The following is a 288,358-nucleotide window of genomic DNA, read 5'->3' as shown; positions in this document are numbered from 1 at the left end:
TCTTTCTATATTGCCAAATATCCCCTGGGGGCAAAATCACCCCTGGTCAAGAACCACTAGGGTAGGAGAAAGGAAGCGAGAGAGCACCAGGCCAGTTTTTGTGCAATCAAGATGCAAACTATTTTTAGAAAAGCAGGATTAGGCCTGGCGCTGCGATTACATGCCTGTAATCCCAGCACTTTGGGAGGCCAAGGCAGGTGGATTACCAGAGGTCACAAGTTTGAGACCAGCCTGGCTAACATGGTGAAACTCCATCTCTACTAAAAATATAAAATTAGCCAGGTATGGTGGGGCATGCCTGTAATCCAGCTACTCGGGAGGCTGAGGCAGGAGAATTGCTTGAACACGGGAGGCGGAAGTTGCAGTGAGCTGAGATTGCGCCATTGCACTCCAGCCTGGGCAACAAGAGCGAAACTCCGTCTCAAAGAAGCAGGATTAGAAAGTAGGTGTTTAGTTGTCTCTGTTGAACTTGAGGGGACTGTAGAATGCCTCTGTGGAGATGTTTAATAAGCAGTTACATATATGATTTTGTAGCCCAACAAAGATGCTTGGGCTGAAGTACAGATTAGAAACAGACACAGAAAAATCAGTGGCATATGTACTTCTACAAGGGAGGGCATTGTTTTTCCAGGCTGAAGACAGAAAACCATTTCAATGATGTATTGCTTTGAAACTAGTTTTAATACATTCGATAAATTTATAATGGCAAAGGAACTCAACTCTCCTTTGAATTATTTCATCACTAGATGAGATTTTCTTAAACCAGCAGGCTTTTAAAGAATTATTTCCATCTTCTTTCATAAGTTTGTGAAGTTTTTGTGAAATTTCTCTACAACTACCTTGTACAAAATGAAGACCCCTTGTGAATTCCCCAGGTAATTGTTCTGAACTGGGAGTAAAGACATATTTACAGAAGCCTTGCAGAAATATTCCTTATAGGTACCAGCCCAAAAATTTTTCACCAGACTTATTACTTGTTTATTATCTCATGAAAGATGAAATAAAGATAAGCATATTAGGGATTATCATATTACTTATAAATATCAGAACATTTAAGAGAACAACCTAGGCTGAGTGCAGTGGCTCATGCCTGTAATGCCAGCACTTTGGGAGGCCGAGGTGGGCGGATCACCTGAGGTTGGGAGTTCAAGACCAGCCTGACCAACATGGAGAAACCCCATCTCTACTAAAAATACAAAATTAGGCATGGTGGCGCATCCCTGTAATCCCAGCTACTTGGGAGGCTGAGGCAGGAGATCGCTTGAACTGGGGAGGCGAAGGTTGCAGTGAGCCAAGATAGCGCCATTGCACTCCAGCCTGAGCAACAAGAGCGAAACTCTGTCTCAAAAAAAACAAAAACCAAAAAAAAAAACATACACGGGATGGTTACTTGATCCCCAAAGATTTCTCTTCCTCTTGTAGAATTATTGTCAGAACATGACTGCCCAACTGGAGGCCACATTTCAGTATCTTTGCATTTCATTGAGGCTGCATGGCTAGCTCTCACCTAAGGAATGTAAAGAACTAAGGCTGCAGTGTTAGGAAGCAGGTTTTCTATTTCTTCCTCCTCTTGTCCTGATTTGCTGGCTAGATCTCGATACCCAGGGAGGGTGACCTTTACAGCCACCATCAGCGAGCACACGAATGGCTGCATGGAGCAGTCTCTCACTCATACCCCACCCCACCCCTTCCCCTCTGTTGATAGGGGGATCCTGCTTAGACTATGTAAGTGAGAAACAAGTACCTATATGTTAAGCCACTTCAGTCTGGGGATTTCTCTGTTCTAGCAGCTAGTGTTACCTCAACTGCTACCACCATTTGAGGCAGGTACTTAACAACACTATTTAAATATTCTTTCAGTTCTGTGCTGAACTGTGTTGATGTCAAGTTGGACATCACCATGCGAGACGCCTCACTTCCCCTTTGCCTTCCACCGTGATTGTAAGTTTTCCTGAGGCCTTCCCGGAAGCCAAGCAGATGCCAGCATCATGCTTCCTGTACAGCCCATGGAACTGTGAGTCAATTAAACCTCTTTTTTTTAAAAATAAATTACTCAGTCTCAGGTATTTCTTTATAGTAGTGCAAGAACACCCTAATAAAATTGGTACCAGATGTGGGGTATTGCTGTAAAAACACCTGAAAATGTGGAAGCGACTATGGAACTAGGTAACAGGCAGAGATTGGAAGAGTTTGGAGAGTTCAGAAAAAGATAGGAAGATGAGGGAAAGTTTGGAACTTCCTAGAGACTGGTTGAATGGTTGTGACCAAAATGCTAATAGTGATATGGGACAGTGAAGGCCAGGCTGAGGAGGTCTCAGATGAAAATCAGGAACTTATCGGGAACCAAGCAAAGGTCACTTTTGTTATGCCCTAGGAAAGAATTTTGCTGCATTGTGCCCCTACCCTAGGGACCTGTGGAACTTTGAACTTGAGAGTAATGATTTAGGGTATCTAGTGGAAGAAATTTCTTTCTTTCTTTCTTTCTTTCTTTCTTTCTTTCTTTCTTTCTTTCTTTCTTTCTTTCTTTCTTTCCCTCCCTCCCTTCCTCTTTCTTTCTCTTTCTTTCCTCCTTCTTTCCCTCTTTCTTTCCTCCTTCTTTCTTTTCTTTCTTTCTTTCTTTCTTTCTTTCTTTCTTTCTTTCTTTCTTTCTTTCTTTCTTTCTTTCCTTCTTTCCTTCTTTCCTTCTTTCCCTCCCTCCCTCCCTCCCTCTCTCTCTCTCTCTTTCTTTCTTTCTTTTTTAGATGGAGTCTCGCTCTTGTCACCCAGGCTGGAGTGCAGTGGTGTGATCTCAGCTCACTGCAACCTCCGCCTCCTGGGTTCAAGCTTCTCCTGCCTCAGCCTCATGAGTAGCTGGGATTATAGGTGCCCACCACCATGCCCAGGTAATTTTTGTACTTTTAGCAGAGATGGGGTTTCACCATGTTGGCCAGGCTGGTCTCGAACTCCTGACCTCAGGTGATCTGCCTATGTTGGTCTCCCAAAGTGCTGGGATTACAGGCGTGAGCCACCACACCCAGCCAGGAAGAAATTTCTAAGCAGCAAAGCATTCAAAATGTGGCCTGGCTACTTCTGATGGCTTATGCTTATATACATGAGTAAAGAAATGACCTGAAGTTGGAACTTACACTTAAAAGGGAAGCAGAGTGTAAAAGTTTGGAAAATGTGACAGCCTGACTATGTGGTAGAAAAGAAAAGCCCATTATCAGGGGAGTGATTCAGGCAGGCTGCAGAAATTTGCATAAGTAAAAAAGAGCCAAGTGCTAATAGGCAAGACAATGGGGAAAAGGCCTCAAAGGCATTTCAGAGAACTTCCTGGCAGCCTCTCCCATCACAGCCCAGAAGTCTAGGAGGGAAAAATGGTTTCATGTGCCAGGCCCAGGGCCCTACTGCCCTGCACAGCTTTGGGACACTGCTTTCCCCAGCCCATTTGCTCCAGCTCCACTGGTGGCTAAAAGGGGCCCAGGTATGCCTTGGGCTGCTGCTTCAGAGGATGCAAGCTGTAAGCCTTGGCAGTTTCCATGTGGTGTTAAGCCTGCAGATGCACAGAGTGCAAGAGTTGAGTGTTGAGAACTTCCACCCAGATTTTAGAGGATGGATAGAAAAGGCTGGATGTCTAGGCAGAAGCCTGTTCCAAGGGCAGAGCCATGATGGAGAACCTCTACTAGGGCAGTGTGGAGGGGAAATGTAGGGTTGGAGCCCCCACACACAGTCCTCGCTGGAGAACTGCCTAGTGGGGCCATGAGAAGAGGGCCACCATCCTCCAGACCCCAGTATGGTAGAGCCACCATCAGCTTGCATCCTGCACATAGAAAAGCTAAAGGCACTCAACTACAATCTGTGAGAGCAGCTGCAGGGGCTGAACACTGAGAAGCCACAGGGAAGGAGCTGCCTAAGGCCTTGGGACCCCATCCCTTGCCCTTGCATCAGTGCACCCTGGATGTGAGACATAGAATCAAAGGAGATTATTTTGGAGCTTTAAGATTTAATGACTGCCCTGCTGCCTTGCATGGGGCCTTAGACCCTTCTTTTGGCCAACTTCTGCCTTTTGGAATGGGAGTATTTACCCAATGCCTATACCCCCATTGTATCATGGAGTAACTAACTTGTTTTTTATTTTACAGGGTCATAGGTGGAAAAGACTAGCTTTGTCTCAGATGAGACTTTGGACTTTGGACTTTTTAGTTAATGCTGAAATGATTTAAGACTTTGGGGGACTGTTGAGAAGCGATGATTGTATTTTGCAGTTTGAGAAGGACATGGGATTTGAAGGTCCAGGGTGGAATTATATGGTTGGATCTGTGTCCCCAGTGTTGGAGATGGGGCCTATTGGGAAGTGGTTGCATCATGGGGTTGTGATATGGTTTGGATCTGTGTCTCCCATCAAATCTCATGTTGAGTTGTAATCCTCAGTGTTAGAGGTGGGGCCTGATGGGAGGTGATTGAATCATGACGGTGGAGTTCTCACGAATGGTTTAGCACCATGCTCTTGGTACTGTTCTCGTGATAGTGAGTTCTTTCTACATTTGGTTGAAAGTGTGCAGCACCTCCCCGCCCTCTCTTCCTCCTGCTCCCACCATGTGAAGCTCTGGCTTCTGCTTTGCCTTCTACCATGAGTAAAAGCTCCCTGAGGCCTTTCTGGAAGTGGATGCTGCCATGCTTCCTGTACAGCCTGCAGACTGTGAGCTGATTGAAACTCTTTTCTTGATAAATTACCCAGTCTCTGGTATTTGTTTATAGCAGTGCAAGAATGGACTAATACAGGGTGGATTTCTCATGAATGCTGTAACACCATCCTCTTGGTGCTATTCTCATGATAGTGAGTTCTCATGAGATATCATTTATGCAGCACCTCCTCCATCCTCCTGTTTTCTCCGTATGAGAAACCTCGCTCCCCGTTTGCCTTCTACCATGATTGTAAGTTTTCCTGAGGCCTCCCCAGAAGCTGAGCAGATGCCAGCATCATGCTTCCTGTACAGCCTGAGGAACTATGAGCCAATTAAACCTCTTTTTGTTATAAATTACCCAGTTTCAGGTATTTCTCTATAGCAGTGTAAGAATGGGCTAATATAGTTCCTTAATGTTGACTTGTTCACCTGTGGTTCAGGAATGCCCCTACTCTTAGATTAAAAAGAAAATTTAAAATATAACAACTGTGATATAAAATAAATTCTTATGAATTAGGGGTTTTGAGGATGTGTTGCATTCTGAGATTTATTTTATCAGTATTTGTAACATCGAATATATCCTGGGTGTGGAAGGTTAAAAGCAGAGTCCTTGTCCTCAAGGAGCTCTCTAGTTAGAAAAGGAAACACATACATCCATGAATATAAGGTGCCATACAGAGGATCAGAGAAGAGACAGTGACTCATTCCTTCTGGAAGGGTAGAGATCAGTTTAATCTTCAGGGGTGACTTTAGTCTGCCATGCTGCTGACTTTACCTTACCATACTCCCCAGGACAAAAAGCTTGTTTTCAGGCCAAACATTTTATATATTTATTTTTAATTACATTCCCATTATGACACCTAACAAAATTATCAAAGACTCCTTAATAACTTAAAATGACCAGTCCAGGCTGGGTGCAGTGGCTCATGCCCATAATCCTAGCACTTTGGGAGGCCAAGGCGGGTGGATCACCTGAGGTTGAGAGTTCCAGACCAGCCTGACCAACATGGAGACACCCCCTCTCTATTAAAAATACAAAAAATTAGCCAGGCGTGGTGGTGCATGCCTGTAATCCCAGCTACTCGGGAGGCTGAGACAGAAGAATCACTTGAACCCAGGAGGCGGATATTGCGGTGAGCCGAGATTGCCATTGCACTTCAGCCTGGGCAACAAGAGCGAAACTCTGTCTCAAAAAAACCAAACCAAAACAAACAAACCAAAAAAACCACCACCAACAAAAAAACAGTCCATATTCACATGTCCAGCTAGTTTGTTCCAGTAATGACTCACCGACTCCCGTGATCTACAGGAGCGACTTCCTCTCCGGTGTTCTTTGCTATGGACAAATGATCTTTATTCACTCTTACATAGTTGAGCCGTGTAAACACATCTCCAGGTTGATTTCCCAGTAGATTGTTGTTGCTGTGCTGTTCTCATGTAGATATTTGGGAACTGCCCTGAGGAGGTAAATAAGGGCAGAAATTCCAGTTTTTCTTTGAGACCACCCTAACTAGATTCTTGATCTCTGTCTTGCACTTTGCAAAACAGAGAAATCCACACATTGCATTTGGTTTTTGTCTCTTAGGTCATTTAAATCTAGAACAGTTCTCCACTCCCTTTTTTTTTCATGACTAGTTGAAGAAACTGGGTCAGTTGTCCCACAGTCTTTCCCACACTCTGCATTTGATGCATTGCTTTCTTGTGGTGTCATTTACTTTTTCTTCCCTTTATCATCTGTATTCGATAGAAAGGCTTGATTTTAAGGCTTAGGTTCAAAATTTGTGGCAAATGTGTATTTCATTATTCTTTCCCCCTCCATGCCCCCCAAAATAATTATTTCAATAGTCCCAGCTCTCAAATTCTTTGGGGTAATAGATGTTTGTGATGGTTAATTTTATATGTCAGCTTGGCTAGAGATGTTGCTTTAAGCACCTAAGTTTGAGGAAATTTGTTACGCAGTAATAGAAAACTAATGCATTCTAGCCAGGCATGGTGGCTTACGCTTAGCAGGTAGATTGCTTGAGCCCAGGAGTTCGAGACCAGCCTGGGCAACATGGTGAAACCCTTTCTCTACAAAAAAATACAAAAGTTAGCGGGGTGTGGTGGCATGCGCCTGTAGTCCCCGCTACTGGGGAAATTGAGATGGGAGGATTGCTTGAGGCTGGGAGGTCGAGGCTGCAGTGAGCCATGATAGCACCACTGCCCTCCAGCCTGGGCAACAGAGCAAGACCTTGTCTCAAAACTCCCCCCAAAACACCTAATGCACTCCAGTTCTCTTTTTAAACAGCTAATCTCTTCATGTTACTATTGTGTTTAAAATATTTTATCAGCTGGGCATGGTGGCTCACGCCTGTTATCCCAGCACTTTGGGAGGCTGAGGCTGGTGGATCGCTTGAGCTCAGGAGTTTGAGACTAGCCTGGGCAACAAAGTGAGACCCCTTCTCTATTAAATTTTTTTTTTAAAAATTAGCCGTGTTTGGTGGCACATAATTGTAGTCCCAGCTACTTGGGAGGCTGAAGCAAGAGGATTACTTGAGCTCTGGAGGTTGAGGCTGCAGTGAGCCATAATCTTACCACCGCACTCCAGCCTGTGCAACAGGGCAAGACCCTGTCTCCAAAAAAACAAAAACAAACAAACAAGCAAAAAACAAAACAACCACCACCCAGAGTTTCCCATAGCCTGTAGAATAAAGCCCAAATTCCTTGTGACGGCATTAGTTGCCTCAAGAGCAGGTATTCAACCCAGCCTTACAGAACTAGTTGCAGATTTTTTGTTTTTGTTTTTGAGACAGGGTCTTACTCTGTCGCCCAGGCTGGAGTGCATTGGCGTGATCATGGCTCACTGCAGCCTTGACCTCTTGGGCTCAGGTGATCCTCCCATGTCAGCCTCCCGAGTAGCTGAAACCACTGGTGTGTGTTACCACACCCAGCTAATTATTCTATTTCTTGTACAGACAGGATCTTATCATGTTGTCCAGGGTGGTCTCAAACTCCTGGGCTCAAGTGATCCTCCCACCTCGGCCTCCCGAAGTGCTGGGATTACAGACATGAGCCACCGCACCTGGCCAGTTGCAGACATTTAAATACATTCTGCATCTCTCCCCTACAGGACTTTGCCATGCCTGAAATAGGCGACCTCCTTGCTGATTAGTTTTTACTTGTCTTTTGGGCCTCAGCTCAGGCACTGTCTCCTGCAAACCTTCCCCTGGACCTTAAAGCCAGGTTCAGGGTACATTCACGGGCTCTTTCCTGAATCACGTTTTTCACACTGAGTTGTCGCCGTCTCTTGACTTACCCATCTTCCCCAACTATGCCACAAGCTACTGGCAGACAAGATCATCACTGACCCACCTTGGAACCATGGGCTCCTAGCACAGTGCCTGGCTCTTCATGAGCCCTGCATTACTGTTTGCTGAGTAAAAATAGCCAGGCATTCCTTGCCATTCTTCCTCAAGCCTCAATTGACCTACAGTAGAACTCCCGCTACCTGGATGCAACCCTCCTGCAGGGACTTGGGCTAAGGCAGAGAATGACTCCCTGGAGACAGGAGCAGGTTCACCCTCTCTGGATTTCTGCAGTTGGATTTGGCTGTGAGCTAAACAGACCCCACCAGCCCAGTGGAATCTGGCAGGAAGCAGGGGAGCTTATCTTCTCTTGTCTTCTGGCTTTTCCCTGACTTCTCCGAGTCAGGGAGCTCATATAAAATGGACAAAGCAGCTGAATAACAGCTCCCATAGCATTATTTTAGATGATAAGATAGAACTCCAGAAACCTGAGGAAAGGCTTAGTCATCAGCGACAGCACTATCGGGTGGCTTGGGATAGGCTTCAGTCACTGACTCCCATAATCTCCAGGAACAACTCCCTCTCTAATATTCTTTGCTATGGATAAATGATCTCTATTCAATCTTATATAATGGAACTATATAAACACATCTCCAGTTTTCATTTCCAGCTAGATTGTTGTCACTGTGCTGTTCCTAGGTGGATATTTGGGAGCTGCTCTGAGTAAGCAAATGAGGGCAGAACTCCCAGTTTTTCCTCAAGACTGCCCCAGCTAGATTCTTAGTCCCTCTCTTGCACCGTCAGTGGCCCCAGAGACATCCCTTTGAAGAGGCCCCTGCCTCATCTCTGCCAGGAACTCAGCAGTGAATGGGCACTGCTGTCCCATCACCCAGTAGCTGCTTCTGCAAGTTTTCTTTCACTTCAGCTGAAATATTTGTCAGGTAAAAGAAGAAATTTTAAATGAAGTTATAAAAAAAAAAAAAGAAAACCAGACCTGCGCTAGCTAATCATTTGTATGCTGAATATTAGCCCATCATGATTTGAAACTCCCGGATAAAACAACTTATAATGAAAATGCAGGGAGACTCTCAACTGTAGCGATTTTAATGCTCACCTCTATTATTATAATAATAGGGGTCTCAAATGGGGCTGTGGAGAACAGTGGCTGCCCCTGACTAGAATTCAACCAGAAAGATCAAGAGAGAGCCCTAATTGCCTTTCTTCTCAGATCAAACAATTGACTTAATTCTCCGGGCCTACACACGGAAATGTGTTTGAGGAGATTCAAATAGGTTACTATAGAGGATTAAGGTTTTCTCTGCAGATTATACTTTTATGCCCTGTAGTTCATTGCTTGAAGTGTTAAGTAGTTTTGTCAAAATAAGCAAGGCTGGAAGGATTTTTAGAAACTTACAAATCACATACTCTTGCTGAGTAACACAAGGGACCTCTGTTTTTTTTTTTCCTCTCCCTTTAAAAAAAAAATTAATGGTTGAGGCGTGAAGGTGGGGAGAAATTAACCATGTTCAAGATTAGTTGGAAATTTCAAGAGGCATCTCAGATAAGAGAAATGCAAGTGTGGTGGTTTATTGTGTTTCCTCTCTTGAAAATTGTTTCATGAATGATGCGGCTGAAGAAGCCACATAAAGAGAAGGGATTTTCTTGTGAATGCTTAACTGCCTGAAGAGAAAGTCCGAAGGGGATGTGAAATCCGACCCTTGAGGCTTCTCTGCAGTGCCGTGCTCATCAGTGTTATTTTACTCACTAAGACTTCATTTCTGCTTAAAGGAGTTGGTGGCAGAATAAGCTTTCATTCTCTCACAATAGATTATTCCCAGGAAAGGGCACTTGTCGGGAAGTCATCAGTGACATTCTGTCCTTGGTGCCACAGGTGGCCGTTGCTCAGCCAACTTGCTCTGTTGTTCTCCCCGTTCCCTTGGGAATGCGTCCTTCCTCATCAAAAAGTTGCCCGGTGAATTTACCTACTGCAGGGAACAGTGGCGATCTGTACACCTCCCTCCACTTTTTCAGCCCTCCTGGGTCCATCGCTCTTAGTAAAGCTACATGAAGAAGCTTAATTGATGTTGCAGCATTGCACAACACACAGAGCACATGTAGACTGCAGACTCCATAAAGGCCTGAGAGTGACAGGACAGCCTCGGTGTGCACGCACCCCCTGGAGCCATGGCACTTTTGTTTTTGTCCTGGCCTGGCACAATCACAGTTGCATCTAGGGTCACCTTTCTAGTTTTTTCAGAATTCAACCCTGTGCCCTGGGTCTTGGCGGGTGCCAGGGAAATTATTCTGTTTGCTTTGGTCTCTCCTCTCCTCCAGCATGGGGCCGTCTCCATTTCTCTCAGCCACACTCTTTGTCTTCAGCAGCCCTTGCCAATGCTGCCCAACTGCCACCAGAGGTGCCCACAAACACCACCTCACCCCTCAGTGTCCGCTGGGGCTGGGAAACCTCATGCGTCATTTATAGCCCACTCCCCAGGGAGACAAATTGCTGGTAAACCTCAAGGCAGAGTTAAGCAATGAAGGTAGGGAACATAGGATTGCTTTTGGGAGGACAACGCTAAATGGCACAGGAGGGAAAAGAGAAACCAAAAGCCTGGGGGGAGGGCGTGAGAACAAGAGAGTGAGAATGTGCCCGCTAGTTCTCAGAGGCTGGGAGCCAGATAATGAGAGTGCCATCCAGGCAGAGGAGGGATGGGGTAGGGGCAGGGCAGAGAAAAGTCTAGGCAGCGATGGCAGGGGCACGAAATGCTACATGTTTACATGGCAGACCCCCCTCTGTCTCCTCAGAGAGAGCATCAGTAAAACACCTATTGCTCAATCATGGAAGTGAGCAATAGAATAAAGAGGCATTGAGTCCAACATCCAGACTGACCAAGTGACCTGAGAGCACACACATGGTCTAGCCATATCTCAGTCACATCGCCAAGGGGGCTGGGGACCTGGTTTCTTCCCCTGCTAGCTTTTTCCATCTCTCTTCTCCTCTCTGTCCCATTTCCCTTTTTTGTCATTTCCATCCTGATTGGGTCCCAAATGGACCGCTCTGCTCTTTCAGTCCCCAAGTCGCAGCCTTCTCTGAATAGATCTCATCTCTCTGTTAGAGTCTCAACACATTAAGTACCTCAAGAGGCACGGCGACGCTCAAATAGATGAGGATTTTGAATGCCTTGGATTCAGAGTACTGAATGAATGCTTTAAGACAGTGGCCACAAATGGTTTGTATAAAGGACTGAATAGTATTATTTATTTATTTATTTTTTTGAGGTAGAGTCTTGCTCTGTCACCCAGGCTGGAGTGCAGTGGCGAGATCTCGGCTCACTGCAAGCTCCACCTCCCGAGTTCACTCCATTCTTCTGCCTCAGCCTCCCCAGTAGGTGGGACTACAGGCGCCCACCACCACACCTAGCTAATGTTTTTGTATTTTTAGTAGAGACGGGGTTTCACCGTGTTAGCCAGGATGGTCTCGATCTCCTGACCTTGTGATCTGCCCATCTCGGCCTCCCAAAGTGTGGGGATTACAGGCGTGAGCCACTGCACCCGGCCTGAATAGTACTTATTTTAGCCTTTGTGGGCCAACAGGCAAAATCGAGACTATTATGTAGGCACTTATAAGAAGACAACAAATCTTCACCAATTTTTATTGATAACATTCAGAATTTTATACACACTGGCATTTGAATTCCATTTCATTTTTACATGCCATAAAATATCCTTCTGATTTTTTTTCAACTATTTAAAAATGTAAAAGCAATTCTTAGCTTGCAAAATATATAAAAACAGATGGCGGGCTGGCTTTGGCCCAGGGGCTATAGTTGCTGACACCTGCTCTGAGAAGATTGAAAACTGCCACCATAAAGGAAACTGCACTAAAACACTGTGTTCTGCCCATTGTCTCTGCAGACTTGATCATGATGATCTGGATTAAAATGCTGGTCATCAAAACCTCGGTTCCACAATCAATGCCTGTGATTCATGATGGGTAGTCAACATGATAGAGTTATAGAATTTTCTGCTTTTCTTCCAGGTAATTAGGCTGCAGGCCCAGGTGCCTTCGTAACGTTGGCATGTTCCTTAAGCACATGCTCTTTATCAGAAGTTTGCACCAGGGACCATGTGGCGATCTTACCTTTTTATGGCAATGTGTGGTTCCAAAGCACTTTAACATACAATATCTCACTTTAGCCTCATAACAACCTGAGAGGTAGAAAGAGTCATTGTTATCCTCATTTCATGATTGAAAAAACAAACAAACAAACAAACAAAAAGAACTAAACAAAACCAAGACTTCAAAAACTTGTGGAGCAACCTAAGATGAGACATCTGGGAATGGGTAGAGACGGGACCACGCATGCTGCTAGGAACTGTGGATACAGCCAGAAAGAAGGCAGATCCAGAGCTTCGGTTGAGAGGGTAGACAGCCAACGAAGAAAACAAAATAATCCTATTAACATTAAAAGAAGTGGCACACATATCAAGATGAAAAAGAAACGCGTCCTTCTTTGAATATTTCCAGAAATATTTAGCCTTGTTTATCGTAACCTAAAAGCATATCTTAAGGTAGAAGACTCTAAAAGCTGAATAAATCCAAAAGATAAAAAGAATAGACTTCAAGGTAACAATTAGACTTCCAAAACCAGTCCCAGGATGCTTCTAAGGGCCAGTACCTCATATGAGTGTTTTATTATTATCATATATGTCAAGGTCTTAAAACAGGCGGCAAAGGAAAACTTCAACAAAGCTTGAGATTGTGACCCTTTTGCACAGATCCAAAGGAGATCACGGAGGCCTAAGGCTTTAATGAGCCGCGGCAGGTTAGTGGCAAAGGTGATCCCGCTGCCCACTGGGTAGAGGTCAGGGAAGCGGGGACAGCCTGCTGCTGCTGTCTGCTTCTATCACAGCCACGCAGTGACATCACACAGGCCCAGCGTTCTTTGAACACTACCCCCAGGAAGTGTCATTCAGTGACAGAACTGATGCCCTTGGAGGGTAGTGGGTAACAGCAAGGCCTCTGGAATTGAGCTAACCTGGGTTCAAGTCCCCCGTCCTCCCCTTCTGGGTGTGTGACCTTGGGGAGCCTCCTTTTGGATGGCCCATGGTTTATAAAGGAGGATAATACAGTAGCTATGCCACTGGCTTGTGGGGAGCACTAAATACAATAATGCATGTAAAATGTCCACCGCATAGCAGGTGCATGATACATGTGTGCTATTGTTATCAGGGTTATTTATGAGGCCCAGTAGCAAACGTGAGTGGGTTATGACCGCAGAGAGTCAGTTCGGTAGCAGAAGAAAAGACCTGGGTTGCACGTCAAATTCTGACCCTTGGGAGAGTTTGGTGATCTGAGGAAAGTGACTCACAGAGGCTGAGTTGCCTCATCTCAGCCCTGGAGTTCATTGGGGGGATTAAGAAAGACCGGGTGTGAGCTTGCTTTACAGATTAGATTATCATATAGTGCCACAAAAATGTTCACAGCAACACCTCTAAATGTACGTATTTATATATACTACATCTCATCCTGGAAAAGATTCCAGACATTTGTCAAGCCTCAGGCAAAGCTCAAAACTCACATAAAAAAGCCACACAAAATAATGAACCATAAAAAAATGATTTAAAAATGAGCATCCAGGAATAGGTGAAAGTAGGAACAAAAGATCCAGGAGAAATAAACATTTAAAATTACAGGTCAGAAGACTTTGGCTACTTTACTGTTCAAATTGGATATCAGATTTATCTGTAAGTTTCCTGAGAGTCAAAAGAATAACGGGGAGATGTGGTTTTTCATTCTTATTGAAAATAAATGCATACATATCTATCTTCCCCACCTCACCTCCCTTTCTCCCCTCCCTTTCTCCCCTCCACCCCTATCTTTATCTTCTCCCCTTTCCTTTGTTCCAGAGAAGCAGTAATTTGTAATCAATTACTAAAACTTTGCCAAGGTAAGTACTATTTGTAGATGAGGAAACCAAGGCTCAGAGAGGTTACTTAGCCTGCTTGAGATCACACAGCAGTAGGAGGCAAGTCCAGGATTCAGAGCCAAGTCTGAAGGCACCAAAGCCCTCACTTCTCTCCCACCACACTGAGTAAAATTGCTCAGCCAGGGCCTTCCTGAACTGTGCCAGCCAGGGAGGCTGTTCACCAGAGAGTTAGCCAGGGACTGTCTTAGTGCCCCCAAATTCTGCCCAGAGTGTGAATCAGCAGAACATCACTTTTCAAGGCAAAAGAAGCAGAATAAAACCTTCCCATTATCTCAGTGTTGCCCAAGCAGAACAATCCTTAATGGAGGGCACGGACTGGGGACACCGAGGGAAGAAAGGGATGGTTCGCCGTTCCTGGGCTTGTAAAGGAACTTAGCAGAAGGCACGTGCAGAGGTGCCTCCTGGCCAACAATTGCCAAAGGCTGCAGGTGAAGTAATCTGGACCAAAAGCAAACAGAATATCAGGGAAAGGTGCTCTGAAACCAGAAAGAAAATTCCAACTCAGACATGGTGGAGCCGGAATGGTGTGGAAAGAACACACACTTCAGCGAGAGTGAAACAAAGCAAGAGGAAGAAGAAAATACAGCCCCAACCAGCCTTTCATTCAGGTCTGGTAACTGATACCACAACTCTGTTGTGCAGAATTACAAGTCATCATAACTGAGGTTCCAGTTTACTATATCGTATAAAGTATACAGTCCCCACTGGTCTTTTTAATAGATCCATAAAGTCCTGAGTTAAGGAGCTCCTCCAGGCACCATCGTATTGATATCTAGACTGGAAGAATCTACCCATTATTGCAAACCGGAGTAAGTGACACCTATGATTTTAACAAGGCTTATATCTCTCTGGGTGGCTATAGATTATGTTAACATGGATTCCAAAGTTCATTTCACAGTAGGGTCATAAAGGAGGCACTGAATGACCGAGAAGGCAATGTCTTCAAGCAATATTCCTATAATAAACATAGCATTTAGTATCATAAGGCTTTTCTTCCAGTGTCTCTTGATTAATGCCAGGGCCTTAGCACCTACAATACAGCTCAGAGAAGGGAATTCTGCAGAGGGCTTGGTTCAGTTCTGTGCTGAACTGTGTTGATGTCAAATTGGATCAAGGGATAGACTATATGGCATTGGCATCGGGTCATTTTTTTTTTTTAAATAGAGGCAGGATTTCACTATGTTTCCTAGGCTGGTCTTAAACTCCTAGGCCCCCAAAGTGCTGGGATTACAGGCATAAGCCACCACACTCAACCTATCTTATGTATTTTAAATAATTGTTCATTGACATCATTTTTCCTAACCTGTGGTTTTGATAAGAATTGGCCAGTTGATAGTTTGGCTCTATTTTCAGACACTGTTTTATATTTTAGAGAGACAGTGTGTCCGTTGAGGATGGAACTATATCCTTTGGAAATAAAAAGAAAACATGGAAATTTGATACTTTTTAATGAAATGTGAGTAGGCAAAGTATGGCATCTACTTGGATTGATAGCTGGTTGACCACTTCATGGAGACAAGATGCAGAAAGCTAGAATTGTTGTTGGGAAATAGTTCTGGGGGCTTTTCTGGTGATTGAAAAAATGATTAATGAAGCCCTGAAAATTTTACTCTATAGAGCATGAGAAGAAGCTTTGGGCCCGTAAACTGTTAGAGCAGTTGGTACTAGTTCTCCTCAATGACCATATAAAACCTGGATAATGTTCCCAAAGATAACATAGTTTTGATCAAAGCAGTTTGATACTGTCAGGATGCATTAATTGAACGATGTCCTTATTTTAGTTTCTAAATAAATGTACCTGTTTTATGTAATTGGATATGTACCAGTTACGTTTTGTACAACATCTGCCAAAAATGATTTTAGCTGGGTCCTATAGTTAATTAACTGGAGGGCCTCTGAATCAGAAGGGTTTACTTGTTATCGAATGTAATTTGGAGGGATTTGGGCCATAAATCGCTGGCTGTGAGGATTATTCACCTCTAGTCATGGTATTTTAGAATGGAAGCCACAGTGTTTGGAAGAGGACTCTGAATGGAATCTTCGCCTTTAGTTTGAATACAAGGCATCTGTGGACAGGACTAGCAAAAGAAAGTCAAGATACGAGAGATGATTGACACAAAAGAAATATGAAGGAACATCTCCTAGGTCCAACGTTACCCAAATGAATTGGAATGCTACATTAGCAGATGTGTCTGGGTTGCACAGATAAGTCATTTACACTCTGCTGACTGAAATGTAGTTTCAGGAATAAAGTTGTAACGGCTGTATACTATATCTCTGTCCTTTTTGTTCACATATTTTTTGCTCAGCTAAAATACCACTAGCGTAACTAGAAAGGTGAGGTCTTTTCAAGGAAAGGCCTCAAGTAGATGGTGGCTTTTAGGAGTCCAAGTTGGTTGTCAATAAACAAGAGATCACCTCTGTTCCTTTGGGATGCTGTGGGATTACCTAAAGAGGGGAGACTCTCACTTACCAGCTTTACATCTTCAACTCTCCAAAATACAGCCCTGCCAAAGAAGTGAGTTTTAAAGCGCCTCACTTAAGAAACCCTGCCTCAGGCCAGGCGTGGTGGCTCACGCCTGTATTCCCAGCACTTTGGGAGGCCGAGGCGGGCAGATCACGAGGTCAGAAGATCGAAGCCATCCCGGCTAACACAGTGAAACCCCATCTCTGCTAAAAATACAAAAAATTAGCCAGGCATGGTGGCGGGCACCTATAGTCCCAGCTACTCCGGAGGCTGAGGCAGGAGAATGGCATGAACCCGGGAGGCGGAGTTTGCAGTGAGCCGAGATCACACCACTGCACTCCAGCCTGCCTGGGTGACAGAGCGAGACTCCATCTCAAAAAAACAAAAACAAAAACAAAAACAAAAAAAACCCAAAAAAACTCCTGCCTCAAATAAAGCCAGGTATGTAATTCCTTAGTTTCTCTCTCAGACTTACTAACTCTTCTTGTCCAGGCTTTTCAACAAGTGTGCGAGTCTCAGTTCTCCTGCTCTTCAGATGGGAAGCAGTGTATGTACTAAGACAGAAAAAGAAAAGGAATGTCTCAGAATAGTTAGAGACATAGCTGGAACCAGTGACATGTTAGGTCCAGAGTTATAACAATAAAAAAAATTCTAGACCTAGAACCATAATTTTATTAAAAAACCTAATACTGTGTATTCACGATAAGAACTCTGAATCAAGGCCTGGCTAAATGCTGTTTTCTAGGGCATGCATGATACGCATTAAAATTGATCATAAATTTATTTGTAAGCTCAAGATTAAATAATGTTTTAAGCTGGGTGCGGTGGCTCCCGCCTGTAATCCCAGCACTTTGGGAGGCCGAGGCAGGTGGATCACCTGAGGTCAGGAGTTCAAGACCAGCCTGGCCAACATGGCAAAACCCCGTCTCTACTAAAAATACAAAAATTAGCCAGGCGTGGCGGCACACACCTATAGTTCCAGCTACTCAGGAGGCTGAAGCATGAGAATCACTTAAACTGGGGTGATGGAGGTGGCAGTGAGCCGAGATTGTGCTACTGCACTCCAGTCTGGGTGACAGAGTGAGACTCTGTCTCCAAAAAAAAAAAAAAAAAGAAAAAAAGAAAAAAAGAAAGCAGTGCAGGCCGACTGAGTCCTCCATCTCCTCATCTTCACCTGTCATCAAGGCCTGCAGGACAGAAGGGTGCATTTTTGAAGCTTAGTGACTTAAATTGGGATTACACCAAAACAGCGGCTGCTGGAAGGAAACTGCTGTTTTTGTTCAGTGGCTAGGGAATAGGAACGAGGGGGTGTCAATATCTTCAGTGTTTTCTATTTTCAGATCAATGGAAATAAGGCTCCATTTCTGAAAGATTCCCATTAAAATAGATTTAAGGCAATAAAAAGAAAAAAATTTCTTTGACCTTTACAAGATAATGTAGAGTGGTTATGTGCCTGACAAACCAAGCTCAAGATCTGGCTTTGCCTCTTACTAGCTGTTTGACTCCAGGCAAGTTTTTAATACTGTGTCTTTTTTAATGAAAAAATGGACAGACCATTTAAAAACCATTAATACCATTGACAGAGGTGTAGTTGAGAATATCTTTGCCCCATCTGAGGGGCATCACTGGGGACCCCATTGTCTGCCAGCTTCTCCAGTCCTAAAGCCTCATGTTTGGTGGCAGTCAAGTTCCCCTCAAAGCTCACTGATTTGTGGAGAGAAGAGGGTAGAGGATCAGTCCCCAAATAAGATCTCAGCCAGGGCCCTGCCTGGTCAGCTAGAACTTGTAGAAGTGACCAGAGCAGCTCTTCTCCCATGGGAGGAGAATCCCTTCAAAAGGCAGTGAGCTTCTTTGCTGGCTGTTGTCTCAGAAGTCTCTTTCGGTCTCTGTTTCTTTGCCTAAGCAAAAGGCCTGGAAGTGCAATAATGACATCTGGGGAATTGGCCTACGGCTGCATAATAAATAAGTGCCATTTCCCTTGATTTCCTGTTGGTTCAGCCACGACTGAACCAAAAGTTTCAGAGCTGTTCAGAGAGTAAACTTGGTTGAGAGTGCGTCCTGGGGTAAGGCTGAAGTCGATAAGCTCCCACTCGGTTTCTTGTTCTCCATGATGGGGTCTGCAGAGCCTCTACTTTCCCCTCTGCCTCCGTCTTCCATGAGTTCACCTGTCTTCCTGTCTTCTGCTTTCCCATACTCTTGCTTGTAGCTGCCAGACTCAACAGAAGCAGGAGGAGGCAGGATGCAGCTGGGCCTTTGAGAGCTAGTCATGCACAGCTGTCAGCTCCTGCCAGTGGGTGGACATGTGAGAATCAGGGCTGCCCTGGGCCTCTCCTAGTCCTGCATGGCTGGGTACCTGTTCCTGGAGAGCACCTGTGATGCACTTCATGTCCTGGAACCTTCGCCTGATGATTGATCATCCCTGGCCTGAACCCCATGGGCTTGGCCTTGGAGAATCCCTGCTGTCATAGCACTTAGCCAATGACCTCTGGTGCTAGCCAAGGTGTGGATCACACAGCTGCCAGAATTCAGGATCCACAAATCCACCCCTGCAGAGGCAACAGAGTTGGAAACCTTGTCCTGATGAGAAGATGAAGTAACTTCTTGCTACTTGGAAGGGACAATTGTTATGCTTCTGGGATCTCCAGTGGTGATTTCCTCTCAGCTAGGGTTGGGGAGGGAGGGTGGGGAATAGTTACTTCACGGGCAACACATTCAGCAAGAACACAGATTTTTAGGGGGTAGAGGCACAGGTGGGGTGGAAGATGGGGAGCCTGGGGTTACAGTTCCCAGGCTGGGGGCCAGAGTGCTCGACGGAGCTGGTTGGGGGCAGGAAATAGATTGCTTCCAAGGTAATAAGAAAGAGTAAAGGGTGGGGGCAAGACAGAAGCTGGGGGACAGGAGGCAGGGGGTGGGGCCAGTAAGGTTTAAGCCTAGACTTTGGCAGAAGGGCACATAGTGAGTGGGAAGAATGACAAGGTTGGAGTGGGGCTTAGCCATGAGGAATCTTCTAGGAGGAACAACATCATGATGGCAGAGGGCTCCAGGAAGGGGATACTGGGAAAGGCATTCTCTGTCTCTGCAAGTGCATGATGGCTCTCTGAATGGTGACTTTATAAGGCAATATCCATGTTTTTAAACAGTTTATGATTTAGCTGATGGTGCATTGTATTCACTCAGTAGAGGGTTAAATAAAAGCTCTGGCAGCACAGGGTAAAATGACCAATACATGGCATTCAGTACGTATGGACCTTCTACGAAGGGAGGATTTGCAAATGGGATGGAATAATTGGAGGGAGCAGATGAAGGAACTGCAGTCTGACCTGATTCTTGAAGTACGGGGCAGGCTTTGGAGAGCTAGAGGGGGAGGGAAGTGGGGTCCAGGTAAGAAGAATGTACTACAGCAGAGTAGAGTGAGGTGTGTTTTCAGAACAAACCTAGCAGGCTGGCTGGGATGAAAACTCCATGAAGCAGACAAGTGGAGGATAGCAAGGAGGCCACAGTGATGCACTCCCCCAAGAACTGGAGGTAAGAAGCCTGCCAGTGCATAATCTGTCAGAGCATAGATGCACAAGCCCACCCTAAAATAAACGCCATTCCCTGGCCCAGGGGATTGCAGTGTAACAAGATACAATCTATAAAATTAACACATGGCAAAAAAACAATCAGAAGAAGAAGGGTTAGTCAGTCTAAGGAGCCTAGCAAATGAAATTTAGCTGTCCCCATCCAACTCTGTCAGGGAAGAGGGGGTTTTTAAACATTTTATTTATTTTTTATTTTACTTTAATTTCTGGGATACATGTGCTGAATGCAGGTTTGTTACATAGGTATGCATGTGCTACGGTGGTTTGCTGCACCTATAAACCTGTCATCTGGGTTTTAAGTCTCACATGCATTAGGTATTTGTCCTAATGCCCTCCAAGAGGGAGTTTTAACCAAATGATTTCTAATTTTTTGGTTTCATTGGCAAGAAGAGCATGGCATCAGGAGAGGCAGCATCAGAGAGCCTGAGTAGATGCTCAATTAGATGAACAAAGGAGCGAATAAATGATGTTATTAAATACTCCGTTAATCCAATTCTTCTTCTCTTTTTATACTCATCATGCATTCTTTTGATTGTAACTTAGCCTTCCTTCTAGATTTGCTTATGGAGAGAGAAGTGCTGATCAGAGACAGTTCAAGTATTCTAGTCTCCTCAACAGGAATTGCTTAGTATGACATGGTAAACTGTCTTTCTGGTTTTCTACATCATACCAATGAGTTTGGCTAATGGGAAAGATCCATTTTTGGTTTCTGAGATTGAGTATCAGACACTGGATGGTGGTCAATTTGCCAGCACAAAAATCATCGTGTGAGGCTTCTTGAGGACAGCCTTGCCATGGGTTGGGAGGGTGCTATGTGGAACAGGATTGTGGAAAGTCTTATACATCCGTGTGATGGGCCTTGAGTTTATTCTCCATGCATTTGGGTGGAGGTCAGGTCAATGAATACTTACTGAGCACTTGCTCTGGGAAAGGCACTGCTCTGTGTGGGAGGAAATGGTGACTAAATCGTCTGTGGAATCTACAGCGTACTGGGGAAGGCAGCTTCTCATGGAACCATTTGTGATGAGCGTTGAGAGAAAGGTAGAAAATAGACTTCAGGGAAGAGGTAGCAGTCAAATTGGGTCTAAAAGAAAGAGAAGAATTTTTAATTGGTAAAACCGTGGGAAAGTCCATTTTAGGGCGTGGGAGCAACTTAATGGATGAGAAGAATCTCCTTGTGGCTGTAAAGGGGTATTGGTAGGGAAAGGAGAAGGTTGGGTGAAGCAGAGACAACCTTGTTTGAGGGCCATCTTGTAAGTAATGACAAGCAGTTGGTGGTTGGTGAACATGAGTGTAATGAAAATGATTTTGTTTCTCTTTAGAAAAAAAGTTCTGGAAGGATCATGATGAATGGATTGGAAAGGAGACATGTTGGAGGTGAAAGATAAATCTAAGACTGTGCTAAGTACCAAGTGAAAGCCTGAACTAGAAGTGTAGGGGAGAGGTGGTGCAGGTGGAAAGAAAAGGGCAGATTCCAGCACAAGGTTCTCTCTCTCTCTCTCTTTTTTTTTCTTGAAACAGAGTTTCACTCTTTTTGCCCAGGCTGGAGTGCAATGGCACGATCTCGGCTCACTGCAACCGCCACCTCCCAGGTTCAAGTGATTCTCGTGCCTCAGCCTCCCGAGTAGCTGGGATTACAGGCACGCACCAACATGGCTGGATAATTTTGTATTTAGTGGAGATGGGATTTTACCTTGTTGGCCAGGCTGGTGTCGAACTCCTGTCCTCAGGTGATCTGCCCACCTCGGCCTCCCAAAGTGCTGAGATTACAGGTGGGAGCCACCATGCTCAGTCCCAGCACAAGGCTCTTAACACGTTGGCTCAGTGATCCCAACAAGGCCCATGGGTGGACTGAGGGGCTGCACAGATCTCAAAGGTTATGTGTCAGATTTTGTGGGAGTCACATATGAATGTAACTGGGGAGAGGATTCTGTTAGCTAGCATCCCCCAGCGAAGATGCCAAGATGGGATTAAACATTCAAGACATTTCACAGGAGAAATGCCTGTGGGAGAAAACAGAGGGGATGCTGGGAGGGGCTGAGCGAGCTCTCAGAGAGAGAAGGAAGGAAGGAGGGTTAAGGGGGAATCCTCCAGCCAAATTACCCATCGGAGGAGCCTCTACTCTTCCAGGAATGGCTGTGCTTAGTATTCCTGCCGTGTTTAGTAATTGGGAACGGGCTGTCAGAAGCAGAGGCTAGGTGCCAATGCAGCCGCTCTGTGTTTCAGCACAGCAGCCAGGAGAGCAGAGAGGCTCCTGTTCATGATCACCACAAGGACACATGGCTTTTATTGGATTCTCAAAGAGGTCCATGGCCAAAAGGGGTTAAAACCTTTCTAGAAACTGTTGAGGCAAAACTAACAACATGTAAATAACTTATCTGCATATCTAGGAGAATGGTGATGATGCTACCTGTTCTATGACATGTAGCATGAGGCACTGTGCCAGGGAGTGTGTTTTGTTTCTGCCATGTTGTGTTTGAGATGCCAGAAGCTCAGAGGACACAGTTCGAGTTGCAGCTCTGTGAAAGAGTGTTTTCATAGAGAAATTGAGGTGACAATGGAAACAATAGGAATGAATAAGTTTTCCTCAAAAGAGTTTAGATTGAGCAGAGCAGAGGGTCAGATGACATTGTTTTAGATGGGGGCACTGGGGCATAACAGTCCAGGTATATTGTTGAGAGAAACCAGGATAAGAGTGAGAGGCATGGTCCAAAAGAGCAGCAGATAATCACTAGAGCACTTGCATCTTAAAAGCAATGAGGACAGACGCTAAAAAAGAGTGGGGTTGTCAAAAAGGCCAAATGCTTGCAGAATGTCAAGTAGGGAGAGGTCTGAGAAAAGTAGTCATGTTTTAAGAAGAAAAGAACCAGGAAACAGACTTTTCCAGGTATGCCCACAGCCCTCATCTTATCGTGTTATTACATTTGTATTATAGTATTTTCTTGCATTTTTGGAAGAATTGTTCACTACATTCTATCCCTTCTCAATTCCAAATTAGGAAAAAGTAGGTAGGGTCTTGTTGGAGGTTGGAAGAATCATTTCTATTGCAAAGAAATGAATGGTGCTCTTTATAAATGTCTGAGGCATTTTTTCCCCTTTTTCTGTATCTTGGATTGTCGCTCAAACCCCACGAAGCAAAATCTAAACAATCCCTACTGCTTGTGCTTTATGTCGAATATTTTAGAAGTAACGCATATCTGGCTTTTGATAGCATACCATAGCATTTAAAAAATAGATGATTGGTATCATCATTTACTGAATTCACTTTTGAAAAAACAAATTTGTGGGGGAAAGATCCTTTTCCCTTGTAATGTGGGGATTGAAAGCTTGTACTGTTGTCTGATGGTTCAGAAATGCTTCTCTGTGCCAGTTATTGATCCATGTTGTTTGATGACCAAGAGTTTAATTCTTATAAACCGTAAGTGTATGGAGGATCGATTTAAGAACTATCTATTTGGACAGCATGCCTTGTCCTTTTCAAAATGGCACTTTTGGTTTTATCCACTGGGTTACTCAATGTCCCTTCTATGAAAATCCATATGACTAATTTACTTGATTTTTATTCTGGGAATCATTTATTTCTTATGTGAAATTTATTGATTTTTTTTTTTTTGAGACAGTGTGTCATGCAGGCTGGAGTGCAGTGGCATGATCACAGTTCACTGCAACCTTGACTTCCCGGGCTCAAGTGATCCTCCCACCTCAGCCCCCTGAGTAGCTGGAACTATAGGTGCATGCGACCATGCCCGGCTATTTTTTTTTTTTTTTTTTTTGGTAGAGTCTGGGTTTTGCCATGTTGCCCAGGCTGGTCTTGAACTCTTGAGCTCAAGCAATCTGTCTGCCTCGGTCTACCAAAGTTCTGGGATTACAGATGTGAGCCACCACACCAGACCTCCATACTAATATTCATTTTAATAAGTTTTAACTTATTAGAATATGCAAATTTTGTAATATATCATATTTCCCTCTCCCCTTTGTTACCAGGATATTACTGCATACTTAGGTATACTAATAGGTTAATCTTGGTCCTGGTAAGATGACTCCCAGAGAAGTGCTTAGTTAATATATATTTGTTGAATGACTGACTGACTGAATGAATTAGTTCCTTTTGACCAGCTAAGTTCTATTCATGATGTAAATGTAATATGGTGCGTTAGTTTGTCAATTATTTTGGGTTACCTTGGAAGTAGACTGAGCATTAATCCTGAATTCAATCTATAAAACAAAGAAGCAAGCTGCAACCACAAAAAATAAAACAAAGAATACGACAATGAGTTTCTCTGATCTTTCATGGCTTAATGTAATATAATGTAATCTACAAGAGTAAAACGAATGGTGTTTTCATGTTTAAGGTGGTTCAAGAAGAAAAATTACCACTTTATTTTTAGATAATAGTTTTGAGTTGGTTGAAGGAAAAAGATCATGGGAGAAGTATGGTCTTCTCAGAAAGTTTAGACAAAACTTACTAATGTTGTGACTTTAGAGAGCTAAATTTGTAAATAAAATTGAAGTAATAATGTCAAATATCTCCTAGAGCGGTGTATGAATTAAATGTGATAAAGTGTGTGAAGCCCAGGACACATGATCAGATCTTGCTAATTGTTCAGAAAACTTCCATTCCCTTCCTTCCTTCCTTTCCTGTGAGCATCAGCACACTCAGAAATTTAATTATGGGAGATGAAAGGCATTCAAAAAACACTCAATTTTTCTCACTCTTATAAATCAATAACACATTTATGAGTTATATTTTAGTGTCCTTACCAGAGAAAACAAGATCAACAAACTCAAAAACTAGGTACCAAGTCTCACTGTTCTCTTGTATTAGAATGACTGTAAAAGGTCTGTGGGCATTCTTAGTTAGCACTTTAAAATCAGGCTTTCCTGAGTCCTATGAGGAAGCCCGCAAACCACTCACTCTGCTTCAGGGTATGAATATCCTAGTGAAGAACTGATATTTTCTATAAGATTATTACTTATCATGACTGAAGCTCAATAGATAAATTAAAAGCACAGCTACTCCTCAGCCCTGAAAATGACTCACTTCTCAAGTAATGCTCTCACTTCACTTGAAGATGGGCTTCAAGATGCCCTGAATCAGAAATGCTCATTGTCAAACGGGTCTCTGGCCCGTTCCCAGAAGAATTTGTGGGTTGTCTAATAGAACTGCGAAGTCATTTGGCTGAGTGCTTTCTGGAGCTTGTCCTGCCAATTCCTGGAATTTGCACCAGGTCACTTGTTATCCATTTTAGCTGACTGAACAGTTTAAATCACGGGTGTGAAAAGGCAACCAAAGCAATAGTTGGCAAAGCCCTTCCAGGAATATGCTATTGCCATCTTGACCATGTGTAAGCGGGGTCATGAACTACAACTGGCTCTTTCTTCCCTTTGCAGAAAACACACACACACACACTCACTATTTGTTTAAGAATAAGTATTAGTCTCTGCGAAAATGGACTTACAATGAACATCTGCAAAAAGACAAGAAATCTAAGCCTGAGCAGAAAATACTCCAACTCACTGAAAGCAAACCCTCTGCCAACTCAAACGGGTCTCCAGCCTTGCTTTGAATAGTTTGGGTGTTCTTTTTTAGATTGATTAGAGCTTAAATGTTCAGTGCCACTCTCTATCTCTGTTACAGTGCAAATGTGGTGTTCAGGTATTTATTTTCCAGTTTAGCATTTCATAATAGTCTGTTATTTTCTGCCTAGGTTGCTTTGTGACAGTCTCATGCAGAATTTCCTCCCGTGTGGTCTTTTCTCTTTTGGATACATCTCATTATCCATTTAAGTGTAATGAGATAAATATGGGCCATCAAGTGACTGTAGGGGAATAAGTGCCCAGAACCACCTTGCAAATAAGTAGTTGCTCTCTCACCTGGAGAGCTTTAAAATATGTCCACACTGGAAACATTTTAAGGGATAGGTTAAAAATTTTTTTTACCTAGTATTGCATCTATGCAGTTCTTACAGGAGTTTTGTTAAAACTCTACTTATCATGAGTACATGTGGGTGTTTATGGAATCAAGAAAGTGGACATGAACTGGTTTTCCCATTGGGCATGTTTCATGCAGGGTACAAAGTATAGCAGTGATCAGAAATGCTTGATTTCTGTGGAAAAGGCAGCCACTAAGGTCAGAGCCTTGGGGAAAGGCGGTAGATGGTGGAGGTAGTATGACCAGAATAGCTGGCGGCTGCTGCCAGAAAGGGCAACAGTTAATTCTGGACTTTCATTGCAAGCAAAGAGGGATGTAAGTCTGCACCTGAGGGCCTGGCTCCCCAGGGCAAGAGGAATGACTCTGAGGCTCACCGTGCAGTGTTTAGTATGAGGAAGGAGGCTACTTGCCCTCTGGGCCTTCACTATCCTCTCCTGTTGCTAGGTACTTCATTAGAGCAGGAGGTTAAACAATTCACCTACAAAACAAGACCCCACCCTTTGTTTCTCTGCTCAAGTGTCCTATGGAGTTTTGCCACATAGTTTGTGGCATTCTCTGATGCACCAGGATTTGTGTCAAACCCTTAGACTCTGTCCTACTTTAATTTGTGAAATGGAGGTTGGAAGCTGGGACAATACACAGATGATAGTTCTGTAATCTTAAAAATAATTATTCAGAAAATCTCTTCTATCTCCTCTCTCCATCTGAGTATCATGGGAATTCAAATTTAGAGATTAGTTTCTCCTAAAATCAGGACTGCTGTTCATGTTGCTGTAGTAACATTGGTAATGAAAGAAAGAGTTTCCAGGAGACCCATTTGTCAAACTCTATTCCAATCACAAGGGCTGGATTTATAAATTCCATAGACTACTTCAACTTCATTTTTTCTCTACAGAGTCATGTATTATTTTACAGTTAGGCATTAAAACTATGTAACTGGATTAAAAAGTAATGAAATACTTACTATGACTGGTAGGTTCGCTATTTGAGATAAATTTAAAAGATCACAGTCATCATTGTACATAGCCAGTGTTTTCTTTCTTGAGTTCATAGATGCTTTAGTGGTAAAACTTTTTCCAAGTCCTGCCCATGGCCATGATATAAAGACATGCCATCAAACTTCCTGCAAACCAGAAAAAAATGATACACTCAAACTTTTGGAGCTGTGGAAAACTGGATTCCAATCTCAGATATTGACTTTGACTCCACAGATAATTGACTTTGATATTGATATCATTATTAGTGTGTGATGCATTCTTTCAGAAAGGTTCTGCAGGAGTGTAACATGATATACTCTAAAATATGTGCTTTGGTTAGAAGATGGCAGGTTGAGCACATGTTTGCCTTTTGAGTCACCAAAGCTCACTGGGGACAAAAAAGGATAGAAGTTGCTAACCCATAGTGAGAAGGCCAGGATAAGGACAAGGAGAGTTGGGCAGCCAATAGATAAGAAAGTTTAATCAGTTTAATAAATTTCCGGGAGATAGAGAACAGAAATGTGTTGAATGACAGAAGCCCAGAACATGCTATGGGAGGTAGTAGAGCAAGTAAGAGCCAAGAAACTTGAAGAGACTTTAGGTTCTACATCAAACCATAGGATAGGACAGGAGTAAGGGGTACTAATTAAAGAACAACTTATGGAACAACTACATAGGTGGGTGCAATTCTCATAGGAATTATGTTAAAACTCTACTTACTATGAATACATGTGGGTGTTTATGGAATCAAGAAAGTGAACATGAACTGGTTTTCCCATTGGGCATATTTCATGCAGGGTACAAAGTACAGCTGTCTCTCACAGCTCTGTATGCAGAATGGCAAAATGCCTGAGACTTATCTGTAAACCAACCAACCAGGCAACCAACCAACCCACCAACCAACCAAGCAACCAACCAACTCACCAAGCAACCAACCAACCAACAAACCAACCAACCCACCAACCAACCCACCAACCAACCCACCAACCAACCAAGCAACCAACCAACTTACCAAACAACCAATCAACCCACCAACCAACCAATCCATCAACCAACCCACCAAGCAACCCACCAACCAGCCAAGCCACCAACCCACCAACCAACCCACCAACCAACCAACCAACTCACCAACCAACAAACCCACCAACCCACCAACCAACCAACCAACCAACCAACCAACCAACTCACCAACCAACCAACCAACCAACCAACCAACCCACCAACCAACCAACCAACCCACCAACCAACCCACCAACCAACCAACCAACCAACCAACCAACCAATCCACCAACCTACCATCCAAACAATCAGCAAAAACAGAGGGGGTATTTTGTAAAACAAAAATGAACTCAAAGGAAAATTTAAGGTTCTAGCTGTGTGCTATTGCCTGTGGTAGACCTACTACCTAACAGAGGCTGGCCCTTCATTTATTCTAAAGCAGGCTAAAGCAAAACTGTCACTGATATGCTTCAGTCATTTGAATAGACTTCCCAGTCAGAATTCCCTCAAAGAGAGAGCCTTTTGGAATATAGATCTACTTACACAATGGCAGAAGAAAGCTACACCAGTCACCCAGGTTTTTGTTGTTAAATATGAATGAACATCATCAGTCATGGGAAAAAATAGGAAGAACCTTCAGTCGTAGGCAAAAACCAGCCACATGGAAAAGAAAGTCCAAGGTAATCTGTATCAGCCAAGATGCCTTGGGGCTGCTCTGTCTATGGAGTAGACATTCTTTTATTCCTTTACTTTTCTAATAAACTTGCTTTCACTTTATGGACTCACCCTGAATTCTTTCTTGCGTGAGATCCAAGAGCCCTCTCTTGGGGTCTGGATTGGGACCCCTTTTCTGTAATTTGTGGACTTCAAGCTTGATGCAGCAACTGAATGAGACTGTGATTGTCTCCCTTGGTGATGGGGTAAGGAATGTTCTATGAGTATACATGAATATTGAGGAGCCAAAGGGAGGACTTTGGCAGACACTATAAATTGGATTACTCAACACCTGCTTGCAACCTCCTTTGCTGTTATTTGCTTTTATAGTAGAGGGAGTAACTATAAATACTCACCCAGCTAGTGAGTGGGTGAGTATTTATACTATAATACCACCTACACAGCTAGTGGTAGCAATACAACACAATTCTGGCCAGTAAGACACAAATTTATGGAGGAAACTGCTCTAGGAAAAATATTTGCTTGGTTGATAAAGGTAAATGATGCAGCTGCCCCTGGCCCTCTCTTCCCTTTTCCACTTCCTGCTGCCCGGATTACAGATGTAATTCCTAGAACTGCAGTCATCTTGCAACCATGGGACAGCAAGCCAATGTGCGAAGAGGGTATAGTGAGAAAGAGAGTCTAGGTTTCTCATGACATCATTAGCCACTGTATCAGTTCTGGATTGCCTGAACTCATTGATATTTGAGTAAATTAAACCATATCTATTTAGGACATTATAAATTAAATATTCCGTTACTTGAGACTGAACAGCAACTGGCTAATAACATAAAAGAAGGAAGTGGAGTGAGGAGGAAGGAAGGAATGAAGGACAGTGATGCTAATAGCCTTGTCTTACATAGGGTAGGATTGAGAAACTGACTTCTGTCATTGGAATCTTGCCTGTTTTGATATTTAATCATTGCTCATCTACCTCCACATTTTTTTTTGTTTTTTAATCCTGAGATCTTCTCCCTATTTAATAAAATATTTTAGGCTGAGGCATTCTAGGCATTCCAGAGGAGGGCCGATGAGGCTACATGCATTGATCAAATTCTTGGCTTTTGAAATTCTAAGTGTGCTTTTGAAATTTATTTTCTTGAAATCCAAAGGCTTTTGCTTTGCAAGAGAAAGAAATATGTCATTGAATTCCAAAAGCTTGGTTTTAAGTAGCCAAGGAAAAATCTCTGAAGGAATTAGGGCATAAAGGTTAGTTTGCCTGAAGTGAGGAAGGAGGATAGAGGTTTAGAGAGTCAGGGGGAAAGCAAGTGCTTGGGGCTTGCTTGTGTCCTGGCCACCCTCGGCCCCCAACCCCAATCCTGGAGTGGAAGTGTCAGAGGTGTTTGAACCAGAGTGACTCCATCTTGAATAGTCCCTAAGTAACATAAGGCTGAGACCTTCTGGGCTGCATTCCCAGGAGGTTAGGCATTCTTAGTCACAGGATGAGATTGGAGGTCAGCACAAGATACAGGTCACAAAGACCCTGCTGATAAAACAGGATGTGGTAAAGAAGCCGGCCAAAACCCACCACAACCAAGATGGGGATGAAAGTGACCTCTGGTTGTCCTCACTGCTCATTATATGCTAATTATAATGTGTTAGCTTGCTAAAAGACTCCCACCAGTGCCATGACGGTTTACAAATGCCATGGCGATGTCAGGAAGTTACCCTATATGGTCTAAAAAGGGGAGGAATCCTCAGTTCTGGTAATTGCTTGCCCCTTTCCCAGAAAACTCATGAATAATCTACCCCTTGTTTTGCATATAATCAAGAAATAACTCTAAGTATACTCAGCTGAGCAGCTGTATATACCACTGCTCTGCCTATGGAGTAGCCATTATTTATTCCTTTACTTTCTTAATAAACTTGCTTTTGCTTTACTCTCCGGACTTGCCCTGAATTCTTTCTTGTGAGAGGTCCAAGAACCCTCTCTTGGTGTCTGAATAGGGACCGCTTTCCAGTAATGGGAGGGGGTAGTTTGGAAAAGAGTAAGAGAAGAAAGGAGCAGTACACCCCTTTCTGAGAGTCAGCAAGCTAAACACAAGACTCACAGAAGTGCCTCTACCTCCTAACAGAGTGTGCCATAGCTGTACAATGGGAATTGTAGTGGGGAGGGCCAAGGCTCAGGGGAGGGCCTGAGACAGCCCTGCTGAGATTCCTGTGTCCCCATAGTCACAGAAGACAGTTGGAGAACTGTTCACTTCCCTTAAAGGGTCACAGAAGGGTTAAGATGGTGAGTGGATCTGAAGGAAATCTTTTATGAGAACATGGATGATTCAAACCATGTGAACTAATAACCAGAGTTCATGGCGGTGCCTGGAACAGCTCAGCAGATGTCAAGAGATGTTAATGACCAAACATCAGGAGATGCCAAGTAGGACAGAGGTCAACCATATCTATTTAGGGCATACCTACCTAGGATACCTCCCCAAAGTGCTTTGGCACCACATAAATCCCCAAGAAAAGACCTGCCCTCCCAGGAAAGTGGGAGGTAATGGAGGAATTCAGTTGGACTGTATAGAGTTTAAATGTAAAATGACTGTGCTTGCTTGGAATCGACAATGATTAAGGTTTATGTCAGCTGGTAAAATGTGGTCTTTTAGTTACAGAAAATAAAGTTAATCTTTTTTTTTTTTTTAAGTGCCCAAGAACATGGCCGGAGAAAATTGAACCTTGCTACAAAAGAAATTGAGGCATAAGTATATTATTTAAAGTAATTAAAGATAAACAAGCAAAGAAGTAAAAATGATAATACATCAAATATTAGAAGGAGGAAAAGGTGGGAGAAGAGAGGATGGTTGTATAAGTTAATTAAATCCTCATCTTTCATTTCTGGGAGACAATAGGCTAAATATAAATTTGATACATTCAGAAATCTCATATGCACGTTATTTAGTATTTTGAAAGTAGCAAGTATAAGAATTAAAGAACTGAAACAGTTAAGATGTTGTTTCTTGGGAGAGGAACTGGGGGGAAGGTAGGAGACTATTTCTTTCCATCAAAAATTGTTTTTTCCTATTTGATTTTTTTCTTACAATATATCCATGTTACCTTTATATTAATTAAACTAGAAAAAAATAATCATGAGCCTGTGTGTGATTTGTTTGTGCTATATGCTGCAGTGGTCTATGCTAATAGAATATGCATACTAAAGATAAAAATACCTCTGATAATTGTTCTAAGAATATGAAATACTGTGCATCACAAAGAGGCTTTGCAGAGCTCTGCGAGAATTCCCAGACTCTATGGGCAAAGACGGCAACCACCAGAACAATAGGAAATAGACATGATGGACAAGAGATAGGAGAAGGACAAACAACATGCAAAGCTTAGATAGGCAGGGCTTTTCAAAAATAGTTATTGGGATTGTATCAAAAGTTGTGCCATGGCAATTGGAGCCTTGGGATGATACATTTGGAATTTGGATTGTCTTCTGTGAAATGTAGTGGGAGTAGTTCTCAAGGCTTACACACACACACACACACACACACACACGCACACACACACACACCACCCTAGGTTTAGCTTGAGCTGTAGCCCATCAATCACTATCTTTTTCTCACTCAACCCTAGGCTTTTGGAAGCACAGTTAGAGGACCCGAAAGTCATGGTCTGTGACAAACCCATGTCCTCTCAGAGGCAGGAGACTGACAGAGTATAGGAAGTTATGAGTGAAACCTGAAGTCATGTGACCCATGCTTAAACAAGTGATGGCCCTGGAATGAAGAACTGTGAATTATGCAGGTCAAGGAGACGGCTCAGCAAACCCTTGTAGTGTTGTCAAGCAAAAGCCCCTTTGTGCACTGAGATCACTTCTTTGTCTGGGTGTTCTTTATACCTACAACTCTGGCCAATATCCTTCATTATTTTCTTGGGCGAATGGAACCAAACAGTAGAGACACATTCTGGTACAGGTGAATGAGTGATATGCATGACATCCCCCAATCAGTGCTTCAGGCAGTACATGCAGTACCACTTTCAACATGCTGCTGAGCTCATTCTTAGAGGCTAGAGAGGTGAGTAAGGTCTATATATATATCCCACATTGGTTTAGGACTGGTAGGAACAATTAGTATGATTAAACATTTCAGCCTGACATCCCTTGAAAGTATTTACGGAACTCAAAAAAGTCACAGAATGAGCTGAGATTTAATTTCTAAAAATGTCTTCAACCCATGGCACTACAGTTATATTCATGCTGTTCCACAATGATATCATGGTTCTACCAAAGAAAAATTCTCATCATGTGGCTAGGAAGAGGAAGAGGTGAATAGGAGCTTCTGACCTCTACAGTGCAATTTTGCTTTCCCAATGACAGCACCCTGGAAGCATTGGGGGTAGATTGCTTTGCTAGAATGTAATATGTGAAAACCACCTTTGCTTTCTGGCCATTCATCTGGCCACCCAGGAGCAAGCTTCTTCAGAGCCAACATTATGGAACGAGGATTAATCAAAATCAAATTCCATACACATATTTATACCTCTAACAGGTGCTGTGGTTGAAATTCAGCCCTAGGGTTTTTGAAGTCTGGGAAGAAGTTGGAAAACCTGCCATTTAAAAACTGCCAGCAGTTGTCTACTTCAGTGGAGGCCTCAGAGTTCCTTTCTAAAGAAGATAGTTCAACTGGGTGGGGTGGCTCACGCCTGTAATCCCAACACTTTGGAAGGTCGAGGTGGGTGGATCGCCTGAGGTCAGGAGTTCGAGACCAGCCTGGCCAACATGGTGAAACCCCCTCTCTACTAAAAATATAAAAATTAGCCGCGTGGTGGCGCACGCCTGTAATTCCAGCTACTTGGGCGGCTGAGGCAGGAGAATTGCTTGAAACCAGGAGGCAGAGGTTGCAGTGCACCAAGATCGTGCTATTACCCTCCAGCCTGGGTGACAGAGCAAGACTCTGTCAAGAAAGGAAGGAGGGAAGAAAGGAAAGAAGGGAGGGAGGGAGGGAGGTAGGAAGGAAGGAAAGAAAGGAAGGAGAAAAGAAAGAAAAGAAGGAAGGAAGAAAGAGAAAGAAGATGGTTCTTTTGTTCTGGGTGAACTGCTTCAAAGCAAATACCCTTAACACCCTCCTGTCGCTTAAATTCTTTCCAGGCATTAAGTGAAAAGCTATTACATGAAAAATATTTCCATTAATTGTAATTAATTCTGTCCTCACCTGAAATTCTCACAACCAATTTTCTCAGAGAGATAAATACATCATTTGGATAATGAAAACAAGATTAAATAGTTAATAAACAACAATTGTAAAGCACATAGAATTTGCACATAAAATGTAATGTAATGGAGGTTTAGTATACATATTTTTTCCCTGCGCCACTTTCTTCACCAGTTTTTCAACCACTTTGGGACTTGTGTTTATGTTGTATTCAAACTGCATTTGAAATTAAGTTTAAGCACAAATTTCTTCAGGGCAAAATAGAGCTAAACATGACAGCACTTTGGAAGATGTGGAAATAGTGCAAGAGTGCAATAGACTGAAGATAGTGGAAGAGGCCACTTTTTCATTTCTTTTTCTCTGTGTATATATACAGAAAGCTAAACATTTAAATGTGCGCAATTCAGATTTTTTCCAGTTGATATTCTCTAACTAGAAACCATTGGACTGAGTAAATTGGTGAATGTGGCTTTGCCTGAACATATAGTTTCAGAATATGATTTCGTATATCTCATTTATTTAGTATGTCTTGGGATACAAAAGTCATTATACTGAAACAAGGCACGTGATAGGCAGAATAATGGCCTCCGCCCAACGATGTCCATGTCAAAATTCTCGTAACTCATGAATATGTTACCTTATGTGGCAAAAGAGACTTTGCAGATGTGGTTATGTTAAAGATCTTGGGGTGGAGGGATTATTGTGGATCATCCAGGTGGGCCATTGTCATTGCTAGTGTCCTTATGAGTAGGGGAAGGGCAGGGGATCAGAGAAAGCAAAGTGACGACGGAAGCAGTTGCAAGCAAGGAACCGCTAGATGAGGATACAGACGGGGGGTCTCTAGAAGCTGGAAGAGGCAAGGAAATGGATTCCCCCTGGAGATTCCAGAAGGAATGTAGTCTTTGCCTTTCTATTTTAGACTTTTCATCCTGGAAATTGGAAGATAATATGTTGTTTTTAAGGCACTAAATTTGTGGATATGTGTGACAGCAGAAATAGGAAACTAATGCAAAGAATCATTGTTTGCAAAGTAGTGTAATTTTCAAGAGCCATTATGGTAAACTTATTACTTTGACAGTCTGTATGAGATGTAAATCTGTGCCCACCCTTCATTCTATAGCAGGGGTCCCCAGCTCTCCACCTGCAGAGTGGTACTGGTCCATGGCCTGTTAGGAACTGGGCCGCACAGCAGGAGGTGAACAGCAGGTGAGTGACCATTACCGCCTGAGCTTTGCCTCCTGTTGGATCAGCCGGGGGAGTTAGATTCTCATAGGAGCGTGAAACCTAGTGCGAATTGCGCATGCGAGGGATCTAGGTTGTGCACTCCTTATGAGAAGCTAACTAATGCCTGATGATCGGAGGTGGAACAGTTTCATCTGGAAACCATCCTCCACCTTCAGTCCACGGCAAAATTGTCTTCCATGAAACTGGTTCCTGGTGCCAAAACGTTTGGGGACCACTGTTCTCGAGGACTAGGCTGAAGTCAACTCTAACCTGGATGTAGATGTTTGAGACTGAAGTGTTAAAAGCCTATTTTAGGAGCATAGATTTCTGAATCCAGCTTAGATAGAAATGTGTCTCCAGACACATTTTGCTGTTGCTGTTTGTGGGGAATAGCATAGACTGTGACAACAGGCTGGAAGAAGTGGTAGGAAAAAAATATTTTTTTTGTTCTGTATGGTTTGGGATATCCTTGTACTCAAAGTGTTCATTATCTCTGGTGCGATGAGTGAAATTTTTATTTTGGTACTGCTATGTATTGAATTGTGTCCCCCCAAAATTCATATGTTGCAGCTCTAACCTCCAATGTGATGGTGTTTGGAGATGGGACCTTTGAAAGGTAATCAGGTTAAAATGAGGTCATGAGGGTGGGGCTTTCATGATACAATTAGTGTCCTTATAAGAAGAGATGGCAGAGAACTTGCTCAGTCTCTCTGCCACATGAGGAACCTAGCAAGAAGATGGGCCATCTGCAAACTAGGAAGAGGGCACTTTCCTGAACTCAGCCATGCTGGCCCCTCATCACAGACTTCCAGCCTCCAAAACTGTAAGAAAATAAATTTATTCGTGGCATTTTCTTATGGCAGCCTGAGCTAACAAAGACAGATCTGAGAGGAAATGAAGAGAAGGGTGTAAGGCTTGATTTCCGTATCACTCGGATGGGAGGGGAAATAGAAAGGCCCAGGCTAGTCCAGATTGAGAAGAAAACCCAAGGTACAGGAGAATTGTTATTTCCTGAAGAGATCTGGTGGCCCATTGTGGAGGGGGCTGATGTTTGATTACTGCAGGTATAATAGGCAGTTTTAAGATGCCCCTCAAGACTCCTGGTCCTGATATACACATACTTTCTTCCAATTATTTAATCAAACACTAATCTAGGTGCTGCTGTGGAAGTTTTGCAGATCTAGGAAGTTTTGCAGATGTGATTGAGCTCCCAAATCAGTTGACATTAGATAGGGCGTGCATGTGGGTGGGCCTGACCTAATCACATGAGCCCTTCAAATTTGGATCTAGAGGTCAGAGACAGGAAGTCAGTAATTCAAAGCACAAGAAGGACTTGAGGCCAGGAGCACTGGCTCACACCGGTAATCCTAGCTCTTTGGGAGGCTGAGGGGGGAGAATGGCTTGAGTCAGGAGTTCACGACCAGCCCCAGCAACATAGCAAGACCTGTATAAAAAAAACTAAAAAAAATTAGCTAGGTGTGGTGGCTCATACCTGTGGTCTCAGCTACTCAGGGGGCTGAGGTGGGGAGGACTGCTTGAATCTGGGAGGGTGAAGCTACAGTGAGCTGTGGTCCTGTCACTGCAGTCCAGCTTGTACAACAGAGTGAGATCCTGTCTTTAAAAAGAAAGAAAGAAAGAAAGAAAAAAACCCAACTTGACACACCATTGCTGGCTTAAAGATGGAGGAGGCCACATACTAAGGAATGTGGGTGGCCTTGAGCTGCTGAAAGCAGTCCTGGCTGACAGCCAGCAAGGAAACAGGAACCTTAATTCTACAACTTCAAGGAACTGAATTCTGTGAACAGTGCGAATAGTTTGGAGGCAGAATGAATGGCTTAGAGCCTCCGGAGAAGGACTCAGCCCAGTCAGCACTTTGATGTCAGCCTTGTGAGACCCTACGCAGAGAACACAGCCATGCTGTGCCAAACTCCAAACCTACAGAACTGTGAGCTAATAAACAGGCATTGTTTTTTAAGCTGCTAAATGTATAGTAATTTGCTACTCAGCAATAGAAAACCCATATAGCAGTCTGCACTTTTCTGGTTTCTCCACCTCTGTGCATGGACTCCAGCTTTCTAGGAATGAGACTCAGTTAAGCAGTGAGACTTTTACCTGGAGCCACACATTTATCAGAGAGTCCATCTCTGTCCAGCCTCTAAGGTAAAATATACCTAGAATAAATTTTGGAAGCCTTGGAAATGGCCCTTGGGGCCTTTAAAATTTATAATATATTGTTTTCTATGCAGTTAAGCATATAAACTCAGAACCCTTATTTTTGTTATTAAAAATATACGTGGCTCCATGTCTATTCATGGGCTAGACCATTTTAAATATAGAAATGGCCTAGATAATCAAATTTCAGGAGTTGTTTATTATTGTAGATGATGTATGAGAATTACCTTTTATTTTACAAAATCTCTACTATAAGGAAAAGAACCTGCTGACTACTTTCCTAAACAACCAGAAATTTTAAAGATGGGGTTTGCAAGCTATTTTCCACAATCCATCTGTTTGATAAAATGTGTTTTTAGTAAGTATCAGTGTATCCAATTCAATTCAGCAAACAGTGAATATTCTATTTTCTTTTCAAAAATGTTGCCTGAGTAAGTTCATGGAAACATTTTTTTTCCCACTGCACAAATCAATCCCATTAAAAGAGGTCCATTAAAAAGCTGCTACGTAAGGCACTGTGAGATCCATTACAGTAGATTTAAACTATCCCCACAAAAAGATACCATATGTCTAGTATGAAGACAGAAGATTTGTTGCTGGAGTCAGAACACCAAACTCAGATGGGCTTACACAAAATTAGAAATTTATTAACTTAACTGACAAGTACAAAATTAGGCCTGGCTGCAAGTGCTGTTTTATCCAGAGGTTCAAAATATCACAATTTCTCTATGACTGTTTTAGCTCATGTCCCCTCCTTTATGTGCCCGATTTATCTCTGGGCTGGCCCCCCTCATGCTACCAACATGACTTGTGCAATTCTAGACCTTACACCCTCACTACAACATCTGAGAAAGTGAGGATGTGTCTTCTTGGAGTTCTTTCGGAAGATAATGGAGGCTCTTATTCTCAAAGTCCCAGCCGATATCTCTTAGGTCTCCTGGTTCTTAATCAAGTCTTATCTTCTTCCCTAAACAAATTCTCAAGACTCTGAAACAGAAGAGAGGAGGAGGAGATAGGAAGCAGTATGTTTTGCTTGAAAACAATGGGAAAGCAAATTCCACCCAAACCACGTGCCTGAGAATAGGAAAGGGACAATTATCCAAAGAAAATTTTGGAGCTGCTGGACAGAAGAGGCGAATCAATATATGTCTATGGTAGTAGAATAAAATAAATGGGGTAAGAAAAGCACAAAGTACTCTGATGCTATGGTGTCAAAAGGGAGAAAAGCTCAACCTTTTGTCAGGATTGGGAGGATAAGAGATTTCACAAAATAGTTGTGGTTTGCCTATTATTGTTACTTATTTTTGAAGCTCCATCACAGGGGGAAAGAAAGATACCCTCAGACATAGGAACATACCAGCAAAAGCAAAAGGGCAGACAAGTGTAGAGCTGTGTGATGGTAATGCCAGTCTATGATACAAAAATGTTGAGAAACAGAGCTGAAAGGGGAAGTTGGAACCTTACTGTGAAGGGCTTTCCTTGAATTCCAGCAGAAGAAATCAGATTTAACGTAGAAGCCAGTGGGGACTCCCTGACTGTTTTTGAATAGGAGAAAGACATAATCAAATATGCCCTTCAGAAATATTAATCTGCTAGCAAAGAATTGGCTGAATTGCAGAAGAGGGAGACAAAATTCAGAGAGACGGGTTAGGAAGCTATTGTAATATTCCAATGAGAAGCAATAATGACAGATGATGGTTAAGTGGAAGGAGATGATGCAGTGATGTAGAATCTTCATAGCTTGCTAATAAATTTGTTGGAAAGAATTAAAGGAGGAAGATAGTGACAGAGCTTTGATGTCAGATGATTATCAAGAAAGTGGTATTATTGATGAAAATGGAGAACTCAAAAGGAAGAGGTTTTTGAGAGCAACAGGCTCCACAAACAGCGAGTGATAAAGACTGAAAGCCTCTGTCATAGATGATCCTTAATTGCATGACAATCCAAGGGGCCTCTCTGCTATAATTCACCCCTTTTATAAGCAAACGTCATTAACTGTGACATTTCCTACCATGTCCATTTATAATCTCTTAACATCACAGACCCATAACCCAGGGGCAGAATCACAAGCCTTCAAAACTGTTGGGGTTGAGTGAGTTTGAAAGACATCATTTTTCCTTAAGCAGGTTCAGAATGGAAACTCCAGAGTCAGGTAGATGGAGATCAACAAATTATCTTTAGTGCTGACAAAACTTTAAAGAGGCCGAGGCTTAGTCTTAGAGTCAAATGGACTTCCTTAGTTTGCCCCCGAGAATTAAAACAACTCACTTCTTTAAGCTGGTGTTTGGGATGTACACTTTCTCCTGCAGGGACAAAGCCTCTACATGAAAATTTACCCTTAGTCCTAAGAGTATGACACCTTCTCTATGGGCAGGCAGATGCCAGAAAAGAGAGGGATATATTGGTTCAATTCTTTAATTTCTTGCTCTGGTGGGGAGGAAGGAGTAGAGGGAAGGAAGGAGGCTGAGGTTTCGCCTCCAGGATGTCCCTCCACGTGGTGTGAGAGATAAATCTTCCTCACTGCCAGTGGAGATTCGCCCAAGACCTTGTGCAGAACATGTCTTCCCGTTGTTCATCATCAAAGCCTGGTATCTCCGATGTCTGAGGACCCTTGGACTCTGGTTCCCCCTGGCTCTGGCTAGACCCAGTGGGAGAGGAAGCCAGGACATGCAGACTTCTCAGGAACCAGAAGGATTTTAATTTATGGGAAGTTGTGGTCCAACTGGGCTTTTAGGCGTTTCACTTTGGTGCCAATGTGAAGAACACACATGGCAGAGAAGCCAGTAGGGAAGATGGGGCTGGAATCCAGCAGGGTGGGTAATGAGGGGATTGACTGAAGCATTGGCCATGGGCTGAAGTGGGGCAGACAGGTTTGTAAGCTATTTAAGAGGAAGAATCCATAGAACAGGAAGAAAGAGAAAACTAGCCCAGGGTTGGAAGATGATGTCGTTCCTCCTGGGAAAGAATTATAGAAAGATCAGCACATTGAAGGGGGAAGGTGAGATTTCCTTTTGTGACATTTTAGCTGAATATGGCCTTTCCAAGTGAAGATGACCAGAGTTGACCTCACCTCTCTAGGAAGCACATGGCAGAATGAAGCTTGAGATCCGTTGGGGGTGGGAGCATGGAGACACTCCTTTCCTATTTCTCATACTTCCAGAGAAGAGAGGGATTTCTGCTGCCCCACCCAGAGGAAAAAGGACAGGAGGAACACTCCCAGCTCCTCCCCATCCCCTTACTCCCCCCAGAGAGTCCTCTTTCTTTCATATCTGTCTGCTCATCCATGGAGCACTTCCTCAGCTCCTCCATATGACATGTTTCCAGGGCAGACTGCCTGTTTGGAGGTGATACATTCCATGCAAATCCTATGACTGCTGATTTAAAGCCATGTTCTCAAATGGATTTTATCAATAATATGGCTAACTCTTTGGCGCCATTGCTCTGTGTCCAGCCTTATTTACCAGTGGTCCTGAACTCTGGAGTAGAGCGTATTTGTTTACTGGGGCTGTCATAACAAAGTATGACACAGACTGGGTGGCTTAAATAACAGAAATTTATTTTCTTGCAGTTCTGGAGGCCAGAAATCTGAGATCAAAGTGTTGGTAGAGTTGGTTTCTACTGAGACTTTTCCCCTTTGTAGAGGGCCACCTTCTCCTTGTGTCTTCATGGAGTCTTCCTGCTGTGTGATTCTTTGTCTTAATTTCTTTTTCTTTTCTTTCTTTCTTTTTTTTTTTGAGATGGAGTTTCGCTCTTTTTGCCCAGGCCGGAGTGCAATGGCGCGATCTTGGCTCACCGCAACCTCCGCCTCCTGGGTTCAAGCGATTCTCTTGCCTCAGCCTCCCGAGTAGCTGGGACTACAGGCATGCACCACCAGGCCCGGCTAATTGTATTTTTAGTAGAGACAGGTTTTCTCCATGCTGGTCAGGCTGGTCTCGAACTCCCAACCTCAGGTGATCCACTCGCCTTGGCCTCCCAGAGTGTTGGGATTACAGGTGTGAGCCACTGCGCCTGGCCTCTTTCTTAACTTTTTCTTATGGGGTCCACCTGACTGACCTCATTTTAACTTAGTTACCTCTTTAAAGACCCCTGTCTCCAAATACAGTCACATGCTGAGGCACTGGGGTTTACAACATCAACATATAAATTTTGGGTGGAGGTGGGGTTCACAGTTCAGTTCACAACAGGGAGAAGGATATTTACTGACCCTCTAAAATTCCATCAACAACCTGTTTTCCTTCTTAAATACATTCTCATACACAATTTTGAGGCAGTTTTTTTTTTCTCCCTCACTCCATTTATTTCAATGTCAAGAGCTTGGAAAATTTTAATCAGGGCACTGTTTAGCTTCATTAAAGAAAAACCAGGGCAGTGATGCTCAAAGGCTTGATCTCAGCAGGGGGAGGGTTGCTAGGCTGTGCATCACCTGGAACTGGAGAGTGCTGAAGATGAGGCCTGGTGAGAATCCCACCATAATCAAGATACCCGTAAATCTTCTCTCAGAAGTGGTGTGGATCAATGAATGACATCATCATTCCTGCACCCCTACAGACTTTATGATTTGCCAAAGTATTTGAGGTCAACATTGTGTGTAAATATGGGTTCACAACAAATTCTGAGGCCATAATCCAGGCCCATGTTTTTTTCTTTCCTTTTTTTTTTTTTTTCCAGAGATGGTCTTGCTCTGTCCCTCAGGCTGAAGTGCAGTGGTGAGACCTTGGCTCACTACAGCCTGAACCTCCTGTGCTCAAGCAATCCTCCCACCTCAGCCACTTCAGCAGCTGGGACCATGGTTACATGCCACCATGCCCAGCTAATTTTCATTTTTTTTGTAGATGAGGTCTCACTATGTTGCCCCGGCTGGTCTCAAACTCCTGAGCTCAAAGGATCCTCCCACCTTGGCCTCCCAAAATGCTGGGATTACAGATGTGAGCCACCATGGCCAGTCCCCATGTTTTTTTCTTTTCCTTCTTTTTGAGACAGAGTCTTGCTCTGTGGCCCAGGCTGGAGTGCAGTGGCACAATCTGGGCTCACCACAACCTCTGCCTCCCAGGTTCAAGTGATTCTCTTGCCTCAGCCTCCTGAGTAGCTGGGACTACAGGTGTGTGTCACCACACCTGGCCAATTTTTGTATTTTTAGTAGAGATGGGATTTCAGTATGTTGGTCAGGCTGGTCTCAAACTCCTGACCTCAAATAGTCTGCCTGTCTCAGCCTCCCAAAGTGCTGGGATTACAGGCGTGAGCCACTGTGCCCAGCCCCAAGGTTTCTTTAGTAGTTTTGTTCTGATACTTCTCCCACCAAGTTTGAACTTAAATGGTTTTCCTAAGGGAAAGTATGCATCCAGAGTGATGACTGATTTTATGGAATTCTGTTAATATCAAATGTGACTGAAGACTGCCATTCAGAGCCTTGTTTCAGGGACATAAAACCTTTAGGCAGCTCCACACAATGAGAGGAAGAAATGACAGATCTGTGTTGATGAAACACTTTTCTTGATCAGCGTGATTACATTAGAATGCTCTACTTGGATACACTGATTTGTCTTTGAGAGTGCTTTGTGCCACATAAATCTCATAGAAATATCTTTAACTTGCTGCCCCAGAAGGCCACTGCTTCCCTCCTCAGCAAACAGAAGCAACATCAGGGAGTCATTTGTCAAAGTTTCAAAGGGAATGGTTCATTTATGAACTGACATTGGATGGTCTTCTGTTCCAACATTCATGGGATTTTAAAACAAAGATGCATTTTATGATTAACCTCCACAAGCAAAGAGTTATATTTGTCTCTTTTGACTTACTTCAGCAACCTGATTTAAAAAAATCTCCTTCAAGGAGAATCATATTTATTATACCTCAAAAATTCAGTTTATATGCATCATTGTTCAGAGCAATTTCTTTCTCCCTACATTGAATGGCCAAGTGATCATTTGTTTTGGAGATTCATTCATGCTTTAGAAGACCTGGCCACCCATGGAAAAGAACATTTTTGAGAGCATTTCCCCCCTGCTTCTTTCTTAGGACAGGGAAAATAGGTCTTAAAAGAATTATAAGTGAATTTAGAAAATATTGCTTAAAAGTTTCTCACTTATTCTGGGACATATACCTTCAGTTTTCTAATATTCAAGAGCTGTAGTGAAAAGAGCATTAGTGTATGTTAAGATTCTCTCTTTTGAGTTACGTGAACTTGAGCCAATTTTTGAGTTGAAAATTTACTTTCTTTCCTCCTATAAAATGAGTATTGTGGTGCCCATATTACTGGAGAGGTAGTATTAGAGGATGGGGGAATGGCTTCACTCATTGTTAAAGAGCGTGGATTTTGAGCCAGTCTGGCTTGGCAAATCTGCTGCTTGCTGGTTGCACAATGCTGGGAACATGACTTAACTCCCTAGGTCTTGGTTTTCTTATCTGTGAAGTAGGCATAATAATTGATCTTACCTCATGTGGTTGTTTTGACAAGAGAATGAAATAATTTATAAACATAGTACCCATCCACTATAAATGTGAGATCATTATCCTCATGATTGTCACCACCACCATCACCATGAAAATCACAAATAACCCTTAACTGGCTTAATTATTCTGCTTTTCTTAATCGACTAAGACAGACATGGACTCAAAAAAAGTGAAATCCATAAAATTCAAACTGATCCGTGCAAAACAGGTTGAAACCAGGTTTATATTATTTGAAGAATAATGTATCTTTTATATAGATAGATTTCTTTTGAATATCTATATTTACATATATACACACTATATATAATATAAAATATATACTTATATATAAAAAGGTAATAAGGTATATCTATACTCAGTTAAAATTTCATGAAAATTTTAAATAATTTGAAATTTACCAAGATTTTATATTAAAACTATACTTCCATTTCTCATGCAAAACAATTTTCTAAATAAAGAAATATTTAGTCACAAGTGCAAAATTGGAATAAGATTTAATAATCTCCTGTAGGAACTGATTTTGGGGTTTAAACTGTGCTTTTATGAACACCGCATTAAGAACTCTTAAATCCTTCTTATAATGTCTTCATATTTAAGCTTCAGTGGAGAAAAAGGAGTTTGCCATTCTCTCGCTTATTTAAAAATATTTCTGGATTTAAGAATATTAAGAGCTTCTGCTTGAAGATGACAGCATAAAGATAATTGCACTAAGCTCTACTCTTTAATATCAACTGAAAGCAACACAAATTCTAACCAAAGAGTCCATCTTTAACAAAACTAGTAGACACAACCCCAAGCTATGAAGAATTGCTTCTAAATATAGGGGCATTTGGCCCCAATTCCAGAAGATGCCAAATGTAGATTCACATTGGATAGTCCATTCACATTGCAGAGTTCTCCAACAGTAGGTGGCACAGCTCCAAAGGGCTTTTCCAGTTGTCCCTTACTGGGAATCACTAATTCTACATCCTGCCCTGAGGAACTGCAGACCAGATGGGACTGGAAGGAAAAAAATCCATGAACTTTGCAGAAAATGTGCTGGTGGCACATGATGTAATAATAATACCACTGTTAGCAGTAACACATAACAATTGCTGGTATTTAGTGAGTGCTTACTGTGTGCTAGGCACTAATTTAAGTAGTTTACATGTATCAACTTAGTTAATCTTCAAAGATAATTTCTATGAGGATGGTACTATTATTATCCCAATTTTACAAGTCAGTTACAGAGCCTGGATTCAAATGCCAAGCCTGTCCTCTTAACCTCCATGCCCTGGGGCATTTCTGCTCTGGATATGGAGTCATCTTTGATCAGTAAATCCATGTCAGCTGAGGAGAATGAAAATAAATGCCAAATCACTGTACAGAGAACTAGAACCTTATGGGGCTTCACTGTGAGCCACAGAAACCTTCTGCTCATTCTTAGAAGGAATGTGGGTCACTGGGAGAAGAAATGTCCTTGCAGCAAAGGCACAGCAGAGTAGATGAGAAAGTCATCCAGGACAATATTACTCCTGTAGACCTGGCTCTCTCTTCCCTTTTCCTTCCTCATACAACTCTTGAGCAAAAAACTGAACAAGATGGAGCTTCCCTTGTTTAAAAATGAGTCATAATGTGACTGGGCATGGTGGCTTATGCCTGTAATCCCGTGGTGGATCACTTGAGGTCGGGAGTTTGAGACCAAAATAAAAAAATTAGCTGGGGGTGGTGGCATGCACCTGTAGTACCAGCTACTTGGGAGGCTTGAGGAACAAGAATCGTTTGAACCTAGGAGGTGGAGGTTGCAGTGAATCGAGACTGTGCCACTACACTCCAGCCTGGGCAACAGAGTGAGACCCTGTCTCAAAAACAAAAAAAAAAGTCATAATGAGAAAGAATCTAGCATAGACTCATGTACAGGTATTTGACAGCTAGAAGGCAAAAAAGAAAGACCACAAAAGCAAGTAGGGTGAGTGGAGTAAAAAACAAAATAAAGGCAAATAGACAATACACATCCAAAGGTGAATTTAATCATGAAGTGAATACAATTTTAAATACTTTTGCATGAGGAAGGGAACAGAATTAATAGACCCCCTTGAAAAGATTTTAATGCTATAAAAATTGCTGCTATAAACAATTGCTGCTATAGAAGAAGACTTGATTCTGTGGATTGAAGGTGCATACCATGGCCTCCTGTCTTGGGACAATTGATAATGGTAAAGTTGTGGGGGGTCAAGAATACAGAATCTGATATAAACCTAGCAGTTGGGATAGTACCTATTACATAATAGACACTCAACTAATATTTGTTGAATAAATGAATACAACCAAACCAGACAATAAGGTAATTCACCTATATTGAGGGAAAACCAAGTTGGTATTAAATTTCATAGCAACAATACTAGAAAATGGTGAAGCAATCATTACAAAGTCTTTGGGGGAAAGAAAATGTGTTCTGAGACTTCTATACTCGGTTAAATGTCATTCAAGTATATAGAAAACAGATTAATTTGACACACAAAAGCACTCAGGAAATATGGTACACATTAGCTTTCTTTTTTGGCAAAAAAAAAATCTACTTAACTCTGAAATCCAGCTAACCAAGAGATAAGAGATTAATGAAAATGATGAGCTCAGGAATAGGAAATGAGAATACTGATGTGAGTACTGAAATTATTTAGATGTGGTACCAAGTCTAAACAACTGGGAATTAGGGCATTAGAAAAGAATGAATGTTAAAAATCGTAACCGAATAGAAATAATAATCTTAGTTTAGTAGTCAAGAGGTTAGAAATAATGATGTTAGTACAATAGTCAAGAGGTCAGAAGGAAGTAGAGATGGGAGGAAGGGTCCATTTCTTCATTTCCTCTTATTCAATATTTCATTATGGAGCTTGAGAAATTCTAATACTGATAATTCAAATGACGAAGGTTTAAGTGCATTATTTTAATGCATAAAGATAACACCAGAATAATTGAAAACAACAATATAACTGGCCAAATCAGTATACGGAGGGGTGTATAAATTTGAGAGGAGAGGTGTGCATGAGAATTTCCTCATCTCCTTTTGAGGAATTTTGTATGGATACTGTTTCAGGTTGTTTAAATGTATTATTCAAACATATAACATTTAAAAACTAAAAATTGATTATAAACAGAAAGCCACACAAAAATAAAATAGAGAAATCAGATCACATAGGAAAATATAAGACAATGTAGGTATTAAAAACATAAAACAACAGTGAAGTTTAGCACTAAGACCAAAGATATGATCAGATTAATAAATGCAAGTGGAGGAAACAATCTGTTGAGATTTTGAGAGAAAGAAAAAAAGAAAAAACGACTCAGCAAGGTTGAAAATCAAAGGTAGGTGAACTCTTGTACCCCTGCAAAAAAAGTCCCACAACAAACCAAGGCAAATGGAGACAAAAAGGAATCAGGGGTTGTAATGTTAATATTATCCAAGATCCAAGACTGAAATGAGGGCAGAAACTAATGAATGAGAAAAAGGCACTTGTAATGAAAAAGCTTACAAAGTTTACAATCCATAATGGTCTGTCATTGTCAGTTAAATGCTAAAAACAATTAGATAAAAATCCTAACATAAAGCTGTATGAAATGGAAGACAAATACACAAAAACCCAAGTATGGTAGAGCCTGTCTGGCCCTCTTCTAGAATTAGATGAAACACATTCATTCAGTAAATCGTTCATTCATTGGACCAACACATATTTACTGAGCATCTATTCCCTGCCAGGTGCTGTGTTAGGTGATGGCAATAAAAGGGGAACACAACGGGAAAAACTTCCAGCCCCTATGGAACTTCCAGTTTACTGTGGTCAGATGTTAAATCAGCACAGAGGAAATGTGTAATTGCAATGTGGTAAATGATAGATGAAGGAAAGTTATGTGGTATAGTGTGTGAATAAAATGAAGGGAACTGGGTGAACACAGCTGAGATCTGAAGGATGAGTAAGAAGTAAATTAAGTTGGGATGGAAAACAGCATCCCAAGAATGGGAATAGCATGTACAGAGAACTTTCAGGGCAAAGTGTGTTGGAGGAAAAGAGAGGCCAGTGCAGTGAGAGAGGGCAGAGTGCACGGCACATGCCTCACCAGGCAGAGTTTTGTAGCCTATGTTGGGGAACTGCTACTCCATCCTAAGGGCAATGGGAAAACGCCAAATAGTTTTAGGCAGGAGTGAAGCACTCAGATTGACGATTTGAAAAGATCTCCTTGGCTGCAGTATAGAGAATGGACTGGCGGGATGAAAGCAGATATAAGAAGACCAGTTGGGAAGTTACTCCAAGCTAGAAACGGTGTTATCTGGATCAGGGTGTCGTGGAGAGCATGAATTAGGAAGATATTTAAGAGATCAATATATCTGGACTTTGGTGACACCTTGGCTATGAAAATGAGAGCAAAGGATATACTACAGATGACACCTAGGTTTTGAGTGTTCACAAACAGAAAGGCTGGAGGATGATTTTCCTGTTATATAAAACCCTGAAGGAGACCAGGAGTGTTCTGAGGGAGATGGCAAGTTTGGACATGCTGTGTTTGAGAGGGTTAGGTGCAGCAAAAGTACAGATGCTGAGGAAACAGTCGGAATATGGCCTGGAGCTCTGAGAAGTTAACTGGCTATGAGCTGAGGAGACAGAGTGTTGGATGAGTCCCCATCAAGGTTGTGATTGTCCCCGGGACTAATGAAAGGAGTACAGGTAACAATGATATGAGTTCAGTTCTAAGCATTTATCTACGTGTTGAATCTCTGCTGACTGTTTTCCAGGGGCCAAATATCTATGTCCAAGATTTTGATGTGGCTCAACCTTCTACTCTGGGCACAAGTGGTGGCCGTTCTTTCCAGTTTCTTCCGCCCGTCACATCATCCAGCCCAGCCGCCACCAACTCTCCATTAGGAAGGTCAGCCTGCACTCTTGGGGTCATGGCATAGTTGCTTCCAAGTAATTGTGCTTCCCTGGGACATGCTTCCTGCTTGCTCCACCATCCGTCCTTTTCTTTGATATGTGGCCTTCCAACTTGGAGGATGTTGCTGGGGTTTCCCCAAGACCTCCTGTACTTATTATCATCTTGTTCCACCTCAGCTGTAACTCTTTGAAGTTATGACATGTGGGGGAATTTTCTGTTGTTCAAGTGTTGACAGAACTTTTTCACCATTTTCAAAATCATTGTGTCACTATCACAAGGGGCCGGGCAGGAGGTGATATACTTTGTTCAAGTTGCCATCTTACCTCAAGCTTACCTCTTTCCCTTTTATCCTGACTTATTGGACTCCGATTCCTGGCTCTTGTTCATCGTTCTTGCAGCCTCTGCTTTTGGATCTTCTCTTCGGAGACACATTGACTTCTCCATCTGGCTCTCTGATTCTATGTTTTAATTGAACTCTCTACTCTGATCTTAATATACCTCTTCATACCACCAGGCCTTGGAGGAGAATCACTTCTTTTAGCTTTGTGTTTAGAAGGTGTGATAGGCTGAGTTTTAAGATGGCCCCTGTGGCCTTTGTTTCATTGTGTTACGCCTGTGATGTCACGGTACATACCAAAAGAGAGACAACCTGGGTGCGCCTCATCTTATCACGCAAGCCCTTTAAAAGCAGAGTTTTCTCTGATTGGTGGGAGAATAGAAAGTTAGAGAGATTTGCATCATGAGGATTCAGCACACCACTCCTAGCTTTGAAGATGGAGGGGGCCACATGCCCAGGAATGCAGGTAGCCTCTGAAAGCTGACACTCCTCCTCGGCTGACAGCCAGCATGTAAATGGGAACTTCAGTCCCACAGCGCAAGATTTTGACAAAGATCTGAATGAACTTTGAAGCAGATTCTTTCCCCAAACCTCCAGAGAAGAGCCCTGCCCAGCTGATCCCATGAGTGTGGGACCCTGAGCAAGGAACCTAGGCATGATGTGCCAGACTTCTGACCTACAGAAATGTGAGCTAATAAGCAGGTATTGTTTTAAGTCACTAAGTCCATGGCAGTTTTTACACAGCAATGGAAAACTAATGCATAAACATCACTCACTAGCTTAATATACTCCACAGAGAAAGCTGATGATGAATTTTGGATGGAAAGAAATCAGGGAACATTACAACACCTTGGCAAACCGATATAGGACATATTTTTTCTTCACACCTGCTCATTGTTCTCACAGTCACTAGAGCCAGTGGTCATCCTAGCCTTCTCTTCTCCCTCTTCCTCACCCTCAGTTAGTCAATGAGTTCTGGCATATATCCTTCCAAAATGCCTTCCCTATTTTTTATTCTCACTGAATGGTCTTATTTAGAAACCCTCATTACATTTTGATTAAATTACTATAACAGCCTTCTAACTCAGAGCTTTACTTTAATTCTCTAAATTGCTCTTGTTTTAAACTTTGTAGATCCCTAATTTGATTATGTCACTTTTCTGCTCTACCTCCTTCAAGGACGTCCTACAGCCTGCGGAAGAAAATTCAAACACCCTGGCATTGTGCTTCCAGCTCAACGTTTCCACACTAATCATTGGCTCTAGTCACACTAATCATTGGCTCTAGTCACACTAAATGACTTGCCTTTACTACAATGAAACTTTTTTTTCACTACTCTGTGCTTGGAAGGCTACTCTGCCAACTCCATCTGAAATGTTGCTATTCAAACTGAAGACTCAATTTGAATGTCATCTCTTCTCAAAAGGGTTTTATGGGTGAGACACTGACACTTCTCCCTCACAATCCCCTTCATTTTTAGAAAGTTGAGTACCCTAGGGCTTCTTTCCCCTTCATTACTCAGAGACCCTGGCAACCACTTTCCCAACAGACAGAGAGACCCTTGATTTAGACCAGGGTCGTGCAGATTTGTATCAGACAGGGTCCAGCCCAGGACCCAAAGTATAACTCAGTCTTTGTCGTTGTCTTAGGGGATAACCAGCTTTGAAGCAGATAGGGCAATTTGCATAGGAAACACAGAGTTGTCTGGGAAAGGTGGTCCAATTACCCCTCTATCTCCTTTCTTTGAAATTTGAGTTTGTGGAGATGCTGAGGTTTATAGGTTTGACCCAACAGGAGTCTAATGGCAGGAAAGGCAGCAATGCAGTTCACATAATGCTAGTTTGAGTCCAGACAGAGGGAACACTGGGGAGTGGGTGGCCTCCTTGAGGAGCCTTCACTTCTTTGGTAGCTAGTGAGGCAGGGACTTTGTCCCACCTGTGGTGCTTTGGACTTGATCTGCTGTCACCAACTTCTACTCAGCTAGAGCAGCTTTTGCATGTTGGAGATGGAGGACAGGACGCACTTCCCTCTGCTACCAGCATATTGGTGTTGGAGCATGGTGCTCTGGGATCTGCCTGTTGCCTGTTGTTTGCACCCCAAACCACTACTCATCATCGTTTTCTTAGTCAACTTTTGTTTGGGTGTAATTAAGGGAAACAAACTTGACCTACCTAACGCATTTGTCTAACGAGGTATGGGTAAAAGAACCGAATCATGCTGGGGTGGGATTGTCATTTATTGGGGAACCATGACTTGACAGATACCTCACCAGGTGACTACAATAACACTGAATTGTATTCACTGGTTTACCTGTTTGGTTCTCCAACCAGCTTATAAACATTTTTAAGTCTTATTAATTTTTTTCTATTTCTAGTGAGTACTTTGCTTGTAATAAGCAATCAAACAAACATTAAACAAAATTAAAAAATGTAGGGTTTATGTCCTTTTAATTGTGTATTTAATTATATTTGGTTTTACATTTTCAAAGGATGATGAACTCTGTTCGTTAAGTATGCTGCTTAATTACCAGTTATTTTGATACTTGAGAAAAATATTTGATGCAGATTTGTTAGTAATATCATTTAGTGTTCTAATCAAATGAACACTATGAAAGTTATAATAAAAACCCTGCTCTAAGGCTGGACATGGTGGCTCATGCCTGTAATCCCAGCACTTTGGGAGGCCACGGTGGGAGGATCGCTTGAGTTCAGTAGTTTGAGATCAGCCTGGGCAACATAGTGAGACCCTGTCTCTACAAAAAAAATAAAAGATTAGCCATGTGTGGTGGCGTGCGCCTCTAGTCCCAGCTACTTGGGAGGCTAGAGCCGGAGAATCACCTGAGCCTGGGAAGTCGAGACTGCAGTGAGCTGTGATCATGCCACTGCACTCTTGCCTGGGTGGCAGAGCGAGACCCTGTCTCAGAAACAAACAAAACCCACTGCTCTAGCAATACACTTAGGGTATATTGTTTTCCTCTGAATTGGAAAATTATCTAAAAATACAAAGGTTTCTCCTATAGAAAATATAGAAACAAGAAGTTAATAATCAAAAGATATGTCAAAAGATTATACTTTTAGCTTCATCAAGTACTATTTTTGTATCAATAGAATACTTAAAAATTTAATTTTTAAGTAATTTTCCTCTAATAATATGAAAGAATTGGTAATTCATATGATAAAGGAAGAACACTAGCAATTTGGACTATTCTAATTTTTAAAATTTTACTACAAATGGGAAGCAATACTTTTTGTTTAGCTGTTTTTCTTTCCTCACTCCATGCAAAATTATGCAAAGTTAAATACCTTGAAATACTTAGAAGCATCATTCAATGTATCCAATTCCATAAATGGAAAGGTAGCCTACTAATTTCTCCTTGGGGGTTTATTAACTCAAGCCACCTAACAGGCTAGTTAGCAAAGCATTCATTATGGGTAAAATAGGTAGGGGAATCAAGTAATTTCTTCTTCTCACTGGTGAGGGTATATACAGCCATTTTTAATGAGCAATGCTGAGCCATTCCCAGCATGAAAATATTTAACAACTCTTCTAGGATAAGCAAGAACGCTGCTTTCTTTTTATCTCTGACAGAGCTTTGCAAAGAAGGATACATGGAGCAGGTGCACAACAAATGCTTTCAGAAACAATTGAATAAATGGATCCAGAAACAAAGAGAAGTTAGTGCCAAAATGCACTGAAAGCAAACCCTACATTAAATGTCTGGGGTGTTTGGGAGGTTGAGAGTAAGTTGAAAACAAAATAGTTTGTATGTGTAAAAAGTGTTACATTCCATTAGCTGTCATTTGGAAAATCATTATTTTCACCTAAACCAGTGATTAAAGAATTTTTTTTCTGGGTGGGAACTTTTAGCTGCTGATTCTCGACTGTCACTCTTTGTCACACCCTCACCCCAACAATAGATCATCCTGAGGTCTAGCTGTGTTGCCTGGGCTGGTCTCAGACTCCTGGCCTCAAGTGATCCTCCCTCCTCTGCCTCCCAAAGTGCTGCGATTACAGGCATGAGCCACTGCCGTGCTTGGAACAATGTTTTCTTTTTTTCTTTCTTTTTTTTTTTTTGAGACAGTCTTGCTCTGTTACCCAGGCTGGAGTGCAGTGGCACAATCTCGGTTCACTTCAACCTCCACCTCCCAGGTTCAAGTGATTCTTGTACCTCAGCCTCCCGAGTAGCTAGGATTACAGGCACCTGCCACCACACCTGGCTAATTTTTGTATTTTAGTAGAGATGGGGTATCACCATGTTGGCTAGACTGGTCTCAAATTCCTGACCTCAGGTAACCCGGCCATCTCCACCTCCCAAAGTGCTGGGATTACAAGTGTGAGCCACCGTGCCCGGCCCACAATGTTTTCTTTCTGCAAAGAGATACAAATTCAGAAAGCAATTAATTCCAAATCCTTTAAAAAATTAACCTAACTTTTGACAAATTTAAACAATATTTCCAAAGCTTCTGGATGAGACTTTCCCCCTCAGCACTGATTGTGCAGTGTCTTTTCATGGCCCACACTAATCCCTTGACGTTATGTTTGCTCAGCACCACTGTCCTCTCCATTGTCATGTATTCAAAAGAGATGAACACTGTCTTTCAGTGTGTATATAACATTTGTCCCCCAGGTACTCAACCTTTTTTCTCCCGATTAAGAAGCCCAGCTGCAATATTCAACACACAGAAAAATTTAATGTCTTTTCCTGAGTCACTATCCAATAATGTATCTGGGGATTTCAAGGTCAATGCATGCGATCGCTCGACACTGAGAATCTGTAATATGTGGAATCATTGCAAACATGAAAAAGATGCTCAATGCACTTGCTACCTGAAAGTGAATGTGAAAGCATGCAAAATTTAAGGTATAAAAGCTTAGGGAAATATTACAATTGTCACACTTGATTACTTTTAGACACAGCTTGACATTCTTGAAGAATAGTTATTAAAGAGTATTCTTCAAATAGAAAAATTCGCTTATTCAGGTATTCAATAAATATTCATTGGAAGCCTACTGTGCATGTAACATAGCAGATACATTGATGGATAACAAAGATGTATGCGGTATCATATTGACCATATATGTATCATTTCTTAGAAGGCTTTACCAACAAAGAAGAAATAAAGGAGCCTGATTATTGTAAATGGTGATGAAAGCTGTTCCTTATATACAGTAATAACATGACACTAGGCATCCCTTTAACAACTTAGTTCCCCAAAAGACATATATATTACTCACTGATAACCAGGGATAATTTTTTTAATTTTTTTTTTTTTTTTTTTTTTTTTTAAGTAGAGACGGGGTTTCACCATGTTAGCCAGGATGGTCTCGATCTCCTGACCTTGTGATCCGCCCGCCTCAGCCTCCCAAAGTGCTGGGATTACAGTCGTGAGCCACCACGCCCGGCCCGACCAAGGACAATTTTAAGGACACTCTTGTATGGAGAATGTAGACCTAGGCAAATTTGACTGTGAAGAGAGGATCCCAAGAACTGATGCTTAAAAAAATTTCCAAGTGAAAGAAGATAAGTCTGACTTGCTTAAAGAGGTCCTCTGTTTCCTAAGACAATAATATAGATTCAAATCAAAAGGTCGATGCAGAGCAACATTGGGATCTCATGATTAGAAGAGTGGATTTTGTACATATTGCAACCTACTTATTCTCTAAGAACACTTGAAACTAAGGAAGCAGGAATAATCAGATAAGTTGTCTAAGAGAAGCATTTATAGGCTTTTTCTGAGAAGAAACATGATCTTCCAAACTGTGAACTAGATTGTCAAGAGACTGAATTTTTAACATTGTCGAATATGTCACTGAATTGTTCTATAAAAATATGTTATTACTATTTCCCTACATTTTTTATGTAGCTTACAAGTTTAATGGAAAGGTGAATGGTTTTATATCACATTACATCTTTCACATTTTTGGAGAAAAGGAGATGATTCAAGTCTTAATCACATTAGGATAGAGGTAAGGGTTACTGCAAATTCATGGTCTTGAACACCAACTTGGTCCTTAATACTATCTGGAAAGCCCTCTCTTTCTCAGTCATCTCTTTTCTTCTCCATAGGGGTAACTATGCCTGCTTCTCCACAGAACACCAAAACTTCCTGACTCCAAATCTATCATCTTAGAGGATGTGTAGCTTACAACTTCTCCAGCACCCTTCCTTTCACCGCTTCTTAACTGCCAGAGAGAGTTGGAAAAGCTCACCGACTTCTCACCCTTACCCATAGCAACTTGGCTGAGGTCCTGTCATCTCCCACTGCAATTGCTGTAGCCAAGGTCTTCAGTTACCTCCTTTCTTTACGTCCACTGGAAACTTTTCAGTCCTTAGCTTAGTTGACCTCTGGGCTAACTCTCCATCTTTATTATAACTCTTTCTAAAGTTGGAAATACCAAGTCTCCCTGCATTTCTTCTAATTCTTGAGTAAATATTTCTCAGTCTACATAGCAAGTTCTTTTGGTTTTGTCTATTCCTTAAATATGGGTGTTCTGGTAGGTTTTGTCTTGTCCCTCTTCCCTTCTTGCCCTAAGGACTCTCCCTGCACAATCTCATCCACTCCTCTGCCTGAAATTATCATCCCTATGTTGCTGATTCTCAAAGCTATATCTACATTCCAAATTGGTTACCATAAACTTCAAATCTATGTATTCAGCTGCTGCTTGACTTCTCTTGAATGTCGCATAAATATCTCAAACTTAGCATGCTCAAATTGAACACATTATCTTTCCCTCAAATATTTTCTTTTTCCTAGACCCTCTGTATAATAGCATCACAAGCTACATAAATGCTCACTTCAGAAACATGCAGGGATGGTCCACAATGTAGTCAAACCACAAACTCATTTAAAATCTCTTGTGAATCCATGAATGTAAAACTCAAATTGCTGTTACCACTGTGCTAGTGCTGGCCATTCTCACCTCTTGTTTCAATTACTGCACTCGCCTCTTCTTATGTCTCTAAAAGTTTAAACGATGAAAGAAGGATAAATGAATAGCAACTTACCTAGCAGAATGGAGAAACTGAGGCCTAATTGCTAGCACAGGAATGGGAATCCAATAAGAAGCAAGTCGATTCATAATGCAAAACTCAGACAAGGTCAGGAGTCAGAGATGCCAAGTGCCTCTGATTGCCAGGATGTGGAGTGCGGCTTAAACAGATTGACTACAAATCTGTATAAGGAGCAGTTAGATCTCAGATCCTCTTCCCTACCCTGCACAGCTGGATGACTTTATTGACGACTCTTTCCCCATCCCAGCAGAAGGTAGGAGATTTACTCTCCAGAAAAGCAGAATCAAAAGAGGACCCACATGCAGGAACATCAGGCATTTGTGAATAGGGGAAAGAGCTGCACTCCAAAGGTAGATTAAGTGAAAATCTATGTTTTGAACATTGGGATCCCCTGCAAAGCTCTCTGAGTTCTGGTAGCCAGAATTACACTCTTAGAAAGGAGATTGAAGGAATCTTCTCAGGGGAAACCAATGGATCCAAAACGAAAGATTTACAAATGCTGGCAATTGGGTGTCCCAATGAAACCATCGGTTTCCTTTGATCACTCTATTGTGAGGCCTGCCAGCTGACATATAGAGCTTTTAATTAGCTTTTTGGTACCTCACTATTAACTATGAAAAGACAGCTAAAGATCACCAGACAGTTGAGGAAGACTTCTTATCTAGAATACAAAGACCAAAGCAAACAGAAAAGAAACTCAGGAAACAACCACAACAAAAAACCAACCCAATAAAACAAAACAGATAAGCAGCAGGGGGCAGACAAAAACATTAAAACATTTTTATGACTTCAAAGAGATGGAGAGTGTTATTGCAAACAAAAACAATTATAAAAACCAAGCTGAGATTCCCTTACATGGTTGAGAGGGATTTAAGGATCATGTCAGGAGGTTTATGTCTGAATTATGACAGGTTTATAGAAAAGTAAGCAATTAAAAAAAGAGGCAGTTAATTTCAGGAAAAAATTAAGTGGAACAAGGAAGAAAGTGAAATTATAGTGCAGTATAAGGCTCAACTGTGAACAATATTTACATAGGAGTCATAATAGAAACTTTCAATGTTGAACTACCAATTGTGCTATAACTATATTGGAATGATGAGGGAAGAGTGAGTGAGTGTGTGTGTGTGTGTGTTTGTGTGTGTGTATTTTAGAGAGAGAGAGGTGGGCAGTGGTGGGGAGGGGTGTTGGGAATATTGTAGGTAGTCTAAATCCTTACTCTCCATAGTGAGAAGTCAGTAGACAATAGTCAAAACTATAAACCCCAGAACTAGTAGTGTTAAGTTGAACCATCTAAAATTGTTGATATTAACCCCCTTTCGCCTACGAAAATGGTAGCTTCTGATGATTCCTGTTATTTAGAAACACGGATGTCAATAATAGAAGCGCTATCTTGAAGAGTCAAACTGGGTATCTGTGGGTAACAAGTTGGAAGTGGAGTGGAAAGTTTTTGCCATAAGCTTTGAAGAACTATTTGGCATTTTAAACAATATATTAATTTAATAAAATTAAAGTTAATAAAAAATGAGTAAGTGTCTTACTTCCAAATTACCTAAGTGAAAAGACCCAATGTTACTAGGAGAAATGATTACTAGCAGTAATTGATCTAATTGTGACCACTTTTTCTCCTTTAAGATTTGTACCTTTTAAAAAATGACTATTAGGAGAGCTTAATCTGGAAGACAAAAATAGTCTGTTCTAATAGCCTGTTTAGAACTTTAATTGAAAATGTGGTTGCGTCTTCCTCCAATTAAGCTAATTGAAGTGGAATTCTGATTGGGCCCTGTGAGAGAGGAGTTCCCCAGCCGAGGCTCATAGAATAACAGCTGACTCTAAAAAGAGAAAAATAGAAGCAAATGCTTAGGAAGACTGGTGAATCAATTCTAGAGGGATTTCAATCTACTTATTGACTGATATATGCAGGGAAAGTAGCCAGAAAAGTTCTGAAAAAACATGTGGGGTTGTGGGAAGCTTCATCTGAGGTTTTAAATAAATGTGTGTGAACTACTCCTGGTATTTTAATTAGAAACTTGCAACCTTTTCCAGAAAGGGCACCTGTTTTAATCCCTTTATTATTTACAAGACAAGCCCATGCTTTGCATCCAACAGGTACGGGTAAGTTGTAAAGTATATGCAGATATTAAAATATTAAATATTTAAATGAATAAATAAATACAATTTAAAAACAGTATAAAATATTAACATATTAAAAATATTAGAACTTCCCTCCTCATCCCTTAGGAATGCCTAAGGCCTGTGGAGTGCATAAAACAGCCCTGATTATTTCTGGAGTTGGACTGGGGAATTTGCACTTTAGAGAGCATTCTGGTGATTTTGCTATAGGTTCTCGTGCTCTTTGGAGGCCCAGCTCAGGTCTAATGCCCAAACCAATCTGTCCCTCAACCTTTTCTCACTTGATAGCTATCATTTGTATAATTTTATTTTGCCGAACTCTTTTAAGGTAAATGCTTTGGACCCTGTTCTCATGCTGCCAATAAAGACATATCAGAGCTGGGTAATTTATAAAGGAAAGAGGTTTAAATGATTCACAGTTCACCATGGCTGGGGAGGCCTCAGGAAACTTATAATTATGGTGGAAGGGGAAGCAAACATATCCTTCCTTACATGGTGGCAGCAAGGAGAAGTGCAGAGTGAAGGTGGGGGGAAAACCTCCTTATAAAACCATCAGATCTTGTGAGAACTCACTATCATGAGAACAGCATGGAGGTAACTGCCCACATGATTCAATTACCTCCCACCAGGTCCCTCCCACCACATGTGGGGAATATGGAAACTACAATTCAAGATGAGATTGGGGCGTAGACACAGTCAAACCATATCAGACCAAAAGGGAGCTGAACAATCTGGATTTAACACATTTATTGTTTTCAGTATAAATTACTTACTAAATACATATTTAATTGCGATTTAACTTTTGCAACTTTGCAGGATTTTTACATAAATGTATTCATAAATAAAAAATAGTTTGTCATTTTCTTCTTGATTTATGATAAAGACAGAATATATTTTTCACTTAAAGTAGATGGTAAAGTACTTATCGCATAAGAGATGTTCAAAAATTGGTGAAAATGGGCTCAATCCTTAATATACTACTTAATATATTTTAATACTATAACTGAATACATTTAATAATGCTTGAGATAGTAAAACATAAGAAAACATTGTCATAAATTAGCATTAAATTGGAAATAGTGGCATTCTGAGATAACTGTCAGCTCTTTCTGAATCTCTGCCAAAACCATAAGTCAGGAAAGAATCAGGTATCTTTCTTAAGCTTTTGATCCTGACCTTCTGAGAATAAGAAAAAAATGGCAATAACATAAACAAATTTCTGATCAATAAACTTGTCTTCTCATTTTGTGACGGGTGAGAGGACAGACAGGGAGGGTTAAGATAGAGAATTACCATGTTTTTTCTGGAATCCATCTCCTCCTTCTAGCTCTCTTAGCAGATTAGCTCTAAGCTTTGACTATGTCTCTTCTTCCTCCAAGTTTCAACCCCTGACATCACCTTAGTCCCTTAGAACTTACCTGTAATATCAGTGATGACTGTGGAAAGAAACCCTGTATGACTCAAGTTGAGTTTCTGCTCCTCAGAGGAACCAGGGTTTAACACAGAAATTAAGTTCAGTTCCAGAAAAATTAGGCAAGTATGTGTCTTCTAGTTTGGGAACAAAGATTTGTGGCTGCTTTTCTGCCACGCGGACACCCACCTAACTGAGCAGTTGGGTTTTCTGGGGATTTCTGGGGGGGCAGAAGTGGATTCCATAGCTGCTCAGGGACACAGCAAGACTCCCTTCCTCCCCTACAACTACTCCTTCAGTCAGAGTCTAAATCACCTAAGAAGATACAGCGAGTCCTAATTCCTCTCCTTTTACCTCACCTTTCAAAGAGCACTCCCACCCTTCAGAGGGCTCATTACAATCTGATATTTGCAGTTCAACAGTGTCAAGCTTATTCTTATAAAAGCAATTAGAGCTTTTGTAGTCTTAGGTGGAATTTTATGTGTCTTGGGGATATTTTTCCTTAGGAATACTGCTCTGTTTTTATAATAGGAATCAGCTAGGTAATTGGGGTTAATAGCAGAATTTTGCTCTTCGGGTTCTTTTTTTTTCTTCAGAGAGGCTTTGGACTGATCTTACGGAGAGGAATATCTTTGAGGCTGCAGCCATCAGCAGTGTCTGACATCATCTGAATCTGTATAAAGGAAAAAAAGTATCCTTTTTTCTCCCAATAAATATTCTCATAAATGGGTAGGATTGGACTATGCATTCAAAGGGAAAAATGTGGGGCTCGATGGCAGATCGCAGAGTCTGAGTTAAAAGAAGTGAGTTTAATTCGAATTCCTGTGATGGGGACTTAAAGGCAAATGACCCCACTTTCTTTGTGAATGTTAGAACCTATTGTACAGAGCTTTCGTGAGAGTTATATTAAGTAATATAGATATAGTTATTCTAAAGTGCTGTATAAAAGTAAGGCATTATTATCAGGCAGCTAAGCAAAGTGAAAAGCTTTAATAAAACCTATCCTTTACTGACTCTAAGGAGGCTTTTTAAAAAACCAACGTGCAAACATGACATTATTCGCCGTTAAAAAGTTAAGGTTTGCGGACCAAATGGCTCAGGAAGCAATAAGATGATCTAATATGTCAAGGAAGACATTTTAAAAAAGGAATAAGTATATTGTAGAGAGAGGTAGGAGACAATCTACTTCTTTTAAAGAGCTGTATCTATTCATAACATATTTGGAAAAGTATTGAATTCAGGAAAATGAAACCTAGAAAGGTGCTCTAAAAAATCAGGATGTAATTCAGTAAAAAATGTTTAGTCAGGCGAATTAAGATTAATGACAGGATATTAAACCATGGCAGTCTTTGATGGAAGAGTGTGCACAAAACAGGGTGTGTGTCCTGTTTAACCCTGAATCCCTATCACCTTGATCTGTGCCTGGCTCAGAATAGGTTCTCAAATGATTTTTGGTAGAATGAATGTAAAAGTTCAGGAGTATCGCTAATGGGAGATGTCTCAACCAAGCTGAAATTAATGTCTGAATTATGCAAAGAGATACTTACTTCATGGTTCAGATTTATTATCAAGATATATGCCAAGGCTTTTCAGCTTCTTCATTATTCCAAACTTTTGGCAATCACAAGACCAGAACGGTCTTTGCAAATGTTGGTGGTGAGTGGTCAACAAAACTTAGAATGAAAGAAAACAAGTTTTTTTACTGGAAAACTTCATCTCTTAGGGTTGGGATGGCACATAGGTCACATTACGCTGCCACTGGTGGCTGCTTGGGGCCTTCCCTTTAGGGATTCTAGGGTTATATCTAGGTGATCCATGAAAAAATGTCAATTGATTGGCAATGTCTGCCATGGGCATCGGAGTCAGGCATGGTGGACAAACACCTCTTAAAATGGTTTTTAACTTGAAGGTTGAATTTGTGAACAACTTCCTACCTTCTCCATTAATAACACCTTCATGATTATTACGGAATGTAGTTTATTATGGTGACTGAAACGGGGGAATTTGGGAAAGATATTGCAAGATTGACAGGGACTGAGGCTGTATGTGGCAGAAGCTCTTAGCGCTCAGTGGATACACATGTGCTTGTTTACATTTCCCTGCCTCTTCCTAGTTAGTTTGGGGCCATGTGACTGAATTCTCCTTGTCAGGGTCACCTTGCAGGCAGTGTGTTCCAGATGGCATTGCTACCGGGGAAGAAAGATCTACAAACACCCTGAACTTTGCAATAGTGAGGAACACACTTTATGGAGATGTTGGATTTTGTCTGCTGCCGCCGCCAGGTTAATTACCCTAATATATAATTATTATGGGAAGTGGTTTGTTCAGGTGATGGGAAAAAGCTTACTCTATCTAAATGTTTGCAGGTCTGAGACCTCACATTGCACTCCCTGCCTACCTTACCATTAGGTAAGGGAAGTTTTCTAGAATCCTACAGACTTTATTTGTTCTGTCATTGCCTCAGGGGTACCATAACCCTGGTGGTGTTGCAGAGTTGGGGCCAGGGTGGGGTGGTGTGGGGAGGGACTTGGCTGTAGAGCACTGTGCATACTACTGGACAATGTACATGTTCTTCAAAAAGTATATTTCTAATTGCATCATTCCCTTCTGTGGGTTTCTGTTTCTGACCAAGTTAACTTTAAATGGCAAAACAAAAACAAAAACAAAAACAAAAGCAAAACAACAAATGTCATCTTCTTTGGCATTCGTGATCCTTGTGTTCTGATGTCATGTGATTTTTCCAAGACTAGTCTCTTTCAAGGACCTCAGCGGAGACCAGTGACATAGCTTGAAATCTCTTTTCTCTTTCCCCTGCTATTCTTTTTGATTTCTAATCTCACTTTATCTCAATCCTACTGATTCCTAAGCCTGCCCCACACTCCTCTACCTGGGCAGAAACAGTTTCTCCCTGCTAAGGACACTTTCATCAGTATCTCTCATGAGATGTCTCCACAGCACCTTCTAGTGTGTACTGTGGTGATGAGCTTATCTCATTTCTTCCCCCCATACCATGAGCTTCTGGAGAGGAAGCAAAGTACACCAATTTGACTTACTGTCAAATATTTGGCGGCACACAGTGGAGCGCCTAATACATATGGAACAAATGAATAAATGAAAATCTTCTTTGCAAAGCTATGAATTCTCACAGTTAAAAAAAATTATGAAATGGCCCCTGTAGAAATAGAAGGCAGCTTAAAAAAGAACATGCATGTAAAATATTACAGCTCTAAATATGCTAAAAACATTTTATTTACTCATAGTATCAGAATGCTGGAAGGGTTTTATTTTTATGTTCCTCAGATCTGACTGCTGTTTTATCTTTTTTTTTTTTTTTTTTTTTAATTCAGAGACCCATGGACAATTGTTTTTATGGGAGTGAAATAATGGATGGAGATTTGGGAGGGGCAAAAATATAGAACTGTCCTTTTTTTTTTTTTTTTTTTAAAATCTAAAGCAATTCCCATGAAAATAAACAGCTTTCTTCTCAATAAAGCAATTCCATAAATAATAGTAGAATTATTGATGTCCCAGCAGTAAGAAATCTGCAGGGCAGTGCCAATGATATATATTGCTGGCTGGGAAAAACTATTGTTTACAAGCTAATTATTGTACAACAAGTCAGCTTTTGTTAGCTCTCTGAGAGGTTAAAACAGCAGGTTCAGAAAGATAAAGTATGTCAGCATGTATATTTAAAAAATCTGTGATTACAAACAATAGTTTGAGAGAATTGAAAAAAAAGCAAGTTAGAAAAAAACCAGTTTATTAAGTAATATCATATAAATAACTTGTTACAAAAATTGATTTGCAAAAGGCATATTTACTCTTTGTGAGAAATCACTTTTTAAATTGCATTCTTTTCAAATTTATAAGTCTAAGAAAACAAAACCAAATAAAAGAAGCCATTTCAAGGAGTGCGTATTTGCCATTTGACTGCAACAAAAGGCCCGGCCACACTGAGCTAAAAGGTAATACTCTCGACCCCATTCTTCTAACACAGAAAACTTTCTCAGGTAAACTGTGGGGTTATGAGAATCCCCCTAACTAGAAATGTTGATGGGAACTGAGCATTGCTTGCTTTCATCAGGTGTTCTTGTTGCCAAAGACATGAACGATACTGAGGAAAACGACAAGAGTGAGCATTCCCGCCAGTAAATCTTCAAGGGTGGCATCCGTTTCAATTTATACTTGGAAGTATTTTTAATTAAAAACAATCAATACCAAAAAGCTTTTATTTTGTGGGTTTAAAAGTCACAAATCACAGTGGGAGAATGCCAAATTGCTTTAGCTTGGAACTACTGAAGACGCACATAGCATTTATTATAAGGCCTACTCTTAGGCAGTTCACTCTCAAAGCAATGAAAATAATCTCAAACCAAACATTACAGTGGGTTTGAAGCGTTCCTACGTTTCTTCCGAGCAGGTCAGTTTTACATTTGCTACACAGCATTCCCCACGAATGCCTGGTAATTCTATACATTTGATTCTTTAATAAACACTAAACTAATAGATCATAGAAAACTAAAAGCTTAGAGAAGGTGCCTCCAGACATATTTACATAAATAACGTAGCCTCACAAGAAAGACCAAGATCTCATTAGCGTGGAATGCTTTTTCCACAAGGCTGGGTCCATGCCTCGTTTGTCAGATTAACCCCATTTGAGGAGAAATTTGAGTTTGTGGTTCATGGGTTTTTGAAAAAAAAAAAAAAAAAAAAAGGAATTAAGCAACTTGTAAAAGCTCTTTTGAAATTAATCTAATAACCCAGTGGCTCCTCGGCTAAGTGCCTCAGTCCTGTCTGAAATACAGCGGGTAAGAGCCTTTGTTTCCATTTGACCTCTTTTCAACACTTTCATCTGCCGGCTCTGTTGGGCTAACGTTTCCCCCAAATAAAAATGAAAATGCACCATAAATAAGGTATTACAAAAAGGGGAGTAGATTAAAGATTGTCTCAGCAATGCTTAAATTAAATTGACGATGCAGAGACCATAAACTTCCGGCTTTAAAAATGAGCTATTTCTTTATTAACTTTTAACAAGTGTATGAGTCAATGTATTTTCTTTCTAAGAGGGTATTGCTCTCCACATTAAATATGGTCGGGGTCTGATATTTTTAGTAGAGAATTACCCTTTAGAAAATTATTCCATAAAGATGCCATAGGGAGATTAAAAATGCTGTGACCATAAGAGCTACTAAACATTTAAGGAGACCATAATATAATTCTATATTCTCTGGAAAAGGAAGCTGCTTGTTTGAGCTTATGAAATAGCTCATTTTCCTGAAGATTCACACACCAAGTGTTAATTTTTCTACTCTTATAATCTGATAAGGAAGGTTGTGGTGTTAATTTAAACACAGTAGACTGCTTGGATTTTTGAGTCCCCTTTTATAATATCACAATTCAAACAAGATTTCATCTTGATAAAACATAAAAATTAAGATTACACTATAATGATCCTTGTTAGAGGATACATTTCAAAATAGTGGGGGAATCATGACTTTTTAGAGCCTTCTTCCAGAGTAATTACACTGCTTCAAAACTAGTTATTAGGATAAAATAATTTATTTGGTGGTCTGTTCCTGGTGAAAATGAATTTAGCTGATAAGGATGAGTACCTGATTTGAATATTTAGTTGGCACCCAGGAATCAACTTTGATTTTCTTTTCAACTGCATACTTTTTATGGTGCTTGAGTATATAGAATTGTCCAAGTCATAGTTTACACACCACTATCCCCAGTGGGATATCTATTTCCAGGCAAAGCATTTGATGTGAGATATTGTTCAGCCAATCAGGACACTTAAAATTTATATATGTAAAAGTGAAAGTAATAGAAACATTCTAAAGTTAATTTGGATTTATAAAATTTGGATGGCCTAAGCTACAGATTCAATTTTTAAGGCCGGGCGCGGTGGCTCACGCCTGTAATCCCAGCACTTTGGGAGGCCGAGGCGGGCGGACCACGAGGTCAGGAGATGGAGATCATCCTGGCTAACATGGTGAAACCCTGTCTCCACTAAAAAATACAACAAAAATTAGCCGGGCGTGGTGGTGTGTGCCTGTAGTCCCAGCTACTGGGGGCGCTGAGGCAGGAGAATGGCGTGAACCCGGGAGGCGGAGCTTGTAGTGAGCAGAGATCGCGCCACTGCATTCCAGCCTGGGCGACAGAGCGAGATTCTGTCTCAAAAAAAAAAAAAAAAAAAAAAAAAAAATTTTAAGATTTTCTGCACAACTCTTTGGGAGCTGAAAATAAAAACTAAACCACACGTTTTTTATACTGCGTTAAAATTAAATGGGCAGGTTTTGTTCCATCTGAAAAGGGAGTAATTTCATTGCTGAACATCCCTTTATGGACACAAACTGTAAAGGCAGGAAAGTTCTGAAAGAAACATCTATTTACTGTGCCCACATTCCCTCTCTTGTGGTTCTATGGAATAATCTTTGCTTCTTTCCCATTTGGTTTATTTACTTATTTGGGCACAAATGTTTTTTAGGCCTTTCAGAAGTAAGTGGCCAGGAAGTGAAGGGGCTTTAAACAATGGCTTAATGTTTTTTTAAATTCAGCTTATTCTAGGGAATATCTTAGTAGTTTAAAGGAACTCTTGCTTTTGAATAGAGGGCAAAAACATATCATCAGAAAGCTCTCAATGTCCTTGAAACAACCCACAAAAGCAATCTGGTTATGCTTAATGAATTTTAGTTTCAAAGTGATTGAAACAAATATTAAAATTTTACTTCTTCCCACTCTCCTTCCATCTTTCCCATCACCAACATCTAAAATTAGGAAACAGACAATGAAAAAACTGGGCTGAAAATTATTTTTTTCTCCAATAATCTTTCATGTTGCCTGGGACCTAGCAATTAAAAAAAAAACCTGCGCATGCAATGATGTTTGACCTGATACTCAGGTGGGGTGGGAAGGAAGTGAGACGAAGCTGGAGAATGATGGAACTATGACTCTTATTGGTTCCACGATGTCAAAGAGTCTGAATTATAGGAAAACGTCACTCCAACTTGATACTTACAGTACCCTGGTACTAAATATTTAGCCCCAGTCTCAAATTATCCAATTTCCTATAAATTTACTTCATCATCAGCTTTTATGATAAGAGATTAAAGTTATTTCCATAAGTAATCATATTAACCTGTTCTTGGTATGCTGTGTCATCTGCAGGGAGGGATAAAATACCTTGCCAATTACATCTCAGATATTCTGCTATAGAACTACTTACTTTTACTTATTAGGAGAACTCAGATCTTACCTTTAAACATTGGAAACTGCTAGTGTCAATCCTCAACTTCAGATGATACCTTTCTTTTTACAGGACTATCTTCCTTGATTCAATTTGTTACGTGACATGAAACATACAGATAGAGACCTCTTTAATTTTACAGTAAATCGTGTGATTAAGGTGCTGTTCTATTGCTATGAGTAAGTAGCTTCTAACTTTACTAAGCTTTTTTCAACACTTACCTGTGACTATGATACATATCAATTCATTAGAGTGAAGACCTCATATAGCCTTTTGTTTGCATTCGTGTGTGTGTGTGTGTGTGTGTGTGTGTGTGTGTATGTGTGTGTATGAAGAACTAGAAAAAAGAAACCCTGAAAGCAGGAAATAGCTCAAGCATGAAATACTTGTTACTATATAGGGCAGTCCATTATAAAATCGGAAACCATTCAGAAGACACAAGGAATAATATGATTGTAAAAAATTTTCACTCTAATCAGGTAACCCAAAATACTACATTTCTCTTCTTTTAACGTTTCCATCTTTACTTCTTGGGTAATACACCTATTTAAAACTTAACTAAACAACAGTGTGTTTCCAAACAGAAAATATGTGCTGATATGACAATATCCCCAAATGGAAATGACACTAAAATTATTTGTAGAAAATTAATATTAATTGAAAATAAATCCCTAAGACTAATAAGTGAAGTCAGCATATTCTTAAGTATATATATATACAGAGCCTGTCTTTTAGGTTTTCAAAACAAGGATGTTTTCATTATAGTACGCTGGAATTTCTGATGACTGCACAAGGTAAGATTCTAATGATAAGTGCCATTAGAACAGCGTGTGAAATAAACGATTTGAATCTGCCAGAAGGATTAGTTCAGTTCAGTTGGGTCCTCTGGATAATAACTATGAGGCTAATTGCATAATTAGAGAAATAATAGATTGGATGGATTTTACATTACTTTTCTGTCATAGTTTGAGATCATTACTTTATCATTAGTTCAAAGTCAAGGATGGCAGGATGGTCATGAAAGCAAAGTTAAAAACAATGAAAAAAAATTAATGCTTTTGAAAATCAACTATCATTTTAATTACAATCTTAAACACTTTTGTTTAAGGGAATCCAATTTTCCTCTTCCAAGGGTCTTCCAAACATGGAATATGTAGGTTTTCATCATAATCTCAATGTTGTTTATCCAAATGTATCACGTTATATAAATATGTAGAGGTTTCCAGATGTCAAGGGCAGGGTATTAGGTTCAAGTGTGGCTGGCTCTAACCTCTCCACTGAACTCCTAGAGTGAGATTTAAGTTTTATTTAATCTAACTTTACTAATTCAACTTAGTCGTGTAAGAAGGATATGAAGAATATGAATTATTGTACTTCACACTGCTACTTTCATGTACAGTATAGTAGAATAATACTGACAACTATAGACAAGAAGTTAAAATTTGTCTCAGGAAAATTCTTTCAAGAATTTTTAAACAATTTTGACATTAGCCTACTGATAGCTGAAAGAATTTCAAGTGACCCGTGATACATGTGGTGGCCAAAACTTTAAATGTATGGTAAAATATATTTCCTTGGTTAACATTATTAGCTATTTCCCTCCCCCTTTATATGGTACAAAGGCAAACTTTCGCATGTCTAGTCTAGGATATAACAAACTATGAGTTAGTGGAAGGAATGAAGTCGTACTAGGTTTGTGGTTGCTTTTGGATGTTACCGTTTAATTTGCTTCTATTCCTTAAGAGTAATGAGAATTTTAACATATGGGTGGATTTGAGGTTTTGAATAGTAGTTGATGGCAGAGAAAGTTCTTGAAGAACAAATAGCATGGGCAAGTGTTATTTTAAATTCTTTGTGACACAAATAAACACCCCTATGTAGTTTATCTCTTTGTGAGCCGATATGCCCTCATTTCTTTTACTATGATGATATTTTTATCTTTAAAGCACAGTCCTTTATCCCATTAGCCTGTGAAATGTACAGTTAGGGCAGTTGGCTGACCTGACATGGAGTGTAGTAAAACACCAGGACAGCGGAAGCGGGCACGCTGCCCTGAGAACAAGTGGAAATACTGTTCCCTGTCCTCCCCTCCGGCACCTGCCTGTTGGGCTGACTTGGTTAACTGGATGCACTAAAAAATAAAAATTTGCCCCTTGGAAGCTCATAAAAGTGTACTAGAAAAAAGTCTCTAACATTGGATCCACACGGACTGCAGCCATTGGCTTTTGGAACGGGTAGAACAGAGAAGCCTTCACGGAGTAGTGGATAAATATAAAGAAATAGCCACTTCACATATTTCAGTGTCGTATTGGAAAATGAAAAAGGCAACAGATTAGGAGTCTTTGTCACTGTCCACTCCTCCATACATATCTGCAAGCTTTTTGAATCGAGGTCCCCAGTCACTAAGGTAATCATAGTCTTGATCTGCATCCGTGGTCACTGACTCCAGCGAGCTCAGGGAATCCGCCACGGAGCCAGTGCCTTCATAGGCGTAAGTGGCCAAGGAGTCGTATGGCGGGGCAGTGGGGTCCGTGTCATTTTCCTTTAACCTTTGGTTAATGAAATCTCTGACATCGGTGTTGTCGCGAGCTGTTGGAGTCCGTCGGGGTAGGAAAAGGGCTTCGGGCACAATGTCCCTTCGTAATTTGTTGTCCTCTATGGCTTCAGGATTCCTCAGGGTGCCGATATCAAAAGCCTGGGTGTCCTCCTCTCCACCACCTTCGTCGTTGTAACTGACAATGTTATCTCTGATGTCCTCTTTGGAAATGATCAAAGGCTCTTTTTTTCGCTGCCGCCTCAGAGCTGCAAACAGCACCACTGTCACTGGAAGCAGAAAACAAAACAGAAAGGGAAGGAAAAGTTAATTTGCTGCCCAATTAATGTCAGGAAGAAACACTGTGCTCAAATGTGAAGTTTTAAAAGTTCTCTAGAAAATGCAGACTCAACTTTTATTTCTTTAAGGATGCACTTGCCTCCATCCATGATCAAACCGGGACCCATAAAATGGAGTAAATATTTGAAAGAAGGTTATAATTTAAGTAGAGGATAAAACACCATCATATTTTGGCAGTAGTTCCTTTTTACTTTGAAATGGCAAACTAGTTTCAAGGTAAGGAAAAAAATAATAAAGAAAAGAAGCTCGGCCTCAGTGAAAGTACTGCAATCAGGGTGCAAATTATGCTGAACACCTAAAATGCTCTGAAACTGGTTACAAGGACAAGACTGGCACCTTTGGGAATGTGTTGAAGGGTTTGCACAACTCCACATCTAAAATAACTTTTGCGCTATGCCTTTTTTTTTTTTACCTGAGAAAAGTGTAAAATTAGTTTAAAATCCAAAGTAGACACTGAATATTTGCATACCTTTCCTACATATAAAGCAATATTATTCCAGAAAATACCTGGAGAGACCCAGATATAATTCAGAAAGCCATTTTGGATTTTGAGATTGGCTAATTTGAAGGGGGCAGGTAAGAATCCACATGCCATATTATTTCTGTTTGAGCTAAATGAAATAAATACATGTAAGTGAGATTTTTTATTTTTTATTTTTCAAAGGTTCATGTTCTATAAGTTTGTTACTGAGAATGTTCATTCTTTTGATTTTTTCCCTCCTAACTCAAATTAGAGGTAAAACAAGAATTGCGTTTAAATAGCTCCTGATCTTTCTTCACAGCTGGCTGGGTGGAACACAGCTGGCTACTTGTAGAGAGACACATCTATCTATGAATGGACATATGGGTGAAAAAATAAAAACACAGTAAAAGCTTAGAGAGAAAACAGCCATCTAGGCCAAAAAGTGAATTGTTAAACTGGGTTTGTGCAGAGGAGTGTATTACAGGAAGTCACAGTAATGTCTCTTTACTATTTTATCCATAACAAGGCCCAATTTTTATGAGACATGAAAACTGAATTACTGCAATAAGAATTACAGAATAATGCCTTTTTAGTGAGTACACAAAACTACCTATATAATAATAGATGTAGGCACACCCATGTATCTATATATTAAAATTTCATTAGTATTAATAATAATAATTGGTTACCCGTTGAGAGCTTTCCATGTGTTAAGCCCTGTACTAAGTGCTTAACATACTGAATCTCATTTAATTATCATAATAGCCCTACAAGTAGATACCATCATTAAAACCCCATTTTACATAAGAGGAAGTTGAAGTTTAAAGATGTTACAGGTACATGCAATTCAAATTCAGGTTGGTCAGACTAAAAAGCCTGCATTCATAATTGCCATGTTTTGAAGCAGATTTGGAGTATAGACTATTTCCAAAGGAAATGTAACTTTGCCACTTTCAAGTGTGTGGTTTTGTAGTTGTATGCACCCTCTTTTGCTGCCAGAAAGTATCCTGATGCCTTGTTTGATGCAACCATTCAGGGTATTTATTCATTCACGCATTTGATAATATTTATGTAGTGCCTACCCTGTACCAGGTACAGTTCTAGGCACTGAGTGGGTGGGTGGGGTGGGGGACAGTTGGATGGAGACAAAATAAACAATGTGTGTAGTAAATAAGGAAATTGTTAGAAGGTGATAAGTGCAATATGAACATGAAAGAGCAGAGCAGAACAAGGTGGAGAAAAATACTTCTGTATATGTTTGAGGAGCCCATATGAACATACAGCACAGTTTTTTTTTTTTTTTTTTAAGACAGAATCTCACTCTGTCACCCAGGCTGGAGTGCAGTGGCACGATCTCAGATCACTACAACCTCTGCTTCCCAGGTTCAAGCAATTCTCCTGCCTCAGCCTCCTGAGTAGCTGGGAGTACAGGCACCCACCACCATGCACAGTTAATTTTTGTATTTTTAGTAGAGACGAGGTTTCACCATGTTGGATTAGGCTCGTCTCGAACTCCTGACCTCAAGTGATCCACCTGCCTCGGCCTCGCAAAGTGTTGGGATTACAGGCGTGAACCACCATGCCCAGCCAGCACAGTTTTGTATATGTTATCGGAGGGAGGTTGCATAATTTGAGCAAAGACATGAAGAGCACTGCAGGGCTTTGGGCAGAGGGATGCTCATGATCTACCTTTCATACTGGTTGCCAGTGTGAACAATGACACGGATTTGCAAAACAGAGGGTTGGAAGTAAGGACATCCATTGGGATTAGAGAACAGAATCAAGCCAACTGTCTCTCCAAGAATTAAGCTCTTATGTACATGGGCTCATTCAGTCACGTAAGGCAAGGGGCAGGCATTTATCACCTCCTAATTCTTCCCTGGCTTAAGGTATCTATAGCTTTTATTTTAGTCTTATGCACGTCTGAAAGCGCAACTGTCTAGAAGGGAGAGGGCACTTTCAAAAAATCAAAGGCATTTATTCAAGGTCTAATTCTTCTACAGCTAAAACTGCTTATATCTTTTCTCATTAGCCCAATGCACATCTGAACAGGATTTCTTGAGAGTGTCGCTGTCTAGAAGGAGAGCTCTCAGAGCTAACTTTTATAAAGTGAAAATGTGATTGCTAAGCACATGGGGCAAACACATTCTTAGAAAGTGATGCCCTATGAGGTGCCCTCAGCAGGAACTGAGTCTCCCCCTTTCCCTTACCCTTTTGAAGCCAGAGGACAGCAGTAAGATTTTTGGCGGAATAGAGGGACAATTGGGCAAATTTGTGTTCAAATTTCATCGTAAAACTAGAGGGTAAAGAGATCTGGGTTAAATTAAATGATTTGACCGTTCTAAGCCTATTTTCTTATTTGTAAAAGAAAATTAATAGCACAGTGCCCAGTCTTATTGTCATGAATGAGTTAATAAATGTGAAAGTTTTGCAAGTTCTAAGGCACCATAAGACATGAGATGTAGTAGTTGTCTAGTTGTTTTTACTGTTGTTTTATTTTTGTAAAATATCCATTACCATATGATCCACTTTCTGGACTCCAGATTTCTTCCTATATCAATGTGGCTTTGCTTCATTTTCCTCCACTTTCTTCAATCGTCACATTTTAAGTTTGGGCTGTCTTTTGGCCTGGAAATCGCCCTGCATTTCATAAGTTTGAAAAGAAAGTAGAGTGCAGTCTTCAGGCACCAAGCCTGGGGAAGAAAATTTAGGTTGGGAACTTTAGTTTTACCACGTGTTAGACACGTGACTTGGCTACATTACTTCACATCTTGGAGCTGCAGTTTTCATATTTAAGGTACAGATAATTATACACCAAATGGTGCTGAGGATTAGGTGAGAAAAACCTTTGTAAAGCATCTTGCACAGCATCTGACCTATGGTGTATACCTAACAAAGGCTAAATCCCATTTTTCTCCTTTTTTATTAGGTACAGAATTCCAAAGAGATTAAACAAGATGTGGGAGGCACTGAGGCCAATTACAAGTCATGAGGAGACAGTGAATTCATGGGAGGAAGGAAATGAAAGGCGGAGGTAGATGATGACAGAAAGGAAGAATCACCACTGTCAGATGAGAGTTATCTCTCCTTCCACAGATGACAAAAAGAGTCCATGGAATACTCCTTGGGTACAGCCCTACCAATCCAAGGCTTCTAAAAAATCACCCTTTTGATCAAAAAGAACATTCATATCTTTCTCTTCCAAAACAATGCTTACAGACTCACACCATTAGAAACACTGATTTGTCTTTGCACACTGTCAGTTTTTATTTATGTGCATATCTTAAAATACTTTCCCCAAGTCTTAGTTGACAAAGAGAATCGCAGTTCTGTAGTTGAGTTTCAAGGCTTCTGTTATAGTTAGCAGGGTTGATGTGGAGCGTGAAGGAGCGCTAGAGCAGGGATCCCTGGGCATTCTGTTCTTGGTGAAATGCGGGTTCTCTTTCACTCTTCTCAAAGTCACTCTGTCTTCATTTTTTAAAAAAGAGTATTTCCCCCTGTATAATTCAGGTTGACTCTTAACTTCTTACCTTTTCTTTTCACTATATAGGCAAGCTTTACAAATCTTGCTTTCATTTTTGGAAGGGCTGCATTAACAAATATTTGATTTCTTAGTTCACAGTCAAGGACCTGTTGAGAAATCTGAGCTCGACTTGTAGGCTTAATTAGTTGGTTAGGGGTAAAAATTTCATTTGAATCATTGTTAGACCCTGATTTCCATTTTTATTACATTCATTTCTTTTGGGCCCCCATACTGATTTCCTCAATCACAGAAGTTATTTATTGTTGAGTGTGAGGAATAGACCTTATGCATGTGGCAATCAGAGAGTAATGCTAAGAAGGTAATCATTTAAATGGTAAATCAACATTAGTTTGCTGGGTTAAAAAAATTTCATAGTTTTTATTTTTCTAGGATGAGAGAAAAGTCATCATACTCCTCTTCCCACTTTCCCATAGATCTTTAAACTTTACCTTTATAGAAAGGGCCCTCATCATACACTCCATGCCAGACACTTAACAACGTTTTCCAAGTAAAAAAATTACACAACGAATGAAATGAAAAGGGCACATTTATGTTGCCCTGAAATCCCCCGAGATTCATTCCCAGTCTGATAGACAAGAGATTCTTTGCTTCCTGGGCAAGCAAAGACACGAGCAAGTTTCACATCTGTTCATTTTCCAAAGCCATTTGCAAGCAAAAATGAGTTCACATCGTACAGCACAGATTCTCAGTATGTAACTCGACTCACCTAGATCAGGCTGTATGCCTTAATGGGGGAGGCAGATAAATCTAGAGTGTCACAGTAACAGTGTGAGCCCCTCACCATGGGGAGATAGGAGGCAGGGAGAACCAGTTTACCTAGTAGGATCACGATGCACAGAAGGATGGCAACCAGAGCCCCCGTGCTCAGTCCCGTGGGGTGGATGAGCGCCTCCGCATGGCAGGATTGCATGTTCCCGTGGTGGTCACATGCACAGACCCGGACAGTCACTGTCCCAGTGCTGCTTTGAACTGGGTAGTCGTTGTCTGAAATGACCACAGGCAAGAGATAGGTGCTCATCTCGTGTCTATTATAGCCATTTTTCCGAGTTAAGATTCCCGCCGTGTTGTCTGGAACCGGAAAGCAAAGTGGTGAATGTATGTGGATACTGCGTCATGTATTAAATCAACTGTGATAAGAAAAGATAGATATAGATACAGATATGTACATATACATATACACATATACATACAGAAACAGTTACGGATATAGATGGAGATAGATAGAGAAGGTAACTTGAACTCATTTACCTTTGTTGTCTTGAATGGTAAAGTTTGAGCCACTGGCTGCTTCAGGGGCCAAGGAAAACGAAAATTGGTGTCCACTATAAGGGTCATCCTTGTCAACAGCATGCAGGGTCTGAATCAACTAAGAGAAAAACCAAAACGCTGCCATAAAATTTTGATAACTCAAAAGTGTTTCTTACCGTTTTGCAATAAATTGCTTGACAAAATGATTTAAAAATTTAATTATAAAAATGATAGCCTTTAAGTAATATACAGTGAATCTGCTCTATTATGGGTTAGAAAGCCAAAGGGCAGGGAATGATTCTTTGTTGTGGGGACACTGTAGGATGTCCTGTGCATTGTAGGATGTTTAGCAGCCACCCTGGCCTCTACCCACGAGATATCAGTAGCACCTTCTAGTGTGACAATCAAACTCTCTCAAGATACTGTAAATATCCCCAGGGAGGAAATCACCCTGATTGAGAAACATTTAGCCTTGAGTGATGCAAAGCTATAAAATATCCCAATAGTCGGTGACAACATTGCAACTTCACAAAGTAGAAGTGCTCTTTGGACAGTCTGTCTAGAAATGCACTCTTAGCATTACATAACCTATCAACTTGCAAAAAATGAAAAAGAAGTATATAGAACACAGTAACTTCAGCTTTCTACTTGCACATGTACTTTAACAGTGTACTTCTATTTTCACAAACTGAAACATAATTTTTATATCACTGGCAGCAAAGAACTATTTCATGTGGGGACAAATGTGTAAAACAATAAAACATTCATGAATTTGTATTACTTACACAGATGGTCAATGTAAATAAGTGAAATCATGAATTATAGGCAATTATAAAGTATGTTGTAGTTATTACTTCAAGTACATATGGTAATTAAACTATCTGTTCACCAATAAAGATTTTTCCAATAAAGGTGAGACTAATCTATTTAATAAAAACTTAAGATCGATTTGGAATCAGCCTCAGTCTTTGATGAACTTCCAGTTCTTCGAAACTGTTAGTTCTCATATGTAAGTCCTGGTTCTTATTTATAGTATTAATTTCCGTAGCATTCACTTCATAGATAATTCACAACTCTCCTTCAGCTCTGTGAATCATCTGAATGATAAGAAGATCTAAATTAATCTGATGTTCAACTTGAATATACTTTTTAATGAAACTCACCTGATCTGCCTTTGCTTTTTCACAGACAAAAGTTTCATAGAACTCAGCAAATTCTGGGGCGTTGTCATTGACATCTAGAACTTTAATATATAGAGGTACTCGACTACTTTGCTTTGGATTATCTGTCACAAACCAAAAAGAAAGAAAAAGGCATTTACATGTTGATTGCCGATTCCCTTTAGACAACATCCGCTCAACTCCTTCATTCTCATTCATGCACAGATTCCCCAAGCTGCTGTACTACTGGGCATTAAGTACCAGTGTGGTCACAAAAAGTACAATTAGATTGTTTGGTACATCTGGAGTTGGATGCACCTGTTAGAGATACATGGGTGACAAAGCCACTTGTGTTGATATAGTTCAACTGTATAATAAACCTTAAGATAACACAAAACCAAGAAAGGCATTTTAGAGGTAGATTTTCAAGGAAGCAGGCAGATGGGGAGCATATGGACAAAAGGAAGGAGAGGGAAAATGAATGAACCACCAGAAGACCAAAGGATAGTTATTAGTCTTAGTGGTTTAGTTTGAATGCTGAACGAGAGCAAGATGTCATGCTAAACACTTTGCTGTATTACGTTATTTAATTTTCACAAACTTCTGAGGTAGACAGAGGTACTGCCCCCATTTTATAGATGAGGAAACTGAGACATGGAGAAGTTAAGTAATTTATCTGTGTTTACAGAGACGGTAAAGAGTGAAGTCCAGGTTCAAACTTGGATCTGTCTGACTCCAAGCCCAGGCTGAAAGCCCAGGCTGTTCATTTGGAATTAATGATAAAGCGGAATCAATGTTTGCAGACCTGAGATAAATGAAGTATTTTGGTTGCCTTCTGTGATAATCTTCTAGCACAGTATGGAAGACAGATTTCTAGTGTAAGGATCAGGAGTTAGAATCTATCACCTCACCTCTCTTCATTTACTTCACTTGTATGTCTATTTGTTTTTTCACTTTGTAATTATTTAGTGAGCATCTAATACCTAATATATAGCAGCCTCTATTTGCGATGTTGGGGCACGTAGGAAACATAACAAAGATCCTGTTTCCTGGAGCTTTATTGTAATGGGGATGGACAAACCATAAACTCATAAATATATAATGTGTCAGATGGTAAGTGCTATAGAGAAATTAAGTAGGGAAAAAGGATTGAGAGAAATAGAGGTGTTACTTAGAATGATGACCAAGGACTGCTTCTCTGATGAGATATCATTTGCCCAGAGACATGAATGAAGAGAAGGTTTAAGCCATGTGAATATTTCTGGCTCTTCAGGTCGAGGAATCAGTATATGCAAAGGCCCCGAGGTGAGTGGGAGCTGGTTTTACACAAGCTTTTGGTTTCTGTTATATCAAAGGTTGTTAAGAAGATTAGACAGTAAGATTCTTTAAAATGTCTAAAATTTTACTCATATTATTCTTTGAAAGTTAGAGCAGCTGAATATTAACTTTCAAGAGATAGTCACCAATACTTTCAAATGTGTCATAGAAACATTAAATCTTAAAAACTTTTTTTAAGGCACAAAGATTAAAATACTTATGAAATGACTGCTTTGGTAAAAAATAAAATTTCATTGTCTTAGGAAAAATGGTCATTTTCAGTGGGAAATAAATTTATAATTTTAAAACTTTAAAGATGCTCTGTCTTTGGTATCTACATCAGTCCCATAACATAAATTAACATGAACTTCAAGATAAATCTTGAAAAATTCTGAAGAGCAAATTCCTACCTAACTAATTTCTAATGTGCTGTCCTTATCACTATCTAAAAGCAATGCTTCATTTTGCCCATATTGGTTACTATTCTACCAAATATCCTTTAGTCACTTCAAATCTCATGAGTTATATTGACAGAGAATACAAATGTAATAAACTATTCGATATGGACTATTTCACACTAGATACCCAAAGTGAGCTAAAAATGTTTAGAACTTTTAAAATTAAACACAAACACTAAAAAGTGAGCTGTAATTTAGAAGCCTAGTTTTAAACATTGAAATTCTATTTTAACCGGGGCCTGTTGTGGGGTGGGGGGAGGGGGGAGGGATAGCATTAGGAGATATACCTAATGTAAATGACGAGTTAATGGGTGCAGCACACCAACATGGCACAGGTATACATATGTAACAAACCTGCACATTGTGCACATGTACCCTAGAACTTAAGTATAATAAAAAAATTAAAAAAAGATCATTTTTCACTTATGTTCTTCAGCCTGCACATTGTATTGACCATCTACATTAGTTTTCATTGTGTGTAATCATTTTATTTGAAGCATTCTTTTGGCACTATTGTTCTTTGCCTTCAATTTCATGGGGGCTACCATAAAATTCATTCTAATCATTTTACTGATTACTTGATGGCTTGTATTACTCACTTTGGTATACCATAGAAAAGTGATAATTTATCTCTCTTAATTCTGTAAAGACTTTGAAATAAAAATTCTATAGTAAGCTAGAGAATTGATATCTAAAATTTTCTAAACAATGCCCACATTTTACAATATACTTGACCCCTCTCATCTTTTGCCCCCACACACAGTGTCTGACTGAGAGTCTGTTTTTTTCAGCTGTTTATGTAATGTTCTAATTTATAAGCTTTTTTGGAATTAAATCCACCGAGTACCAATTCAATCTCATTTGTGAGATACATTCCCATTTTATTGTTTCCAAACCACAGAACTTCCATGGTTGCCTCTCCATTTATGTGTGAGCCAATGTATATCTAGAAGAAACATTACTGCAAACCACTCCAGGGCTTTTTCCCTCAATATATATCAAGTGGGATTGTCAATACATGGTGACAAGCTACGCTCCACCAGCCCTTGCTGGGACACTCAGTCTATTAATAGGGGACAGCAGCGGTATTAGGTAGGACTTACTGATCTCTGTTGCTATCACTGTAATGTTGTGCCATAGCAGTGTTTCTCGGTCAAGAAGTTTCGATGTAAAAATCGAACCATTTCCAGAATCAATGTTGAATATTCTGTCCATATCTGTGTGTCGATCTACAGAGTACCTGAAAATGCAGAGTGGAATTAAGAAAGGCTTTTCTTTCTATTTCCTATTCTCACATCATAGAACATCATAAAACATCTGGTACACATCATATCCCAGAGTATCTGTGGCATAAATTTTTTTCCATCTCTAGTGCATATTTGAATATCTACAACCTGACATTAAGTAAAATATTTTGAGAAATTAGTTCTTCACAATGGAGGTCTTAATAGTAAACTCACTAGACAAGTTGCATGACTTTGAAGATCACCATTAAATTTTCTTTTCTAATATGTATAAATTTGGATCAAGTTTATATAGTAATTGTTTCATTTTTAACTCAAGTTTTTACAACCTGAGAACTTTAATGTGTGTGTGTGTGTGTGTGTGTGTGCTTGTATGCATATGTAGGGTTTTGGTTATTTTTCTACTTTCCATTTAATTTTAAAAATCATCTGTTGAAATAAGCAAAAGATGGCTAGTGTGGCCAAGGTTAGTGAGGCAGAAGAAGGAGATAGGAGATGACATTGGTGAGAGAGCCAGAGTCTAGACTGCAGAAGAAGGCTGTGATAAGGAGTTGGAATTTATTCTAGATGCAATGCGAATCTACCCAAGGGTTTTTTTGTTTGTTTGTTTGTTTTGAGATGGGGTCTCACTCTCTCACTCTGTCACCCAGGCTGGAGTGCAGTGGCATGATCTTGGTTTACTGCAACTTCGACCTCCCAGGCTTGAGCGATCCTCCCACCTTAGCCTCCAGAGTAGCTGGGACCACAGGTGCGTGTCACCATGCCCTGCTAATTTTTTGTAGAGACAGGATTTGGCCATTTTGCCCGGGCTGGTCTTGAACTCCTGAGCTCAAGTGATCCACCTACCTCGGCCTCCCGAAGTGCTGGGATAACAGTCATGAACCACCACGACTGGCTACAAAAGGTTTTAAGCAGGGGAATGCCACAATCTAAATCATTGTTAATAAAGATCACTGGTTGAATTGAGGAGAATGGTTGAACGGTGCTGCCACAAACAGAGAAAAAAGGAGTGAAAAACAGGATTCGGGGAAGATGGGTAAGTTCCATTTTTGCTATGCTGAAGCTGAGGTGCCTGAGAAAAGTTCAGGAAGAGATATCTAGTCTGAAGCTCTAGATTAAGATCTGGACTGATCCCAGATTTCCTATTCAGCTGTCTAAGAAAACAATGTCCAGTGGAGGAAGAAAAACACTAAAGACAGAATCACTTACATCACTTAAATCAGTGGGAGACCACAGTGGTGCCTGGAACAGACTAGGAACTTGATAAATATTTAAGAAGGAGAGTTTGAATAAATTTGAGGGAAACCAAGAGAAGCATTTGGAAACCAAACATTCCAACCCTAATACTGATGGAAGACTAGTGGATTTTGAGAAATGTTGTCTTATTTGTAAATGTATTACTAGTTTTTAGAATAGCTATGTGATATGGTTTGGCTCTGTGTCCCCACCCAAATCTAATCTCGAATTGTAATCCCCATGTGTCAAAGGAGGGGCGTGATGGGAGGTGATTGTATCATGGGGGCAGACTTCTCCCTTGCTGATCTTGTGATAGTGAGTGAATTCTCATGAGATCTGATGGTTTAAAAGTGTAGTGCTTCCCCTTTACATTTCGCCATGATTACAAGTTTTCTGCAGCCTCCTAGCCACGCTTCCTGTACAGCCTGTAGAACTGTGAGTCAATTAAGCCTCTTTTCTTCACAAATTACGCAGTCTCAGGTAGTTCTTTATAGCAGTGTGAGAATGAACTAATACAGAAAATTGGTACCAGGAAAGTGGGGGACTGCTATAAAGATAGCTGAAAATGTGGAAGCAACTTTGGAACTGGGTAACAGGCAGAGGTTGGAACAGATTGGAGGGTTCAGAAGAAGAAAGAAAGATGTGGGAAAGTCTGGAACTTCCTAGAGACTTGTTGAAAGGTTTTGACCAAAATGCTGACAATGATATGGACAGTGAAGTCCAGGCTGAGGAGGTCTCAGAGGGACATGAGGAACTTATTGGGAACTGGATTAAAGGTCACTCTTGCTTTGCTCTAGCAAAGAGACTGGTGGTGTTTTGCCTCTACGCTAGAATCTGTGGAACTTTGAACTCGAGAGAGATGATTTAGGATATTTGGCAGAAGAAGTTTCTAAGCAGCAAAGCATTCAAGAAGTGATCTGGCTGTTTCTTAAAGTGTATGCTCATATGTGTGAACAAAGAGATGATGTGAAACTGGAACTTATATTTAAAATGGTGACCATGTGGTAGAAAAGAAAGATCCATTTTCTGGGGAGGAATTCAAGCCTGCTGCAGAAATTTCCCTAACTAAAGAGGAGCCGAATGTTAATAGCCAGGACAAGGGGGAAAATGTCTCCAGGGCATTTCGGGGACCTTGATGGCAGCCCCTTCCCTCACAGGCCCAGAGGCATAGGAGGAAAAAAAATGGTTTTATGGGCAAGGCCTAGGGCCTAGCTGCTCTGTGCAGCCTTGGGACATGGCATCCTGTGTTCCAGCCACTCCAGCCCGAGCTGTGGCTATTGGTGGATCCACCATTCTGGGGTACAGCTCAGGCTGTGGCTTCAGAGGGTGCAAGACCCAAGGCTTGGTGGCATCTACATGGTGTTGGGCCTGAAGCTGTGCAGAAGGCAAGAAGTTGAGGTTTGGGAACCCCCACCTAGATTTCAGAGGATTTATGGAAATGCCTGAATGTTTAGGCAGAAATCTGCTGCAGTGGTGGAGACATCATGGAGTACCTCTACTGGAGCAGTGTGGAGGGAAAATGAGGGGTTGGAGCCCCCACACAGAGTCCACACTGGGGCACTGCTTAGTGGAGCTGTGAGAAGGGGGCCACTCTCTTCCAGACCCCAGAATGGTGGATCCACCAATAGCTTGCACCATGAGCCTGGGAAAGCTGCAGGCACTTAATGCCAGCCCATGAAAGCAGCCTCGGGGGCTGTATCTTTCAGAGCCACAGGAATGGAGCTGCCCAAGGCCATGGGAGCCCACTCCTTTATCAGTGTGCCCTAGGGGTGAGACATGGAGTCAAAGGAGATTATTTTGGAACCTTAGGATTTAACGACTGCGCTGCTGGATTTCAGTCTTGCATGGGGCCTGTGGCCAATATCTCCCTTTTTGAGTGGAAACATTTACCCAATACCTGTAACCCCATTGTATGGAAGTAACTAACTTGTTTTTTATTTTACAGGCTCATAGACTGAAAGGATCTGTCTTGTCTTGGATGAAACTTTGGACTTGGACTTTTGAGTTAATGCTGGGATGAGTTAAGACTTTGGGGGACTGTTGGGAATGCATGATTGGTTTTGAAATGTGAAAAGGACATGAGATTTGGGAGGGGCCAAGGGAAGAATGATATGGTTTGGCTCTGTGTCCCCACCCAAATCTGATCTCAAATTGTAATCCCCATGTGTCAGAGGAGGCACCTGGTGGGAGGTGACTGAATCATGGGGCAGACTTCCCCCTTGCTGTTATTGTGATAGTGAGTGAGTTCTCATGAGATCTGATGGTTCAAAAGTGTGTGGCACTTTCCCCTTCCTTTCCCTCTTCTCCTTCTGCTATGATTGTAAGTTTCCTGAGGCCTCTCGGCCATGCTTCCTGTACAGCCTGTGGAAATGGGAGTCAATTAAACCTTTTCATGAATGACTAAGTCTCAGGTAGTTCTTTATAGCAGTTTAAAAATGGACTAATACACTATGTTTATGAGCAGGGTGGGGGTGGGGTATTACAGAGAAAACTGAAGAAAGTTGATATGTTAAGGCCATTAGAAAAAAAAACTGCCCATTTCAGCTGGATTTTTAAAACTTTATGAGGTTAAAAACATTGCCTCAGTAGAAATTCAATATAAGTAAATGACCTGACTAGGCAGATATACGTGGAATTATTATGGGTGCTCTAAGAAAAATAAACCCTTGTAACTAACTTGCCATAGTTTACTGCACCCAAGATTCTACTTGAATGTATTATTTTGGTTTAAAACACAAGTAGTGAATTATAATGAACAATATATTTTATCTTCATAAAATTTATTTTTGTTATCTAGTGAGTGTCTAAATGAAATAGATATTCAATTATCACAGGCCATTTAAACCTGATTTTAAAGAGAATTAATGAAGTTCACAATGGGTATAATATCAAGTTGAATTGGAGTTTCAGTTTCAATGTACATAAACTTATGTTTTTATTATCAAAAGGGTTGAAACAAATGAAACAGCTATTGTTTTGCCATTTATGTCATGAATCAATATTTATTAAGAATTCAGGCAACAGCATTGTACTTACTTGATCATTTCTTATTTTAAATTTGAGAATGATAAATATTTATAGCACATCGTTAATTACAAAAAGGAAATCTCAATATTCATAGACTTCATAAGAAATTTAATAATTATCTAGATATATATTTTTTCTCATGGAAAATGCTAAGCTTAAGATGTGCTGCTTCTGTAAGCTGTTACAATAATATACAGCAATAATCTTGTTTTATTCTTTGTGTCTTTTCCCCCATTGTAGTTTTAAATTTTACAAGTAATTATATTTTCCTATCAAACCTTGACATAAAGGGTAAGAGGTGAGAATTTTTAGTTGAAGGCAGCTTTCAATTTGAAAGAGATAGTAACTATTTAGGAAATAGGAAAATTGTATTTTTTCCTTTTATTGGGACATTTAAAAATTAATAGAAAATCTAAAATGCCCACATCATTCAGGAAAGTTGCTTGTACACAAGCCTTGCTTGTTTGTTGTTTTTTCCTTCCAAGGTAATTTAAATTTATATCAAGGATATTTATTGTCCAGTCACATTAATTGTAATTATCACTGATAAGAAACAAGATAAAATCCCATCATGATCATAGCAGATCCTTCTGCTAGGTAGCTCTTTTTTTTTTTTTTCAGGACTTCATTGTATTCTGTGATTAAATAATTTGCCTTCTAATGTATCCTCAAGTCAGGAAGATTTGTGGTTCTTCCTGAAAAGGATGTATGTTTGCATAAATTTTTCATAATTTGTATGTATAGTGACATATTATAAGATTCTTTCACAGAAACCAAAGGGAATTTGAGATGAAGTTATTAGAAGAAAATAATTTTATGTGATTAAAGAATTAAAGATTTGTGCTTGTGTAATGATAAATCAGTGCTCTGGGGAAGAATTTTCTAGTGTTAATTTTTCACCTACCATATTGTCTAGCACTTAGTTGTTCAACATTTATGTCTTGAATAATCAAAAATTATGTATGAATGGATTTTTCTAATATAAGAATGAATTTTATCCTATAAAAGGGCACTGGAATACCATTTATATACCAATATATCTATAAGTATTTCTAGTCTTAAATCTATATCTACGTATCAAATCCATATGTACCAAGGAAAGGCTGGCAGCAAAAAACTTAAAAATTAGCTGACAGCCAACATAATCTGACAAGCTAACTACTTTCTTTCATAAAACAGAAAATAATGCAGTGGGTAAAAATGGTATTTGGTATGAAAAGTAATATAGATATGGAAATATATTGCCTGAATTCGCAAAACATTCTCTCTTTTAATTAAAAAAAAGTTGATCTATCAAGGAGATAACCAAAGCTCATATTTGTAAACTTCTAGCATTAACACTTTCAAATTGAATTTGATACTTACTTGCTAAGATTTTTTTCCTTATGCAGTTACAACAAACTCCAAGAGAGAGTAGTTGTGAAAATACTTACACATATATTAGTGAAAACTATACTAGTGAAAGCTATATTAGTGAAAACCACATTCATTTCCTTATTAACAATATTAAATGTATGTGGAGAAACACTTGGTCCATGGAGCTCACATGGCTGACCACAGCCCAATTCAAAGTGTCTTGTAGATATTCCAGTAGGATGCTAAAACAAGAGTTTATTTGCCCAGTGATTTAAAATTGTTCCCTGAAAGTAAGCCAGGAATTTTTGTGTTTGAGATGTGGGGCTTGTCATAAGGTTTCATTTGAACAAAGGCTCAACTGGGAAAAAGTAAGAAAATGACTGCTGCCTTAGAGCCCCACATTCTTTTATCTGCAATAATATTCTTCACGTAGCAGCTAGTGTTATCCTTTTAAAACGGAGTTTTAGATTAGTTAACTCTTATACTCAAAGGTTTCCAGTGGCTTCTCATCTCAATCAGAATAAAATCCAGTCTTTACCATCAACTACAAAGCCCTACAGGACCTGCTACACTCCTCATCAGCTATCAAACCTCTCTGGGGCCTCATATCTGACCTCGCCTCCCTCTCTCACTCTCTTCCAGCTGCGGAGGCCTCCTCGCTGTTCTTTCAACTGTCAAGCAAGCTCTGGTATCAGACTTACCCTTGCTTTTCTCTCTTCTTGGAATGTTCTTCCCCCAGCATCAACATGGTTCGCCCTTTAATTTCATTCAAATCTTTACTAAATGGTCCCCTACCAAGAATGTCAAATCTGACCCCATTATCTAAAATAGTACTCCAGGTGCTCTTTATTTCCTTATTCTGCCTTATTTTCCACTTAAAATTTACTTTTGCCTGACGTATTACATATTTACTGTTTGTCTATTTCTGCTTGCCCCAATTAGAATGTAAGCTTCATGGGATGAGGGCTGTATTCCCTAGTGCCTAGAATGTACCTGGCACTTGGCTGGCACCTTGACCAGAATCTATTTGTGAACTCATTGGCAAGAGTTTCTCTAGTTTTTCAGTCTGCTTACTTTGTTTATGGGGAGTAATTGACACAATGCTATTCTGGTCTAGCACTTTTCTTGAACTCCTGACCTCAAGTGATCTGCCCACCTTGGCCTCCCAAAGTGCTGGGATTACAGGCGTGAGCCACCGTGCCCAGCTAGCACTTTTCTCATTTAGTCAACTAAGCTACTGGCTGAAGGCTGGAGGTTGGTTGACTCCAGCATTTTCCTGTTAAGATCCGAGAATACTGAAGCATCAGTGGTCCCAAAGAGCAATAAGGCCTTACTGCAACATGATTTACAACTAAGGTGTAAGGAAAGCACAGGGAAAACAGAATTAGTTTACGTAGCATACATTTGGACTCTGTTGTATTAATTTCCCTAGGATTTCACAGACGTATATCATGAAATGATTCTTGTTTTTATCTACATCTACAAAAGGAAAAACCATCCGAATGGAGGATAATTCTGTCTTTTAAGTGTTACATGATAGGTTTTTCTACACTTGAAAAACAGGCTGTCAAGCTCAGTGCTTGATTTGTTAAAAATCATACTTTTTCTATGCCACTCTTTGACAAATCTTACACTTAAAAAAATCTCAAATCTTGAAAAATAATCCCAGGTTATTCAGCTGCATCACCTTATACTACTTCTACTTAAGCAGTAAACTCCTTATAGCTTGTTTTCCTTCCCAAATTTGTGTTTTTTTAAGGTTTATTCAGTCAGCCCTGTGTATCCACAGGTTCTGCAAATGTGGATTCAACCAACTGGAAATAAAAAATGTTTGGAAAAAACAAAAAGCAAACAATAAAAAAACTACAAATAAAAACATCAAGATAATAACTATTTACATAGAATTTACATTGAATTGGTACTATAAGTAATCTAGAAATGACTTAAAGTATGGGGGAGGATGAGCTTTGGTTATTTGCAAATCTGTGTCATTTCCTATAAGGAACTTCCGGATTTGTGAATTTTAATATGGGGGTGGGCCTGGAACCAATCCCCCAGGGATAAAAAGGGACTACTGTACTTCTGCCAAAATAATATTTATGCAGTGAGCAAAGAGAGTTAAAGGTGCTGTTTAGAATAGTTTTTTCAGGAAAACACAGTTGTCTAATTGGAACAAAAGGGATTCATCTTTTCTCAAGTGCAGGCAGATATTTGAATATAAATTGACTGAAGCTTATGAAAGAGACATGTCGCAGAAGTGTGCTTACTTGACAGGATTCCTGGCAGCATCTGGATCTTGGGCTGTGACGGAGCCTATTGTGGTGTTTATCTGAGCATCTTCTCTTATTTGTAAGATGTAGGCCAGTTTGCTGAAGACAGGTGGCTCATCTACATCCTCCACCACAATTCTAACCGTGGCTGAATCTTTGAAAGGCCCCAAGTAGAGAAATCGTGGCTCAACATAAGGATTGGAGGCTTCCACTTTAAGGGTATACACTTTCTTCTTTTCAAAGTCCAAGAGCTTGAGGTTGGGGGTGGGGGAAGAAGTGACATATTTAAAGCAGCCAAGACACAGAAAGCCAAGACACGAAACATTTTTGGTGTAAACCACTGATAAATGAATGCGATCATATTGCTTAGAGAAACACATTTGTGTGATATTGGGCAAAGGGAGAAAAGATAAGATGTAATTTTTTTTCTTATATCTAGGCTGTTAGGCAGGAAACGATTATAAAGTTTGTGAAGGAGTTCAGAAGCCACACAGCCCTGAAAAATGTATGGGCTGAGACCATGCCTGCTGTTGACTTAAAAGTGGGTAGTGAGGTACAAGGCATCATACCAGGCAGGAAGGGCACTTGGAAGCAGGAGTCTGGTAGAGCCCACACTGTCCCCACTTAAAAAATACTCATGTTTCACTAGAGGGGGCCATCAGGGGCAAGTTGGCAAATACACAGTGGGTTATTCCATGTCAGATGTTCTCACATCTGGCTTTTTTTTTTTTTTTTTTTTTTGAGACGGAGTCTCGCTCTGTCGCCAGGCTGGAGTGCATTGGCATGATCTCGGCTCACTGCAACCACTGCCTCCCGGATTCAAGTGATTCTCCTGCCTCAGCCTCCCGAGTAGCTGGGACTACAGGCACTCACCACCAGGCCCAGCTAATTTTTGTATTTTTAGTAGAAACAGGGCTTCATCATGTTGGCCAGGATGGTCTCGATCTCTTGAACTCGTGATCCACCTGCCTCGGCCTCCCAAAGTGCTGGGATTACAAGCGTGAGCCACGGTGCCTGGCCATATCTGGCTTTAATTGCACTGATGAGTGTTTAAAACTGGCCAATGTCTTGGCCCCAGCGTGGACCATTAAACCAACATATCTGGGCGTGCAGATTAATATCTACATTATTAAACACTTCCCCCGGTGATTCTGTGGTGCAGCCAGAATTGAGAGCCACAGGTTTGCATTGTGAATCCCTCATCATCATTCAGACAACACAGATTAAAGTTTTTTTTTTTTGTTGTTGTTGTTTTTTGCATGAGGTAATGAAATATTCCAAATGGTATCCTGAAAAGGGCATTGGGCTAATTATTTGTCAAAGAAAGTAGTGATCATTGTTGTCAAGGGTCTTTAGGAAAAGTAGGTCTGCTTTTGGAGACATGGTGAACCCAAATGCTTATTGCTGACTTTTAGTTTTAGATGATAATATGACAAGGCTCACTAGAAACACAATTAATCTAGACGTTGGTGAATGTGATTTAGTCGTCTAGGCAAAATTTCAGTTCGAATCTGATAAGGCACCAAGAAAATTAAAAAGGTTAATGCACACTAATGGGCTTCCTAATTATATTATAGTTTAAAACATTAGTCTGAGTGTCACTTAAACATGTTTTATTGTGTTTCCAGATATTAAGACACGTAATCCAAAGCTTGGGAGGAAAAAAAAATCTCTTGTTATTTACATCCACCGATGCTTTTATTTACCAGAAAAGATTATAGTATGCTAAAGGAGAGAGAAAATATTACACCATACATGATAAAAGTGAAATCATAAGAAGTTAGCCAAAATTAATATTTTTAGTCTTGAAGCATACAATTCATTGGTTTTTAATTTTTGCCGTATTTTTGTATGCTGCTCTGTGGTGCTACACAATTTGGGGGATAAAATAATGAACCAGTACTTTGGAAAAAAATAGAAATCAGAACACAAAAGATTTATTGTTGTGTTCCAAAAAGTAGCTAAAGAGGTACCAGGAAATTTATGGTATTTAATTTAAATTTGTTATGGTATTTAATTTAAACTTGTGGTCTTTATACATCCTCTTTTTGTGATGCAAGTCATCTTGATCACTGCTTGCTGTACTCTCTTCCTTCACAGTATGCATCACAATTTGTAGTTGTATATTTGTTTGTTTGTTTGTTTACTTGGCTCCTTGTCTCTTTCCCCCTAGACTGGAAGTATCATGAGGGCAGAGAACATCTGTTGTATGTACCAGTGCACCTCCAGCACCTAGAGCAATGTCTGGCACTGTTTATTTACTGTTCATTTAAAGTATTTACTTTATATATTTTTACGAATATCATTTGTTTATATTACTTATTTACTTAGGAGGTTCTTAATAAAAATTCATTGGATGTATAGAATTAACATGAATGCATATCATTTTAGGTTCCTGAAAGCCAACCCAAGAGATCTCAGTGTCATTAGAATTGGTTTTCTTTCTTTCTTTCTTTCTTTTCTTTCCTTCTTTCTTTCTTTCTTTCTTTCTTTCTTTCTTTCTTTCTTTCTTTCTTTCTTTTTTTCTTTCTTTCTTTCCTTCCTTCCTTCCCTCCTTTCTTCCTTTCTTTCTCTTTCTTTCTTTCTTTCTTTCTTTCTTTCTTTCTTTCTTTCTTTCTTTCTTTCTCTCTCTCTCTCTCTCTCTCTTTCTTCTTTCTTTCTTTCTTTCTTTCTCCTTCCTTCCTTCCTTCCTTCTTTCTTCTTTTTTTTTTTTTTTCAGAGTCTCACTCTGTCACCTAGGCTGGAGTGCAGTGGTGTGATCTTGGCTCACTGCAACCTCTGCTGCCCAGGCTCAAGCGATCCTCTTGCCTCAGTCTCCAGAGTAGCTGGGATTACAGGCACCCACCACCACGCCTGGCTAATTTTTGTATTTTTAACAGAGATAGGTTTTGCCATGTTGGTCTCAAACTCCAGGACTCAAGAGATCCTCCTGCCTTGGCCCCCAAAAGTGCTGGGATTACAGGCGGGAGCCACCATGCCCGGCCAGAACTGGCATTTTTCTGAAAATAATAAGTAAAATAAAAATCTAAAGGAATGTTTATGTGAGATATAATTGCCCCTGGTAACTTAGGAACTGGAGAAAAGTAAATGGGTTCACTCTGTATGGTGTTTAAGAAGCGGCATTACCTTTTTGACAGTTATAATCCCTTCCTGGGTTTCCTGGTCGGTGATGACATCAAACATATCCAGCCCCTCACCGTCTGTGATGCTGTACTCAATTTCAGCATTTTCTCCCACATCAGCGTCGCTGGCTTTGATTCTGCCAATTGGTGTCCCCGGTGGAGAAGATTCAGGAGTTTTAAACTGGTATGTACCTATTAATCACCAGACAGATATAAGTCAAACATAGACTAACCACACTCTTATCATCATAAAAACAAAACCTATTCTCTAACAGTTCTTTAAGACATTACCATCAGGTAGATGTGTGCTTTCCTCAAAATAACTAATGGTGGCCTGTTCTTCTTATGTCTACTTTCGTGGTTGTTAAGAATGTTTCTTCTATTTCATGACCTGTTTCCTTGCAAATGGAGAACACTTTTCTTGTCTGTAAACAGGCTCCAAAGTTTATGGTGTGATTGTGAGAACAACTGAATGGCTACAGGAGGCATAGAAGGTTTCAAAGCCCTTTGTTAACTTCATCTAACAGAAAGAGTAGAGAAGAATTTAATCTGAACTGCGACTTTTAGTTAATTACTAGGTATTCTTTAAAAGAGTTCTTTCTACCGTTGCTAATAATAGCTGGAGGTGGAAAGAAATTATAGCAACTTGGAGGCTGTATCCAGGTAGATATTCTTTTATTCATACATGGAGCTGGACCTAGTTGTAGAGTTAGAGATATAGGTAAATACATTAAGTGATAAAACTCCTAATTTTTTTCTTTTGACTCTTAAATTTTATTATTTTATGCATAGATTTCTCCCATACTTATATTTGTAATTCTAATTTGAAACCTATGTTTCCTATATAGACACTTTTTAAAAAAAATATGCTCCTGTTGCAAACTTAGTTTAGAGAGACTACATATGAGTTTCAGTTTAGATTGGCCAGGCCATGATATACTTAGCACCAAAAATATAAAATAGTAAAACCAAGGCTTATTCTACCCTTTTCAATTACATTTTGTTAACCATTCATACAAATGATTTGAAAAGAATTTAAACAGTCTATGGCACTACTAAAATGTAGGCGTTCAGTAATAGTAATCCCTTGAGTTCATACTTGGTAAAATGATAAAGCAGGTTAAAAAAATTTTTAAACTTTTTTTGACTCAAGTACGTAACTCAAAAAGAGCATTTTTTTTGGACAGGATTTCCTCCTGTTGCTCAGGCTGGAGTGCAGTGGCGTGATCATGGCTCACTGCAGCCTCAAACTTCTGGGCTCAAGCAATCCTCCCACCTCAGCCTTCTGAGTAGCTGGGACTACAGGTGCACACCATCGTGCCTGACTAATTTCTTTTTACTTGTTGTAGACACAGGGTCTCACTATGTTGCCTCGGCTGCTCTTGAACTCTTGGCCTCACACAGTCTTCCTCCCTCAGCCTCCCAAAGCTCTGGGATTACAGGCATGAGTTGGTGTGCCCCAGGTTAAGTATTCTCTAGTGTTTTCAACTTCCATTTTTAGGGCCTCCTGCCCCTTTCTAACTTCTCCCTCCCTTGCCTTGGCATATTGCTCATTAACAAGTCACAGGCTATCTAAGCAGAGCAGAGTGAGTTACAAATTCCTGTGGTACCAGGGTGCGGGGGAATCCTTATGTTATTCTTCCCCAGGGAATCTCCATATTAAAAAGTAGGTTTTGGGCAAACTGTTGGTGATCCTAATAGTTTTCATTTCAGGCCTCTGTAAGGGAAATGGTAGGCCTCATAGAACCTTTCTTCTACTTGTTATATGAGATATTCTTTAATTAGCTCTGATCTTTTTGCATTTAGCTAACTCTGATTAAAAACTTGAAAAAATAAAGAAAATAAAACTACTTCCTATTGATCCATGTATAGCTCTACCCTAAAGGAAGCCCGTATCAGCTGATTAGTTTTTTTAAAATGTCATGATAGAATGAGTGGGTTTTCTATTGAATAATTGAGATAGCTTTCGTAGGAGATCATGGTCCCAAAGGGATTTTGTTCCTGGATGAAAAGTTACGTTAAAACTAGTTCCCTCTTGGGTAGCTCTATGTGAGAATTTTTAGCATACTCCTGATACCAAGTTGGTATTCATGGAGGTTGTTTTTCCTTCTTCTTCCTTTTATCTAATCACTAGAGTTAATGATTTTGGAGACAACTTTCGGTATCTCAACTAACCATAATGTAGAAAACGACTTATGATTACAAATGGATTAAGTACCTAGTTACTTCCACAGTTGTATTTTTAGAAACAGTAAAATAATAAATCCTCCCCTTATAAAGCTTTGTGAGGATTTAAAAGAGATTACATGCCTGATTAAATTCACAAAACATAAAGTCAAATTTTTTCCAACAAATTGCAGCATGCTTGTATACATATGTTCTGCATGAGCAGATTTATGTCTGTGGTAGTTTTCTTAATAAGGAGAAATGAAACAATGATGTTGCCTTTACAACAACAGCAGAAATCACTCAGGTAATTACCAATAGAGGAACATAAATGTTCACATTTCCTGAGTGTATGCCATGTTGTCAACTCATTTTTAATAAAAGTACCAGTTCTTCTTAAGTCCACTAACTTTGACAATAATGATGACAATGGAAAATAAAAATTCTTAAAGTTCGAGTTTTATAAAAGCACATTGAAGAAATTCATTCAATCAAATGTTCCTACTCTGGGGGAATCGGGGAGGGTTGTCGTTGACATCAGTCAGTGTGATGTTCACGGTGGTGGTCCCAGATAATCCTCCCATCTGGCCGCCCATATCCTTGGCTTGAATCACCACTTGGTACTGCTCCCTGTTTTCTCGATCCATGTTGAGCAAAGCTGTCTTGATAATACCTGTGGATGTGAAATTTAAGAGTGCAAAGGGATGCATTAAGAATACTTTATGGAATCATTGATTTATGCAAACAACATAAACTGTCACCCACAATATGCAAAATGCTATGCAGATGTCATGGTGACATAAAAATAATTATATGCAGCCTTTATACTGAAGGATATTACAACCACACAGGGGAGATAGATACATTAAAAAAAGCCTGTAATACAAGGAGAATAAAAATAAGTACAAGTCAGATTCTGCAATAGTATAGACTATTAAGGGTTATAAGACACTCAATATTATAATTACATTATGGATGTATAAACATTAAGTGTTATAAGATGACACAGCAGAATCTAAAATGGCTTGTGGTATAAAGGTATACTATAATATGCTTGATAAAAGACATTTAGGTGAATTATGAGGAAATTGTTAGGAAAGCCACATACTTGAACTGACTGTTGAGTTTCCCATTATGGATTAGCTAATTATCCCTCAGATACACCTACCATAACGAATGCTCTGAGGATTTTCTAAATTGTAAAACTATGGTCTTTAGAAAATAGAACATCAATTCTCTCATAATGATCATCTTGTATGATTCTAGAGAATTTTGGAATTAAGGTTCAAGGTCTTTCAGCCTTTTAGAATTCCTAAAGCTGACCGTGAACTTTAGTTCAACTGGCCCCAATGACAACCAAAATTTTTAAGTTAGGTTAAATTTATCTCTGTTGTTAGGTTGTTATAAAATAGTTAAAGAACTTCTAAAAGTTTGCCCAATTTCTATGTAAGGTTTATGCTTAAATTAACTTTCTTTCAAATTTCACTGGAGAAGCCTTTATAACCTTCTGCAGAAACACATTCTAGTGCTTAACAACTAATGAAGCGAAAATATCTTTTTTAAAATTTTTAACAAGAATACTTCAGACAACAGGTCAATTTTATTCCTATAGTCCTGCCTTCAGTGAAAGTGCGGCTGCTTTCTGTTCTCCAAATAATAGTACTTCTCTATTTAAATACAGGAGATCACCTCAGCCTTTTGTCCTTTAAGTTGAATAATTCTAATTTTTCATCCTCATTGTTTTTCAACTCAACATTTTCTTTCTCCTTGGGATTCTTTCCAAGTTCATTGCAGCACTTAACACAGAGATTTCCAACTGGATGTGGGAACCTAGGGAAGTTTTGATTTCTACTAAGAATAATGGATGTTTAAAAAATGTATAAAAGGAAATTGACTCATTATGATAAAAATATGTGTGCAATTTACTGTACAATACAAATGATATTTGCTAAAAACAAATCATTATAAGATAGGTTGCTACTTTGTGGAGAAAATACAGAAAACAGAAAAATGAGATGTTGAAAAGAGGATTCCAGATGGCATTTCACTTTGATTAGGACTCCATCAGTTAGGATGGGCTAGACAATGATTTGATAACAAACAATGCAAAATCTTAGTGGCTTCACACAACTAAAGTTTATTTTTCACTCATGCTCTGAGCAGGTAAGCAGGTAGCTTTGTTCACCATACCACTCAGACATTCAGGCTACAGACTACATCTCAACATTGGTTTCCATGATCACTGTGGCAAGGGACAGCAATGTGGCAGATTGTGTACCAGCTTTGAAAATTTTAATTAGAAGCGACTTGTATCATTATCACATTTTATTCACCCAAATAAATCACATGGCTACATCTAATTTCAGAGCAGAATAGAGAGACACAATCCTACTAAATAATTAGAAAAAGAAGATTCTGAATATCTGTAAACAGGCCAATACTATCAAAAAGGGGTTTACCTTTTAGCTTCACCCCAAACTGGAAGAAAACTAAGGCAATACATAATTTTTCTCAATCTACTCCATAGAAAGGGTGGGTGAAAGATTCATTGCCAGATTTTTTGATTAAAATTATTCAGATGTCATGTTTACAAATATATCATTAGTGTTTGGTGGATGTATGCAAGAAAATCCAATCACATTGATTATTTTTATTAAAAATATGCTAGCTCAGCTGAGCATGTCAATTAAAATTATAGATTATAAAAAGGAAGATCAAAAAGTCTAACCTGTTTCTGATTCAACTGAAAAATAGGGCTGTCCCTGTAGAATACTGTAGACAACTTTAGCACTGTTCCCATATGTTGGATCATCTGCATCCGTCGCAGTGACTTGGACAACAAATGTACCTGTAATGACAGAAATATAAACTGAAAACACATCAAGAGTTCATATCAATCTTTGACACACACCAAAACCAGCACGATCTTAATTTTGTATGGAAATATCATGCTGAGGAAGTCGAGAACTTTGGTAGGATGCTGGGTGAAAAAGGATTGGATTCTTTAAAGAAATACAATCAACATTTAGAAATATTTTAAGGATTAGGTTACAGAAAAGCATGGGAATGATCATGACTTGGGGTGGAACTGATTCCAACCCATCTCCAATGGCGGGATTTGACTGGACTCTTGCTTTAGTGATTCTTTCGAGTTATCCAGGACAAAGTCAATCAGCATCTTGCTTCCTTTGTCCACAGGAATTAGTTTAGGAATTGTCCAATCAGGGGCCACTCATGATTTTGCTGGAAATTCTGTCATAGATACTCTTTTTCTTGGACCGTAATGTGCTGATATACATTTGCAGCAGCTATTTTGTGATCTTAGAAATGCCAGCCTGAGGACAAAGCTGGATAGAATAGAAAATCACAGAAAAACAGCTAGAACTCAGATCAAATCCTGTCCAAAGCCCGCTTTACTTTTGGACTTAAGTAATGTGACAAATAAATACTTATTTGTTGTTGTTTAAACTAGTTCGAGTTGGATTTCTTGTTACTTACCAATAAAAGCATCCTAAATGATAAATCTATCTGATAGTTCTAAACGGTTGAAAGACCTTGAAACTTAAAGAATGTAGTTATGGATTACATAAAGAATCAATGAATTGGAACAGCAAAGCACAAACATCTGGAATCTGCAATTCCAAAAGGTCATTATACTTAAATATACAAAGAAGGCTATTACATTTCAGATCAGCATTCTTATTTTAGACCCCACAGTTGCCTAATAATCTTCAAAGTATTCCTAACCCCCTGAAATTCCACATAAATTTTCATGTGTATGCCTACATGTCTATTTCACTGAGGAGAAATTCTGTAGATTTTATATGATCCTCAAAGGGCTCTGTGACTTCCCGAAAGGATAAGAGTCTCGGATTAAGATCACTTAATGGCTGTTTTTTGTTATTTGTATCAGATAACCAGTAAGCATACTGCTGGAGTTCCCCTTTCCATGAAAGGGGTAGGTAAGTTACATCCAGGGAATATTAGGAATTCTACATTGCTTTTGTATTATATAGCCAATTTCACTTATTGAAGAAATAGATTGTAGTATGTTAGGGTTGGATGCCCTGAATGTATAGTGCTGATGCACAAAACAGACCACCCACCGTTGTAATTTGGCAAGGGAGGTGGGGAGACTGAGAACATCTTATGATTTTAGGGTGAGTCAAGTCAACAAACACTCAAGTTCTTATTTAACATTAACACAAAATTTGATTGCTTTAGAATATGATATCTGGACATTTTAAATGTCTATTCGTTGCCAGATATTGTACTAGGGACTCTGTACCTGTTTTATCATCTAATCCTCATGATAGCCCTTTGGAGTTGACATTTATTATTTATTTTTTCAAGATACAAAACTAGAGGATCAGAGAAATCAAATAATTTGCCCAGGGCTACACTGCTGGTTCTTAGTGGAGATAGTTTCAAATTCAGTTCTGTTTGATACCAAAGTCCATTTTTGCTCCCATGCTGTTGTCCCACTGCCTTTATGTAATTTCTCGAAGATGCCTTTCTATAATCACAATAATGAGATATCAATTAAGGATGATCAATGTCACCATAACTGTGTCTGTGTGCAAACTGAAAAAAGCCTTTTTATTTTTCTCAAGACATGTTACTGTCAACTACCCCTAAATGTTTGTAATACAAATTTAATTCTATAATGGCTTCAAAAGTGAATGGCACTCCCTAGAGTTGTGCAGTGCAATACCTGCATAGCTGGTTACAGTTGCCCTGAGTGGTGCTGATGAAGAGACTATTCTTCATGAATTCTTCTGCCTTTTACCACGTAGAGGAGAAATTTTTTTCCTAACAAATTTAAAGAATGCCATTCTATTGCTGCTATAAGCAGTGAAGAAGAAGAAGAAGAAAAAACAAAATTCCAGTCATCTCCCTCTTTGCTTTGTGAGGCTTGCAATTTTTGTAACAAAACAAAGTGGCTTTAAATAATGAGAAAAGCAATTTCTTCATAAGAAAAATGTAGATGTTTTACAACGATTTCCATGGATTTGTTATTTTCTATGTCTTGGATCTGTGAACTACAATGTCTCTGATATCTAACTGACAGAATCATAATAAAGTTAATATGTAATTTCAGCCCTTTTGAATCTGACAGAGTGAAAATAAAAATAATCCTTTATATAAGTAGTTTAAAATTTGTCAGTGTCTCCCATGAAGTATTTCAATGTGGCTAAGAGTGATGTCAGTAGAATTCTTTTTCTTAATTTAAATCCTGTTTACTTCTCTCAATTTAAACAAATTAAATCCACTAGTTATTTAAAAAAGTAGAGGTATTGTGTAAAAAATATTAATTCACTCTATGTATGTTATGAAAGTCTTTTCATTTCCACCATGTAGTAAAGGATCCACTCCCTAGACATAACGTGCCTATTGTTTATGGATTAAAAAAAGTTCTTTGATCTCCTTCCCAAATATACAGTTACTAGTTACTTAAAGCAACTATCACTACTTTTTAGACTGGATTGTAAATGTAAGCTTTTATTTTCTATTTGGGAGATTGTTACTTGGACCCTAACACCCACATAGGCTAAGAGAAGTGGAGAAGGTTGCTTTCAGCCCAAGAAAGAGAATGGGCATTTAGGGTGGGAGAGAAAGGAGATGGTCTCTCTTTCAACCTCCCACTCCCACCCTGCCACTTTTCAGACCCTCTTTAGAGGAAATGTGGTTTTTAAAATAATCACAAAATGAGACTAGAGTAATATTAGGAAACATATGCACTTACAGAAAGGACATACATGGATTGAAGAAGTTAGCATCTAAATTCATGCAGTTCAGTACTTTGAGCTCGTGGGATTCCTTACTCAGTGGATGCACTAGGGGAAAGCCAGCTTTTGGCTGAAGTCACGTCTCACTCACCGACATCAGACATTTCAGGGACAGTGGCTGTGTAAACCTCCTTGGTGAATATTGGTTCATTGTCATTGATGTCATGGATCTTGATGATGAATTCAGACTCGGGCTCCACGGGTCTCCCTGTCCTTCTGTTTATAGCTTGAGCTCGAAGGATGTAAACGGGTTTTTCTTCCCTGTCCAGCCTCTTGGTGGCCTGTATGTCGCCTGTGTTTTCATTAATAATGAAGAGATCTCCTGCTCCATCTCCTGAAAGGATATATTTAAGTGATCCATCTCCTCTATCCTGGTCTGAATGTAACTAGTGTAGAAAAAAAAAATTAAAGAAAGTAAAAGTCAAGCATGTGGTTCTAAACTGTTTTTGTCTTTTTGGTGCATGCTACATTAACTTTTATTAAATTCTTTCTAAGGAATACAAGTTTTTTTTTTTTTACTATTTACGTAACCTCTTAATGGTAAATACCATTCATTAATGAACATGTTTCCTTATAATCATGGAATTTTTCAGAACTGGAACAGAGTTTGGGAGAAAATTTAGTAATCTTTATTTTGAAGAAGGGAAAACAAAAGGCAAGAGCAATAGCAAGGTGGCCAAGGACGTATTAGGGTGGCTGGAATGAGACTCTTTTCACGATTTTCCTATTTTTCACTACAGCTTTCACATTCCACTAATACACTCTCGCCCTCACTTGCATGTACACAAACATATTAGGGAAGCAATATCCTATTTAGAAAAGGACTTTGATTTTTGAATCAGAGAGACTTGGGTATATTCTATTTCTACCTTACATTTATTATCTTGGTGAATTTAGGGAAGCTTGGCAACCTCCTTGAGTCTTTAGTGATAGAGATTATAATCATTTTTTTCTGGGAAGATGTGATATTTATTTATTTATGAAATTCAACTCAAAGCATTTGAGAAATATCCTAAGTGCTGCCAAGGGCAATACCTTGAAAATCACCTGACTAGATAATTTACAGGTCACTTGGAACAATAGCATTTCATATTTATACTTAAGTATAAGATAGGAAAGGACCTTCTAATAATTAGAGCCAACCTAAAATTGAAATAGTCTGTCTTATGAGTGGTGAGTTCCCTGCTCCTAAAGGTAATCAAGCAGAGACTCTGATGACTAACTGTCAGTGAAATGGGTTTGGGTAAAAGTTGGAATTAAATGAATACTAAGGATACCGTGGAAATAGAAGATGAGAATCCTAACTTGGATAAGTAGTCCATGTTTCCTTTCCCAGAGATTATATCCACAGTGTTGATTTCCTATTGTTTCCTAAATTCCCTTTTTCCCACCCAGCAAAAGGTTAGATGATACCTTTAGATGGTACCTAGACCTAACTATAGGTCTATAGGACATATATACACAAACACATACATATATATATATATATATATATGCACACATATATATATATATATATATATATGCACACATATATATATATGCACACACATATATATACATATACACACATACACACACGCACATATATATATATATATTCAGTCTGCAGGTTTTCAGATAATTTAACCCTATTTGCAAATTTTCGAAAAGTGCTTTTTATTGAGGAGGACTATTTATAAACCCCCAGAGTTTTAAGCATCCATGGTATATAGAGAAGTTAGTGTTAGTGGGAAGGCTGCTACTCTCTACCTTGTTTCAATTCTGTCTAAACAGAATATGGGCTATGCTACAACAACAGCAACAACAGTTATGCCAAGTCTTTCTCTTGTTGGTTAATACTGCACAAAATGCTCGGAGAAGCATTACACATTTGAAAATAGACTCTTAGGGCAAAAAGAGACTTTAAAAATAATCCAACCTAGTCTAAAAGTGTATTCCATGTAATATCATTTACAGGAAGTGCTGAGGGAAAGAAATACTTTATATACGGCCTCTTTCTTAGAGTCACTGTTGACATGTCAAAGGCTCTGAGTGTCTGCAGTTTGAAACTACATTTGATTCTGTGTAATTTAGTTTTCCCTGTCTTGTTTAAAGAATCCTTTTTGGGTGTAACTTATATCGATATCCCCCATACCAGTTTTCCAAAAAAGATACTTTGGGAAACATGAACTAATTTAAAATCCATCATTGTAGAGTCAAGAAAACTGAGAATCCGGTGCGTGCTATGTTTCCAAAATCACACAGCTCATGGGAAAAGAGTCTGAAGATTAACTCTTGAGCGCAGGAAGAGGCTTTATAGATTATTTGGTGCAACTTCCTCATATTTAGAGGTAGAGAAACCGTGTTTAATGTAACACAGCAAAAGCTAGTTAATCGTGGTGTTTGGGGAAGAGAATATTATTCATATAATTAGTAGTCTTGAAAGCAATTTGGCAGAAATAATGGAAGATAAATTCGAATGGGGAGGAAATTGCTTAGAAGTGAGATAAATGCAATCAGAAATGTAAAACAAGAGCATCCCATGATTTGAGTGATGGGATATGCTAAGGAAACGCTGAAACCATCATGACACACAAAGAGCCACTGGGGAAAGTTTAACTCTCCATCGTCAAATTCGAATGACTGAAGAGGCTCTTAAAAAGCTATTTCATTAACCCATGAGTAAGGAAAGCAATGTCACCACCTGGCGGATCCTTGCTCTAGGGCAGCTGTGGTCAGCAGCCTGGCACAGTGCGGGGGGCACGTTCCTAGGCATGAGCCATGTTCATTCTTTTTCACTCAGCAAGTGTAAGAACACAGCAGAGTCAATTAACCTCCCTCAGCCAGGATTCTTATCTGCAAAATGAGGATAATAAGAGCTACATGGCCAGGCTGTTGTGAAGATCTAATTGAAGACCACATGCAAATAGTACATTAACCACCATGTAAACATGCAACAAAAGCATAATATGGGTCTTATAGATTACAAAGTGCCTCCCAAATTTAAGAGAGTGCTACCGTTATTAACTCTTAGTTTATAATCAGCATGCTTTTTCTCCTATTTTGACTTTTGAGAACTTTGTTTTGAAGACTTTGAAAACCCAATTTTACAGACACATGGTATCTCTAAGGTAAAATCTGTGATCAAAAGCCAGTATTCTTTAACTGGGCGGCGGGGGGCAATTGCTATCTTTACATATGATTTATTATACTCTGCATTCCACTGGATTATACACTCTCCTCCACTAGTTCTTTCATCGGTTTCAGTATGTAATTGTTGCACACTTAATAGGTGAATTCCACATCTGGTCACAAGATTTATTCAGGTAAAAGTAATCAGAAATGTATTTTTAGCTGTCAGGTGAGACCATTTCGATGACTTATAGAACAAACACCCGAAACAATGTTAAAGGGCAGAGGAGACGTTAAAGAAGAGTGAGAAGAGTGTGAGCAAGGGTTGCTTTGCAGATCACAATTCTGATTTATCAATATTTGAAAACTAGTGGGAAAATGTATCTCTTCTCTTTGCATCGTCTGATAGTAAAGCAATTTCACTTCCTCCCCCTTCCTCCCTCCAAAGTGCATTTTCTGGGTCTGACCGAGTACACGGAGCAGAAACCTCCCAAAGCCTCTGCTTTTTCTCCCCACTCTCCTCCTCTGCCATCAAACTCCCCTGGGGCCAGTTCTTTTCTTGGGAAAAAAAGGAAACATAAGACATCAGTGCCTGTGAAAGTGGTGGTGAAAATCAGACATTAGGGGTTTATTGAGCACTTAGATTTTAATTGGATTTTTTCTTTTGTGATGTCATCCATCATGGCCACTGTAAAAGACAGAAGTTAAACAACAACAAATAAAAGGCTGTAGGCTGCCCAAGGCATGTTTTTACTAATTTCAGTTTAATGTGGCTGTTCCATTAAGTTTAATCATCTGGTTCACTTTTAACGATTCACCATCAAGTAAAAACTATCCACTTGCCACAGAAAGTCACATCTCACCTGTCGCTGGTAAGACTTTTTACTACTGTACCTGTAGCATTTCGTGCCAGAGGGAGCTCTTGGTCTTTGTCTGTTTCCTCTGTTGATTTTTAAAATGTGTTTACTTATTAAGAGATGGAGTCTCACTCTGTTGCCCAGGCTGGAGTGCAGTGGTGCGATCTCGGCTCACTGCAACCACTGCCTTCCAGGTTCAAGCAATTCTCTTGGCTCAGCCTGCCGTGTAGCTGGGATTACAGGCATCCACCACCACACCTGGCTAATTTTTTGTGTATTTTTAGTAGAGACAGAGTTTTACCATGTTGGCCAGGCTGGTCTCAAACTCCTGACCTCAAGTGATCTGTCCGCCTTGGGCCTCCCAAAGTGCCGGGATTACAGGTGTGAGCCACTGTGCCCATTTTTTTTTTTAATACAGCATCTTGGCAAATAAACACAGGGATTTTGGTTGTAGATGTAGCTCCATGGTGGGTGGGACCAAAACCATGGCAGCATCTTTGCCTGCTGGGTGTTGTGGTTTCCTGGGGACACAGCATGTTTTTACATGCTAAATGTGCTGAATTCCAACTTGACTTTAAATCAAATTCAAAGGCATAACAAAGATTTTTAGTCGTCTATGAAGCCAGCTAATGCTGCCTTATTGCTCCCATTTCCTGTGTGTCCCCAAGTCACCATCTGAGTCAGTGACCAAATGCAATCTCCGCAGCATATGCATTGTTAAGACAGAAAACAGTCCAAACAATGTTGGTGAGGGTGTGGAGAAACGGGAACTCTCATACACTGTTGGTGGGAAGGTAAATTAATTCAATCTCTATGGAAAACAGTATGGAGATTTCTCAGAGAACTAAAAGTAGAATTACCATTTGACCCAGCAATTCAGTAGATCATTCTGTAATCTATCCAAAGGAAAAGAAATCATTCTATCAGAATGACACCTGCATTCATATGTTTATCATAACACCATTCACAACAGCAAAGGCATGGAACCAACCTATGTGTTCACCAACAGTTGACTGGATAAAGAAAATGTGGTACATATACACCCCAGAATACTACAAAGCTGTAAAAAAGAATGAAATCATGTCCTTTGCAGTAACATGGATGGAGCTGGAGGCCATTATCCTAAATGAACTAACACAGACACAGAAAATCAAATACCACATGTTCTTACTTATAAGTGGGAGCTAAACAAAAAGTACACATGGACATAACATGGGGAAAATAGACTCTGGGACTCCAAAGTGGGGAAGAAGGGGAGTGATGGCTGAAAAATCACCTACTGGGTACAATGTCCAATACTGGGGTGATAGGTACACTAGAGGCCCAACCCCCACCATTACACGTGTAATACTCACGTAACAAGTGCATGTACCCTCTGAATCTAAAATAAAAATTAAATAAAAGAACCCCCTCTCCCCCCAACAAAAACAATCCAAACAAAAGCTTACCTAGATGACACACATAGAAAAGTACCTACAGCAGCCTTACGTGGGCTTAGAAAAGGTATGAAGTGATGTTTGGCTAAAATGAAATATTGAATTATGGCTAAGGACTTGTACGGTGTAGTGCAAATGTAATGTTGCTCTTTAAGAAATGTTATGGTTGCTAATCTGAGCTATTATAAGACAATTAGAGAACAGTGGTGTTGAAAAGATGCTGTCTGGGATTGAGGAAAGAAACAGGAATTACAGCAGAGAGAGAGAACATCTTTGTGTTAAATAGGTGGAATGTTACTTTAAATTAGCACAATCAATCAAATTATGACAAATTGAGGCTTAACTGCATCAATATCTATGTATACGTATAGATGTCTACATGTATACATACATCTTTATATATAATGCATGTATACGTAATGCTAATAAATAGACAGTGTTGTGAAGGCTGGGAAAAGCTTGTTGGGTAGAGTTTATATCAGGAAGAAATTGAACTTGCTTGAAGTACATGGCAGGGATTAGAGTTGCTTCTGTTTTAGAGATTATAGGATTAGGTAAATCAAAAGTGCATTTTAATAAAATTCCATATGACACATTTTATTCTGCTGTATTTGAATGTTAATAATTTGGCATGAGTTAACTAATTTATATGTGATGATTATTTTACCAATTAGAAAGCTGATGGCAGCATATGATTGTGGCAGGTTCCCAGCTGTGGGTCAGCTGGGTGTGTGGCTGTTCAGCCCTGTGATTCAGTTTTCACATTGTAATATGTGTGAATGTAAAGGGTGCAACTTCAGTGTCCCTGGTTTAGCAGGAATTGGCTTGCTCTAGTCCTATTTTTTCTTTTTTCCACAGGTTGCAATGTAAATGAGGCAGTGACCTGGTTTCCACCAGGCTGATGAGAACAGTGCCCAAGGGGATGGCAAGCCACAAAGTGGAAGGAACCCAGGTTCTAGAATAACCTCATATCCGACCAGCCTGTAATGTGAAAGAGGAAAAAAAGACATTGCACTACAACCATTATGTTTTTGAAGTTTTGTTGTTGTTATTGTAGTTCTGCGTTGACCCTAAGTCGGTGGTTCTCAAAGTGCGGTCCCTGGACCAGCCACATTGGCATTACCTGGGAACTAGTTAGAAATGCAAATTTCTGGCCCCACCTACCTCCAGAATCAGAAACTCAGGGGATGCCCACCAGTGCTGTGTTTTAAGAAACTCCTTAGGTAGTTCTGATGAGTGCTCAAGTTTGAGAGCCACTGCCTTAACTAGTACAATCATAGTACTTACTAGCATGGACACAGGCAAGGGAAAGAGGTGAGTGTAAATTTATGCTCTGTACTTGTCACATAACCTTGGGGAACTTAGTTAACCTCTCCAGGCCTTTATTTCCTCATCCATGTGATGGGAATAATAATAATACTTAATTTACAAGTAGGTTTCTCAGACAATAAATAAAATAATGTATGTAAGATGCTTAGTAGAGGGCCTACCTCAGAGAAAACCTTCAATAAATTACTCTTGAATTCATAAACACCAAATATCCAAAGGTGGATTTTGGGAAAGTGGTGGGATTTGGATCTGAATTCTGACTTTCCTATCAATCAGTGAAATAAATTAACTGATCTTAGTCTCCATTCAGTCCTAATATAGAACTGGAAATGATTAACTTTGCCTCCTCTATCTGCCCCTTATATGCTGGTATCCTGTAGGCCTGTGTCTTTGGTCCTTGTCTCCCTCCTTTCACATGCTCTCCCCACATGAGATCCTCTATCTCTTTTCATGGATTCAATTGCTATCTCTGTACCATCAGTGCCTAAATCTATCTGTTACCCCAGGGAAGAACATTTTCTTGAGATCTGGAGTCAAGAATATAGTCACCTCTTTCTCTTAGACAACTTACACTCAGCACATCCAATATTGACCTCATCACCTTCTCTCCAAATCATTTTCCTCCTCTCATCTCTGTAAAAGCCACCAGGGAGTCATCCTAGGCCATACCCTCTGCCACTATCCCCACATTCATTAAGCCACCAACTCTAGTCAATTCTACCTCTTATGTATATCTTGATTCACCTACTTTTTTCCTTTTCCCATTTTCACTGCTGTCACCCTGGTCCATGCTACTGCCTTTTCTCATTGGTCTATTGCAAGGAGGCCCTCCAAACACACACCCAGGCTTGCTTTCTTTAGATTTTCCTTTCTGTAACTAGATCAACTTAAGAACAACACCAACTCTGAAGATGCCAGTCTCCTCTAATTAAATCCTGCAGTGTCCTCTTTACTCTTGGGATAAAGCCCTCATCCCCACCCCTTCGCATGGCCTCCAAAGCCCGGCACGGCCTCTGCTCCTCCTCTCTTTGGCTTCATCAGCCATCGTTCTCCCCTTAACTCTCCTGGTTCCAGCCATACCCTACTTCTTGCAGTTTCTTGAAGATAACATCACTAACTAGCTCTTTCGTAGCTACGCCTTCCTGCATGTGGTTCCCTTGACATCAATCCCTTTTAATATCCTCACCTAGTTAAGCCAACTCTTGTGCCAGGTCTGCTTAATCTTTATCACCTCAGAGAAGCCTTCCTTAAGCTGCTGGTCTAAGTTACAGTCTCCTCCTATATGCAATCAATTCATTCCCCACTTAGCCATCAGCACATTCTATTGTTGCTGATGATGTGTTTCACAGCTGTTTTCCAAGCTAGATTGCAGGTTCATAAAGGAAGGCACCAAACCTGTCTAGGTCACTTCTGTATCCTCAGAGCCTGATATACAGGCACTTTATAGACACTAATAGTCAATGATAGCAAGGAATGAATGAAAGAATAAATAAATGAATCTTGTAAAAATTAAATTGGATAAGATATCAATGATCAGTGAAGGTTTCTGGCACATAGCAGACACTCAATAAATCTTAGTGTCCTCTATACTCTTTCTTGACTTTAGGATAATTCTGTAGATCAAAAATATACGTTCCTGAAATTGCCAGATAATTTATCAATTACTACTAAACATTAGACACATGGTCTAATCTGAACAATCTGAGGAGGTAATTCAAGTTATTGCCTCAGACCTGAAAGCATTTCTTTAATAACAAATTCAACTTCAACACAATAGTAAAGCCAACTTGTATTGGATTTGTTGACAAAAATGGACCAATTGTAAGTACATTGAATTCATTGACCATCATAAATACATTGGATGCTGGGTCAGAAGTCATCTGTTAATGGTGAAAAAGCTGCAAGATTTTACCGAACTATATTTCAAGTATCCTCCTGTTGCAGCAACTAAAGAGAAATGCTCTATTTCATGGAAACATTATTTCATAATAAAATAATTTAATTCTGTCAACCACAACCATTTAAAAACACTAATTGGTCTGACCAGTTGCATAAAGCAATGAATAAAAGCATCTAAACTCTGCCTTCTATAAACTTGCCATTTACGTTGGAATAAAATATACAGAAAAAAGCAGAAATTAGACACTTTACTGTTATTAGGTATTAGGATTCACAAGGTAAGTAAAAAGCTGGAGAATAGCATAGAAGGAACTTGTAAGTTGGAGAAGACTGAATCAGGGAATGTGAAAGCTCTTTGATGGTTTAGGAAGACTTCTTGGAGAAGCTTAGACTACTGATGGGAGAAAAATGATTTAGCAACCGATATGAGCACATGGCATGGTTTCAAGGCTCAGTGTGGGAGAAAATCAGAAGAGGTCTTGAGTATGTGCCTGGGGTAAGAAAAGCCATAAAGTCAGCAAAAATAGAAACACTCCTTCCCGTAAGTTGCAGGGTCACATATTTTCTCACACTGCACTCAAATGTGCAAGGAAAGATGCAGCTTCCTTATAATTATTTTTGTTTATAGCTTTTCCCTCAAGCTCTAGTGCCATTGAGGATTAGAAGCTCAATACAGGTTGAATATCAACTCAGTAATTTAGTGCAATCCCAATAAAATCTTCCTGATTCAGTAATACGGTCTCTTTAGGATAAATCCCAGTCTTTCTGGTTTCTTTCTCCTCCTGCTTTGCTCCTGATCCAGTCCGAGATGACATCTGCATGTATGAAGGAGAGGAAGCCACATGGCCTTTGCCAGTGAGGAATTTGGGGGCTTTTGGAGCCAAGGATAGTCCTCATGCTGCCCTCTGATCCTCTGGTCTCTAGAGAATATCTCTTATGTATTACTTTCCTCAGTGGCATCTGTGGTTCTGGCAGATCATGACCTTTGCTCTCCAGTGATCAAGGTGAATAGCTACATCTCACGTCCCTCACTGGCATCACATACTGCCCTCGAGGTCTGGCTATGTCTTCTTTGTCACCCTTAGCACATGTAGTCCTAGCTACAGGATTTCTTTGTCCTTCTACTGGACCATCTATTGGATCAATCCACCCCCTTCTTGTTCTGGAGAAGCCCAGGAAGGCTCATGGGAATGAAACAGGGCTTCTCCCTCACCACGTGATCGCCCCAGGGCAAGTGGGAAAAACCCACTCTGCTTTCACCTTTACCCAAACCTTGCCACTGTTCCACCCTGTGGATTCAGATTCATGTGTCTCAGGGCAGTAGAAATAAGTCTTTGTATGTGTTATTTGACATCCAGGAATGTGAAGTTCCTTGGTTTTGGGAATGTCCTACCATACAAACTTCAGTAGATGGAAGGGCCAATTCCTAGTACAAACCCCATTGAGATAGCTGGGGTGGAAAAATGACCTACATGCCAGAGCATGCTGCAAGTAATGCTTGGTGACTACATTTATACATGGAATTAGTGAGTTTTATTTTGGTTGGCCAGCTTATTTCTTGATCTACAAAATGGGCTTGAAAAGGATCTAGAAAATAGGGCTGGGCACGGTGGCTCATTCCTGTAATCTCAGCACTTTGGGAGGACAACGTGGGTGAACTGCTTGAGCTCAGGAGTTTGAGACCAGCCTGGGCAACATGGCAAAACCCTGTCTCTACCCAAAACACAAAAATTAGCTGGGCGTGGTGGTGCCTGCCTGTAGGCCCAGCTACTAAGGAGGCTGAGGCAGGAGAATCGCTTGAACCCAGGAGGCGGAGGTTGCAGTGAACTGAGATCGTGCCACTGTACTCAAGCCTGGGAGACAGAGTGAGACTCCATCTTAAAAAAAATAAAAAAAAGAGAGAATCTAGAAAATCTATTTTTCTGACAAAACCTGGGATCAGGCTGCCTTCATATCTCCTGTTCTTTTTCTATTACACCATGTTGGCTCTTATGACCCCCCATATTTGTATTTTCCTATATAGTAGAAATGATTTAATTGATTTTTATAATGGTGTAAATATTTTATCTTCAAAGTCTTCTCTTTTGTGATTCATCATCTGGCAATTGGTCTGGCTGGGATTTGGAAAAATGATAATAGCAGACATTTGTTAAGCCCATATCATGGGCCGGGACATGACCTGAACTGGTCACAAAGATTACATAATTTGTTACTCATTATGATTCTATTCTTATCCCCGCTTAAGTGATGAGGCAACTGAGGCAATATAGGAGGTAAATCACTTCTCAGCATGGCACGATGAATAAGAGCAAGATTTGAGTCCAGGTGGCCTACTCTATTAACCACAACACATTTTTTTCCCTGTGTTTTTACATTTAGTTCTGTAAACATTCATTAAAAGCTTACTCTGTACCAAACAATATTTTGAGTTACAACGAATTATCTAATTCAGTGTTTTTCAGTCTCTGCTCTATTGGCATTTTGGGCTAGGTAACTGTTTGGGGAGCTGTCCCATACATTATAGGATGTTCAGCAGAGTCCTTTGTCCCTACCTACTAGGTGCCAGTAGCGTCTTCCCAAGATGTGACAGCCAAAAATGTCTCCAGATATTTCCAAATGTCCCCTGGGGTCAGAAAATTGAGAACATTGATCAAACTTAAATCTGTCTGTCTGTCTCTCTCTCTTTTTCCTTCCATCCATCCATCCATCCATCCATCCTTCCATCTTTCTTATCAATGTGTACTTTGTGACTTTTAAAATACACTTAAATAATACCATAAGGGATCTGTATTTGCAGAGATTCAGTATAACCCTACTCAATTCAATTTTTTGTTTTTTGTTACATTTAATAACCCCTGAAATAGACCTTGTGTCATGTGGAGGAGAATGTTTGACAAAGTGCTAAAAGCAAAAGAAGTTTAAGCCTAAACACAGCAGAAATTTACTAATTCCCTTGACAATTATTTTTTACACTCAATACCTTGAATTTCATGTCAAAAGTACCAGAGTAACTTAAATGAACAAAACTTTAGAGTGATAATAGTGGTAGTAGGCAGACTAATGCACCTGCTCCCCCAAAGATGTCCATGTCCTAATTCCCGGGACCTGTGACTGTGTTTCCTCACATGGCAAAAAGAACTTTACACATGTGATCAAGATAAGGATTTTGAGATGGGGAGATTATCTTGGATTACCCAGGTGAGCCCAAGGTAATTGCAAGGGTCCTTACAAGGGAAAGAGGGGAGAGTTGGAGTGAGAGATGGAAATGTGATGATAGGAGCCAAGGACAGAGAGAGAGAGAGAGGAAGAGAGAAAGAGAGAGAGAGAATTTGAAGTCTCTATGCTTCTGGGCTTGAAGACGGAGGAAGGCGCCATGAGCTGAGAAGCCAAAGAATGCAGGTGGTATCTAGAAGCTGGAAAAGACGGGAAATGGATCCTTCCCTGAAGCCTCCATAAAGACATCTTGCAGACACCTTGATTTTAGCCCAGTGAAACCCATTTCTGACCTCCAGAATTATGAGATGATAAATTTATATTGTGTTAAGCCACAAATCTGTGGTGACTTGTTACAGCAGCAACAAGAAACTAAGACAGTAGCTCCATATTTCTGAAATTCAACGTGAACTGAAACTGCGTGTGGTCCTTCAAGAATCCCAGTGGAGGAGGGAGGAAAACTAACCCTTCCTGAACACTTTACTGTGTATCAGGTACTGCAAAAATGGTTGGTGTGTTGCATGCATTAATTCTCACAATGACTCCAGGGGGTAACTTTTATTTTCTCCATTTTTTTCAGATTAGGAAACTGAGGCCAGAGAGATTAAGTAATTTACCCAAAGTTAAGCGCAGAGCCAGAAAGGATACCAAGGCCTGCCTGACTCCAAAGTCTATTCTCATTCACATCAAAGCAACCCTCCCCACACTGATTATAAACATTTCTGTATTCGTTGTATTTATTATCAGACCCCAGGCTAAGTTATTTGTAAATTCTACTGCCACAAATGATACAAACTATAATAAATGTTATTGTTCATTCAGGATTTGTCAATTAAACAAATGCCTTTTAGTTTATTAACTGCATAAAGTTATTTCCCCAAAAAGGCATTGTTTACTGCTTTATGCTTGGCTTTTGAAGTCCAAGGTCCCTCTTGCCTTGGCAGACTGTGACATTAGTCTCAGCTCCTGCTTAGTCTAACATTTTCATTTTCAGAAAGCCAGTGGTAAATCAAGCTGAGAGCCAGATCCCAGTCAAAAATTGATTGAGTAAGGCGTTGTAACTCACCAGTTAGAATGCTACCTTTTTTGCTTTATAGTGTAACCTCTTCAGCAATCACCAAAAAAGGACACACACACACAAACACACCCCCCACACACACTCCCCCAGCCCCCTTTCTCTTTCTCCCTCTCTCTCTCTTTCTCTTTGACACATATGTCTTGGAGGAGAGTATCAATAGATAAAATGCAGGCATTTGAGATATGATAATTCAAAGGGCAGAAATTTAAAAAAATGTGTTCCTTAATAGCAAATGGACTTTTTCTAAAACATGTTCTTCCTGAAAGGTAAAAAATATGTTGGATATTATATTCTTTTATGTTGACTTTTACTTAGGATCTAAAAAGTTAAAGCTATGTATCTCTATAAGACAAATGACTATTTTTTTACTTGAATTCATAACTCTCAAGCATCCTGTATGTGCACAATAAATGATGAGTAAATTGAATTCTATAACCTCTCATACCATCAGGGAATTAATAGCAAATGATTCTAGGAAAGAAGATAATGAGCTCATTTATTAGTTTTTTTTTTTTTTGCTTGGGAGCCAGCTTAGATTTCAAAAGCTCTCCTCATCCTCCTCATTTTGAAAGCTCCCTTTCTCCTTTCTCCTTTCTCTGTTGTCCTTTTTCTTCTCCTCCTCTCCTCTTCCTCCTCCATTTCAAAAGCTCTCCTTCTCCCCCTCCTCCTCTTTCAGTTAAAGAAACCAACTGAAACATTAGCAAAGAGAAATTCATACTATCTGACGACCCCGCTGGGGAAAGTTTCCTCACTGCAATGTCAGTGGCATGAAATTTGTGCTCCTCTCCCTCCCACGTATGTCATTGTTTCATTTGCCCACCGTATCTGAAATACTCTCTGCTACTTTAATAACTTAATAATGTGATATAGGGAAAGAGTATCAGACTTAAACCCCTCAAGAAAGCTGAACTCTAGCCTCAGCTTTGGTACTGTGCTGGCAATGGCCCTGGGGTCCCTGAACTCCTCTGAGCTTGTGTTTGCTTACACGCAAAAGGAATGAATCATGTTCAACTAGAGAGTGGTTATGTGGATCCCCTGAGAAAGTTCAACTAGAGAGTGGTTATGTGGATCACCTGAGGAATGCTTGTACATGTGACAGCATTTTATAAGCTGTAAAGCTCGACACAATGCGAGACAATATTATCATTGCTCCCTATCTTCACTACAAGTTTTCTGCCATGAAACTCTGCTAAAAGATAATCTGTGATGACTCGTAGCCTGCCAGGGAATACTTTCTCTTGTGTTGAATTCTCTTTTCTCTCTCTCCCACCCTACACCTTCCCCTTCTTCAGGTGTTAATTGCTGGTTTGCGTGGCAGTCAAGATTTCAATGGCCACGTTATCATTTTAAAACTCAGGGAAGCGATGTCTACTGTTGAAAAGGAGATAAAATGAAATGAAGTACCACCACTCAACTTTGCCCAAGTCACTGAATTTTCTCGATTTGACTTGAAGACTCTATTTTCCTTTAAGAGGCAAGTGGATTGGTAATCAGCAAGATCATAGCTTTAATACAAGCTAAATAGCTGCCCTTTGTTTTTTCTTTTAACATGATATATGTGGTTGGGAGGATAGACAGAACAGTCAAGGCACAAACAGCATAAGAAAGTACAGTTGACCTTTGAACAACATGAATTTGAACTGTATGCGTCCACTTATACTTAGATTTTCTTCTGCCTCTGCCACCCCCGAGGCAGTAAGACCAACCCCTCCTTCTTCCTCAGCCTCCCCAACATGAAGGCTATGAGGATGAAGACCTTTATGATGATCCACCTCCACTTAATCAATAGTAAACATATTTTCCCTTTCTTATGATTTTCTTATTAGTTTTTATTATTATATATATATTTTTTGAGGCAGGGTCTCACTTTGTCACCCAGGCTAGAGTGCAGTGGCATGATCTTGCTCACTGCAGTCTTGACCTCCTGGTCTCAAGAGATCCTCCGACCTCAGGTAGCTGAGACTACAGGTGCATGCCACCACGCCTGGCTAATTTTTTGTAATTTTTTTCTTTTTTGGTAGAGATGGAGTTTTCCCATGTTGCCCAGGCTGGTCTGGCACTTCTGGGCTCAGGTGATCCACCCACCTCGGCCTCCCAAAGTGCTTGGATTACAAACATGAGCCATTGTGCCCAGCCATGATTTTCTTAAAAATATATTCTTTTCTCTAGCTTACTTTAAGAGTACAGTATATAAAAATATAACATACACAATATGTGTTAAGGCGGCCAGTCAATGGTAGGCCATTTGTAGCTAAGTTTTTGGGGAGTTGAAAGTTATACAAGAATTTTCAACTATGCAGGTTGGTGCCCTGAACCCTTGGGTTGTTCAATGTTCAAGTATAATGCTTTTCTTATTTCTTAAAGGGGAACTTTGCTGCCTGGGGGATGTTGATCCTCATTGACCCCTAATACCTCTGACCCCTCAAAAAGCCTCATGCTCTAGAATAATAAGGAAATGAGCCAGATTTTTATGTTTCACAATTTATGAAAACAAAACAATCCAGCATGCTAAAGCTTTGTGTAACTGTATTTTAAAGCAGGATTTTCTCTACATTTCCTCTTTTGTGCTTCTTTTCTGATTTGTACTCATAAGTAGTAGAAAGCATTAAGATGAGATTATTTTCCAGAAATGATTGTTTTCTGTGAGAACTCAAAATATGTTGATTAAAAGATATATAGTTGGTTAAAAAAAGAATGTCATTACATATAATTTTTCTGTCCCTATATTATCACATTTCTCTCTATAGCTGATATTTTTGTGAATGGTTGCAATCAACAATCTCAGGTTTTAAATGATTTCTCTTTTGCTGAACACTTGAATTGTCTGTACAATGTAGCTTCTTAGCAATTTTAAGAAAAATAAATTTGTTTTCCATTGGCCAAATCTGTTTGCCTTTTTCTCATTTTGTTTCAAACTTTCTTCTACTGAGACCCTAAATAATGTCTGATTTTAATTTGTAAAAGTCTCAAAGGAACCAGCTTTCATGATACAATATTATTTGTTATATCTTTTCTTATTTTTCTTGTTAGTTTGTGCACGGACCACCATGTTGTCTTTAGTTCCCTTGTTTTGCACTAAGGAAGCTTGAGTTTTCTTCTTTTGTATCATAAAATATTTGTGCCATTTTGATATGAAATTTCCAGAGGTAGTTTTCATAGAAAGACTTTCATAACACACTTGGTTTATATGTTTACTATCTAAAACATCCTTGAACTTTAAAGACATTAGATTTTCCATTGTTAAGCTAATGCTGCAAAACACTATCAAAGATATTCATATCAAACCATTGCATCAATCAATTGGGAGGCATAGAAATCAAATGTCAACATGGAGACTATAGTTAATATAATACTGTATACTTAAAATTGGCTAAGGGAATAGATCTTAAATGTTCTCATCACACACACACAAATACACATACACACAAATGGTAACTATGTGAGGTAATGGATATGCTAATTAACATGATAGTAATCATTTCACAACGTATATCAAAATATCATATTGTACTCCCTAAGTATATATAATTTTTGTCAATTATACCTCAATAAAGCTGGAAAAATTGGAAGGTAGTTTTTAGATAACAAGGTGGTTTTTTAATATTCTGTGCTCACTGTAGCTTAATTCAAGTAGTATTTGGCTGTTTTTATGTGCAAAAATATGTGCTAGGCACTACTGGGTATATAAGGATGAGTAAGACATGTAGGCTAGGGTCTTGCAGAGTTTGCAAAGATGTAAGTATTCCAGAGTTTGCATTCGATATCTGAAGTGCTAATTGAAAGAGTAGGCCTGGGATCCAATTTGAAACACTGCTCAATATATTTAAGGTCAAAGTTCAACCTTAAACAAAGAATTAATTATTCTGCTCTTAAAAAGGTGAAACATTCAGGGTAATTAAATAATTAAATCAACAGTAATTTTCTCAAAATAAAACTTTGGTTCAATTATATAAGGAGATTACGATATTAATCCTAACTTAACTGTGATAACGATTCCTATTTAAAACCTTATTATAACCCAAGTGAAAAGATCATTTAAAAAATTGTTGGGTGCCTTAAACTTTCTTATTACAAACAAACAAGAGTTAACCGGATTCTATAATAACATTCATGGCAATTGAAATAATATAAACCCCAAATTGTACCATAAAGTGATGATGTTTTCAAATGAAAGGATAAATATCCTTAAATAGAGGGGAATCTACCAGTTGCCAGGGATCATCAAACAATGTGAGGTGTCGTGTGCATATTATTTTTCTTATAGTTAGAATAATAAAGGCAACTTCATATTTTTATATAAACTCATGCCCCGAATTGCTGTTAATGCATCAGACTCAGCTGCCTTCACTGCTTTGGCAGCATCTTCTGACCCATAATACTTGGCTTCACAACATTGGCCATCAGTGGGATCACCTGTTCACCTTTGGCTCTTCTTTCTCTCCATTTCACCTGTTCTTTGAAGGCACACTTCACAGCAGGGCACCTTCCCTCCTTACGTGGATCTTGCTTTAGTTCCTTACTGGTAAGTGTGATATCTTGGGCCCCGTTCTAAGCCTTTTCTGTGTATTAAGTTATTTAATTCTCACCTCAATAATTTTATGACTCCTTTCATTTAACAGTTGAGGAATCGAGGGGGCACAGGGAGATTAAATTACTTGCCTAATATTACACACGTAGTCAGAAGTGCAGCTGAGGCTGAAACATAGACAGTCTGCTCATGCTATGGACTTACACTCTCTAGCAAGTAATTGTTGAATGAATGAAAAGCATTTTCTCTCCAAATCTATTCCAAAAAGGCCATAACTGAGATAACTTCTTCAACTACCTTCTTAACTCCAATCTCCATTCCCTCTAGTGGGCATTAAATCCCATATTCAGAGTGATATTTCAAGCTTTTTATTATGCCCTTATCACTGCCCTCAAGTCCTTTGAAACACACCAACTCACCTAAAATATTTATTCATATTTTTATATGTATATATTTTAATCTTTTAAAATGCCTCTCTTTTTTGAGCATATATATTCTCTGTGAATAAAAAACTGGAAGAAATTATAAATGCTTTCCCTGGGAAATATTTTGGCATGCTTCTTTGCTTCTTATTCCAGGTCACATAATTTCAAATTTGACTCCTTACATGGGCCTTTGAGAATACCCATTACTTTTACTTATGTATTGATAATTGTGATAAAAAAGCTCTAATTTTCTTATGGGGAATTCTGTACTTCTTTTTGATCTTCAATTCTAGATGGAAAGAAAGGTTTGCAAAGAACGCTGATGTATTTAGCATGTTCATGACGGTTACATTTTATTGTCATCTTGGTAACTGGCAAAATAAAAGCTTGTAGGAAGATGGGAGTTTGCGCCCAGCAGCCTACACCAACACACACAGAGTTGCCCCCTCGAGGTTGCAATGGCACATTGACATCTAAACATAATCTCCTAATTTGATGAAGGCTGTCAAAGGGAGGACCCCTCCCGTATGTCTGTTTATTTTTGGTAAATGTGGGTGGAACATAAGGAAGACATTTTAAAATTTGGCTAGAGAGGTTGAGGCCTCTAAAAGTTAAATGTATAATTCTGGTTACAATGTATTCTTGGCTTTTCATATCAATGGAAATGAAAAACACCCATGGTTTAGGAATCTACTGATGCTTGATTACAGTATGTCAGGAATTTATTATCTGATTTTTGAAATAAAATTTAGTCAAAATTAAAATTAGGGATTTTTGTTCTACCAAAAAGAGACATGGACTCACATGTTCAATGCAGCATTATTCACAATAGCAAAGACATGGAATCAACCTAGGTGCCCATCAGTGGTAGACTGGATAAAGAAAATGTGGTCTGTATACACCATGGAATACTATGCAGCCATAAAAAAGAATGAAATCATGTCCTTTGTAACAACATGGATGCAGCTGGAGGCCATTATCCTAAGTGAATTAACACAAGAACAGAAAACCAAATATGGCATGTTCTCACTTATAAGCGGGAGCTAAACATCGGGTACTCATGGACGTAAGGATGGCAACAATAGGCACTGGGGACTACTAGAGTGGGGAGGGAGGTGGGAGGGAGAGGGGCAGGAGTTGAAAAACTAACTGTAGAGTACTATGCTCAGTACCTGGGTGATGGGATCAGCCATACCCCAAACCTCAGCTTCACGGAATATAATCAGCTAACAAACCTGTACATGTACTCTCTGAATCTAAAATGAAGTTGAAAACAATTAGAGATCTTGATTTTGAAAGAAATGTAAACTAGGATGTTGGCATTCAGCTTATTTATATTCTTATCTGCTACTACAGACCATATTATGACAAAAAAATGAAGAACTCTGGTGCAATCAGTATCTACGTGGTTTACTAATACTACGAACAAGTTATGCTGATCAATAAAGAAATACTTAACAATGCCTATAGAATAGACTCAAAGGGCTGTGCCCAAAATGAGCACGGGAGCCTCTCTAACCTTGCAACAACTTCTACCTCTGTTTAACTTGTTGGAGTGTGGAAGTAACAGCTACAGTGGGAACAAAAAGGATCCAAACTCTTCACTCTTTTCTTTACTTTGACTCCTTGTTTATTTATTTATTTATTTGAGACAGAGTCTCATTCTCTTGCCCAGGCTGGGAGTGCAGTAGCGAGATCTCGGCTCACTGCAACCTTTGCCTCCCAGGTTCAAGTGATTCTCACGCCTCAGTCTCCTGAGTAGCTGGGATTCCAGGCATGCGCTACCACGCCCGTCTAATTTTTGTATTTTTAGTAGAGATGGGGTTTTGCCATGTTGGCCAGGCTGGTCTCGAATTCCTGACCTCAAGTGATATGCCTGCCTCGGCCTCCCAAAGTGCTGGGATTACAGGCGTAAGCCACATGCCCAGCTCGATCCCTCCCTTTTGTTCAACAAACTAAATTCGAGCAGGAGGCTCTAGGATTCCACAGGCATGATGAAATGGAAGCCGGAGGATCTGGGATCGGTTCCTTGTGAGGCTTTCTCTGTTACTCTGCTGTGCGGCTGGCCAGGGTAAGAGTTACCTTGGCTTTATGATCAAGGCCAGACATTCTAACTTTTCTGCTTTCCACATGAGCTACTGTGCACAGAGGGAAGTTTAAGAGCCAGAAAATTGCTGCTATAGAAGACGTTTTCTTAGTATTAAATAGCAGATTGAAACTTTTGTCATTAAGAAAGTGAAATCAGTTGGTTTCACTTTCAGTGGAAACAAATGAGGATTATTGCCAATAATGGCTGTTGAGAAGTTACTTCTAGAAATATTTTCTAAGAAGTATATCCAATGAGCAAGTGTATGCATGCACTTTTTCTTAAATGTGCTAACTCATAGAAACATAAAAATGTTAGTTAAATGGCTGAGCATTAAATTTAAATGATGAAGACGAGAGATGTGCCCAAGGCACTTGCCCTGATTCAGGGAGAAAAGATTATTGCAGGTCATTGAACCAGAACGGAAGTTTAGAGAGGGTTATCAAGGGAAAGAAAAAGACGCTTAAAAAAAAATCACAATGACCAGAAAGATCACTAATTGCATATCTACTTTTAAAATGCTCACATGTAACTATTTTGAATACCACTAATGTGTTCTGGAAATTAAAAAGTGAAAGGAATGTGCATAACAATAAGGCAGACATTCGTGCAGCTCTTTAAAAGTAGCCTTTAAAAAAATTTTTTTTTCTCTACCTTTGGGTTTCACACAATAGATTCTCAATAAGTATTTGTGGTATTGCGTAGAATGCAATCATTGAACACCAACGCATGTTCCGGGTTTTTTTCACTTGTGCTTCAAAATGGCTTTGCAAAGTGGACATACAGGCGAGGGTGTATAACTGAGTAGCTAGGTGGTCAGACAGTATCGTCTGTCGGGGTCTTAGCAGTGTGAGACAATGGCCTGAAATACTTGACTGCTCTGAGCCTTAGTTTACTCATCTGTATGGAAACAATACCCATGCATTAGGGTTGCTGCGAGGATCCAACGAGATAACCCACTTGAAGCACTTAGGACAGGGTTTAGAACAAAGTAATGCTCGGAAAATATCAGCTATGACGATGCTTTCATCTGACATTGCTATTTGAAGCAACAAGTGGTTCAGAGACTCGCTGAATCACGCATGGAATTAGTGCCAGGAGGTTTCTATTCTTCAGCTTATGCTCTTTTTAGGAAAAAAAAATTAGTGTAAGAATTTAAAAAAGCAACATTTCAACGATGGCATCTTTTAAGTAACCTTTCAGAACGGATAAAATATTGCTTCATGTTTACTAATTTGGATCATGTAATTATAGTAACAAATAATTGCTCATTTCTAATTTTAAAGGTGTGTATGGCTGACAACTTTTATTTTTATGGTCCGTTAAAACGTTACTGTTTAATTATCTTGAGAAGAGTGGCTTCATTGAATTGGGTAGGCATTAATTTTAAAGACTGAGGATAAAGGCATATTGGGAAAGCCTGTACATTAAGGCCTCAAATAGAACCCACATTTTCATAATGTTTTTAAAAAAATACAGCCTATCAATTTTTTTGAAAACTATCCCCCCAAAACCAACACCAACTTCCATCAGAAAATACCTTTGAAAATATACAGTTTATTAAATTCCATAAAAACAGATTTCCTGGCATGTTACTAAAAATAGAAGCACCTCGAATGCGTTAGTGGAGGCTGGTCTTATGTATACATTGTGTGGAAGGAGGGGTTAAAGAACATTGTGGAAGATAAAATGGAGCAGATGGGAATTAAGTGTTGCTGTAGCTGTTGAATGGTACTGTGCAAATCTTCTGCCTAAAGTTAGGCATAATTCTGGTATTTTAAGTAAATTCATCTTTGTATTAATGAATGCCTATGTCTTCAAAATCTAATCTGTATCTACGTCTACCTGTGCTCTTTTTTTCTTATGGAATGTAATCTTAGACTATATACCAATCATCATCAAGAAATTGCTATGTTACATAAAACAGGCTAGAGAGTTACAGGGATCTCTGAAAATGTGGAATTATAAGGCTTCCCTCTATTTTTCTATTATATTAAGTTTACATAAGCCAAAGATAACCCAAGTGGATTTTGTACAAAAATAAAATACTCTTTTCTTTAGCCCCTGACAAGAAAATATGTACCTCTTTGTTTTCTGTGTCAGTGTTAGGACTCATTCACTCTGCTGGTTGTTCAATCTCTAAATCTCTCACTCTTTGAACTCCAGCTTTCGGACCTTTGGCTTCTTCATCCGATTAATTGGGAGGTCCTGGCAATTCTCCCTCTGCAGTATAAGCTAACACCGGCTCTGTCTTTAGATGGGGTTCAAACACCTAGGAAGCTCTGCTGAGCCCCCAGAGCCTGGTTGGCTCTTCTCCTTTTTATTTTGATAACACTTTGTGGATGCCCAATTTATCACTGAACTTGCCACATTCTGTTATCACGATTGGCAGTAACATCCTCCTAGGACAGTGGTTCCCAAATTTGGCAACATGTTAGAATCATAAATAATTAAAAACCAACTAAATCAGAATTTCTGGGGAGGTGAGACCCAGGGAAGGTATTTTTAAAAGCAGCACTTCTCAAATTTTAACATGCGTACGATTCACCTGGGGATCTTGTTAAAATGCAGATTTCTGATTCATTCAGATTGGAGGTGGGGCCCGAGACTCTGCCTTCCTAACAAGTTCCCAGGTGCCACAGATGCCACTCAAGCTAAAGCAGCTCCAAGCAGCCCCCAAATGGAGATGTGGTTTAGAAAACAATCACATCCCGTTTTTATATCTTAAACTCACGAACTCAGAAACTTACCCGACACAGGACCACTTATTTCTTCCTATCCTGTTACTTGTCCCTGCCACTACCATTTTAAGTGAGTGGTTGTTGACATTTTCTTATAAATCAGAATTTGGTTTGTCAATATTTCAGCTATAATGGGCTTTCTCCACTATTCCTCCCCACCTTGTCTTGTCCGTGTCTCTGCATTCATCTCACTGGCAACAGAACGCAGTGGAAGGCTGAGGAAGGTTAAGACAGAGGAGGAAGGTCTCGCTGCAGTTGCTTGTGCTTCAGTTGTAAAGCACCATCTTGTCTATTCTTGTCATTGGCTGTTGTGAACCCCACCGCCACCCACGACCCTCTCTTTTTTCCTCCCTTCTACACCTGAAAGCCTTTTGTTTCCCTCACTTACTCTCATTTTCCTCACTCCACCATCCTACGATGACTTATCACAAATTAATTTGTGTCATCATAATTTCAAATCAACACAAACAGATGTTTATAAGGTAAATATTTCTTTCTTCTATTTTAAGTGTTATTTTCTCAACAGCATTACTTTTCCTCAGTTAATGCTTCTATCCTTCCACATACAGATAGATCTTTTGAGTGTTAGGCACCCATGTTAAGCTCTGAGTGATTTTTATTTAGTAGTAATCTGCTTGAATGGCATGATTAAAGGTTCTATTAGCCTTGGTACACCTTTATATGTCAAGCGAACTATTCTAGTGGTTCCCAGAGTATGCACTGAGGCAACCTGGATTGCAGGGGGGAGCTGACCAGGAAATATTTAACAATTTTCAGGGATAGCCTGGTGTGGTGGTTCATGTCTGTAGTCTCAGCTAGTTGGGAGTTGGGGCAGGAGGACATCTTGAGCCCAGGAAGTCGAGGCTGCAGTAAGCGGAGACTGCGCTGCTGAACTTAAACCTGGGTGACAGAGCAAGACCCCAGCTCAAAAAAGAAGAAAAAATAAATAAAATAAAAAAAAGGAAGGAAAAGGAGGGAAATAAGCAGCACGTGACCTCTGCAGACCCCTTGCGAATTACTAGCTCAAGGTAATTCACAGTTTCAACAGTAGGTGGTGCTGCATTCCTTTCAATGATTTATATTTATAAAGCTGGGTTTTCCATAGTGGCTGTGATAAAAAGCAATTACAGTGGAAAAATCAAAGTGGAAAAGGAAATGAGAGGGCTGTGTTTGATCTGATTGAGAAATTGTGCTGTGCTCAAGAGATGCACACATACCATTTGTAAGTGTGGTTAAGAGTGAAATAATTTTTTTTGTCAATTTACGTGTATTATTTTTTCAAATAATTATTAAGTTGTTAGAACAAAAATTCTTATTAAGTTGTTTGAGTCTAACTATTTAATACATGGCACTATAAGGTATTTCTTTGAGCCTAAGGGCTCTGTGAACCAAGAAAGTTTTGGAACCTCTGCTCTGGTCTAATCGTTTTTTCCTGCCAAAAGTTTCCTGACCTAGTGGAGCTGGATAATCGCATCAGGTGTCTCTTTTATCCCAGATAAATTAAAGGTGGACCAACTTGTGGCCACAAATGAGGGGCAACTCTCTCCTTTATCTTTTTTAAAAATGTATTTTTTTCTATTATTTTTAATTGTGGTAAAAAATACTAGTCTAATTGTTTCATCTGTTTATATCATATAACTTCAAAGAGGAATTTGAGGAAATGCCATATCAACAGCTCAAAACCACCTCTAACGCGTGTCTGATACAGCCATGAGGCAACTTTGACAAATTCAGTTGTTGCCCTTGATTTTTTTTTCCAGCAAATATCTCATGTGTTATAACTACAAGGAGGAGAAGGAGGGGCAGCAGGGAAGGACAGGTGATGAAGAGGGAGGGAAATTTATCTAGCTGCCCATAAAATATCCAAATCCAACGAATCCAGTCAAAGCTGTGGTTGTAAAGAGATTTTGCCATGATTCTGTGTATTTTCCACTGAGCTTTGTTAATTACCTCAGTTTACTTCTGCAGTGATATGAAAGTCAATATGCCACTTCAATGTGTTGCACATGGATTTAGTAGAACATATACAACGGATTTTTTACCAATAATAGTAACTTCTTTATGCACCTACTTTGTCCCTGTCACTAGTGCCTTTATCACTTTACTGCAACTCCACCAGGTAGGCATTGCTGCATGCACTTTCTAGATGAAGAAATGAAAGCCCAGAAAGGTTAACAACCTGTCCTAGGTCACATAATTGGCAACTGGCAGCACTGTGACACATTCTCGGATCTGTTTGAGTCCACAGCTTGTAACTTTTCCCCATGGCAATATTCTCACAATTATAATTGTAAAACTGATTCTTACGAGGTTTTAGCCACTGCTGTTTCTAGTATCCTGAAATAACCTGCCCCCCCCGCTTTTTTTTTTTTTTTTAAGAATATGTGGCATTATAGATGTAAAATGGCATCACAATTGGAGAGGAAAACTGGAAAGGAAAAAGGGGAAACATCATTTAGATAAAGCACTTTTTAAAACTTAATCTTCTATGGCAACAATGCTATTTGTGTTGTAAAAAGTGCTTTAAAGATTTTAAGATGATGATTATTTTTTACAACCATCACCTGATTCACCTAGAGTTCTTCAGATTTCACAAAGGAAATGGAGTGAAGTACGAGTAGCTGAACTGTCTTTAGTAGTCACACAGAGTGTGAATTTCACAGCAAATACATGGCTAGATCCTTGGGGATCTGTGTTGACGTTCACCCCTTCACTGAATACTTCCTCTCTTACTTTATTCTACATTAATAATTCACATCATTGGAATACTTCCTGGTTACATCAGCCCAAGCCGTGGATGGCTTTCCTTCATTTACGGTGGTAAATACTTAAAGAGAATATTTACATATGGTTATTCAGGGATATTTGATCACAGATTGAAGTGTGAACATGCAGCCTTTGGAATCTGCAAAGTGTATGTTTTTTGCATGATATCCTAATATAGATGTCTTAAAATCATAGCTGTAATCACAAATGAATGCATTTTCTCATGTATCTTTTTATGTTCATTATCAGTTTGTTTATGAAGGGATGTGTGACAATGATTTTTAAAAAATCAACATTACCTTATGAGGCACAGAACCTGTAACCCTGGTTTTTTCTTTGACATCTTTTCAGTATGCAGATATTCTGCAACAAGGATGGAGCTGATGATAAAATTCCAACGAAACTCACGATGACAGGCTAACCAAGCTGTTTCCCTGACTCAGCTCCAGAATCTGTGAGGGCTATAATAAGTGATGCCTCCTCACTTTACTTTCTGGAGTCAATAAAATGGTCAGATGATATTTGGAAAGAGTACCTTTACATAAGCATTTTTCTCTTTTACAAATTTTGCCACAGTTAAATCAAAAGATTTTGAAATACCTGTTTTTTGCCAACTATTTGAGATAAGACTAAACAGTAGCAGCAGCAGCAGCTGCCAAATCTAAGGCAGTGGTGGGTTTTGACAGCAAAGGGCTCCATTTGGCCAGAGAATGGATGGTTCTATAGGTAGCAGAGTTAAGAAGTAGTTAATTTGAACTTGGCCAAAGGACTATAGCTCAGAACATTTGCTTTTAGAATGAGAGAAAAAGGAGACTTCCTTTCCTTACAGCTTAATCTCTCCATTCCGATTTTTAATACACCCTACTTTATAGAATAGCCAGACCACATTTTTTAAGCTACAGTAAAAATTAAAGGATTTATGATAATCCTATGCGGATGGTTGTGGGTGTTTCAACTGGAGCATTTTCTCTCTCTTTGTTGCAGGGCTAACATTTCTCAGCTTTTTGCTAGTCTTCTTCCCGAAACTACTCAAGTGGAAAAAAAAAAAGTCTTACCAGTTAAGCAACAATTCTTACTATATTGGGGAATAGTACACATCCTCCCCATCTATTTATTAGAAGTAACTTCTTCAGGCTTTAAACCCAGAATGTCAAAGCACTCAAAGGAATCCTACCTTGCCCACATACTGATAATCGGATCCTGTGTATTCCTCCAGGAGAAAGAACTGATTCCACATCCAGCTCCTTTTTGAACGGTTCAGCTCATTTTTGCTGTTTCCAGAGAGCTCCAGGGCCCTTTTCTTTGCTGGGAAACCACTAGTCCTCTTTGATAGTGGAGTTGAGAGAGTTGGGTAGGGCTGGCCCACCCAAAAGAGCAGCAAGAAGTAGCGGTAAGTTCTCATGCTGATGGCACCGTCGAGTCTGTGCGTAGTGAGTGCCCCACTCTTGGAAGTGCCTTTTTCACTGCACCGTATCCAGCCTCATTCCTCCTTCCTTCCTTAATGTTCTTTGCTTGGCTCTCAGAGGATATCTGGAAAGAATAATAACATAACAAGCATTTTTAGAGATGCTTAAAATTCAGTGTTAGAGCAAATAGGCTGGGAAAAAAGAGGACAGAAATTTGAATAGCAAAACAACAAAAAAAGTTGGCTATCAATTTTGAAACGAAGGAGACGGTCTTCCAGACATGCTAAATGGAAGGCATGTGCTGGGTAGGAAGCTGTTGTTTTCTTTCTCCTTTTCTACCGCTTAAAAATCCTATTTTAAGGAATAGTGTTGCCATAGGTCAATGTGCCAGAATGGATTATTGCGCTACTCTTTTACCTTGGAATATGTGGGCTGAGATCTGGTAGAAAAAATGAGTTTGTGTTTCTGATTCTATTTGCATATTTATCCTCATGAACAAGTTTAAGGCAAAGTATATCACAGACCATTTGAATTCAATTGAAAGTGGATAATGTTGAAATTTTGCTAAAATGTATTGAATCCCTGAGATGTGCCAGGCGTGAGTCAGGCAGAGCCAGCTCTGCAGACTCTTGGCTTCAGAGATGAGCTGTGATAGGACCTTTGGGTCAAATAAGGTTGGAAAAGACCATACACCTTCTTTTCGGAGTGCAGATTAGCATATCAAAGTGCCTGAAATAAAGTTTTTAAAGTGATATTTTGCAACAATAAAGATAAGCCTATACATATTTAATCCAGCATTTCCCAAACTTGACCAGAAAACTTTTTTTTTTTTCCTTAGAGGACCTAATAATACTATAGGATGGGTGATTCAGCAACCTATAGAATTTGTATTTAATAGACTGTAAGAATTAAATGAGCGATTCTATTCAAATTTCCTTAGGAAATCCTAAACTTTATCTATAAATTTTTGCCTGTATCATAAACAATCAAGCATATTTGTTAAAACTGGTAAAACTACAATGACATTTGTTATAACAAAAATTACAGTTGCACAGTTGCTAGGTCATTTTCACAGATGTGTCAAACATATCTAAGTACCAGTGAGGGCCATCAACTGTAAGAACTGTAACAAACTGTAACAAAAAAGTCAGCTATTATACTTTTGAGTGATACTTTTCCATGGGAAATATTAATTTTCAAAAACACAATCTACCATTAAAAAAATCCTGGTGGCCAGATTGCTTGGTACAGATGTCCCAAATTGGTTTACTAGTTTATGCAATTAAAGCCATATATGCCTATATCTCCTTTAGAAACTTTGCCACATTTTTGGGCGAAAAAAACAGTAAATTACTCCTTTGTCTTACTATTTGATATAGAAAAAACATTGTCTTGCCAGGCACAGTGGCTCATGCCTGTAATCCCAGCAAATTTGGGAGGCCGAGGTGGGCAGATCATGAGGTCAGGAGATCGAGACCATCCTGGCTAACATAATGAAACCCCGTCTCTACTAAAAAAATACAAAAAATTAGCCGGGCGTGGTGGCGGGCACCTGTAGTCCCAGCTACTTGGGAGGCTGAGGCAGGAGAATGGCGTGAACCCAGGAGACGGAGCTTGCAGTGAGCCAAGATTGCACCACTGCACTCCAGCCTGGGCGACAGAGTGAGACTCCATCTCAAAAAAAAAAAAAAAAAAAAAAACATTGTCTTAAATAATACTAACAACAACAACAACAAAAAGGAAGTGTTTTGTAATTCGGAATATAATAGTAATTGAACTGGTACATTTACTCTAAACCATGCAGATCAAGAACATGTTTTAGGTAATCTGATTAGTATTTTTTTCTCTACATCAGAAAAGATTGGTTCACTTGATTCTTGTCATTCTACCAGGTAAATGTATATGTGACAAGGTTTTTGTTTGTTTTACACTCCAGCAATGAGTAATTATAGCCACCTAATACATGGCTTAGTCAAAGCCTTCTATTGAAAGATAAGTGAAATATTTTATAGTATTCGGCATTTTAAATCCTTTATTCCATTATTATGCATCTTCTTGACAGCAGGCTGGGGAAGTTGTATATTCCACAGGTAAGTAAATTAGTACTGCGACAATTAGCCATACTGGAAAAATGCCAGGCAACAGTATACTTGTCATAATGCAGCCTTGGTACAGGGGTGGAATGACTGACGATCAATTAGGTACGAATGATTCTTCTCTCTCCTCATAGATGGTATATAAAAGGGACTGAGAGTGCATATGGAGAAAAGCCCTCTAAAGACATCTATTCATTTTTAGTAGCAGAGATTACACTGAGGTCGATTCTGTGGAAATTACATTTTTCTTAATTTCCCTCATTCTCCATTATTTGCAAAGACAAATCCTGCAGTGAAGAATTACACGTCTGCTGCTGCACTCTGTGAGCACCCCATGGTGCTGGCAGGAAAGAGGGATGCAGAGAATGGAGGTGTCAGCTGTTTAAAAGGCAGACTCCTGAAGGCCGTTTTAGAGAAAAATCGATCCCTGTGGGTGTTGTGTGCAAACTCTACAAGCTGTTGCCACTTGAATATTAAATATTAGTTCTTTTTAATATCACAGATACCAAAATGTCAAGTATTTCATTCTTTTTCTTAGTTGGTAATGAGATTTTAAGTGATAAAAATTTAAGTAGTATTTCCAAGTAGGCTACAACATCTAATTTTGCTACAACCCAGTTCTTTTTGTATCAACTTGACAGGGTGCATCCTTGCTAAAAACTTAATATATGTAATTGAATTACTATGATCAATATGCTCAAACTCATATTTGATGTTAGTTTTTTAGAGGGATAGATTTCTCTGTGAAATTCTATAGTTTTTTTAAAAAACCCCTTTAAACTGTTGAATATATAACTTAGCAATTCTCATTTACTATTTCTTAATAGGCAGGATTGCATAGTGGTTATGATCAACAGTGCTGGGGTCTGCAACATTAGTCTCTGTGAACCTGGGAAAATGGTTTCATTTCAATGTACCTCAGTTTCTTTATTCTGTAAATGGGATAATGATACTATCCACCTCATAGGGTGTTATAAGGATTAAATGAGGCATTACATGCAAACCATTTAGAACAGTGCCTGGCATTTGGTAAGGTATTAATAAGTATTAGGTATTCTAATCACTAATTATTGTTGTTATTCTCATTTGTATTGCATGTATAGAATCCATCTACAATACATTGCAAACATCTGCAGAAGATAGTTTATTGATCAGAAAACATCTCTAAGCAAGTCAAAATTTTCTTAAAATTAAAGAATAGAAACACTTGAAAAATCTAAAGTAATTTATATACTAATTGTTTTCTTTTGTGTGGACTTCAATTCAGCATTTAACAGTAGTGGTATAGAAACAGGGAAGGCAGAGATACTGTGTGACTTGTCACCACTGTTTGCATGAAGAAGAAGAATATGGGCCAAAAGAAAGTTCACTGGAGGATGGACTCATTCATAGAATCTATATTTTCTTCTTTCCATTTTATTACGTTAAGATTTTAAAAGTCATCTTTATTCAGGTGAAAGAAAATCAGAACTAGCTTTAACTTAGTAATTTTGCCCCTGTAAAAATGGTACAGGTAATTAACATACTGATATTATTCTAATGTTATATCAGAAAAGAATTTGATAAGTTAAAATGAATGATATCTGCTATGGTTTGAATATCTGCCCCCTCCAAAACTCATGTTGAAATTTAATCCCCCATGTGGCAGTATTAAGAGGTGGGGATTTTAAAACATGATTGGATTGTGAGGGTTCTTTCTGCCCTCATGAATGGATTAACTTGTTCATGGATTAATGGATTAATGGGTTATCATGAGAGTGGGAGTGGTGGCTTTATAAGAAGAGGAAGAGAGGCCAAGTGCAGTGGCTCATGCCTGTAATTCCAGCACTTTGGAAGGCCGAGGTGGGTGGATCGCCTGAGGTCAGGAGTTGGAGACCAGCCTGGCTAACATGGTGAAACCCCATCTCTACCAAAAAAAAAAAAAAAAAAAAAGACCCCAAAAAACAAAAATTAGCTGGGCATGGTGGCAGGTGCCTGTAATCCCAGCTACTCAGGAGGCTGAGGCAGGAGGCGCTTGAACCCAGGATGCGGAGGTTGCAGTGAGCAGAGATCATGCTATTGCACTCCAGCCTGGGCGACAAGAGCAAAACTGTCTGGAAAAAAAAAAAAAAAAAGAAGAGAGACCTGAATCACATGTTAGCATGCTGAGCCCCCTCACCATGTGATACTATGCAGAGAGTCCCCACCAGTAAGAAGGTCCTCACCAGATGTGGCACCTCGACCTTGCACTTAGTTTCTATAACTTTAAGAAATAAAATCCTTTTCTTTATAAATTATCCAGTTTCAGGTATTCTGTTATAAGCAATAGAAAATGAACTAAAACAATTTCCAAATTTTAGATTTTACTTAACCTGAAAAACCGTAAATGGGAAAAAAATTAGTATGCTGCAAGCATGCCCCTAAATGCAAAAAACAGGATTCTTACGGTGCAGAACGGTCATACGTTCAAGCAAAGGAAGACAATGGCCCGGAAGCAGCGCAACTTTGAGAACTGTGGGAAACGGTTGATTTCTGAGCAGGCAAAGTAGAGGGGAACCATGTGGTAAGTGGCAATCAGATGTGGTGGCTCATTTTGTAGATGTCAGGAAGTAAATGGAAAGGGGAAAGAAGTAAGGGCATGCTCAGATACTGAACTTAAAATAGCAGGCAGGGTTATTCAATCACAAAATACCTGAAGACTAGATGGTGGGAGGGAGGAAAAGCAAAACGAAGTAGATGTTGAACCTTTTTTCTGCCCTCACCCTACCCTGCATTCCCTCTTAGCATTAGGAGCCAACCAATTAGAAACATGAACAACTCGATAAAAATAAAACGTGAACTACCTAATTATAGTCTAATGACAGTTTAGCAGTGGACGTAAAAGGCTGCTTAATAGACTATGTCTCTTCTTTTCTTTTTGTTGGGATCTTAGTTTTTTGTGAGGAACTTTCTATTTTCTACAGGGAATCGTTTGTATGCTCGGAAATTTGATATGCAAAAGTGGTTGGTGGTCAAGAAAACTAGTTTGAATCTTTGCAGAACCCTGTTTTATTGATGACTAGAAGGTAATTGAGATGTTTATGGATAGTGGGGCAAGGCCCACATAGCTTTGGTAATTGCATACTTTGAACATTTATTTGCCTGGCAGCCAATATGCATATGTACTTCAATATCCACAAGAGTGCATGGTCAAGTCCAGATTTTATTTAATACGTGCCATTTTGGAGGAGCCTGGGCCTTATTAATTCAAGTCCTATCAAGATAGAATATGTGATAATTAATGCAAAGGCTGGGCTGACGTTTTCTTTTGATTAGCAAAATCTTTTTCCCTAGGTTATTGGAAATTAATAGTGCAAAAATATTTCATAGGGATATATAGAATGAGAAGACAAACTAGCATGTCCTCAAGTTCCCTAGTGTACTTTGGAATCAACTTTTATTCGCAAATAATTAATATGCTAATTAGAATTTTTTTTATTGATTGAATTGCTTCTCTGGTGACATGTTTGATAGCAGTTTGAATGACTCAAATGTATTATCTGGTTTTGAGATACTGATTTTATTACACTATTTGCAGACTAAGTAAATATAAGACAGATTTGAAAGCAATATAATTACGTTCAAGTTTTAAAATTTAGACTTGACATAGACTTGTTCTGGTGTTGTTGATTAATTCTAATCAGTGCAATATTACTATAATGCTATCTAGACTTACAAATTAAACCAAGCACATTTGTTCTTTAGTATGCGGAGCCTTAACTTTGGCATTGAAAGCACAATAAGCATTCAGTAAAGCAACGTTATTAATATACTTTAACCAGTTACCATAGTAAGAGAATGTTTTACAACCTATTATGAATTGTTTCTTCAGATAAATGGTGTTGCATACACATACTGTGGCATAGTACTTTACATTTCTGTAAATGTGGTCTATACTTAGATCATCCTACCCCATTGGATGATCTACACTTAACTCTTCCTAACCCATAAATATAGAACTCTTTTTAGCATAAGTATCATAAATACCTTATTACTTTTTGGTACATTTTCTTGCATTATATCATTAAGGAAGTAGAAAACAGCTGGTTATTTATGACTTTTTAACATCTCTCTTACTGCATTACAACTCTGAGCCTGAAATCTCAAGAGTCCTGCCCTGTCTTTGTGGGCAATGAGGATGAAGATGGTACTTAATCCATGAAAGCTCAGAAAATTAAGGAAACAGAATGAAAAAATAAGGAAGATGAATTAAACAGAGTGAAGCCAAAGGGAAACATGCCTTCCTACAAGTACATCTTAAAAAAAAATATGGTATTTATTCTGAGAGAAGAGTTTTACAGCCAATTAAGCTTGCTCAAGATCAATTTCCCGATAACCCAAGAAACTTTGTTTTGAATAGGTGGCCACCTGCTGTGAATAAAAATGTGTCTATAGAGCATGGCTGATCTTCTAGAAGTGGTATCATAAGGATAGAACCAATTTAAAAGTTTTGGTAGGGATTTCACATGAAGTCTTCATTTCTAAACCTCCATTTCATCTTTCTGTAAATGTCAAAGTCACTGTTGAGTAAAATTGGTTCCGTTTCGTGTGTGTAATGAACTCCACTGAAATGTGTCAAACAGCTTTGGCACCTCTCACCATGAAGCACTTCTCTTGTGCCAATGAATCATTATGGCAAGAGCCACCAAATGATGCCTGATATATATTTTTGTAAATGTTTATATTTGTGGATAATAGGCCAATCTGTTTGCAAACTGATGTATTTCCAGATGAAGCGATTTTAACAGGATTGCCCTTGTTCTGAAATCATATTCCACACATTGCATTAATAAAGATAAAATCCAATGTGTTACAGCACATAAAATGGCATTTTATATGTAGTTGGGGGCTGAAGTGAAATACTTGGAACAGAAAACAAAATGGATCAAAACTTAAATCAGAGCATAAAGACAAAGTTTTTCTACCACATGTGGGGGCAAAGTCCAAACTATTTAATTGTGAGAACTACTAAACTATTTAAATATGAGAATATGATGAAGAGCAGACTCCGGCATGCCACATGTCAAGGTGAGAATCTCAGCCCCGCACAACGCTGGCTGGACAAAGAGGGGACCAATTTGTGTCTCAGTTTCTTTACCTGTAAAATGGGATGACATTAATAGTACCTACCTCATAGGATAGCTGTGAGCATAAAAATGAATGAATTCATGTGAGGTCTTACTTATGAACATGAAGATGGCTACAGCTACTTAAACTGCCAAAGATCTTAGCAGACGACACATATAGGCCATCCTAGGGCCACACTTTGCCTCTTGTGCATTTTTTGTTATGCCTTTTATTCTACAATTAAGAAACTTAAGTCAGTTGCTACTCTTCAAGGAATCAATACATCCTCATTTGTGGATTAACTTGAAACCTCAAAAGTTCTGGTGGCCTTTATTTCTGGAGTGGAGGGAGCTGCTCCCACAGCAGTGCAAGGGCTTCCCGGGCTGCCACGGTCCCCACTGTCCTTCCTGTGCTCCCCTGCTGGGGCCTTATGTTCAAATGCCATTTGCCATCTCCCTTCCACTGGGGTTTTCCTAGACCTGCTTGCTTCATTCCTTTAAGCACCTTGCCTGGCTCTTGATGGCCCTTTGGGCACGTGGACCCTGTCTTTTCCCAAAAGATTTACTCATGCGAACAAAGAAGAAGAGAAAGCATTTTTATACTTTTAATTAGCTCTTCATGGTATGAATTTAAACATTTCTGTAGCAAACTATAGGTTTAGGTTGCAGAATTGTAGGAAAGACTGGGTTTCATATTATTCTCTGCTTAAATGTTAGGTTCTCTGGCAGCTACATTAATTCTTTTAGACACATGGCCATGGAAGACAATGAAGCTTAAACAAGACCGGGAGATGTTAAAACCCTCTTACAAATTAGCATGGATGATTTCTATGAGCTAGCTCTTCTTTTAACAGCTCAGTGAAAGGGCAGCCAGAGAGTATTGGCTGGCAGCTCTGGGCCTGCAGGAGATGAAGGTATCTTAGTGAGGATGGCAAGTCCAAAACAGAATTAACTTGATTAAATTGCAAAAGCAATCACATGGTTCAGTTTACCATTAAGTAATTGTGAACTTGGCATATCATAGATGATTTTTAGAGGCTAATACTTGCATAAAGTGTTACAAAGAGTAGAGATATTTAATTAATTTTGGATGATATATGTACGTCTTTTATCAATTACATGATGTCTAATTCATAAATAATAATACTGGTTAACATTGCTATATTCTACCCCTGAACTTGTTATGTGCTAGGCACCTTGCTAAGCCCATCACAAAGGTGCTTTCGTGAATTCTCGTGACAATCCTGAGAGGTGGATAACATTCTTCTGATTTCTGCAGATAAGAAACTGAAACTTAGGTCAAATAGCTTGTCCACGGTCATGCAGTGAGTATGTAATAAAGCCAGATCCCAATTCATGCATCAGACTAGGGTGCCCTCACTCTGAATGCACTCTAAGGGGGTGTGTGCCAGGCTGCTGCCCACATGACAAGTGCTCAATCTAGTTGTGGCCTTAGAATTGAGTCTTCATGAATTCCCTAAAAAATAACACCAACGGAGGTCTCCAAGAGGTAAAAAGAGTTGTTACAAAACTTACAAGCTAACTAAGAGCAGCAAACAAATGTGCCAGGTAATGGGATAAATGCTCTACACACATGGAAGTCTTGCAACAATCCTTTGTAATGGGGACCATTTTCTTTTCTTTTTTTTTTAAATTATACTTTAAGTTCTGGGGTACACGTGCAGAACATGCAGGTTTGTTTCATAGATATACACATGCCATGGTGGTTTGTTGCACCCATCAATCTGTCATCTACATTAGGTATTTCTCCTAATGCTATCCCTCCCCTAGCCCCTCACCCACAAACAGGCCCCGGTGTGTGATGTTCCCTTCCCTGTGTCCATGTGTTCCCATTGTTCAACTCCCACTTATGGGTGAGAACATGCGGTGTTTGGTTTTCTGTTCTTGTGTTAGTTTGCTGAGAATAATGATTTCCAGCGTCATCCATGTCCCTGCAAAGGACATGAACTCATCCTTTTTTATGGCTGCATAGCATTCTATGGTGTATATGTGCCACATTTTCTTTATCCAGTCTATCACTGATGGGCATTTGGGTTGGTTTCAAGTTTTTGCTATTGTGAACAGTGCCGCAGTAAACATATGTGTGCATGTGTCTTTATAGTAGAATAATTTATAATCATTTGGGTATATACCTATAAATGAGATTGCTGGGTCAAATGGTATTTCTAGTTCTAGATCCTTGAGGAATTGCCACATTGTCTTCCACAATGGTTGAACTAATTTACACTCCATGATGGGGACCATTTTCTTATCCTCTCTTTCAGAGAGATAAGAAACACAGACTTAGAGGGACTGAATACTTTGCCCAGAGTACATAGCTAGTGAGTGGCAGAACTTCGATAAAACCCAACTAACCTAGAGGCTCCTTCTTAGCTGTAATATCCACAATGTCATTTGTATTTTGCTCATGGAAACAGCATCTAGGTTGTATTTACTCTCATTTCAGACAAAATTTGAAAAAATTTATCATCAGGTTTTTAAATCCCCCACAAATTGAAGGGATGAGTGAGTGCTGGAGGCTGGATTATCAACATTAGTGGGAGGGGGTAGCTGAAAGGCACAGACAGAGTAGCTACAAAAGGCAGGCAGAAGAACTGAGCACAGAACAAAACAAGTCAGGGGCTGGTCTTGGGAGACTGATGAAGTCCTACATCCCAGTGCCAAGAACAGTGCCTGGCACATAGTAACACCAGATAAACATTTGTAAAATAAGCAAATGTATAGATGAATGCGTGCATGGCTGAATGTAAGAATGACTAAATGCGTGAATTGAAGATATGACTAATGACTATAAAAACGAACATGTGGCCAGGCGCGGTGGCTCACGCCTGTAATCCTAGCACTTTGGGAGGCTGAGACGGGTGGATCACGAGGTCAGGAGATCGGGACCATCCCGGCTAACACGGTGAAACCCCATCTCTACTAAAAATACAAAAAAATTAGCCGAGCGTGGTGGCGGGCACCTGTAGTCCCAGCTACTCTGGAGGCTGAGGCAGGAGAATGGCGTGAACCCGGGAGGCGGAGCTTGCAGTGAGCCGAGATCGCGCCACTGCACTCCACCTGGGCGACAGAGCAAGACTCCGTCTCAAAACAAACAAACAAACAAACATGCGAATACTTCACAGCACTTGGAGGTATCACCATGTTACAAATACAGCACACTGATATTCATAAAAATGACCTTGAACCATTAAGCAAAGGTCCAAGTTCTTTTGAATGTTTGGTTTGAAAAGGCATGGATGTGCAGAATAAATAAAAGGAAAATTACTGTCGAAAGTCGTGATAGTGGTATTTAGAAGAGCTGGGGTTTAGATCTTACTCTCTTTCTTCTCTTGTGATCTCAGACAAGCTATTCCACCTCTCTCGGCTCTTGTTTCTCATGTATACAATTAGGGCCGATGTGCTCATACCCAGGGATAGAATAGCAGTGTGTTTAGAAACACAGAGGCGGCCAGTTTACCAATTTTTATCCCAGTATCAATACTTATTAGCTATGAGACATTGGCAAGTAACTTGATACAATGTGTTCCAATTTCCTCTTCTTTAAATCAAGAATAGTAAAGTTTTGGGGTCTCAGGGGAGGCACCTGATAAATAGCATCTTCCTTTTTCTTCCAAACTCCAAAGATTAAGAAATACAGGAGTGTTGGATGAAGACCAATATATCACCTTTATTACTGAAAAACAAAAACAAAAGACAGCCAGGTTGGAAAGATGGCTTAGTGTAAGGGCCACGAAGGCTTGCTAAGAAAATCCCAGAATTAGGCAAGCTCTCCATGGAGTCGGAGTTACACTTTATTTTGCTCTTTCTTTTACAAAAGCACAAGTGGTTCTTATCTCTGGGTGGCAAGCTCCAATTCTAAGTTCCGAGCCAGAGGGAATGCCTTTCTGTTCCCACCCTTGGCCAGCTCAGTTACAGACCCCAAGGTCTGAAGAAAGTGATGGGGAGGAATCTGTTTTAATCCCCACTAATTAAAAAAGATCATTTGAGACATCAGTAATCCTGACAGCCAGTAAATCACTCATTACTTACCGACCGTTCCTGTATTTAAAGCTTTGCTTTTTGGAGTTGTTTACAACATCACTAAAATGAAAAAAAATGTATGAATAATTTAAAGATGGGGAATTTAAAGTTTCCCTGAAAATATCTTTCACTTCAGGTCAATCAATGCATTACAGGCCAAATGAATTCTTTTCTGTCTCTCTTCACCTTTCCCACTAAACACACACATACACACAGCAAAAAGGGATAGTGATTCTTCAGATACTTGCCTGTTAGCGTTGAAACACTACCATGACACTTCTCCCCCAAAAGGATAGCAGTATTTACAGAGGTGTAACCCTTTATGCCAAGTTATAATGGAAAGAAATAATCAAAGCTCCACTTGCTGTTTGGATAGCTTTGTTCATTCAATATGTTTTATGTAAGTTTATTTGCAGAGAATTCATAATGCAAATCAGATGCTTCTCATAATATCTTGGTATAATAACTTAGAATAATTAATGTAATAAATTTTGTATAATAACTTAAAGGGATACTGCAACACCAAAAGGTTTCTTCCCTGAGACTAACTATTAATAAGACAGAAGGGGGCTTGTGAAGGTGTGGACATCTTCACTAATTCAGGTTTGTGTTAACTGACCGTCAAATTAAACTTGCTCTAGACAGGAAGAGAATGTGTTTGAATGGGATGCTGGATGTTTTATCAATTTTGATTGCCTTAATTTAAAAACTTTAATTAGAACCTCTGTTTACTAGAGTCAAACTGCACATAAAATATCACGCAAAACATTTAAAAGAGAATTTTAATTATACCACCAAAGAAATGCCCTTGTTCGATGTTTACTAAACACTTGCCAGAACAAGTTAATTAATACATGTTTAAATATGTGAAAGAAGAAGGGAAGCAGAAAAAAATCACATTCGTCTTTTGTTGAGTTTTACTGCAGTTGTCAAAGACGCCCCATTTCTAATTTAACGACGGCACCGTCACAGTGCGCTTGTGTAATTATAAACAATGGGCACAAGAACGCAATGAGGGCCAAGGAAAAGCCAATTCCCACTGGGAGCTGTTGTTCAAAATAATTGCTCATTGTTGCTTGATGTTTCGAAGTAATCAAATCAAGCACTTTTCAATTTCCTTCATCTATTCAGTTATTCCATGGTAGAATATCAGAATATTTGGATGTTGCATTTTTAATAGGTCGGTAATGTGGCCCTTTAATTATTTAAAACTACAGAAAAATATTTTTTAATAGAAAGAGCATTTGTGTAGAAAGAGAAATATTTTGATGATATTGAGTTTTTAGTTCTAATTTTAATAGGTTACCAACTTTTACACTTTCTTTATTCTTTTAGTTTCTCCACTTTCTCCATTTGTTAATGATGATTACTTGTGTTAGTAAAGACTGATATTGGAAAGCAGTGAATGATCTAAAAAACAAAATGAAATCAGTCTTTCTAAGATACATCCGGTTATCTCTGTAGCTTTATGAAAAAATCCGAAGAAAAAATATCAAAAATAAGTTTGTAATCTTTTGGAGAAATAAAATGCGCACATCGCACTAATTATCAATATCATTATTAAGAAAATTATTTTCCTAAACAGCATAACTGGTACAGTTGTCCTCTTTATCCTCAGGGAACACGTTCTAAGACCCCCAATAGGTGCCTGAAATCAAGGATAGTATCGAACCCAATTGCTGTCAGTTGGAAGACATTTCTGTTCATGTCTTCCACCCACAATGTAATGCCTTTTCCATCTTAACTAAGCACTTATCATGTACTATGGCCATAACTTTTGCAGTTTGACATGAGACAGCAAAACTAGCACAAATTTCTTTTTCCTTCTCCATGATTTCACAAATGAATAGAAGATTCGTTCTTACTGAAGATCTTAGCAACCTCGGCATACAATTTTTTTTCTTTCCTTATTAAGTGGAGAACATTCACCTTTTCACTTAAAGGAAGCACTTTACAACTTATCTTTGGCATTTCCAAATGGCTGGTATCACTACTTTTGCACTTTAGGGCATTAAAATATAAAATTAGGGTGACCTGAACACAAGCACTGTGATACTTGGACAGTCTATTTGATAACCACGAGGGCTAAGTGACTAACAGGTGGGTCGTGTAGACAGCGTGGATAAGCTGGTAAAAAGGAAAATTCACAATCCAGGCAGGATGTTGTGGGAGGGGGCAAGATTTCACCACGCTGTCCAGAACAGTGTGCAGCTTAAAATTTATGAATTATTTATTTCTGGAATTTTCCATGTAATATTTTTGGACTGTGGTCGACTGTGGGTAACTGAAGCCATGGAAAGAGAAACCTCAGATCAGGAGGGATTACTGTATTTACCTTTTCTTTTTTTAAAAAGCAGATTTTTCTGAAAAGTTAGTCAATATTAACAATTTCATTCAGATTCGCTTCTAAAAAAAAAAAACCCTGTATCAGTCCTGTTATAGTTTGGCTGTCCTATTTAAAATTTCACTCCAGGTGAGATAGTTGAGTTAGGTTTCTTCTAAGGCTCCACAGGTTTATTATAAAAATTAAATATGATACAGTGCTATTGATTGAATATATATATGCTTGCAAAAATTATATGTTGAAACCTAATCCCCAATGTGATGGTATTTGGAGGTGAGTTATTTGGAAGGTGATTAGATCATGAGGGCATTGCCTTCATGAATGAGATTAGTGCCCTTAGAAAGGAGATCCCAGAGAGGTCCTGTATTACTCTGTTCTCACTCTGCTAATAAAGACATACCCAAGACTGGGTAATTTATAAAGGAAAGAGGCTTAATTGGCTCACAATTCAGCAGGGCTGGGGAGGCCTCAGGAAACTTACAATCATGGAGGAAGGGGAAAGCAAACATGTCCTTCTTCACATGATGGCAGGAAGGAGAAGTGCTGAGCAAAGAGAGAAAAGCCCCTTGTAAAACCATCAGATCTTGTGAGAACTCACTCATTATCATGAGAACAGCATGAGGGTAACTGCCCCCATGATAAATTACCTCCCACTGGGTCCCTCCGACGGCATGTGGGGATTATGGGAACTACAATTCAAGATGAGATTTGGGTGGGGACACAGAACCAAACCATATGAGATCCCTGACCCCTTCTGGCATGTGAGGACAAAGCAGGAAGATAGTCCATGAATCAGGAAGCCAGGCCTCCCTGGGCACTGAATTTGCTGGTGCCTTGATCTTGGACTTCCTAGTTTCCAAAACATTGAGATATAAATTTCTGTTGTTTATAAGCCACTTAGTCCATGGTATTTTTGTTATAACAGCTTGAGCAGACTAACATATAAAGTACATAAAACACTTAGCACATTGCTACATTATCAGGAAATAAATATTAGCCAGTACTGATTTTAATATTATTGCCTGCAAAGAGCCATATGAGACTAGCACATGTAACAATTTACTGTATTTGAGTCAGTTAATATCAGTAAAGAACATTGTCAGAGTATCATAAAAGGCAGCCTTCTTAAAAAAAAAACAAAAAGCTCTTTTTTCTATGTATTATTTTTCTTCAGAAAAGAAAACTTTATACCTAAGAACAGGCATCGTTTGGTACTTAAGCATGCCATTGACTTGCTCTTATTTATTTCATTTGACAGGACAAATAGAATTTCCTAATGTATTTTTCCTTATAAGAATCTAAAGTGCCAGTATATTTGCACACCTACCAATTATCACACGAGTTTCCCTGAACATGAAAACTAAGCCAAAATATAATTTAGCTCTATAAACTACTGTCAAACTCAGGTATCATTCCATTTGGAGCATCCAAATTATTGACTGGATTATTTGATTAGCAATTGTTTAATGGACTTCATGAAGCTGTTTATTTTTTCCACAACTCAGTAAAAAGTTTTTGTAAAATGAGCATTTTTATGATTAATAAAAATACACACACACACACACACACACACCACACACACATAATACACCTTAAAAGTATTCTGTCAAGTATTTCTGACATCCTGTCTTTAGAAGATGTTGTGGTTCCCGTACTAATGTAGAATTTCTTTCTTATGACTGTAAATAAAAACCAGGTATCCATGGTTATAAATATCTCATTTCACATTTTCTTTAGCCACAGCAAAAAATTTCAATTAATTGAATCACAGCCACCCTCAGATAATGCCAGAAGTGCAATAGTTGGTGTTCCAGGTCATGGGCAACCATTAATTAAGATGCAAAGAATCAGCATTAAAGGCTCCAATTTTTGTCCCAGAATTTTTTTCTTGATGGATATGGACTAAAATGTCTAGAAAATACAGCTTCAGCTATATGGGAAAGAGGAAATTAGGCGCAGTCTTTATTTTGCTTGGCCTGGAATTTTTTATAAACTTCTGAAGTGTCATTTTGGAATATGAACATAAAAATAATCTTACTTCAGATTTATTTAAACTTGACATTTATTTATAATAAAAAGGGCAGCTTGATGGGTAGAAGTACAGGTTAACATACAGAAATGCTAACAATGTGAGAAGAGTAACATTCATATGCTTTGTTCAATGATCTAAGGGAGTTGCTATTCTAACTTCTGTCATTTTCTCTACATTTCAATGTTCAGAGGGAAAACTGGTCATGAAGCCTACTCGGGATTATGGATATAAACTTGTGGAATCAGTTCCCAAGAGGTGGGTAGTGAAGTGACTTCCAATTCCCATTTGCAACTCTCAGAGCTGAGATTAAAAACTCCTTGTTATCAACTCACAGAACAAGAAAATACAGCATCCCTCTATATTCTAGACATCTACCTGCTTTCAGGTGTGACTTCTGAACTTGCCAGAAGGAAAGAAGTGTGGAGCTGTCCCCCTTAGACCTAGTGTCCTCGCCCTGGTTTGGTTTGGTTCCAGTTCCTGTATAGTCCAGACTGCCCAAGCGGTGAGGATTGCAGGGAGTAGGTGATGTTTGCTATAAAAATGCTTTGGTTCTTCAGGATGCAGTGAAGGCATTCATGGCTTGGTGCCCATGATGCCTTACAGGGGCAGTAGAGAGCTTTGCAACAATCATATAGGCCATTAAGTGAGAGGAGAAGTCAAGCGCCTCCCACAAGACTGAGTCAAAATGCTCCCTTTGGGTTTCTAAGTGTTTGGTGCTTTTTCTCGCATTGGTCTTGCTGCCAAACACAGTGTGTGCATTGTTTGTCCTTCTTGGTATCACATTGATTCTGTGTCCAGGAAAGTGGCCTAGATGGTGGAGGTGAGAAGGAGGCCTTGCTCCTCCCAAAGCTGACACCCTGGTGAGGTCTGCATCACATCAGGCAGAGCATCAAATTCTTCCTCACTGAGAGGTGGTTCAAGTGGTGGAGGGACCTTTTCCTGTGGACTTGGATTCAGGCAGGCTTGTGTCTTTTTCTGAAACTATACAATTGACAGGCATTGACCTAAAAGGGTGGGTTTTGCAGAGAGCTGTGCGGTTGCTCGAGTGGCTGAGATGGCTCTGCAGCTGGTGGTGCCCGCTACTGCCACAGGGATGTCCAGGTGTGTGCAGGCTCTGTGGGCTGCTGAAGTGCCCCTGCTCCAGCTGGCCATTTGACATCACTCCTTGGGGCCCCTTGTGCCACCACTGCATAAGGTGAGATGTGTCTTGCTGACCAGTTCCCTGCAACTGGTGCTTAGGATTGCCAGGTTGGGGCTGTGTAGAGTCCTTACAGGGCAGTACTGCCAGGCCATGTGTCTCTGTCCTTGTCATCCTGGCATCTTCCTTGGTGTGGGGGCTGGAAAGGAGCCAGAGGATGTAAGAGCGCCCCTCCTAGAGCTGGGCCTGTTGACATGTGACTCCTAAGTGTCAGAAGAGGTGGAGAGATCTCTCCTCCCAGCACAGCCTGGTGGGTGGAGCATCATGACCCTTGGTGCCTGGCTCACTCCGAGCCCAGGGGGAACCCAAGAACCAAAGCATGTGTGAGGTGGAAGAAGAGCTGGTTGTTGCTGAAAGAACTGGAGGGAGGGAAGTGACCCCACTGCTAGGGGCCATGCACAAGTTGCCTTGCCTTGTCACACAGTCATGTGAGGTCTCCGACTTGGGGCCTTCTGCCAGGGAATTCACAAGTCTACAACTCTGGCCACAGTGCCGAGCTCTTTGGTTATGAAACCATATCTGAGTTCTGGACTCTGAGAGGCCTGTTTGTGCAGCCAGTTCTTCCCTGATAGCAATTCCAGGAAATCGACCCCAATCCAGACCCCAGTAGACTCTGTCTGAGGTGTTGTGTTCTCTGGTTTCGAAACCACATCTGTATTCTAAATTCTGGAGTGCCAATTTCTCTGGTCAGTTGTTCTCTGGGAGTCACATCAGGGTAGGGGTTCTGTTCAAACTAGCCTTGTAGGGCACCCTTTTGACTTGGGTTCAAATCACTCCTTCGTTGGGGTCCTCGGAAGAAAGCTGCGTGAAGTGTTGGTCCAATCCCTAGTGGGAAGGGTCACCTGGATTCCACAGAGACTGCTGGCCCATTGGGCAGCTCCCGGAGGCACTGGACTCATCAGGACCCAGCAGGGCCTGCCCATTTCTTAAATACCTTCTGAATTTAGCCTTTCTTTAAATATTTAAGACCCTGATGGATTCAGAGGAAGCCAGTGGAGGTTGGATTTTAAGGGAAGTACAGATGCTGCTAGGTGGTTTTTCATTTCTTACAGCCCTTTTCCAAGTATAACTTTGATCCCAGGCTCTCTGGTTTTGACATATGGAAATGGTTTGGTCTCTGTGATGTTCAAGTATTCTTGTTCCTTCCTCATTCTGGATGGCCACATTATGGAAAACATGGGGAAACTCTCCTTGTAGGTGTACTTTGCACACTTTTCTCAGCTTCTCCATGAACGTGTTTCATTTCATCACCACATCAGTTGATTGAGGTCAGTGGAATGACATGTGAGGGGAAAATTATATAATAGGTGGATTGTTCTCGGGATCAAACCATGAATGATACCAAGTGGCATTGCATGTTGGACAGAGGGCAGCCAGTCTACTGCAACTACTCAGTGTGGAAAACCTACAGCAGCTGGTAAAACCCAAAAGGCAGAAAATGGGACATCCTCATTTGTGCTGTGAAGGAAAGGAACACAGACTATCAGTGGTTAGGCTCACCTTTTTTTCCCCAAATTTATTTAAAAAATATATAAAATTGCATGTATTTGTTGGGTACTACATGATGTTTTGAAGTATATATACATTGTGGAATGATTAGATCTAGCTAATTAACATATGCATAACCTCACATCATTATTATTTTCGTGGTGAGAACTTTTTAGGGAAAAAAAACCCTCTGCATTCCATCTTATCTTTATTTTAAGGGAACACTAATTTAATGAATTCTTATTGAGGGGATGAAGGGGGAGACTAAGATCCTTTTGAAATGGTTAAAGGCATGAAGCATGAAATTTGCAAACTATGACATAACTTATTTAGAATTTTTCCTCAAATTGCCTGCCAAAGGGCCAACATAAATCCTTTTCTAGAGACAATGCATGATCTCTCATAATACTACCTAGGTTTTTTGGGGTGGTATAATTGTGTGTGTGTGTGTGTGTGCATGTTTTGCTTGTGAGAGGATTCAGGAATGTGGATATTTCTTAATATTGCTTTATGATGGTTGAGTTCAAACAAGAAGAATTCTGAGAAAAAGATCAGTACAACTTGTTAGCCACCAATTTATCATCTACCTATACAAGATTTAATGGTAGTGTTAACCCGAAGTCTCAAGAATAATTAGAGTCTAAAACAAGTCCTTAAAGTAAAGAGATGAAAAGAACTATATAAAGAGAAGGCTGTCATGAAATAGAAATTGCAAAAGGCAAGGGAACTTTCATCGTGTTGAGTAAGTACTTTACTATGGGATTCTTTTTTAAATTAAGACGCCTGATAAGTTGGATGAAAATAAAATATGTATGATTATCAGGGACTACCTTAGCACAGAGTAGTTGGAAATGAGTGGAAAAAGGACAGAGAGGTGGTTTTGCTTCCCCCAAGTCATTACCAGCTTTAGTTCACAGAAAAGTTATTTCCAATACTTACTTTGAAAGATTGCTTTGAGGTCTGCTTTTAATTTGAACAGTTAAACATCGTACTCATGCCAATGAGTCCTTTTTCTTGTTTTAATATCATTAGGAAGAAAGCTTTCCTGGCCAGAGTGGATAGTGTAATTGCTTAAAAGAAGAATCATATAACACACATACTTAATAAAAACCTTTAAAACAATTTCCTTATGTTGGCTAGGCACCTTCATTTACATAAGACAGGTTTTTAGTTTTTAAAACTAAATTACGTTGAACTATATGGAAAAAAGTCTCCAGAATAAGATTTTAGCAAATAAATAACCTCTCACAGCTCTTGGTTGTTGAGCCTTCTCTGGTTGTTTCTATTTGGGCTGCAGGGTAATTTTACAGGAATCCTTTATTTTGCTAATGCAATTAGAGTCAGCCACACTTTATATAAACCTGGAAAACTGCTAAGAACAAGGCAGCGTTCATCCTAAAACTTTGGTCACAGGTGCTTTGAAATTTACTATGTGTTCTGATGCTACCACTAATGGGAAAATATTTGTTTTCATTTAAAGTCATTTAGAAATATTTTTTAAAAACAGAATGAATCATCACTTTTCATAGCTCAACAGATTGCTGTCTGCATGCACAACACTTCCTGCTGCTTACAACTAAAGAAAAATGACTTTGGCACTTTATCTTTGATGAGTGATTGTAGTGGCAATTGCCTGTGAGACACCAAGACACCTGCCACAGCATCCTTGGATGTTTTCTTGTCTAAGGCAATCCTCTCCAGTCAATGTGGGGGCAGCAAACCAATATGCCACCAGATAGAAGCAGGTGGAATGTTCTGATTAAGAGAATGAGCTTTGCAATCAGCTGGATATGGGTTGAAATTTTTACTTTACTTATGAGTCTTTGGACATGTTACTTAACCTTTTAAAGTTTTAGCTTCTTCTCCTCTAAACTGAGGAGTGACCATATTCATGTCCTAAGGTATTAATGTGGAGAACAAATGACTCAGGTGTGCAGAGGAGCAGATACCTACTAGCTATTTTTAAGTCATTTTTTGGTAAAGATTTGGTGAATTGATAACTCTTGATCATCGATAACTTTTGATTTTATGATAGCCAGCCCATTCTCAAACTCTTCTGCAGAGATGTCCTGAGTTAAGATCCCTGAAAGGTATGAGGGCAGAACCCAAAATGCGGAATTAAAAAAGTCTTTAGGCCGGGTGCGGTAGCTCATGCCTGTAATCCCAACACTTTGGGAGGCTAAGGCAGGCAGATCACCTGAGGTCAGGAGTTCAAGACCAGCCTGGCTAACATGGTGAAACCCCGTCTCTACTAAAAATACAAAATATTAGCCAAGCATAGTGGCACCTGCCAGTAAGCTACCTGGTAGGCTGAGGCAGGAGAATTGCTTGAACTGGGAGGCAGAGGTTGCAGTGAGCCGAGATTATGCCATTGCACTCCAGCCTGGGTGGCAGAGCAAGACTCTGTCTCAGAAACAAAACAAAACAAAACAACAGAACAAAAAACAAAACACAAAAAACTCTTCAATGTTATCTTAAACACCTATGCACATTTTGCGGTCTACTCAATAAGAATTCTAAATTGTTTTATTGCCAAAATCATGTTTGCCCCTCAAAGTTTGTAAATCTGATGCTCTAGGGTCACCTTCACACTGTGGCTTTGCCTGGCCTCTTGCACAATCCTGGGCTTGAGTGTGGCCCACCTGGGCTGCGCTGGAGAAACACCAGATAACATAGACGTCTGTAAACCCTGCTTTCTACTGTATAGATGATAGGTGGAGCTTCCTCCCCCTGACCATCCCACTTCATCCCCAATTGAAACATAGTCAGGGTAGGTTCTCACCTATAAATTATCCTTGACATTTTAATTTAAAATTTTAACTCATTTGGCTGAGCAATAGGGTGCAATGGAGTGGGGGATGCAGAAAACAAATTTCTATTCCTTAGTGAGAAAAATTAAGCAACAGTAAAGCATGTGCCACTCTATGTTGCTCTTGTCACATCGCTATGTTGGAGTCCATTAAGAAAATGTTAAGGCTGGGTGCGGTGGCTCATGGCTATAATCCCAGCACTTTGGGAGGCCAAAGTGGGTGGATCATGAGGTCAGGAGATGGAGACAATCCTGGCCAACATAGTGAAACCCTGTCTCTACTAAAAATACAAAAAAAATTTAGCTGGGTGTGGTGGTGTGTGCCTGTAATCCCAGCTACTTGGGAGGCTGAGGCAAGAGAATTGCTTGAACCCAGGAGGTGGAGGTTGCAGTGAGCAGAGATTGTGCCATTGCACTCCAGCCTGGGTGACGAGCAAAACTCTGTCTCACAAAAAAAAAAAAAAAAAAAAAAAAAGAGAGAGAGAGAGAAAAGAAAATGTTAAGATGGCTTTAGTCAGGAGACTTGCTCTAGAAATTATGGCGTATTAGAAGTAGAGGTTGAATCTTATCCTAGGTGTCTTAAGAAATTTGTGGATAACTTTTAGATTAAGTGAGAAGAAAGTTAAAAACATGCTTTGAGGAGCTGGCTACGTAGATAACTGGGTTCATGGCTTAGGTTAAATATTTCTTGTAGATAAAAATCCATGATGAGGAATAATCATGGTTTATATTAGTTTTCAACTTTCTGCCATTCCGATGAGTTAAACAACTATTCAACTTAAAAGTAAAAACCCTGTAATGTCCCCTGTTAGCCAGCAAGCCTCTTAACCCCCGTGAGCTGGGACACACAAGTTGTGGAAATTGCAGAGGTAGGAAAGGGCTTTTAACATTTCATCCTGGACAAAGGCCTGTAAGCTGACGGGAAAGACAGAGGAAAAGAGAGAGAAAGGGAAAGACAGAGGAAAAGAGAGAGAAAGGGAAAGAGAGAGAAAGAAAGAGAAGAAGAATAAGGACAAACTCAGTGATGGTCTATTTATAACAGGGAAAAGAATTGAAATCACCATGCAAGTGATCTCCCGCTGCCTGTTGAAATTTCCTTTGATGGAAGTAATCTCTCCTTGTTCCAGGGTCCATGACTATTTTAGGCCTTCCTTAGTTGGTAGATAGCCTCAATTCAGTAATCAGACTGTGTCATATACATGCAGTGGTCAAACCTCCAAACTCAGCTTGGTGTGAATCTTCCCTCCTCCACTGGGACTTGCTTCCTGCTAGAAGTCTGCACTGGGGCAAGAGATGTGGTTCTTCTGTTTCCTCTCTCCTAGCCACAGATCCCCATTTATGACTTTGTTTCCTGCTCCATGTCAGTGTCAAAGTTGCTAGTAAGGATAAATAGCAAGGTCATGGGACTCTTCTTTATATTTTCTGGGCCTGGCTGTTCAAGCTGCTGTTTGTGGGGGGCTCAGTATATGATTAGAGTGGACATTTCCTCTCTTGGAGAACTTTGATGGAGTCCTCAGAGGTCGTCTAACTCTGGACCCTCTTCTCCTATAGTAAGTACCTTGCCCCAGGCATAGATGGTTCTATTCAGGTTGGGGCTGCTTTCCTAGGTCCCAGGCATTTCAAGACTCTTTCTATTCAGGCCACCTTGTTCCTCGAGGCAGCCCTATTGTTTACAGCCCAAGGCAACCCCATGACAGTTCTTTCCCAAGTGGCCCACATCTGGTCCATGGGAAATACACATCTATATACTGATAAACTCTTGCTGATCCCAGTGAAGCAGAATGCTCCTGGCTCGGTCACCTGAATAGTGAGCCAGCCCCTCTCAGTCCCCAGTTCTTGTCTGCTTTCCCTCTCTCCAGCATGAGCCTCCCAACTGCAGGGAACACATTTCATAGCTCTCTGTGTCATACAATTGAGTCCCCCTTAATGAAGTATTCCCTTAATTAGGCTTAAGATGGGAAGGTAGCAGCTCCTCTTAACAAAGGTGGGTGGGGAGTCTGCAATAACAGAGCCTTCCAAAGGAATTTCTTCAGTAATCTCATCTCAGAATCCTCTCTATGACCACCTTTTATGTTCTTGATTTGATGAAGTTGTCCTTCATTCCAGCTGTAAGTTCTGCACAGGATGGGAGTTGCATCTCTATCCTTGTCTACATTGTCTTGATAATAAGTTTCAACTGAGTTGGGAAGAGACTTCATCCTTATCATACACACATCTGGCTTAATTCAGTTAGAAAAATAGGCAAATACTTCCTAATAAATACAATTAAAAATATATAAACATGACACCAAAATTAAGTCACTGCAGCACATTTAACATCTTTGGGCAGGTAATCCAGCGCTTTTGGAGTTTGATTTGGCCATAAAAACAAGACTGTACAAAATTGGCCTGAAATTGTCATAAAAACAAATGAACTTTAAAACTGTCTCAAATTCACATCATGAACTTTTCCTTTAAAAATAGTATTTATAGGCTTGGTGCCCAACCTATACGTGAGATTGGAAGCAAACATTTTATTTGCACATTTTCATGAGATGTCTTTGATGATGTTGAGCAGAGAGTAGATAGAATCGAGGTTTGCTTTAAAGAAAGTAGCAGGGACTCCTGTTTTAGCATGAGCTGTGTTTACCTCTGGGATCTAACAGGTCCAGATGTGTCTGACATACTTAGGGTCAGCCTGCCTGGAGTCTGAGCTGGAGATGCTATGATGCCTCCCAGGAGAGAAGTTGTTCTCAGGGAGGGAAGTGTCAAGCAGGCAAGCTTGGGCCAGTAAAGAAGCCTCAGCCATCACATTGGAAGGACAATTCCAAGCATGGCATGATGCTGTCACTTGGATTTGTCCCCCAGGGACTCAGACGTGAGTCTTAGGGAGAGAGGGGGCTGCAAGTAGAAATTGAAAGAACTATTTTCACTAAAATCTTCAGAAACACTGAAGATTCCGATGAGCTGAATATTCTGAAACCCCAACCACCCCCTGTGCTTCCTTGCTGGCCATAGCAGGCCATCTTCCTCTGTCTGCTGAGACTGATGTGGTCTGGCTTAAAGATGGCTTAGTAACCTAATTGGGATGGTTACCTTGCAAGACATGCCCCTTCTCCTCATGTCCCCACCTTACCAGCCCGCACTGCCTCCAGACCTGTATCTAGCGGCCGACCTCAGCAGGCTCCATTGGCTAATTACAAAATCAGACCCAGGAGTGGAGGGTTCTCACACCAGAAGAACTGCAAGATTTTGAGAAGAAGGAGAGTCTAAGGGTATTATACTAGGTAGAGAGAAACACAATTTTTGATTGTGCATGTATGCACTTAGCAGATATTCTGGGTTCTATTGGCTTGGTTGGTTGATTCAAAACAGGTCTTATCAGTGCCAGGGATTCATCAGTACAACATAGTAGCAGGAATCCAAAGACTTAGAGTGATAGAAACTTGAAGTGCACTTATTTTTTTGTGACTGCTCATCTACCTTAACAGGTGCATGCCACCATGCCTGGCTCATTTTACCTTTTTTTTTTTTTTAGTAGAGGCGAGGTCTCATTATGTTGCCCAGGCTGGTGGCAAGCTCCTGAGCTCAAGTGATCCTCCCACCTCAGCCTCTCAAAGTGCTGAGATTACAGGTGTGAGCCACTGCACATGACCAAAATGTGGTATATATTTTCTTCTAACCGCCCCCCCCCATTCTTATTCTGTAGAGAAGACCAGGCAGCAGCTTGACTGCAGTTTAGTTCTATCAGATCTCCTCCCTCTTGTAAAAGACACAATTCTGGATATAGATTTGCTTTCCCTGCATGCTACGATCCTGCCACTGCTACTATCAACGGACTTACATTGCAACATTCACTGTTATGGTGAGCCACCCAACACTGCTTCTGAACAACAACAACAAAAAAAGCAAAGCAGTGGGTTCATGCCCATGGGATTCTCTGATTTTTACCATGTTCCTCATTACCCAAAAGAGTGGATTGGCCTGTTGAGAACTCAGTTCCAGCAAGAGTTGAGAGACAACATTGTGAGGTTGGGCTACTATCCCATGGGATGCTCTGATCTAGTGATTAACATTTAGCTGATCTAGAGCTCAATCTAGAGCTCAATGTCTCCATAAACTGAATTTATAGTTAGAATGGTAGTTCTCATTATTACATGTAAATCTCACTTGTAAATATTTTATTTTCCAATTCCACAGATTTGGGCTCTGCTAGCTCAAAGATTTCGTGATGCAAAAGAAAATTACTTTCACTAGGGGACATAACAATGGGTCCATTTAATTGAATGTTGAGACTGCCATTTGATTATTGGGCTCTGCAGGCTACTGGGCCAAAAGGGAAAAACTATGCCACTGTGTTGTGGGATGATTCACCCTGATTATCAAGGGGAAATAAGGTTGGTGCTTTGCAATAGGGGCCAAGAGTAGCTCAGGGATGCTGTTGAATGACACTTATTACTGCCATGGAGAGTGGAAAAAGGTAATGGAAGAGTGGAACAACTCTATGGCATAGACTGCAATATAGGCACGAAAACACATTTCCTTTTTCCTTCTAGGCACATGGTGAGACTATAATTTCCAACCTGCTTTGCAGCTAGTTTTGACCTCCAAAGGTCTATTAGTGGACTGTGAAGAAAGCAGCGTTTGCTATTTCCAGGCCTATCCTATAAAAACTTCCCATGCAATCTTCTGCACTCCATTTGTTCAGAGGCTTAATGCTGATGATGCCAGGGCTCTAGAGAAGGACAGAGCTGTAAGACAGATGGAGCAGGGGTATCTGAAAGTCATCATCATCTGACCAAGGACACCCACTTCAGGCTTTACTCAGAAGAGAAATAAACTTCTGCCAGTTAAAGCACTTTCATTTTCAGGTTTATGTGTTATAGCAGCTGGCATTACCCCAACTAATAGAAAGCCCCTTAAAAGCTAACCCCTTGGGTCAATGGCACACTTCAGACGAGAGCCTGGCCACAGGCCTTGATTCCTATATTCCATCCATGAGGAATACTTTCTGGATGAGGGGATCCAAACAGCAAGAGACTACAAGGAGATGCAAACACAAGAGTTGGAGGAGGTTGAGCTGGAGTGGGTCTATCATCTTAGGAAACTGTACAGTCAGGCAGCTCTGTTGGATGCCTGAAAACTCAGCCTTGGTTCACATGGGAGAGCTTTATTTGAATGCCAGCCACACAGAGAGTATTGATGGCCAGCAAAGATGGGCTGAGAGACGCCATGACCAGTAAGATAAGAGACACTTGCTTTGTCCATTTTCTCCTCTCTGTACCTGATGATGAGGGGTTAGAACTAGAAGATTCATGGAAATGAGGAAAAGGGAAACAATCTCTCCCCAATCCAGTTTCCTTGGGGCTGCAGCCTGGCTGAGGCCAAGGAACTGAAAAAGCTTTAGATTACATATGACACTGGAACTTCCAATTGGACAGGACTAGCCTGGACTATAAAAATGACAAGGCAATCAGAAAGTTAAGGAATTTGTCCAAGTTGTTATGGATAGGGTAGGAAAGAGAGATTCAGAAAGCATGAAACAATGTAGCAATGGAAGAGAGATAAAGTCATTTCGTAATGTTCAACTGTGCCACACACAACTCAGAGCGACACTATCATGACACGCCCATTTTCTCTAGTTTTCACTCTGCGCTGCCAGATGAGCATGGAGGATAATCGGAATGAATCCTAGCACTCTGTCTTCTAATTGTGGAAAAAATGAATTCATAAATGAATAAATAAAAATTGCTGTGTTTCTTCTTGGTAGTTGGTGAGCTGTCTGAGTAGAGCGAAGTTTTCCTAGCAGAGGGAGGTATTCTTAGTGGAGCTGCTGCCTGTGAGGTGCAGGATGATGGTGTCACTGGTTTGGCCTCATATTTTCTGCTTCAAGAGTGGCCTAAATGATCTGATTGTGGCCTGCAACACTTGGTCTCTAAGTAAAGGCCAGGGAGCTTCAGAGTACTAATGTTGGTGGAAACTTTTCCTCATGTCCTACACCAATCAGCACCTCTGGTCTTGGGAGGTCCTCTTAATCCCGCAAATTGAAGAAAGAAATACCTAAAGTTAGCATTTCCCAAAGTGTGTTTCATAGGACTGTAATTGTATTGGATATATATAAATGCTATAGAAGGAAAAAAATCACTATGGTCAAATAACTTGGGTAAATCTGGACTAAACAAAGGCAATAGTTTTTTCTTTACCTCAGGTCTTTTCACAGCCTTTAATATGCTCAAGTGTGGAATGGATCTCATGACAGTCATATACAAAGCAGAATTCCACAGGCTTTTAAGGCCTGGGACTCTCTTTTTACCCTAGATTTCTTGGAGGAGTGAATGTTCATCAGCTCATACTTTGAGACCTGCTGGTCCAATTCATTTCCCCTTTTGCAGAAAAATTCACAGGTAATAAATTGATATGAATAAAAAGAGAAAGTAAAATCCTATTCATTTATCTGAAAGATTATTTGAAGAATTGTCTCTGTTCAAATTATGTGCTTTTTTCCTAGACTAGAGAGAGGGGTAGACCATCCCCTGATAAAGTGAAGGCCGGTGAAACTGGCAAGCATGTTTCATCCCTGTACTAAAGAGCTATGGATTCCTCTGTGACTCTTCTAATAGACAGCCTTTGTGCAAGTGAGTTTTAAAATGAATGCTATGCCTTTGCCTTGTCAGATTCTTCACTTTTCATCACATGCGCCCCCTTTAAACTGCCTATGAGGATAAGAGAAGCACTGCTGGCAGGTCACACATTTTGTTATAATTGGGGTAAACCCTAAATTCACCTTGCTTTTACAGTTGCTTTTATTAGCCACTCATTTGTAAATAGGTACTTCCATATGCTTCTAGGGATGCTTCTTTATATCATTTCACATTTCATATCAGTGTTTTCTAATAAGATAAATTCTATTTTTAAAAACCTTTAAACATAAGCGGAGAAGTAAACTTCCACTATAACAGTGTGGATAAGAAATACGGATTTGGTAAGCATCAGAAGTATCCCAGCAATAACTAAACCACTTTTCATTATGTGTACAATAAAATAAGTCTGAACTTGAAGCCAAGAAATCCAGTTTCTATTTCTTCTGTGTTCCTAATTTGTTCTGTGGCCCTTGGCAAGTTTCTTAACTTCTCTAGGCCTCAGTTTCTTTAACTGTAAAATAAGAAGGCTGGACACAATATCCTCTAGGGACTTTTAGAGCTATGAAATTCTATGATTCTCCTACTATTTTTCCAAATTTTCACATTTAGCAGATTTCAATATGTATCTACCATATGATGCCCTGCGGAGGAACAGTTATGATTTCCGGAACCACACAGCCACGATACATTGAAATAGATGCCCTAACCAGCAATATCATTCCCCATTATTTTATGAAGGATGAACTGGCATGGTTGTTCTAGCCATTGGTCAAAATTGTATTTGGGCATTTGACTACTTAAGTGTGTTACTTTTTCCTAAACATATATAGAGAAGTAAATGTATGATCAAAAACTCAGACTAGCTTTTAACTTCTGAATATCCTACATTGCCAGTAAGAACAAAGTTAGGAAAAAGCTGACATACACACAGTATAGAGAAGAGGCAAAACTTTCCAGAGCTATGTTGTCCAGTTCAGTAGCTATTAGCTACACGTGTCTATTGGCACTTGAGATATTGCTAGTCTGAACTGAGATGTGCAAAACATACACACCAGATTTTGAAGACTCAGCACAAAACAAAGTAAAATATCTCACTATTTTAAAAAAACTTTTACATCTATTTTTACTTTAAAACTTATGGTTTCCATTCTCTTTAAAACACATATGATTCTTTCACTACTTTCTTACTGCCATAATTGCAGTAATTGTTAGGATTACGATAGTGAAAACAAAAGAAGAAGAAAAAAACAATTTAGAAAGACAGTTCTTTCTGTCTCCTTTCAAGGGAACAGCTGAACCAAGATAGCTCCATGGAAAGTAGAGCAGTTTGGAGTGAGAGGGTCTGGGGAGACAGTGACAGGGAAGGCCACTCCTATGCATGGACTATCTTTCCTTGAAATAGTAAAATATACTTTGTAATGGGTACATTTCAGTTCTCACCAGAGAGCACAGGGCATTATTCTGGCTCTCCCATTGGATTGTTTTAAAGAACACTTAAAATGCACAATAGAATTTGATTAAATTATCATCAGCTGCCACCCTCTGACAATTACATACCAGACTAAAAAATCCCTAGATGTACCCCTTAAGATAATTTAAAAAATCAATTTGTTACTTGTGTAAAAAGCAAAAATTGCAAGAATATCTGAACAAAGATTTAGATGGTCCTAATTTCAGAGAATGTCTTTTCTTCTTCCTTCAAGTTTTCATTAAAGAGAAGAGCCAAAGGAAGAGAAAGGAATTAACATCCATTGGCCATCTTTTAGGTACTAGGCATTAGGGAAGGGGATTAAAAAATCTTTGGAATACTTAACTATTGCAACAATCCTGCAGGGTAGACCTCATGATCTCCATTGACAGAGGAGGAAACTGACTCCAGAGTTTGCAAGAAGTTGAATAGGCTGCCCGCATTTGCACAATGCATAATACAGGGTCAGCAATGCATTCTGTTCGCTGCTACTTCCACTGCTACTTCACTGCTTCTCCTTTGTCTCCCGGAAAAAAAATGTGAAAGGAATAACAAGGTGTGAAAAGAATTGAGGATGTGACATGTGTATCACACACAAAGAAATAATGGGGGGAAAATGGTCATATCCATTCTCTTACCTCTGTCTCAGGGATGAAAAGTCAATTTTTAATTATATGGTTTAAGGTTGTCTGGGGGTCAACCTATCAAAAATGCTGAGTTCAGGGTTGGAGATTCTATATGGAGAGAGGCTCAGATTTATTACTGTTGGTGAGGAATAAACCTCCTTACATAAGATAGAGACTGGACTCTGCCTTCAGCCTGCCCTTGACCCTGATGTGAGCAACATGAAGTATGATCTCTCTGAACAATAAATAAATAGCTTGTGGATAGCGTGGTTCAAAGTGTTCGCCATATGATCTAGGGTGCTGATAGCATGTGGGAAACCATGTGGCTATCGCCATCTGCTGACACCTCCATCCTTTTAAGGACACAGATTTGCTTACCTCGTGCAATGCCCTTGAGAGTCTACTGAGAGCTCCTTTTAGCCTTGGGATAACGTGGACCCTAAACCTGGTGGCTGATTCATTCTTTTCCAAATGACATGTCTTTGATTGCTAACTATTTACTAAATATTATTCCTTACATTAACCTGCCTCGTTCAGCTGTCCTCTCTGAAACACGGTGAGGTTTAGATAAACAAAATGGATTCATTCATTCTTAAAAACATACTATCTTGCCAAAAAGTTATTTTTCTGCATGTTCAAAAATATGGCTAAGTGGCAATGTATTCTTAAACGTACAAATCTATGTGAATTTTCTTCCAAAATGAGACAAATTTTGCTCCTTACCATCCTATTAGCATGATTCCACAGCACTCCCCAAGCATCTGAAATCACATCGAATAAGGCAGTAATTGTGATGAAAGACAGTTAGAGGAGAGAACAGTGCTTGGGGACCCCCTTCTCCGTTCAGATGTTGGGCACAAATATTGACATTAAATCCCAGCATGAGGGACCAGATTTTCAAATTCTGCTGATCAAAACAGGTTCACAGCCAGCACACTCAAGTTCAGAGAGAGGACAAAATGACACTGGGAGATGGGGGGCGGGGAATCCCTCCCAAGCAGAGCCCTCCTTTTTTTTAAATCCCCAGTAATGTTCCAGTAGATTAATAGCAGAGAGGCCAGCCAAAGTTGGAGAGGATTTAATGGTGTTTGTGGTAGGATGCAGCACGTGGCAACAAAGGTGTGCCAGAGCTCACCACGAGGCAGGGCCTGGGAAGGACACCTTGGGGAACTAAGACGATCGGAGAGAAATGTGCCTCCTTTTCTCTGCTTCCCATCACCTTCATTCATATTGTGTGCCCACCCCTTCTCAATTAGAGGACTATATTATGATCCTTCAATGAGTCATATAACTGTAACTGAAATAAACTCGAGTGATTTGTTTCAGTGAAAGACACCTTGATTGAGGTGGTTATTAGTAAACTATAGAGTACAATGAGGATAATTGATGTGAATATTGTCATTATTTAGGAATGTCTTCAAATTTTCCCATTAATTTTCCTGTGATTAACAAAACTACTTAAATTTAGCCAACTGAATATAGAAAATGTAAATCATTTGCCACAGTGTAGAACTGCTATTTGTATATACACCATTAATAAAAATTTATACCGCATAATAAATTGTTATATATTTTTAGGCATCTGGTTCTCATTAAAAAATCTGACAAATGTTTTCTATAGTTCAAAAACTGAATGGAAAAAAGAATAAATTATTGGCAATTAAAAGCAAATAGAAATGCAAATATCAATCGTATGAGTACAAACAATGGGCATAAATTAATACAAATATGGTTAATGAATGTCTCAAAATGTCCACAATTCCTTTCTGATCAAAGGAAAAGAAAAATTGTAAAAATTGTAAAACAATTATTTTATAATAAATTTAAATTCCATAATTAAAACAATATTCTAGAATGTGGCTAAAGTATTGCTTCTTGCCTGTGTTTCAGTATATTCAGTTTTTGGCCTTTCATTTGGGGTTAAAAAACCAGAACATATGTTTGGAAATGAGATTGTCTTTCATTTGTTCTCTGAAAACAAGATTTATTCATTTGGGTTTTATTGCTACAAATAAATTACTTATTTGGGGCTTGTTTCTCTAAAGTAAAGGGTTTGTGTAGTAAGTCATGCATAACATTCGCTGTTTCCTGCCACGTGGTCAGTAGCTGCTTGCAGAGAAATTGTATGAGTACTTAGTTTTCACTGTCATTAGAGCAAACTGGAGACAAAAGAATAAAGGAGAACAGTAAAAATCAAATAGAAGAAGACTCTAAATGTATTAGAATGGAGGATAGCTATATAACTGTCGAGTTTGAAATGAAATCACAAAACAACATTTTCTTATGGACACACAAAAGCCACTCAAATCACAAAATTACTCTTGTTGGTGTTGCCTCTGATGTAATGGATTGACTGAAAAAAATGGAATTTTTCTAACTTTGGGCTTGAAAGAATGGCATACAAGGCAAAAAAAAAAAAAAAAAGAAAAAGGAATAGAAAAGATGAAATTATATGGTATCATAAAAATATATTTAAACCCTAAAGAAATTGATTATATGGTAGTAGGATCTAGGATTGAATGGGTGATTCAAAAATTTTCTTCTACCCCATGGTCTTCTCAGCTGGATATTTGGCAACTCGCTCAGTATCTCAAAATCTAAAATAGGTTGAACCATCTATTAATTGATGATATTGAGTACAGTATGGCAAACTCCCTCACCCCCACAGGGAGGCCTTCATATTACACACTTGTGGATAATGGAGTGCTTGGGGACAGGATGCTTTGAGTTACTTAGGCTAATAGAGCAAGAAATTAATTTTAAAGTAGCTTCAATATCATAAAGAGTATATATGTATGTATGTATATGTGCAAACCTATATACACATGCATATGTGCATGCATGTATATATGTATGCATATGTGTCATGCATATGTATGTATATGTTTATGTATATAATTTGAGCTAATCAATATAATAATAGAGGCCTAAGAAAGAAGGTCTGGAGCCTAGAAAAGAAGAAAGGTCTATTTTTATAAAAACTGATGAAATACTTGTGGTAGGGAGTGAGAAGAGTCACAGAAGAGAAGCAAAGAAGTGGAAAGGAAGGAATGTGGACATTCTATGATTTACAGTGAGAACCTGGTGGTGGAGTGGAGGTGGAGATGGGATTCCCCACCTATCAGCTGTATAGGATGCTGAATGGCAAGTATGAGGAAAATGGCATCTAGTTATTAGTAACACTCTTTTAGGGTAGTTACTCTGTGGATACCTTCCCATTATCAATCTCTGATGGTTTTGCTAAATATGACTTAATTAGCAGACATACACTCCATATATGTGATAAGATTCTAAAATGGTGACACAGTCCATGAATAAAACCAGAAAAAGTCTTTTAAGATTTTATCCCAGTTTATAGAAATTTACAGATTTACAAATTTTCTTTTCTGGTACTATTTTAGCACAATTTTTGCATGTACTTAAACATCTAGTTTATCATCAGTTCTTGTTACAACATCAGGCAAGAGTAACATGTTAATAAAGAATAAAAAAAACCTTTAAATACAATTGTTATGAGGCTACACATTTAAATATTTTCAGACTTTAAAATTTGATACTTAGTCAAAGTATTAAGAACACACTTTAAACAGAAAAACATTATGAAAAAAATGTATTTGAGATATAGACTATTATCACAATTTTTCATTTGTTCAAAAGCCATCAGAATGGAACATGTAATAATTCAATCATTCACTGAGAATTATCTTTTGAGTTCCTAACATGTCCTGCCTCATGGAATTTACGTTCTAGTAGAGGAGACACACTCGAAGCAAGTGAATGATAGTCAGGTAATATATTTTTGAATCATTGGTGAGGCCTATGGAGGTAAAGTGGAATGGGTAAAGGGATGCTGAGTAGTAGAGAGTGAGGCGGTGGGTGTTTTATAAAGTCAAGGAGGACCTCTCCGTGAAGAAACTGGAATCATGACAATGAGCCAGTCATGGGAAGAACTGGCGGAAGTTTCCAGTAGAAAAAACAGCAAATGTCGTAGCCACACAGGAAAGAAACTTTCAATGGTCTTAATGAAGCAAGGTCAGAGTAAGTGAATTAGAGTAAGAGATGAGATGACCAGAAATTTTAATGAGTAATGATAAGCAATAACAAGGAAATATGATAAGCAAAGTTTTTGTTTTGTTTTTTTTTTTTGAGACAGAGTCCCACTCTGTCATGCCAGCTGGAGTGCAGTGGCATGATCTTGGCTCATGGCAACCTCCACCTCCCAGGCTCAAGCGATCCTCCCACCTCGGCCTCCTGAGTAGCTGGGACTACAGGTGTGCACAACTATGCCCGGTTAATTTTTGTATTTTTTTTTTTTTTGTAGAGACGGGGCATTGCCATGTTGCCCAGGTTGGATAAGTAAAGTTTTTAAAGCTTTGATTAAAATGTTTGTAATTTATCTCTCTTCTCTTTTAGCTTTTATACTTTATTTTTTTGTGTAAAATATGCTCCTTATAATATATACTCTCTGTATGTGTATATGTGTGCATTTGTGTGTATATGTGTGTGGATGTGTAACATGTGAAGGCGTATGTGCATATATAAGTGTGTTTATAGAGATATGTCTATGTACGCGTGTGTGTGTATTTGTATATTCAGTTGTTCATTGCATGGTAAGAAACAGCATGATATAGTGAACTTTGGGCTGCCTGGGTTTGCACACTGGCTCTTCCATATTCTAGCTCTGCAACCTTTGAAAGGTTATTTAACTTCTCTGTGACTCAGTTTCTTCATCTGTACAACGGGGAGTATTAAAGGACCTATTTTGGAGGAATGTTGTGAGGATGAAATGAATTAATATATGGAAAACTCTTAGAACAATGCCTGGTGTATGGTACATGTGGCAATAGCATAAGTGCCATATAAGTGTTGCATTTATAATTTCCTCAACAGATAACATTTTATCCAAATGAATAGATGATATTGTAATTAATAATTCCAAGTTACATTCTCACAAGCAAAACCAATAACTAAAAAGCCTGACTTGATATGTTTTCATTGGCCACTCAAATCCATTTGCTTTGCAAACTTGTTTGAACTTTTCTTTCTTTTCAGAATATTTTTAGCTTAAAGAGGAAACTACTTATGTTTCTAAATTGGGACAGTTAAATACTCCTGTCCTGGACCGAGGGTGCAGCCAAAAACGTTTTGTAGAGATTAAGGGTGCATTAAACGTATGTCCACTTGAGGGAGCTCTAAGATTCCTCCAAAGCCTGGGTCTTAGAGTCTAACCAGGCTGGAGGCAGCACCTATGACACTGGGTTGGGTTAGTGGAAGAAAAATGTGGAAGAAAAATTTAAAACGTCCAGAATGAAAGCTTGGAAAATAAAGTGCAGGGTAGTAAAACTGATAATTATTTTACTGTTTTCCAGTTATGTATTTAATTGAGGGGAACAGAAACACTTTTTTGAGAACTTCAAACGGCTCAGCTGGAAGCACAGGAATTAGCATAAAGTGAAATATTTATGGGAGCTTAATACTGTTTAAGACTCATTTTCTCCTTGCCTTAAGACATGAAGTCAAATTAACCATTTCTAATTAAAGAGTGAGAAACAAAGTAGTGTAAGACCAGAAGTAGAAGCTAAATGGTGATGCCTAAGTTGTGAAGTCTGAAACAGTCACTTGACATAGAGGTCAAGAATGGGAAGATACAAAATAATTCCTGCAGAACAAGAGAAACAAATCAGGGTGATTTGAAAAGAAACATAATTATAGTAGGCTTACTCTACTCCTTAAGTGAATATTTTTCTTCTAAGAGCAAAGGTCTAAAACTGGACATGGTAATGCCCTTTTATCTCTTTATGTTAGAGGCTGAGCTACAGAGGAAGTGCTATGGTTTGAATATTTATCCCCTCCAAAACTTATGTTGAAATTTAATCCCCAGTGTGGCATTATTGAGACGTGGGACCTTTAAGAGGTTCATGCATGGATTAATGGATTAATGAAATAGTGGGTTAATGAATTAGTGAGTTATCATGGGGAGTAAAGCTGGAGGCTTTATAAGAAGAGGAAGAAAGATCTGAGCTAGCACACTCAGCCTCCTTGCCATGTGGTGGCCTGTGCCACCTTGGGACTCTGCATAGAGTCTCTACCAGCAAGAAAGCCCTCACCAGATATGTCCCCTTGACCTTGGACTTCTCAGCTCTCCAAATTGTAGAAATAAATTCCTTTTCTTTATAAATTACCCAGTTTCAGGCATTCTGTTACGAGCAACAGAAAATGGACTGAGACAGGAAGCGTCCATGAAATATTCAAAATAAGCTGGAACTGCTTTAAATATGATTCATGGGAATTCTGACCCCGCCAAACAGTAATCTGTTAAGGATACTAAAAAGGAAAGAAATTCCCAAAGGGCAAGGAAGACAAAATCCTGGGAATTTCAGGCCAGTCTTTTTCTCCTTATTGCTAAACCACTATGGAGATACGCAATGATTTGATTAAAATATCAATTTTATGCACATAATTTAATTTTAATTGCATCGTGAGTAATCTGTTAAAAAGAGTTTGAACATTTGGCCTCTAAATCATTATAGGCTGAATCACCCTAAGATGAAAATAAGGCAGTGAAGACTGTTATCCAGAAGAAAAGAAAAATATTGCATTTGAATATACTTTCAACAAATGAAAACTATAATTAAAATATAATCATGTGATTAGAAGAATATTTAAAAGAGCATATTGTGTTTCCTGCATATTTTTATATGTGTAGGTTTTACATTTTAAAGAGTTTGTTCGTCTTAACATGGATTTAAGCATTTTGCATAAAGATTCACACTAATCTTTTCATTCACAGTTCATGAAGTCCCCTACAATTGTTTATTAATTAGCATATAATATTTTTACCTGGATGCTATACTGTATTGTTTAGCTTCTTTTGTATACATCTCTAATTTCTCTTTAGAATTATTTTGAGTTTGATTAAACTCAATGGATTTGTTGTTCTACTTGAGGACACAATCAAGATTATTCTGCAGATGGTTTCTAAATCATAGGTTAGTTTTTAAAAAAATAGCATTTTCATTTTTGCACGGAGGATTTGTTTCTCTTTGCTTTGCCTATAAGTTTCTTTTCTCATTTTTCACTGAGTACATTACTCATGGTCTTAAACATCTTCCGCTGCTTTCTTAAAGATGCAACAGGAAGATACATCTGTAGAGGAGGCCTAATGCTTCTGAATTCTCTGTTAATAAATACACTGGAAGTGTATTTTAACGGTGTTTAACATAAATACTTTAATACATACTCTCAGAGACTCTTTTTCTAGTAAGTGAAGGAAAATGAGCCAGACTTTTAAAAAAAGATATTCTCTGCCTGTGATGGTTATACAGACAAACCTGTGTATGATCCCCTAGTGAGTTCTCTATGTCTTTGGAGAAGTCATCTACAGGACAGAGATGACTTTTCTCCCATGCAAGTTAAGTTGATCTTTTAATTTGCAATGGTAGACCCTAAATATCACCTTGAGTGAGAACCTGCAGGAATTCAGAGGCCCTCAACTTCTTAACTGCTGTGTCTAAATTGGGACTTCAGGGCTCTTTCTGTGCCAAAGAGAAAGCAAATTCTCTTCAACTGGGATATTCTGCAAGGAGCGGAATCACTGTTATTTTGACTTTGTTGTTCAGACACGCCACAGTGGCAGCAGAAATAGCATCCGCCAATTAAACGCCCATACAGCATTCAAAGGATATGGAAGATAGAATTTAATTATGAAACAGATGACACTACTCAATCTTAATTGTCATACCAGGATCCAAGTCACTGGCCTGATAATCACCAGCCAGGAGAATGGAGAGCAAAGTCCCTTACGTCACCAAGGGCAAAAAGCCTCAGCCCGTAATTATGCTGCTCCTTAATAATCCCAATTAAGAGCAACAACAACAAAAACACAAAACTTCTTCCTATGTTCTGTGACATTAAGTACTGAGAAATGTTTATTCAGCTACTATGATGGTCCACAATTGCATTTCTCTTTGTCATAATTCATTCTTTCACTAAAAAATCCTTAGGTGGGACTCCGGAGTTTCTTGAATTCTCACAAGTGTTTTCAGAGTTAGAATTCTTTTTACATAAAAAAATTAACCACTTATTGGTTTAGCCAATAATATCAGGGGAACTAGAGACCTATAAAAGCTTCCAAATTGGCACCAGCCATACAGTCGTAAGAGCCAAGCTGCCTTAACAACTTGTTACAAATGCCTAACAGCTCCAGAGAGAAAATATTTTCCTGAGCCTCCAGTTCCTCATTCTGTTTTGCTTTTCTGCAAACTTCACAAAGATAACAGGCAATATGCTTCATTTCCTACCCTCCAATCTATTTTGGCCAAACATTTAATTTCTAACCAGTATGGTGACCAGAACTGGATAACAAGAGGTCTGTTAGCCAGGGTAGTAAAGCACCAGATTTGGAGTCAAACCAGTAGGCTTGCAGTCTTTGTTTTGCCCTTTCTTCCTTTATCACTGACTGAGTCTCTTCACCTTGATCGGACTCAGGTTTTGGAGAATCGGGTAGAGCTTGAGGGCTGTGTTGTAGATTAAATAAAATGATATAGTTTGGGCAGTTGGTACCCTTGGAAATGGCACGCAAGTGCTAGTTAGTATGACGGGTAATTAGACCTGTCAGTGTCAGAATGGAGAAAGAACTAACCTGTATTGAACATCTACTAAGAGTCTATCATTATATAAGGTACTTTTGTACTTTTTATGCCCTATGAGAGATGCATTATTTTCCCCACATTACAGGAAAGGAAATAAATCTTGGAGAGATCAAATAACATGCCTAAGATCAGGGGTTCCCCAACCTCTGGGGCCATGGACCAGTACCAGTCTGCAGCCTGTTAGGAACCCGGCCACACAGCAGGAGGTGAGTGGCAGGTGAACCAGCATTGTAGCCTGAGCTCCGCCTCCTGTATTAGAGGCATTAGATTCTCATAGGAGGGCGAACCCTATTGTGAACTGCGCATGTGAGGGATGCAGGTTGCGTGCTCCTTATGAGTATGTAGCTAACGCATGATGATCTGAGGTGGGACAGTTTCATCCTGAAACCATATCCTCTGCTCACCCCACCACATCTGTGGAAAAATTTTCTTCCACAAAACCAGTTCCTAGTGCCAAAAAGGTTGGGGACCACTGCCTAGGATTGTACAACTGGGTTATTGGCAAAGCTGGGGTGGGAGTCCATGGGTGTCTGACCCTGGGACATACTTTTCTCCATTCCACAAAGTTTGGAATCAAGGTGAATGCAGCTTCCTTCTCCAGCTGATTCACTTCCTGAACCTTGGCACTGGGGATCTGCAGCAGGCAGAACAAAGGCCTTCCAAATATGCCCACGTCCCAATCCACAGAACTATGTTATTAATACCTCACATGGCAAAAGAGACCGCAGATATGGTTAAGGATCTTGAGCTGTGGAGATTATCCTGGATCATCTGGGTGGGTCCAATATAACCACAAAGGTCCTTAGACCTTAAAAGAGGGAGGCAGGTGGGTCAGAGAAGATGGGACAGTGAGGCATGAGTCCGAGACAAAGAGAGAGAGATTTAAACATGCTACACTGTTGGCTTTGAAAATGGCGGAAGGGGCCAAGAAAACAGGTGACCTCTGGAAGCTGGGGATGGTAAGGAAGTGGCTTCTCCTCTAGAGCCTGTAGAAAGAACACAAGCACACCGACAGGCTGATTTTTAGCCCACTGTAATCACCTCTGACCTCTGACCTATAAATCTGTACGAGAATAAGTTTGTATTGTTTTGTGGTAATGTGTTTTGTGGTGTGCGTTGCAGCAGCAAGAAGCAACTAATACTGGTTCCTTGTCTTTTCTGGGTTTCTTAAGCTTCGTTTGTTTAGATGTAGGATGGTTAAGGTAGGGGTCCGTTCCCTCAGGAGGTGGGATGGAGCATGGAGACTGGGCATGTTGATGAGCAGGGAATATCTGAGAAGCACGGCCACAGCTTGTGGCTGACAGGGAAGCTATATTTGATTCTTTACAGAATAAAATTGGAGTTGGAGGCCAAAAGGATGTAAATTCTGGAGGAACCTTGGCAGAAGCCTTGATCTGTGAGGTTTTAGGAAGAGGTTGAAGAACTAGGGTGTTTGCCTCTGATGCACTGCTAGGGAGGGGGAGGTGTACATTCTATTCTAGAACGCTGGGAAAAAGCCAGGAAATATTTCTCTTCTGAACTCCCAAAAACTATAAAGCAAATAACTTCAAAATGTATATGCTTGTTTATTTATTATATTATGCTTATTATATTAATGTACTTCTATACTTGTATACAGTATATGGGACTGGGCAAATAAAAAATATCAGTTGAAAGGGTACATAATGAAAATATGTAAAGTATCCCAAAGCCCAAGTAGATTGTCTTCCACGTCCACCGTGGAGTGGAGGAGAGGGTGAGGAGGGTTTGGGAGAATGTGGTTTGACGGGCGGAGGTGCTTTCCCGCCGTACGTTCCTTTCCTTGTCTCTCGCCCAACTTAGTTTCAGAAAGGGGGTGAAGTGGGATAGGGTGAGGAGATACCTCCACTCTTCTTTCCGAGCATCAGCTAGGCAGGGAGATTTGTGTGCTTTGGAGTTTGAGGAGCCCTGTTTTAAGAGGAGTGTGTCTGCTGTAACCCGATGTGTGGTGCTAGGAGAAGCTGAGCAGCTTCCAGGGATGGGTCATTTTCAGGCTTTGCCCTTATATGGTTGGAACAGGCTCAGCCCTTTCTTATGAAAGCCATGAGACCACCTTTCTTCACATTTGATTCTGAGAAACACAACATACTTCAAAATCCTTAATTAGTCTCACAGAGTGATTTGATTGCATAATAATGAGGATAGTGGGATTTCACTGTCTCATCTTCAAAAGCCTAGTTTTTCACAACGTATTTGCAGTCCCAAACAGTTTCTGAAAATAGCAAAAACGACGAATTTGTGTTCCTAGTTTGTAAAAGCATTTCATGTTCAAGAGGAGTTTGAACTGACCGTTTTCTTCTCGTGTTGGTAGGAAGGAGGTGGGGACCCTGGGAGAGGAGGCAAAAAGGGACAAGAAGTAGGAGAACTGCACTCTGGTTGTGAACTTCCCTAATATGCTGTGTGAACATGGCCAAGTCGCACAACCTCTCTGTGCCCTGGGTTCCTCTTCCAAGAAAAGAAAGCGGCTGATTACTTGAAGAGATGATCACTTGTATGCCATCAGAAATAAGTACTCTGGGCCGGGCGCAGTGGCTCATGCCTGTGATCCCAGCACTTTGGGAGGCCAAGGTGGGCGGATCACCTGAGGTTAGGAGTTTGAGACCACCCTGGCCAACATGGTGAAACCTCGTCTCTATTAAAAATACAAAAATTAGCTGGGCGTGGTGGTGGGCGCCTGTAATCCCAGCTACTTGGGAGGCTGAGACAGGAGAATCACTTGAACCTGGGAAGGGGAGGTTGCAGTGAGCCGAGATTTTGCCACTACAATCCAGCCTGGGTGACTGAGTGAGATGCTATCTCAAAAATACATACATACATACGTACTCTGTGTATACTGTTCAAAGTATATTTTTCTGTGTAATGAGAACATGTCTTCTCAAACCTCCTACCCAATGGGCTACTTAGTTATATCTAACCTGAGAAGTGCATTACTTTATTTCAGGAAAAACCCTATTCTTAGGGCAGCAAAGGACCAGGGCAGGATGTAGGACTCTATGTTTCTCCTGCTAATTATACCTGGGGTATGTTGAATGGAGTATGTACTTGGAATGTGCATTCTGGTTCATTTACTTACCAGCTACGCAATTTTAGGAGAGTTATTTAACCTCTGTGCTATTCAGATTCCTTATCCACAATACTCTGTGGGGAAAACCGCACCCACCATGCAGTACCATTATGCACATTTGAATATGTAACACAGTTGGACAGTGATATGGTTTGGCTCTGTGTCCCCACCCAAATCTCATGTCGAATTGTAATCCCCACTGTTGGAGGATAGGCCTGATGGGAGGTGACTGGATCATGGGGGTGAACTTCCCTCTTGCTGTTCTCATGACAGTTAGTGAGTTCTCACACAATCTGGCTGTTTAAAAGTGTGTAGCACCTCCCCCTTCTCTCTCTTCCTCCTGCTCCGGCCACGTAAGGTATATCTGCTTCCCCTTCGCCAACCACCAAGATTGTAAGTTTCCTGAGGCTTCCTCTGCCATGCTTCCTGTACAGCCTGTGGAACTGTGAGCCAATTAAACCTCTTTTCTTTATAAATTACCCAGTCTCAGTAGTTCTTTATCGCAATGCGGGAATGACTAATACAGACAGTGTATGTCTAGAATGAGCTCTCATGTTGTGTCTATAGTAAGAGTAATAATATCAACAAGCCCAAAGAATACATGGCTCACATCCTCTGAGACTCTGAGGGATGATGTCAGCCCTCTGCGTTGATGCAGTGTCTTCTATAAACACAAAGCCCAGAGTCATTTATGCATCAAATAGAACAGTTAGAACAGAAATCGAGCCATAAAAAGGCATGATTACCAGAAAATCATTCATTGGACAACTCCGTAAAACAGGGTTTCAAAACCTCAGCACTATTTGCATTTGGGCCAGACCATTCTTTGTTGTGGGACTGTCCTGTGCATTGCAGGATGTTAGTGGCATCCCTGGCTTCTACCTGTTAGACACCAGTAGCACCTCCCAGTTGTAACAGTCAGAGATGCCTCCAGGTATTGCCAAATGTTCCCTGGGGAGCAAAATCACCTGTAGTTGACAACCATTGCTTTAAAATTATGAGTTAAGCAATACAGAAAACTTGGCTGAAATATAAATATTGTGAGATTACATGTTAATTTATAAAGGCTAAAAAGAGTATTGAGAGCTGGGTGCAGTGACTTATGTGTGTACTCCCAGCACTTTGGGACGCTGAGGAAGGTGGATCACTTGAGCCCAAGAGTTTGAGACAAGCCTGGGCAACAAGGCAAAATCCTGTTCTACAAAATTTAGAGGGGTGTGGTGGCACGTGCCTGTAGTCCCAGCTACTTGGGAGGCTGAGGTGGGAGGATCACTTGAGCTTAGGGAGGTCACGGCTGCAGTGAGCCATAATTGGGCCACTGTGCTCCAGCCTGGATGACAGAGTGAGACCCTGTCTCAGACAAACAAAAACCCACTAATGAGAGTGATTCAAATTTTGTCTCTGGAAACTTGGAGATTAACTGTGTCTTCTAGCTGTCCATATTACTTTAGATAATTTACTTAAACTCTCAAAGTTTAAGTTCTGTCATTTGTGAAATGGGGATAAAAATCATCCATGTCTTACAGGGTGATATGGTTTAGCTGTGTCCCCACCCAGATCTCATCTTGAATTCCCACATGTTGTGGGGAGGACCCAGTGGGAGGTAACTGAATCATGGGGGCAGGTATTTCTTGTGCTCTTCTCACGATAGTGAATAAGTCTCATGAGATCTGATGGTTTTATAAAGAGGAGTTCCCCCGCACAAACTCTCTCTCTTTGCCTACTGCCATCCATGTGAGATGTGACTTGTTCTTCCTTGCTTCAGCCATGATTGTGAGGCTTCTCCAGCCATATGGAGCTGTAAGTCTATTAAACCTCTTTCTTTTGTAAATTTCCCAGTTTCAGGTATGTCTTTATTAGCAGTCTGAAGACAGACTAGTACGCAGGGTTACCATGAGGATTAAATGAGATAGTGTCATAATGTTGGGCCCACAGAAGCACTTAGTACATGTTGACAATTATTTTTTTCATTGTTGTTTATCGCCACTGCCACCACCATTGTCATTATCACCATCATTGATAAATCTTTCTCTATGCAGCAGGGCAGTATTCTTCAATCATAAAATATAGCTTTAAAAAATAATTATTTTGGCAAATACATTTTAAATTCTTTTATAGAATTTCAAACTTTAGCCTTCCAAATGAAGGGTGCATCAAAATATCCATTCTTCTTTCTTTTCACTTGTCCATTAATTAGTAATGATTATATTGGACACAGTTAAACATGCCTTTCATCCACTGATGCCCACAAGGAATCCAGTGCAACATACACCACCGGAACCAAAATGTAATGTTAATAGAAATTAACAAAAGACAAATCATTCCATAGCATACTAATTAGTTTTTTAAGAATGAAATCACTGAGAGCTGCACATTCTACAAATAATTACAAACAAGAATAAAATAAGAATCTCATTAAACTATTTAAACAAAGTACTGGATTTACAAAACTCCTAAGTTCCACATTAGAGAGCACAAGTATGTTTCCCAGAAGGAGGGATAATGTTACAAAGCTTCCATTTTTTTGAAATCCTAATTTTATTAGCAGCAAAGTAATTAATTTTTTTGACAACAAATTCTTCAAGGAGAAATAAATACAAAGTCAGAATATTGTGAGCAAAGCAGTTAAAGAAAGAGATGAAAATGCATCAAACAAGTTCTAAGAGCAATTTTTATCCGCCACTGTGAAACTGTGTCCTTAAAATGCGGTTCACTTTTAAAAGGGCTTCTAAATAAATCTCTACTACTCTAAAGATAAAGATGGCATCAATGAACTTGTACATAAGTCAACAGGGAAAGAAAATGAGATGTATTTTTTTCAGGTACTGAAAGACACTGTGTAGCTTGAGAGAGTGAAGAGGTGGCTGAAAAGAATGTGTGTGTGAGAGAGAGAGAGAAAGAGTAAGAGAGAGGAAAAGTGAGAGAGAAAGAGGAAAAGTGCGGGAGAGAGAGAGAGTTGGTATTGCAAAAGAACAAATGAGTTCACCGTCTCAAAAAAGTGAGAACTTTGCAAGAAAATATAGTCCCTCAAATATCTAAGGATCATGGTATTGATTAGGATAATGCACAAAATAATGAAAACAGCAGATGACCTATAATTTATAGTAGATTGGCTTAGTTTTATTTTTGCCAAGTGTAATAGAGGCTCTGTGGAATTAGACAGACTTTGATTTAGGTTATAAAATCACCATTAGTGAATTATTCTACTTTAAGGAAGTTCTTAATTTCTCTGGATCTCAATTTCTCATCTGTGTAATGAATTTATCTCTATATGTGTAAATATATACTTATGTTTTATAGATATTAAGAGGATTAAGTGAGATAAAATGTACTAAAGTCTTAGCACTGAACTTGGCACCCAGGAGATGATTCTAATTGCACTGATATCTGAATCATCAGCAGAAAACACTTTCATATTAAGCTCGATTTAATATATTCCTTTGGAAAGTTTTAATTAAAAAAACTTTCTGTAGCATTGTTCCAGACAAAATGTAAAATGCATAAAATTTGATTCATATGACAAATAGAGAAATAAGGAACTTAACATACTTATATCTAATTCACTTTCTCTGATTTATATGCAGGGCAAACTTTATACCTGTATCAATCACTTTTACAAGGTGGCAGGATTACATTCTTAGAATAAGGAAAAATTGGCATTAAGGAATGTTCATTTGATTGTCAGAGTTTTGTCATTATGTATCAGGTATTAACAGTTACATATTTCCAATATTAAAACATTCCTAGAAGTAGTGAATATCCCTATTGAAAAAAAGTCACTTGGCCATTTTAAGATTTATTTCTCTTGTAAGAAGTTTTATAGAAGGGAAGTCTTTCCTATTTTTAAAACTACAATAGAAAAAGGTATTTTATAGTTGCATTGAAAATGTTAGTGGGTAGAGAAAGGCAAGCTAACACATTCTAAAGCTGACTAGCTGGGAGAAAGCCTCCCGGATGGTTTTACATATGGTTTCTCATATAATCCACACAACAAGTCTAGCAGATTTGATCCCCACTTTTGCAAGTGAAAAAAAAAATTAAATAACTTGAGGAACTACCTGTCTCAAAAACTCCTAACTCGTAATGGCCAAATTGGAATTTTAAGTTTCATGTGTAATATTCTACAACCCAAGCTTGTCTACCACATCACATCATCTTTCTTAAACAACTCTCTCCCCAGTACCTTACATGACATTTGCATTGATTAACTGACGAATGTGCCTAAGCTTGTTAGCTTGTGCAAATTGTGAATAAAAGATCAAGTGCAAGATGGCACCGTCATCAAGTTTCATCATAACTCTAAGCCAGGCTTTCTGATTCCTTCCAATTTCTTCCACGAGTCATCAATCTTTGAAGACAGTCTTTTCTCAGGTGTATTTAATAAAATGTTTAATAAAGGTCAGTGAAAAAATATTGAAAAAAAGATAAAATCTTCATCAATGAAATAAGTTTTTTGAAAATTCTAGAGAATGATTTCTCTCTTAATTCCAAGATTCCATTACTTGGAGCTGTTGCGTGTTAATTCTTTCTGAATAGAATTAAAGTTGACTGCAGATGACTGAAATGTATGTGAGTTGAGCACAAGACCAATAAAGGGTTTCTGGTTCTGGCCTATGAAATCAACACTACTGGTATGTAAGGAAAAGAAGTATTGATTCAACCTATCTAATCAGTAGTGTTTACTTTCTAAAGGGTTCTGGCAGTCAGCTGGAGTGCTTGACTGGTGAGTGAGTGACTGGGGACAGACTGAGTCGCTGCTGTTGACAAAGGACTTCGTCAATGTGCAGCCAGGCTGTGCTTGCATAATGAACATTTGGGACATTTATTAAATCGAATTCTGCTCAAGAGATTCAATTTGCATGACAAACTACATGGTTTCTATTTAAATGTCTCCCCCCTGAACAGCCTGTATCCAGGATAGGGTGAGAATTCAGGCAAGACAGCTTAAGATCTTAGTCAAAGGCTAAGGGAAAGAATAAATCCAGATGTTCAGGATGATGCCCCATGGAAAAAAATCCCTTTAGTTCTTAAACTGGATCAGTCACTTGCTTCCCTACACTCCTTACCCATGCTGACCCCTCTTCCTGGGACTCTTGGCCAGTTTTCATCTTCCCACCCCCAGTTTTTCTCTTGGCTTCCTCCTTTTCATCCTTCAGGTTGGGGGATAAAATATCACTGTTACGAAGAGGCTTTTTATAACTTCTGTATCAGAGAATATGCCCCCTCAGTGATTTGCTACCATTATTTCCAGGTCCACCTTCTTCATAGCACGCATTATAGTTTTTATGTACATATGTATTGACTTATTTGTTTACCTTTTTTTTCCTTCCTCCATGAGACTGTAAGCTTCTCAAGGGCAGGGACTGTGTCTATTTTATTCACCTATGTATACTTAGCACCTAGTTCAGTACTTGGTCCTTAGCAATGCCTCATAATGAAATGAATGAACAGATGAGAGAAGAAATAAATAGAGAATTTGGCATCCCTCACTTTAATAACTCACACTAACTCTAAGAGTATCAGATACTATGAGATATAAGGAGTGCAGTATAATGTGCTTATGAAGTTAAAATATTCCAAACACTTTTAAGTGGATTTAGCATATCTGTTGGAGTTGGTCCTGCTTCCTGAGTTCTCACATTTAAAAAAATCAGTATTTTGCTTTGATTTTGGCAACATGAACAACATTGTCTCATTAATTCAAAAAAGGAACTGGTTAGCAGGTAGAACCTTTGAAACTAGGTCCACACACTGACAAGATGCTTTGATGCTCTCCAACATGGAAGATGTGTCACAGAAAAATATAAAGAACTGTTTTTAATTGTGGAAGTGTACAAAGGAAGAATAAGGTTCTAGCTCTAATTTAATAACAAATGTATTACACTAAACTATGCAAAATAAAAGAGAGGTTTAAGACAATTTTAGTAAGTATCTGAGTTTCCCCATTTAAGACTTAAACGATACAATATGTGTGGAAATTAAGAGGGGAACAACTTTTTCATGTGATATACAACTGTCTTCTTCATTGTATGAACTGTGAATGGAGATTGACCTCCTGGACAAAACAAATTCTGATGGTTGATTGATAGTGCATAGAAGTCACTTGAATTTTTAACATTTTAACTAATTCATTTATTCAATAAATACTTACTGAATACTTGTCCCATGCATTGTTCTAGGTGCTGGGAACCCAACAAAGAACAATATATAACAGGTCTTTTCCCTCCTGGAACTTGGAATCCATCAGGGGAAATTGGACAATATACAAATAAACAAATGAATAGAAGTCATTTCAGGATGAGAAACTCCATGCAGGAAATGAAACTGGGTAATGTGATGGTGTATCTGGGGTGAGCTCAACATATAACTGCCTCATTTACATCATTCATGCCTCAGCTCAAAGAGGGCATGAATGATGTGAAGAAGGCAGTCATATGTTGAGCCTGGAAAGGGAGTTTCAGAGAGTAGGAATGGCAAGAGCAAAAGTGTTACAGGGAAAATTGGATATGTTTGATGTATTATAGCCAGGGTGCTCCAGAAAAACAGAACCTACAGGATGTGATGTGTGTGGCTGTGTGTATGTGTATCTCTCTGTCTCTCTCTACCTACCTACCTATCTAGAGAGAGAGACTTTAAGGAACTAGCTTGCACAATTGTGGATGGAGGCTTGGTGAGTCAAAAAAATCTGATGGCTTATCTTGTAGGACTTTAAAACACAGGTAACCTGGAGACACAGAAGAGAATTGCAGTTTGAGTCCAAAGGCCATCTGCTGGCAGAATTCCTTCTTGCTGTGTTTGTGTGTTTGAGTCTTTGTTCTATTCGGCCTTCAATTGCTTGGATGAGGCCCTCCTACATTATGGAAGCTAATCCGCTCAAAATCCACCAATTTAAAAATGCGTTGATCTCATCCAAAAATCACCTTAATAGAAACATTTGGCATAATGATCTGGGCACCTTGGTTCAGCCAAGGTGACCCATAAAATTAACCATCCCATCTAGGAAAGAAGTTAAATGTGACTGAAGCAGAGTGTGCTAGGAAAGAGCGAAGTGGTAGGGGATGAGAGTGGGTTAGTGCTGTGGGAACCACGGGAGCTTTTGAAGCAGCAGGAGTAACATGCTCTGACTTAAATTTTATAGATGACCCTGTGTTAGACCCTGGATTTCACAGAAGCAAGAGACAGAAAGCAGGGATACAAGCTGGAGGTCTGTGCTGGAGTTTGGGCAGGGGGAAATAAATTGTGGTTTGGACTTAGGTTCTGCAAGTGGAGAGAGGAAAGGAAATGGATTCTGGACATATTTGGGCAGAAGAGATGACTGTGCTCTGATGGGCTGAATGTGGGGCTCACAGAAAAGGAACCCAGAGCTTACCCTGGGCTTGGGTAGAATGGGGGAAGATAGCAAGAACACACTTAGGAACTTTCTGTCGAAATAAACGAGAGTGGGTCCAATTTCTTTAAAAACAAAAACCCCTGTGCTTTCTCATATCTACAATTTCTACCAGTAAAATGAGCTCTTTGTTAAATGGATGAAATTGCTGTGCCTTTGGAATTACCTACCCATGTTTTACTTTAATTAACTATAAATCTTTGAGACATGTGAGATAAACCTCTTTCAGGTATAGTTTTCTTTTGGCTATAATTTTAAATACAATGATTGAGCATTGTGTCCTTTTTTTCTGTTTTTGTGAATTTATCTGCTTATAAAATGCCTAATTGCTTCATTGGATAATATATTATAATTAAGCTTAAAATAGTAATGGTTGCAAGAACATATTGCAAGTATATTTCAACTTGGTATTTCCATGATTTTAACTGTTCTGGAATTTCAAATGTATTATAATAATAATGCCATTTTTAGTAATTGGTTGTAAAAACAAATTAAAATTAACTTAATAGACTTTAATGACAATAAAAAAACAAATGCCATCTCTATTTCAGCAAGAAAACTACTAAATATCGAATTTTAGCTTCATCTGTACTTACATTCAATTTTTAACTGTATCTTTTACAGTTTTTAACTGTATTTAACAATTTAACAATGTTTTAACTGTATTTAAGCTAAATATAGCTTAAACGAAACAGGAAGCCATGCCTTAAATCCAAGGTTAATGAAAACATTAGTTAAATAGAGGCAGAGCTGGGCCTGGGACTTGGATTTATTCTCTTACTCCTAGAGGCTTTATATTGTAACTTGTGTGTACCTGTGGCTGAGCTGAAAAATGTTCACCCCCTCAACATCAGTTACTGTGTTTTACCTCGCCACCTAACCATTCAGTTCTTTGAGGTTAGGGAGGATGTCTTGTTGATTACAGCATCCCAGTGTCTGGCATGGTGTCTGGCCCAGGTACTTATTAAAGTGCTCAATTAATAGTCCTGAAATAACTGATTGATTGAATCAGTTCACTTGTGAGTATCCAGCTATTTATTTTGAAATAATATAGGTCCAGGTTTTCACACTGTTGGTTATGACGCATTAGTAGGCCACTAAACCCATCTGGTAAGACTGATGAGAATTTAAAAACAGTTAAACGGAATAGAATATGAAAGAACAGATACTTTTTGATGTAGAAAATTTCTTTTTTTGAATAACCTTTGTTTTAATTATGAGTATATATGGATGTGTGCATTAGGCTGTGATGTGAAATGTATTTCTTATTGTGGTTTACAATTTAAAAAGTTGAAAACCACTATATTTGAAAGTTAAAAATGTTTTTCTTAAAACGGATCTAAATTTATGAAAAATTTTGCCTACTAACAAAAGAGAGACAAAGATTATGTGGAAAATTGACTATTCAACACACAGAACATAGAAATGTACGAACCCCACTTCATTTAACAGGTCTATATTGTTGCACCTATACACGCCCTGGGCTGAATTACTGTGAGGAATATCAACATGCATAATAAAAGGTCCCTCTGCTCAGAGAGCACAACAGCACCCAGGGAGAAGGACCCTAAAACCACACATGAGCCTCTCTACCGTCTCTCAACCAGAAAAAGTTTATGGAAATCTTTTCCTCATCTCTTATGCAACTTAACAGTCACATATTTCTAAACTTCATAACTCAGGCTTTTAGTACTACAGTTAAAATCAATTATAAGTTAATTGGCATTTGCGGGCTAGTCAGGAGTCAAACTGCCATTTATTATTTGGTTTTCATGGATAACTGACTTCCCAATGAATTTTTTGTATAAAACCTATCTCTAAGTTGAATACTCCTTGTTGCATTTTTTTTTTTTTTTTGGTGGCAGGGCTTGCTATATTACAGCAGGAGTCAGTGGACTGTTTTTCTAAAGGGCCAGATAGTAAAGATTTTTACTATCTTTACTACCACATACACTAGATGTGTATGTGGGCCATACACATCTCTGTTGCAACTATTTGACTATGCTATGGTAGAGTGAAAACAGCTATAGGCAATACATACACAATTTGTTCCAAAAATTTTATTTATGGACACTGAAATTTGAATTTTATATAAAATAATATGTAATACAGTATATATCATAAAATACTGTTTTTCTGTTGATTCTTTTTAACTATTTAAAAATGGACAAACCATTTTCAGCCTGCAGGCCACACAAAAGCAGGCAGTGGCTGGATTTGGCCTGAGAGCCATAGATTGCTGTCCCCTGTATTGGAGCAACAACATTTTTTCCCTCAAGGCATGTACAGTAATGTTTACGTGCAACTGAATTGACAAAATAAGCATTAGATTGCAAGCAAACTTCTTAAACTCTGAAATTATTTCATTTTTTAGAACAGACCCTAAGTTTTCAAAAAAAAAAAGTCAGATGTATTTTAAGTTCCAAAACTTCATTGAATGTGTACATAAATGCATGATCTAAATAATATAATAGACTATGTTGTAGAACTTTAAAACACCTTAAGACCCCTTTATACTTTTGCTGTAGGAGGGCATAGATTTTGAAAAAAAACCAAAGGGCCTTCTTCCTACTTTATGATGGTGAGTGTAAACACACAGTCATTATCAGGAAACACAGGTTTTAGGTCATCTGTCTCTTGGTTGCTATGTGGAAATTTGCTGTCCATCGTCAAATTGGATAATCCAGGTTTGATTCTGTGAAGGGAGCTGCCTGGTTTCCTTACATGTGAGTCAAGAACTGTGCAAAGCCTTTACCATCCATCTCATTCAATCTTCCTAATAATGTTAGGAGTTAGGACATGGAGAGAAAAAGAGATTTCTCAGGCTCACTCTGCTGGTGAGTACCAGGTGAAGGCTTTGGCTCTTAGACTTGATTCCGTCCTGCATCTGGATACCTGTGGCAAAGCTCTTTACTTTAGACATGGAGACTTTGAATACCCACAATGAGAAAAAAAAAGAGAAATAGACATGGAGACATTAAAATCATCATTTTGGAATAAATAATGAGTCTGCTGCACACCAGACCTAGAATTTTCAATTTACCTAACTTTATCAGAGTTATATTTTTTATTAGGTTACATCTTCAAAGCATTGATTTGCTCCAGTCAGCAATTATTTTACATGGTAGAACTGAATTGGCTTCCAGCTATTTGGTTTTACATTTTTTATTACCTAAATATTGATGGTACCCCTAAACCTATTACCTTCACAGCATTCTTAAAGGTGTGGATAGTAAAACTAGAAAATTAAATGTCTTAAACTATTTCAGGGACCAGTGTAGAAACTATATTGAAACCTAGGTTGAATAGTATTCATACCTACAGCGGTTTATTATGGTCCAATAAATGTAGTATCTATGTGATATTGTACTTAAAGGATTAAAAAGTAATTAAGTGTTTTCAATAAACAAAGTGTCAGAAAGCATCACTAACTAGTTGATTGTGCTTACTAAAGGACTTTTCTTCTAATTATAGTTGAAAATATACTAATGTTAATTATACACATCATTCAAAAGAATATTCAGTGAGAATTATAGCAGAAAAAAGTTGCCAATTTATCCCAAAGTGGGTAAGATACCTCCTCAGCAGCAGGACTATAATTTCAATCATAGAAACTAGATAAAAAAACAGTAAAATCGAATCACTCATATATGCAACTTAATCCATTTCCATTGGATCTCAGGAATGAACTGATATGAATTGTGAAGCTTTTTACATCGAAGGTTCAAACATTTTGAAGCTAGACATTTTGAAAGTAGCGAGATGAATGTTATAGTATGAAATCATTCAAAATTGGCAGTTTCTATGAGGTTCCAAAACTTTATCAGGACATGCTCACATTTTTTCATTAATTTCAGGTCAAAATTTATCTGCAATCAGTAAATAAAGGCTTACAGAAATGTAGTTCCATTGCCAAATGCCTTAGCTTCGAATGTGATTTTCTTCCAATGTGATTTCTTTTAGATACAACATAATTTCTTTCTGATCCTGAGCATATGGGCCTATGCTAATATGAAATGGTGTCTTAGAAAGATTATTTTTGTTTTCTGCAGAGAGCAGTCATCCTTTGACCTATATTCAATATGCGACACAGATCTGATTGTGCAACCACCATTAGCCTCATCCAAATCCCCTAGTTGGAGGTTGGGGCTTAGGTCAGGGACCATTACTCTTGGGTGTCAGAGCTAAACTTAATTAATGCCTTTTAAAAATATATGGATGATATTTTATTCCCCTTAGGATGTAGAAAAATGGCCTGCAGAATTTAATTCTGAAAAACGTTAAAAACAAGAGTGATTGAGTTGTTTGACATGCCTTGTGACCTCTTTCTGAAGTCAGAAGCTTTGCCCAGTGTGTCTGGTTTTTTCCCAGACTGCTGCCTGTTTTTTTTTTTTTTTTTTAAGGCACAGATTCCTTTCCGTGCACCTTTCTGGTCATCAAGGCCCCCTCTGGTAAATCATTGCCGTTTCAACACAGGCCCTCCCCAGTTGTGACGTTCCAGAGCTCATGAATGCCACAGGGGTAGGGAGTTACAAAGTAGAAGCCTCGGACTCACAATTATGAGGAACAATGGCTGTTTCTATGGTGCCAATGGGCAGAGGAGGGAATTCTTCTTGGGAGCTGGTGCTGAAATGTTTAGCAATCATTTTTCAGTGAGAATTGGCAGGTGCCTGCCAGGAGGGGGGATGTTATGTCAGCACAGGTGTCAGAGAACGCGAGAGGTTTCTGAAGGAGGTAATTGACAAATCAGATAGGGCTGGGGAGGGTGAGGGGAAGAGGGCAATGTGCTATTCGGCTGATAGCTTTAAAAGCAATTTTTAACCAACATTATTTAAGAGCCTTTTAGAAAGCAGAACCCCGTTTCCCAGAGGCATCTGCCAACTGACAGTCCAACAGGAAAAGAGGAAACTACTTCCGAAAAGGCTTTAAAAAAAGGACTTTTAGAGGCTGTTAAAAAGACATACAGTCACATTCTGCATAAACCTGTTTAAGCAGCAGTTTATCGCACAGATTGGTCTGTTTCTTTCACTTAACAGTCTGCTGTTTTCCTTTACCCACCACCCTAACCAACCCCTCACCCACGCTCTAGAGCCTTTCACCCAACAGCTAAGGAGCACCCCTGTTTTCTTGCTGAGCTCCACACAGGACAGAGACACCAACAGCCAATTCCTGTGAGTGTGATTTGGAGATACAATTTTGATTTTAAGCATTTCATCCTTGCAGTAAAATGCATCCGTTCTGCATTTGAATATCTGCAACTTGTGCTGCTTGGGAGATTTTCTGATGGGTGGATTGCAGCCTTAATTCTGCGCTTTCATTGTTTGAGTTCTAACATTCTTTCCCATCCTATTATCTACAGATAACATCCCTATTATCTAGCCAGCGGTGTAGCTTGCATCTATGTTTTCAGATTTGAAGAGTACGCATTCAAAATAACTTCTACCACATATTTTTTGAGAATTTTTCTAGAGACATAAAGCTCTCAGTGAAGGAAAAGTAATTATGCTTATCATCTTATCTTCTGTAATTAGTGCATAGTAGGCAAACAATCAGTACTTGTTGAAGATAGAAATGAGTAAATGAATGAGTATGAATAAATGACTACGGGAAAAATAGGAGTGGGGAATAGCAAAGGAAGGTGTCCAGGGGCACCTACGTGGGCTAGAAAAGCAGCTTCAACTAGCTGGTAGCCTTGATTTCTAGAATTATAAGTCAATTCTCCTATTTTATTTGGGGCATTTTTGGTGGTGGAGCTGTGTGTGTGTGTGTGTGTGTGTGCACGTTCATGTGAACACCATGAGTTTTTGATGCCACAGTTGTGATCTATCACTTTTCTCCAGTCGTTACCCCGTGGACAAGGGCAGGCCGGCAAACAGGTTAGAGTAATACCCTCAGGCCAAGATGACAAACTTCTTCACAGATTTTACATCTCCCATTCTTACTTAATTTTGGCTGCAGTTGGTTCACACCTTCCTAAGCCCAAATGAGAATGAAATCGGGTTGCAGATTTTCTAGGGAATGGTGCTGAAGAGGCTCTGAGGAATTCTGAATTTCAGCCGCATTTGGCACATTACGGTTTCAGCCAAATCACGTTTCAGTGAGTAGAATTATGGGAATATTAGCCCCGGTGGCACATTATATTTGTACACAAAAAAATGTCATGGCTCATTCCAATTAATGAAAAATTTTTTAAAAAGCTTGCAGGTTGCTTAAAAATACCCAGGACCTCCAAGTTGATTGAAAATTTGGAAGAAATAATAGTAACAACAGCAATAGCAGCAGCAGAAACATCTGACATTTTGGGGGTATTTTCACATGCTAGGCCCCTTGTGGAAGTTCTATTAGCAATTAACTGAGTTATTCCTCACAACACCTTGATTAAGTCAAAACTATCATTATTCTCATTTTATTGGTGGAAACTGCACGAGAGAAATGTCCAACAGGGCATCTTTTGGACAAGGTAGTTCTTATACTTAGACAGTCAACTTGGGATTCATTCGTCATACAAAAGTAGGACAGATGAAGAGCTCAGTGATGAGATACCCCCTTTTCTCCAAATTTCACACACATACAGCTAGTCTCCTAATTAAATATGGAGCTTTTATGGTTATGGTTCCTTAATTCTGTCCCCAGATTGCTAGGCCAAACAAACAAACAACAGCAAAACCCCACAAAGCACAAAACCCAACCACAAACAAAACATATTTGTCCTAGTTACATTTGCAGAGAGGTGAACTCACACCGTGGCAAGGTCAGTTCTCAGGGAATACAAACAAGATCAAGAACAAAATTTAAGATTCTAGATTTTATTCCACTTTGGGAACATCCTGTTGTGTGGCATACATCACAACCACCTAAATGCATTTGTGAAAAAAAACAACCCCAGAACCTCATTTTTTTGCCTAAAATTACCCAGATAATAGATGTAGAACTCTGTTGGCTTTTCATTTTATATTTTATAATTATTTCTCACACTGTTTTGACTTGGATTTAGATAAACATCTGCATTTCAGCTTATTCGCCTTTCCAATAAAACCTAAAAGAAAAATAAAGTCCCTAAAGAAGGATTTGGGATATTTATAGTAAGAAAGAAAAAAGAAAACTGTTTTGTGATTCTATTTTTGAAGAACATTTTTTTTTTTCAAGTTTCTTAAAGCTCTAGTGGTTAGGAAAGAGCTAAAGGCAAAAACTTTCTTAAGAAGCACTTCAGAACATACTCATAAAGTTGAAGCCCAAGCCAAATCCCCCCACCCCACAGAGCATGGAAAGTGCTCACATAGCCTGATGTCCTTTGAATCTCTTAAGGTTATTTTCTAAATGAGACTATGAGAACAAAATGAAATTATATTTTCCTTTCAGCTAGTTAAGCCTCAAATCCCTAGATGAAAAAAATGTTTTCCTTTTGGACAGTGATGTATTTCTAGTCAGTCTATTCCCAAAACAAACACACCAAAAACCCACTTCACACACAGGCTAAAATAAAAGATAGGAACAGAGGTCCTTCAAATAATTAGTATTGCTCTAAATTGTCATTTTGCAGGTAACCCTCATTGAACAGAATTCGTGGATTTGGGTCTTGTTATCTATTACCTCTAAAGCTATAGTTTATTAAATAGAATTCCATTGAATCCTTTGCTTATACAATACAGTTGGCCCTCTGTATCTGTGCGTTCAGCTTCCACAGATTCCACCAATCATGGATCAAAAATATTCAGGAAAAAAAACCCAAAAAATAACAATACAAAATAATACAAGTACAAAAATACAGTAAAACAACTATTTACATTGCATTGATAGTGTATTAGGTATTATAAGTAATTTAGAGTTGATTTAAAGTATATGGGAGGATGTAGGTAGGTTATGTGCAAATACTTCACCATTTATATAAGGGACTTGAGCATCCTTGGATTTTGGTATCTGCTGGGGGAAGGAGGGGTGTCCTGAAACCAATTCTCTACAGATACTGATGACTGTACTTATATTTTCACTTAGTATCAGAATCACAAAGTATCAGCAATACTTATTTATTTATTTATTGAGATGAAGTCTCGTTCTGTTAACCAGTCTGGAGTGCAGTGGCGTGATCTCGGCTCACTGCAACCTCCGCCTTCCAGGTTCAAGGGATTCTCCTGCCTCAGCCTCCTGAGTAGCTGGGATTACAGGCACGCACGACCATGCCCGGCAAATTTTTGTATTTTTAGTAGAGATGGGTTTCACCATGTTAACTCGAACTCCTGGCCTCAAGCAATCCACCCACCTCGGCCTCCCAAAGTGCTGGGATTATAGGCGTGAGTCGCCGCACCCCCAGCGATACTGACTTTAAGTGACTAAATCATAGTTTATGGTGTTTGTTGACTACCCAGCATCTTTCTCACCCTTTTCTTTCTTCCAAACAGAATCTCAGTTTTGTTCAAGTATTTGCCTTCTGCAAACACACACACACACACACACACACACACACACAATTTAAGAAAAGCTGGTCCCAAGAATGGGTCTTTATTCTAAAAAGCTAAATAGCACCTAGAATTTCCAGCACTTAATATTGTATTGAGTGGTCATATGACCTAAGTTGGCACAATGAGCTGAAGGACATTACCCTTAATCCTTAATTGTGAGAAAGATTTTTTTTTCTCTTTTCTACTAGACAAAAATATGGAAGGGTGTAGCTCCAATTGCCACCAGCAACCATCTTCGACTCTGAGGCAAATCACCAGGTGAATGACTTTGATGCTGAGGATAGCAGGAGGGAGATAGAAAGATCCTGAAATTTTGGTTATATCACTGATCTAACAGATCGATTGCAGCCTGCTTTCCTGTAGACTGTCTCTTATGTAAAATAATAATTTTACTTCTGTTTAATCCAGTTCGAGATGGGATTTTCTCTTACTCATAGTCCAAAGTGTCCCAATATACCAGCTGAAAACACTTAGAGAATCAGAGTGAGAAGCAATCAGATCTTTAGGATGCTGAGCATGAATGACTGTAGCTTGCTTTTCTGACCGCCTTTCCCGTTAATAGGGTTACTTATTGCCTTCCCCTTTACTCCCACTAGCTTAATCACTCCTGAAAATTTTTTAACTCTCTACTTCTCATTCTAAAGCTGGGGATGTGCAGTGTGGGAGAGGATGCCCTAAACCAGTTTAGATCACTTGTATTAATAAGAGAGGTTACTGATTGGAAGGCTTTAAGCAAGAGAATTGTGCAGAGGCTCAAACACAATGCTGGGAATCACTGATCTCATTTTTTTGAGCCTGTAGTTTCTACTCCTTTTCCTTGGAAGTTGCAATTTCCCACAGTGGTGAGATGCAGTAGAAGATTTGCCAAAAGCTACCATGGTACCTACTCTAGTCTAGGAAATTCACTTATGTTAAAAAAACAAACAAACATAAAAACCTAATTTCTATTCTATTGATTAGTAAGTTTAAAATTCTCCATATACCTTTGGCTTCAGAATGATGGATATCACATTAAATAGGGAATTATAAGGGAAATCATCCAGACCTCTCCCACTTCATCTCACAACCTTACAAAACAGTTGGCATGCTCAGATAGAGCTGGGTTGAACTGCATGTTTCACTGCCAAGCAATATTCATGAAGATCCTATTCCATGCATTGACGGCCACTTGAGGAATGAAATTGGACTACATAATCAGTTGAATTTAATTCAGTCTTTTTGGTACAGCCATGTTCAAGGTTACAACAAGGTACATAGAATCTGGTATTAGACTACCTGTAGAAACTCAAGAAACATTTCCAAGGTTGGAATTTGAAGCAAAGGTAATTTTGCTCATGAAACACATACATAAGGGTTTTCCATAGTTTTTTTTGTAGATTCAGTTTGATGTGCTACTATGGGTTGATAACAAACTAAAAGATAAGCAAAGTTTATCATACTAGCCTACACCAATAAGAAATAATATACAGCCACAGTTTCCACCATGAACAAATAAAAACTGTAAACAATTCAATGCCTTGGAGTAGAGTAACCAAAAAAATGTCAACTTCCCTATAAGACACTCAATTATCCTGTTAGGAGATCCATCAGTTATAGAATCTGTAACCCTATTTCAGACATTTGGCCAAAGGTACCTGTTGGTAGAAGAGCTGAGGCAGGACTGGCTTGTTTGTCGTAATATAAAAGATCCTTGGAGGATGTCCGGGGTCCAGGGTCTAAAACCCCTCGTGGCCTTTGGAACACCAAGCTCTGTGCCAAAGGGTGGAAGGCTGCACTGCCACGCCACAAATCTAAGCCCAGGGCATAAAACCCCTTGCGGCTTGGATGGAATCCAGGGCTCAGGGCATAAAGCCCCTCGTAGCCTCTGGAATGTGCACAGACTTGTTGGTTGCTCTCCCAGGCTCATAAACATGCTCTCCATTATATCAAGCAGCAGAGCATATTCTATATGTGTCAAAGAAAATGCTAAACTGTCACAGCTACACTTGATGCACTGCTACCTTTCTACTCCAGCAATAAATAGTGTGGGCTCCCAGAGCTCCGGGCCTTCACAGCCTCCAATCTAGCGTTAGCCCCCTGGATACACTTTATGCACTCTTAACTTGTCTTTTCTCATTCCTTTGACCCCACTGGACTTTGTAGCCCCGACGGCCTGGTGTTGGGCTTGATCACCCCAACAGGCACCAAGGTCATCTCGGGAATATTTCCCTTCTGTTGGGTGTAACCCTTTGAACAGTCTAGAAGGCTGGCCCCAATCTTCTTGCTTCTTAAGTGTATTGCCTCGATGTATCCAAAGAAATCAAATTATTAGAAAAGAAAACTAACCTCCAACACAAAAAATGTAGAGAGGTATATAAATGTTGTCCAGAGTTTCATAATGAGTTCTCTCCTTTTGTTCTCTCAACAAACATCTAATGTGTTCTTGCCATTTGTCAAAAACAAGGCTAGGCCTTTTTGGTAAAAGGAAGACTCAGTGGCTTTGTTTTCCAGATGTTTACAGTGTGATAGGTGAGACCTAGACAGTCATGCAGAGACTTTTGAAAAGATGTTTTTACAGTTACGCTTAGACTAAGTAAAGGCTCTGACACACTCACACCATTAGGAATCTAAGCTAAGAGTCAGATAGGTAGGTGGGGGTCAGAGAATGCTTCTTGGAGAAGCAGATTCTTGGTCTTTGTCCTGAAGATCCAATAAGATTTGGCCAGGTGAAGATGAGTGGGAGCACTGGTCAGCTGGATATTAGCAAGGAGTGTGAGTGTCAACACATTCAACTCCAGAGTTAGTAATGGAAGATCCCAATAGATTTCATGACTAAAAGACCTGAATTCTGAAAGAATAACTTTCTAAAATAGCAGCTTTTAATGGTCATGTTTAATTTTGACCACATACTGCACCTCATCTGACATCAAGGCATGGCATTATCTGTGGCACTTGACACAATGCCTTGCCCAAAAGTGTTCATTAAATGGCTGAGTCGAATTGAAATCCTATCACCTCAATCCTAAATTTTAACTAGTCTTCTTGTGTAGAGTGATTTCTTGCTGAACTGTATTTTGACTGACCAGTATATGTATGGCTTTGTGCTTTGTGGCAAAATCACTGGGGAAATTGTAGGGATTAGTGAAGGGACCACCAAGAAAATATTCTGAGGCATATCGTCAAAAATATAAAACCATGTTAAGCTTTTGGTAGTGAAGGGAGGTATGGTGCTTCTTTCTAAGCTGAGTAGGAGGTTCAAAGCCAAACCTGAAAATGAATAGAAACCTTACAAATCATGAAACTCAAAGCTAATTTCTGTATTAATGTAAGATGTAAGTATGGGCGAATAGAAAACATAATCAATTCTGAATATCCTATTCATTATATACAAAGCTAGTATTATTGGTCTTGGATAGAGTATGAGGAAATAATCTATTTTCCGTAAATTGCTAGTCGATGTATGTTTGTCTTGTTACCTGCTTTCTCTGCAGAACTGAGCACAGGGGCCCTCGGTAAACATTACAGAATGAATAAAGTAATTAATGATGAATCTGAACCTTTCAAACACCCTTGCGAGGTTTCCCTTGGGACCAACAGTAAGTGATTATAAGACTGACTCAAATTAAAGCGAACAGATAGGCCTAAAGCTAAAAGGCCTCTATGAGGCTGAAACCTGTTGCTTTGGGCTATAATTAATTGATCTCACTTGTTATAGAATATACTGGTACACTCACTGAAGGATGAAAAAGAAAATGGATTTCCTTTCTAACTGTATTTTTAAGCCTTGAGAAATGTGTACATGTTACATATAAGATATATGTATATATAAAATACCCATACCTTTGACTTTTTTTGTATTTGAGATTCATACATTTGAATCTATCTATCCTGTCTATTTTCTATGTATCCATCTATCTACCTATCTATCTGTCTATTTTCCATCTATTCTATCATCTATCTATCTATCTGTCATCTATCTATTCTATGATCTCAGTACATGTATATAGAGCACAAAAGGCACAAGAATGCAACAGTTCAAACAATGTGGGTTCTCAAGGGTGCCACGATTGAATTTTAGCTCCAAAAAGAACCAACTATGTGACCTTGGGCAAATTGCTTAATTGTTCTGTTCCCTAGTTTTATCTTTAAAACTGAGAAGATTGACAGTATTTACTTGAAAGTCTTGTTGTGAACATTAAACTCATGTAAGATATTTAGAATGATGCCTGAAATATTGTAAGTGCTAAGCGTTAGGTTTTATTATTCTACTTCATTTTCCCAGTCATCTTTCTTATTTTTAATCCTTAAGTAACAAAATTCAAAATACTTTAAAAAGAACATATAGGATTATTTGGATGAGAGGCAAAAAAAAGTCATTCACTTAGCAAATAAGCAATTGTTTTATTTATGATAGAAAATACATGGTCACACATATGGCTACTAAAACTGTAAGAGAAAAAAAATCTTGGCAAGGACATTGTTTAGTTTAGGTATGAATTCTAAAAAATAAAATATGTTAAAAGTGTAAACTCAGGGGTACATTCTGTTTCCAAACACAAACTAAGAATTAAAATATCAAAATGACAGACTTCTGCTAATCTGCTTAGGAAGGCATAAATTATTAATCAGGCTTCAGGCAACAATGTTGAATACCAACCTTAATAAAACGCCTGCCTGGAGGAAGGTGAGGGCTGGTGGCTCCGTTATTGAAAGCTGGGCTGCCCTATCAAGTTGCTTAGTCTTCCTGGCTCTCAGGACACCACTGATAGGGCTTCCTTCAAAATAGGCTCATTTGAAAGTGGTCAGAATTATAAAAAATTAAGTTGTTAGCATGAGATAGAAAAGTGTATTTTCACTGGCAAGCATGAGCTTGAACAGGAAATCAGTTGTAAAAATATTTAAGAGATGCTTTCGTAGCTTACATGAGAAGAATTTCACCTAGTAAGCATTTATTGAGCCTTCCCTATGTGCTTACAGTTACAAGGGATGCCCTCATCTTAAAACTCTCATCTTGAGTTGGCAAAGTGATATTTTAAAGCCATTTTCTCCTTTCTCCCCCAACCTGGATTTATCTATTCCATAAAGCATCTTATGTTTGTATCAGGTGGGCTTTTGCTGTGCAGGGAATCAAATAATGGATTTTCCCAAAAGTCTTGGCTGAATATCATTCTTAGGAACACTTGTCAATCAGGTAAAACCTAAATTGGAAAGTACTTGACAAACTCAGCATCTCCTTGGTAGTCAGAATCTTGTAGCTGCTTTTTTTTGATTGTGGAGTTTAACATGCAGTCCAAATTTCACTTCTCGCTTTAAAGTCTTTTACAAGATTATAGACATTAGTGCATATTTTAAAATCCAAAACGGGACAGGTTTGGCTCTCATCTTCTGTGATTGGTTTCTCTAACCAGCCGTGATAAAAAGATTATCATACAAAGAAAAAAGAGAAAAAAGCCATTTAAAAATCCATTTTGGTTTAGTGAGAAATTGGGAAGCAAACATATGCTCAATTAATGTTCAGAACCTCAAAGGTGCAAAGCCAACTTTTTATTCTATAGTGCCCAATTAATCCAGCCTACGGTTTCAATAATTTCTCCTTTCTCTGCCCACCACATAGAAATCTTTTATTATATCAAATTAAACTCAGTTGCTTGAGAGCACTTTACTCTTATGTTGCTTCCAACTTCATATTTTAAATAAAGTACCCGTCCTCCCTAGCGTTACGTTTGGGGAGAAAGTGGTTATTCAGATAACCACTAAGCACCTTGCTCTGTCCACTCATGTACTGAGGTCATCTCTTCAATTTAATTTCATTGCTTTTTGGAACACAAAGTACATGCCCATTTAAACTCAAGAAGAAAAAGTTTTCTAAGAAAAACAAACCACAGTGCTCTTTGGAAAGATATTTTGGAGTGTGGTAACAGAATCAAAAGTGAACTTGAGGAAGAAAAAAAGTATCAGACAAAATATCTAAATACAGCACTTGCATTTGACATTCCTGCATTCTTATCTTAAATGCAATTTTCTTCCAGGTAATAGCATTTGCTATGAATGCAAAAGTTATGGCTGAGCAGGCACTTTTTGTATCTGGAGGTTTGGGACCACCTCCTCTTGGGTACATTAACTCGTAAGTGACTCCACTTCATTCTGTTGTCTTAATTAGGACCTGCCTGACAATCATTAAAAAATCAGGAAACAACAGGTGCTGGAGAGGATGTGGAGAAATAGGAACACTTTTACACTGTTGGTGGGACTGTAAACTAGTTCAACCATTGTGGAAGTCAGTGTGGCGATTCCTCAGGGATCTAGAACTGGAAATACCATTTGACCCAGCCATCCCATTACTGGGTATATACCCAAAGGACTATAAATCATGCTGCTATAAAGACACATGCACACGTATGTTTATTGTGGCATTATTCACGATAGCAAAGACTTGGAACCAACCCAAATGTCCATCAATGATAGACTGGATTAAGAAAATGTGGCACATATACACCATGGAATACTATGCAGCCATAAAAAATGATGAGTTCATGTCCTTTGTAGGGACATGGATGAAATTGGAAATCATCATTCTCAGTAAACTGTCGCAAGAACAAAAAACCAAACACCGCATATTCTCACTCATAGGTGGGAATTGAACAATGAGATCACATGGACACAGGAAGGGGAATATCACACTCTGGGGACTGTTGTGGGGTGGGGGGAGGGGGGAGGGATAGCATTGGGAGATATACCTAATGCTAGATGACGAGTTAGTGGGTGCAGCGCACCAGCATGGCACATGTATACATATGTAACTAACCTGCACAATGTGCACATGTACCCTAAAACTTAAAGTATAATAATAAAAAATAAATAAAAAAAAAAAAGGACCTGCCTGAAACATCTCTCTCTCTCTCTCGCTTTATAAAAAAGCAGGTAAATCAGAGAGGGAAAATGTGGAACTGATATTTATCACAAGGCCACACTAATAGAATTAATCTTTTATGAAACACTGACAATATCTCTACTAGATACTTTTAAACAAGTAGCTTAATACAAGAATAATTGTTGGGAGAAAAGTCGCTGAACTTGGTTCAAATGAGGAGTCAGCAGTAATGTAACAGTCAAGGTAGATTTTATCATTTTGCATTGGTAATTAGACTGACCACAAGCCATTTTGATTGGTATTAAATTAGAAACTGTTGCTAAGGGGAGCTTAGAATATTTTGTTGAGTACAAAACTGAGCAGTTGCAAATATATATATATTTTGCATATATATATGTGTGTGTATATATACATATAGTTTTATATATGTCACATATATACACATATATATGTGACATATACATATATGCGTGTATATGTTACATATATACACGCATATATGTATATATGTAACATATATACGCATGTATGTATATATGTGTATATATACATACAGTTGCATATATATATATGTGTGTGTATATATATATATTTTTTTGAGGTGAAGTTTTGCTCTTATCACCCAGGCTGGAGTAGAATGGCGTGATCTGGGCTCACTGCAACCTCCGCCTCCTGGGTTCCAGCGATTCTCCCTCTCAGCCTCCTGAGTAGCTGGGATTATAGGTGCCTGCCACCATATCTGGCTAAGTTTTTTGTATTTTTAGTAGAGATGGGGTTTCACTATGTTGGTCAGGCTGGTCTCAAACTCCTAACCTCAGTTGATCCGCCTGCCTTGGCCTCCCAAAGTGCTGGGATTAGAGGCATGAGCCACCATGCCCGGCCTGCAAATATTTTAAAGTGGATGCTAGTAGATTAATGAGACTCTCTTTCTTTTTTAATTCTGCAAAAGGAGATTTAAGCTTTGCAGTTAAAAATACGATAAGCTCATTTTAATGACTGAAATCTATACTATACACTAGAAGGCAATTGCTTTTTGAAGTAAAAATGTATATCTCAAAACACAGACCAACATGTTAGTAAATTTTTGTCTACAATTATACAAAGTTCACTTTTAGAAAAAAAAAGACACTGATTTTATAATTTATATGGTTAAGGTGGGCTGTGTTTGTTCCGGCTTATAGAGTTAGATATAAATTTAAAACTTTTCATTTCCCACTGAATTATCCGCTTTGTAATCAAGTGGGCAAATTCACTATTAATGACACATTCTGGCCATGAGCTTGGCAAAGCATATTTTTTTTGAGGATATGTTAATATGGTCAAAGATCATATTAGTATTCCAAATGTTAGTATTAATCTCTGTAAGTTTTAATTAAGAGACCCAAGGATACCTTTTCATTAAATGGCTTTTGTTTAGTTTGTCTTTTTGGTGTTTTAAATATAATTATAATTCCCCTTTACTTTTTGTTCATCCAGATAAGAAGGAAGAGAACCAGGTCAATCATTTCTCAACATGATGTCAGTCATTGTATTAAACCAGTGGTCCCCAGACTTTTGGATTTCATGGAACATTAACAGTTTTATTTTTTAAAGGGGAGAGGATTGACATTGAGTTACTTGCCAAATTTAAATTTTGCCAAGGAAAGAGCCATCATAATCTTTCCCCATATTTCCATGAAAGAATTGACATTTTAACTTCAAAGCAGTGGGAAGGTTACTGTCTGATTTCTTTAAATCAAATAAATTGAGATTTATGAGACACACAATAGGTTGTCATCATTTCTCATATCTAACCACTGACCAATGATTTTTTTTATTTCAAAGATGGATACAACTTTGGGTCTCCTGGGGAATCACTGATTTAGATAAGGTTTACTCAAAACTGCCATCAATCCATTACAAATAAAACAAAACCCCAAACCTTATCATATGTCTCCCTAGCAATGGTCAATATTTTGAGGGAAAATATTAATTCTTCTTTGCAATAGGAAATTTGCAAAATGTAGGAACACACAAAATTCTTAAAGAAGCCTACATCCTTATCTTCACCGCAAGTATCCACATTTGTCCCTTCACAGAATAATTATAAATAATAATATTCTTTATTTAAATTTCCTCTTTAATTTTTAATGCCAGAATTAAATGGTGATGATAAAAAGCAATAACATTCAACAACTAGAAATCAAGCCACAGCAGAGAAAGATAGAGATAAGAGAACAAAATAAATCAAATATATCCATGGATAAGTTATTCATCTCTCTGGTCATCAGTTATCTCACAGTTAAATGAAGAGTATTAGATAAAGTCATCTTTAAGCTCCTTCCTGTGTCTCACATTCTCTGATTATATTTCTAATGATCAAACTTTCCTTGAAGGCTAGATTAACTACATGACTTTTTGAATGGCGGCAATAGAAAGAAGAGAATATAATGAAAATGGCTCATCAATGTCAACCATATAAAACGTGACTGTATTAAGAGGGTTTCTTCCTCCCTCCCTTCCTCCCTCTCTCCCTCACTCCTCTCTCTCCCTCCTTCCTTCTCCCAACTTCCCTCCCTTTCTCCTTTCCTCCCTCCCTCTTTCTTTCCTTGCTTTTGTGGCGATTGTTTTCTGGTGGCATGGTAGTGGTGTGTATATGTGTGTGTGTGTGTGTGTGTGTGTGTGTGTATGTATGTGTGAAATTTTACTTGGTAAATCATTCAGAACAAATACCAAATTGTGATAGTAATGAAGTAACAAAATAAATGTGGTCATAAAAAATTATTTTTACTTACTAGATGAAGAAGGACACAAACACTATCTTACTTAGCTCTACCCAGAGTCCCAAATGCTACATCCATGGTAATGTCAACGAGCTGAGAATGGACTGATGCCCTTAGTGGGTGCTGTGAGGTTGAGGTGTCCCTCCCCTCTCAATGCAATGAACAGGTGTCATTTTAGCTACCTTCCTGAAATACCCCTTTCCTCATAAAGATCCCTCTGAAGGCAGGATAAGATAATTTATTCTCATATAAAAAGTACCATCATTATGTTCATAAAAATGGCCCACACAATGCTTTCTACTACAATTATAAATTCTGACACATGCTTGCAGATGATTTTTCAAAAATGAATAACTTAAAAACATCTTCCTGAGCCTTCACATCTGCCAAGCTCTGGTCAAAATAATCAAATCATTCCCATGCCCTCTGCTGCTCTGTAGTTCTCAGAGAGAGTCACACTTTTACTTCTAAGACATCACAACTGTTTGTTAACAGCACCTTCATTAAGTGCTTGGCTCAAACAGAGATTCCCTGGAAATTCAAACCAAAAAAGGGCTAAGTAAAGAGGATACAAGTATAGTAGGGTCATTTTGATTTACTGTGTAATTATTGCTATGCGAAATGCATGTAAAATACTTAGAAGAGGGTGTGACATAGAAAAGCTCAGTAAAGGTTAGTTTATTATTTATTATCATTATTATTTGGATGTATAAAAGTTCTGAGCCAAGATACTGGTGAGTGCTTTTTATCTTTGAGATATATATATATATATATATATATATATATACACACACACACACACATACACACACACACATACACACACACACAAACGTATATATTATCAACTCTTTTCCTTCTATCCATGATATATATATGTGTGTGTATAGATATATATGCTCTGAGCATATATATACACATATGTGTGTATACATATATATACACATATGTGTGTGTACATATATATACACATATGTGTGTGTACATATATACACATATGTGTGTGTATATATACACATATGTGTGTGTATATATACACATATGTGTGTACATATATACACCATGTAAAGTACATATATACATATATACACCATATATATCATATATATACATCATATATATACACCATATGTATATACACACACATATATTATCAACTCTTTTCCTTCTGTCCACTATATATATGTGTGTGTATAGATATATATGCTCTGAGCATATATATATACACATATGTGTGTGTGTGTATGTGTGTGTATATATATATATTTACCATGTAAAGAGGTGAGGGGTTGCTGTCTTGTAGCTCTGCCTTTCATCATGCTATATCACACACAGGATCCAAATGGGTGACAAGTAGAATACTTGGTCTATATTATTACTGTATACTTTGGATTGCAGGCATCAGAGGAATACATGGTTTTTCTATTTAGCATGCAGGACAATAAAGATAATAGAAGGAAAAGAGTTGATATTCTTCAATGCACTAAGGAAATCTTTTCGTTGATTCTGATGCAATTTCAGACCACTTTGAAAAAGATATTCCTCCAGTTAATTTACCATCCACCCAGGGTTACCTCCCTTAGATGGTGATTTTTTAAAGGTAATTTTCAAGTTTGCATTTTATGGTAGAGATGAGTAGTGTGTATAAATATGTTAATGATGTAATTATGTTTATAAGGTGGCATTTAACAGTAGCACTATTTATAAAGAGGAAAATGCACCCTATGTAAAAATGGCAATTTTGATTCTATTTCTATTCTTATGTTTCCCTCTGCTGTAAAAATTTACGTCCTCATCTCTTTCCATTTCACTCACTTGGACACTTCCCCAAGTTAATTTTTTCTTGCTGTTTTCTCTTCCTATAACTTATTAGGTCTCTTGGATATCTTTTGGCCAGACCTACCAATTTAGGAAATTAGAGAAAGAGAAAACACAGTGTTCTTTCAAGTGCTGAAATATGAAGATAAATCATACCCTGTGGTATGCTAGCTTTATGTGCCTCATCTTCTTCATAAGTCGTTTCTCCCACAAGATAGTACCACATACACTAAGAAAAGCTTGCAAACCATGCTGCCCATTTACATGACAAATCAAATTTAATATTAACACTCTGGCATTAATGAAATTCTACCTCTTATAAATCATAACAAGGTGATCTGATTCCTGGAAGAAACCAGCACCCAATGGTGTTAGTGTAAAGATATTAAACAGATGAAATAATCTTTAATAGTCTCTGCATATGAGTCTACTCCACATTTATGAATGTGTGCTCAGAGCATTCAGCCTTCAATAACTTTTCTTTGTTGGAAGAGTTGAAAGTTTCTTGGAGAGTTCAATTTTGAACAACTAGACTGTTGGCTGCAGATGGCTCCCTCTGACCCAACTATTTAGTAGTAATTTTGAATGCACCACTTCTTTGAAGGGTTGTTTATACTCTCCCCTCTTCCCTTATCTTCCTACTTTGTGGGTGATAGCATCACAAACACTATACACATTTGGTTCAATAGCTAATTAGAGAGAACCTGAAGTTCCTCATAAGATTGTTTTGAAAAAGAGAGGCTTCTGTACGAATAGAAACTTAAAAAAGTAGACCAGTTAATCTTTGGAAAAGGCAAGCTGGAACAAAAATATTACTATTTAGTTTCAGTAAAGTGCTTCAAGCACTCATCTGTCTTCAAAATAAAATAAAAATCCCAAGGGAGAAAACAACATGAAAAAAACGAAGAAGAAAAGAAAATCAGCCCATATGCTGCATTTCTGTATTTCTTCTCTAATATTCTTGGAACATTGTCACAACTGGGTGCTGTGTTTGCGTGTGTGTGTATGCCTTCTTCTTTCTGCAGTTCTCCTATTACCATAATGTTCTTGAGTCTTTGAATTTAGAATCATTATTCAGAAAAATATTTAAACCAGAGAAAGTTTGATTGTCTACATTTTCACTTTTTTTGTGAAGTAAATAAAGTGTGCTCAGTAGACACTGACTAGGTTGAAACACTGTTAAGAATGCAATTCAGACTGAGTCACTGCTTGTTATTTTTATAAGTGAGACCCTAATTCTGACGGACACCAAAGAATAAGCAGCCATGACTAAGCAAGAAGCACAAGGCAACTGGATTCTGCTGGATGTTATCTTATTTGGAACACATTTCAAACTTTAGAACAGATTTTTAAATTGGAAGTTGAAACCTGCAGGCTGTCAGCAGAAGAGGCTGATTCACCCTACAGAAATTATGCTGCTCCAAGTTCCAGGCAGAGTATTTTAAGGAGTAGGTTACCTAAAATGTGTTGTGATACATCAAGGAAAGAAATGAAACAGAAAAAACCTGGAGTAAGGATGACACAGGTATCTAAACAGCTTTTGGATGTTCAACATATATTTATTTGAACGGGGAATTCTTTGAATTAGATGGCCTTAGTTCAGCATAACTTGTGAATGTTCACAGATTTCTGAAACAGTCATTGCACTTTTTTTTCCTGCAAATATTTCTTTTCTTGTTGTTGGTTGGGGGGCGGGGGGCGGCGGCGCTCTTCATGTAGAACTTTTGGAGTTCTAAATATAATGTTATTATTGTTATTGAGTAAATTAGAAGTAAGGAAGTAGAGTCTTGGAAAAGATCAGAAATAAGAAAATCTTATATTGATGATGGTAAATTCTTTATTAATTGGCCATTGCTTTCATTTGGAATCATCCAGCAGTTACCAAAAGTCTAGATATTCAGAAAACCATAAAAATATTTGTAAGTCCCCTAAATTAGAGGAAGTACAGAAATAATAGCAATAATGATTTGACCTGTCACAAATATTAAGATAGTGCTTAGAGAATACTAACTTGTCTACAGAGAAAAAGTTGTTATACTCTTATCTTAGGTAACAAAATCCATTCTGCAGCTGAACTCCAGGGAGAAATGCATGGAGTGACCCACTAGAGGTCCCTTCCAACTAAAAAAAGTTTGAATAGTTCAAAGGATTCAGCCTTAGTGTGTTGGCATTCGTGACTGCAAAGCAACTACCGGGCCAGAAGGGGGGACCACACATTTCAATTCCTTAGGAAGATTGTAGTTTCACTCAGAATATTGGTCACATTTCATTCCTTTTAAAGAAATCTCTGTGGGACATTCACTCAATTAGTCCTAATTTTCAGATTTGGTGCTATAATAATACAGTATCATATAATACCCTGTGACTGTAGCTGTGCTTTCTAGAAAATTTTTAGCTGTTTTCAAGTGTCTCGAGCAGTATTTTGCAAGGTACATTTTTTCTTAAAAAGGAAGAGTGCCTCACTAAGTTTTTCCTTGCAAAGCTGATGGAAGTGGTGGGTGGAAGAGGTAGGGTACACGTTTTTTGATAGTAGGCAACTTGGTAGAAAATGATTATGTTTCCATATATTATCTTTGCAGAGTTAGCAGTACAAAATGTAAGTGCAATAAATTGGTGTAAAAGCCAGATAGTAAAGGGACTAAAAGTCCCTATGGAGATACCAAACTGTCACTTTCTTGTAATGGTAGCAAAAGATAATTGTAGACACAAATACAGTAGAACTGAATTGGCACCATTTTCCTTCAAAATTGGGCTGCTGCCTCTTAGTTTTTCTGAAGAAATTGGTTACTTCCTCTGCTTCAAAAGTATGGCATGAACCATTACATTAGGTGGGAAAAGATCTGTCTTTTATTTTCCTTCAGTACCTTTTTAATTAGAACACATCAAAGAGCAAAAGGGGATGAGATACAACCCTATGTGATTGCATTTTCCAGTCAATTGTTGGGTTTCTTTTAAGTTTCTGAGCTCTGCATTGACAATCTGGCCTCTGGCATAAACTTTACCCTCCTGGTTATGACATAATGAAGACATCTGCTCAAGCATACCCCTTTCTTCACACAACTGGTTTTACGGTTCTCTAAAATGCAAGCATAGAGCCGTGCAAGTACTATTACACACGGGATGATGCTCAAGTCTCAGGTGAAACTGGAAGAGATTTTTTTTCTCTCTCTCAAAGTAAAATCCTAAGGGTTTTCCTTTTCAGGTAAAGCTTTCAGCAAGAAAAGAAAGGAAATAAGCAACCCTTGGCACTATTCATATAAGCATATTTGTTAGTCCTTCTTGGAAGAGTTGTACATTAACTAGGCATATCCCTGGGTTCCTTTTTCCAACACAGGGAGGAGTTTGCAACCCCCTGGATAATTAACCACTCAGAAAGCCCACATTTTGATCTGCACCCCTCCAGAGCAGCCATATATGTACACAACAGCCACTCCTGCAACATTCTTGCAGGGAAAACCTCTTCCTTCTTTCCCACTGTGTGCTTTACGAAGTGAAAGTGAAGATTCGCAGAGACACGGTCTGATACACCTCTATAGTATGACTATCATCATTTAAATTTTTTTTTTTTTTAATGGGAGTAGGAGACAGAAATGTGTGGCTATTCCAGATGATTAAACTTCTTGGTTCTTGAATGTTCTGAGTCATAGTTAACTCAGGTGGCCAGCCCTTTGCACTGACAGAGACCTGCATTTAACTCCCCATAAAATATGGATTTTATTGCAGCAGTGACACTTCTTAGCACCACGCTGACCTCTCCAGCATCTCCCATCTCGAGATCTACGGTAACTCATGACAGAATATCTAACTACGGAAGAAGTAATCTCAGCTCTGCAACTGCTGCAGTCCACAACATTGCAGCGTCCCTTTTTATTAAATTCTGGGATTAACGCATTGGGGGCTCCAATTTTCCAGCATCTGGCACCGAAAACCAAGCGCACTCCAACCACTCTCCAATCAGTCCGGGGAAGGCTTTATCCCCCAGATTTGAGCCTGGCCAGCCGTGGAGGAGCACGAGCGAACTGCGCCTTCCATATGACTTTTCCCTGGACAGTGTGCTCCATTTTCGGAGTCCAGTGTTGGACTTTCCTTGCAACCTAAGCATTTCTGTCCTAGATGAGCCGGCAGGCGTTGCCCGGAACGTGCAAGCTAACAGTTTTCTTTAGCTCCTTCTACCAGCCAAATCGTCTCTTTAGTTTAAGTTTTCCTTACTGGGAGCATTCCAGAGTTTTCAGACTACCTGATTTTCTGCTTTACCCCAAAAGCTAAGAAATGTAACTCAGCCCAAGCAGTCACCACGCAGACCCTTATGATGCGGGCAGGTGGAGATAAATCAAGCCCCAAACGGCTCGGCGGGACCTGCACGCACCAGCGCCCTTTGGTAATTGACCAGCCAACTTTGCAAATGCCAGAGCTCCCCTGGCAGCCTCTGCCGGCGTAGAGAAAGGCAGCGGGTTCTTCTGCGGCGGCCCGCTTCCCGGTGCCCCCACCCAGCCCCACGGCGGATCGGTCTTACCAGGAGGCGGAGGAGCGGTGCCCAGGCTCCCCGGGAAGCGGCGTCGGTCCTGAGCAGCGGCAGCAGCGCCGCCCGCGCAGCCGGACCCGCGCGCCCGCCCCGACCCGGGCTCGCAGGCTGAGAGCATCCCTCCCAACTCCGGCGCGGCACCCACCGGGCGGAGAGGGCTCTCTCTCTGATTGGCTTCTATCAACGCTACAGAATTAAAAAAAAAAAAAGGGAGATGTATGCATAGCCAACGGAGCCCGAACCCACCTCTGCTCGCCTTCCTGCGCCCGCGGAGACCCTGCGACCCGCCCAGGCTGCTCCTGCCTCCGCCGCCGCCGCCGCCGCGGTCGCCGGCTCTGCCGTTCTTGCTGTCGCGGCTGAAACTGCAGCTCTTGGGATGCGAAGGTTACGGGCTCGGGAGAGCTGGCTCTTGTGGGCACACACTGATTTGCAAGTGAATGAAGTGGGAGGGAGCAAAGAGAGGAGGACTTTGTTAAAGAGGCCCAGTGCCTGCCCCCGCCCGCCCCCTCCCCTTGACAGAATGACTCCCAGTGTTTGAAGTCCTGAGCAATTCGCTCCCTGGAACACTCCTTCAGCCCCAGGCTTTCCCTTGCTTTCTTTCTTTCTTTCTTTCTTTCTTTTTTTTGTTGGAGGGGGTTTAAGATATACTCAGAACTTGTATGACTCCGTCTGTTTCCTCTTTTGTACTATCAAAATGCACCTTGTGCTATTATCAGCAATGGTCTGATGTTCTTTTTTTTTCACCGACCAAGCAATTACAATTCCCAGGGACACAGTACCTCGTCACTCTATCAGTTGGCCAGCTTCGTGTGATAGCACGTATAACATGCACACACATAAAACAAGCCGGTCTCCTGAGATGACAATACCGATGGCTTTTCTTTACAACATAAACAGGCGTTCTCCAGATGCAAGCAGACATGGATAGATTCATACATGTCTTTCCTTCTCTCCTCCCAGGAAGACACGCTTTCACGTAGCCCCATGATCTCTGTTACTCTTTTGGAGTGACCCCAGGATGTCGTAGCATGAAGCCATGCTTCCCTGGGCTTGCAGAAACACTGAAAACCCAAACCCTTCAGGCTTGCCAATGACTTATGACTGATGCCATCGTTCTAAATGAATTGATACAAGCATACAAAAGACTTGCAGAAGAGGGGTGTACAATGATATTCAAGGTCTGCTTAACGTTCGAAGATCCTTCTGGAAAGTTGCCGAAGTTGGATAACCTTCAAATTAAACTCTTTAGTACACATAGCTGTTTGAATGGCTAGATTGATAGTTACAAAGAGGTAATATCTAATGTTAAGGTACTAAGCCACAAAAATGTGAAACATGTCAAAGTACCATTAAATGAGAGTAATGATTTTCTACATAGGAGACATAGGCATGATGGAGTCAGCCACTGTTGGATTAGGAAAATTAAATCTAATTACCACAGTGATTGCACCCAGGGTCACTAGCCTCCCAAACCAGCTGTTCGCCTGTGCTGCAAGTTCTCAGGGAGATTTCCATTGCACAGAGCTCTAAGAAATGCCAGGCTGCTTGGCCTCTGAGTAGTTAAACTGGCTGGAGGTTGGTCCTGTTCCCAACTGAGCTCTTACTAGAAAACCTTTTGTTTCTCCAATAGAAGTTCAGGCATTTAAATAAAGCCCAAATCAAAAGTATTCCTTTAGGCAGCCAGTGCTTCAAAGAAGTGTGCATGGAATGGTTTTAGCACAGATGTTCTGCACATGGAAGATGGAAAGATTTGAGTTTCTTTCTGGAAAAGACCTTCCCCAAATGAAGAATTGCTACCAATTTGTGAGAAGAGGCTGAACATTTTCTTTTTATAGAGCTCTTTAAACACGTATGAAGTAAGAATGGGGGAGAAGAAAGCTGCTTTAGATTCATAGTCCATTCGTCAGATTATGAATTTCTTATACATTTAATTGGAAATATTAGCTCTGTGTGTCTGTGTAGTCCTTTACTGTTTACAAAGTACTTTTGTAGACTATTTTATTTAATTCATCCTTCAATAAGTGGTGTCATATTTTCCCAATTAAGACAGAGAAAACAGACTGATGAAGAGACAACAGAAGTTACATAACATGTCCAAGGCAGTGAAACTGGAACACACAAGAAGCAGAAATATTATTGGTAAAAGGGTGTGCAGGTGTGTATGCAGACATAGAGACCCACAGATTATATGTACAGGTATAATTTATTAGCATATGTGGTAGTAGGATAATACATGAATACATAATACGTAAATATGTCAATAAAATAAGTCATATTTTAAGACCACCTTTAGCAGAAAAAATGTGCAAATTGGCTGATTTTTATGGTAGAAGAGGGTTGATAGTGAAGTTGATTTTCTGTCTGTTGAACCAGTTAATATCTCACAAAGGAAACCTCTAATTGTTTGCAATATACTATTCTTCAAACCCCATTAAGCTACATGTCAAAGGTGTTTAGAACAACAACTGTATGAGTGGACAATCCGTTTGCTTCTGAACAGTTCAGGTGGCAGCATGAAATTATATAAAAGACAGCTCTTGTACTAAAGGATTTTATGTGATTTTTGAGGCTTTCTAGTAATATTTGTCACAATAATTATTCATCTTCAAATACAGGATTGATGTAAATATCTAGAATTATTTTACCCTCATTTCAGAGACTAGGAACTGAGAGTTACTGAGGCTAAATGATTACTTGGAGTTGTGTAAGTTCTGTTTCTGGTTTGTTCTCTATCATCACACCAAAACATGTTGGCAAGTAACAGTAGCCCATCAGAGATAGTTAAGCAAATGAAGAGGTATGTGTCATTATTGTATAGGGTTTCTCCTGAAAGTTAAGGGTGGAAATTCTGCAGAGTCTCTGGAAAGGCCCAGGGGCAGGCCCGGAGAAGCCGCCAGCATTCTTCCCCTAGCTCTATCTCCTCCTCAGGACACTTCTGCTTTCCTTTTGTCTCCATTCACACCTGCCTCCTTCATCCTCCAGTCCACAGGGCAGAACAGCACCCCAACAGTTCCAGAGCTTACCTGTCGAAAAGAGGGCTTCTCTTTCAGCCCCCTTTCTAATTTCTTAGAAAATGGCCCTGACGCCCGGCACGGTGGCTCAAGCCTGTAATCTCAGCCCTTTGGGAGGCCAAGGCAGGAGGATCATTTGAGGTCAGGAGTTTGAGACCAGCCTGGCCAACATGGTGAAACCCTGTCTCTACTAAAAATACAAAAAAATGTAGCCGGGTGTGGTGGTGCGCCCCTGTAATCCCAGCTACTTGGGAGGCTGAGGTGGGAGAATTGCTTGAACCCAGGAGGCAGAGGTTGCAGTGGGCCAAGATTGCACCACTGCACTCCAGCCTGGGCCACAGAGTGAGACGCTGTCTCAAAAAAAAAAAAAAAAAAAAAAAAAAAAGAGAGAGAGAAAAGAAAATGACCCTGATTGGTCCGGTACTGTCTTGGACCCATCAGCTGGGGCTAGCACCCCCAGGACCAAATAGAGGGGGGAGCATTTAAGGAGTGTCCTTATATCCTGGGAAGACAATCCAGAAAGTGTCCTGTTCCCCAATTCTCTTGTTTTGTTCAGTAGTTTGGTACAGCTGAAACATCTCATCAGTTTTTAGGCTACTTCATTACTTTAGATGCCTCAGTCAAAATTACTGGTGCTTCTCTCCTTTTACAGCTTGCAAAGTTTCAATTTCTTTTTTTTAAAAAAATCTCCTTTATAAACCATTATTAGGGATATTAATTTTGATGAAGGATTTTCCAACTTCCACTAAATCTCTCTTCAGATGATTAAGAGGCTATCTTATCTTTATAATGGGGATGCATATAAATAAATAATTATGTTTTCTGACTTTCTTTTAGATAATACAAATCTGTATGCAATGATTACCTGATAAAAAATGTTTTCATGATCATTAACAATTATTCTTGATTAGGAGAAAAAATTCACTTTTTAAAACATGAACTTAATTAAGAATATTGGCATCGGCAGCTCTGATCAACCAATCCAAATCATTGATCTAAAACTTAGCCCTACATGTGTTGCTGCTAGGAAAAGCACACATAGTACAATGCTTATGGCTTAATCATCATGGTGTGCACGAGCACAGATTTCAGTGAGGAATGAATGACCATCCCCTACCTCTGCTGCACGCACGCACACACACACACACACACACGCCATACACATACTGTGTTTAAGGGGGAAAAAAGCTTTAACCACTCTGGATATTATTGAATTGAAACAAAGGAGACAAGAAACCTCGATGGAATTCCCTTTTTGTAAGAGCCATAGACATCTCAATACAAAGTAAAATAAATTCACACAAAATTCATGTGATTATCCAGGTTTTCTAATCCTGGGACAGCTTCCAATACTGTATTTAAAGTGGGTTGGATCCCAGGATGCATTAAGACATCTTCATCATTATAGTTGACTCATCACTATAGGTAGATTGCAATATGCCAGAAGATTTCCAAATGTGATAAATGCACAGCAGCAAAATGTTATTGACCTACACAGGGTATTTTAGTACTCTGGGTATTTCATAGTAAGTAGTGTGGACTTCAATTTTGCTGAATTATTTTTACATTTTATTCACTGGTTTGTAGTAAAATATAAATTTGCCTGATCAGATATGTACAACTCAAGCTTGGTAGACTGAGAATCAAGATTGTATTATGGGAATGAAGGGGCATGTCCTTGTTTAGAAGAAACAGTTCCTTAAGAGGAAATGTGTTGCCTCAGTACATTCTTCTAAATAAGTGTATAGACCAGAATAAACAGAACATCTTCTACTTTCCTCCAGAGGGAAAAATAATTCTCTCCCACCAACCCCCTTCCAATTATAGAAGCACTTGATGGGAAGAGTGACAGGTTGGAGTGGGAAAGACAATATAATAGCATGTGCTAAAAAATATTTTGGGATTTTATAGATTGTGAGAACATCAGAATTTTACAGTATATCATGGCTGTCAAAAAGAAGACAAAGATTAAGATGAGAAGATAGAAAGACAACCCTCTGTCTAGGCTTTAGTAGTCTCTTCAGAATAGACAGACCTCACCTACAGCCTTCTGTTCCTCTTTGAGTACCACACTTAAATATACTTTTTTTTTCTTTCTTTTTTTTTTTTTGCTATGTCTCTACTGCATTTCATAGAATACCTATAGTACTTTGGCTTGATGTCATTGTTTACATGTTCTAGAGTGCATATCCATTGAATTATTGATGGCAGAGTCATTGTCTGTTTTGGTCATCATTTTATCTGGGGTGGTAGAAAAAGTGCTTAGTGCTCGCATGTATGAATGAGAAGAGATTCAGATAAACTAGAATGGGTTCTGTAGACAGAAGCTGGAGATGGTTATAGTCTTAAGATTTGCATATGAGCTAAAGGTAGTAAGACTGGAAAAGGAAAGGTTTAAGTTGGTCAAGGATACTTTGCAAATACTTTAGGAACTGTCCTATGGAAGAAAATTAGACTGGGTTTTAATGTGCCATACACTTCGATTAGGATCAGCTAGTGAAGCCGCTGGACGATAATTGCATTTAGTTGATTCTAAGACACCCATATTTTCATATTTTAACAACTCTGAAATTTAGATGTCTCTTACGATTGACATAATAAGAAAACATCATGTCATGGTATACTTGTCAGTGTCTCTTCTTTCTCAGCAACACATTAAGGAATGGTGCTACTTCTTGCCATTGGTATTGTAGCCCTGATGACATGCAGATGGTTGATTTCAGCTCAACATACGAAAGGATTTTCAGGCCATTTGTGTTCAAGATAAAAGGGCCTGACAGCTTTAGGATAGACATGAGCCCCATCCCTGAAGACATTTAATCACAATCTAGACAAGCTCTTGTTGTAAATGAGCTCAAGTATCAGATTTGGAAGTGAATGATCTTTTACATTTTTGTCAAGCTTGAGGTTCGTGAACTTGGATCCAACCTCTTATTTTTTGCAGATAAGAAAACAAGGATCACACCAGTTGAGAGATTTCTCCGAAGTCAGACATCTCATTAGAGCTAGAGAGGCCAGACTAGCATGTCTCCCATGATCCAGTCTGAAGCTACTTTTATTCACTGCTTATCTTTGCTTTCTCTTCAGGCTTAAAGTATAGAAAATGGGTTCCTTAATATTTTGATAAGAACAGTAACTAATATTTACTGCATACATACAATGTGCCAAGTACTTGTTCGCCATGTATATTTTTCACATTTAATCCTCTGACAGCCTATGCGCTAGATACTGTTATCATTCTTGTGCGTAGATAAGGAAACTGAGGAATGGGAGGTAAAGTAATTTGCTTAAGATCACGCAGTTAGTATGCGTCTGAGCTGAGGTTTGAACATACACTTTGAGGTGAATTCCTGTGGTCATAATCATCACGTAGGTGCCTCCAGATTGACAGAACTTTCTGTGGAATCTATGTGAAGTGATGTAAAAATTGAAACCTGCTCTAGTCTGAAATTTCTAATTTTAAGATAAACATATTTTGGGTGTTACGTGACTGTCTTCTTTATTATTTGCCTCAAAATATCTGGATAATGGCTTCAGTTCCTTAATTTATGTTCAAACAAAAGCTGTACTTTTGTTAAATTTTTGGGCTAACACAGGCTTACTAATAATGCAAATAAGTTTTCTTTTTCTCAAATTAAGAAAATTCAGTTTTATCTTCTGCCATGTGTGTACCCTGCCTGCTTCCAATTTTTCCCTATTTGGGGGTACCTTAAAGTTGAGAAAAACTGAATTTAACTTATTTATTGACCTTTATGTCTTACTCATTGTGGGCCCTTGACCATCTGAAAAGATGCATTGACTCTTGCTGGTCTTTTCTGTGGAGAGCTATCTTTGTACACTTCTCAACCCTCAGGGGTAGTCTTTATTCCTCAAAAAGGAATCCTTCACCAAGGATTCAGGCAGAATTCTTGGTCACAGCTGAGGTCTTATCTTTGCCCCTGGGAAACTGTACTTATTATCTCTCTGAGAAGGCAAAAGAAAACTGGAAATAAAGCTTCTTAGTGTCAATTGACAAGAAAATTGTAAAATCTTAGGTAAGTCTATTTTGGGGTATCTTTCCAGACGTCATAATATTCATAATATCCAAAAGCCTTTTTCATATGCTGATGGCTTGCTGAAAAATTGTGTAGTTTTGGCCAAGTCCTCATCTCTTGGCCTTAGTTTCTTCTTCTGTAGAATGAAGGCGTTGAATGGCTTTTTACTCCAGCAGTTCTGAAAGCCTTTTCTTTACCTATTGTTATTTTGCATGTGACCACTAGGGGGACAAAGGAAAGCTCTTTCTGTTGAAACTGTCGCTGCCCATTATGGATTTGGAATAATAGTCTTGAAGAACAACCACAGGGAAAGCTGATTTTTCTTAATGAGGCATCGAATACGTTAAAATGCCTTTTTATTAATTGGTATTACAGTGTGATATGAACTGGTACTTCTTTGTAAGATTTAAGAATTTGAGGAAAGCGATTATTACTGTTTCTATGACTAGTAAAGTCTTTATAAGCGTAATCACATATCTCCATGAATATTACCATGTATGAGATTTCACTGAGCCCATTAAAAATCAGGGATATAAGTCTTTGAAAAATATCACAAACCATGATGTCTTAAGAATGCAGATAAAGACATTTAAAGGATGTTTTGACATTTTTTAGTGGTTATCAAAATTGCTAATAATCAGTTAACCTTTAAAAAAACGAAAGCAATACAAATGAAACATTTCTAATTGCAAAGTGGAGAAGGAACTCAATATTTTGTAAACCAAAAAGGTCCATAATACGTTTTAGTAGCTAATCTTTATTGAACACTTACAGTGTGCCAGGCGATGTATTAAAAGTTTTTGTTCATATTCTTTTGTTTCTTTGGACAGCTCTGTGAAGTAATCATTCTTATCATGCCCGTGAGTAAATGGAGAGTTACAGAGTTTAATGTCCATGGCTTCTCACACTGCTACTGCCAGCGGGTAGCAGAGTGGAGCTTTGAACTCTGGCACCCCACATCAGCGCGGCACATCGCTGCCCAATGTAATAGCCTGTGTTATACAGCACTATCCAGATTATAAAATGCTTCATGTCCATTACTCCTCTGCATGTTCACTCCAGTTCTCTTCAGTAGAGGGTGCATTTACATTGGCCATCATTTTTTCAGGTAGGGCAAGCAAACTCAAGACAGGTTAAGAGTCCTGAACAAGAATCTACTGTTTGAAGTTAGAATTGATTTAGAAACAAGGGTTTTTTTAAATGGATATATAATATTTGTACATATTTATGGGGAACATATGATATTTTGTTACATGCAAAATGTGTAATGAGCAAGTCATATTTGGGGTATCCATCACCTCCAGTATTTGTCATTTCCACGTGTTGGGGGCATTTCAAGTCCTCTCTTCTAGCTGTGTTGAAATATATAACATGTGTGGTTAACCATAGTCATGCTTCTGTGCTATTGAATGTTATTAACTCATTCTTTCTATCTAACTGTATGTTTGTAACCAGTAACTAACCTCTCAACCTTCTTTTCGTCTCCCCTCTTGTCCACACTCTTTGCATCCTCTGGTAACTATCATTCTACTTTTGCCTCTATGAGATCAACTTTTTTAGCTCCCACATATGAGTGAGAACATGTGATATTTGTCTTTCTGTGCATGGCTTATTTCACTTAACATAATGACCTCCAGTTCCATCCATGTTGCCGCAAATGACTTGATTTCATTTTTTATGGTCAAATAGTATTCCATAGTGTGTATATACCACATTTTCTTGATCCAGTCATCCATTGATGGACACTTAAATTGATTCCACATCTTTGCTATTGTGAGTAGTGCTTCAATAAACATGCCAGTGCAGGTATCCCCTTGACATATTGGTTTCTTTTCCTTTGGATAAATACCCAGTAGTGGAATTGTTGGATCATATGGTAGTTCTATTTTTAGTTTTTTGAGAAATCTCCATACTGTTTTCCATAGCAGCTGTACTAATTTACATTCCGACCAGCTGTGTATAGGAGTTCCCTTTTCTCTATATTCTTACTGTCTGTTATTTTTTATCTTTTAAATAATAGCTATTTCAACTGGGCTAAGATGAGATCTCACTGTGGTTTTAATTTGCATTTCCCTGATGATTAGTGATGTTGAGCATATTTTTTCGTATACCTATTGGCCATTTGTATGTCTTCTTTAGAGAAATGTCTGTTTGCATCCTTTGCCCATTTTTAATTATTATAATTTTTTACTGTTGAGTTATTTTTATTCCTTGTGTATTCTAGATATTAGTCCCTTGCTGGATGACTAGTTTGCAAATATTTTCTCCCATTCAACAGGTTGTCTCTTTACTCTATTGATTGTTTACTTTGCTGTGTAGGAGCATTTTAGTTAAATACAGTCCCATTTGTCTATTTTTGTTTTTGTTGCCTGTGCTGCTGAGGTCTGAGCCATAAATTCTTTGCCTTGATCAGTGTTCCAAAGTGTTTTCTCTGTTTTCTTCTAGTCGTTTTATAGTAGACACAAGAGTACTTTATCTTCAACTATTAGAAACAGAATCTGGGGATGAGATGAAAACTTCTAAATCCTGAGCTCTTTGTTTTGAAAAGCTTATTCTTATAGTTTACTTGTCTCTAACTTAAAAACAAGACCCTAAAATTCTCAGAAAACTTAGAACTTTGTGTTTTTGAACAACAATAATCACTCCATTTATTGAGTGCCTATTATGGGCCAGGAACACAAGCAGTGCTTTATAAGTTGCCTTTTTGATTCCCATGAAAACTTTCTAAAGTCATTCATCTCACTTTATTTATAATCTCACTTTATTGATAAGTAACATGTATCTCAGAGAGATTAAATAACGTGTCTAAGTCACTGAGCCAGCCAGTGGTCACAGCTGAACCCAAATCTTGCATGTGATTTTAACTCAATATATTTAATGAGGTTCAGGTATCATATTTGTTTCAAATGGTTGTGTTGACACTTTCTGTTCTTTGATATGAATATGACCCAAGTTGCAGCTGATAAGGCAGGAAAGAATCCCATGGCTTTATGTGGAGGTGAGAGATTATATGCAATAGAAGAGGAGGGTAAGGTTTCTGCTAGTTTGCTGTTTATTTTGCAAAATACGATTTTTTTGGTGAAAAATAAGTGCAGAGCTACCCTATTGTATAGCAAATTGGGGCTGTTGCCTTGGAGAGATTGGCTCTGAGCAGTGAATTGTAGTGCTTGGAGCCTAAACCCTGTCTACTGATATGATGACATCCAACTAGTTAATTAGTATTTCTACCACCTCTAGCAATGGGTGGTAGACTCTTCCTGTCTCTACCTGATCCTCACAGCTCAGCCTTTCATCTCTTAAGATTCATTTTGCTTTTTGTTCATTTTAATATGATATTTACTTAAAGTGGAAGAAGAAGGAAGCACGAAGCTTGCCTCTCCTCAGTTTCCTTCAGAACTTCAAGATGCCACGAGACAAGGGGGAAGACCTGATAATTTTATATGACAGTTCAAAATTAAATGGATGATTCTTCTAAGAGTTTTATTTTAAATAACTGATGGTACATGTAAGATTAGTCTAATACATTGTGCAATGTTACATGCCTCTGCATTGTCTTTTTTTTTTCTTTTTAAAACATCTCTGACAGTTTGTCAATGAGGGTTTTGGATAAGTGCATGCAAGTTATATGGTGTGCTTAAAGATGGTGGTTTCATTTATTACTTTTTTTGTGCGTTTATCTACAAATGCATTTAGGCCCCACATAAGTTTTATCAAAAAACATCATTTTTATACTGAAAACAAGTAGATTCTCACAGCGTGACTTGTTCTGTGTATACGTGAGTTTATGCTCCAACTCTATCACATGCATCCCCCTGTTCCTACACTCAAGTTTTTCCATAAACTTCTATATGAGACAAAATGTTTGGTGGAACTTGAATTATCTGCATAAGTATTGCAAGATTACATTTAACTGTGACATCCTAGTTTGATTTCTTCATTCCTTATTACCTCTTCTTCCCCCTTTCCACCCACTGCTTGGAGCATCTAGGCTACCCAAAAAGAAAATGATTATGTGATTATGATACCAGAGAAAAGCAGTTACAGTGCATCTTGCTAAATCATTTTTGGGCACGTGTCTTACTCTGCAAGCATTCATATGGCCCATGATTACAAACATACAGAGTTCTTGAAGATTGATTAAACATTAAAAATACAGCATCCTTTTGCATTTCTAAATGAAAATCATTAGAACAGGCTAGTAAAAATGGCAAGAGAGTACAGAGCCTACTGGATGAAACATTTAAATTTAGATATTTCTGGTGCAAGTTTTTATGGTGGAGACCGTGTGAGAAATATTACTTAGTTCACACCTCCTTTGAATTCCTCTGCATGTTGCTGCCTCTGTGGCTTTTTTTTTTTTAAACCTAAAAGTTACAGTGACTTCAGTGAGATTTTGTGATAAGCTGAACTCCTCACAGCTTGATCCTCTTCTGACTTTGTAGTGAAAACCACTGTTGTTGAGTGGAATACAGGTCGCTAGTTTCTCTGCTGGACCTGGCATTGGACCCAAATGCCTCATGTTTATTTGTTGCCGCCCGGTGACTCCATTTGACTGGCCTGGCTGATGCATGGCTCTGAATATAGACTGGGGTATGACAATATTTTGGGGTTCAATATCTAAGAACAGAGTTTAATGACATGGATCTTCCCGTAGAGCCGATTTCCGGGTTTGCGGTTTGCCCTCTCGGATTTGAGACTAATTGCAAGATGCTGATGGGTTTTAGAGGCTAGCCTCTTGGGAGGTGGCAGCTTGCCACAATGCCATCAGTTTAGACTAATGATTGCACAGGACTCTCATGCAGCAGATGGCTACTAACCACAATATTAATATTATTTTGCTTTGTAAATTTAAGGAAAAAATAATTTCCATGGTTGCAAGGGAAAACCTTGTTTGGATTTTATAAAGAATGATCTGCAACAGAAATAACGTGCTGTCAGGACCTGTTTTATATGCTTTCATTATCAGTGACAAATTGTGATATTAATTCTATAGCAAATTTGTGCTTGGGATTTTAGCATTTCTTTCAGCCATTTCCCTCCTCTGCATAGCTAGCTGCAGAATAAAATGCTATGAATTTTACCTTGGAGGGATCGACAGCTAGATTTAAATGTTACTTCAGTAATTTGCTTAGAGATACTATTGTTTATAAATTTGAGGACTGGATATTCTTTGACAGGCTTCGTAATGAAGTGGATGTTTGAGGTAATTGCTTAGAGAATCCAGGTAGGAGAGACACTTCTGCCTGGATTCCCTTAGTAATGTAGCCAAAACAAGAGACATTTATTTCTGTTTGAATTAGCCAGGTAATTACTTCTGTTCTCTGCCTTGTTTTGCTGATGACATTCTGGTTTATGCATGTTGGGAGAGATGACAGTGACAGTCAAGTTCACATTGATGGAATCCCGTGATCTGTGTAATTCAGCCTGGGGTGCCAGTCATTATTTTGTTTTTATCAGCGTTCTGGACCTTCTATGATGCTATTTTCAGGAGAACGCAAGACAAAGGTAATTCAGGAATGCCTAATGTTAGGACATGAGGGAATTTGGCATGACTTTGCCTCAAGCACAGGAATTTTGAAATTTGGAAGATGAGGTTGAAATGGAACGCTTGGCAGCTGTGTGCATTCGTTTTCTGTTCCCTCTCAGATCGTCTTGAAGCCCAGCTCAGGCAATCGTGATTCTTTTTCTGTAGTTCTTTTGAATAGACCAGATGTTTGGAAATTGTTTTTCACCTGTTTCGTCTTTTGACTTTCTTATTCTTGTGAAGCTCTTAAAATATAGTGTAAAAAATGGAGAAAAAACCCCCTGTATTTTGGATTTATTCAACTAACAAGAGAGATGTAAAAATCACAAAATGCTAGGAAATGGCTAACAAGTAAGAAAAGAAAATCACATGTTTTTCACAGAAAGGGCTAGAAGGAAGACTCAGTAAGGGACGATAGTCCCAGTCTACTTAGAAGGTTCGTTTTGAATTTTTGACAACTTAGTTCCAAATCCAAAATGAGAAAAACAAAGATGGTATCCAAGTGACTGTTTCTTAACAATCCATCCTTAATTATATTCAACATCTAGTTTTTTTTTTTTTTTTTTTTTTTTTGAGACAGAGTCTCACTAGGTTGCCCAGGCTGGAGTGCAGTGGCGCGATCTCAGCTCACTTCAAGCTCTGCCTCTCGGGTTCATGCCACCCTCCTGCCTCAGCCTCCTGAGTAGCTGGGACTGCAGGCACCCGCCACCACACCCGGCTAATTTTTTTGTATTTTTTTTAGTAGAGACAGCGTTTCACCGTGTTAGCCAGGATGGTCTCGATCTCCTGACCTCGTGATCGGCCATCCTCGGCCTCCCAAAGTGCTGGGATTACAGGCATGAGCCACCACGCCCAGCCTCAACATTTAGTTTTTGACCATTTGGCAGTTTTGCAGCAATAAATGAGAAGGACAGGAGTTGACATAGTGTTAGAAGGAAGCTTAATAACAGTAGAAGTGACAGCTGACCTTGAGTGGAAAGAGAACAACCACCACCACAAAAAAAGCAGGCACTGAGGGTATTGCTGCAGCAATACTATGATGAAGGCTCACAAAGATGACTCTGAAACTCAAGAAAAGTTAATTTATAGTCACTTTCCCTTAGAAAGCTACTAATAATTTTTTAAGAAGTTGGAGAATGAGTTGATGATGTTTAGCATCTGAATAGGTGTGTTTCAAAAATTTGGTAATTCATTTATGTGGAATAGTTGGTTCCCAGAGATGCAGATGGTCAGGTGTCTTTACAGGCAAGTTGGGTCACATCAAATCAAACACTGTGTTCTTCCCTGGGTAATAATGATTCAAGGAATACTGGTGTGGGTCAAATATCTGAAGTCATTCATATGGAGATTTATTTCTGTGGGCCTTGAAGACATTTTCGTTTTACAAACCGGTTAAAATTAAAATGTCAATAGGTCAAATAACTGTACATTGGTAATCTATTGGTATTAAATTATTAGATTATGATGGCAGCGAGATACTGTGAGAATTTGATGCAGAATGAACACTCATTCATTTCTTGAGCTGTAATGATCTCCATGCTTTGGATAGTGAGGATGATTTAAAAGACAAATTCATCCAGCTTGTTTCAATTCTATAAGTAGTTGCCCAACTTTCATTTTCACCTTCCCAGGGAATAGAAATCAAAGCTTGATGTACTGGGCACTCCCATCCATGGTGTTAGCTGTAGTGAATGTATTGGTTGATCACTCTTTTTGACTCTGTGACGAGCTTGCTGAGTTAATGATACTAAAATTGCAAAATAAACCATGCAATTAAACTGCATTTAGTTTTCTGCAAAGAGAACTCAGGGATGATTGGCCATATTATGTAAGTCAGCCAGGGAAATAATAAATATTTTCAATTCAAGCTAATACATACTTACATGGACAGCCATATTTTTGAATGTTAATAACAAGAGAGAATAAATGATGGAGACTGTATCAGTGGTGAAGGAGATGCTGTGGTTGTAGCCAGTGTGGACATCACATGAAATATTGGTCAGGTGGCCCAGCTCCTGTGGAGAGAGCACCAATGATAAACTCTACCAGGCTCAGTTCTGAGTAGAAAAGCATTTTGCCTAGCTTTAGGGTAATCATCCAGCCTAGTTTGTCTGAGATAGTTCTGGTATACTGGTTATACTGACTTAATTATTAATCATGCCTTATTTTACTGTCAAAAGTGTTTTGGCTTGGACGATAAGTAATTATATGGTCACTCTACTTAATTTTGAATGAAACAGAAGAGAATATATAAGCCCATTTGGAGATGATCATTCACAGATAACCTCTCTCAGAGCCTCCTATTTCCTTACAAGTGAAATAATAAAAACACACCTGACAGTCATAAGTCTAGTTTCCTACCTAGTAAAGAAATGACATCAAACCCTGCAGTAACTTCAACCTTCTCTCTCTACTCCCTTTATAGTTTATGGAGCCACCTATGCTAGTGGTGGAATTGATAATAACAAGGCAAAGACTAACATTTCAGGTGAGAAATGCGGAGATAAATAATGCTACACTTCTGAGTTTATGTGTAATAGCATATCATCCAGGAACAGGAAGGGAAAAGGTGAAGTCCAGAGATTCTGTCCAGAGAAATGTTAATGTGCCCACACTCTCAGCCTGCTGTGTCTGGCCTGAGTGCAGCACTTCCCCCAGCAGCCCAGCCCACCCCACATCACCAGCTGGGGAGGCTATGGGAATGGATTGATCATCCTTCCGTGGTCATTGATGCTGACTGTGGTGCACGGTAAATTTTTTACACTCTTTATGAATGAGTCTGGAAAGCAGTTTCAGAATTTTTCAAAGTGACTTTTGGGAGTGATATTTATCATACCAGGGACATATTTTTACAAACATGAAGAACATGAAGGCCTGTCTCAACAGTTACACAGAGTGTCTTTTATGGTGTTTCTGGTGTTGAAGATCCCTAGTTACTAACTTTTATTTTCACTCCCTTATGTAACATAGGTATTGTCTCACCAGTAGGCTTTGGAATATATTCATGTATCATCAATATATCTTATCACTGGCAAAGAAAATTAAGGAATTGTGCTTATCTAATTGCACCAAACCTTCTTTTATTTTTGCATCTGTCTGATATGTTTCTGTATCTATACCCTCTTTTTTTGTCCCTACTTTGAAAATGCTCCTGAGAAAGGGTTTGAAGATTAAACAGGGTATTCCACAGGATGTAGTATGAAGCTGCTGGTAGAAGTATGGCAGGTATGCAGTGGGCACATGACACATGGGGTGATGTGGAAAGAAAGGATTAAGGATATGTATTAGTCTGTTCAACAGTTATAAAGAAATATCTGAGACTGGGTAATTTATCAAGAAAAGAGGTTTAATTGGCTCAGAGGTCCACAGGCTGTACAGGAAGCATGATGCTGGCATCTGCTCAGCTTCTGGAGAGGCCTCAGGAAACTTTCCATCATGGTGGAAGGCAAAGGGGGAGCAGGCACGTCTTATGTGGCTGGAGCAGGGGCAAGACAGAGAAGGGGGAGATGCTACCCACTTTTTTTTGAGGTGGAGTTTTTCTCTTGTTGCCTAGGCTGTAGTACAGTGGCACGATCTCAGCTCACTGCAACCTCCGCCTCCTGGGTTCAAGTGATTCTCCTGCCTCAGCCTCCCGAGTAGCTGGGATTGCAGGTACCCACCACTACGCCTGGCTAATTTTTGTATTTTTAGTAGAGATGGGGTTTCACCATGTTGACCAGGCTGGTCTCAAACTCCTGACCTGAGGTGATCTACCCGCCTCAGCCTCCCAAAGTGCTGGGATTATAGGTATGAGCCACTGCGCCCAACAAGTGTTACACACTTTTAAATGACCAGGTATCATGAGAACTCACTCACTATCAGGACAGTACCAAGAAGGGTGGTGCTAAAGCATTCATGAGAAATCCAACCCCACGATTCAGTCACCTCCTGCCAGGTCCCACCTCCAACACTGAGGATTACAACTGGACGTGAGGTTTGGTGGGGACACAGATCCAGACCATATCAGGATAAGAAAGTGGAATGAAGGGATGTAAGTGCTTAGGTCCCACAGTGCTGTGTAGCAGGCATGTAGAGAACAGTGGGGTGGCTGTTAGACCAGGGATTCCAGTAAGCAGGAGCGGAGGCCCTCAGCAAAAGTGATGTGGTGGCAGGGACCTCTGAAGTCTGATAAAGTGTAGGACAGTTGAGACTCTGGACTTAGTCACCTCAGAGACTGGATCTATATCCCAGTGTCTCCCTTTAATAGCTGTGTGGGTTTCAGAAAGTTTCCTAATGTCTCTCTGCCTCAGTTTCTTCATCTTAAACTGGAGATAATTTCAGTACCCATCCAATAGGGTTGGTGTGAGGCTTGTATGAATCAATCTATGTAAAGAGCTTAGAATATTTGCAGGCATATTATGAACACTGAGTAAATGTTAGGTCTATAAAAACACCCTGACTGTTGGTTTTTGGCATGATCCTCTACCTACAGCTGTGTGTAGTGTAACACAACATTGCTGAGCCAGGAAGGACTTAGCTAACAGGACCAGCAGCAACACAGCCATGGGATACCAGCAGGATTTCTCTGTAGCACAGCATGGATTCTCAAATGACTGGCTTGAATTCCCAATTCCCCTCTGGGCCAAAGAAGCCAAAAAATGCTGAATGGATACCATATAAAATGGAGCAACTATGACCATTGGGGAATATGTATTGGCCTTAAAGCAATATTCTCCCCTTGATGATAACTGCTGGAAAAACTGAAAGCACTTCATCTCTTTTTGCCCATTTCCACACTGTAACTGGGTCCTTAGTGATGGTGTTTGTCAATGTATTACTTCCTTCATAGTTGAAGATAAATCGTGCCCTGTAACTGGGGTGACCAAAAACCCCATTTGGTTATCTTGGATTTAAAACATCTTGAACATTGATTATTAAGTATACCAGGATCTCCTAGTTTCTAATATCAATACTCAATAAACTAGCTTGTATATCTAGGACTGTGCTGGGGATAATGGGCCTACAAGACATGGTTGCAGCCTCCTGGGAACTTATGATCTAATTGAGAAGTAAATACTAGTCTGTTTTTGAGTACTGAACTGCTGGACGCTATTACCATTACAGTCTATGGAAACAAAACCAAAAACAGTGTCTCCCAATTCACTCTTCGTATGTATTCTGATGGTGCAGCTTTCCTTTCTTACTTGTCTTGATTTCCCGTCTTAGTAACCCAACAGCTAATGCAGTGCTTCGGCTTGCCTGTGGCAGGTTACTAATAAACATTTGTTAAATTAATTCCTGCCCAGCTGATTATTGACTGAACATAGAAAAGCTCTTGTTTTCTATGTGGTTTTGTGACATATCCTGCTCTTGCATATCATTTTTGTACTGAAATTTTTACTTAAACTCTATTGTTGTCATTTTGATTTCATTGTAATTTTTAAAAGCCTCTTTGTTTAAAAAAACCTGAGATCATCTATGTAAGGTGCCTAATACAGGGTCTAGGGCATACGAAGTGATCAATGAAAGTAAATTCAACCATTTAATACATTTTTGCTTTTCTGCCAGGCACTTCCACATCATTCTTTTCAATCATGTGTCATATTCAAGTCCATTTCCATTTTATGCATTTATTCGTAAATTATGGAAGATGAAAACTAAAGTGGGAAAGCACCAAGAAGAGGGTCATCTCTCTCTCCTGGGACAGGAACACGAGCTCGAGTTATATATTCTGTGGAGAGAAAGCAAGAGTAAAAACAATAAACGTCCTGAATATACTTTCCATTAAGCAAGTAAAATTATTCTCTTCTTCTCACAGCTTTGTATTTGAGGCTCTGTATTTTATTTATAGCATAAATTCTTTGCTCTTTTCTGTAGGTGCTGCTTCTTGTACTGAGCAATGGTTACTAGAGTCTATTTTTCACGCCCCATGTAATGTGCTCCCGATATGCAACTGAAGCTTTCTTTCAGTTCACTTGCTCATGTTTTCATAGCTGCAACATGGAGCAGTATTTTAAAACCTTGCAAACCTCAGGTTTATACCTGGTGTTGTTTATTCGTACAGTCCTTACAAAATATTCCTCCTGCAAAAAGTAACTTTCAGTTCTTTCTTTGAGTTTAATTTTATAAAAAGACAGCATGGCTAAGTTGGATTTTGTGTTTCTAATTTCAAATTTGGGTTTTCTTGTCACTGACAGGTTTTTCTTCCCCCCTTGGAAGATGAATTGCATTTTATCAGTTATCTCAGAGAAGCACTTTGAAATGAAGTAAGGAAATAAACATGGCTCTACATTTTTAAACAGATGATTTGTTACCAGACTATGACCATAATGGAAAAAAAGCCAACTCCCTTGAGGTTTCTGATGCCAAGGCATGACTGCACATTGAATGTCATCAGAGTTCTCCTGGCTGGTAAGGGCTGGGGACCCTCTTCCTTCTCCATCATGGATGTTGCCATTTTGATTCTGTGTGTTAAAGAGGAGACTTCAAAAACAGGATCTCTTGGTGCATTTACATGGCTTCTTGGCATGGTATGTTGACATCCGATACACAGACCCTTTGTCCATTTCCATTATAGCATCCACTAGGGAGACAAGAAAACTACTGGTTGTGATTTCATTTAGTACTTGTTCCAAGTTAAGCAATCTCTTTTGATTTGCCCATAACATTAATTCAGCTTAAAAATATATAATTAATCTGAGAAAGTGATGAAGATATATAATCCATACTTACTCTCAACTTGAGAATTTGCTGTTCATTCAAGATTTAACTCTGGCTGCAAAAAACAAAAACAAAAACAAACAACAACAACAAAAAAAAACAACTTGTTCTTTTCTTTAACCTAGAAGATTGGTTTATCTTCATTTGTGTTGGTTGGCAAAACAAAACAAAACAAAACAAAAAAAACAATGTTAAAGGTGATGAAACACTGGTTATTTCTCAAGAATGGCTCAGAAAATTTATCCCATTCAGACCTCATATTTTATTTATAAGGCATAGCCAGTATCCAGACTAAGCACTCTGCCAGCCCCACACAGCATCTGAAACTCTTCAGGCTTCTATTATTTTATACAACCACCATCTTTTATTGTCCACTCTAGGTGGACAATTAACCAATTCACTAAACTTTTATCTAGGTCTGAAGAGGAGAAAAACGGCCAGTTATAAAAGGTTTTGTAACTTAGACCTTTGGATATTACAAACCTCTGTCTTTTGTAAGACAGTCATGGTACGCTTTTAAACCTTGGATCCTTTTTTCCCTATGTTCTATAGTATTTATGTGAAGTAAGCAGTGTATGAGCCAAGAGAAACTGAGATAGAAGAGAAATAAGGACTACCTGTGACTTAAGCTTTATAACTGCATGCAGTAAATAATGATGCATTCAATAAGACATATTAGAATGAAGAGGTAGGAGACATAAAAATATCTATACATCCCTTCTGTATAATTTTTTCCCCATATCTAAGACATATACTTGTATTTAGAAGACAACTTATAAATCATCTTGGGGGCTATTGTATTTAATGCAATGTCTTTATGGGTGACCAGTTGGAATGGCAGTGATCGATGGAGTCACACAACTAGGTCCGGTGGTTCAAATGTAGTTCAGTTTGGCAGTGACTAAAAGTCTTTATGATCCAGCGATTCTTCAGCGACCTGGATGAAATGAATTGGTCTCTTTCCTGGTGAATAGCTGTCCATGTCACAAGACTAGAATGTAACTGTTACTAATTGTCTCCCTGGTTGATAGTCTCAGCAACAGGGTTAAGGGGGTCATAAGGAAAGGTGACAAAGTGCTCTGTCTTTTCACACCATTGCTCATGTATTGAGCTCATTGCACCAGGTCATCCCATTCACTGGGCAGAGAGGAGGAAACCATTCATTGTTGCAACCTGAGTTAAACTGAGCCTGTCTCTAATGACACATCCTCAATTCTTTTGATGATCTCTGTGACCAAATCTTTATTCATGCTGAATTTAGTCCAGCATTTTCACCCCCAGGGGGACAAAAGCAAAAGCAGTGTTAGAAAAGAAAAAAACATAGTCCCGAAAATGACAGACGTTTCTCCTCATTTAGAGCAAAGTCTAGATTTAACAGATTCATAAAGTTAGCTTCATAGTTTCTTTATAATTATATCCTGCTGTGTTAGAGAGTTGACTTAAAATTTACTCTCATCAATGCTTGTCCTTCAGGACCCATAAAAATATGTTTAAAAACATTTTTGTCTTACATAAAATGAAGTTTGAAGAATCTTCCCTGGGTAGGAATAATTAATAATAAGAAGATGTTAATTTTTAGTAAATGAATATAAAATAAAATTCAATATTGGCTGGGTGTGGTGGCTCAAACCTGTAATCCTAGCACTTTGAGGGGCCAAGGTAGGAGGATCACTTGAGCCCAGGAGTTCAAGTCTAGCCTGGGAAACACAGCAAGACTTCATCTCTACTGAAAAAAAAAAATTAGCTGAGTGTGGTGGTGCATGCCTGTGGTCCTAGCTATTTAGGTGGCTGAGTCAGGAGGGTAGCTGGAACCCAGGAAGTTGAGGCTGCAGTGAGTTATGATTGTGCCATTGCACTCTAGCCTGGGTGCCAAAGCAAGACCCTGTATCAAAATAAATAAATACATAAAAACAAAGATATATATATATATATTTTATATATATATATATTTCAATCCTAATCAGTATCTAAAGAGTTGATATTAAATTTCATATGAAAAAATCCAACAGAATTAATAATGATGAGGTATGTACAGTGATATTGAAAGATAAAAATTGCTTCAATGAAACAAGATGATATCAAAAGATAGACAGGCAGATCAATGGAACCCAAGTAGACAATGGCCAAAACCAAATCCCTACATAAGGGAGTGTAGTATTTGTTAAGCAGAGTATTTCAAATCCATGAGAGGTTTGGACAATTGGGTATTCAAAAGCAGAACACAAAATTAGATTCCTCCCTCACACCATATGAAAAGGACAAGCTACAGATAGATAAAAGTCTAAATGTAAAATCTACAAAGTATTTTGTAGATGTTTATAAGCTTGTAGAAAATGTTTATAAGCTTGGAGTAGCATTCTTAAGTAAGACATGGAAATCAGACCCCATAAAGAAAACATCATGGGCAGATTTGAGTTTGTTAAAATTCTAAATTCTCTAAAGGACAGCAAATGAAAAGTTAAAACACAAACAGCTAATGTGAAAATATTTGTCCCATATATAATAAGTATGTATAGCAAATATTCCTAATATTTAAAGAGTTCCTTCACTACGTTAAGAAAAAACAATAACCATGTAACATAAAAATGGACAAAGAATATGAATAGGCAATTCGGAGATGAAGAACTAGACATGACCTATAAACAGATAGGAAGTTCTCAATCTCAGTATTAATAAAAACAATGAAAATAAAAACATGACATCCCTTTTTGGCTTTTAGACTGGGATAATATGAAGAAAATGAAAAACTTTGTGTGCTGTGCTATACTGGGCTGATCTGTGGCATGAATGTGACCTTCTCATTCCCTACAGTATTAAAGTAAATTTGCAAGACCTTTGGAGATTAGTTTGGTAATAGCTATTAACATTTTAAGTGCTCATTTCTTATAACCTAGAAATATCATTTTGAGGAATCCTTCTTATAGCAATGGTTCAAAAGCATATGTGTGTGCTTATTGCAAACACGAATGTCTGTTAATAAGAAAATGGTGGAATAAATCTTTACAAAGGGCTTTATGTAGCCATCAAAAAGAATAAGGTAGAGTTATATGTAATAACATGAAAAAAATTTGTGCTATATTGATGAGTGAAAAAATGTGCAGTATGATGACAGTTCTTTCATATTTGTGTGTGTGTTCGTGTGTAGTTCTATATAACCTCAAGAAAATATTAAGAAGTATATGACCCTAATTGGTAAAAGGAGCTAAACATGAAAAGTAGTTGAAAGGGTGAATAGACTGGAGAAGCCAAGAAAGGCCTTTTACTTCTTTGAATAACTTTGTTAAAAAGGATGGGAATAAGGATAATTGTCCAGAGTTGAGGTTTGGGGCTTTTTAGTGAGATAGGTTTGGGCCTACACAGCCATGTAACTTTGTACTCCTGCAAACTTTCATTTTTCCAATAAGGGCAAAGCAGCAACCATCATTAGGGCTTAGCCTGATCACTAAAGGTGCTCTTCAGACATGGTCATTGTGAGTGTTCAAAGCACCAACCTGGTTTTAAGGGATGCTCCAAACTGGGATATAGGGAGGAGGAAAGTGTGTCCCTTCAATGTCTGTTGGGAAAATGTTTGCCTTCCTGTTGCTGATAATTAATTTCAGAGCCATTTGCCTTTGCTTCCTTTTCTTGTTAACATGCAGTATCGACCACAAAATGATTCAATACATATCAACGTTGCAAAGTAATTGTCAATGGAAAATATACTTTTATAAACATTAGATCTTTAAATGCTATGTTTTCATAATCTGTGAAGGATTACAATATGAGATCATCATTTCTTTTTTCTTGCACTTCTATAGGTTCAAACTTCTTCTGTAAATAGTTTTAATAGTTTCTTTTGTCAAGCTGCCATTTGAATCAAGGAGAGAATTCATCATCCCCTCAAATAAAGAAGTGGACCACAATTTCCAATTACTAAAATGCAAAACTTGTCCTCTCTACTTATGTTTTTATAACACAGCATGGAAATCTGTCTTCTGATTTCTCAGAGTAAGAAATTAGTTTCTAAAGTACAAAATTGCATTTAAAATCACTTTCCTTTTCCCATTCTTATTCCTTCTTCTTTCTCTCATATAACATTTTCTGTGATGGGCTTTTGGAATGGGTTTGTTCTATGTTTTTATGCAGCATACATCAAGATAGACATTTATACTTTCATATTTAAATATTTTTTTTTTTTTACCATGATCAGTATTCCAACTTGTGGTTATGATATCTCCCACATGGGAGATATTTCATTGCCAGGTTGTGTATAAACTTCTGTTTATCAACAGCAGCTTACTGTTGTCATTTCTCTTGAGAAAACACTTTTGTTCTTATATAGAAAAATCATAAGAAAAATCTTAATTTAAGGGATTAGTGATGAGAAAAGATTATGGCCTTTGACCCGTACTAAGCTAATAATAAAACCTAGAGAGAAGGAATTATGGAGATCAATTTCCCCAAAATGCTGCTTTTGAGTTACCAATTTGTTATTCAAAATCTGTTAACGTTTGAATTCTTTAGCACCCTTTAGCCTTCATAAAATGAAATAAAACATTTAACTTTGGCCTTCTCTACTATCTGGTACTACCCCATTATACCTGGATAAGGTGAAGAATGCTGAAGAACAGTACCCACCTGCTGGCAGGACAGGCCTTGAAAGAGCTCACCTGTTGTTTAAGGAGAAGTTAAAAGGAAAAGCAACTCTCGCATAAGTGATAATTTTTTATCTTGCCTCTATTAAAAAAAAGAGAGGCACACAAAGAGAAGACAAAAGCAGAAATAAAAACGTAACAAAAGTGAAGTCAAAACCAAGGCATATTTCAAAAAACACAGACACATAAGTGGATATTTGTGTAAGGATTTTATATATGGGAGTAAAAAGTTAGCCATTTTAGAATGGACACTTTGGGGATAAGTTCAGGAGATTTAGTAGTGGTAATTCAGATTCTAGGCAGGAAGGTCCTTGATGTCAGCTTTGGAAGTAGAGCAGTTTTTTTGGCTAGAAATCAGAAGGGGGAAAAAGGCACAAAATTGTTGGAATAATATTAAGTGATACCATGGAGTAGACTTGGGATAAAAATGATTTATATGTGGTTTAGTAATGAAATGATGCAGACATTATTTTAAGTGAAAAGCAATGTGATATGATAAAGCTTGTGGCAGCATTTAGATCCAGGCTAAGGGGACCTACGTGAAGAGCAGCTTGGTGACAAATGGAGGCTGAGCTAAATCATTCATTATGGAGGGACTAAGGATGACCCACACCAGTGCAAAAGGGCAGCCTTGTGCCTGCCTCCTGGGTTTTGCACAGCACTAAATGAGGTCAGCCTCAGGTGCTCGGAGGAGGCACATGGCCAGGAGCAAAGATGCTGCTCTGTGTCTGGTGTGGTTAGACAATCAGTAAAGGCACGCATCGTCCGCCTCCCTACGCTTGCTCAATAATTGGGCTTCCCTTGTCTTGTTTCCACGTTTATTGGGCAGGAAGGGATCTGTCCATTTAATATAGAACTTATATTTTCAGTGTAGCTGACATTGGGTTAAAAATCAATATAAGACTTACATGATACAATAATGTTATTTTATTGATAGCTATCAATAATAGATAATGAGGCCTTAGTTTGAACTTCCTTGAACAAGATAAGGAATCGAGGCTGTCAATACGTTATAAATGAAATTCTAATGATGTAGAATTATTAGCTTGAATTCCAGTCCTAGACATTGATATAATTAATTTGTGGAAACTAGTAAGTTGGATGTAATAAATCAAATATGTTTTATTACATTTTTTCACAAATAGATAGATTTTTAGAGAAAAGTACCTTTCCTCTCTGCAAACAGAACCATTGCACATGCATTTATGACAAATGAGCACATGTGTATATGATATTCATAGTATTTTTTTCAGGTTATGGAACGTCTTTATACATTTCCTGAGAAGAAAGAAAATATAAGTTGCTTAGGTAATCTAATAACATTTAGATAGAAATATTTGTGTGTATACTCAAGTTCCTCAGTATCAGCTGAACATTAAAAAAATTTTGTGTGTGTGTTCTGTGAAGGTTACGGCCACTGTTAAAATTCCATGCTTTTTCCTTGCCATGGTTTAAAATACATGAGCAACAGCACAACTCTAGAGGGATTTCCAGTAGGTTGACTTTTCTAGAAATTAGGATCCTTAGGAAAGAAGAGGTAGAGATAGATTTTTAAAAATTCTCTCTTCTGCAGCTTTATTGATAATGTCCAAAGCTTGTAAGGAGATAAGATGTTCTTCCATAGGTGAATAGGGTCGTCAACTTGTTATGTCCATACAATGAAATACTATTCAGTGATAAAAAGAAATGAGCTATGAAGCTATGAAAAGGCAAAGAGGAAACTTAAATGAATGTCGCTAAGTGAAAGAAGTCAGCCTGAAAAGACTATATACTGTATGATTTCTCCTATTTGATATCCCGAGAAAGGCATAGCTACAGAGACAGAGTAAGACCAGTAGTTTGCAGGGACAGGGGTGGGAGGGCTGAGGAGGAGAGACGAATAGGATGAAGCACAGATGAATTCGAGGACAGTGTAACTACCCTGTATGATACTGGAATGGTGGACTATTGCATTATACATACAACCTGAATCCTATGGACTTTAGTTAATAATAATGTATCAATATTGGCTTATAAATTATAACAAATGTATTACGCTAATGCAATATGTTAATAGTGGGGCAACTGTGTGTGTGAAGGGGTGGGGGAGATATATGAGAACTCTGTTTTTTCTGTTCAGTTTTTCTGTCAACTTAAAACTGTGTAGGGGAGAAAAGACTTTTCTTACCCATTACTGGGTTCATGGCTGAGATCCCTATAACAACTGGCAGATTTACAAGAAAAAGGCATACAAATGTATTTAATATAAGTTCTGTGTGACATAGAAGCCTTCAGAATTGAAAACCCCACGAAACAACAGGGGAAACTGTATTTTTATGGACAGCCATGCAGAAGTATGATTAGAGGACGAGTGAGTGTGTTCGAATGGTAATAACTAGGCTGAATTTAGCAAGGCCTGTTTATTCAGATTTTTCCCTGTGTCCTTGTGTGACATTCCCTTCCTCTAGTATACAGTGGGCACCTCTTGAATGAGGGTCTATCACCTACTTAGAGGAAGGTCAGATATTTCCTTTATGGCCTGCTTCAGGGAAGAAGGGAAGGAAAAGGTCAGAGAGACCTTCCTGCTTCTGCTGTTTTCTCAAATGCCAAGGCGCCAGTTTTGGGATAGCATGTCCTGAATCCATCAACTGCTCTAAAAAAATGAAGTCAATTAATTCAAAAATTCTCTCTTCAAAATTAGCATTCAAAATAGAAACTTTCAATTCATAAGATTAAGGCTAGTCTGGGTGATAATTGGATGACATCCCATTGGAAAAGGGACATAGCACTGCTTCTTCTTTAAATTTCATATGTAAAGGGGAGGGAGAGAGGGTATGGGCTGAAAAACCACCTATTGGGTACTATGCACAAGATCATTTGTACCCAAAACCTCAGCATCATGCAATATACCCATGTCACAAACCTGCATGTGTACCCCTTAATCTAAAATAAAACTTGAAATTATATAAAACATCTCATATATTCATACATGTACATGCATATGTATGTATATACACAATACATAGATATGAACATATAAGTATATGTTTGTATAATTCTATATTTTATGTACATGCATTTTATATTTGATGTATAAACATGATTGTTGTTTCAAACCAGTTTTGCAAGTGAACCACTTTGCCCCAATATGCTCTCACCTTGAACCTCCCCATGAGAACAATATTACCACCTTTAAAGGCAACAATATTCTCTCAAGTCCACTTATGCAGTGGGAAACTTGTTTTTTTACAAAGGTGAATAAAAGAATAAATAAGCCAAACTTCTCCATATCACCATCTTTTCCATAGTTTCACTTCAGGATTTATAGAATTATAGAAAGAAGAGTAAGATAAAGCAATATATACACACATAATATATATATGTGTAATACATACACACTTGTAGGTTTAAGTGTGCACACGTGCATGTGTATCTGTGTCTGTGTGTATTTGTCTCTTCTGTGTGTGCGTTGGTGTGTATTCTTTTCTTAAAGAGCTCTAAGCTAAACTAAGAGTCATCAAACAATTTACCTTCTCTTCTATGGACAAAAGTCATCAACCATGTTTAATTTTTTCCTTTTTCAATTTCATAGTAAATGAATACCATAAATTGCTCACATCAAAGAATATAGACAGCTCTCTTTTGCATGTGTACAAATCAAAGTCTTTGTGAGGGAGACAAATATTCTTTGGTTGGAAGTGGCTTCATATTGTTTCCTTTCTCTTCTTGCAGGACAATAGTACACATGTATTTCTATAACAAGGTATATTCCACAGGGGAGGGCAGGAGAGTCAAGAGGCTTGTGCCTTCCCTGGGAGATTAGAAAGATAATGTAGATAAATCAATCCTTTTTTCCTATTTGGTTTTTACAGCAAAGGATGAAGAGAAAGTTGGGGAAAAAAGTTAGGGTGTGATTTCTGACGTGGATTCCTTACATGTAATGGGTCAATAATAGTTTTTGACATAATTTTGCATCCTCCAGATTTTCAAATACCATCCATTATAAGTAGGCTATTATGTTTACTGTGGCAATGCTTATGTATGCATTTATGGTTTTGCTTTTTTTAATCATTAGAAAGCATTTTTGAATCTCAATTTAAACGTTACCTCATTAGAGAGTCCTTCCAAATCTAATCTAAGCTCTACCCTATTCTAGTTTTCTTTCTTACTGCATTCCATTCCTTGACTTCATAGAATTTTACATGATTTGTAATTATACATTATTTGGTCACTTTTTCATTGTTTTCTGCCACCGGAATGTAAGTTCCACAAGGACATGAATGTGTATTTTGTTTCTCTCTGTATTTTCAGCACCTTGAACAGGGCCCGACAGATGGTAGGTGCTTAATAAAGATTTGTAGAATGCAGGAATGAATGAATGGTTGGCTTGTATAGCACTGTAGGTAGGAGCATGGGCTGTGGGACCAGAATGCTTAACCACAACTTGGCTATGCCACTTAATAATTAGGTGATTTTGGACAAGTTATTAAAACTTTTTGCCCCTCAGTCTCCTTGTCTGTTAAATGGGCCTGATAACAATAGTTTTTGCCTCATGGGTTTGCTTTAGGAAACTAAATAAATTCGTGTATGTAAAGAATTTAGGTCAAGGCATTTTCTTAGTGAGCAGTCAGTAAGTGTTTTTAATCCTTATATTTTCCTTTTATCTGAAATGAATTTGTAATACATGAAGCCTCTATAATGGATATCATTAGATACAGAAATACAGAATTTAAAAATAGGCATGACTTACTTATTTTAGGCGTTCTGGTGGATGAATATACAACAGTACATGTCTCTGTATAATTACATATGTAGAAGCTAGCCTAAAACAATACCACTACACTTTTGCTTTATAATTCACAACTACTATGCTATGTAATATTGTATTTGATTCTGACACCAACACTGCGGAGTAAGGAGAGAAGGCTTGGCATTGTACTGAGGAGGAAAGTGGTTCAGAAATGTTAACTGCAAGTCCCCAGATCCCATAGCGGGCTAAACTAAGGCCTGACTTTAATCCACATCTCCTGACTTTCAGTCCAACTCTCTTTATTATATTATCATTTACAGAATTATTGAGTTGGAACTTCACAAGTCATCTGTTTAACCAGTGTTTACTAAATACATGTCCAGGATTAACCATGTGCACAGCAATCTTTCCAACTCAGCCTTATCATATACCTCTCCTTTTATTTGAGTTAGATCATTATATTTTAGAAAGTTATTAGAAAAAACCTATTATATGCATATAAGTTAGATATATTTATTTTGATATGTATTTTCCCCCTCTGTGTGCCCATATTTGATTAAGAATAATAATCTAGAACAATGCTTCTCAAATATCATTGTGCATACAAATCTTTGGGGGATTTCATTAAGGCCCAGATTCTTACTTAGAAGGCCTGGTGTGGGGCCTGAGATTCTGCAATTGTACCCAAGCCCCAAGTGACATGAACGCTGCAGTCCATGGACTACACCTTGAGCAGCAAGGATATAAATCACTCTGTCAAATACATTTATGATTTTGTACATACGTGTGAGTGAGTGTGCATACATACGTGGGTAATCATCTAATGGATATTTTACAAGTAATGGAGAAATGAAAAACGAGTTATAAAAGGAGCTAATTATGGAAATTCAATGAAGAAAATGCTTTTTCAGAGAGGATGAGAACAGTAGGTAGAAGGGAGAGAGGTAGGAAAAAGTGTGACATGCGCTTCATTCTTTTTGCTGAGTGTCAAGAAGCTTTTGGATCTCTCCAGTCTGTTTCACAGACTCCCAAACCTTAACAAGTTCAAACTGAGCTAATTATCTTCCACCAAGGGTCAGTTACAAGAAGTATGATTCTGGGGGCACACACAGAGCCTTTGGAAAGGAAGCACTGTTTCTATTGGTTGAAGCCCTCCCAAGTGGGACCTATGTGAGACGTAGGACGTAGGTTGACAGTGCTTCCAGCGTGGCTTTCTGGCTCACTGATAAGCCTTTGGGTTCCCAGTTCAGTCTGAATAATTGAGCCTTTGGAAGGAATGACCAAGAACCATCAGTTCAATCTTTTCTGTTTTTTTTTTTTTTTTACACCTTGCCAGGTCGCATTGGTGTGCCCCATGGAATGATTGAGACTGGCCGGGAGACATCAAGAGGTATTAATGTGTATTTTGCAAGGAAGGTGCAGGAGCTGGGGCCTTACCTGCAGTTGCTGATGGATTTCTTAGTGAGAAAAATGGTGAGCAAATTGTAGTCAGAGCTATCTAGTGGGGCATGGTAAACCCTGTCAGCCAGTTAAATTTAACATACTGTCAACAGTTTGGGAGACCTTCACTGGGGCTTTTATTCTTTCCCTGGGGAAGGCTCCAAGTGGGAAGCTTCTCTTTCCTCTGAACATTCCAGGATATAAGATGTTCCCTTTCTCATTTCCTGGATTGTTGCTGTTCCTCCAGTGTCACAAATTGTCCTGTCTTCTTCAAGTAGTAATAACGTTACCACTTTCCAAACCTCGCCTCCTTATGCTCAGACATTTGATCCAGAAATGTGAGATATTAGAAGGAGAGAACATTGTTATAAAACTTACAGAGATCCAAAGAATCCCAACTTTGACCTGCTGAGACATTTTAGGGGTAGTGTCCTCCTGGTCTAAAATCATTAGACCAGAGTGTTCATTGTCCTTATGGTCTAAGGCCATGCCAGTCTAAAAGGAGAATCCAGGCAGCTGATTATCCTCAGCATCCAGAATCCAGAATCAAATTAGAATCCCCTACTATTTTTTTTGATTGGCCTGTCATCCAGGGAGTGTATGAACCAGATTGAGCTGGAGTTCAAAGAAAGGATAGTGCATCATGCCAGGAATAGTCAGGCTGGAGTTCAGAATTTTCATAATAGGTCTATATAAATTCTATGATTCTTTTGCCTTGATCACCATACATAGGTAATTATTCTTTGCTTTGTATTATTCCAATATTACTTTTATTTTTTTATGAGTCATACTGAACAGTTACTATCTCTCTGCATGTTTATTTTTCTGACAAAAACATAAGTTCTTTAACGAAAGGAATTTTGACTTTTGCCTTGGTATTCTTTTATTTTTATTTTTAGTTCTTGGGGTACATGTGCAGGATGTGCGGGTTTGTTACATGGGTAAACGTATGTCATGGTGGTTTGCCGCACAGATCAACCCATTACCTAGGTATTAAGCCCAGCATCCATTAACTATTTATCCTGATGTTCTCCCTGCCCCAACTCGATCCCCCAACAGGCCCCAGTGTGTGTTGTTCCCCTCCCTGTGTCCATGTATTCTCATCGTTCAGCTCCCACTTATAAGTGAGAGCACGTGGTGTTTGGTTTTCTGCTCCTGCATTAGTTTGCTGAGGATAATTTTTCTTGGTATTCTTAAGACATAAGAGAATATCTGGCACTGTAGAAGGTTCTCAAAAAATGTTTCTTGACTAGAGCTCAATGGGGAAAGATGGACTAGGAAAACACTATTCAAATTAACTGTGAGTTGTGTAAAAGACAGAATCCGGTTAAAAGGAAATTATTATTGATTAGTTATGTGTAGAGGAAACAATAGAATTGGGGATAGATATTACACATTTCTTCGAAGATTCTATAATTGTGTATTACTTCAGAAAAAATCCAATAGGAGTCTAGGAGATTAATGTATGTTTCTTGTGTTTTTTTCCTGCATTGCATTAAACTATTTAGTAATGTTTTGACATTTAATAGCTATCTATAGAATTATTTGATTGGGTGGTATTAATTTTTTTTTTGGTCTTAATGATGCTTATCAAATTAGTTCATTAAAATTAGAAACATCAGACTGAATTTCTAAGTGCCTGCCTGGGATGAATGACAACTTTGCAAAACTAAAGAAAAAGAGCCAAATGCTTAAAAAAAGTTAGGACAGGTTTCCTCAAGCTTTGTTCAAATATCCTGGGCTAGTTCGGGTAACAGTGGGAAAAGCGCTCTGGTACTCTGACTTAAGGACTGATGATGTGCTTATATTTGGAGAAGCTCTGCTAAGCACTTTTATAAAGGCAACATGAGAAGAGAGGAGTCGCGGATAAGCAGTGAACGGTCTATGAATGGTGAGGGCAATAACGAGCTTGTCTCTGAATCCTTGGTGATTCAGTGGCATGCATTATTTGCTAGCTTGCAATTCTGAGTTACTAGTTTACTGCTGGGCTGTAAGGTTCACCTTCTCTTGTTTTTCTTCTTATTTCTTCTGAACGCACACCCCAGGAAGTGAAAGTTACAACTTGCTTTGACAGACATACCAGAGCCTTTGGACTCTATAGACAGAGGGAATGTATTCAGAAGCTTCCTGCTTGGTGATCACATCCTTTGTTCTTTTGTGCATACCCTAAGTGAACTTTGCTCCAGACAAATTAGCCTAGGGCAAGGCATTGAAAAGACAAGATTCCAAGAAGGACACATAACACAGAAAAAGGGAGTGCTCCTTCATTTCCATGTAGGTTCCTATTTTTAGCCAAACATTTATCATTCTCATGTTTAATTCCTCCTAAGAATGCTAGTAATTCATGGTTTTATTTTTTTGTGAGTGAAATTGTTTCTGTCTAAAAGACCTTGAAGTTTTTAAGCATTGGTTAACTTTAAGGACAAGAAATCCTTATACTTAATGGGGAAACAACTTGATCAGCATGTCTGCTTGAGTTTTTTACTCTCTGGAATTTGAGGCAGCGTACAGATGTCATAGATCTATTGAATCATGCTTGATTGCAATATCCCACCTCATGAAAGATCTGAATTTCATTAAGCAACATCTTACTCTCCTGGTTTCTGATTCAATGGTCATTTTTTGGGGGAAGTATTCCTTGACTGCTGGTACATTATTATCATATAATAATATAGCACATATATTATGGTTGATTGTATATATATACTGTGTATGCATCTGGCTCTTGAGTGAGTTGAGAAGGTAAGAAGAAAGTTATATTTGTATCTTGGTTTACCCATCATTTAGCCCAGTACTTGGCACAGAGGGTGCACACATTATCCGTTGCTTTCTGACATGAATAAAAGTAAATCCTACTCTCATCTGAAAATTTAGTGGGGTTGCTTCATTTTTATAGAAAGGTGGTCGACAAATTGCTTTGAGCTCATGAGTGAACAATAACTTGTCTTCTCGAATAAAGATTGTCATCCAGACTTTTCTTTCTCCCATTTGTAATATTGTAAGAGTGTATGAAGTTCCTATTTCTAGTACTTCAATTCCTAGTGGACAACCACTCAGGCTTATCTTCCAGAAACACTTCTTTCATCATGTCTTCTCTTTGCTAAGAATCCTTTAAAACATCCCTATTAGGAAGGAGTAAACTGGGCCACTTTACATCCCTTGCAGTGCCTAGCGTGGCGTCTTGTACAGAGTTGCTCAATGGATGCTGATTAACAGGGAGATGCCAGCCTGAAGGTGATTCTAATAGTGGACTGCTGAGCTCTGCTTTTAGCCACATCTTGTTACACTCATGTATCAATGATGTGTTTGAATACATAGAATGTATGCTTATCAGATTTGCAAATGACCTGAGGCTGGAATGGATAGCAAATATATTAGATGACAGAATCAGAATCTGAAAACATTTTGACAAGCTTCCTCTAACAAGATGAAATTTAATAGGGATACAGGTAAAGTCCTACCTTAAAAGCAAAAAACCTTCCTGCTTAGCAACTGAATGTAGCAGATTCTCAGAAAAGGTCATCTGTAATAGGGTAGCCATATGTCAATGAAATCTTAGACTTATTTGGAGAACAGAAGGAGGAAGTTGAAGATCTCCCCTCTGGTATTGGTCAGACTCCATCTATTTATGTACAATTTATGTATGGTTTGTGGACAATTATGGGTTCCACATTTTCAGGATATATAGACAAATTGGAATGTAGTTAGATAATGTCAAAAGTTATTAAATCTATGCTGTTAAATGAGTACTTTTCTATGATAAGAGAAAACTCAGAGAATATAGAGTTTAAAAAAATAGTGGAAGTAGCATCATGAGGAAAAGATATTTGTCTGGAGCTTCATGGTCTCAAAGGTTTGACTAGCATTAGTATCTAGAAGTTATAGGGAAAAAAACTTTGGCTAACTCTAAGGGAAAAACTTTTAATAGTCAGCTCCCGATTAGGCCATAGCTTGCCCATGAAAACACTGAGTTGTCCAGTTTCTTTTTAAAAGAGGAAAACTCCATTAAGAAAAAGCCCACATGAAACTGACAATGAGATGCCACTATCCACCTATTAGAATGGCTACAATCCAAAACACTGACAACACCACATGTTGGCAAGGATGTGGAGAAACAGGAACACTCATTGCTGCTGGGAATGCAAAATGGTACAGCCACTTTGGAAGACAGTTTGGTGGTTTCTTACAAAACTAAAGATGTTTTTACTCTATGATCCAGCAACCGTGCTCTTTGATATTTACCCAAAGGAGTTGAAAATTTAGGTCCACCTGAACTAGATACCTGCACTAGAATGTTTACAGTTGTCCTTCAATAGGTGACTGGATGAACAAACTGTGGTACATCCAAACTATGGCATATTATTCAGTGATAAATAGAAATCAGTTATCAAGCTATAAAAAGACATGGAGGAAACTTAAATGCATATTGCTCAATGAAAGAAATAAATTTGAAAAAGGCTACCTACTGTGTAATTCCAACCATTGGACATTTTGGGAAGGCAAAACTATAGTGACAGTAAAAAGATCTGTGGTTGGCGGAGATTCAGGGGGAGGGAGGAAAGGATGAACAGGTGAAGCAGAAGGGATTTTTAGGGCAGTGAAACGAATGTGCATTATACTCTAATGGTGGATGCATGTCATTATGCATTTACACACAACCATAGAATGTACAACATCAAAAGTGAACCCTAATTTAAACTGTGGACTTGGCAGATAATGAGGTGTCAATGCTGGTTCACTGACAGTAAAAAATATGCCGTACTAATGCAAGATGTTAATAAGAGGGGAAACTGTGTGGGAACTGGGGGTGAGGGAGGGATATGGGAACTCCCTGTACTTGCTACTCAATTTTTCTCTAAACTTAAAACTTTTCTTTAAAAAAGGCTGCATAAGACAGTGATGGGGTAGGAGAGAAGGCCTGATATCCACTGGGCGGAGGTTTCTCCTGTAGTATCTAGTAAGAGTTACCAGAGATTGCAGTGGAGGAAGAGGGCTGATTTCAGCATCACAGAAGCAGTACTGAGTATCAGGTCCAAACGACATTTGTGAGATCAAAGACAGGCTCTGCAAGAGTCTAGAGGAGTGTAGGAGTGTATGAGTGTTAAGTAGAATGATTATTAAGACAATATGAGACTAAAGCCTTCAAGATGGAAATGGAAAGTGCAACAGGTTGTCATGGCTGCAGGACTCTGGTGTGGGCTAGCTGGTTCAAAGGCATAGTGTCTGGCTGCTTTTAAGTTTCCTGTCTCTGAAGGGATTCACAATAAACTTGGGGACTAGTTTCTAGGAATGCCACACACATATATATGTGTATATGCACCCACATATATACACATAAGCAAATGTGTATATGCACACATATATGCACATATACAGATGTTTATATATAAATACAGATGCACACAAATAGATAAGCGGGATAATTTTGTATACTGATAAGAGCCACTAAAAATATATGATGGAAAGTGACAGTGGCAGGATGGAAGCAGGAGGTTAACCCCACTCAGTGTGCTCAGGCAAGGTTCTGTGGAAGAGACAATTGAGCTGATACTTGAAAGATGCAAATAAAGCAGCACTGAGCACAGCTGAAGAAAAAACGTGGCAAGCAATGGTACATATTTTTATATTTACTTGTTAATATCCTGTTGGTTCCCCTTGCTTGTGAGTGTGTGAGAGGGCAGGTGTGTATTAGCAGGGTAGTAAGGATGAAAGAAAGAAATCTTGAGGACGCAAAGGAAGAAAGGTAAGTACAGAAACCAAAACTATTTCAAGGATTGGACCCAAGAATTTTGCAGAACGTTTTTAGAAAGACATAGGACTCTTGTATTTGCCAAGAATGAAATTAGATCATTTTTTCTTGTACTGGGTCGGATAAATAGTTTCCTAACTAACTTGAAAAGTGTGATTACTTTGTCAACTTTAAAAAGATAAGCAAGAGTTGTGAGAATAATTCAGAATAAAAATGTCTTCTATTTAAAAATTTTTAAAAACGTGAAGGATTAAATTAGCTAGCACAAACTGGGCACCTCTCTGAGTGGAACATTAAGTTGTGGGCGTGATGATTTTCTGTTAACAGAGGCGACAGGAAGAGGGCATGGCTAGGATCACTGTGAATATGGCCGAGCTATGCACACTTCAGAGGTCATGCTGTCTAAGTCCTGAGGAAGACAGGAAGTGATAACACACTTTCAGTCATGCAGGCTTTGCAAATATACATAGAGAGCTAGAACAGCTAAGAGAAGAGAAAAGTGAGGGAACAGGGAATAGGGGGAGAGAAGACAGGGATCATAGGGTGTACAGTAGTGGAATAGGATAGGATGGACGAGAAAGATGAGAGACAGAAGAGACACAGATTCCCCTAAAATATGATTTTGGGAGGAATATTTAAAAAAAGAACTTGAGAGAGATTTTTGAATAAATTATGGCTTTATTAAGAGACTGATAGATGAAATTTACTAAGAGACTCACCCAATCTAGCGTTGACCAGCACAGCGCTGCAGATGTCTTATGTAATGTTGCCTTTAAGAAAGTGGAAGTATCGCATGTCATGTTCTCTCCTCTTCCAACTCCCTGACCCTTCTTTCCATGTTTCTTTTCTGTGGAAATGGCAGAAATGTATCAGGCTTGTGATGCACCATCACAGATTTTGAATGGTCTATCCTTTTTTTTTTTTTGATTTGGAAGCCCTCAAAATGCTTGCCCATGATAGTTCAAATATCTGAGGAGAGGGTTGCTGGGGCTTTGCAGTGAAGAAATATTTGAATGGTATTGTCCATGATACACTATGTGGCTTTCACCATGCCTTCAGACTTCTACAACTGCAACTTCTGTCCAACAACCTCTCACAATGTCATAAATCTGCTAATTTAAATTCCAGGAAACCCATTCAATGCAGTGAAATTAAGTAATAATTGAAGTGGATACTAGCTACTTCAGCACAAAAGGTTTTATTTTGGTGTATTTTTAGGGCTTGGTACAACACACTGATACAAAAATACTAAATCACCAGAAGAAAAAAATCAGTAGTGTTGTAAAGGATATGAGAAGAGAGAAAAGAACAAAGGACTTTTCTCCAATCAAATGCAAATGCAAATGACCTGCAAGATTGTGAAAACAGTCTTTCTCCTGACAATGAACATTTTCATGCAGTGAAATCCGTTTTTGAGACTCATTTGCAAACGCTGTGATCTTGCTTATTTTCTATAGTGTTTGGTTATTTCAAATTGATTAGGAGACCTCTGATGTGGGAGAGAGAATCACTGAACTACCCCAGGTATTTCCGTAATTGGTTATCATGCTTAATTACAAATGTTTCAGCACAACCAATTTATTCTGGGCCAGATTTCCCTTGTCTTTCTACTGCTGCTCTTGCTGGTGCTGTTTTCTGTTTTCAGGGAGAGAAAGGAGAGAGAGAGAAGACAGATTAACCTTCTCCTATGCATGTTTTGGTTCTAAAAAAAGCAGATTAATGGATTGAGGGATTCATGCAAAGTATCCTATTAATAGTAGTAGTTAAAATGAAAGAAATGGAAACATGTATATATTAGTTTGTAGAGGGAGGTCATTCATTGCAAACTGTTACCAATCCCTTCTGGTTCTATTATTTCCATTAACTAGTGCTGGGAGCTGGAAGTTCAGCTCTCTCATCTCTCTCACCCTGCCATGATGCTGGCTGACCTTCATGTATTCAATCCACTTGCTCCTGAGCTCATCTGAAATAATGGACTAGAATGAAACAGAATATGACTCCACATAGTGCTATTCATCGTCCAGCAATCCTGAAGACCAGAGCAAGTGGCTAGTTGTGCCAGTGTCCCAGGCTGCAGATGGGGCACACATTGCAATCTCCATACTCTCATCTACAGCCTGGGGCAATTCAGAGCCAAATAATGAGAGGTGAGACCCTGGTGAGGGCAACAGCGTCATGCCTCCTGTCTCAGGAGGACCAGTGAAGATCCACACAAAGTTTGCAGCCCCAAAGGAAGATGGCAAGAATCTGTCTTTAATATTTTGTGACCAGAATAGGATTTAAGGAAAAGTGGGCATTTTTTTCAGACCATTCCTGCTGGACACTGCACATCACTAGGGGAGGTGCTACCTATTAAGAAGTGTCTCCTTACCAGTGCTATGACAGATATCTTGGCACGAAAGCAAAACATGCATTATGTGATGGAAACTTTGATTTCTGATTACTACTTTCAAATGTAATCGTTATTGTTGAAGCAAACCTTCAAATAAAGTGAGTTTTTAAAATCCTGACTGCTAAAGAATAGGAGAGGTTAAATTTGATCTAGTTTGATTCCCCATTGACAAAATTTACTGGATATTTAGGAAATTATAAAACAAACAACGATTGGTACTGGGAGGGCTCTTTGAAATAATTTAGGCTAACTCAGTCATTATTCAGATAAGAGCGATTAAGGGAAGTCAGGTGACTTTTCCAGAGGTCTATTAGTGGCAGAGCGGGGGGACCAGAATCTAGCTTTACTTCAGGTGTAGAACATGCCTGATAGAAAAAGCTTTTCTGTTTTCTGTGTATTTCCCACAACCAGCATCCTCCTTATGTCAGGAATTTTCTGTCCCTATAGAGTGATTTCATTTTACTTTTGTTGTGACAGGAATTACTGATAATAACGCAGAGTATAATAAATTATAAGAAGTGATGTTTTTTGTTTCTCAAAATTTATTTCAACATCTACTGAAACTGTGTTTGATTCCTGAACATTTGTGTACATAGAGAAAGCACTTTTCTTCGGTGGCAAAGATATCTGTTTTACAGTTCCTAATATTTACTATCAGTACTTCAGTAAACTTTTGTAAATCATTATTGAGGGTGAGAATTAATTTTGTGAAAAGTAGCCATTGGCAACGTTCACATAAGTCTGTGAGAAAAACATTCCAAATTGGGATTTTATAGTCACCGAAGGAAAAGCTCTTCTGTTATATTAGAGCTGCCAAAAGAATTCAGAACTCAAAAGATCCAAATGACAGCAAAGCAGATTGAAGCTGCTCTTCTTTCCACGTTCTCTTTTCTTTATGCACTCAGGGCTCTGCATCAAGAAAACTTATATGCAAGGGGTGCAGAACAGATCCAATTATACGGAGCTTCAGCTAATGTCTGATGCTTTAAGTACATTTCAGAATTTCTGTAGATCACTATAGAGCCGCCTCTCAATTTCTCAAAGTAATGAGAAAAGCCTTGGAATACATTACCCCAAAACCCATAGAATGAAGTAATTAGCATTCGTTACCAATTTTATTTCAGTGGCTAATTGCACTTCACACTCATATATTGATACAAAAAACTGGACAGTCAAGGAGCATCTATGATCATTTATTATATAAATACAGAAAGAGCGTTTGAAGGGAAGTTTTACTGCTCCACAGAGTCGGTTTGATAGATTGCTGTAATCCATCCAAAGCTACACTTGAGTACTGGTGAGTGGAATGGGAATGGGGGCAGGAAGGGGGGGGGGTTTGATGGTTATGATAGATGCCCATTAGATTTGAGAGGTGAGTAGAGCAGGGAACAGGTGGTTGTGGTGAAGGTGGTGCTGGTGACATTCCTATGCACATGTGTGCACTCTGACATTTAGGAATGCCTAAATGCATACCCTAGCAAAGATTCCAGAAACTTTGGCATGAGGGTCTACTGGGAATGCTAAACTGGGAAAATTTCTATTTGAGGGACCTGCTTTTGATTTTCTAGTCTGAGACTCAGGAGGTAGAAAATTCCAGTAACCTTTGTTTGAAAGTACCAGAGGGCTGCAGATACAAATACAATTAATTCTTATCTAATTCTTGGCTCTCTTGCATTACCACATCCACGGAATAGGAGAAAAGAAATACATTTTGTATCTTTATTCATGGAAATTTTCTGGAGTTCTCTTGTAAGCCAGGTACTGTACTAGGAGCTTTTGCTTGCATATTGGGGCCCCAGATTGAAACAGAAAGCAGAGGAAAAATAGCAAATTTGGGAAGGATATAAAAATAGAACAATTTAAAATGTGTGAGTATCACATAGAAGAAAAACCAGAAGAGGCTAGGCATGGTATTCATGACACCTAAGCCGGAAGGGCAAATGGAACTCAGAGAGACACAGCTGACTCAGGAATTCTAACTCTATGGAACCATGCAGTCAGTGAACAGCAACCCTTGAGAGAGAGAGAGAGAGCTGAAGGAATAAGAAGAAACACATTTCCCCAGCTCTCCTTCCTCTATCACATCTCATGCTGAGGCGCTCTATTGGCTGAAGTCAACTGGAAACCAGAACAGAAGGGAGCTCCTTAGTGCAGTCCATTAACATATGAGTGGACAGATCAGGGTGAGAAGGAAGAAGTGTACTGAGAACGCATGCTTTTCCTCATTTCATTGTGCAATCTCATTCTCCACTATCTCAGGGTGGATTGCATCAGGCAGGGTTTATAGCTGGAAACAACAGAACCCACTGGCTGGCTTAAGCAGGAGAAGATATTGACATCCTTCTGGGATCTCCAGTAGAGCTGGAGAGCCAGGTTCAGGGAGGACACCACAGCTGCTTACTGTGTGCCTATGTCACAGATGCCACTGCTCTGAGACTCCAGCCATGGTGGAAGCTGCCTTTATGGCTAGAGATTCTTCCTCATGGACCTTTTTCCTTGTCTTATCAGCTACTAATTCCAACCAGGGCATGTGCCTATGATTGCCAGAACCTAGATCTCTTGACTGAGCATCAGTACAAAAGAGGGTGGAAGAGTGAGTTCCCGGCATTATTCGCTTTCTATAGAATTATCGGTGCCTCTTGCAAGAGTTTTAGGTGAAGAATTCTCCAAATTTAGGAATGGGGTTCCAATGGTGGGTGGCCAAGGAGCATGTGAGATGCCTGCTACCCGCAGGTTTTATTAATTCCATCTTTAGATGAGGATCTGAGGTTCAGACGAGCTGAAAAGCTTGCCAAATTTATAGCTTTAGTTGGGAGTCAAACCTCAAGTGCAGGTTTTGGCTCTTTCTACTCTGTCAAAATTTCTCTCTACTTTCAGACAGCTCAATCTGATTTTCACTTTAGTGACTTTTTTTCTTTTTAAGACAGCACTGGATATTTTTTTGAAAGTGCAAATGATTCTAAAATTGACTTGGATGAAGAAATGTATGAGAAAAACATTAAAAAAGAAAGAAAAAAAAGAATAGTGAGAGGAATGCTTTCCTGGTATTAAAACATAATGGAATGCTATTGTAATTGAAATAGTGTGGGCATAGCAGGGCCTCAGCAAGAAGCAGAAAGCACACAAAAATAGAAAATTTGGAAGGATATAAAAATAGAACAGTTAAAAAATGTGTGGGTATTGTATAGAAAAACCAGAAGGGATTGTGCATAAGAGAAGCAGAGAGTCTTCATGACCCCTCTACAGATTACATGGATATATAGATTAACACAACAGAGTAGAAGTGCTAGAAAAAGATCCACATAAGTATAGTACTTCAATATGTGATACAAATGGCATTTTAATAGTGAATAGATGAGAAATTTGTTGGGCAACCTGCTGACGATTTGGCTTTTAAAAATTACATCTACAGGAATCCAATTTGAAAAGTGTTAAATGTTTTCATATGAAAAAGAAAAAGAACAAAAAGAAAATATAGATGAATATTTTTACAATCTTGATCTGTGCAGAGCATTTCTGAGTATGGCATCAAAGAGGCAGGAAGATAGAGAAAACCATTGTTTGATTGGTGTGCATAAAAATTAAAAATTTCTCCAGGCCTTAACAACATAGACCTTTGCCACCTGGAAAAATGCTTGCAAAATATATAAAATAAAGGACCTAATATTTCTAGTATGTGAAAAAAATAGTTCACATAAGAAGACGTGAAGATGGCTGATTAACATATGAAAGGCTCTTTAATCTCATTTGCAGTAGTAATCAAATGAATTCACATTACAACAAAATTAGCAGAAATTGAAATAATTGACAATGTCCAAGGTAGGCAAGAAGAGTGGGGAGGAGGATTTTTATTTTATACTATTCTGGTCAGGGTCAAAAATCGGATTACTTTTTCTAGAGAGTTATTTGACATTATGTACCAAAATTTCACTTCTAGGAATTTTATATCAGAAAATTGTTCAACAAACACAATAATCACACAGGGCTAAACGTTGTAGTGTTATTTTTAATAGGAAAAATTAGTAAAAGAACAAGTATTCATAAATGGGACAGCTAAATGACTCATGTACACTTATAAAGTGGGATATTACTTAGCTATGAGAAGGCAGATATCTATTGATAGCAAAAGAGATCCATGATATATATTTAGTTGAAAAAAGCAGGGTATAAAATTCTATGAGTAATTGATGAGAAGAATAAACAACATATTTAGAAAAAGCAGGGAAGATTATATCCTAAAATGTAAACTGTGTCATCTGGCTAGTACCATCTCGAATGACCTTTATTTTTTTCTTTCTTTATTTCTACAATTTCTAATTATTTTATGATAAGCACTGATAAGCATAAAAAACAAAAAGCTGTGTCTATTTTGAAAAAATGAAGTAAAATACATATTTCATCCTTAAGTAACATATAAAGACTAGATGTATTAGTCCATTTTCATGCTGCTGATAAAGACATACCCGAGACTGGGTAATTTATAAAGAAAAAGAGGTTTAATGGACTCACAGTTTGGGAGGCCTGGGGAGGCCTCACAATCATGGCGGAAGGCAAAAGCATGTCTTACATGGCAGCAGGCAAGAAAGAATGAGAAGCAAGTAAAAGGGGTTTACCTTATAAAACCATCAGATCTCGTGAGACTTATTCACTACCATGAGAACACATGTGGGAAACTGCCCCTATTATTCAATTATCTCCCACCAAGTCCCTCCTACAATATATGGGAATTATTGGAGCTACAATTCAAGATGAGATTTGGGTGGGGATATAGCCAAACCATATCTCTAGATGTTCATGTTCTCATGTTAAATGACTCTTCTAGTCTAAGTGTGTGTGTTTGTGTGTGTGTGTGTGTGTGTGTGTGTAAAAGGGTAGTAAAGATTGAGAAAGAGCTGAGGAAGAGAGAAAGAGGGAGAAGATAATGATTTGTCCTAATTTGCAATCCTCAGTAGATGCTACAACCCACTGTTTAGCTGGAGCTGGTCCCAATTCTGTGTGCAGCTTTACAGGCATCTGATCTAGAAGATAATGACACTCCCACACCTCTCTCCTGCAGCAGTGCTGATATACAATGGAGATGACCAGATATCCACAAAACAAGCAGAGGGCACAAGCCAGCCCAAGGCTGCATATCCTTCTCCTTGATTACTGGATGTTGAATGGCTGTATTCTGGAGACATGTTTGGCTATACTCTGGAGACATGTTCATTTCTGAGTTGATAAGAATGGTTTTTGCTACAAGTAGAAGAAAATGAGGCATTGGGGAAGGACTGTTGGGAGGATGAGGGAAAGGGTTCAGGGATGGGCCAAGGCCTGTCACCTTGAAGGATTCTCGTCTTCAGACTTCAGAGGTTGTTGTAGACTTCACTATTCAAATAAAGTGATTCCAGCTTCCATGCCATGCACTGATAGGGCCCTGGGAGCTTCCCAGAATGCTCAGCAGTGGTCTGGGTGGCTCTGCCCATGGCAATGAGAGTTCATACCTCTCTTCCATGTGTACGTGCTGGAGCCTGCCTCCCACTCCTGTCTCTCTTGGTTCTGGAGGCTCCACTTTCCTACTATTTCACCCCATACTGGACATCACCTCTTTTATTTTTATTTTTTTGGATAAAGTATCAGCAACACAAGCCTATTATGGGCGGCAGATTTTCACTGTAGCTTTAGAATGCAGCAGTGGAAAATGCGGGTGGTGAAGGGAGTAAATTGTTAGAATACATTCAACATTAGGTCTAAATGTTTCCTAAAGTTTATTTATATTTATATTTATTTTTTGTTTTCTTAGAGACAGGATCTCACTCTGCCATCCAAGCTGGAGTGCAGTGGTATGATCACAGCTCACTGCAGCCTTAACCTCCTGGGCTCAAGCAATCTTCCCTCCTTAGTCTCCTGAGTAGCTGGGGCCACAGGCATGTGCCACCATGCCTGGCTACTTTATTACTTTTTGTAGAGACGAGGTCTTGCTTTATTGCCCAGGCTGGTCTTGAACTCCTGGCTTCAAGCAATCCTTCTGCCTCAGCCTCCCAAAATGTTGAGATTATAGGCATGAGCCACAGTGGCTGGCCCCTAAAATTAAGTGGTGTTTAGAAATCCCTCTTTTCCTTAAGCTGCCTTACATATGCCCTCTTCCTCAATTTTTGGGGCACTCACCCTTTCTATTTCAGGGGAAGGAACTTAAAATATCTTTCCAAAGGCAATTTAGTTCTCTATTTTTCAGTGCAGGGAGTAGAGGGAACCCACCTTTCATATCAAGAAAGACCCTCAATATGTTTTCCTAAGTAAAAGTAATCTGTCCTGGTGATTAATTACATTGCTCCCATGTTTGCAATAGGAATTGGTTAACTTTTAAATTTTCTCCATTATGTAATACTGGATTGGCACAAGACTGGAGGAGGGCCAAGGTATTCTTGAGACCTTTATTCTATTAAAAGATCTTTCTTAATTCTCAGGGGCCACTCTGCTGGCTGGGTTAATCCTGGTACCAAATGTACCTTCATTTTGGGTCATAGTGGGGAACCAACAGGACTTTAAAGCTAAAAACTGAGAAAATTCTATACTGAAGGCTGTCCTGAAACCGAACTGATAAAGAGAGATGCTTTATAGTGAAAGGGCTGTGACTAGAGAAAAGGAAGACAATGACTCAGCAAAAAAGAAAAACAATGAGCAAAGGGGAAAGGGAAGAATATATACAGAGAGACCAGAAAACAGAGTATATAAGGCAAATAAAGGACACAGTCAGGCAACAACAGGAGGAGGAGCTAGTTGAAAATTTCTCCCAGAGTACTAGACTTAGAATGGACATAGTGATCTACTCCACCCTGCTCTTAATATAGACAAGGAAATTGAGGCCCCACGAATTTAGGTGACTTTCCCAAAGCCATCTGATTAATCAACATAGATCTAAACCTAGAATCTGGGTCTTCTAGCCACTAACCCAGTGTTTCTACTAGTACATATTTTAGTTATTCCTGGAGGTATTAGACCAGCCAGATCATCATTAATTAATGAAAATAGTGTGGAACATATGGACATCAGTACATCAAGGTGACTAACAATCTCAAGGGTTCAGGATTGTCTCTTTTGGGGAATTTTGATACCTCCTATTTTCCCTGGTTACTCACAAAATTTAGTAGCTTTCTTTTTGCCTAAAACTGAATGTTATGTTTAGGAAAGTGACTTTCATTCCATTTTTTTTCTTTGAGACAGAGTCTTGCTCTGTCACCTGGGCTGGAGTGCAGTGGTGTGGTTTCTGCTCACTGCAACCTCCACTTCCTGGGTTAAAGCGATTCTCATTCCTCAGCCTCCAGAGTAACTGGGACTATGGGTGTGTGCCACTGCACCTGGCTAATTTCTGTATTTTAGTAGAGAAAGGGTTTCGCCATGTTGACCAGGCTGGTCTCAAACTCCTGGCCTCAAGTGATCCTCTCGCTTCAGCCTCCCAAAGTGCTGGGATTACAGGCGTGAGCCAGGAAAGTGACTTTCAACATGAAAGGATTGTAATACTAATAATCGGGCTCATTTTCCAAATAGTTAAATAATAATCTATGAAAGTAATAGACATGCAATAATAATAACACATTATTCTTGAGCAAATATTTGCACATTGGAGATGTACATATCTATATACAGACATATATCTTTATATATACATATATCTTTATACACATATATCTGTATCTACACACATATCTATATATAGATATATGTCTGTATATAGATATATCTTTCTCTATATATCTACTGTCAGTTGGAAAAGATCAAAAGACCAATATTCAAGAGACCACTTCAAAAGGCAAACCAGTATTTTGGACTAAGTTTTATCTCTTTGCATATAGGTGACTACACAGCAAGAACAGCAGCAAAAGGAAAGGCACCAAGTGTAAAGGAAGAATATTTGAAGCAGAACAGAAATAATTTCTGAGCAAGAAGGGCTATGTGATGATGCTTCATTCAGCTGGTGATCCATTACACCTGTTAAGAGGCCAAAGAGAACTGTAGATCTCTGAGGTCCATGGGGGCAGGGGCAAGGGAATAAGATGAAGGGAACACTAGAATAAATGAAGTGCCTTAACAGCTGAAAAGGCTGATGGATGTGCTTTGCACCTCAGAAGACGGAACTCCCAGCAGGAGAATAAAGAGTGCAACAGAGCAGAGCCTGCTAGAACCACACAGTTAGGGAACTGATCCTCTAATAACCTCTCCTTTCAGAACTTTATAATGTGCTATAAAAACCCCTTGTCTGTGGACTAAAACCTGGCACTACCACACTTAACTGCGTTTTATTGCCATTGCACAAATCTCCGATTTGCTGTTACTTTCTCTTAAATAGAATTGGTTCTATTTTCAGCAATGCAGGTGCCAAGATGTTTTGTAAAAATTTTCCGTAGAGAATGGATTTGATTTTTAAAATGCAGAGACTGGATTTGAATTCTTAAGTTGAAATGCTGGACTAGGCACCAAGGACTTTTGATTAAATCATGCCTATGTCCATGCTCCGCATCCCACCTTGGATGGTATCTTTTGATACAGAAAACTGTATGAAAAGCAGAGATATTCAGCTTCATGATTTCCAATGGTGAAGGTCATCCTATAGCTAACTTTCTTCAATGGCCTTCATAACAAAATTTTGGAAAGCATCTACTTCTCATGTGTATATTGGCAGTTTCATTTGCTATCAGTCAAGAGGAAATAAAATACTTTATTTCATGATCTAATGATACTTAAAAAGTTGAACCAATGATAGACATGGTGATTACAGATATATTTCAAATGTTGCAACCATTAGTAATGAGACTTCATACATCTTTACCTGACACAATGTTATTTCAATGGTTGGCTATAGTTCACGATCTATCCATTCTTTTGTTTCTTTGTTTGTTTTTTGAGACAGAGTTTTGCTCTTGTTGTCCAGGCTGGAGTGCAATGGCACGATCTCAGCTCACTGCAACCTCCGCCTCCCAGGTTTAAGCGATTCTTCTGCTTCCGCCTCCCGAGTAGCTGGGATTACAGGCATGCACCACCATGCCTGGCTAATTTTGTATTTTTAGTAGAGATGGGGTTTCTCCATGTTGGTCAGGTTGGTCTCGGACTCCCAACCTCAGGTGATCCACCTGCCTCGGCCTCCCAAAGTGCTGGGATTACAGGTATGAGCCACTGTGCCTGGCCTCATGATCTATCCATTCTATATCTCAAAAACAGGCTGACTAGAATTCCAGTCAAATTCAATGACTATGTATAATCAAATTCAGAGTCAGAAATAAAACTTGGGTCATTATATCTCTACTTTCCTTCTCTACATCACTCTCTATAATCAGAATCAATAATAATGAATGAGTTATCATTATCTATTCACTAATTTTCAAGTAATTACCTTTTCCTAAGTACATAGGGTACTATATACAGTGTTGAAAAATAGGCTACCATCATGGAAGCATAATAAATTGAAGTAAAAAACACACTTACCTAGACAGCCAAAAATCTAATTAAGCAATTTATACTATTTTATATTTTCTAGGATTTGTTCCTGAAGAAAGGGTCACTTTGATAGTACAGATGTTCCAGTTAATTATTTTCAAAGTTAATTGCTATTTGTTTTTGACTCTGTTGGTTTATTTATTTTCAGGTTAGAGGCCCAGCTTCAAGCTAATATGTTTAATTCACAGGTCTAAATACTCCCCTCTCCCTTCTAGTTCTAGTTTTAAAGAAAGTAGTGGGTTGAGTATGCTCTCCTAGGAAAGAAATATTTACACAATGGATGGGGAAATCACATGGTTTTTTTTTTTCCAATTTTGCGTATATGTTTGCATTTTTCTTCCTCTCATCATTAGAACTGGTATGTGAAGGGCGAAAAGACCCCTCACCTTGAACCATACTTTGTTTATTTATTTAATTTTTTTGAGACAGAGTTTTGCTCTTTTTGCCCATGCTGGAGTGCAATGGCGTGATCTTGGCTCACTGCAACCTCTGCCTCCTGGATTCAAGTGATTTGTCTGCCCTGCCTCAGCCTTCCGAGTAGCTGGGATTACAGGTGCGCACCACCACGCCTGGCTAATTTTTTTTTTTAAGTAGAAATGGGGTTTCACCATGTTGGCCAGGCTGGTCTCAAACTCCTGACCTCAGGTGATCTGCCTGCCTTGGCCTCCCAAAGTGCTGGGATTACAGGCATGAGCCACCGTGCCCAGCCACTTGATTGTTTTAACAACTCAAGGTTGAGGGTTCTGGAAATAGACTAAGAACCAAAGAAGAGTCTCACTTGTACATGGGTCCTTTGCAAGCACTTTGGTTCTGTTTTTAAGGCTAACTCTTCTATTTTGATTATCTGAGCTACAGGATCCTGCTTTGATTTTTTTTTTTTTTTTTTGACTACCTCTGGTTCTTTTTATAGATGTTGAGCTGTGGTAGTCAATGGGCACACTGATTTGTACAATAATTGTCCTGCAGTTGTTTTTGTCCAACTTTCTGAAGTACTCTATATAACAAGATTCTAAGTGGGATTTGTTTCTATATGGGCACTTGGAACATAAAACGGGACCCATTATCTCACCTAGGCTATGGCTTCCTGGAAGAATGACTCAAGTCGTTCACTTGGGGGTAGGAATGGAGGGGTTGAGGGGTAAGGGGCACTCTGAAATATTTCAAACAAGTCATCAATTGCATATGGTTAGACCAACTTACTTGACATGCTGCTTTGGAGCCAAACGAATTCATTATTATACCACCTAGCAGGCTGCTCTCCAGCATCCATATACACTGACAGTCTTTCAACCAAATAGAGCAATTGCCTGGGTTTCCTAATGGTGGGACGTACACTCTGTAGGTGCCGTAAAGGCCTCTGGACCTTTCCTTACTGTTTTCCCTTCTCTGCTTTTTAAAATGCCTGATTCTTTCACAGATATCCTGACAAACTATTGTAATAATGGGTAAATCTAGATTAATATTATCCCTCCCTTGTCATATACCTGCATTTGAGCTAGAATCCTCAGAAATGGCTTTACTGGAGGAGATTTCAGGCCCCATACCAGGCATGAAGAGACGTGAGCCTTCAGCTCATCTCAAACTAGGCCATGTAAGTGACTGTCTAGGCTGACTTCAAAGGCATTTAGTTTTGGTGCTTAATCTGGTCTGCCATTGAGAAGCTCACCATTATACCTTCTAAAACTAAACTGTGTGTGTGGATGTGTATTTAGATTCAGCATAACAGTGTGTATGATTTTTTTTTTTTTTTTTAGTTTGTGCTTTCAAGAATCAACTAAGAAAGTTCTGTTATTTGATCCTGCTGATGTTCCCTTTCAGACAGCTGCCACCAGCACCGCTTGGCCACTTCCTTTTTATTTCCTATTCCCTTTCAACTGTCTGGCTTACTTTGATATGATTTCGTCTCTCTCTGTAACGGCAATGAGAGAGGATGTTTTTTCCCAAGGCCATGGCATGATATGCCTTTTAATTCGTTTTAGGCTTATTACCTTACAAATTTAAGAATGAATCAGGGCTCTATTTGCTTGGGCCAAGCATGCTTTAGAGAAGTGGGAAGGTAAGAGGACAACGTTAGATCACGTGTTCGCTTGGTGGCCCCTTTCTAGGACAGAATTGGTCGTTAGAGGTTTGATACCTGGGTCTGCCCCTTTTCTGCCTTGTGACTTTGGATAACCCACGTAATCTATCTGCTCACTGCCTCCTTCTTTATAAAATAGTAAAGAGAATATAATTTTACCTTCCTGGACTCCTAGGGATGCCAGGAGCTTTCAGATCATGTGTGAAAGTTGCTTTAAATTCTCTGAATTCCATGCAAGAATGCTTTTAAAAAGGCTTAATACAAAAATGTTACACAGAGAGCAGATTTTGTTTTGGAAAACAATGTGTGTTTTCTAGGAATAATATTTCCATTGCACAATTACAGTTTTTGAATTTTTTTTTTACTGTGACTTCTGGAACTTATTTTTAACACATGATTTAACAATATGCTGTGTTTTTGACAGCCTTATATATCTTTCTCGAGAAATCTGCAACACTGTGCTGTTAATTTGAACCTAGGGAGTGAATCTGGTCCCCAGTGAATATTGCCATCACTGGAACCCGAGGTCCTATTAACAATCCACAAAATAGAAATCACAGGTAAGGCTGCTACATAGTAGAGTGACTCTTTCCTGTACATTATAGTGCCATTTTGCAATGCATTTTTCTTTCTCAGTCATTCTCTCTTGAATTGCATTTGGCTTCTGCCTGACCTATTAGTAACTCCAAGATAGGATACATTACTCGCTAACTTTTGGGAAAGAAAAAACTTTGCGATTAACACAGAGACCATCCATTTATATTAAATAATATGCATAATGAAGTAGGCTTGTATTTATAATTCCTTGTTTCTAGATATCTTCCATTCTTTCTGGGTTGGATGGTGGCAATTTGCCACTATTTTCTTCAGAGGAGAGGGAGCATATGGTTAGTTCCCTAGATTTGAAAATCCAGACCATCTATATTCACTAATGAAATGATTTTGAAATATGGAAATTATTTCTTTCTCTCTAGAGACCAAAACTGTGATCCCCATCTCCAGTTTCATCACCCTCCAGGGTAGCTCCAATCATCCCAGAAAGTGGCATGAAAATTTGAAGACAAAATTAATTTTCATTCAGTTTAAATTAAAAACAAAGGCATGCCAAATTGAGCTGTTAAAGAAAGGGTTATCTTGATAACCAATAAATGCCATTTTCAATCTGAAAGTGTTCTTTCTATTCAATCCATGTTGTAAACTAGCTAGGAGCAATGTGAGACATACTCAGGGTGGTGCCTCCAAAAACAGCAGACTAGGGAGAATCTCATTATTCTCCAGAAAGTTCCTTTTTTCAGATTTTCTAATTAAGGCTTGAAATAATTTCAGGACAATGTGAAGGAGGCAAAATTATTGTTTAAGGTTGATCCCTGCTTTTTGTTAGATCTGAATTCCATTTGAACCATAGAGTTTCTCCATGCTGGGATAAAAAACATCTTGTTTCATTTCTTTCCATGTTATGTTTTCTGTCCATCAGCCCTAGAATCCTTACCCAGTATCATCTGCCGGGTGCCTATTAGAAAGTACTCATAAGAAACATCCCTTACCTCATTGCATCACCACCCATCATTACCATGCTTTTAAAGGAGTATCATTACGTCAGTTAAATGGTCTTTCAAGAAAAAGAATGTTTTTTATTAATCATGGCAGCGTGGTCCTCAACATTTTTGCATTATTTCTTCTCTTCTGATCCTATTGCTGAAGTTCAGCATAATTTCTTTTGAGCCCAAAGACATCTTATTTCTTTCTTGCTGTCTATGAGATGTCTGCCTCATCTTAAATGAGATCCCTTCTTTTTCTTCTTTACTTAAAATATCTTTAGGATCATTTCCAGGTAATTTTTACATTTATAGTTCACACAAATCTTATATTTACAGCCCCATTGATATGAAATGAAATTATAAGCACTTACTTTCCTTGGCACATGATTTATTCTCTAGCACTGAGGAAAAAAGACAAGTCTCAGATTTCACAACAGCTGAAAGTTATAGTAATAGCAAACTGTGTTCTGATCAGTGGGGTCTGGATGTTGGTGTGAATCTTGGTTTGCAATTTGGTAAGATCTGAAAAAGTGTAAATAAACAAGGTCACTATCCTGTTGGGCCTCAGCCTACAAGATGCTAATGGAGGCCCTGATGGATAAAGGACTTTTCATTCGTGTAGTACCTAATATTCCTATGATTTTCTGTTTAGAAAATGGGAAAATACATTTCATTATAAATTTGAAACTTTCGAGAGGAGTGAAGAGTGGGATGGGAAAGGAAGAATATTCTTTTTATATTCTGATATTTTTTCTTTTTTTTACCCCAATTTTCAATGATAATAATAATTATTAGTAGTAGCAGCACTATTTTATATAAAGATCCAGATGCAATTGAAGTCTAATTTAGTATGAAAGAGGCATCACAGATATTTCTGTCCCATAACAAGAAAGTTTCATTGCATATGGAATATGTATGGTGATTTGACTCCCTCCATAACCAATTTTGGATCTTTAAAGGCAAAGAATATTGGCAAGAAATGCAAATGTCACATGTGGCCGAGACACATAGCTGAGCAGTCTATGGGGCCTGTCCAGTGAGGAGATGCTACTGGGCAGTGACAGCTCAGCTCCTGGCTGCATGTCCCAGTCTCAGTCCTAGGTCAGGCTATGTGACTAGTTCTCACCAATGGAATATGAAGAGGAGTGACAGCCAAACCAGTGTGATTAAGAAACAGGTGAGCCTTGGCACCCCACAGTGTCTTCCACCACCTACCGGCTGAGTGAAGAGCACTCCCATGGCCTAAGATGGAAGAAGTGACCATGTGGAAGGCTACCCAACCAAGAAGACTCTTACTGATTCTGATGTGAGAAATATGTTTACAGGCCAAGCACAGTGGCTCTCGTCTGTAATCTCAGCACTTTGGGAGGCCAAGGCAGGCGGATCACCTGAGGTCAGGAGTTCAAGACCAGCCTGGCCAACATGGTGAAACCCTGTCTTTTCTAAAAAAAATACAAAAATTAGCCAGGCGTGGTGGCACACGCCTGTAATCCCAGCTACTCGGGAGGCTGAGGCACGAGAATCGCTTGAACCTGGGAGGTGGAGGTTGCAGTGAGCTGAGACTGTGCCACTGCACTCCAGCCTGGGCAACAGAGCGAGACTCTGTCAAAAAAAAAAAAAAAAAAAAAAAAAAAAAAAAAAGAAAGTCTGGTGTAGCAGCTAGCATTTATTAACACTTTCATAAATATAATATGAAAAATATCCTATTTTAGTTTTGGGATACTCAGCACAAACCATGTGCAGCATAGTCAACAGTAGGAAGAATCAAACTGAATACATCCTTACTATGTGCCTCTTTCTAATTTCAACACTTGAAAAATACTCTAAAATGATTCACTTATTTCTAGTTTTTTTGATTATCTTTCTAACTGACAGTATTGCCTGAAAGGCTTTTATGAGCCCTTTGAAAGGCTGAGTTTCAAAGGACAGTTTATTTTAAAAGTTTATTGTATAGTGGGTCATCCAAGTGTGTGCCTATCACTTATGTATAATAATATACAGCACGTGATTCAAATGTATGACATGTAAGGCTTTGCATGTGGCCATATATTAGCATTAATGTTTTGAATATTGTACAGCAAAATGTATTATGAAATTCTTATCATGAGATAATTAAAATCGTTCACATGTCATAAGAACTAGAAATGACAATGCACTGGATATCAACACTTGATAAGGAACAGATTGTACACGCCCCAACATTCTAGCCTTTACCATCCTTTGGCATTGATATTTTTCTTTCTCTTATTACTCTTTCCTTCTTTCATACAATTCCATGCAGACTTGACAATACTTCAAATTCTACAGTGTCTCAATGAAAATGTGACATGATAGTATAAATGAAGATCGTAATTCTCGTTTTACTTACCTTCATTCTAATGTACAATGGTTCTGAAGGCTTTTACTTTAAATACTACATAAGGAAAATTTTACTGTTGATCACAGGTGGAAATATATTTATAACTCAATTGCAATTCACTCATTTCTTTGGGGACACAAAGTCCTCCAGGGAGAGTCAAACATTTGCATAATGCATCCCAATACTCAGTTATGTATTTGTAACTTTGCTTTAACCAAGAGATATGTAAAATCACAAATGACTGGTCAGCTCCCTATAGGATGCAACTGAGAAACCTTAAGAATCCCATTTTCCACTTATTAAAATTTAATGTCTTAATATTAATAGAGGCTATGAGCTAGGTTCTTGTTAAGATTTTCAGATGAGAATCTGAAAATGGGCCAGACTTAGCCAGTACCTAGCCATATTTTGAAATGGGACAATTCTTTCCTTTTTAAAAATCTGTACTCTGCACCCCTTTCTCTCTCAAACTTGACTCTTCCTTCGTAAAAATTATGTTCCTTTTACATCCTTTCTTGGTGGCTAGTGTTTACATTTTGGCCAAGGTCTATTTTCTGTTGTCTCAGAGGAAAACAATTTGATACTTAAGTTCCTGGCTTCCTATTCTACTGTCACTCTCTATTGTCACTTCTTGTCTGAATTAGTGCAATAACCCTCTTACCTGGTCTCCCTAAATCCAACCTCCCTACTTCTTCGTTTGTTCTCCAGACTGTATCCATAACAATGTTCCAGAAATGCAGATCTGTTCATGTTTCTCCCCAGTTAGAACCTTTTAATGTCTTCCCACTGCTTTCAGAATAAAATTTAAAGTCCTTAACAAGGTGGATAGGATTTGGATTTGAGGTCTGGCTTGTTATTTATGGCCATGTGACTTGACCTAGTTAAATCACAGTTTCTCTTCACCATTGATTCTCATTATTTGTGGTAGTTATGCTCTGTACATTTTCCATAAACACTGAATTAGCAAATATCGAATCATTGCTCCTTGGGAAAATACAGGATTAGGTTCCTGTGAGCCTCTGGTTACAACACTTTTGTCAACAGATCAATATATAACCTTGTTTTACAGGTGTTTCTGTTTAAAAACACCTTATTAAGTATATATTGTCGATTCATTAACATTGAACTCGTGGGTAACAGCATTATAACGCATACTTAAATGAAGCTTCTCTAACACACATATTTTCTCCATAAAGTACTTTACAGTTTTCTTACACTCAGAAACACTAGACAGCATTTCAGTACCATGCTTGGTGAAATGGTGAAATCACCAACAAAGCTCAAAACTCCAAAAAGCGTGCCACTTTTAAGTAGACTGTGAAAAGGACACTTGTTTATAGTTTGGGAGCTGAAACAAGAAGGCACAGAATCACCTTGTTCGGCCTCAGTCTGGAATGGAAATGCCCGTTGGGTGACTCAAAATTTTCATTTCTACCAACCCCCATTCCCTGCTGCGTAAGTCTGTGAATGACTGAAAGGATGCAGTAAGTACTGATTTGGGGGTTAAAGTAAATTTTATCCAGTAGACGAATTTTCAAATCTTGATCTGTGGATAGAAGATTAACTGTACATGAAAAGGGATATGTTGCTAGCAGACACTCTTGGTTTCCTACCCTTCATGTCCAGCTTGTGCCTTGTTGGCCAGCTGTTTTCTGTGTAGCTGTATGCTCAGAGAGCCCCAGACCTCTGCTAAACCATAATCAACTACAACATTCATGAGGGCCCCCGTTCCCTTCTCCAGTGAAAAGTTTAGGGAAGGGCGTGTGACCCAGTCTAGCTAATGAGGGGTGGGGTGGAGGGGAGATTATTTCTTGCTGGTTAAAAGATACAGCAGAAGAGATACCCTTCTTCTTTTTTTGTTGTTGAAAGATTTTGTGCCTGTCTAGAACAGCAGACAGCAGGGATGGCCTCTTAAACCACGGTGATAGGCTGAGTAGGACTCAAAAAACATTTGAACAGGACTGAGGTTTTTCAGGACATTGACGAGCAACTGAATTAACCAACCAGGACTTCTTGATATATGCCAGTGTGAGTAGGTTTTCTTGTTAGTTAATTATTTGCATCCTGAAACATCTAGATAGTAGGCTTTATTTTCCATAAGGCCAGTATTAGGAAGAGATGAGAGAAAAAAATAAAAATATACATGTGTATATACACATATATGCCATCTGTTATATGGTTGAAACTTTATAAATGTTACTTTTCCCTATTTTTTTTTTTTTTTGAGACAGAGTCTCGCTCTGTCTCCAGGCTGGAGTGCAATGGCAAAATCTTGGCTCACTGTAACTTCTGCCTCCTGAGTTCAAGCAATTCTCCTGCCTCAGCCTCCTGAGTAGCTGGGATTACAGGTGTGCACCACCACGGCCAGCTAATTCTTGTATTTTTGGTAGAGATGGGGTTTCACCATGTTGGCCAGGCTGGTCTTGAACTTCTGACCTCAAGTGATCCACCTGCCTCGGCCTCCCAAAGTTCTGGGATTGTAGGCATGAGTTACTGTGCCTGGACTGTATTTTTAAATATAGAAAGACTATGCAAGTTAAAGACTAAACTACCAAATATTTGTCCTCACTGTTTCTAATTAACAAGAAAATGAACATGAGCTGACTCAGAACCTTATGGGATATTTTATTTCAATGTTCTTGCTTAAAATCATTATCTCCTTAACTCGTTTTTCCCTCTTGGCTATCTGTAGGTCAACTATTCACTTTTTTCATATATAAAGCTCTGGCTATATGCTTTTAAATTGGAATATCATGATTATTATAAAGTTGTCACAATATTTCATCATGCTGTAGAGTAGAGAAAAACTATATTGCAGGGGCTTTGTGAATATCCTAAATGAAGAACAGCAAATGTTTAGAAATTGAGGTTTTATATATAAGAAATAAATGGAGGAGGTTAATTCTAAATGATTGTTTATTCATTCAAGTAAGTATCTATGAAATCTTTACTATAATGAAAGCATGGGCTGGGTTCCAAAGTGCTCTCCAGGGCCTATATCTGTCTCCAGGGCTTAGAGTGCTTGGCATGGAATAGGTTGTAACTTTTGGGAGACCACAGGATGTTTTTCAAACATCTTTGTACCGTCCATGCTGCCAAGTGGAGAAAATTTTACACAATAAGTCCTCAATAGACTGGGTGTGGTGGCTCACGCCTGTCATCCTAGCACTCTGGGAGGCTGGGGTGGGACGATTGCCTGAGCTCTGGAGTTTGACACCAGCTTGGGTAACATAGTAAAACCCCATCTCTATTAAAATTAAAAGAAAAAAATTAGCTTGGTGTGGTGGCGCGTGCTTGGAGTCCCAGCTACTCTGGAGGCTGAGGCATGAGAATTGCTTGAACCTGAGAGGCAGAAGTTGCAGTGAGCTGAGATCACGCCACTGCACTCCAGCCTGGGTGATGGAGCGAGACTCTGTCTCTTAAAAAAAAAAAAAAAAAGTCCTCAAAAAATACTTGTCAAATAATGGTCAGTTGTGTAGAACACACACACACACACACGCACACGACTAATATTTGCCAAAAGAATATATAATTGTCTCCTTTATTGAGTTTTTAAATGCTATTGGATGGCTTTGGGTCCTAGTATTTCCTCAAGTTCACACATTTTTCTGTTAATTACATTGCCTGAAACCATCAGAGAAGTGTCGTTTATCCAGCTTTGTAGAATGACCAGTCACTTTTTGACACTGCCATATCTCGTGGTTCGTAGGTGATAGCTCTTGGTGGCTTTCTTTCTGATTTTTCTTTCCTGAGAAGCATGATGAAGCCCCACTATTCAGCAGGGATTTGCAACCCTGCCATCTCATGTGAGTGCACACTGAGACCTTGAGCTACTGCTCTTTAACTTCCTAATAATTTCTTTGAGACATTTCTAGGATTCTGGCAAGTAGTCTAACCTAGAGCTATTGTTTTTTTTTTTTTTCTTACAGATATTGCATTAGAACATCTAGAATAAGACCATATTCTCTCTTTGATAGAAATAGTATTTAATTTCCTTCTACTAAGTCTAATATTTTTACTTACTCTCCTATTGTTTTTCAAAATGTGTTTCAATTAGTGTGACATTGGAATTGTCATATTTTCTGTACAACACACATGATAAAACTGAGAACCTTCTGATGAGACATCCCTCAATTCTAATCAAATTAACATAAAACGCAGATTTAAACTGTTTTGGGGTGCTATGCAAATGTAAATTTTATCGTTATTACTGTTAAGTACTATTTTAACACTACTGCTGAAAACATCACTATAATTTAAAAACTTACTTTTTAAGGAAAAGCAATGGATTTTTAGATTTTAAAATCTTTAGATTTTAATAAGAACAACTTACTTTTTATAGATTTTTAGTAATATTTTATTCATGCTATTTTGAATAAACCTGTTATGATGTTTGCTAACTTTTGCTGCCTCCTGTGGGATCGCTTATGTTTCTAAATGAGATGATGTGTTAGGGGAGGTTAAGTTGCAGTAAGACAAACAAATCTCAAAATTTTGGTGAATTAGCACAAAAGTTTATTTTTTTCCTCAGGTTACATGTTCATTGTGAATCTGCAAAGCGGGGGCACTACTCATTGTTGTCACTCACGGGTAGAAGAAGCCAATGGAGGCTCGATTTGGACATGAACTTCCCAGGGACTAGAGAATGCGGCGCTTAAAACTTCTGCTAAATTATGTGTTTCCTTTGTGCTTCCATTTCTTTGGCCACAGCAAGTCACATGACATGATAGGAAACACAACCCTCCCACAAAGCCAGTGGAGAACTGGAATCTTTGCAAATGGCCCTCAAGCCTGTCATCTATGTGCATGGTAACAGGAGAGGGAATTGGAAAGGTGAGTTAGGGGCTGCTTTCTGAAGTTGTGTTTGCAAAACACACAAACCAGTTTAATATGGTCAGGCTTTGTGTCCCTGCCCAAATCTCATCTTGAATTGTAATCCCCAGATGTTGAGGGAGAGACCTGGTGGGAAGTGACTGAATCATGGGGGCAGTTGCCCCCCTGCTGTTCTCATGATAGTGATGAGTTCTCATGAGATCTGATGGTTTTATAAGGCAGTTTTCCCTGCTCTTGCTAGCTCTTCTCTCTCCTGCTGCCATGTGAAGAAGATCCTTGCCTCCCCTTTGTCCTCCATGATTGTAAGTTTCCTGAGGTCTCCCCATCCATGTGGAACTGTGAGTCAATAAAACCTCTTTCCTTTATAAATTTCCAGTCTTGGGTAGTTCTTTACAGCAGTGTGAAAATGGACTAATACATAGTTTTACCTTTATTTTGTTTCTGTGAGGTGTTTTTCAGTTGAAGGTATTCATGGTAGATAGTAATAGAGAAGCTGTAGCTGTTACAAGCTACCTTTTTTTTTTCCTCCTGCCTGTACTCATCTTTAGGAAGTATATATAATTTTAAACTCTGTGGGCTGAACAATAAGTGAATTATTGCACGAAGGACAATCAATTTAAAAGTTTACTTATATGTGTGAAGTTTAAGACGATTAAATGGTGATTTTTTTAGATATCAATATCTACTGCTTTTATTGTCTGCTATATAGTAATAGAGTAAAATCCTTAACCCGGTTATAACAAGTGAGACACAGCTTCCTCCCACACATGTGCAGTGTTCTCTTGACTACTTTAAAAAACGTGAGTACTTTTTCCCCTTTGAACTGCGTGCACGTTAAAAAAAAAAAAACACAAAAATCATGTCCTTTTAAGTGTATTTAATATCACATGATATATTCATATTTTTCTGTTGCCAATCTACTGACAGATTATAAGAAAAGAAAAGCAAGAGAGAGAAGAAAAGAAAAATGGAAACCATGACACTGTCATGGTGGCAGGTAAAAGTGTGATTTTTTTTTTTTTTGAGACGTAGTCTTGCTGTACCAGGCTGGAGTGCAGTGGCCCCATCTCAGCTCACTGCAACCTCTGCCTCCCGGGTTCAAGCGATTCTCCTCCCTTAGCCTCCCGAGTAACTGCGACTACAGGCGCGTGCCACCATGCCCAGCTAATTTTTGTATTTTTAGTAGAGATGGGGTTTCACCATGTTGGCCAGGCTGGTCTCGATCTCTTGACCTCATGATCCGCACACCTCCACCTCCCAAAGTGCTGGGATTACAAGCGTGAGCCACCGCACCTGCCTGGCCAAGAGCATGATTTTTGAGAAGGGATTGGAATGGCCCTGGGTAGTAGGGAGGTTTTATTGGCCTGAGTACACATCAAAAAGGCTATTTTCAAAATCAGCTTAAAGAAATGTAAGCCAAAATGAACTAATTTTCATTTAGTAGGAATTAAAAAATAAAAGGTGGGTGTATTCTTTTTTGAGCACAAGTTTAGTATTCAAGTGACTGCTATGCCAAGTGGAAAGTAATGCCCTTAATGGAAATATAATGAGTAGTGAGGTCAAGAAATGGATGTACTCTAAATTATTTTCTTAATAAAGAACAGACCTTTATTCTCTAATTTCTTTTAATTTCAACAATAAAGATTTTTAAACAATAGAAAAAGGGTGAGAACCTAGGTTTCTATTTTATGAAATGTTATCAAAAATTCTTAAAAAAGTGTCAAATAGGACTGTCTCATAAATGTGTTTATTTTTCAGGGACTTTGAAGCTAGGTTTCCTTAGCTTTTGAGTTGCTTTCTTTTGTTATTGAATTGCCTTCCCTTGTTTGTTTATTTCCACACTATGAGGTGGGTTCTTAAGGGAGCAGACACCCTCCTGGCTGCATAGCGCTGGACTTGAATATGCTCGGTCCAAGGAAGCTATCATGGGATGGAAAGGCTTTCTGCAGAGATGTCTCTGTTCGCAGCAAAAGAGGAAACAGGAAATGACTCAGGGCAAGTCTTGCTAAACTGGAAAAATCAATTAGACACACTCCTAAATAGAATCAGAAAACATTATAGTCAGAGAAAAAGGAGAAAGTGTATGAGAAAGGTTGCTTTCCATTCCCACCTGGGAACTGAAAGACGTTTAGGGAGGTGCAATACCTCTCCACTGCTACAGGTTTCTTTCCAGTCATGTTAACCTGTATGGGGAATCACGACTGAATAGATATTTTCATTATTTCCATTGATTCTGCTTTTAACATTTTTATTTTAAAAATGTTTTCTAGTTACAAAAGCAGCACAGTAGACTGGAAACAAAAATGAGTGAACTTGACTGAAATATGCACTTCCCACTTAAACATATGGCAAATAAAGCCGTAATAATAGCTCTGACCTCAGAAGACTGTCCTTTACATTACACAGTGCAGATTTGGGCAGTGGTCTAACATCAGGTCTGCAACCAATTGCTACAATTGAGTTGCAAGCTTTACATTTTTTTTTTTTTTTGAGACGGAGTCTCACTCTGTCGCCCAGGCTGGAGTGCAGTGGCGAGATCTTGGCTCATTGCAACCTCCGCCTCCCAGGTTCAAGCAATTCTTCTGCCTCAGCCTCCCAAGTAGCTGGAACTATAGGCGCGTGCCACCATGCCTGGCTAAGTTTTGTATTTTTAGTAGAGACGGGGTTTCACTATGTTGGCCAGGCTGGTCTTGAACTCCTGACCTTGTGATCCTCTCGCCTTGGCCTCCCAAAGTGTTGGAATTACCACATGAGCCACCGCACCTGGCCCTACATTCTTAAGTCATATTATTTAGGCAGGACATTGAAAGCTAAGAAAGCAAATTTATTTCTCAGAAGAAAACTCCCAACAATAACTTCTGTTGGTCTTCATGTTGCTCTAGTACAATTGGTCATCCTATATCTTAAAAAACAAAACAAAACAAATGGAGTTTGAGAGTCTAAAACTCAACATCAACTACACAGCCTCTCATTTGATGAACTCTTAGTTTTTGCTTATTTTTAAGCCTATCTGATAAGGATGTTTAGTACGTTATTGCTAAGCCTCTTTGGACATTTACTTTCATTTATTCTGAGTACCAGAAATTCAAAAGACAGGATGAAATGGCTACTCTCAGGAATGTGTAGAGTCTATAATAAAATCAAAATATAGACTAAATAACAACACAACCAAGAAAAACAGAATGTGAGCTGAAGAGAAAGAAAAAAGAAAACCCCAGCATCTCAAAATTAAGCAGTCATTAGTGTTTATATCAGTTGACTGATGTATATAAGTGAGAGTTTCTTGCCTCATCTACTTTCATCTTGTTCTCGTCTTCTCTTCCCTTTTCCCTTCTTCTCTATCATGATACTTGCTAGAAATTTATGCAGAAAAGAAAATTGATAGACAAAACCTAAACAAATATTAATAATCCTTGCACACTTACTAAGAACCAGGAGACAACCAAACCCCCCCAAAAATATTAATCCTAACAGAAAATAGTATTTTTGGGTACTCTGAGATACAGACATCAAAGGAATGTCCTCATGCAGAACTCTCTCTATGACATTGTTTTTGGGGGAATGTAATTAGCACCTATGTTATAGCTTTCTATTAAGCTCATAGTTTATTTACTGAACTGATATTTTGGAAGTCAGGCCAGCCACTGTACACTTGATGCTTATCCATAAGTTCTAATAACATTTAGACATTTTATCGATTTCTAAGCAAAATTACATTTTTGTTATTCAACATTGTCTTTTTAGAGTATCCTATTTCCACCACAGTCGAGTGTCCAGAGGCATCAACAGAGCAGCGTTGCGTTGCAACATATACATTTCGCATTTCCTTAGTGGCTTATTTGTCATTAAAAGGTTTGAAAAGGTTTCTGTTCCCCAAACTCAGGTTGAGAAATATTATCTGGTATTTACACATGTCTATGTTTACTGTCTAATTTAATTGTGAGTCAGATTGAACACAGAAGAAATGAGACATTTGCATGGTCATGATTATCAAGAGGTCGAAAGTACTATTTTCCTTGGGTGATAACCCAGTGAGTGATGCGGGACTCAACACCGTGGTCGACTGCACACATTTCAGCACCATCGCACTTGGAAACCTTTTTGGTTCAGTGCAGAACTTCTTAAAGATTAAAACAGATTTATGGTATCAAAAGGTATTTTGATGGTCAGCCAAAATTCCACACGGATGGGATTATGCCCCATAAACTTTATCCTCCTTTCCAATGATTTTTAAATATGATTTTTAGAGATGGATTAAATGTAGATTCCTTTGTATTTGTAATACATATTTCAAATTACTACAATAGATTTACTGTGCAGGTCTGCGTGAACTCCAGGGACCTGAAGGCCGGCTTGGTCAAACGACTTGCAGGAGTGTTCTGGTTATTAACATGCTTAATGTTGTAGGCCAGATGAAATAAGGAAGCCAGCAGAAAAGCCCAGCTTTCTTTGGAGACAGTACACTCTATCTTGCTTTAATTTGCTCCTTGGAGTCTGTACACGCTACTGGTGATATAGGTAAGGCAAGGTTACAAAAAGGTCTTTCTACTATTACTCTAAGGCAGAGTTTCTGCATTATAATTAAATTCTGTAAATTTGGGCTTCCTTAAATGCATAAAATCACAAAATACTACATTTTAGTTTATAAAAAAGGTTTACAATCTCTCATTCAAAACTCTTGGGATCTGAAATACTCTTAAAAGCTCAAATTCTCCCTCCCCCAAACTTTAGAAAGATAATATTATGCACATATTGCATATGACGCAATCAATGCTATCAACAAAGTCTAGGTAAAACCCCACTATCAAACACATTAATATTTTTCCAGAAAATGTGAACGTTTGCAGTAAGCAGGATAAATAGAAAACATGCTCTCCTCAGTTCAGATCAGATTTTGTCATCAAGCTTATGAAAAATCTTGAAGTTTTTCAGAGCTTTTTAGATTTTGGAATTTCAAAAAAAGAATTATGGGTCTGTACCAATTTTGCTTTTCTGCTACAACCTGGTAGACTTTGTGAAGCTTTGAAATATTTATCAATAAAAGGATGCATAGTGAGATTATTTTAAAACATTAAATGTTTATAATATCTTTAAAATATATGGAAATATTCTGTTATAATGTGTTGACATAAAGATAGTATAAGTAAGTATTACTGGTAACTAGTTTATACAGATGCAAGCATTTTTGTTTGCTTCACAAGAGAATGAGATGAAATTGCATATTTATTTATTAATTTTGAGATGGAGTTTTGCTCTTGTTGCCCAGGCTGGAGTGCAATGGTGCGATCTCAGCTCACTGCAACCTCTGCCTCCCAGGTTCAAGTGATTCTCCTGCCTCAGCCTTCCAAGTAGCTGGGATTACAGGCATGCACCACCACGCCCAGCTAATTTTGAATTTTTAGTAGAGACGGGGTTTCACCATGTTAGTCAGGCTGGTCTCGAACTCCTGACCTCAGGTGATCCACCTGCCTCGGCCTCCCAAAGTGCTGGGATTACAGGCATGAGCCACCACGCCGGGCCTGAAATTACATATTTAAATTAAAAAAATTTTTCAGGCCAGGCCAGGCTTGGTGGCTCATGCCTGTAATCCCAGCACTTTGGGAGACCCAGGCGGGCAGATCACTTGAGGTCAGGAGTTCGAGACAAGCCTGGCCAACATGGTGAAACCCCATCTCCACTAAAAATACAGAAATTAGCCAGGTATGGTGGCACGTGCCTGTAAACCCAGCTACTCAGGAGGCTGAGGCAGGAGAATCGCTTGAACCTGGGAGGCGGAGCTTGCAGTGAGCCGAGATCGCGCCATTGCACTCTGCACTCCAGCCTGGGTGACAGAGTGAGACTATGTCTCAAAAAAAAAAAAAGTTTCATTAGAATCTTTGAATACTGGTATACTTGAGATACACATAATCATATCTGTCCTCCAGCTCCCTTGAATCTGTTGCCTCTTTCTTACTCCTGGCACTTTCCTTCTGTAGTTACTACTTTTCTTTCTTGGATCATCAAATTTTCCCTCTTGATCATTCAAGTCAACCTATGATCTTTCTCTGGATTATTCTGTATTTAAAAATATCCACAACAGGATTTAAATGTGCAATTTCAGCCGAGTATCTAAATAAGATAGATGCTGCATTCCAGAGTAGGAATATGCAGAATTTCCAAAGGAGCTTTAGAAAAGTTGTTACATGACCCTGGAATTCTACATGCACTTCGAGAAGAAAAGGCTCAGATTAAAAGCAATATTTGGAGAGGATTTCTTTGAACACAAGCAGCCCCCGTGAGATGAGTCTTCTTCCCTTCTCTGCTGTCTCTCATCTCGGGTGTGTGACAAGACCTTCAAGACACGACTTGAGAGCGTGATGATGCCTTAATTCAGGTGTGCGACCCCATATTGAAATACTTAAAAGGCAGAGATGGGATAGTCGAGAAAACCAAAGTGAAGACATATTGAGGCTGCCTAAGGTCTAACTCTATTCCCAGGATCTGTTTGGGCAAAAAAAACTTATGAGTGTTTCTTGGGGATTTGTTGAGCACTGTAAGTGAGAAAAAGCTGTTCTGGAGGTCCTTGTTGATTTGACCTAATAGGATCATCTTTAGAAGATTGAAAAGGCTTCAGCAGAGAAGAAGCTGGAGATGACCTGAGGAGAGATTAGGGACCTGCAAGAATAGAGGACATTCATCTGGCTGGGGAAAGGCAAGCGAGAGGCCACAAGTGGTCAAAGATTGTAGGAAACCTGTGCAGAAAGCTTCACAAGTGACAACTTTAAACATCCACCAAACCAAGAGCAGAAAGCCGGCTTACAAAGTGCCAGTCCTGTAAGCATTTACCCATACTCTTCATTTCTCTTGGTCTCTGCTTCCTCCTTCTTCCTCCTTCCCACCCCAGACTGCATGCAGACTTATCTCACCCAGGGAATTTATATGTTGTTACTTCTATGGGAATTATTGGATTTAAAGTTGGAACTCCATATAGAAATTTTTTATGAAACTATAATTTATATATAAGACTTTCCTTTGAATGAAATTGGAAGCTCTGACTCAAAATGGCCCTGGAGATTGTAATTATAATTATCAAACTGAGATCATGTTTTGTGACTTAAGGTGACTGTAGGAGTTTGCAATTACTAAGAGTAGTTAGAAAAGTCATGGGATTGCCCAAGTTTTCATTCAGGACAAAAAGAAGAAAGTAATCGTTGAGTTGAGTTTAAAAGAAGAGTTGGAGGTAAAAATAAATTTGGTCATGATTACACACCCTGAATCTTTTTTGGCCAACATAATGCTTTCAAATTTTATCTTTTTCTTCTATATTGTAAGCATACCTTGGAGATATTGTGGGTTTGGTTCCAGACCACCACAATAAGGCAAATATTTCAATGAAGCAAGTCACATAAATTTTGTGGTTTCCCACAAAAATATAAAAGTTATGTTTACGCTATGCTGTAGTCTATATTAAGTGCATGATATTATGTCTAAAAGTATACATACCTTAATTAAAAAATATGTTATTGCTAAAAAAATGCTAACAATCATCTGAACTTTCAGTAAGTCATAATCTTCTTGCTGGTGCAGGGTTTGCCTCATTGTTGGTGGTTGCTGAATGGTAAGGTTGGTGATTGCCGAAGACTGAAGTGGCTGTGGAAATTTCTTAAAATAAGACAATAATGAAGTTTGCTACATTGATAGACTTAAAAAATTAAAAAAAATTTTTTTTGAGACGGAATCTAACTCTGTTGCCCAGGCTGGAGTGCAGTGGCGCGATCTTGGCTCACTGCAACCTCTGCCTCCCAGATTCAAGCGATTCTCCTGTCTCAGCCTTCCGAGTAGCTGGGAATACAGGCATGCACCACCACGCCTAGGTAATTTTTGTACTTTTAGTAGAGATGAGGTTTCACCATGTTGTCCAGGCTGGTCTCAAATTCCCGACCTCAGGTGATCTGCCTGCCTTGGCCTCCCAAAGAGCTGGAATTACAGGCATGAGCCGCTGTGCCTGACCTTAATTTTCATATTGTTAGTAGAGATGGAGTTTTACCATGTTGTCCAGGCTGGTCTTGAACTCCTAACCTCAAGTGATCCGCCCACCTCGGTCTCCTGATTGACTCTTTCACAAAAGATTTCTCTCTGTAGCATGTGATGCTGTTTGACAGTATCTTACCCACAGTAGAGCTTATTTCAAACTTGGAGTCAATCCTCTCTAACTCTGCCACTGTTTTAGCAACTAAATTTATGTAATATTCTAAATCTTTGTTATCATTTCAACAATGTTCACAGTATCTTTAACCGGAAGTAGTTTCCATCTCAAGAACTTACTTTCTTAGCTCGTCCATAAGAAGCAACTCCTTATTTGCTCAAGATTTATCATGAGATTGCAGCAATTCAGTCACATCTTTGGGCTCCACTTCAAATTCCAATTATCTTGCTATCTCCACCCCATCTGCAGTTACTTCCTCCATTGGAGTGTTGAACTCCTAAAAGTCATCCATGAGGGCTGAAATAAACTTCTTCCAAACTCCGGCTAATGTTGATATTTTGACTTCCTTTCATGTATCACAAATTTTCTTAATGACATTTAGAATGGTGAATCCTTTTCAGTGGATTTTCAATTTCCTTCGCCCTGGTCCATCAAAGGAATCACTGTCTATGGCAGCTACAGCCTTATGAAATGCATTTCTTAAATAACAAGACTTGGACGTCAAAAGTACTCCTTGATCCATGGCCTGCAGAATGGATGTTGTGTTCGCAGGTATGAAACATCATTAACCTCCTTGTACATCTCCATCAGAGCTCTTGGGTGATCAGGTGCATTGAAAATGAGCAGTAATGTTTTAAAAGAATCTTTTTTCTGAGCAGTAGATCTCAACAGTGAACTTAAAATATTCAGTAAACCATGCTGTAAACTGATGTGCTGTCATCCAGGCTTTGTTGTTCCTCTGATAGAGCTCAGGCAGAGTAGATTTAGCATAATTCTTAGGAGCTCTAGGATTTTTGAAATGGTCTGTGAGCATTGGCTTCCAGTTAAAGTCACCAGCCGCATTAGCCTCTAATAAGAGAGTTAGCTTATCCTTTGAAGCATTGAAGCCATGAATTGACTTCTCCTCTCTAGCCATGAAAGTCCTAGGCAGCATCTTCTTCCAATAGCAGGCTGTTTTATCTCCATTGAACATCTGTTGTTTAGTGTAGCCACCTTCATCAGTTATCTTAGCTAGCTCTTCTGGATAACTTGCTGCAGGTTTTATATTAGCACCTGTGGCTTCACCTTGCACTTTTATGTTATGTAAATGGCTTCTTTCCTTAAGCCTCATGGTTAATCTCATAGCTTCTAACTTTTCTTCTGCAGCTTCCTTACCTATCTCAGCCTTCATAGAATTAAAGAGAGTTAGGGCTTTGCTCTGGATTAGTCTTTGGCTTAAGGGAATGTTGTGGCTGGTTTCGTCTTCTCTCCATACCCCTCATACTTTCTCCATATCAGCAATAAGTCTGTTTTACTTTCTTATCATTCAAGTGTTCACTGGAGTAGCACTTTCAATTTCCCTTAAGAACTTTTCCTTTGCATTCACAACTTGGCTGCTTGATGCAAAAGGCCCAACTTTGGGCCTGTCTCATCTTTTGGCATACCTTCCTCACTAAGCTTAATTATTTTTAGTTTTTGATTTAAAGTGGGAGGCCAGGCACAGTGGCTCATGCCCGTAATCCCAGCACTTTGGGAGGCTGAGGCAGGCAGATCACTTGAGGTCAAGAGTTCAAGACCAGCGTGACCAACATGGTGAAATGCCATCTCTACTAAAAAAAAAAAAAAAAAAAAAAAAAATTAGCTGAGCATGGTGGCAGGCATTTGTAATCCCAGCTACTCAGGGAGGCTGAGGCACAAGAATTGCTTGAACCTGGGAGGCGGAGGCTGCAGGGAGCCAAGATTGTGACACTGCACTCCAGCCTGGGCAACATAGTGAGACTCTGTCTCAAAAACAACAACAACAACAAAAAAAAGTGAGAGATGTAACTTTTTCTTTCACTTGAACACTTAGAGACCATTGGGATAATTAATTGATCTAATTTCATTATTATTGTGTCTCAGAGAATAGTAGGGGCCTGAGAAGAGGGAGAGAGATAGGGGAATGGTCAGTTGGTAGAGTAGTCAAAACATACACATTTAAAAATTAAGTTCACCATCTTATACGGGCATGGTTCGTGGCTCCCCGGAACAATTACAATAGTAACATAAAAGATCACTGATTACAGATTGCCATAACATATAATAATAACATTTATTTTAAAAGTTTGAAATATTATGAAAATTAATATTGTGACAGAGATATGAAGTGAACACGTGGTACGGGAAAAATGGCACCAATAGACTTGCTCAATGCGAGGTTGCCACAAACCTTCAATTTGTAAAAAATGCATTATCTACAAAGCACAATAAAGTCAAGAACAATAAAACTAAGTATGCCTTTACTTGAGTGGGTGTTCAGTTTTTTTTCTATTTCCTTGTTGAACAGATGTTTACCTACACTCAACAGCTTTTCCTTTCACATTTCTCATTCATGATTCAATTCCCTCAAAACTGTAGTCATCCCTGTCACTGCAGGAAAACTAGTCTTAGATATCACCAATGACCTTCTAATTGTCCAACATACACTTCTCTGTTTCCTTGTTATTGAGTCCCTCAGCAGTATCTGACCTAGCCGATTATCTTTTTGGAAATGGTTTTCTCTCATGGTTTCTTTGATATATACTAACCTCATTCTTATTATCTTTTTGTGACATCTTCTCAGGCTTCTTGTTGATTCCTCCACTCCCTGTTCTCTTCTATATCAAAGGTGCCCAGCGCTAGGCTATGGATCTTATCTCTTCTCTGCACATTAAGTGATTTCATTTGGGCCCATTACTTTGTGTTAACTCTAGGCTGATGACATGCAAATTTATAGCTCCATCTTTGGTCTTTCTCCCGAGCTGTGGACTATGTATGTAACTGTCCACTTGACCGCATTGTTTGGAGGCCTAATGGACACTCCAAAGTTAATATGTCCATCAGGCAGTTTCCCCTTGTATTTGTTCTCCCTGGCTTGCCCATGCCAGTAAATGGCACCATCCACTCACTGCCTCGGGCTAAAAACATTGGAGTTGTTATTGCTTCCTTTCCTTAATATTCCCACATCCACACTATCCTCAAGTCTTATCAGTTTTAGATTCAACATTCCTTGTGAATAAAGAATCTACGTTTACTGCAACAATCCAGATGAGAGATTAGTTATGTTTTTAGATAATTCTAATAGATGTCTCAAAAACATCTGGTTGGGGATGAATGCTAATTTTCCACTGCACACCTCCAATGGTCTGATCCCTACTTACGTCTCAAACCTCATCACACACCACACTTTCTTTGGCTGACTGCACTCTGGGTAGACTTGCCTCCTCTTGTCCTTGACACATGTCATACTCATTACTGACTCAAGGCCTTTGCATTTGTTGGTCCTCTTGTCTAGAAATTTTCTTGTTTATATATTGGTTCACTTGTTTATTGTGTCTTTTCTTCCTCCCCTCACACAGAGGTAATGTTGCTCTCTTTCCTGTTTGGCACTGTATTCCCAACAGCTATGGAAGACCAGCACACAGTAATTTCCTATACATATTTCTTGATCCAATGAAAGAATGTAAATATTTAAGGCTTACAAGTTAAATGGAAAAAAAAATCATGCTGTGATCAAAAGAGCACTGGGAGGCCCGGTGTCTACTCTTGAGTCCTGAGTCAGCCACTTTGGAGAACTCAACTAAAAAAACTTCTCTACATATTTTTATCCTCACTCTCAAACATGCAGCTTCTTGTGTGCATGAAACAAAAACAAATGACAGCCCACAGAAATGAATGTGTCGGACATCTATTTCTACACTGAGTTCACTACAACAAAAACCACTTATAATTTCAAACAAATGGTCTCTCCCCAGTAACAGTGCCCTTTTGATAAAATTTCACACCACAGGAAATCCATTACAATAAATATCTGTTCCAGTATCTGTCCACTTAGCAATAATTCTCTTTATGCTTGATGCCTCTTTCCTGATAAACTATCCTAAGGACCCTCCTTTCCTTCCCTCTGAGAGTTCCAGAGTTTTAGCTCTGCCTCTGCGTACTTGCTGTTGTCATGGTAGCCTTGCTAATTTTGCTTATATATTTTTCCCCATATTTTCCCACAACCTTTGAAAAGACCAAGCGAAATATGTGCCAAAGGCTATTTCTGACTTAATGTTGTAGGCATGAAAATATTTCTTTTCTTAGCCTCTTGAAAAATATTAAATGGTTGTCTCAGCATCATTGATTGAGACTATTTGTTTATTCCCAGGGCTGAAAGTTAAGGCCATTCTATTTTGATAGAACTATTTATTTAAAACAAGCTCAAGATCAAAGACATCTCATCTAGTATGCAGGGAATGCTGTTTAACCCAAGTAATCCAAAAGTAAATAATTTATTGGATTACTCAATAGATTGAGAAATGAAGGTAGGATTTGGGTGTATTTGTTTTGCCTTTTTCTTTTTAATTACTCACTAAATAACTGCATGTGATGTGTGAGTTTAGAAGAAAAGAAAGTCTTATTGCAAGAAGACATCCTGTTAGTAATCTTAAGTGGTCTCAGGAAAGAACAGATCCCATCTATATGCATGGAATCAGGGCAGCCCTGCTGTCCATGCCTGCTTGGTGGCCGACATACTTGCATCTAAGACCTATCTTTGCCCAAGACAAAAACCAGCTGTGTGGCTGCAAGAAAGCCATTTAAACTCTCTGGAGTCCAGTTTCTTAACCTATAATACAAGAAAAAAATCTCTCACATCCCTTCTGGTTCTAAGATTGAGCCATCCTATTCTTAACCAACCAAAAATTATGATAGCAGTGGGGCAAGATAGGAGGCAGTTCAGCAGGGGCGGAGAGGCCCTCATTTGAACTTCTGCAACTCCAGGCATGGATTCCTCTTCTCTCATTTTTAAAAATTAAATGCTCACTTCCTTTCAATCTGATAAAATGTCATTTTGTTTCATTTGGGTTTTCATTTATTCTGCAACATGCCAGACAGATCTTGTACCAAAGTCATTTTATTGTTGTGGATAAAAGAACACAATACCCATTTTTGTTCCTTATTCTTGCCTTTTCAATGGGTTTTTGAATTGCTATTTTTTTTTTGTTGTCAATTAAAAATACATCTCCACAGCCCAGCTGCTCATGGACCCATGTCGGGTGCACATCATACATCCTTGATAGTCCAGCTTCTGTTGTGAAGTCCTGAGAAACACTGTTTATTTATTTATTTAGTGAGAAGAATCCCGATTAGTTCTTTCTCGTAAAAAGAGGAAATTGGCTAACTGTTATGGACTGAATGTTTGTGTCTTTCTCAAATTCATCTGTCGAGGCTCTAACCCCTAATGTGATGGTATGTAGAGATGGGGCCTTAGAGAGGTAATTAGATTTAGATGAGGTCATGAGAATGGGGCCCACATCATGGGATTAGTACTTTTATAGCAAGAGGAAGAAAAACCAGAGCACACTTTGTCTCTCTCTCTGCCATGTGGGGGCACAGTGAGAAGGCAGACAAGGAAAAGGGCCTTCACCAGGAACCAAATGGGCTGGCACCTTGCTCTCAGTCTTCCCAGCTTCCAGAACTGTGAGAATGAAATAAATATCTGTTGTTTAAGACACCCAGCCTATGGCATTTTCTTATAGCAGCCCAAGCCAACCAAAAAACTAACTAATGGAAATATTTGAGTATACGATAGAACGTATTGACCCTGGAGCAATAAAAGAAAAGCTGGCCGAAAGTGCTAGGAGTTGCAGGTGGACAGTTTACCACCACCTGTTTGAAAGGCTTTACCATTTAGTCAACTCAGTACAGACACCTCAATCAAATGAAATGCATACAACCACAGTCACTGGTCTATCAGCTCCAATCGGGAAACCCTTGAAAATGTGACACAAGCAGTTTAGGCAAAATTAGAGAAAACATTTATAAAGCTCATGATACAAAAAGCAGTGCATGATTTAAAACATCATCAGATGGGTTTAAGTGAATTTATGGATAAAGATGTATTACACATTAATAAAGGAAGTCACGGACATTTGAAATAGATGCTTGATCTGAGAAACACTCCTGCTTATAGCCTCAAATATTTGGAAGCTGACAACATGCACAAAATGTACCTTGTTGCCACTCTCAGAGACAGCGTATCACACTAACTGGCTCATTAATTTGACCTATTATGGCATTTCTTATGATCTTACATTCCTATGACCTCCTTGAAGGCTCATTTAGCCTTGAAGCAGCACAAGGTGAAAAAAAAAAATCTCAAAATTAATCAAGAAGTTGCCAGAGTGCTTTTACACAGGCTTACCAAATTGTCAGCTTATCCTTGAAAGAATAACCTTCACCAGAACCTTTTTTCCTATGACAATGGGGAGGAGAAGGGGATAGTGAAGTTGCTGTCAGACACTGGGTTTCCTCTCTAATTCTCATTCACCTTTCAGCCAGACACAGAAAAATCTTGAGTTCAAATATTTAGACAATCTCAGATGAAGGAATACAGAGCTATTCATTCCTGAGACTTTCATGGGAAGGCCTGGTTAACCAGACACAACGGACAAGCAAAGTGTCTTGTCATTGCTAGTAAGAAATCAAAATGGATTCAGCCTAAGGTAAACAAAGCCACACGGAGCAATGAGGATAGTGCAACATGCATTTCTATTTCAAAATACCATAATCTTAAAAGTGTGCTCTCTTGAATCCATATGATCGAATGAGAAAATAATTAGGTACCTAGGTATGATTACTTTGACTTATGTCTAAGATGCACAAAATTTTTCAGCCAACAGCAATAGAATGGGGCAGCAGTCACGTGTGAATAGATCTGTTTCGATGAAAAACACCAGTATGCAAACTGTTTTTCCAGAAGATGGACACTTGCTCCTGAGGTGGTTGAATCTTTCACCTATTTGTTATGTCTGAAAAATTAATGCTTGTTCTGCAACTATAAACCAGCCATAAGTGAAAGCAGCTTTGCCAGCATTGTCTGAGTCATTAGAAGAGTCAACCAGTTGTTCTCCTGTCCTTTCTGCGTGGCTGAATTTCCTTAATGACCAATTCATTGTGTGTCATCAAGCATGACACCCAAAACGCTGTGATGTCTTTAATGAAGGATCCATTATTCTTTCAAGAATGTGAACATGTGAAGTTGAAAAACCTATTCAATAAGGTATCTCCTTGAAAGAACGCTAATCACACTGGGAAGTACATTTACACAAAATATAACTTCTTCATGCATGTTTAACGGAGCAGAATGTTTTTTGGAGTCACATTAGCTGACCCTGAGAAGAACACAGGCTTAGTTTACTGGATAACTTCCATTTTCATAAAATTGCTAAAATGCCACTTTTCTCTTCAATCCACATTTATATATGTGGCAGAACATTCTTTCTCAGAACAGAAGCCATTGTATGGTCCTCTTTCTGTGTTCTTTGACCTTGGCAGCACACCATCTCCAAGATTCCGCAATCATAGACAGTCACCCTGCTGTTGTGGGCAGACGATTGCCTTGCACAAACCTTTCTGGTGCCATTGGAAGTGACTCTCTGGAGACAAAGCCCAAGAATGACCCTGAGTATTACGTCTTTGTACATTCACTTCTGCATTTCATCTTTGCAGTTCTAAACCTATTCAAAGGTCTTTCTGTTTGAGCTTCTAAAATCTAGTATATCCTCTGCTGGATCGAGAGAAAAAAAGATGTAATTATAATACATGAACTGCCGTTGTTCTGCACATTAACACAGTAAGAGAAAATAGGAGTTTTTAATAGAAAAAATAGGTGTTTTGCTCTTCTTTCATATTTTTGTAAATAATGCAATATATCGGGAGTTAATTTTAAGGTAGTCAAGTGTGATGCATCACCATTAAGTCACTTTTACCAAGGAAAATAACCCAATATACTTCTATATAATAGAAGGAGAAATAAAGTATATTTCATTTTAACACAGAAATACAATTTTGTCCCAGAGTATAATTGGATTAATGGTATAGGAAGGCAGTTCATAATAGGGTTTTATTGTATTTTCCCTAAAGTTGCATAATAAAGGCACTTACCTGAGGAATCATCCGAATGCCTCTTTCTCGGTATATTCCATGGTGTCCATTGAACATGTTCACTTGGCAGACTTCTATGATGGTATTAATTTTTTATCAAATATTTGGATAATGATTATTTGATAAAAATCAGAGTTAGTAAAGAGTTCAGCAAGCAAAATATTGGTCTACTAAGCAATTTTGGGGGTCAGGGAGGGTTGAAGCTTATGGCTTTGATTATGTGAGAGGTCAGAATATGATAAATACCATGAGCTAGGGTCTTGCCTGAGCCAGACCCTTTGGATACAGACATGTCTGGTCATCTCTGAAACCCTACAGGGCACTGCCTCCTCATTGCATGAAGGACAAAGGATGGAGGAAATTTCCTGGGAGAGGATGCCTTCTGAGAAAGGCAGAGGAGGAGTCAAGCTTGACCCAATAACAAAGACTTCATCTTCAGAAGGAAGCAGAGATTTTGAGTTCGGCATGGAGTCTCGTTTGTAGCTGAGTTGTCTTCCAGGCCAGTCCCGTGGCCTCCTTCCTGTGGATTCTGAGTTCTGTGAAGTGTGTGTAAGAAATCTTGCTGGGAAGGATGGCTTTAAGTGAAAACTGAAAGCACTGATTGACTAGGGAATCTATCAGGCACTGCCTTGGTACCAACACTGATAAGACGCAACACAACAAGTGGGAAGAGTGCCTGTCCACTTTGTAAACAAACAAACAAAAAACTAAACAACACCCAAAACAACATCCCCACCCCATAAAACCAAAACCAAATGAACAAAAATACTCTGCTTCTTTGACTGATTGCTGAAAGACTCCATACATGTGTAGCGTGTGAAATTGCGGGGCAAAGTGGAAAGTGATGTAGCTCAGCAGAAATGCATTGCTGTGTTGTAGGATTTAGAGGAAGAGGCCATAGAATGGGAGAGAAGATGGGGAAGAAGAGAAAATGAATAACTGAGGCCACTTGTATTATGATTAAATTTTGTGATGATGAACAAAGTGCATAATTGCTTTCTTCCATTTTAAAATTATTAAAATGGATGTTAATACCACTGGCTCACTTTCATGTTTAATGAGCAGTGGAAATTTTATTGCTTTAAAAGTTTTTTAAACAGTTTTTTAAGGGATTTGCCTATTTATGACTAATATTTCCTGTTAGCATTGAAATATTAGAAAAACTTTATTCTCAACTCCATACTTATCATGGAGAGCTATTGCAAATTGGAAAGTGTATGGAATATGAAGTTGACTGGATTCCTCACTCTTCTGGGCTCCCCAAAAAGTTGGCTTAAAATTATCCCACTAATTTAGGGTTTCTCATGATTTTGGACTAGCAAATTTTTTGTTTTGAGAGACCATCCTCTGCATTGCTTGATGTTTAGTTGCATCCCTGACTTCTCCCCTCTAGATGCTTGCAGCATATCCTCACACCATTATTACAATATAACGTGTCTCCAGACATTGCCAATGTCCCCTGGGTGGGAGAAGGGGAGGGAATTGTTGCATATTGAGAATCACTGCTTTAATGTAGTCATTTGAAGCAAAATACTTGAAGAAAAAATGTTAGAATTGACTATAAAGTTATTAAGATAATATTAACCTCCTGATGCATTCTTTACTTAATTCTTGAAATTTTTTTTCTTAATGTGGGAATGTCATAGATGTTTAAACTGAAAAACAGTAGTAGTTGCCATTTATGCTATTTATTGAGAATTTCCTGAGTGTCCCACATTGTATTAAGCACTTTATCAACATACCACTCAATTCTTGCAACTATTCCTTGCAGTTGGTATTATTATCTGTCTCTTTCAGAGAAGGCTAGGGAAGTAAAAGAACTTTCTCAAAGTTACACAGCTAGTCACTGAAATACATAGTATTTAAGTCCACATCTACATGGGTACAGGCATTGGAAGTTTACTTTGTGCCTCAGTCAAGGTCCCTGAAGAAAAATGCCCACTCCAGTGGGGTAACCCAGGAGACCTTACCAAACAACATCTTTGCATATGAGAGCAGGAAAACTGACAAAGAATCGTGAAGCCCCCTACCAAGATCTGCCAGACTTTATGCTAGGTCTGAGGGGCTCAGGAAAAGGAGTAGTGACCATAACCCATAACAAGTGGCTGGAACTTCAAAGGGGACTGACAGACAGGAGCATGGAGGGATACAACCAACTCAACAGCTGCTAGGCTGGAAGGCACCTGTGGGTGGGAGCACCTTAAACCTTCCACCCTTTGAATTCCCCTTGATGAGCACCCACATCCAACAGGAAATTATGGGAAAAGGACCCTGTTGCTGTTGCATCCATACAGGGTGAGCTTCCAGGGCTCAGAGCTAGCTAAGAGTAAAGAATGGATCTGAAGGGCAGAGGGAAAAATTCCAGGCTGTTTTAACCTTAATAAACCTTTATATAATTCAGATTTTCATTAAATATTTTTGAGCACCTACACAGACCATGGTAATAACTATTGGTGATAATGTGCTGTGGCAGTTGTCTGCTAACTTTTTCTGTGAAGGGCCAGTTAGCAAAAATTTTAGCCTCTTTGGGCCATATAGTGGTATCTGTTGCAACTACATCTGCTGTTGTAGAGCAAATGAATGAATAAGTCCAGTAAAGGTTTTTTTTTTTTTTTTCGGTCCAAATGTTGGAATTTGCCAACTTTTCTGCTATAGAAAAACACAAAGCTACATACCATGCGTACTAAATTTTGTCAAGTCATTGTTTCTCCAACTCCAAAAGTTATGAAAAAATATGGTTCACGTCATATATATGTGTATATATATACGTGTATGTGTATATATATACACATACATACACACACACACACACACACAAACACAGACACAGACAGATCACCCTATCTAGGCTTACAAAATTCAAGTCATTTTGCAATAGGATTTATGAGTTTCACTTTTTGTTATTTCAACTCCATTATTGCAAAATTAGGTTGAACGAAGAGATAGACTTTGTATTTAACATACTTTTAGTTTTTTTGAGACTGGGTCTCTCCCCCAGGCGGGAGTGCAATGGTGTGAGTGATCATGGCTCACTGCAGCCACAACCTCCCTGGCTTAGGTGATCCTCCTGTTTCAGCCTTCTGAGTAGCTGAGACCACAGATATGTGCCACCACACCCGGAAATCTTTGAAAATTACTTGTAAATATGAGGTCTCCCTATTTTGCCCAGGGTGGTCTTGAACTGCTGGACTCAAGTGATCCTCCCACCTCAGCCTCCCAAAGTATTGGGATTACAGGTGTGAGCCACCATGCCTGCCATTTTAACACATCTTTAAAGCACAATATGGTTCTTATTGGAAAGTGGGGAAAACCAAATAGAAGAAACAGAACTATTGTTTATGAAACCAGCAAACCTGTGGAAAAAATGATATTGATTAACGGTGTATGGAAAACAATTTAAATGTAATTATAGTATCTGCCTAAATAACCCTTATTAAAGCGGGACCAATTTTATAAGGCCAGGCCATTCAGCCTCTGGGCTGATGCTATACAATTGTTCCCCATTATATACAGTTTTTCTTTCTGCAGTTTCAGTTACTTTCTGTCAGTCATGGTCAGAAAATAAATGAGCACAGTATAAGAAGATATTTTTAGACAGAGGGAGTGAAAGAGAGAGAGACACCATATTCATGTAGCTTTTATTATAGTATATGGTTGTAATTATTCTATTTTATTATTAGTTATTGCTGTTAATCTCTTACTGTGCCTAATTTATAAATTAAACTTTATCATAAGCATGTTCATATAGGAAAAAACATAGTATGCATAGCGTTTGGTGCTTTCCACAGATTTAGGCATCCACCAACAGTCTTGAAATGTATTTTGATGGCTTGTGGATAAGCAGGTATATTAGTCCGTTCTTGCATTGCTAAGAGGAACTACCCGAGATAGGTAATTCATGGAGAACAGAGTTTTTTTAAAATTAATTCTTATTTTATTTTAAATTCCAGGATACATGTGCAGGACGTGCAGGTTTGCTACATAGGTAAGTGTGTGGCATGGTGGTTTGCTGCACCTAGCAACCCATCACCTAGGTATTAGCCCAGCATGCATTAGCTATTAATATTTATCCTGATGCTCTCCCTCTTCCTGCTCCCCTGACAGGCCCCAGTGTGTATCGTTCCCCTCCCTGTGTCCATGTGTTCTCATTGTTAGAAGCTCCCGCTTGTAAATGAGAACATGCGGTGTTTGGTTTTCTGTTCCTGTGTTAAACTGCTGACGATGATGGCTCCCAGGTCCACCATGTCCCTGTAAAGGACAGGATCTTGTTCCTTTTTATGGCTGCCTAGCATTCCATGGTGTACATGTACCACATAGAAACGAGGTTTAATTGAATCACAGTTCCACAGGCTATACAGGAAGCATGGCTGGGGAAACCTCAGGGAACTTACAATCATGGCAGAAGGTGAAGCAGAAGCAGGCATGACTTACATGGCTGGAGAAGGAGGAAGAGATAAAGGGGGAGGTGCTACACACTTTTAAACAACCAGGTCTCATGAGAACTCACTCATTGTCATGAAAACGGCAAGGGGAAATCTGACCCCATGATCCAGTCACCTCCCACCAGGCCCCTTCTCCAATAATGAGGATTACAATTTGACATGGGATTTGGGTGGGGGCACAGAGACAAACTGCATCAGGGGGTGTACTGTATTAGTCAGATGGTGGTGCCAGAAAGTTATGATTTATAGACAGTATTAATTTCATCTCAAGATCCTAGGGACAAATATTGAAATTTCAGTGAGGTAACTTTATCTCTTTCTTCCTTCCTCCCTTGCTTTCTTCCTTTTCTCCTTCCTTCCTCACTTCTTCTCCAGCTCCCTGTCTTTTCCTGTCTTTTCTTCTTTCTTCTTTATATTTAAATGCAAGTGACATTGTCTTGATGAAGCCAAACCCATTTGTCATTGAACTCTAGCATCCTTCTCTGGTTTCTTGAGGCATCTCTGGCTTCAACTGCAGCTGCCAATTTTATGAGTTACTTTGCTATTCCAAGTGTGCCACCCTATTGTATGCCTTGGTTTTCCAAATGTGACAATGTTCCTCTTCCTTGATCCCCAGCCCCCGTGCCCATTAAAAAGTCCACATGTATAGTGAACTTTATTAATGCATCTGTAAGATGTAGGAGCCATTGTAATACAAACAACTTATAATTGATTATTTGGCAAATTCATAGATTGTCTAAAATCCTTGAGTAACTCTCTTTGACAGTCTCTAGCCTCCAATGCATTTGGCTCTCATTCAATCTCTCTCCTTTCTCCTGGCTCCTGGAAACACCATGTTTTCCAACAAATCTCTTCTACCTTATCAAGGGCAGCATTTGGGGTCTCTCCGAGCCTAAATCTGCATATTATAATACTCCCTGATACCCTGTGCTTGCCAATGGACAGACTGCTCTGGCTTGTCCCAATCTCCCCTCCTCCACCATCTGTAAGGGGAAGGAAGGTGCCAGAGGAATTATTTCTCCCCTGACATGAATTAATTAACCTTCCCTAGAGGGCAGACACAAAGAGTCTTGTTTAATTTAGAAAAAAATAGACTGTTATGCATTATAATTTTGGCATCTGCAGCATACAAGAAGTGCAGATTTTATTCATTAGTTTTGTTTGTTTTATATTGTTCAATTTTAGGGTGGTTTTTTTTTCTCTTTCTTTTTTTTGCCTGCCACTGTCAGCTATGCAAATGTAATAAGATCCTACTGACCATGTTATGGGAGAGAATGGCCCCCAGAATAGCTAAGAGTCTCTTTTTCACAATTTTTGTTTGGGGTTTTACTCCTGTCAAAATGTAGAGACAATTGAACAATTTGGGTTTATTTTTAAAACTCCTCTGTCAGGCTCTCAAAAAAATTGTATTTTATTTATAGAAGCCTTCTCTTTTCTTCTGCCTCTTCTTTAATCACTCTCTCACTTGAAAGTGAACAATTAAGCAATTAATTGAATAATTTAGGTCTCAAATCCCATTTATTTTAAATTATACATATAAGATCCTCTTTGTCCTACTTAATCTTACGTTTTGAAGAGCCAATCATAAAGAACAGATGGGATGGGAAAAGTTTTTTTTCTAAGAACGGTTAGATGAATAGAGAGCTGAAACTTGTATGTTTAACTTGTGAGATACTGATTGGGATAATCACAGCATAGCTGAGAAGAACCAGAGATTGGCTCTTGGTGTAACAAGAATCCCTTCTCTAGCAGCTTCCTACTTCCCGTGGTTTTAGCCTTTTTGGATATTAGTCCTAGGAATGAGCCAAGTGCAATGAGTCAGGTTTAAGTGGACAAGAAATACGTGGTGTTATAAATGGCATAGACCTGAAAGTATTTATAAAATGTGATCAAGTGAGCACTGAAAAAAAAGACACAGAATATCTTGGCTTTTATAAAAGCTTATTTTATGGAAATTATGTACATCATAGCCCAAGGAATCATAACTACATTTCTTTTTTGAAATAAAAAGCTACATTACTATAATGTTGATGTTAAGGAAACCTGTAGAGGAGAAATTCTGATTAAAATTAATTCTGGTTACTATGAAGGGAAAAGGCAACCAGCCAAAGTAGGGACAAAATGAAGTATATGCCTCAAGGAAGAGCGGTTTCAATTATAAAAATGTGAGTCTAGAAGAGGAGGAAATAGGGATAATTTGTTTAACTAAGTAACGAAACTTAAAGGTAATCTGAGTAATGGTTTCTAAAGTAACCTAAGGTGCAAAAACCCTCCAACTGTGAAAAGTTAACTCTCAATGAATGTCAATTTATAACAAGAAGGTATATCCTCACATATTGAATAACAAAAGGAGTTTACAAAGAAATTTCCAGAACATAAACTCATAGAGAGAAATGGATGGCAGAGACTTATTCTTGGGCACTTTTGAAATTAGATTATTATTTTAATGCATCAAACTTTGTGGTTAGCATGGAGTTGAAATCACCAACGAAGCTCTCTTAGGGAGGATAAAGGCACAAATTCCTTCTCTGTAAAATTCAGTTGAATTCAATCTGATTCTACAAATGTTTTTGTAGGCTCGATGATTTCTGGGGGCCTTTTGAAATACCATCCTGACTTGCAGAAGTCATAGTTTGATATTGCTGCTTGCTGGCTTAAGAAGAGTTTTGATCAGAGCATTTGGGTACGTTTTAAAGTTTCTTTCTGTTTCCTCTTTCTTTCTTGACTTTCTAGAAACTTCTGTTCATAATTTGTTTCTTAATTACTGTTTTTCTCTCTCAGTTCTCCCAGTTTCTTTTCAGCATTTTAATCCCTTACTCTCTTGTGGTGAGTTCTTTATGGAACCAAGCCTCTTTGATGAACGATTCTCAAGCTCATTTTATCCTGAGCCCTATCATGTATGATACCCTAGTTTAACAAGGATTGAGAACAATGGTGGTTTCTGAGACTTTCAGTGCAAAGAAAATGCCAGAATGACAATTGTTCGCATCTTGAAAATGTACACAGGAATGAGAGGTGAAATCTCTATCCCTGCGTTTGTTTTCTGCTTTATTCTTGAGGCATTCACAGAATGACATGCCACGCAGATCGCTTTTTATGTGCATCATTTTACCTTCACCCTCAGATCAGCTACATCACCTATTATCATCAAGTAATAAAGCTCCTGCCATTGCCACCCTAGTCTAAGGTAATGGCATCTCTCTCCTGGCTACCACAGCGGCTTTCTAATTGGCCTCCTGGCTTCCACTCTGATTTCCCTGCAATCCACTCTCCACATGACAATCAGGGTGGTCTTTTAAAAGTAGGGTCAGATTAGCCTGAAACACTGTAAAGGCTTTTAATACTACTTAAGATACAATCCAAACATGATGTGATCCCCACCTTCTCCCATACATCATCTTGCACTGCTCCCCCTCTTGCCTACTACACCCTGGTACCACTCACCCCGCAGGCCTGTTCCTCGGTGGGCACTGCTCATTCCTCCATTCACTCCGTGCCCACCCTCCACTGTCACATACCTGTTGATTACATCGTCACATTTGCAGAGAGGCTCTCCCTAACCAATCTGTCGGTAGTAGCGCATATGACATCATATCACCTCTTTCAATTAACTCCATACCCTTACCATTAAGAGTGCTCGCCTCCCTTATTTATTATTCTTGTGCTTAGGCTGCCTTCACCCAGTGAAATACAGACCTTATTTATTTACTTATTTATTTAGTGAGACAGAGTCTCCCTGTTTTCACCCAGGCTGGAGTGCAGTGGTGTGATCTCGGCTAGCTACAACCTCCGCCTCCTGGGTTCAAACGATTCTTCTGCCTCAGTCTTTTCAGTAGCTGGGATTACAGGCGCCTGCCACCATGCCCAGCTATTTTTTGTATTTTTAGTAGAGATGAGGTTTTGCCATGTTAGCCAGGCTGGTCTCGAATTTCTGACCTCAAGTGATCCGCCCACCTTGGCCTCCCAGATTTCTAGGATTACAGGTGTGAGAGCCACCATGCCAGGCAAATACAGATTTTTTTTTTTTTTAAAGTTGTACTTTACATTCTGGGATACACGTGCAGAACATGCAGGTTTATTACGTAGGTATATGTGTGCCGTGGTGGTTTGCTCACACATCAACCCGTCATCTAGATTTTAAGCCCCACATGGATTAGATATTTGTCCTAATGTTTTCCCTAATGCTTGCCCCCCACCCCCTAACAGGCCCCAGTGTGTGATGTTCCCCTCCCTGTGTCCATGTGTTCTCATTGGTCAACTCCCACTTATGAGTGAGAATATGTGGTGTTTGGTTTTCTGTTCTTGTGATAGTTTGCTGAGAATGATGGTTTCCAGCTTCATCCATGTCCCTGCAAAGGACATGAAGTCATCCTTTTTTATGGCTACATAGTATTCCATGGTGTATATGTGTCACATTTTCTTTATCCAGTCTATCATTGATGGACATTTGGGTTGGTTCCAAGTCTTTGCTATTGTAAATAGTGCTGCAATAAACATATGTGTGCATGTGTCTTTATAGTAGAATGATTCATAATCCTTTGGGTATATACCCAGTAATGGGATTGCTGGGTCAAATGGTATTTCTGGCTCTAGATCCTTGAAGAATCGCCACACTGTCTTCTACAATGGTTGAGCTAATTTACACTCCCACCAACAGTGTAAGAGCATTCCTATTTCTCCACATCCTCTCCAGCATCTATTGTTTCCTGACTTTTTAATGATCGCCATTCTAACTGGTGTGAGATGGTATCTCATTGTGGTCTTGATTTGCATTTCTTTAATGATGAGGAGCTTTTTTGCGTATGTTTGTTGGCCACATAAATGTCTTCTTTCGAGAAGTGTCTGTTTATATCCTTTGCCCAATTTTTGATGGGGTTGTTTGTTTTTTTCTTATAAATTTGTTTAAGTTCCTTGTAGATTCTGGATATTGGCCCTTTGTCAGATGAATAGATTGCAAACATTTTCTCCTATTCTGTAGGTTGCCTGTTTACTCTGATGGTAGTTTCTTTTGCTGTGCAGAAGCTCTTTAGTTTAATTAGATCCCATTTGTCAATTCTGGCTTTTGTTGCAATTGCTTTTGGTGTTGTAGTCATGAAGTCTTTGCCCATGCCTATGTCCTGAATGATATTGCCTAGGTTTTCTTCTAGGGTTTTTATGGTTTAAGGTCTTAGAGATCTTTATGACAGTGCCTGGCTTGCTCATCTGCTTCCTCAGAGCGTAGGATAGTGTTTGGTATGCAGGAAATGCTCAATAGGTGTTTACTAAATGAATGATAATCTTTACATTTTCCACCTGTCAAGTCAGACTGCAAACAAATGATAAAAATCTAGGTCCATTACCGGCCTGCCAGCCCATGCTCTGATGTTAATGACATCGAAGGCACCCCTCCCGAGGAAATCTCAACTGCACAACCCCTACTACACCCCAATTCAACAGGAAGCAGTTAGAGCGTTCATTGGCCAACCTCCCCAACAGCACTTGGGTTTTCCTGTTGAGAGGGGGTACTGAGAGACAGGACTACCTGGATTTCCTAGGCCGACTAAGAATCCCTAAGCCTAGCTGGGAAGGTGACCGCATCCACCTTTAAACACGGGGCTTGAAACTTAGTTCACACCCAACCAATCAGAGAGCTCACTAAAATGCTAATTAGGCAAAAGCAGGAGATAAATAAATAGCCAATCATCTATTGCCTGAGAGCACAGTGGGAGGGACAAGGATCGGGATATAAACCCAGGCATTTGAGCCAGCAACGGCAACCCCCTTTGGGTCCCCTCCCGTTGTATGGGAGCTCTGTTTTCACTCTATTTCACTCTATTAAATCTTGCAACTGCCAAAAAAAAAAAACAAAAAAAAAAAAAACAAAAAACAAACTAGGTCCATTACTAATCCAATTGGTTAATTGTGTCCCCTGTGTAAATAATGAGATAAAATGTATCTTTCCTGTAATAACACAGACTATCTCTAATGTGCTTCTTTTGTTAACAAGGAATTTCTGCTGCCCTTGGACTGAAAGTAATTTGATGTTTTTTTCATTAGAAATTTTATGCATTTGAATATTGGATTCAGTCTTCAGCATTAAGACAGATTATTTTATCTTCCCCTTCTATCTCTTTAATTTTAATTTCAGTTCAAGATATCCACAATTTTAGGATCCTAAGGCCAAATGTTTTAAAGATCTTCATATTTCCGAGAAGTGTATTGGAGAGGTCTCCCCTTGAGTTTGTGGTGCCTGATGAGAAAACCAGTGGATTGTTCATGCCCAGGGGCACTTTATTTCTTTAAATTGACCCTAAGTAGCAACACTAGGACTGTGGTGGAAGCCAGATATCAAAACGAGTTTTGTCTAATGAAGCTTCAGTTTTAATATTAGAAGCTGGAGGTAGTGCCCAAAGGTTGCAAAGTTGGAAAAACAAATCTCTGACTCGCTCAAGCTGAAAGTATGAAGTGCATAAGGACTTAAGGCTGATTCAAGCGTGTATCTATGACCCATGCTTACAGGTGCTTATGAAGTGAACTCATATTTTTAAAGCCCCTGTTTGAAAACTAGTTGTAATTTATTTAAGGGGTGTCTGATCCTTAAGTCCATGACCCATTTCACTAGGCCCATTCCACATAAAGATCTAGACTCTGAAATAACGTTTTTTAAACTGTAGCAGGATGACCCCATTCATGAGTTGTAAAATCAATTCAGTGGGTCATGATCAGTAGGGTTTTTTTTTAAAGGAAGTCTAATAAAGTTAAATCAAATAGAAAGTGTCAGAGGGGATCATGCATTGTAAAGCTTACAACAGTTTCATCAAAATTTTCTATCAGTTATATGACTATAGTGTGTGTGATACCATGATGTAAAATACTTTTCTCACAATGGGGTCAAAAATCTGTGAAAGCCACCAGAGAATATTGGATTGGGTTGGATTGGGTTCATCTGACATAAAATGAAGAATAATTTACAGAGAGAATTTTCCCAAGGATATAAGGACCAGTCCCCAAATAGGCACAAGTCAAATTGTCCCTTAACTTTGTGAAGTAGGAAACCGCTGAAACACAGAAGAGAAGGCAGTGGACTCTATAATTCACAATTCCCTTAAACATAGCCCGACAGTCTTTGCCACTGCTAAAACATAACTTGTTTAAAGGTGTTTTGATCTCTCCAGCAGAAGTTAAGCTGCTTGAGGTAGAAGTGGCCGTATAACTTTTCTGTATGTCTTGTAATATGAAGAACTTAGTACTCATATGAAACATTTTTGCTAATTGACCAATTGAAAAAATACAGAGGTGGGTAACTAAAGAAGATGAGATCTAGCCTGTATTATTTTAACTAGCTCAGCATTATAACCCTGTAGCTTTGCCCATCATCCCTGCCCGTCAGTAGCATACCCATCAACTTTCTATCGTGTGTGTTTTTAAGCCAAATCTGTTTGGAATTTATTAAAAAAATAGGCCATGAGATAGTTATCAGTTATGAAAAGCACCTTTCAAAAATTACAAATAGCTTATCACAATCAATTCCAGTTTTTTAACCCTCAAATCTCTGATTCCATCAGGGAAAGAGATCCCTTTCTTCTAGCTTGATTTGTTTTTCTTCATTATGGCAAAGTTGGAATGCAGAGGAGGTAGAAATGGTTTTAAGTTTCTGTTTGGATTCTTTTCATCTAACTCAGGTTTAGGATCAGTTCCTCCTTTACAATCCAAAGTCATCGAGTTAAATTAAACAAGAGATTCCTGAGAAGGGGAAGCCAAGCATGACTAAAACTTTGTCTCAGACACATGTCAAGCTCGGTTAGAAATTAGACCTCCCTTAGTTACTGCCAGGAAAGAAGGAAGTCTCTTTTAGTATGACCCAGCAGGAGTGAGCAGGTCTCATGTTAGTTTTAAGTGATTTACTTTTGTATTTCTCTTTTGTAGTTCACAGCAGGTCCTTTTAGGAGGAATAAAAGGGCTCACTCTGCAATCTGCCTTTATTGTTTCACAGAAGAGTGGAAGCAAAACATATTTCAATCAGAAGAATTATACCTGAGTGCTATAAATGTTTCCATAGACAACAGGGAAAGCCCTGATACATTTAAGGTCGGGGCTGATATTTTCCGAGAAAAAGTGATGATCAACCCAGTGGGGAAATAAAATCATCTACTGTTCCAAGTGAATTATCTCATTGGGTGGTAATGACGAGAAAAGGCCAGAAATTCCAGAGATTAGCTACCACAGATAAGATTCCCAGACTTCTAAAGAAAAAAAAAAGACATTGCTAGGATACACAGGGACTCCTATGGAACTTGAGTGCCACTGTTTTATAGTGCAGCCACCTTTCTATTGATTAGTATTAATGAAATGAGAGGGCCCCACGTTGATGGATTATCAAAGACTACCTAATCCTGCTTTTTACTATTTAATCTTTCTTGTTGCTATGGTTAGAAATATGTGCAAACTAAATCCTTGTTTCTTCTTTCACTTGACCTTATTCTGATTCATCAAATTGATTCTCTTACACTCTGAACTATGCCAATTATTGTGTCTGTCAAGCCATACATTCATTAGAGTACTGGGGCTAATGGACATGCTGTTTAAGAGCACATTCATCTTTAGAAATACGGTAAAAGCTAATTCTTTTGGCTCAGCAAATCTCAGGTTGACATCTTGCCACTCTTCTGCTGCCAGGAATATCTGATGACTTAATGAAGCAAAGATCTTAAGCACACAACTCAGTGGCTTATTCAATATCAAGGTTTGCACTAGAGTCCGTGAAAAGGGATTAACACTTTCAGTTCTACAAAAGCCCAGGCAATGAGTTAAAACACCAGAGGACTCCCAGAATGGACAGTTCATCAGAAGGATTACAGAGTAACTTGTACTTCATGAGTCCATTGATCTTCCTTTTCATATGGTATTTAAAAAATAATCTTTTGTATGCCGGTGGTAATGCAACTGGATTAGTGGAGCTAACGGGCTGTGACTATTTAAATATTAATTGGGACAGCAATGTCTAAATCAGTGGTTCTCAACCCTGACTGCATATTAGAAATCACCTAGGGAGTTTTTAAAATTTGCCAATGCCTAGTGCCTACGTCCAGAGAGATCACTTTAATTGGTCAGGGATGGTGCCCTGGCATCAGGATATTTTCAAAGCTCTCCAGGTGATCTGCCTGTGTAGTCAGCATTGAGCATCACTAATAAATAAATGCTAAAACAGAATAGCTTTTTGTTACCAGAGCACCGAACTCAAACATTCTATTCTTTTAAAGATTCTCCATGTGTGTATGTTTCCTTAAAAAAAAAATACAGCAAGCATCCTGTTTCATTCAGCCTCAATTACTTTGGCCTTTGCCATGTGATAACATAGTATGGGCTGTTTGAATGCAATTAAAACATTTTGACCAAGTTTAGGAAGGCTTTTTAAATCTCAAAATATACTCAAGAAGAAATCTGGAATTTGGTTATTGGAGCAAAAATTGAGGAATATACCCAAAGACTCTTGCCGGTCCAATCAGCAAAAAACAAAAAACCCTCCTTAAATCTGTTCTGTTTAGTTAGTTAAACTAATTAGAAAGAAGGAGACAATCATTTATTTGTCAATTTTTGCCAGGAAAAAATGTCATTTTTCAAATAAGGTAGTGGTATATAAAGAGGAGCGATAATGGAGACGTGCCAGTAACTGCCTGTGGGGTTTCGATCAAGGCCCTCAGCCTTGCTGGGCCTCAAAGTCACATAGTTGGTGAAGGAGCTGGGGTGAGTGTCTGCCACTCTTGTCTCATACTCTGTGCTGGGCTATTTTGGAAAAAATTGATGAGGACCGAGCCTGTAGAGAAAGAGGCGGAGAGGACTTGCATTGGCCCCTTCTGTAGAAGATGAGTATGGTTTCCAGATTTCTCTGCAGGCTGCCCCTCCTAACTCTGTGTGCACACTTGCTTGAGCTGTTGTGGAAGTGGGGGCATTAATTCACTGTTCTGCTCTGGATTCCAACTTCTAGTTGCTTGCTGGCTTACACAGGACACTCACTAAACTAACTAAACGAAGCAGGCTTAAGGGTTTTTGTTTGTTTGCCTGCTTGCTTATTGGATTGGTAAAGAGTCTTTCGGTGTATTTTGCATTTTATGTTCTGATGAACAAATACCATGACACTGCAAAAAATCCAAGAGACTTTTCTAGAGCATATATTTCCTCTGAAGAAGAATGACCAGGCCGAGGGTGTTCCCAGCAGCAATACCAAGGGCACAACTGGTGATCTGGATCCAGAGCCAGGACCTTGCTTTTCTCTCCGCCTCCTCACTCTGACATTTTGTTTCATCCACACATCCCTGTTCATGGTTTCTCCAACTTTCCTCTGAGGTGGAACCACCTTCATAAAGTGCTTCTGTACCTTGAAGAACAAGTTATTGTTTTTCAGGTGGTTTCTTAGTAAAATGCTATCAAAAAGGAAAGAAGCCCAGTGAAGGCAAAGACAGATGTAGTTTCTTTTAGAGAAAACTGGAACCTAATTGGCCTAAATTCCTACAGTCCTTTTGTGCCTCTTCTCTCTCTCTCTCTTTTCTTTTGTTGCAAAAATGCAAAACTTCTACACTTCTTGTTGTTTTCTCTCCTTGTATTTGTTTCCCTAAAATATTTTGGTAACATATACACTTTTCTCTAAATTCACTAACTTTACAAATTATTTTTCTAATAATTGTAATACATTTCCTTCCTCTAATCCAAATTTCCTCTCTCATCAATCTACCCATGCAACATCTTCTAACTTTTATGTGTCTTTCTAATTTGATTGCTGTATAAAAAGACCCCATTTATGACACATTTTTTGGTTTTTCCTTTATTTCTTTTCTTATTTAATGATGAATTTTACAATGCAACACTGAAAGAATGGTATAACCTTTCACTGTGATAATGCAATTCTTCCACTCTATTCTTCTAAAAGTGACTACCTCTTTATCAAACCTAAGAGCTAAACCCAGAAACAGTGACTCTTATCCATCATAAATAACTTTGTTCTGTTTCTTGCCCATTTTTTTTTTTGCATATTGCTATCTTCCACTGTAATCTGCCCGCCCCATAACACACACTGTTTTCTGGTATTTTTTTAAATATTTTCTGGTATATTTCAAACATGCAGAGCAGTATAGAAAATAACACTGAATACCTGCTCACCAATGAGTTCAATGAAATCT

General features: G+C 39.1%; 1 protein-coding gene, 1 long non-coding RNA gene and 1 pseudogene across 6 annotated transcripts, besides 2 other annotated features; 1 reads left to right on the top strand and 2 right to left on the bottom strand.

The window, feature by feature from the left end:
* Window positions 48,613-49,812: an enhancer, noted in NCBI's record as "BRD4-independent group 4 enhancer chr5:31342590-31343789 (GRCh37/hg19 assembly coordinates)". NCBI's record gives its function as "activates an origin of replication core promoter dependent on BRD2, P300/CBP, MED14 and CDK7 cofactors, and independent of BRD4, by STARR-seq in HCT116 cells {active_cell/tissue: HCT116}" and the evidence as "EXISTENCE:reporter gene assay evidence [ECO:0000049][PMID:35650434]".
* Window positions 63,149-198,609, bottom strand: CDH6 (cadherin 6). Of its 4 annotated transcripts, none has more exons than XM_011513921.4 (12): window positions 198,154-198,609; window positions 124,594-124,949; window positions 98,039-98,333; window positions 94,887-95,006; window positions 92,664-92,831; window positions 89,997-90,184; window positions 86,868-87,121; window positions 78,841-78,977; window positions 75,966-76,087; window positions 74,803-74,920; window positions 74,371-74,622; window positions 63,149-69,477 (listed from the first exon to the last, which is right to left on the bottom strand). In XM_011513921.4, exons 2-12 carry the CDS (start codon window positions 124,819-124,821, stop codon window positions 68,987-68,989), a joined length of 2,373 nt encoding a protein of 790 aa, XP_011512223.1. In that variant the 5' UTR covers window positions 124,822-124,949; window positions 198,154-198,609; the 3' UTR covers window positions 63,149-68,986. The 4 variants fall into 4 exon arrangements, with proteins under 4 accessions (XP_011512223.1, NP_004923.1, XP_047272547.1 ...); NM_004932.4 differs by having other exon boundaries at window positions 198,409-198,609; XM_047416591.1 differs by lacking the exon at window positions 63,149-69,477 and adding an exon at window positions 72,484-72,703 and having other exon boundaries at window positions 198,409-198,609.
* Window positions 142,095-142,416, bottom strand: DUX4L51 (double homeobox 4 like 51 (pseudogene); annotated as a pseudogene).
* Window positions 175,195-190,620, top strand: LOC105374709 (uncharacterized). 2 transcript variants are annotated; one of them, XR_007058714.1, is made up of 5 exons: window positions 175,195-178,488; window positions 182,399-182,468; window positions 185,681-185,785; window positions 188,219-188,313; window positions 190,537-190,620. It is a non-coding gene; the product is annotated as an uncharacterized LOC105374709 (long non-coding RNA). The 2 variants fall into 2 exon arrangements; XR_001742626.2 differs by lacking the exon at window positions 190,537-190,620 and having other exon boundaries at window positions 188,219-188,432.
* Window positions 272,052-273,251: an enhancer, noted in NCBI's record as "CDK7 strongly-dependent group 2 enhancer chr5:31119151-31120350 (GRCh37/hg19 assembly coordinates)". NCBI's record gives its function as "activates an origin of replication core promoter dependent on BRD2, BRD4, P300/CBP, MED14 and CDK7 cofactors, with strong dependence on CDK7, by STARR-seq in HCT116 cells {active_cell/tissue: HCT116}" and the evidence as "EXISTENCE:reporter gene assay evidence [ECO:0000049][PMID:35650434]".

Source organism: Homo sapiens, chromosome 5, assembly GCF_000001405.40.
Source record: "Homo sapiens chromosome 5, GRCh38.p14 Primary Assembly".
NCBI lineage: Eukaryota > Metazoa > Chordata > Mammalia > Primates > Hominidae > Homo > Homo sapiens.
The sequence above is the reverse complement of the archived record's forward strand: the minus strand, read 5'-3'. Positions and strand labels throughout refer to the sequence as shown.

Coding starts and splice junctions, on each gene's coding strand:
- CDH6 (XM_011513921.4), bottom strand. CDS start 124,821: ATGAGAACTTACCGCTACTTCTTGCTGCTCTTTTGGGTGGGCCAGCCC. Junction 90,185..92,663: donor CCCTCCCCGATTCCCCCAGA/GTAGGAACATTT, acceptor GGTGATTAATAG/GTACATACCAGTTTAAAACT. Junction 74,921..75,965: donor AAAAAGCAAAGGCAGATCAG/GTGAGTTTCATT, acceptor TTTTTCTCTTAG/TTGATTCAGACCCTGCATGC.